At 37.2% G+C, this 288,358-nt stretch overlaps 1 protein-coding gene across 3 annotated transcripts; it reads right to left on the bottom strand.

Moving 5' to 3' along the window:
- Positions 1 to 45,714: 45,714 nt before the first annotated feature.
- On the bottom strand, positions 45,715 to 208,470 carry TUSC3 (tumor suppressor candidate 3). Of its 3 annotated transcripts, none has more exons than XM_053578464.1 (10): positions 208,036 to 208,470; positions 150,737 to 150,906; positions 131,718 to 131,835; positions 123,744 to 123,884; positions 118,304 to 118,444; positions 110,010 to 110,099; positions 75,655 to 75,718; positions 69,608 to 69,682; positions 64,865 to 64,955; positions 45,715 to 48,543 (listed from the first exon to the last, which is right to left on the bottom strand). In XM_053578464.1, the coding sequence occupies exons 1-10, from the start codon at positions 208,171 to 208,173 to the stop codon at positions 48,528 to 48,530; spliced, it is 1,044 nt and encodes a 347-aa protein (XP_053434439.1). In that variant the 5' UTR covers positions 208,174 to 208,470; the 3' UTR covers positions 45,715 to 48,527. The 3 variants fall into 3 exon arrangements, with proteins under 3 accessions (XP_053434439.1, XP_053434438.1, XP_053434440.1); XM_053578463.1 differs by lacking the exon at positions 45,715 to 48,543 and adding an exon at positions 55,581 to 55,646; XM_053578465.1 differs by lacking the exons at positions 45,715 to 48,543; positions 110,010 to 110,099 and adding an exon at positions 55,581 to 55,646.
- Between the last annotated feature and the right edge of the window lie 79,888 nt (positions 208,471 to 288,358).

Raw genomic sequence — 288,358 nt, 5'->3', positions numbered from 1 at the left:
GGACAGAGCATTCTAAACACTGAGGCTTCTTTATTGCAGCTTCCCTCGTCTGATTTTCTTTAACCACTTTGAAATTGATGCTGCAGTTCCCTGAAGCTTGGCGCTGAGTTTTTTTCCTTCCATACTTCCATACTTCCAAACACAGTCTTGTTTCAAGATGCTTAATTTTCCTTGCATAGGCTTCAGCCCAATAGAGGACCATCAAATCAGAGCAGTTCATTGGGTCTGGGCAGGAAGCAGAGTCACTGTGCTGATTGGGTTCTACAAAATCCAGCTCCAGCACAGACATCCTGATTTTTATCCTGCAGGCTCTTGGGAAGGATTTTCATCTGTGAAAGGGAGGCCGAAAAATATAGAAGACTGTACCCAAGGATGGCTGCTTGAAATCACACTTTGTTGCAGGGGAGATTGTACCTCCGGGTGGAGTTCTTTGATTGGCCCTTTATATTTCTTTTGTTTTCTTTTACTTTATCTCCTACAGGTTTTACACAATACTTTTCCCCAGAGCTAAGTATATTTAATTTTCAGTTTCACCACGTGAAAACTTCTTGTTTGAAAACCAATAGATCTTTCTTTAAAAAGGTGTATCTTTCATAAAATAAATTCCAAGATGATTTAGTTTTTGCCTCCACAAGTTCTTTTTGTGAAATAAATATATGATTTTAGGTATAAAGTGACATATATAATTACCCCTAAACAGGATGACAGAAGTGGAATACATTATAATTTTTTAAATGTCCCAAGCCGAATGTTTGAACCTTGACCAAATAGAATATATTTGATCTTGAAGCCCTGCAGGTTTTTATACTACACAAATCTGAAAAGTTCATATTCATCTTGCTAATTAAAGAATATGAGCATTTGAGCTCTTATTCCAGTGCAAGCATTCTAGGTTTGTGAGGAATATAGATATATATCATAATTTCTGCCTGTAAAAGGTTTTCAGTTGAGGTAAAGAAGTAAGACTTGATATAAAGGCAAATACCACATGGTTGTCCATGAGGTTACGTGCGAGATATATTCTAGAATTTAAAACAGGAAGCACCTAATATATCCACTAATTTAACTTGCTCTTTTTATGGACTGTAAAAGTTCGTTCCAAAGAAGTTACCTCCATATAAACACAGAAACTGACTCAAAACGTTTTCCGACTCCAAGGTGAAGGCTGTTGACTCCATCCTCACTGTTGCCCTACTGTGACATGAGGGTGTAAAGCAGGTTGACTGCGTCATGTGTGCTGGTTACCAACTTGTCTGAGCCCAGGGAGATGGGACACACACACACCACAAGTTATGTGACATGGGTTTGCTACTTATAGGTAGGCAGCAAAGGACCACAGAAGCCAGGGATTCCTGGTGAGCCAGCGCCCAAGGCTCAGGAGAGCTGCCGGGCAGATGGAGTCTCATCTGTGTGGGCTGCACTTGGGCTACATCTGAGGACCTGCTCTGACTTTATACCACAGGCAACAGGACAAACTCGGATAAAGCATTGAGGGACATCGTATCTCTGGGGGTGGGGAGGGGGGCTTGAAAACAGCTCAGGCTGTTCCAACTAGCTCTTCTCACATCACAAAATTTTGCGTTCCCAGGACGTCTACAGTTTTTCTTGAGAACAAATGGGAAAGGCGGGAGAACTGTGTCAGTCCAATGTCACTGAAGAATTGTCCTGCACCCAAGGGGACAAAAGCAGGTCCTTGACCCATTACAGCTGAGGTGTCAGGTAAGCTGGGTTCTTGTGGTCATTACTTCGCTTGTGGTGAAGCTGAGGATGGCAGTGCAATAGGCCAGCATCTGCCCTGGGAAGAGGAGGGATGCTCCCCTCCCACGAGGAGTCATGATAGTATGAAAGAAAGAAAAAATCGAGTTAACAAGAGTTGTTCGTCCACTCTGCCCCAGGCCCACTGATGGGTGATTTATATGCAGCAATTAGTATTTGCTGAAAAAATGAATGAATCATTCTATGCCTCAAAACAGCCTTACAGGATGCTTACTTCTAGCTTCATGAAGGAAGGCTTATGTGCTCAGTCAGCAGATGCTCACTCACAGCCTCCAGGGTCCCAGCTCTTGTATTAGACGCTGGAGTAGGAAGATGGCCTCAGGTCCCACTCCATTGGAAAGCAGACATTTTGGAAATTGAGCTCTAAAATTCATGTGTATACTCTACCCCCAAGTTTCACTCAACGGATTCAGAGTAGTCATGTAACATTTTCAAAATCACAAAGCTTAAAAACTGAAAAAGTGGCTCGGTACCTATAGCTCAGTGGCTAGGGGGCCAACCACATACACTGAAACTGGCGGATTCGAATCCAGCCTGGGCCTGCCAAACAACAATGAAAACTACAACCAAAAAATAGCCAGGCGTTGTGGCAGGCGCCTGTAGTTCCAGCTACTTGGGAGGCTGAGGCAAGAGAATCACTGAAGCTCAAGAGTTTGAGGTTGCTGTGAGCTGTGATGCCGCAGCACTCTATGGGGGTGACAAAGTGAGACTCTGTCTCCAAAAAAAAAAAAACTGAGAACGTTAGCTTTCAAAATTACAGCATTTACAAATTACGTTAAAATCCCTACTCTTTCTATTACAACTTACAGCCTACTACTTGAGAGGGTAAGAGGGAAAACGGTGTCACCTAAAGAGAAACAATTTGGGTGAGAAAAAAATGAAGCTAAGTCTGTACACACGTTGTGTCCAGGGCAAGGTCACAAGGGCAGCTATTTAAAGGATCAAATACAAGCACCTGGACAGAGATTGCACCCTGAGAGCAGGTTATGAAATTAGAAGACCAGGTTATGAAATTAGAAGAGCAGGCTAAAATGAATTAAAGAGAAATCAACCAAAGGCAATCAAGGTAATTTTTCTTTCCTGCTGAATTAATTGAAAAATCCATTCTTTTCTCTCCTTTCTCCTCTGCCTCACACATGCCCTCACATATATGCCAGAACTCAGTGGTTAAAGTTTATTTTTTTAAGAATATGAAATTAGGGCGGCACCTGTGGCTCAAAGGAGTAGGGCACCGGCCCCATATACCAGAGGTGGTGTGTTCAAACCCGGCCTCAGCCCAAAACGGAAAGAAAAAAAAAAAAAAGAATATGAAATTATAAGATTTGTTTTTCTTCACTTGTCCTTTTTTAATGCTCTTCCTTTTTTTTTTATGCAGATCTGAATTTCTGATCTGTATGTTTTTCCTTCTCTCTAAAGAACTTCTTTTAATATTTCTTACAAGGCAGGTCTACAGACCACAGATTTCCTAAATACACTCTAGAAAAAAAAAAAATCTTTATTTCTCCTTTACTTTTGAAGAATAATTTTTCCAGGTATAGAGTTTTAGGTTAACGGAATTTTTTTCACTCAACACTTTAAATATTTTCTCTATTGTTCTTACATACATGGTTTCTGAGAAGTAGGGTGTAATTCTTTGTTTTATAGGTAACTTTTTTTCCTCTGCCTTCTTTAGGAATGCTTTCTTTGTTTTAGACTTTTTCCCTTTTTTTAAATAAAAATTGTATATCAAATTTCTTCCTCGGCCTTTTCCTCCTGCCTCCAATCTCAGCAAACCATGCGTACCCGCCCGGAGTTCTCTTTGTAATCCATGAGACAGAAAGGGAGAAGAAGATGTCTCTAATTTCAGAAATAGTGAACAGTCTGTGCTTATTATAGAGAAGGTCTTATACCCAGATAGACCCAAGAATCCTCTTGGGGACCACAGTCTTTGTGAATCTGAGACTTGGCCATGCATATGGATGTGAGGAACAGGAAGACTTGTTATGGAATCATTTTTTCTCTGACTTAAATCGTGCTTTCCAAGCTGTCTGTTGGAGTTTAGCATTCTTAAGTGGGACACTCTTTCAAAATTGAGGCAAGTGAACTCGTGTTGGCTGTTTAAGTGCAGGATTTTCAGCCTTTGTATCTAAATGAATTGCAGTGAAAAAGTAGAATGGTCCTAGGAGCAGATTTGTAATTCTCTTACAGACAAGTACTGACATTGGCCGTATAATGTCTGAATATACACACAAGTATAGTGAGAGTAGCAGAATGGGAATGACTAAAGCGCACAAGGATATTTTGTTCACTTTTCCAGACTCCTAGAGCAGAAAAAAATTACGGCTCAACCTTAAAAAAATAAAAACTCAGGGCTTCAGATACATCAGTTGTTTGGAGGGACCCAATTCATTCCAAATACTTTTTACGCCCTGAGAAAATGTGATCAAAATATCAAACTATAAAAATCACAGAACCTTAAAATGTTTGACGCTACAGGCAATGTTAGAGATCATCTGGCTTAGTAGTTATTAACCTTTAATAACTACTAAGGGGGGAGAAAGAGAAACTCTAGTGTAATTGGAGGACTCTCTTCCTGAAAAAAAAATGCAGATACACATTAATACAAATGTGCAGATAATTTTAGGGAGTTCAACGATTTCTTTCACTCTTGTTACCAGATTAAGACTTATAGAGCTAGTAGGACTTTCAATGAAATCAGAACTCCTCACTTTTCAGAGCTCCAGGGCCTTACCCAGGGTCATATGGCTAACTGGTATTACAGCAGAACAAGAATCATATATCCCAATTTTCAGCCCACATCTGATTAGACGTACCACCCACATTACAGCAACTCATTACCTAAGGAACTAAAAATCACCTACCGAAGTCAACCATCAGGGTTTTCTGTTTTAATTTATGATTATGCTGCACGTGGCCCCATTAGTAACTTTCTAGATGGGCTTAAATTAAAAGGGACTTAGAATGAGATTGTACTATTTCCATTTGAATAACTGCATTTTCTGATCTGTTATTTCCCTTGTAATTTTTTTTTTGAAGTTTTTCTTGTTATTTTGAATGTCAGGGTAATACGTCTCTTCAAGGGTGGTAGAAAGAAATTTAAAACCACTATTGATCGTCCCAGAGTATCAGATATTCATACTGCTCCACCGCATTGCTTTAAAGTAAAATGAGATTCCAGAATAAAATAGGCTTTGAAAGATCTTAGGCAGTATCACTTCTATTGAAAGTCATAAGATGGTAATCTAAAGTAGGCGTGGTCAGGTTTTCTGATGAGGTCAGCATGCTAATCTTAATCCACAGATTTAAAGAATGACTTTCTTGGGCCCCCGCAGAGGACTGAAGGCTATCACATCATGTGCCATTTCCATAATGGAGATTAGCTGTATATTACTAATATGCAGCCGCTATCTCTTCATTTTAGCTATATCACTGGGCAGGAAAAGAGTGATAAAGTTCCGAGCTGGGGACCTGTGCTCTTTCTTTAACCTCATTTCTCTCTTTTCAGCCCTCAGTGGGGTTCATCACAGTTCTTCTGTTCTCTCCCTGTAACACTGAAAGTATTATGACTAGTTAGGCCACATTTGGTTTATTTTTCTGTCTTCTAAAATGGCTTGTTAAAGACTGAGCCTCTGTCTTATTACACCACGAAAGCAGAGCAGCTGACGCTGTACTTGACCCACACTCAATGCTCAGTAAATACCTGCTGAACTCGTAACTGACTAAAGGAAGGAAATAAATCAATGTTCTGCATCCTACATGGACGGGGGGCTCAAACAAACAAAATTTGTTTTTTGTTGCCATCCCTTCCTTAAAACAGTTTGTTTCTGTAGTGGAGTCTGCTACATCAGCAAAAATAAAAGGGAGAGAAGAAATCATTGCTCCTTCAGAGAGAAAAGAGATTACGAAGGTAATAAACGTACAGATTCATTGAAATTGACTAGGATATTTGAGAAGGATATTTAAAGGATTTGACAGAAATTCTGTTTTTATTCTGTCCCCAAATGAACCAAAAAAGATTTGAGTTTCTAAACACAAATGCTATAAAAAGGGTTTAAGGTAGAATTGTCCTGAGAATTTAGGTGGTATTTATACATAGAAGGTTTGATTAATCGTTCAGGGCAGATCTTATTGGTACATCAGATGTTCAAGGGCAAAGCTATGTTTCATGAGACATCTTCATATCCTCAATACTAAGTAGAAAGTCTGATGCAAATATATATACTAAAAATGTCTTTATATATCAACTTTATTGATTCACTGCATATATATGTTAAATTGATGTTTAGCTGTTGGACTTCACTATCCTAATGATTTTTGAGAGGTGTTAAGAAGGCCCTGCTGTCAAATTTATCTCTCCTAGCCACATGCCTAGGAATCTGAGAACCCCATTGTTCTAAATTCATTCCTTTTGAGTTTTGCTTCCAGTAAGTACTTTGAGTTGTTGAAAATAATGAGTTAAATAACATTCTGCAGAATTTCTTAAAATATATAGCATGATTTTGTGTCTTGTGACTATGTAAGAGGGGGATCTATGCCAAAGCTTTTTCCAAACTTATTTGACCCAAAAAAGTTCTTCAAAAAACACTTTTTAGGCTCAGCATCCATGGCTCAGTAGTTAGGGCACCAGCCACATGCACCAAGACTGCAGAGTTCAAACCCGGCCAGCTAAACAATAATGACAACTGCAACAACAATAACAAAAATAGCCGGGCATTGTGGCAGCTGCCTGTAGTCCCAGCTACTTGGGAAGCAAAGGCAAGAAAATCACTTAAGCCTAAGAGTTTGAGGTTGCTGTGAGCTGTGACGCCATAGCACTCTACCCAGGGCAACATAGTGAGACTCTGTCTCAAAAATAAATAAATAAAAATAAAAACAAAAAACATTTTTTAGACTACAGTTGCACAGAAAACCCATTAGTAATGAATACAATGAACTAACTCACACTAATGTGTTATGCTTTTCTTGCCATAGATAAGACTTGAGGGGCCTCCCTGTGTAGTGAATCCCCGAGAAAGTACTTGCCAAGAATCAGGTGGGGGGTAAGAAATCATGAGGACAAATACCATCGTTTTGCAAAGCATGGGCCATTTCCCAAAAGCTCTTTCTCCCTTCTTTGAAAGAGCAGAATGTAAAAACAAATTTATGTTCTTATGCTGTGGCTGCTATAAATAATGATAACAGCAATCATCATTAACAGTTACTGAGCATAGTCAAAAAAACAACACGAACATTTTCATGCTCCTGCAGGGTCAGGGCTTTCTGAGTAAAAATTGCGGGGTAACCTGGCTGAAAGGATGAGCGAATGTTGGAAGCCCTGAAAGCTAAAGACAATGCGTATCTATATGAAGATTAAATAGTATCATACACAGTGCTCTTAGCACAGTAATGGGAGCATACTACATCTCCTGGGGAGATAGAAAGGTTTATCTCCCTGGGAACCATTTGTTCACTTTACAAAGGGTTCTATAAACCTACTTTTCCTAGAGAGAATTTGTTTACATCGAAGAGCAAAAGCGTTCCTCCCTTTCTTAGGAGGAGATGGGGGAGCTGTTGAGCTTCTATATAAACTCTGAGATTCATCATTTCAGAGCTTTTCCCCAATACTGTTTTTGCAGGTACAGGAAATAACTGTCTTCATCGTGTTGCTCCTATGGAAAACTTGGGCATTTATTATGCTCCGATTACTGTGTTACAATAGATATTTAATCTTCACATATTTTTGCAATGTTGCCATATGAGGTAGGTACTGGGATCCATTTACAGAGGCAGAGACCGAGGGTCATACCTACTAAGGGATCAGCCTGAGGTTACGGTGCTCTTAGTTTGGACGCACGTCTAACCTCAACCAAACTTACTCCAAATCATTCTCTTAAAATGTATCTTTTAGAGAGTAGGGATTTTCTATTTTGTTCATTGATGGATCCCTAATGCCAAGAGTGATTGGTACTCAGTTGGTGTTCAGTAAACACATAATTGTAATTTTATGAGGAGCTAGGAATGTGAATATTCTTGGGAACTAAATCTCAGTTAGTACTAACAGAGCCATCTTACAGAATAGATTTAATACAGTGCATTCCTGTATAGTTTTTAAAGAATGTATTAGGGAAATATTTAGAACTTTAAAATAAATCACAGGTAGAAAATGCTGTGATTTGGTATATATATGGCTTGTGTGCAATCTGAATTCCTTCCTTATGGAGTGAAAGAAATGCACTTAGAGTCACACACTAAACAAAGAGCTTGTTTTCTAACAGAGTAAAGATTAATTCTTTGTATCATGATCATGATTAGATTCCTAAGAAAGCGATACAATTTATTCTAATATAATCATCCAAAATAAAATTTAACACAAACAAAATTAACATACAAATAGAAAGGAGGGAGGATTTGACCTTAGGTAATAAATGTATTTACTGCATATTTCCATGAAACCTATTAATTACTATAACGAATCGTGTTAAAATATATAATCTAATTCCAAGTCTTCTCAATCTATAGGGTATGGAGTGCATAACCATATTTCTGGACACACAGACACTAAAACAAACTTATTTTTAAAACATATATATATATGAATAATAAGATATAGCTATATGCAATTATAGGGTTTATAGCATCTGAAAAGAATATGAACAATAAATCTGGGTACTGGCTACATGGCTGTGATAATTAATGCCAAACGAGGGAACAACTTCAGCTAATGGAAAAAATAAACACAGGTTTTAATTGGACTAAAGGGACTCCTACTGCTGTTAATAATGGATTTTGAAATACACAAAATAAATGTCCTCTATCAACCACTTTCAATAAAACAGTGGACCAAAAAAGAAATTTTTGGTCCAACTTTAATCTATATATAAGCAAGCACTGCATTTGCCATTAAATAATGGACTTTATTTCTTATTTATTATCTTATTAGCTTAGCTCAGGGACCTACACACATTTTTAATTCTCACTTTGACACTGGCATTTAGGTGGACAGATAATTAATTCAGAGCCTTTGTTTCCTTCAAATTATAAGCATTTAAGAGGATGGAATTTTTTCTGGATAAACCTGTTAAAATTATTATTTATTATTCTGATTCTTTTTGAGCAGGAACTATCTTTTCATAGAAGATTATAAGAAGCTATTCAGAGTTAACCAGAAATTAACTTTGAGACTTCAGAAATTAGAAACCTACCCACTTTTCTTCTCTTCCATGGTCTATTTCCATCTTACATTTTCTATTTACATTTTTAAAATAATTTCATTTATGGCATTTCCAAGCTCTTTACTTCTAGAGTTAGAGTCTCCTACCACATATCTTTAAGATTTCTCATTCTTTGGTTCTGCTCTCCTGAACTTTTTTTTTAAAGATTTCTATTGGAAGACATGGCAAACTCCTAGTGTTGGAAAAGGGCCAAGATTTGGGTCTGAATATATATAGACTTTGCCACACAAAAATCTGGAAAGAGAAGTGATGAAAGGTTGTTTATGGTCATGACACATAGGAAAGTCTTGAAATTGAAGTATTAAGCCAAGTCGTGACTTGATTAAAATAGAAATAATCTAAAACTCTCAAAACGTGTAGAATGGCTTCCAAGCATTGATATTCTAGCTGGGCTACAAAATACATCAGAAAAAGGGCACAGTGAGTGTATGCTCCTATAAATGCATGAAAGTCGAACTCCCAAAAGTAAATAACACACCTTGAAGTTCTTTCTAAACTGAAATAACGAAAGCTGTACAAAGGCTAGTAAGATACTTCAGAGCACAAACCGGCTTTCTGTACAGGAGCTGTTTGATTGATGAGCTATGGGGTAGAAATAGAGACTTTACCTTATGAACAAATATAGAGCTGGCTCTCTTCATCCACTGGGGAAGAAGTAATGTATAAAAACATAGTAAGTCATGATTAAAACTCTATGAAATCCTTTCATACAGATTTCTGGTAAAGATTTTGTTGAAGAAAAAATGATTTTGTTGAAAGATGAATGACATAAAAAAGGAGCCAAAATAAGGTGTAAACCAAGGTGCTACAAACAAAGAGGTTTGGAAAAGTAAAAACAAATGGCAGGCAAAGAATACTCATTAGCCAATGAATCACTGAAAATGATTGTTACAGATCAGGAGAAATCATAACCGAATTCGTAGTCCATGAATTTAAAAAAAAAAATGTTTTTGAGTCAATTAGCTCTAAACTCAGAGCAAAGACAAAGAAATTCAGATAGGGTGGCACCTGTGGCTCAGTGAGTAGGGCGCTGGCCCCATATGCCGAGGGTGGCAGGTTCAAACCCAGCCCCGGCCAAACTGCAACAGAAAAATAGCCGGGCATTGTGGCAGGCGCCTGTAGTCCCAGCTGCTTGGGAGGCTGAGGCAAGAGAATCGCTTAAGCCCAAGAGTTAGAGGTTGCTGTGAGCCGTGTGACGCCACGGCACTCTACCCCAGGGCGGTACAGTGAGACTCTGTCTCTACAAAAAAAAGAAATTCAGATAAATAATAGCAAGGCAAGAGAGAATGATTAAATATGATCTGGTCTGGCAGATTTCAAAAAAGTGAAAGAGGGAAAAACGATCACAAAATTTAGGCAGAAATTGGAAGCAATGTAAAGGATAATTGATATTGCCAAACACTTTAAGAAAAAAGGGAGAAAATAGAGAGCACAATGAAATGGAATTTTATAAAGAATTATTATTTTTTTAAAAGTCAGGGTCTTGTTCTGTGGAGTGCAGTGGCATGCTCACAGCTCACTGCAATCTCAAACTCCTGGGCTCAAGTGATTCTCCCATCTCAGCCTCTAAGATACCTAGGACTACAGATGCCCATCATCATGCCCCTGACTAATTTCTTTTTTTTTTTAAATTTTTGTAAAGATGGGGTTTTGCTGTATTGCCCAGACTGGCCTTGAACTCTGGGCTTCATCCTTCTAAGGTGGGAAGATTATAGGTGTGAGCTACTGCACCAGCCAGAATTTTTAAAACTAAAAATAAAGATAAGGAAGAAAGGCAAATGGGATCTAATGTACATATCTTTGGTCTGTCAAAAAGGAATAATGACAATAACCAAGACCACATAAAAGTATAATACAGTAAAGATCTTCAGAAATAAAAGGCTTTAATTTACAGTTTGGAAAAACACATTAATCCATAAAAAAATAAAAAATAACGTCAATAAATATCTCAATAGGTTACTTGAATTAAAAGAATAGATCTAATTTCTTTTCAAAGCTCAAAAATAAGAGTAATTTATAATAGGAAAAACATTTACTTCTAGCCTCAGGCTTGTGCAAAGCAACATTCAATGCTAAAAGACAGTAAAATAATAGCCCCTGAATACTTCTCAAGAAAATAAGCAATAATTTAAGAATCTTGCAGTCAGAAATACAATGGTAAAAGAATTTCAAAATCAGTCCTATATTATTGAACATAAAAAAAACTAGATATTAATATTGAATAAATTCAGTTGTAAGTTTTCATTAAGTGTGAGAATTGCAATTACATAACAGAATGCAAATCTTAAAAGATGTCACAATTACAAAATGATACAACCGAAAAAATGAGGTAGGGAAGGGAGAGAAAAAGTCAGAGTAAATATTAAAATACAAGTGTATTCATCTTTTACAGCTAGAATTAAAAATATATCATTTCAAGTTAGAAATTATATGATGGAAGTGAAAGTAATAATAAAAAATGTAAATACTTGATAATGTAAATGAACTACCATTTTTTTTTGACAGAGTCTCACTTTGTCATCCTCAGTAGAGTGCCATGGCATCACAGGTCACAGCAACCTCCATCTCTTGGGTTTAGGTGATTCTCTTGCCTCAGACTCCCGAGTAGCTGGGATTCCAGGTACCCAGTACAACACCCGGCTATTTTTGTTGTTGTTGTTGCAGTTTGACCAGGGCTGGGTTTGAACCTGTGACCCTCGGTATGTGGGGCCGGCGCCCTACTCACTGAGCCACAGGCGCTGCTCAAATGAACTAAAATTTGATTATTAACATGGTAGCAGAGAAAGAAGAATAAATGGATAACTATTCCACAGTAAGTCAACCAAGAGAATTTTAAAGGTTTATTCTTTAAATAAGAATTTTGACATCAACTCAAAAAAGTCTTTAAAATCTTAAAGAAGGAACTGGGACTAGAGGGAGTGGAACAAAGCGGCAAGGAACACATATTTTATCATTTCTCCTCCTGGTCTCATATTAAATTTCAATTATGTGCTTACACCCTTTCTGTAAAATAAAACAAAATTGTACAATGAAATTAAACAAACAGGGCAGCTCCTGTGGCTCAGGGAGTAGGGTGCTGGCCCCATATACCGGAGGTGGTGGGTTCAAACCCAGCCCCGGTCAAAAAAAGAAAAAAAAAAAAAAAGAAATTAAACAAACAGTATGACAGTAAATCAGAGTTTTGATTGTACTATAAGACCAATTTAATTTCAAGTCAAAGAACGGTGAAGTAAAACTTTCTTTGCAAAACTAAAGAACGGACTTTATAATCACTTTTATACTGTTATTAACTGCTATACAGTTTTGAACTTATATGCACTAAATAACATATACTACTAACTTTCAAGAAGCAAAATCTTTGGATGTAGTAAAAAAATACACAACAATACATTAATATTGGAAAATTATAATCTTACTATTCAGTCCATGATAAAGTGAATAAAAAATAAGTTAGGATATATACAACCTAAGCAACATAATTAATAAAGTGGAACCCATTGGTAGTCTTCTACCTCCACATTGCGTACACACATGTACCACACATACACTGAAAGTGGAGACTGTACCTCTTCTTCTAGCTCCATGGAGCGTTCCAAAACTGTTTTACCATACACTAGGTATGAAGAAAGCATCCATAAATTATATCAGTTAAAAAAGAGCATCGTCTGGTTACAATAGAATACAAGTTGAAATTTAAAACAAGGTATGGGGAGCAGGTATAAAACAATTCTCAGAAAAATATATAGTCTTCAATAATAATGAAGAAATAAATACAGGAAATCAGCTCAGGAGGTTAGTAACAGGATGAAAAGAAAACTTAAGCAAAAGTAGTATATACAAATTTATTCACCTTTTACAGCGAGAGTTAAAAATTTGTAACATTCAAGACACATTGAACTTCTGCAGTTATGAGAGGTATTCAACGTGACTTGTATTTACCTTATGTTATCAGTATGCATTATTACAATTTTAATATAGTTTTTTCCTACCTTAAAATGTGTATACATTTTTTAGCACCCCCTGTATATATGAAAACACACATTAAATGACGGGAGTGAAGCTGATTGCTTGCAAGTGTGTTTGTGGCAGCAAATGTTTAGAAACTTAAGTGTGGCTTAGTAGGGAACCAGTGAAGTAAGTTGCAGTAGGTATACAATGAAGTTGCAGTACACTCACAATAGAATACTATGCAATATGAATAGAATACAATAAAATATGAAACAGGAAAAGTTAACGAGTAGGTATGAGAATAAAATGAAAGTGAGTGAGTGGAGGACATGGAGGACAGTGTGTGTTGGGACGTGGGCAGAAACACCACTGTAAATGGATGCTTTTCCCATTCACGCTTTGTGTCAACACAAGAAACTGCCATTTAAACATTTAGCAGATTCATGTACTTTATTTCACTCCAGCATTTGTTTGCTTGTCTTTCCTTCCTCCCCCAGGGACAAAACGAATGTCTTAATAAGACTGAGCATATAAAGAAAGATCATAAAGGCAACTGTTTCCAGCCTTGTGAGTTTGTTAGGCAGCCACAGCTGGCATGGTTTCCACAAAGGTATAAATTAGTAGAGAGCGATTGTTCTGGCCTTCAGTCTCTGGTAGCCCAGTTTAACAGAAAAGTCTAATATTAGATATTACTTACACTGTTTTACTATTTTTTTCTAAAGAAATTACTATTTCCTGTCTGCTAACATCTTATTCTTTCTTGATCCAAATGCAATAATAAATGTATGGTTTAGTACGCAGTATCTCTGGTTAAGATGTGTAAAAAAATCAAAACTTTCATTTGTTCAGATCTAGTAAAATGAAAGTAGGGCAGAACACTTTAGGTATTAGAAAAGTTACAAGAGTAGCTTGTAGAAAACAAACCAACAAAAAACCTAGTCACCATTTCTTAGAATCAAATAGTATTCCATTCAATGTTCACAGAAGCTAGGACATTAAGATAAAGGGTCTAATAGTATACAGGCACTTACAGAAATTGATTGATAGAAAACCTAGTGACACAAACTGCAGATATAAAATGGCATCAATTCTGATTTAGGCTTGGCACTCGGAGCACAGTGGTTATGGCGCCAGCCACGTACACTGAGGGTGGCAGGTTTGAACCTGGCCCGGGCCAGCTAAACAATAATGATAACTGCAACCAAAAAAAATAGCTGGGCATTGTGGCGGGCGCCTGTAGTTCCAGCTACTTGGGAGGCTGAGGTAAGAGAATCACTTAAGCCCAAGAGTTGGAGGTTGCTGTGAGCTGTGACGCCACAGCACTCTACCAAGGGTGACACAGTGAGACTTTGTCTCAAAAAAAAAAAAAAAAATTGTATTAGTTTCTGTAGATCCTGTGTTTGAGGCCAAAATGATTCACACTGGATTCAGACAAACTGCAAAAGAACCGAGGAGTGGGAGGCAGCTGTGACATGCCCTTTGTTCAACTCATGGCAGCCAGTAGCCAGAGAGCAGGCAAATGGATGTCTACCTTCATTCAGCAAACTGGTCGTGGCGGAGGAGGGCCTATGAGCTAGCATAGGAAGCTGCCTTTTCCCTAGACCAAAAGCCTTGAGGCCATGTACAGTAGCTAGAACATCAGTGGCTCCAAATTAGACACAAATGAACATCACTTAGAAACACGTGGCACCTGTCGGCTTCATCTTAGTTATTCAAAACAATTGGGCACCTCAATGACCGACCTTCAGGCCCGGTACCTGGTACCTGGTGGCCTTCAGGTGAGAAAGCCTAATTTAACTCATCTCCCCCCACAGTTTCCTAGGACTTCAATGTATCTTTGGGGGAACACAATTCAACCCTAATAGACCCCCCTCTTCCCCGCAAAATTCATGTCCTTCCCACATGCAAAATAAATTCACCCCATCCCAACACTCAAAAGTCTTCAACGTCCCAGCATCAACTCTCATCAACTTAAATTTCAAATCTCACCATCTAAATTATCCAAATCAGTTATGGGTGAGACTTAGGGTATGATTCTTCCTGGGGCAAATGATTAAGTTGACTGGGAAAATTTATTCAGGGAGTTCTGACTTATAAAAGACCTAAGTCCAAAGACCAAATGTGTACATTAACAAAGTCTGGGGGGTAACAATTATCCTTAAATGCTGCAGTGGTGAGTCTCCAGAAACAATTTCAAGCCTAAATTCTAGAGATGATAGCCTATTAGTTTACAGTTTCAGAAGCCATGTTTACTTCTATGAGCCTAAATTGGATAATATTCAATGAGAAATTTTTGATATGTCTCAGTGTCACACGGCAAAACTCAGTTAAAACTCTGAACACTACTAATTGAACCCAACTCAGTACAAAGGACCACCCTTTCTCCACCCTACTCAAGCTGTTCCAAACTCACACCCAGTTCCATTCAAGATTTGTTACACAGAAAATCCCTCACTTTTTAAATAGAATATTCATGAATATGATATAGAACACTAGTGTTTGGTGTGTAGTGGAGACGTATTTTTAATATTTCTTAAGTATGACATTATTCCTCCAGAAATGACATCTTTTTTTTTTCCCCAGCCACACATGAGTTAGAATCTAAGAATTTGAATGCTACATAAGAGACTGATGTTCATTTTACAAATGCTCAGACTGAAGCCTGGTGGTACTGTTAGTAGATAGGAATCTAGCTCTCCTGGGGAAGGAGGACCAGGGCGGAGCCCCTAAGCCTCCATCTCGGTGTGTCCCACCTTAATTCTATCCCAAGTGATTGCTCACACCTGAGGGGGAGGGACCACCCTATCAATCAGGTACAATAGGGTCTTTTTCTTTCTTTTTTTTTTTTATTCTTTTTTTTTTATTAAATCATAACTGTATACATTGATATGATCATGGGGTATCATACACTCGCTTCATAAACCATTTGACACATTTTTATCACAGTGGTTAACATAGACAATCGGGTCTTAAAGGTGACTTACAACAGCCTTAAGATTAATTATATGTCATTAGCTTAAATCTACATTGGAGTCCACACCCCTCAATGGGTTCTTAGAGAGGCTCATGGGAGGTTTGTAGGTGGAGTAAGTTTCAAGTTTCTAGGTGACCTCTGAACCCTGAGCTAGGCCTGACCCAGGCAGTATAAAAGAATTGGCAGCCAAGACCCCTGTGTTTTCCTGATCGCAACCATGGGGGACTGTTCACTGTCTTTGGCAAAGGTCTCCTGCTCTGTACGCTGGTATTTTGCTCTTACTCTGCCGACCTACCTTTCTCTTCCTTAGTAAACATTGTTTCACGCTTGCCTTACTTTGGGGTGCCTGGTCACTTTTTGACCCAGAGCGCTCCAAGAACCGAGGACCCAGGAGGCTGCCTTGAAACTCAGCAGTACTTTATCAGTTATTTAGAATTGTACAGAGGGGTGTGCTCATGGCCTCTAAATTGCCCCCATACCAGTGACAACAGAATAGACAGAAGGAGACTAACATCAGAAACCTGGATGAGGATTCAAAGGGGGAGATTGAACAATTGGCAGGCCATTCACGACAAGAGAGTTCTGACCCGGGACCTCTGTGGCAAGTCAACCCGCACTGGTCAGGATTTAGTTAAGAATTGAAAGCCTCCCTATTTTTTATTTCTCTGAGACAGAGTCTCCCTCTGTCATCCTTGGTAGAGTGCTGTGGCATCATAGCTCACAGCAACCTCAAACTCCTGGGCTCAAGTGATCCTCTTGCCTCAACCTCCCGAGCAGCTGGGACTACAGGCGCCCACCACAATGCTCAGCTAGTTTTTCTATTTTTACTAGAGACAGGGTCTTGCTCTTGCTCAGGGTGGTCTTCAACTCCTGAGCCCAAGCAATTCACCCACCTGGTCTCCCAGAGTGCTAGGATTATAAGCACTCTGTAATCATGAGCCACCATGCCCCAAATTCCCTATTTTCTATGTCTGTTTCCAACTTAGGACCAACCAGAAAAGGCCAAATGTGCTCCTCAAACCAATTACATAAGCTGTCCCCTCCCAGATAGTCCATCTCCAACTTCTCCTTACAACAAATCGCCATCATTCTCTTCTGTCTTTTTTTACTACAGAGCTTTCACACTCCTCTGCCTGCCTTTGAATCTCTGAGAAGGGACAGTAGCCGACACCTCTGCTACAGCAGACTCTAAATAAACAGCCTCTGTTGCTTTTCCCTTGAGTGATCTTCACTCACTTCCACAAAAGGTAGAAGCACTTTACCTTAAAAGCAGGGAAAGGCAACTCAGATATAAATCCGAAGCTGGCATCATTTACTCTGGAGTACAGCGGCAGAGCACTTGAGGAGCAGTGCTTTCTCTCAGCAGCTCTATAGTGGTTATATAATGTGCATTACTAAGAAATTATAGTCATAGCAGAGGACTTTAACAAATGGAAGAACATACCATGCTCATGGCTGGGAAGAATTAACATTGTTAAAATGTCTATACTTCCCAGAGCAATTTACCGATTCAATGCCATCCCTATTAAAATACCAACATCCTATTTTCAAGACTTGGAAAAAATGATTCTGCATTTTGTTTGGAACCAGAAAAAACCCCATATAGCTAAGGCAGTTCTTAGTAATAAAAATAAAGCTGGGGGTATCACCATACCAGATTTTAGGCTGTACTACAAAGCCATAGTGGTCAAGACAGCATAGTACTGGCACAAAAATAGAGACATAGACAGTTGGAATCAAACAGAAAAATAGAGACATAGACAGTTGGAATCAAACAGTTGGAAATAAAGCCAGCAGCTTACAGCCACCTAATCTTCGATAAACCTAACAAGAACATACCTTGGGGGAAAGACTCCCTATTCAATAAATGGTGCTGGGAGAACTGGATATCCACATGTAAAAGACTGAAACTGGACCCACACCTTTCTCCACTCACAAAAATTGATTCAAGATGGATAAAGGACTTAAATTTAAGGCATGAAACAATAAAAATCCTCCAAGAAAGCATAGGAAAAACACTGGAAGATATTGGCCTGGGGAAAGACTTCATGAAGAAGACTGCCCTGGCAATTGCAACAACAACAAAAATAAACAAATGGGACTTCATTAAACTGAAAAGCTTCTATATAGCCAAGGAGACAACAACCAAAGCAAATAGACAACTTACTAAATGGAAAGGATATTTGCATATTTTGAATCAGACAAAAGCTTGGTAACTAGGATCTATACAGAACTTCAATTAATCCACAAGAAAAAAATCAACAATCCCATACATCAATGGGAAAGAGAGATGAACAGAACCTTCTCTAAAGAAGACAGACAAATGGCCAGCAAACACAAGAAAAATGCTCATCATCCCTAATTATTAGAGAAATGCAAATTAAAACCACCCTGAGATTTCATCTAACCCCAGTGAGAATGGCCCACATCACAAAATCTCAAAACTGCAGATGCTGGCGTGGATGTGGAGAGAAGGGAACACTTTTACACTGCTGGTGGGACTGCAAACTAGTACAACCTTTTTGGAAGGAAGTATGGAGAAACCTCAAAGAACTCAACCTAGACCTCCCATTTGATCCTGCAATCCCATTACTGGACATCTAGCCAGAAGGAAAAAAAAACCTTTTATTATAAAGATACTTTTACTAGGCTGTTTATTGCAGCCCAATTTACATTCGCTTAGAATGTGGACACAGCCTAAATGCCCTTCAACCCAGGAATGGATTGGCAAGCTGTGGTATATGTATATATATTCATATATATATATATTCAGCTTTTTTAAAAAATGGAGATTTTGCAGCATTTGCACTAACCTGGATGGAGGTGGAACACATGATCCTTAGTGAAGCATCACAGGATGGAGAAGTATGCATCCTATGTATTCAGCTTTGATATGAGGACAATTAATGACAATCAGTGATGTGGCGGGGCATGGGGGAAGGGGGGAGCAGACAGAAAGAGGGAGGGGGTGAGGGTAAGGAAAGGAAGAAAACAAAGAAGAAAGAAAATAGTGACTAATTCTCACATAAATTGGATTTGATTTTGACTAAAGTACATTATTTAAACATTAACTTTTTCTTTTAGGATACAGGATACTGCATCCTCATTTATAAGTGAATTATGTTTGTAATTTCCCCTTTATAATAACATATTTTTTCTAATTTTAATACCAGGTGTATCCTGATTAAGTAGAATGATTTTGAAGTATTTCTTCTTTTTCTATTGTCTGTAATGATTTGGCATGATCTATTTTTTGATATTATCGTTTATCTTTATTTATAAATATTAGTTGTCTAGGGCGGCGCCTGTGGCTCAGTGAGCAGGGCGCCGGCCCCATATACCGAGGGTGGCGGGTTCAAACCCAGCCCCGGCCAAACAGCAACAAAAAATAGCCAGGCGTTGTGGCGGGCGCCTATAGTCCCAGCTACTTGGGAGGCTGAGGCAGGAGAATCGCCTAAGCCCAGGAGTTGGAGGTTGCTGTGAGCTGTGTGACGCCACGGCACTCTACCGAGGGCAATAAGTGAAACTCTGTCTCTACAAAATATATATATATATATGTTAATTGTCTATTCTTTGATACTTTGGGAAAAAAATAATAAGAAGTAGTTAATTGATGACTCCATACTGAACCTCAGGGTCAAAGCATTCTACAATAGACACACTCTTATTTGACAATATGAATGTTACTTTCTTTGCATTACTATATTTATTATTACTTAATACTTTGTTGCAGCAATCATCTGATTTCTTTTCTGAATGTATTTGTCTTCGTTTCTTCTTTGCGAGGTTTTTGCTTCTGGTCCCTATCTTAAACATTGTGATTGTTGTTAAATTTTAAGCCTTTTGAATTTTGTGAAGGCAAAAAGTGGAAGCCTCATGAACACATGTATATGTGAAAATTAAAAAAAAAGAAAGAGAAAAAAGAAATTATAGTCAGTGTCAAGGGAGGGAACCTTATTTTTCTATATGTTCAGGACAAAACTTACTGAAAAGCAATTATAACAATTAAAAGTAGAGAAGGTGCTGATTTATCTTGTTATTTGTTATTCGGAAAATGAAAGATCATTACAGTGAAAGTATGACAGGCCAAATCCAGTTAGTGCTCAGACAATCCAAATAACCCAGAGTAAATTTCAGAACTCCCTCTGTAGCCAAATATGCCATCTCTTAGAATTACATTTTTAAGTGATCCCTAAAATTTTACAAACATTGTCTGAACTCTGTGTTTAAACTAATCGGACTCAGGCATAATGTGTATGCATTATAAACTCTGAGCTCAGTTCAGAGGCAACGTACCTCAACCTAGAAATGGAAGGTGGTGTGGAAAATGACATGCTGGTAGCATTTTATTAGGAGCTCGAAACTGGGTCACATCAGCGAATTTTTATTTTAATCTATTCAAGTCTATGCATGCATTTTCCTAGGCAAAAAAGTTCTTTCTCTGTTGCTTCTTGTTTGAAGCGTTGTTTTTTTAAATTCTGTTAAATGATTCAATGAGTGATCGCTATCAATCATTTCACCCTATTTATCATACATTAAAGAGAATGAACTTAAAGTACAATAGCGAAGGCCTTACCAACAAAATAATTGGGCAAAAGACACACAGGAGATGCTCTTTGCTTTGTAATCTCCATGTGTGTCTCTCTCAGAGGATCCATCGTACTTCAAGGCATTTATTTGCCTTCCTCTGGATAAATTTCCTTGAGGATAAAAACCCTGCCTTTATTAAGTGAGTGTTCAGCACCTGGACGCCAGCTTAAAATGTAAATAAATGTAGATAAGTGAAGGAAAGTAGCATTTGCCATCTTTTGCCTCCCTTGATACCAACTATAATTTCTTTAAGAACAGTTTTAGCAGAAAGAGGGATAGAGGGAGGGGGGTGGGGCCTTGGTGTGTGTCACACTTTATGGGGGCAAGACATGATTGCAAGAGGGACTTTACCTAACAATTGCAATCAGTGTAACCTGGTTTATTGTACCCTCAATGAATCCCCAACAATAAAAAAATAATAATAATAAATAAATAAATAAAAAATTTTAATTAAAAAAAGAACAGTTTTATTGAAGTATCATTGATATACAAAAACTGCACATGTATACAGTTTAATAAGTTTGTAATTCAATTTTTTCTTTTCTTTTCTTTTGGATTGATATGAGGGTACCTACAATTAGATTGCACTGATTCCATTAGGAAGGTACAGTCCGAGGTGTAGTTGAATCCCTTACCTAGGAACCGTGCCGTGTTCCCCCATGGTGTACCGATCAGGTGGAACTCACTGAACGCCCTCCCCTCACTTGCCTCCTTGAACTTAACTGTACTTTTCTTTCATGTGGGTCTGTAGATGTTGAGCTACCAGTCTCAATAAACTAAAACTTAGGTTCTGTCTGCTTTGAGAAAAAGATAGAAAAAAAGAGAAATATAAATTTGGACTTCACAGGGACTTTGGTAGAGCTGCCACTGTTCAGTTTGACTTTTAGGTAGAGATCCAGAAAACCTGGAGCGATTCTGTTGACAGAGCTAGAACTAAGCAGGAGCAGAGAAGCTGGCACGTTCAACTGACTTTCCAAAGACTGATACCATAAGCAAAAAGTCAGTATGTTAATTTGAATTAAAGACTTTAACTATAAAGCAAACAGAAAAATGGCATTGATTGAGCTGCTTATCCTCTTTTTCTTTAGAAAACCTATAATGAATGGTATTGTTAACTGCAACACCAGAGCAAAGGATTTTTATGGCTGGTGTCACTGAGTTATGGAGGACAGGGAATGTGTCTGTGTTACAGGGGTGTAACTTAAATTCACCACAAACAGGCTTTTGTTCTAAATCTACCCCCAAACTGACACTGTAAAGGTCATCAATATTTTTCATATTGGTATATGCAATGATCAGTTCTCAGTCTTATCCTACTTCAAGAAAAAATTTTTTTTGGCTTCTCTACCTCACAGGATGCTCCTTTTCTGTCTCTTTTGCTTGTTCGCTACTTTTCCCCTGACCTCTTAACTCCAGTTCCCCAGAGCTCCGTCCCTGGAAGTCTCCTCTTCTGTAGCTGCTTCCACACCCCAGGGCAGTGATTCTCAAAGGGTGGTCCTCAGGCCTGCTGCACCAGCAGGACCAGGAAACTCGCAAGACATTCAAATTCTTATATCCCTCTGAAGACCTAATGACTCAGAAATGTTGAGATTAGGGTGGCCCAGCCATCTGAGTTTTAACAAACCCTGCAGCTGGTTCTCTGGAATACTGAAGTTTGAAAACCATTTCCCCAAAGGATTTTATAGCACCTGAATTATTAATACCATCTCTAATGTGTGGACTCTAACAATTTTTTTTTAATTTGTAGCTTAGTCTCTCCCATCTGAAGTCCAGATTTATATATCCACTGATAATTTGATCTCACCTCTTGGTTTGTAATAAGCATTTTAATCATTACATGTAAATGATAAACTCTAAAGAGTCTTCCTTTTTTCTTTTTACTTATAGTATTCCCTAATTTAGTTAGTGATAACCCCCTCTTCCAGTTTCTCAAGCCAAATTATTTATTTATTTATTAAATCATAACTTTGTACTCTGATGCATTTTGGGGTTCAGGGTACTGCTTTCATATACAATGTAAATTTCTTACATTGAACTAAGTAACACATCCATCCTAATTATGCTCATTTCTTAATAGTTTTGAAATGTACCACTGTATCATGCACATAAGCCAAAATTTTTAGTGTTATCATGGCTCTCATACTCAGTATGTCTGATTTACCAGAAAATTCTATTGGATTTTAAAATATATCTAGAAAATGACTACATCTTTTTTTTTTTTTTTTTTTGAGACAGTCTGACTATGTCACCCTCAGTAGAGTGCAGTGGAGTGACAGCTCACAGTAACCTCAAACTCTTGGGCTTAAGTGATTCTCTTGCCTCAGGCACCCACCACAATGCCCGGCTATTTTTTGTTGTTGTTGCAGCTGCCATTGTTGTTTAGCTGGCCGGGGCTGGGTTTGAACCCGCCACCCTAGGTGCATGTGGCTGGTGCTGTAACCACGGTGCTAAGGGTGCTGAGTTGAAAATGGCTACATCTTATTGCCTCGGCTGCTACCGGTCTTGTCAAATCGCCATTGTCTTTCACCTGAATATGTTTGAGAATCCTTCCTTATTTTTCTGCAGTCTTAACTTCAACGAAGTGACCAGAATGATTCTTTAAACACAGAATTTGGAAATTTAGTTCCACACGGATGGCATACGCCCACAAAATCCAGTTCTCCTGCTAATTACAATAATGATTTCTGAACAAAAGATAAAGATAAATAAAAGGAAAATAAAACTATGGACTCTCCAAAGGAAATAAAAAGGGGGAAGGAGGCAACTTGGCTCAGGGTGTTTTCCTGCACGGTTTTGATTCAAAGAGATTTTAGTCACAGAGGAGGGCTTCTGGGTAGGTAGATAAAACTAAAAAACAAACAAACAAACAAACAAAAACAGAGAAGAGGCTAACCTAATCGTGTGTGTGAATCGGCAAAAGGCTGAAATTGGGGAGAAAAAAAAAACCTTGAAGAAATAATAGCGGAAAGTTTCCAAAAGTTTCCAGATTGTATGAAGGCCATACATTTACAGCTCAGAAAACCATAAACAGGGGTAACTGAAAGGACAGTTGCCTAGACACATTATACTCAATCTACTAAAATCCAAAGATAAAGAAAATAATTTCAAATGCCTTTAGCAAAAAGAGACACATCATTTAAATGACTGAAATTTCCCATCGAAAATCACGGAACTCAGAAAACAATGAAGATCTTTAAAGTACAGACAGAAAAGAACTATCAATCAAGATGCTATATTCATTATAAATGTTCTTCAGGGATGGATGCAAAATAAATGTATTTTCAGATGGGGAAAAGCCAAGAGACTCCATCACCAGCAGATATGTCCTACAAAAAAAAATGCTAAGGAACGAACATATTCTTCTTAGTAAAGTGTCTCAAGAATGGAAGAAAAAATATCTAATGTATTCAGCCCTACTTATGAAACTAATTTATGGCTTTCACATGAAAGCTGTAACCCAGTTATAACCTAAGAATAGGGGGAAAGGGGAGAGGGAGGGGAGGGAGAGGAGGGGCGGGTAGAGGGAGGGTGATTGGTAGGATTACACCTGCGGTGCATCTTACAAGGGTACATGTGAAACTTAGTAAATGTAGAATATAAATGTCTTAACACAATAACTAAGAAAATGCCAGGAAGGCTATGTTAACGAGTGTGATGAAAACATGTCAAACGGTCTATGAAACCAGTGTATGGTGCCCCATGATCGCATTACTGTACACAGCTATGATTTAATAATAAAAAATAATAATAATAATAAAAAGGGCAAGACTGCCTAGAGGCACAGAGAGGCCAATGAAAGACTTGCCACTAACTTCAAATGGAGAAGAGTATTTGTATTCCTACAGGCCTTTCCATCTCCTTCTCGTTTGAGACAGGGACCCACTTATAGCTCTCTTTGGAAGTGCTCTAAACATCTTCTTTGTTCTTTCTAAATAAAATCTCTGTTACACTGGAAAAAAAAATGCTAAGGAAAATTTTCAGATTGAGAAATGATATCAGAGAGAAAATCTGCTTTTTTTTTTCTTAAGAGTAAGAAAATCAAAGATAGCTGGATCCATCTCCAAGTCAGTTTTCTATCTTTATAATTGTATTATTTAATGCCCATTACTACCCAGCTCCTATCCAAAAGCCTCCTACGACCCTCCATATAACACCCCCATCCTCCCCATCAGAGAACCAGGGGGATCCTACAGACTGGTGCAGGATCTGTGCCTCATGAATCAGGCTGTCCAGCCCACATGTTTGGTAGTCCCTAACCCTTATACTCTGCTTTCCCTTATTCCCCCCGATATCACCCACTTTATAGTACTGAACTTAATAGATGCCTTTTTTACCATCCTCTACACCAGGGGTTCTCAACCTGTGGGTCACGACCCCTTTGTAACAATGAAAACACAGCCTGCATATCAGATATTGACATTACAATTCATAACAGTAGCAAAATTACAGTTAGGAAGTAGCAATGAAAATCATTTTATGGTTGGGGGTCACCACAACATGAGGAACTGTATTAAAGGGTCGTGGCATCTGGAAGGTTGAGAACCACTGCCCTACACCTTGACTCCTAGGACTGCACATGACCTTTCTCACTCTACAAACAATTCCATCTGACTTCACGTAATCTCCTGTTTCTGTAGACCTTCCCCCTGAACCCAATAAAAAGACTCTTCTATCTCCGTACTCTGAGCAGTAGCTGCAACATTTTAAGACTTCGCCATCAAAACAAGACTCTCCAACTCACCCCCGGTTGAGGGCAATAAAACTAGCCCTCTGGCCTGGCAACCAGTAGCAAAAGGCATTCCCTACAGAGCCAGAACCATAACAAACCAGTCCCTCACTTCGTCCCACCCAAGGAATATATTTTCTCTGTAATGACTCAGCCTTCCTAGTCCTTTCCCCACTATGGAAAGGATGCTGCATCCTAGTCCTTCTAACTCGGCCAATTTACCGAGGATCCTCCAACTCAGAATTCCCCATTCCGTTACACTTAACTGGTCGAATACACGGAAGGGCAGCAGCAGCCATGGCCAGTACAGGGTTAACTCTCTTGGCCACTGCAGACCTAGCATGATTTATATCTACACCAAGAAACATCCTACCTGACATCTGGAGCCTCACAGAGCCTGACCCAACCTGTGCAGGGTCTCACAGTCCAACTTATCTCTTTAGCCCAAGTCACTCTCCAGAACAGGCAGACCCTTGACCTCCTTTCTGGTAGTCATGAAGGAACCTGCGCCTTCCCCAAAGAAGAGTGCTGTTATTATAGCAATAAGACAGGCCAAATTCAAAACAGTTTAGATAGAATAAAGACCTCCATCAAATCACTAAATAAATACAACTTGTCAACACGGACAAAAACTCTGTGGGAACAACTAAAAACATTCTTAAATCCCTTTCTTATCCACTCAGCCTTATTATTACTGGTTTTGGTGTTTGCCCCCTTACTCTTCAAACTGTTTATACATTTATTATGAAATACCATTCAAACAATAACCAACAGAGCTGTCAGCCAGTTTGCTCTCTTACAGATGCAAGACCCCCCAAAAGCAGCCACCCCCAGCCCACCTCCATCTCCTCCCAGACCCCCACGCTACTTTCTTTAGAGTCCACGACAGCCCCTGGACAGCAAGAAGCAGCCTAAGATACATCGACCCCATTCCCACAACAGTAAAAGAAAAAAGTCTGGGATGATAGGTTGGTCAGAGGAACCCCCCCAAACAGAGCAAGCGTTGGCCACTCTATTTTGGGCATAGGGCACTCCATCTTGGCTGTTCAGTGACCTCTGCTGAAAGCACCCCCTTTCTGGGGCTGAGCCAGAAGGAGTGAGGAACCAACCAATGCCTTTGGGGGGCTAAATTATAAATGAACAGAACCGTCTCAGTGGGAAGCCAGCTGGAACTGTACCTGGCAACAGTCACTAGCACACCAAGGCAATTCTCTCCCCCTCTTATCCTACCTAAAACCTTTAAAAGATAAACACTCCTGCTGTTCAGGGTTGATAACTATTGAGTCTCAGCTGCTTCACTGAGGCACCAGATAAACTTTAGCTATTGCTCTATATCCAGCTTTGTGACTTGATTGAGTTGACTGCTACCTTACCATTTTATTTAGACTGAATTTTATGAGCCAAAGTTGTATTAAATTTCAACTCTACACACTGACTATTCAAGACATAAAAGACATATAACTATGAGAAACCTCATTACCAACTTACAAGAGATTATTTGCTAGAATGAAAAGAAAGAAGTTAATGAAGTCCTCAAATTGTAAGAAGTTGGTAGAACAGTCCAGTAGATACACCTGTGACAGTTAAAAATGAGTTCTAAAACTTAGAAAAATTTCAGGATGTAAATATGAATTGGGAATGATCTGCCTAGAAGTAACAGTGGAAGAGGGTGAGGTGATGTACATGAATCATTTATAGAAAATTCAATAGAACCAAGAGGATTGGAACAGCAAGCGGGGGGAAAGGTAAAGTATTCCACTATTTCATTTGTATTTTAATTTTATAACATTGAGGCGCAAGAAGAAGTAACAAATATACTCAACGGTGCAGAATGGAAACCCAGTCTGAGATGAATGATGAGAAAGAATTGACCTGCAGTCTACTAACATGACATCTGGAAAAATGCCAAATTACAGTTAAATAAAATCTTCTAGAGACCCATCCATGAATTTGGATGATGGTGGATGATGAGATAAACACCAGAATGAAGAATGTTGTGAATTCTCACCAGATACGTTTTGTCCATATTGACCTGACTTATTATGAAGGACAAGGTGAACAAGTTCCATATTTAAATAAAGTCTTCACCATAATGTTAGCAATGATACAAAAAAACAGAAATGGGAACTATGAGATTATGTTAAATTGGGGCAACAATAACTTAATTTGTATTTGTAAAGGAAAGCATGTCCAATGGTATTTAGTTCTTAAAAGAATAAGTACTTTGAAACATACATCCCAGGGATAGAACATAATTATGATGACCTTTCATATGTAAAGATTTAAAAAGTGAAATAGTCCCATTTGTACCATTATGCTTACATTTCATCTTCTGGTCTTCAATGTCAATCACACAGGATTTGGAAATTAAAGATATCTATACTCGTTAGAAGCTCATTTTTAATCACCTGTCAAATGCAACGGCTCAGAGGTAAAAATGAGAGACACATTAGGATTCAAGCTGTACAATCAACGAATCTAAGAACATACAATTTCACCAATTTTGTGAAAATTAAAAACTACATTTGAAAGTCTCTTGAAAAGGCAAATGAAAGTATAATAATAGTTTATACAAGAAAGTCAGCTATAAGGTACAAAGCTGCAAAGCTGTTTGAAAAGGAATTCCCTTGAGGTGGTGGAATGAATGACAGGGAAGTCTCTGTGTGCTGTTTGTCTCTGAACATGTTCTCTCTTAAATCGCTGCGAAGAATAATGACCATCGCATGTCAATTCCTTCGTAGCACATCAACTGGGGAAAGAAAACTTTTTAAAAATTTGTCTTGACATCACCACATGACAGAAAGTCGTAATAATCTCAGTGTTTCCACGACCGATTCAACTTCTCTCATCTTACCTTTGCTGTTCCCCATGGTCCTGGAATTTAGACCTGTGATGTTACAGTCACCTAGACTGCTATCCGTTCTTCCTTTCTCTCCCTCTCCCCAGTCTCTTCACCTGCCTCCTTGTTTCCTTCCATTCCTGGCCTTGAAGGGTGGATCAGGGCTCCTGACCTGACTGCAGACACATTTACCCTATGCTTTTAATTATGATAAGAGGAAATAAATCTTATTTTGTCCACTCTCTGTTTCTACACATGCACACATACACACACACTACATTATCTAAAACATTTAATTTGTGCTGTTGGGAATAGGCATAGTATAACGTTTTGTAGATGCCTTATATTCTAGCCATATGTAAGACAGTGGATTTCATATGTATTGGAATCACCTGGAAGGCTTGATGACACACAGACTATTGGACCCTACCTGAGAATTCATTCTATAGGTCTGGGATAGGGTCTGAGAATTCAAAGTCTAAGATGGTTGCACATGATGCTCTAGCTGTCACACCTTTAGACCCCTTGATCACACTTTAAGAACCACTGACCGAAGCAATGAGATAGCCAGATACAGGACCACATTTGTTATTACGAAAGGGTGTGGAAAATTTTGGTGACATGCCAAAACAAAAATTACAGAGGTAGAATATATATAATTATTATATATAAATATTATATATTATATATAATTATATATTATATATATAACCCTATAAAAGCATAGGGTAAATAGTATCATATAATTATAAATAATTGTTTATATATAATAATTATTATTATTATATATATTTTTTTGCATTGGCCAGGGTCGGGTTTGAACCTACCACCTCTGGTATATGGGGCCAGCACCCTACTCCTTAAGCCACAGGCGCCACCCAAGGTGGAATATAATTTCAAGAAAGAACATTCCTCTCCTGTATTATAAGTCTAGATCTACTACTTTTCAGATCCTACCTTTGCAGCCTATCCAACTTCAACCAGTTGAAAGTTTGCTGTTCTCCTTACCTGTTGCATATTGTGCTCTTTGAAGAAAGAGAACTGATTTTATGCATTTTTTTTGTAGTCGATACTTTCAAAGAAATGAATGATTTCTTGTTCTTATAGTAGTTCAGTTGTATTTTTGGTGAAAATATTTTTTCATCTTTATACATTATGATAAACAACGTTGGAAAAAATGAGTATTTATTTACTTGACATCTGTTCCTAATTTAAAATAGAAAATTTTCCCTTGGGGGGAGGTATGTCACATGGCTTCTATAGGCAATTTCTGTATTATTTTAGAATCCTTACACAATATGCCCACACACGATCAGCGCCATGGATAAAAGGAAGCACAACGTTGGTGTTAGGCACCAGGGCTTTGTTTCTGAGTGATCTGAACCCACAGCCCAGCCTGGGAGCTCATTAGCTGTGAAATGTTAAGTAAGTCCCTTCACCGTCCTCAGCTTTCATGTCTAGAAGATACAGATAATAATACAAACTTGACAGAGAATCTTATCAGGAATAGGTACGATAATACATGTAAAGTACTAAGATAGCATCTGGAGTATAAGTGATACCTGACAAATGATTGTTGCTATTACTATTATCACAGAGAGCATGCATACCTATAGAATGTGCTCAGTGAATGTTTAGTAGGTGAATGGAATAATTCCTTTTACCAGGATCTCAAAAAAACGGTATCACATTCAAGTGAAAGACACAAGAATTATTTACTCCCAAAACATGAACATATGCTAACAGCCTAAAAAATAAAGCTTATCTTTTGATGGCAAAAGCACAGAAATAATCAATTTTTGTAATGTCCCCCCCATGGTTTAGTTCACATTTCTGTTTTGTGTACATTTGTACTAGTCATGCTTAGCGTCATGTTTTTTCATGTGGCAGGGGCTCAGTGAATGGAGACCACCTACAACTTCCCTCGTTGACCACCACCCTACCCTGACCATCTCCTGAAGCTGCCCTAATTTTCGCAGAGCAGACATGCACCCCTTATACGTATTAGTACCGCAGCCTAGTTCCTTGGATGTTGACCACCTCTGCATATTGACTAGTTTGTTACAGTCCCTTGTGGGATCACCTTTCAGAGTTTTCACTGTATGTGTTTGCTGTTGGTAGCGTCCCTTGGGTCATTTTATGTGTTTGCAAAGTGTACATTTCAAGTCTTGCGGTCTTTGTTCTAGGTTCAGAAACTGAAGTGCTAAGAGAGAACTGAGAGAAGGAGGGACAGATGGGACAGAGGGACAGACGGGACGGACGCCTACACACTGACAGGTCGCCTCACACTTGGGCTTATTCCACCGCCTCATGCTTCAAAATAACAAGCAGAGACAAGCCCACCTGAGCTTTTAAAAGAAAGAAATACCACAGATGCCTTATTACCAAAAGTAATCCGCGGGGACTGAGGGTCCCTCTTAGATAAATAATGACAAGATATATAGAAATTATCATTGGACTTAATATATTTTTATAACAGCAAGTTCCAAATTACACATCAGTAATTACAGTTTCCGGCCTTCAAATCTTCAATTTTATTCTGCAACAAAATAAACAGAGGAAAATTTGGAGCAGCAAAAATAGAATGAAAACTTTACTTTTTCACTTTCATATGTATCATCACAGAGTCAGAGAGCTGGTTCTGCCAGGCCCTATAAATCTCCAACTCTGTTATCAACACAAAAGCAATTTAAACTGATTATAAGTTATTTTCACTGTGTCATTTGAATGACGATGAATTATGTGTTGAATGTCAAAAATGCAGCTACTCTATGAGCTATTGGGAAAGCGCTCACTCGGGAGTGTGTGAGTTGTGTTATGTTTCAGGTGGTAGAGATAAAAATGTGTTTAATAGCCTTGCCTGAAACACTTGTACTAAATGAACTGGTTATTTAGGGGAAATCATCAAAAGAGTTAAGTCTCCCAACAGGTAGGAACAGCAAACTCCACAAAAACAGGATAGAAGGGTCTTCTCGTCTAGTGATCATCCCTGGTCATTACCTACCCCAAGGTGCTTTGAATATCCTTCTGGTCCCATTCTAATTTGCTGCCGGAATTTTCACCATTAGAATTATTAATACAGAGGGTTCCAAAGAAAGAAAGAAAAAAAGAAAACTTCAAGAAAGAAAAAAAAAAAAACTGTACTAAAATTGTAATACTCTTTTTTTTTTTTTTGCAGTTTTTTTTTTTGGCTGGGGCTGGGTTTGAACCCACCATCTCTGGCATATGGGGCTGGCACCCTATGGCTCAAAAGAGTAGGCCAAGCCCCGGTCACGAACTGCAAAAAAAAAAAAAAAATTGTAATATTCAATATATATGATAATAAAAGATGAATACAAGTCAAGTCTGAGCACCTCTTATCATTGCAGAAGACAAATGTGACTTGAGAATTACAAATTTAATACACTTTTTTCCCTTCTTAATATGTATACATTTTATTGGCACCCTCTGTATATCAGATGGCCCACATTGTGCATCTATTCTCAGGAGAGGGGTTAAAATACATACATTGCTACCCCTTTCATTATTTCCCCAACCTTCCAGTATTCTCAGCTGCATTTGTGCAAAAGGATGGTCCAAATCAAAGAATGAGACTTTCCATTACTCCTCTAAAACTCATCTTCAATTCTTTTCTAAATCTGTTGTGATAATTTAGGAATCTGACTCATTAACCAGGGCACAGCCAAAGAGAGAGCCATGGAAGCTCCTAAACATCCCTCCAGGTTACCTTTGTACAAATTCAGCTGCTAACTGGGAAAATACAGTCATTCATCTTAACTGCCATTCATGCTGAAGGCTCACCCAGTGCTCTGGGTAAACTGCTTCACTGAAATTTGGAGTCAATATATCCAGTACCTCTTTGTCCTCCTTCTGACAATCCTGCCAGAAAAGGCAATTAGGGCTGTCCCTTGACTGCTATTTGTGGGCCCATGTTGGCACTTAAAAAGAACTTCTACCATATTAAGGGCTCTGTAAGATAATTTATTCTGGAATTTTCCCTGGAAACAAGGCCAAGTTTGCTATTCTATAATTTGTAGCTCTCACCTTTAGAAAGCATTTAGTGATACCATCTGCAAGTTCCTTAATAAGCAACTGAGATGTAATTTATCTGAATCAAGAGATTTGAACTCATTGCTCAGAGAACAAGAAGATGAGAGGCAGAATGCCGTAATAGATGGGATTTGCCAAACAGGAGAAAAGCACAGCTCTGTCCAACATTTGCCCTGGGAATAAGGAAAGATTACCCTGCAGAGATTCCCGACAGATTCTGCTGTTTCCAGTTCCAATTACACTGCTGGCGTTTCTTCTTTCCCTGCTTAACTATCTCCTCTATGTTGCTGTTGGTTTGAGCACTGTCATATCACTGGCCCATTCAAAAATTTACAATAGCTTCTAATAGTCTACCATGGCCAGTGAAAGCACTTTTACTTAAGGATCGCTATTGGATTCGATTGTTAATACTAACTGTTATTCCTATTAGGTCCCCCAGAAATTCCGTCTGGTTCAGGATGCTGACTTCCTTACTATTTCTCCCGGTTCCATTCTCAGGAAACCTCTAGGATTATGTCTGTGGATTTGTTCCTGTTCTTTCCTCCTTAGAATTCCCTTCTACCACTCTCGATTAATATAGTTTTTGTTCTCCAGATCCATGTCCAGTTAAATACCTTCTTTATTTTTTATTTTTTTATTAAATCATAACTGTATACATTGATATGATCATGGGGCTATTCATACACTCGCTTCATAAACCATTTGACACATTTTTATCACAGTGGTTAACATAGCCTTTCCGGCGTTATCTCAGTTACTGTGCCAAAACATTTACATTCTACATTTACCAAGTTTCGCAAATACCCCTGTAAGATGCACCACAGGTGTGATCCCACCGATCCCCCTCCCTCTACCCACCACCCCCCTTTCCCACTTCCCCCTATTGTTAAGTTGTAACTGGGTTATAGCTTTCATGTGAAAGCCATAAATTAGTTTCATAGTAGGGCTGAGTACATTGGGTACTTTTTCTTCCATTCTTGAGATACTTTACTAAGAAGAATATGTTCCAGCTCCATCCATGTAAACATGAAAGAGGTAAACAAAGGCTCTTAATTATTTTCCTCCTGACATTTTTTATGTACCAATAGTTCAATAATGAACTATTAATAATAGTTCATTATTCAATAAATACATTTGATTAAATTACATTGTCTCATTATCCATATCAATAGCCCTTTGATGATAGTAACATTTAATTTTTTTGTTTGTATATCTTGTTTCATGATATATTTTCCTATTAACTAAATAGTAAACAATATGTAATATATAATGTGTCTTATATTTCTCTCATATTCAACAATGTTGAGCACACACCTAACTTTACTGGTAAGTATACAGTATTCAATATATACTTGAATTTTGAAACACCTGATTTTCAGCTTATGGAAAGGTATTCATGAATGTTTGTATGTAACGGTTATTTGACAACATCACCCTTTAATATTAATTTTAAATATTACACTTTAAAAATACTTGATGTTTATGAATCTTTCAGTCTCTATAGGTCAGCTGGAATTTTTGGTTTGCTCAAGGGAAAACTTTGGATAAGAAAACTATTTGGATAATTGAAACAAACAAACAAAACAGGACTGATTTTATGTAGATGTCTTCGAGTGAACATGATTTTATATTTTTCTTTCAACTTCTGAGCAAATAAACACTGTGTTTATGGAGTTAAACTACAGTGCATTACCACCCAAGTCCCTGGAAAATCAACAAATCTGCTGCAATACTCAATAGAGACCAATAACAAAAGATGAAGACAAGTCACAACAAGCACTTCTTACAATTGCAGAAGTCAAATGTGACTTGCGTATTACAAATTTAACACAGTTTTTTTCCTTTCTTAAAATGAGCATACATTTTTCGGCTCCCTCTGTATTTATCAGCAATGCATCATATGGGGATGGTTACAAAATGAGGCATCTTTATTAACATCTCCGAGGACTGAAAACTGCATTTCCCTCACTTCTCCTATTTGCGATTCATATTCGAATGTGACTTTTTCCTGCAGGGGGCTCAGGGAGGACAAAAATATTAGTTGATTTTGGTAGGCTTGTGTCTTCATCTTCAAAGACAAAAGATGTGGTTACTGTTTTTTATTTTTATCAGAGAAGTTAGTAGAAATACCACACACACACACACACAGAGTCTCAGAAAGACTCAACCCCACTACAAGTAAGACAAAAACGGAGTTGATTTCTTAATCTCTTAACTCTGGTCGGAGCAACCTGCTAATGCTATGTAAGACTGAATCACAATGAGTAAACTCTTTAAATGAAATGCCAAAGGTCGAGCTCAACTGTACATAGCTTTCTAATATAGGACTAGAATAACACAAAAGCCTTCTACATCCAGCCTCTGGTCTAAGTATTAGCTTATTTTGTTCGTCCTCACAATTACCCACTGAGGTAGATACTATTATTATGAGGAAACGGAGACAGAGACAAGTTGGGTAACTTGCTCAATGTCACAAAGCTAGGAGTGGTGGAGCTGGATTTTAGACTCAAGTTGTCTGGCTCCAGGGGATTGTACTGTCCGCTACTTCATTACATTCCCTCAGCATAATATTTGGATAGGTAGCACTAAGATGGAATGATTGAAGGATAATATTGAAGGCCTAAGGAAAACTCTCTCATATTGGGGTTAATAAGCTAACTTGATCTGTCCCAGGAGTGTACAGAAGAGGGGTTATTACATACCTGTTGAGTGAAAATGATTTCATTTTCCCACATGTTCTATTTTATAGATTCAAATATACATTTACATTCTCACATTTTTTATCACTTTTACTCTAAAATAAAATGTGCCTTAAAATGGACAGCACTGTTTCATGAGTGCCAACAAAAGGGCCATTGTGAGGTGGTTATTATTACACTCTTATCATCTGATACGTTCTGCTTAGCTCAAGAAGGAACCAGCATCAGAAATTGCTTAAAATCTCAGGAGTAAACCCCAGAGACAAGACTGCCTTTTTACAAAGAAATACTGCATCACCAATACTCTTCAGGGCCCAGAAGACTTTCGCTACCTTGACTTGAAAGCTGTTTGAGATGAGTCAGACTTTGAATTGGAAGAACTTTCAGGAACATTTTACCCAATGTCGTCCCATTACATTTTCCTTTGGCTGATTACATAATGTCTTCTAAGTAACCTCTTCTAAATATAAATTTGTCAATTGTCAGGGATACAAGAACACTGCATCCTGGGTTAATGGCAGCATATTTTTCTTTCTTAATGTTATGTAAAATTATGGTACCTTTTACATTCTATGAAATATTGAAATCAATAGAGTAAGGCATACTGTGTTTACATGAGATCACCAATCACATACCATTATATTAGCACTAGATTTCTGTTCATTTTCTACTGTTGGGAGTTATTCGAACACCCACAGTCCTCCCACCCCAAATAAGCTGCCCTTTGGGGGAAAAATGTCAGCCGTTGAGTGCTGTTGGCCAGGAGTACATGGATTTGCTCAGTGAGAAATTCAAAGACGCAGATGAAAGCCATGACCTAACTGGTTGCCACCAGGGCTATGTTGTTACAGCAGCCACAAGTCTACACCTACCTATTGCTATCCCTGAGACTAGTCAACGGAAAATAGACACATTAGAATCCAAACCTATTTTTCAAAATTGTCTCACTAGTAGTCGTATCAATGTGTACACTGTTTCCTTCAGATTTTGACTCCCACAGAACTAGAACATACCGAGAAAGTTTGCTGAACGTTGTGACTTTCCCACAATGCCTTCTAAATGTTTGCATTTTGTTATTCTTTTGAACCTTTTCGTCTATAATCCTCTAGCTAAAAAGAGGCGTATTATTTTACATCGAGTACTTATTTGTTTGTAAGCTTTACATTCATGGCAACAAACACATTTCAACTTCAGATGCACTTTCATGCCTGCTGACAGTGCAATTAAAACTTCTCATCCAAGTTGGATGTCCCCAAAACCTTGACAGGAAATCCCATAAAGGTAGTCTTGCATCTTGTGTCCTATTTCTTTGGAGAATAAAAGGAATGCAAATTAAGTCAATGAGAAAACCATGGGCAAAGTATTTTAATGGATTATCATCAAAGAAAACATAAAATCCTCTGTTCTTTAAACACCTATTACTGTTTTTTTTTTTCTTTTCTATTTTTAATCTTGCAGAAATCAGTAACTAGAGAACTGGCTTGGCCATTTTATGCAGGCTTTTGCTACATCAGGCAAATGTGACGGCCCTCGGTGGAACCTGAAAACATAATTTCCCCCCAATAGTTCTTTTAAGCTTTACTACATATCAAAAATGTTATGCTTTAAAATTTTAAAAGTCCATTGTTCAGCCACCTATTCATTTCCTTTAGCCCCCCCCCCCCTCCTCACTTGCCTTTCCCAAATTGAATTCAAAGGTCAGTGTTAATGTTCGTCTGGCTCCTTGCGCCTTTGGCTTCCTGCCTCTCTTACTTTCATTCTTCAGGCTTGCTCTGCAACCCCTCAGCTCCAGCTCTCTCCAAACACAGCTTGCCTACGTTTTTTAATTTCCTTGGCGCCAGCCGATGCCCAGGGACCAATTTCTGGTCAGTGACACATGGGCAGGAGTGATGTAGACCACCTCCAGGTTTGACTTCTAAAAAATCAGCGAAACTTTCCGGGTCCTCTTTCTTTGTGCAATGACTCCAGGAAGAAATTTGAGTGGAGGACTGTGAGGTTGGGAGTGGGGGGCGCAAGGGTGTGGCTGGACACACTGGATGGGGAGACGGCGTAGAGCCGCGCACCTCTTCCCCTAAACCTCTTTGGGATGAGGAAGAGGAAAACCCAAATTATTTACTGTATTACATCTCTGAGATTTGGGGCTTGTTTGTCAAAGTCATCTGCTCACCCCAATCAATACAGTTACCATAAACAATGGCTCCTTCAAAGCTGCAAGACAGCTCCGCTGCATCTCCCAAACCTATTCCACTTCTAGTCTCCTAATTGAGTTTCTCATACCTTTTCTTTTTATTTATTTCTTTACTTATTTTTTGAGACAGAGTCTCACTTTTGTCGCCCTCAGTAGAGTGCTGTGGCATCACAACTCACAGGGGCTTAGGCGATTCTCGTGCCTCAGCTTCCCGAGTAGCTGGGACTACAGGCACCCACCATAACACCCGGCTATTTTTTTTTTTGTTGCAGTTTGGCTGGGGCTGGGTTTGAACCCACCACCCTCCGTCTATGGGGCCGGCGCCCTACTCACTGAGCCCCAGGCGCCCCTCCTCTCTCGCACCTTTTCCTCCCTCTTCACTCTCTGCTGATGATCGTGGTTCTTGTTTAGCTGAGAAGCTGAGAGAAATCAAAGTAGGATGTCTAGAAGCTCACAGCAGCACCCCTCCCTACCCAGCACATGTGCACCTGCTCTGCCTGCTCTGCAATCAGCGCCCTGTCTGAGGCCGCCCTCCAGATATGCACCAGCCCCCTGGGGCTCTCACCAGCTCCAGCTCAGTTGCTTTGCTAATTCTTCCACCTCTCTTACAAAATCAGTCTCTCAGAGAAAGTGTTATCAGCTCAACTAACACATGATTTCCCCTATCTTAACAAGAAACTTCCTAAAAATAAGCACCTGTGCTTACTGTCTCCGATTCTCCTAGCTTTTCTCAAAACCACACTCCTTATTTGCTCCCTTTGCTCCACTGAAGCGGCTTTTCCCACCGACCCTGTGATGCTAACTGGGGGGCAGTGCTCTCTGGGGAGCAGCCCGGGACAGGGCCGGCCGTTTCTCCACTGCAGAGAGAACCACTGCAGCCTCCTGGTCACCCCCACCTTGTTGTCTTTCCTGGTTCTGCCTCATCACCCTGATCCCACCCCGATCCCCTTAACCTCTTATTATGGGTCACTTGACGCTCAGTCCCCCATGCTCTTCCCTGCCAATTTCCCTCCCCCAGGGTCCAATACAGTCACGTAGCTTTGAATGGCTCCTTTACGTGTATCCTGGCTCTTCCCAAACGTACGTGCCGTCGAGACTTCTGTCCTGAGCTCCTTTTGTTCAATTTCCTATGTGATGTTTACTTGAATGCTTTGTAGCCATTACAACTGCACTGCCCACATTCCCTACCACTAATCCCACACACCGTGGACGGCACCTTCGTCTTCTACACTCGCTCAAGCCAAATTCAATGTCATCAACCATGACTCCCTCACACCTCATGCTCCATCCGCCAGCAAATCTTACAGGACTCTTCTGTCCCCTGTGCAGCTCACACCTCCACCAGCAGGACCTCGATGCCATCCAAGTTCGCATCTTGCCTGGACCAACAACAGGCTTCCCTGCTGCCATCTTTGCTTCCCCAGTATTCATTCTCCAAACAACAGCCAGAGTGATCATTTTAATGTACAAATACAATCACCACATCTCTTTGTTCATAATCCTACATCCTACAACAGCTCTTTCCCTTTTCCTCAGAATGACAGGCTGAATGTATAAAAGGGCATGACCCCATCATGCATGACAACAGAACTCTGTCCCCAACCTCAGCAGAAGCTGACTGGGGAAGCTAACCACAAACCCCTGTACCAAGTCCAGGAGCCAAACGACATTCTCTGCAGCAACCGGACTGGAACAATCAGGACTTGGGCAAGGGCTGAGAGCTTCCCTACTTTTTAGCCCCACTTCCAACTCATGACCAGCCAAGGAAAGCCAAACAGGTTCTGCTCCTTTGGACCCGTGTCCAGCTTCCCCAAAGTCAACCTCCAATCAGAGTCTCCCCGAAGCCCCTCTCCTTTCCCCCACTTTGTAACGGTCTCACTCCTTGTCTCTGTGGAGTGTCACAGATGGTGGCCGACTAAGCTCTGAACACCTATTCAGAGCCTCTGCTTGTTCTCCTTCAGGTGGTCTTTGTTTATTTCCACAAGAGTGGGGCTGCAAATCCTGACGGCCCTGCAGACTCATGTGGGCATCTCCGATGCCTTCCACCTGCTCTGTCCTCACCATCCACCCTGGACTTCTTGAACTCATATTAAGAAGGGAAACTAAAAAAAGGGCTGCAAGGGGGGTGGGAGGAAAACCTGGCTTCCTGAACTGGAAGCCTGGAGGACCCAGAAGAATACAGATACCACGTAACCAATGACCAATAGAAAGAGTCAATCAATGACCAATAGAAAAAGGCAATCTACCTGGAGACCAGAGAAGCTAATGGAAAACTTGCAGCCAATTGCAAATGGAGAGAGTATTTACGATCCCTGCAGACCTGCTGTCATCTTGCTCTCACCTTCTCTCTTTCTTGAGAGGGACCCACTTCCAACTCTCTTTGGAATTGCTCTAATCTTTCTTTGTTCTTCCTACATGAAATCTCTCTTTTGACCCTGAAACACATGCAGCTTCCTTTGTTCTCTATCCACAAGTCCTGTGCCGTTCCAATTTGATTTCAATTTCTACTCACCTTTGCTTTCAGTTACTGCCGTGCCCTGGTTGAACTTTTTAGCTCAGCCAACCAGGTCAACTGGGTTCGGGGAACTGAGACCCTGGACCCTCAACACCTAAGCCGTGCTCATGCCAAGGCCACTTGTACTGGCTTCCCTTTAATCCCAGTAGCTCCTTCCACCCACCTCACGTCTACATGGTTCACTCCTCCTTTCCTTAAGTCATTGCCCAACCGACTTTCTCACTGAGCATATAATCACTACCATTTAAGATATTACTCTCTTCTATTCCCTTCTTGATTTTTTCCCCTGCCACTATCACCTTCTAGTAATTTTAAAGTATTTTTTTATGTCTACACTCTTTGGAACAGTGGTCTCCAACCTTCATGGCACCAGAGACTGATTTCATGGCAATTTTCCCATGGAGCAGGGGCTATGGTTTTGATATGAGTCTGCAAGCAACTGATTAGTCTCTGTGCAGTCAAACCTCTCTGCTAATATAATCTGCGTTTGAGCCTCCCCCCAGTGCTAGGATCACGGCCTCAGCTCCACCTCTGACATTAGACATTAGATTCTCATAAGGAACACAGCAACCCCCAAGGCCTCACATGTGCAGTTTAGAGTAGGATTCATACTCCTATGAGAATCTAATCCTGCAGCTGATCTGACAGCAGGTGGACCTCGGGGGTGATGGGAGTGGTGGGGAGCAGCTATAAATACAGATGGTGGCTCCCTGCTCACCATGCAGCTAACCAGACTGCAGCCCAGGGGTTGGGGCCCTCAGCCTTAGACTTTAATAATCAACAAAGATGAGGTATCTTTGTCTATTTTGCTTATAATCCTACCCTGGTGGTTGGAACAGGGGAAAAGGCTGTTTATGTTCCCCAGACATCACATTTTTTAAGTATCTTATATAACGTATTTGTATCATGAGAGATATTCCAGAATACCTTGGTCTACTTTCATGATATGTGGGAATCAATATTGGTATATCAGCACACCGTAGGGAAAATGAAAATTGCAAATCACTTGTATCTACTGCACATTGCAACCAATTGGTTGAATATGAGGCATGTTTTGGTTTCATGCTGTGTGAAGTGACTTTCGACAAGATATTCAACATCTTGTATGATAAATTGGCACAGAAATATTTAATACTGGTTCTCAAGCTGCCGAGTACATCAGAATCACCTGAAAGATTATTAAAACAGATTTCTGTGCCTCAACCTCAGAATTCCTGATTGAATAGGTCTGGGATTGGACCGTGCCTCACCCTCAGAATTCCTGATTGACTAGGCCTGGGATTGGACCCGAGAATTTGCATGTCTACTAAGTTTCTAGGTGCTGCTGCTGTTCCAAGGACACAATTTGGGAACCACTTTATAAGCTTACTGCTGAAAGTGTGATCCTTTACCCCAGGACTATTCAATTGGAATTTGCATTTTAACTAGGTGATTTAATAAGATGCATTCTCCAGGTAAGGTTGTGTGCACCTTAGAGTTTCAAAAGCATTAGGGTTCTAAAAAATAGGAGGAAAATAGGGTTGAATGTTTTCCCTAAGGCTGAGTAAAATTTCTCATTGCTAAGTGGAAAGACAGCTAAATGTTCAGAAGTGGTATGTAATATAGTAACCACAGTCCTCCCTTAACAAAAATTTCACTTTCCACAGTTTCAGTTACCTGTGGTCAACTGTTGTCTGAAAATAGGTGACTATAGATAAGATATTTAGGAGAAAAAAGATCACATTTATATCACTTTTATTACAGCATATTATTATAAATGTTATTTTATTATTAATCTGTAATTTAATTAATTACTGTGCCTAATTTATAAAGTAAACTTTATCATGGGTGTATATAAGAAAAAAACACACAGGTGGAGAAAGTTTGCATGAAGTTGGTAGGTGACTGTGGGATAGTTGGTGCTGTCTGCAGGTCAGACACCCACTGGAGAGGTCTTAGAATGTATCCGCCATGCATTAGGCAGCAATTAGAGCAGCAGGCCAGACTAGTAATAACCCGCCCCTGAGCCTACAACTGTCAAAACTGGAGAAGCCATCAGGCAAATTCCCAGCCATGTCTTTGGCATTCTAGCTCTCAGGGAAGACAGAATCTGACTTATATGGACTGAGTCTGTTTTTCATGCTCTTAGCTTCACAGAAGTTAATGACAGCAGGTCTGAGAGTGGGAACAGATGTTAATTCTGGACATACGTATCAACTCAAAGGCTGGGGTCAAGGTGACCAAGGAAAGGAATATGTAGAAAGAACTTTTCTATCCCCCTTAAGTTTTCTTTGTCCACTATAAAAATACTCCTGTTGATAGAAAATACACAGGAGCATGTTATTAGGATTAAATATCTAAATGTATCTGTTATCCCCCCACTGTTCTTGATACAGTATTATTTCAAAATAATGTTTATGTTTAATATTTTCAAATAAATTGAGTAATAAAATAATAATGGACCAATATTTCTAACAAAAAGTGTGCAAAGTTATTAAGTTCTTTGGGGAACATGTTTTAGCAGGTGGAGAAAGTTTGCATAACGTTGGTAGGTGACTGTTGTACAATCCCATCTTTTCTCATACCAGTCAGAAAATAAAGCACCCCTACTATCCACCACAAAATGATAGGGGCTAGTCCTTTGGTAATATGTTCAAAAGCTAGTATATGTAGGCAGCTTTAAAATTATACTCGTGTAAGCATTTTAAAAAGTATCTATTCAATTATTTAACCTTTCATGCTGCTGAAATGTTTGGCTTACTTGCATTTCAGCTCCATCTAAGAAAATTTGTTTTCATGTTAAATTCTTCAGTTGTCACTGCTTTATATGATCTTATTTTAATTAGAAATATTTTGATGTCTCTAAGTATAATGCATGTTGAAAGAAGTTATGGATCTTTATAGTCATGTGGAGGCTTATAATGTCTAACTAGGATGAAATATGAAATGTTCTAAGACATATAAGCATTTCAATGTAATACTTTAGTTTCTTCTCTGGAAAAGAAAAATCAAATATTGCTACCAAAGTGTATTGCCTGAAAGAGAAATCTTATTCAAATAAAAAAAAAAAAAAAAAAAGCACATGATGAGCAATTTCAAATGAGGGTATTGTTCCCTTGCTGCACTGGACATCATGACCAAAGAAGGTAAACTTTGAGACGAGAGGAGTGGACATCAACACCACTCTTATTCTTTTTTTTTTTCTTTTATTTATTTTTTATTAAATCATAACTGTATACATTGATATGATCATGGGGCATCATACACTCGCTTCATAGACCATTTGCCACTCTTATTCTTGTATTTAATTGTTGTTATCTTCTCCCAGCCAACATTACCATAAATTGTTTGTATGAACATGTGTTTAAGTGAAAACTGGTTTTACCCAGCAATTATCGCAAGTGATGTAGTACATAAAATAATTGCATGTGCCTCTTCATTTTTGTTTTTTATATTTAGTGCTGGAATGACCACTGTGCATGAGTGCAATTAGCAATCTTCTGCTACAGTTAGCCCAATCCTGAGTACTTGATTACACAAATAGCTTTTCTTTTGAGAGGATATGCTTCATTTGAGTAACCTAAGAATTTGGTCTTTTATTTGATCGGTGTTTCTCAGATCACAGATGGATTATATGACCAGTAAGGATGTATTTCTGGGCAAAATAAATAAATAACAAAAAAAGGAAAGTGATGAACTCTATGTTTATTGAATAGATATAATAATAGTCATGCACTACAAGAGGAAAAATTGTATTTTCCTTGGTTTACAAATAAAGGAAACACCATTTACAAGGCTGTCTTCTCACTCTTCTCATTCTGGGAGCTACCCAAGCTTTAATCACTGTGGCTGCAGCGAAACCAACCTGCCTCTTGCCAGGCATCATTATTTCCCTTCTTCACCTCCTCAGTGTCTGCAGATGTCCTGGTTGTCTGCTTAAGGCTCCGGCTTTGTAAACTTCACTATTCCTTTAAACATGCGAGGCATAGTTACAGGCCCATCTTTACTTGCACTGTTTGCACATCCTGGTATGAGCATTTGGGCTGTGTCTCGCATGTTCCTCTGCTCACTGGCCAGTTCCAAAGCCACGTCCATAATTTTAGGTCTTTATTACAGCAATATCCCACTACCAGCATCCTAACAAGAACACTTAAAAATACAAGTATAGATGGCACGTTCCTTTAACTGACTGAAGCCATCTATAAAAAAACCCACAGCTAATATCATACTGAATAGAATGAAACTGAAAGCTTTTCCACTTAGAACGGGAACCAGACAAGGCTGTCCTCTATCGCCACTACTATTCAACATGGTGCTGGAAGTTCTAGCCAACACAATCAGGCAAGAGAGGAAATAAAGGGCATCCAAATGGGGGCAGAGGAAGTCAAACTCTATTTGCTGATGATATGATCTTATACTAAGAGAACCCCTAACAAGACTCCTGGAAGTGAGTGGAAGAGTCCACTCTACACTATCTTTAGTGTACCACTAAACATACAGCAATGTCTCAGGATATAAAATCAATGTCCACAAATCAGTAGCTTTTGTATACGCCAATCACAGCCAAGGTGAGAGGCTAATCCCTTCACAGTAGCTTCCAAAAAAATGAAATACGTAAAAATATACATAACAAAAACAGGTAAAGGGCTTCTACAAAGAAAACTGCAAAACCCTAAGAAAAGAAATAGGAGAAGATATTAACGAATGGAAGAACATACCCATGCTCATGGCTGGGAAGAATCAACATTGTTAAAATTTCTATACTTTCCAAAGCAATCTATAGGTTCAATGCTATCTCCATTTAAAATACCATCATCAAACTTCCAAGATTTGGAAAAAATAATTCTTCATTTTGTGTGGAGCCAGAAGTAACCCCACATAGCCAAGGCAATTCTTAGTAATAAAAAGAAATCTGGGGTATCACCTTACTAGACTTTCAGCCATACTACAAGGCCACGGTGATTAAAACAATATGGTAATGGCACAAAAATAGAGACAATCACACTTGGAACTGATAGAAAACCATGAGAAGAAACTAACATCTTACATCCAGCCAACTTTTGAAAAACCAAACAAGAACATACACTGCGGAAAAGAATCCCTATTCAATAAATGGTGCTGAAGAACTGGACAACCACATGTAAAAGACTGAAACTGGTCCCACACCTGTCACCACTTAGAAAAACTGACTGAATGTGGATAAAAGGTTTAAATATAAGGTACAAAACAATAATCATCACAGAAAGTGTGGGGAAAATCCTTGAAGATATGGGCTTGGGGAAAGTTTTTATGAAGAAGACTTCTGTGGCAATGACAACTATAAAAAAAAAAAAAAAGGGACTTAAACTGAAAAGCTTCTGTACAGCTAAGGAAACAACCAGCAAAGCAAACAGACAACCTTCAGAATGGGAAAACATATTTGCATATTATGAATCAGACAAAACCTTGATTACTCGGATCTACAGCAGTGGTTCTCAACCTTCCTGATGCCGCGGCCCTTTAATACAGTTCCTGGGGGTCATGACCCACAGGTTGAGACCCGCTGATCTATAGAGAACTCAAATTAACCAAAAAAGAGCAAACAATCTCATATATCACTGGGCAAGAGACAAGAAAAACTTCTCTAAAGAAGACAGATGAATGGCTAACAAACAGAAGAAAACATGCTCATCATCCCTAATCATCAGAGAAATGCAAATCAAGCCCATTCTGAGATATCACCTAGCCCCAGTTAGACTGGCCCACATCACAAAATCTCAAAGCTGCAGATGCTGCGCAGACGCGGAGAGACGGTAACACTTACGCTGCTAGCAGGACTACAAACTAACACAACCCTTTTCGAAGGAAGTCTGGAGAATCCGCAAAGGACTCAAATTAGACCTCTCATTTGATCCTGCAATCCCATTACTAGGCATCTACCCAGAAAAGAAAAACAAAAAACACTTTTATCATAAGTATATTTGCACTAGACTGTTCATTGAAGCTCAATTTACAATCACCAAAATATGGAAACAGCCTAAATGCCCAAGAATGGATTAGTAAGCTGTGGTATATGTATACCATGGAATACTATTCAGCCACTAAAAAAGATGGAGACTTTACATCTTTTGTATTAACCTCAATGGAGGTATTCCTCAATGGAGGCATTCTTCTAAGTAAAGCATCACCAGACTGGAGAAGAATCTAATGTAGTCTATTCTAATATGAAGGCAGTAGATGAGCTAATACAAGGGGGGTGGGGGTGGATAGGGGAATGAGCAAGTGGGGAGAGGGGAGGAGGGAAAGGAATGAGGGGGTCACGCTGTGTGGCACACCTCTTGGGGCAGGACACAATTATAAAAGGGACATTGTATGACAAATGTGATCAGTGTAACCTAATTCTTTGTACCCTCAATGAACCCCAAACAATAAAAAAAAAAAAAATTAAGAATTAAAAAAATATCCCCAAACAAATCTTTTGCGTCTAGATGCTCTAGCTGGTATGTTTGCCCCTGTCACCAGTCCTTAAAACACAATGTTTAATGTCATTCATTGAAAATAATGATATGTCATGCCTCATTTAGAAAAATCAGGTACCCTTATGGAGGTTCTTGTAACACCAAGAAAAACACTATTCAAGCTCTCTGGCACAGCAAGCTCTAATCTCCCCAAATCACCATGCCCACTGAATTGTAATGACAAAGGGTATTATTTTATGGGTAATAAAACATTACAGTAAGCACAGAACACAGTTGGGAATATCTTATGCAAGGAACAGTGAGCAAAATGCAACAAGACGTTATTATCAGACGTTATTATAAATCGAAACTCCTTTGATGGAACTTTGTTAGGATTTTTCTCTCCAATTTAGAAGAGTACTTTTTAAAATTCTAACAGGAAATTTTTAAACATCATTTTTATGAGAGTTTACAACACAGTGATTCTGGTAAAACGACACTGGAGCGATAAAGCACACCAGATACCAATTCTGTTTAGCAAAGGTAAATACATTGTGTTTTCACACATACGACGCTCTGTAAGCAAACTGTATTTGAACTAGTCTTTGTAGTTTCGTTTTCTATAGCATTTTCCAGTCAACAATGTATTACTTTGACAAGAGTTTATTTCCCTCAAATTCACCTCCCTAAGCGACTGTCTATAGAGAAGCCAAAGCCCTTTAAATTATAAAATTCTAAATAACATATTTTTAATTATTGGACTTATTTTAAATGTTCAGAGGAAAGTACACAACATAGGCTAGAACACTAACATGGTTTAGGAATAAAGAACTCCTTATTTAATTTTATTGTCATTAAACCCTATTAATTTTACAGAGAGAACCTGTGTTTCGTCATTATCATTTAATCAACTGCATCCCACCTGGAGATAATTTTGAGATTTAAGAGGACAAGCAAAAGTTAGTTGTAATAAATATTTATTATTATTTTTTTAAATTTGGCCTTAAACTCCATTCAGAACTTCAGAGAACATAAAAAATATGCACCAGATTAAGAATTACAGTTCACGCAGGGATAGGCATTGATCAAAGTCAGCTACTTCTTTTCCTTAAAGGCCATTCCAATACCAAGTTTATTGACCTACGGATAGGAACTAGGGAAATCAATGCCATTTTTAATAATATATTTTAGAGTGTGTGATAAACTTAATTAATATAGGTCTAAATTATTATGTAATTTTCACCAAAATTACCATGTTTTGAGAAGATAGCTTTCATCCTGCTAGCATATTCCCCTGGACTTGATAAGCATGTCCTGGTGAGCTTTTGTATTTCTCATTCTTCATTGAAATTCATAGATACAAAATAAGTAAACTCTGTGGATGTACATCCGGTTCCCATTTGAGACTATAGGGCTGAGACTTCCAATGAACAAAAGGCTCCATGGTCTAATAATCAGATCTTAATGCAAATTAGATAATATGTCTTAAAAAAGAGAAAGTAAACATTTATTGAACTAACTAAAGAACTCCTTTCTTAAATCCACCTTTGGGTAGTTCCACAGAACATAAACATTCAGGCTTAAGAGTCTGATAGCCTAGATAGGAGCTCCATTTTTTAAAATCATTTTTGGCTTTCAGCTTCCATTACTTTAACAAGCCAGAAACAAAACTTACTTCCTGTCTAACTTACAAAGATGAGGAAGAAATAATGTATGTCAAAGTGCTTTACAAACTAAAATAGAATACAAACATAATACGTTTAAACTTCCTGTATCTGGTTCTCAAAAAAGCTTCACTGAGTTACTCACTCATCCCAGGACTACTAACCTTTTATCTAGATTCGGAAAATGAGCTTTTGATGCAAGCAGCTTTCATGAAACACAAAAGGGAACTGGCCACAGTGGGTTTGGTTGGCTCTTGTAAGTCTAGACTCCTAGATGACACTTTTAAAGTTAGAGAAGTATTAATGCCTAGGAGTGGTGTGTTGTTTCCATTGCCTGATTCCTTTGAGGAAAGTTGATTTCGTGAATGTGTGGTTTAGATTTAAATCTCAGGAGGAAGCTCCTTTTCCCAGGTGAGGCACCTGAGCTGCAGGCATCATTCAGCAGGTCCCTGTTTTGTGCCTTTATATAGTTATGATTAATAAGAACAACACACTATTTGAACAATGCATGTCTTTATAACCGCAACTGCAGTGCACACGACATATTTTCATGCATATGATCTATCCCAGCATGATACTAAGCATTCTTTAACATAGATTCCTTTTACCAACACTGTGCTTTCCTTTACTAATGAGTAAATGGTTCTAAAACGTGAGTTCATAATTACACTGTCATTTATTTCAATCCTGTGGCATACACTGAATCATATAATAGGCTTAAAAACACTTCAATTGTCTCCTTTGTAGATAGGAAATGTTACCATCATTTCTATAAATTAAATTTACTAAGAAAATCCACACTTAAAAAAATACAAAGAATAAGCTAGCGATCACAATGAGCAAAGAAATAAACTTGAGAATTCAAAATAACAATGTCAGGAACGGTTTATCTTCACAGTAAGCATTCACTTTATGCAAATCCCACTTGACTTCATTTAATTAAAAAGCTGAAAAAGAAAGAAAATGATGTGTTGAACATAAGGAAATATAACATACTTTTTTATTGTTTTAAATTAATATACGTAAATAACATTAAAATGCTGTAATTATATTAAGTCAAGTAATTGTAATTTTTGTTATCAAGCAAAATTTTAAAAGTTAGTTCCTGTAACAGGGTCAGGCTTATGGTGAGAATAGGGTGCTGGGCAAGAAAAGACGCTGACAACTTGAATTTTTGGTTGTTTAAATGTATGTAAATATCTCATTGTTGGAGCAATAGGTGGTCAGAGCAGTAGTTAAATCAGCATTTAAGTGGCGCTGTAGGGTAAACAGGGGAATGAGTTGGGAACAAATACACGAAGGGGGTCATTTGAAAATCCTACAAAGAATATTTTCTCATCAATCTATAATTCATTTACTTACATAAAAAAGTTATTTCAACACTTTGTCTTTTGTTAATATACTTTACAATTTCATTACATTGAACAGCCAAAAAGAATATATACATAAATCAATGGTCATCAAATTCTGCTGAAGCAAATTCTGCACAAGCAAATGCAAAATACCAAGAAATAAAAGCAAAAGGCAACTATGTCAGGTTTTTTAAATTCCCTAAGGTTTAATTTATAAGCAGAAATTAAATTTTGTGAAATAAGGCAATTTAAGCAACATTTATAAGCTTTTATTTGTTCCTTTCTACCAATATGTGGCTATGTGGCGTGTTCTTTTAAAGTCTCGACAAAATAAAACAACTTTGCAAGACCACCAGTGACTAACTTGTTTTTAATTAAATATTAAAGCTAAATTGAAATTTATAGTGAATGGAGCTAAAAAACCATGTAGTTGGAAGGACTAGTCGAACAGTCTGTTCATTCATGCGGATCTCAGAATATCCTAGGCGTGCTCTGCTGTGTTTTTCTAAACCTCGGTCCCCTCATTAGAGGAAGAGCGGTTGTGTTGCGCGACCTCCCAAGTTCTTTCCAGTGCTGAGGTCTCAGGATTCTACTGACACTATGTGCTAAAAGTGAATAGGTATTTTAAAATAGATGCTAAAATACATATTTTAAAATAAGTAACATTCTATCATAAAATGTCATATAAAATACGTATTAAAATGTAAACAGTGACGCAATATAAAGTAGAATAACTTCTATGTGTATCTGTTTCTGAGGAATTGTTAAATGAAAAGATAGAAATTGTGGTGATATTAGGACGCGGACACTGCTTGTGTTTTTCAAGATAAGATATGAGTGACAGTTACAAGGGGAACTCTCTTCAGGAGGAAAAATGTCAGCCGTGAACCTCATCACAGCAGTAAGCTGCAGTTGCTTTTCAATCCAATAATCCTTAAAACCAGTGCTGGCAAAGCAGGCCAGATACGTCACTCACAGACTAACTCCTTGGCATTTTCTGCCCACAATTATAAGCCTGCCCTGAAGATCAAGCTAAATGAAGAATGAGCGGTAATGAAAAAAGAAAACTTGATCATAAAATATTTTAAAATGGAATGAGAGGTGGAAAAATTAAAACTTGAAACTTCAGATTTGTAGGCTTTTTTGTTTTGTTTTGTTTTGTTTCATTTTTGAAAGACTGATTGAAAAATTTCAAGCTTTGGGGGCACAAAAGGTAACATTCATTATTGCTGAAGATACTGCTACTGTCAATGTACAAATAGTAATATAACTCTTTATGATATTTTTATTCCCCTTAACTTTTTAGAGCTAGAAAGGCTTAAAAGGATCTGTGATATTGGCATGTTGTTACATTCACGGAGTAAAAGGACTGATGAGTATACTCTGAACATAAAAATATTCTTTTTTTTTTTTTTTGCACTTTTTGGCTAGGGCCAAGTTTGAACCCACCATCTCCAGTATATGCCCTGCTCCTTGAGCCACAGGTGCCACCCAATAAAAATAGATTTTTTTTTTTCAGTTTTTGGCCGAGGCTGGGTTTGAACCCACCACCTCCGGCATATGGGGCCAGCGCCCTACTCCTTGAGCCACAGGCACCGCATAGATTCTTAATCCTTAGTTACTATATTGTCACTCACTCTGGCAAGGGTGTCCCACCTGTGGCCAGCAAGTTGCATGCAGATTACTTCAGGCCTATTTTGTTTATCTGTGGTGTCAGATATCACAAAATGACGTATTAATCTTTTTTTCTGCTTATCAGCTTTTGCTAGTGTTTGTGTATTTAATTTGTAGCCCATGACAACTCTCCTTCTTCCAATATGTGAAAGAGAAAAAAAAGGATGGACACTCTTGCTAGGGTTTTCCAAACTGAAATACTTAGTAATTATTTTGAAAATCTGTTATAGCAATCATTTGGTTGTACCTCATTATTTTTTATTTTTTTATTATTAAATCAGAGCTGTGTACATTAATGCAATCAGGAGGCACCATACACTGGTTTTATAAACAGTCTGACACAATTTCATCACACTGGTTAACATAGCCTTCCTGGCATTTTCTTAGTTATTGTATTAAGACAATTATATTCTAGTGCCCATCGATCCATGAATGGATTAATAAATTGGTGGGTTGTACCTCATTATTAACTGACAAATATTTAATCTTGAACTGATCATTCTATTAACTGTCCCACAATGAAAGATAGATCTAACTTCCTATTCTCTTATATTCAAAACAATCCTTCCCATTAATAAAAGAATTATACAGAAGTTTCTATAAGAATTTGTTCAAGGCATTAGAAAGACTGGAAGCACCAAGAGCTGTGTTAACATGTTTCTTAGTCAAGTATGAACTGTTATTCCCTAGGTAATCATTATTTCAGGTCTGACTTTTATTTTAATTAAATACATACTAAATGTCCAAGGTATGTTTAAATGTAAATGTTTATATTGACATTATCACTCAAGGGATTACTCTCGCGTTTCTATCAATGTCTGACAGGTATCTTTTTCTCTTTCCACATTTCCTGTCTAATAATTTTGATGTACAATCTAACAAAATGAGTTTTTATAGCTTTATGGTTCCAACAGTGCTTGGATGTTATTCTTCCTAATAATGCCTATCATAACAATATATAAATGCTTTTGCATCTTAAAAAACACTGTTAAGAAAAGTGAAAACAATACATTCTTCTTATTTGTGCTTTTCAGTGATGCAGTTTATTTTCTGAGAAAGCAAGAAGCTGCCTTGATACCACCTTCAACGTCTCTCTGGACGTCACTCTGTGTCACGGATGAATCTCACTACTGTTGGCGGCAGTCTGCATGTGTGCTAATTACCACGGCCGGCGTGTTCTCAGGTGAACACGTGCACGGTTAACTTTAACTAAAGCAAGCAATACAAGATGGAAGCCAATTTCCAAAAGTAGGGAGTTTTACGTAAGGCCAAGACCAGCACAAATGTGCCCCCAAAGCTTCTTTTCCTCTAGCCTACAGGATGCAAGCAGTCCCTTCTAGTCTGTACTACACACAACTTGACTGCAGCTTAAAGCCTATGAGGAATGCAGAGAGACACTGTATAGAAACAGGTGGGATGAAATCTCAAACCATTTCTCTCTTTAAGACTGACTCCTCATTATTCCCTTAAAACTAACAAACATCCAGAACTTACAGAAAAATGCTGTCCTTGATTTATTGAGGATAATATTCCAAAATGTCATTGGCAAGTTTATGATTGAAATTTCAAATGTAGGTTTTTCTGGAGAAACATGACTCAAAGTGTTAGCTGCTGTCTCAAATTCAGTCCCAAAGAAGGTCAGTTGGAATAAGCATTCCACAAAGATCTACTGACCATCTGTTTTGTAAGAATATTGTGTTGCAGGAAATGGAATGATTCCGAGTCACAGCCCTTATTTTATCTAAAGAAAGGAAAGACTTGGGTGCAATTAAGTATAACATGGTGATATACTTGACATAATGGTGATTCAAATTGTTATAGGAATTCAAAAACAAATGAAGCAAAACTCTAATTTTGATAGTAAGTGAAGTGAAGAGATAGCAGCCTGGACTACATACAGGAGGCGCCAAAGCATGAACATGTGTTCAGTGTGCACAAACCAGGCACCGTTGCACTTTCTGTAACCAGCCAGAGGTAAACATTTCAAACTTTGTGAGCCATAGGTCTTTGCTGAAACTACTCAACTAAATGCTGCAGTGCAAAAATAGCCATAGATGATATAAAAATACATGTTGTGTTGCAAGAAAACTTTATTAAGACACTGAAATTGGAATTTCATATAATTTTCATGTCACAAAATATCATGCTTTGTTTTTTTTTTCAATAACTTATAACCATAAAAAATTCTTAATTTGTGAGGTATGCCAAAATAGGCAGCAATTGCTAAAATGTGCACTAAACCACCAGGTACACTAAAGGCTGTCCAGGAGGAAAGATAGATGGAATAAAATTTAAAACACATTTTGCAGTGATTCATACAATGATAGTTTTATAAAAACAATAAAATCATATATATTATAGAATAAAGGCATTGAAATATGCCCAAGATGTAGGAAACAAGCAGCTTACAAAATATGTTTCATTTAATCATTGTCCATATCCAAAATAGTATTTATCATCTAAACTGCTGGCACTGATAATCTGGGTGTTGGGATTATGAAGGAATTTTATTTCCTTCATTTTCCTTATCTGCATCGTTCAGAAGAAACATACACATATTCAGTGTTTTCTTTTTGTTAGCTCTTAATAGATTTTGATGAGGAAGCAACACAGTCAGTGTTATCTTAAAGTAATTCTGGCATTATCCTAGAATAAGTGAAGACAGTGACTAGATACTCGGAGATAAATTAGGAGGCTAGGTGGTAGTCTGGAAAAGATACGGTGGACTTAAAACAGCAACTATGGCAACAGGAAAGTGATGGAAACAAGGATGAGGAAGAACACAAGGTCTCTATCCTGACATTCTGCGAGCATGGCAGTGTCTCGGGGAAAATGGAGCAGAGGGGGATGAACAGGTTTAGAGGCAGAGATGACGCTGGTCTTAGACACGTGAAGGGTGAGCTGTTAATGTGGTACTCAGGTTTGATTCTCGATCTCGGGACAAAGGTCAGGATTTGATAAATACATTAGGGACTAAGAAATAATATAAAAGAAAAAAAAGAAGATATAAGAGTGCCATGTTACAAAACCCAGGGAATAAAGTTTCAAAGAGGGGCTTATCAGCTACAGTGCTTGAGAAGTCACAGGAGGAGAGATCTGGGGTTGGGTCACTGCAGACCAAGGGTCTATTGAAAGCACATTTGTTCCTTTTCCTTTCCTGAGAAATATCTGAATAGGTACCAATCAGTGGTTTGTTGGTTTTATTTAATGTTTTCTTTGTATTTTTGTTTGTTTTCTCTTTTCTTAATTACTCCATCTGTTCCTAATGTTTTAAAAAACAACAATGTACACAGTATTCTTGATATTAATGTGTGCTGTCCAGTTGGGAATTGGTTAAATTCTCTGGTATCTTTGGCTGGACAGAATTTTCTTGTGTACTTAACTGTTTTACCACCTCTTCTCAAACTGGGGAGAGAGGGAGACCTAATGGTTCCACAGTGGCATTCTGTCTCACAGAAATCACTTACGTGGCTAAGAGGCAGCTGCTTAGATTTCACTGTTATCCAAAAAATATGGAGGAGGTAAGAAAGGCCTCACTTCTTCACTAAGCGCAGATAGGTCAGTGAATGAATTTTCACTCCTGTTCCACTGACCTTGTGGTTAATGCATCTCAGTGACTTCACACTTCTGACTTTTTTTACCTTTGCTCTGCATTTCTAAGTGTTCTGTGGAAGTGATAGAAAGAGGTACATATAGATGTTAGGCAGACCTCTTTAACCGTAAGTTCCGGGGGGTCTTTTCTGTGTAATAGGTTGCAAAATCAAGAAAAGTCTTCAAGTCTAGAACAAATATTCTTCTAAAAAGGCCTAAGGAAATTTAGGCCCTTATAAAGAATAGGGCAAGAAATCCTTGGGAGTGGAAAACTTTTTACAGCTATAATCTCACAGGGTTAATGGCTGTCAAGAGACACACTTACAGTTGAGTGTTGATAACATGACTAATAATAACAACAAGGAATGGTCAGAAACATGGGCAGCATGTCTGGGGGGAAAGAGCAATAAAGCTACTATGCGAAGGGACCGATGAAGACCAAAAAGTTCATGGGTACCGTAAGGAGCTTCTGACTCCTTTGCTGATTTCGGAGGGTTGAAATGGCATGAGGGAAATAACCTTCTAGAGCTATAGTTTGATGTGTATGTGGCTCACACCCTGTGTTCCTGGGCTGACAGGGGCAGGATGTATAGTGCCAAAATCAAAAGCTGGATTCTGAATTTTCTACAAAAAATTACTTTCGGTTTATGTGACATATCCTCATATCTATTTCTGAAACGTTTCAATGTTGATTTAAAAAAATACAGCAGAACCTCCAGAGCTGACAGCCTCCCTACACTGCCTGCCTCCTTAAGTGACCTACTTTCCACAGAGGGGACACGCAGCGCAGGCGCCTGTCCTCACAGCAGGCCTTGTTCCTCTGCTGACCCCTCTGTGAGTAGACCAGTTTGTTACAGTCTCTTGGGTGGTCAACTTACAGGGATTCTACTGGAGTTTTGGTAAGTTAGCTGTTAGCTTATATTTTGTTAATTGTGAACATTAAAGTTTATATTATTTGTTAACAGGAAAAGGAACTGACATTTTTGCAAAATTAAATATATTTCCGTCGATTATTTTAGTTTTGCTTTTCCTCCCTAAGTGATAACAAAGAAAAGTTAAAAAAAAAAAGAATTATATTTTATCTGGGGTGGTGGGGCTATGTATGTAAGTAAGTGTCACTATTAAAGATATATACTGAGTTTGTCAAATGGTTAACTCCAAAGGTCAAAATTTATTGGTGGAAATTATATCTGAGCACTTGTCCCTATATGGTAACGTAAAGACTAGGAAATGGACTCTCAGTTACCCTACAATTTATAAAAGAGTAGTTCACTATAATTGCTTTACATAATATTGTAAGATAAATATTATGACCCTTATTTGAAAGCTGAGGGAAACTGAGGCTCAGAGAAGATTAAAAGACTTGCCTGAGGTTACAGAGTTTTTTAAGTGCCACGGTCCAAATCACATCTTCTCACTCAAAGTCCAGATCACTTTCCAATACACCACAATGAAATACAACAATATGGGGGAAAAAATCCTTAAGATTCAATTTCCATTTGTACATATTATTACAAGATTTATCACTGCATTCTTCATCTGGATAAAGACAGGAGATAGACAATGGTGCCTTTATAACACTGAAGCTTTTCTCCAATTCATCACTAAATTTCGGACCTTTGTAAGTCATTCTTCAAAGCTGGGATTCAGTACGAGAAAGGCAATACCAGGGAAACTCTTTGTCAATCGTGTGTTGTGGCCTGATCCCCAGGCTATTTTTATATTTTGCTATTTGTACAGCTTAAGATTATTTTTATTTTCCCTATGGGGAAAGGTGCACATCTAAGAGGTAGCAATGAATGTGATATTGCTGTACGCTGTATGCATACACTGGGGTATTTTTGCTTTGTTTTGCTTACCTACTATCAAACTTTTCTCAAAATTTATGTAAATGCCTTTCATTTCTAGCTATTATTCTGTACTTTTCTTTATTAAATGTCATTCTATTTTCTTGTTATTCATCGTCTCTCAAAATCCAAGGCTGTCTGAACTGTATTTTTCATAAGACAATGGAAGGCACTTTCTGTGTCCGTTGTAAGCTTAATTAACGTGCATTCTGTTTGCTTGACACCTGCCGCCTTTAGTTAGTCTTTAGAAACAACGTGACAACTCCAGGGAGTATCATTTGATGGAAACTGCAGCTCTGGGACTGTGCAATGTGGCGGATCAGTACTCTTCCCTATATTTCTATTTTAATGGTTCCTGCTCCATTTAAGGAAAATAGATAAGGAATAATGTTTAAATAAACAGATTCAATTAACAGGTATATAATGAGCACCTACTGTGTGCATAGCACTTTGGAGATATAAAAAAGGTATTTGTCATGGACACAAATACTTAACAACTTTCTAGAAGGAAAAGGACTCAAACACATGAAACAGATGTGTATGAACGAATACTTAACGGAAAATGCAATGCGGTAGAATACTATGGAATAATCAAGTGCTAAATGGCTAGGCCAGGTGAAGAGAAAGAGGTGAAGTCTTTTTTGAGAACCTATACATTTCAGGGACTACATAATGATTATATAATTTATCTTCATAAAGTTAAAGTTTACAAAAGAAGAAACAGTCTTAACAAACTTAAATATACTTTTAGGAGACACAGAAATAAGAGACAAATCTAGCAACTAAGTCTGTCCTCAGCCCCATAAAAACACTATTTTAGTGGTGAAGAAAAATGAGACTCAGAAATTAAGTAACTAATTCCAAGGTCCAAAGTTAATGAATAAAGAATCCAAAATTCAAACCCAGATCTGTCTAAAATGCAAAACCAGAACTCTTAGCTAAAGTACAAAATTAAACCCCACACCTGAACTTGTAATCATTGTTATTTTTCCATTATACCACACTGCCTCTCGGAGACAATTTTATAAATAGTTGGGAATAATAGTGATACAATTAACATAAATGTCTCATTTTATTTTCTTATTAAAACAGAAGTCTTTTGAAGAAAATTTTGCCAGTCTGAAGTACCAGTGGAAAACACGGAGAAGACGGTTGTGTATCTTTACAAGCACACGGCTTTTCTTAGAAAATGGGGCAAGCATAAAAGTTAATTTTTATTTAATATAAAAAATGAATTCAGTGCTACCACATAATAATATTTCCCCTTCTTCTGAACTATGGCTCAGATGTTAATTAGATCAAATTCATAATAATCCCAATATTTTATGGGTAGTTTCAAGGGACTCAGGAACCTAATATAGTTCATCAAAAGGTTCAGGGAAAATCTGTTCTTTGCTTAACTAAATTATGCAAATATAAAACAAAGCTACTTAATCTTGAGTGTAAAGAAAAACCCTATTTAGAAAAAAGTAGATTAAATATAAATGAGTTTAAAATATTTATATCAGAATTAATGATGATAATAATTAGCATCATTTATTGAATAATACTATGTACCAGGCAAATTGCTAACTGATTACATGGAGTCTCTCATGTAATCTTTACAATAATTGAATGAGGCCTGAATAATCATCTCCATTTGCAAATGAGAAAACCTAAGTTAAGAAAAGGTAAGTTTGGGGGGTCATGGTGTGTGACACACCTTTTGGGGGCAGGACACAATTATAAGGGGGACTTTATCTAACAAATGCAATCAATGTAACCTAATTCTTTGTATCCTCAATGAATCCCCAACAATTAAAAAAACAAAAAAAAAAGAAAAGAAAAAAAGGTAAGTTACTTGCCTAAGATCACACAGATTGTAGATTCCAATTAGGGAAGTTAGCTTATTGAAACTTAAAAGACAATCTGAGAGAATTTAGCAGTGGCATAAAATAGATTCATACCACAGAATATATCACTAAAAGTTGGAAAAGAATTAAGGAATTAGGAAAAACATTTATAGTAGATTTTTATCCCTTTAGCAGGCGTATATATATATATATATATCAACAAAGAAAACAGCAATTTTGAAGCACTGAGAAAATATGATGAAGGGCATTTAAGATTAAAATAAAAATGAATGAAAAACAGGATCACTCTATATAGAAGAAATTAAGGTTTGTAGATTAAATAATACTCAAAATCATGCAGAAAGAAAAATGTTACAGACACAGTTCTGTGTATAAAGAAAATCGTGGTGGGGCGGCGCCTGTGGCTCAGTCGGTAAGGCGCCGGCCCCATATACCGAGGGTGGCGGGTTCAAACCCGGCCCCGGCTGAACTGCAACCAAAAAATAGCCGGGCGTTGTGGCGGGCGCCTGTAGTCCCAGCTACTTGGGAGGCTGAGGCAAGAGAATCACTTAAGCCCAGGAGTTGGAGGTTGCTGTGGGCTGTGTGAGGCCATGGCACTCTACCGAGGGCCATAAAGTGAGACTCTGCCTCTACAAAAAAAAAAAAGAAAAAGAAAATCGTGGCTGTAGTTTTGTACATTCATCATACAGAAGGACATAAAAGGCAGAGACATAACTCCCAACTAAGGACTTTGGTGCCTAAAGCCTGTGACTAAAGGTGGTTTTTTAAAAGTAGTAGATGGTCTTATGTTCAAATGTGCATTTTCACTAAGGGATATCTTGAGTCTTATCTCAAGTACAGGTATTATTTGAAGTACGTAGAAGTAGGAGGTTTTCCCACAAGCTACTGTGAAGAAAAATGTACATCTGTCCTTGCATCTTATCTCTTTAAATATGTAACATGTTAAAATGGGGGAAGTCAAGAATATGGTTTTGATAAACTACTCTTCTCCTCTCTTAGAAGCCTACTGATATGTTCTCTGTCATGAATGGCGGAATTGGTTTAGCTCTTTGTCCTACGGTTTATGATTTTACTATCGTAAGGGCTAACTCTTTGAAAACAGAAATCTAGAAATGTCTTTTCAGAAGTAGTCTAGGCCAGGAAATGCATTCTGGAATACGGTTTGGTGTTTTCCTCCTGGAATGATGGCTTCCTGTACCTCATTCTCTCATTCCCTACAAACTGCCTTTATCTGGTATAAGCAATTTTTAAAATAATGTAATATAATGCTGGTACTACAGATAAATGCTTCTGGGATTACAAAATACTTCTTAACAAGGTGGTGCTATGTTCATAATTGACCAAGCTTCTCTTGTAGGGTAATTCAACACAAATTTTTTTTTTTTTTCCTTTTAAATCAATACCTTACCTTTCAATTAGTCTCAGAATTCTTTTTTCTTTTTTCATTTATTCTTTCTCTCCTACTTTTGCCATCACTCATCTTTCTGCAGTGATCTAACTAAATAGATTTTTGCAGTTTTTTGGCCTGGGGCTGGGCTTGAGTCTCAAGCAATCCATGGGCCTCCACCTCCCAGACTGCTAGGATTATAGGCATGAGCCACTGCTCCTGGCCAAATCTCTGAACTCTGTCTATCGTCTATTTATTACCAGAATCATTCGCAAGAGTTATTAATACAATTTCTGAGGACCTCCCCCACCCAAAGTTTATTTAGAAAGAAAATGATGCAACAGAACAAAAACAAAACCCAAGGCAATATAGACTATTCCTTAGGTAACTTTTGCACATAGAAGGTTGGACAATTAATGTTCACGAACTCATCCTAGAAAAAGCTCTACACACCTCCCTGCTGAGTATCAGGAAGTATTCCCATAGGAAGCTATGCACCGAGCGCTTAATTCACTCTTCAAAGCACTTTTCCTAGGATAGGTTTGCTAACTTAATTGTCCAACCTTGTATATATGCTGGAATAATAAAAGGAAATGGAGGTTTTGAATTGTTAGAAGTAGGAGGTTTTCCACAGATAGAATTTTTTGTTGTTGTTCATAACGTTCCTCTAAGCTGTCCTTGGCTACTGTAAACACCATGAAGGGAACACCTATTCCATATAAACCTGACAAAGCAACTGAGTATGAACGATCACAAGAAAGGATGCCTATGAGAACCGTAAGGAGTTACGGAAGCCTGATGAGCAATGCTCTGTAAGAAAAGAAGGTAAAAGAAACAGATAAATGGAAGTTCGCAAAAGGGCTGATGAGAAATAGTAGAAGACTTTAATATAACATGGGAAGAGATAATTTGAAGAATTATTTATACAAAAAACTGGATAACTAAGTAAACACAATTCTTATAAGAGAGAAACATTAAAAATCTCAGTAAAGATCTGAAGCGATTAGAAAAGATATTACCAAGAATTAGAAGAAAAATAAAAAAAGGAATCACATCTTCCACTATGTAAACTATAGTGGTTTTCATTCAGTAAAGGATGGATATAAAAATAATTTTGATTTTTATTTAATTAACAAGGTAATTTTGTCAGTGACCCTAAGTTCATCTATTTCATTTCACGTATTTGTACTTGTGAAATTTAACATACAAGGGAAAAATAAGATAAACTGTTGTAACTTCCACTGAAAAGTCATCTCCTTCCTCTAGAACTACTCAAGCTCACAAAGGCATTCAGGAAGATAAAGTCGGATCTGTCGACATTTTCCTTAAATGCTTTGGCAATCAGATTGCTTGCTACTACCCTGCTCACTTCTTTGGTACTTTTGTCTTTTACAGGCCTCTGTCTTTATTTGGTTTCCTTTGAAGAAAACACATGCTTAGTTTATATTCAGTGGACTCTCTGAATAGAACCAAGAAAATTAGACACTTGACAGACATTGACAACACTGAAAAGTGATCATGAAGAAGAGACACCTTCAAGGAATCCATGGGTGGACCACGGCGTATGAGGTGCTCTGGTATAAAAGTCCTCATTAACTGGGATGCCCTACAGTGGACAGCGGAAACGTAACTAATCACGCCTACCTCTCAGAAAAGGAAGTTCACAGATCATACGTCACACTGAGAGTGAAACCGGTAGCACGTGGAAGAGCCAAAGGCACAAAGAAGGCTGTAATTACTGAAGAAGAGCAGTGTAAAAAAATACTCAGTAGTAACAGAAGTAGAAGAATTAGAATCAGGAGAGCAATGAAGGGAGCATGGGTAAGGGGTAACGATCCACAAGGACGAATGACCTATTTCTAAGCCTTTTCCAAATTTAGATGAGATCTAGTTGTGTGTTAGTTAGGTTTAGGAATCGTCCTTGCTTCTCTACATATCTTTATAATAAACTTCTCAGCCTAATTACCTCTTGGCTATTTGAATTTAAAATCACCTAACAGAGCAGCCAAACTCTCTCTGGCTTGTTTAAGTCAGTCTGGTAAATCCACACAACCAACGACAGGGCCCTGTGAAAAGCTGTCGCAGCAGCCACGTCTGCCCTCCAGTTCTCCACACTGCACGCCACAGGTGTTAGCACACCTGGATTCCATGCTAGCCTCTCTTCTGATTCTGTTTCTTGGTAGGTCCTTCTGAAGGGTTTTCATCTAAACTATGTCAATTTCATATCTGTACATATCTCTTTCATGATTTCCATCTCTGCATTCTCACAAGAGACTTCATCTACACTTTCAGCCTTATGAAGCTGCTGAGGGCAAACTCATCCCTTGCTAGGCTGGTGGGGCCTTACAAAGCATGTGGAACTAAAGATTTTATTAAGAAGATCCCACTGGCAATTGTAGCAGCATCAAAAGTAAAAAGATGGGACCTGATCAAGCCTTCTACACAGCTAAGGACACAGTAAACAAATAGAAAACTTTCAGAAAGGGAGAAAATATCTGCATGTTATGAATCTGATAAAGGTCTAGTAACCAGAATCTACAGAGAACTAAAGCAAATCAATAAATAAAGAGAAAATAACCCAACTGATCACTGGGCAAGGGAAATGAATGGAAACTTCTCCCAAGACAGAATGGCCAAACATATGAAAAAAAAATGCTCATTGTCCCTAAGCATCGTAAAAATGCAATTCAAAACCACCTTGAGAAATCACCTAACACTGGGGAGAATGGCCCACATCACAAAGTCCCAAAGCTGCAGATGTTGGGGTGGCTGCAGAGAGAAGGGAATACGTATACACTGTTGGTGGGATTGCAAACTAATACAGCATTTTTGGAAAAAGGTATGCAGAATCCTCAATGAGCTAAAAGAAAAAAAAAAGGTCTTCCATTTGACCCCACAGTTCCATTACTAGGTACCTGTCCAGAAGAAATAAAATCATTTTACCAAAAGGACATCTGCCCTCAAATGTTTATAAGCAGCTCAATTCACAATAGTAAAGATGTGGAACAATCTGAGTGCCCATCAACCCATGAATGGATTAATAAACTCTGGTATATGCAAACCAGGGAATACTATTCAGCCATAAATAAAGGTAAAGACTTCACATCTTTGTATTTACCTGGATGGAACTGAAGAACATTTTCCTTAGTAAAGTATCTCAAGAATGGAAAAACAAGCATCCCATGTGCTCAATACTAATTTGAAATTAGCAGATAAACAACTACAGGCTCATACAGGAGAAAAACACAATTAAATTCAACAAGTGGGAAGGGAGGAGGAGCTCAGTAAGCCCTACCTAACAAAGACAATGTAGGAGTGTCTGGCTCACCTAAGTGAAGGACTCAAGTACAACTCAGACTTTTCCGAACAAATGCAGCAGTGTAACCTAATCCTATGTACCCTTCTATTAATCTTAACAAAAAAAGGTTTGAATGCCACATTCCTACAGAAATTAAACAAGTAGGCATACACTCTGGTTCAGATATGCTTAGTATGTATATCCAGGGTTTGGCCAAGAATATAAATCTTGAAAAGCTTCCCCGGTGATGTATTATGCCTTATCCTTTTTTTTTTTTTTTTAAACAACCCAGAGCATTAAAGAATTATTGTACTAAATAAGTTACCAGTTACTCCTTGGAAAATAGTACAAACTTTTTATTTATTTATTATTATTTGTTTTTGCAGTTTTTGGCCGGGGCTGGGGTTGAACCCACCACCTCCGGCATATGGAGCCGGCGCCCTACTCCTTTCAGCCACAGAAAATGTACAAACTTGAAACTCCTCACATCATAAAAAATTAGAGCTATCAAATACAACATTAAAAGAAACTAGCAGAACTGAACTTCCTTGACTTTTCCTGTTCGTTATCTTGTTCTGTCCGAGAACAATCTAAATAGGGAATGGTATTCTGGTATGATTATGTGCTGTAATATACAAGGAAAGCTGAAATCCGCCCTTTACTTTCCACACTAAACATCAATTTCCTATGTCAACAAAACATAGCTCATGATACCCTGACATAGTTTATCTTCTACAACTCTTCCTCTGACATAATTTAAGTGCTGGATATTTTTAAGTGTTTATGGCACTCTAGATAAAAGACTTGAAATACAGAGTATTTATAGTTTTCTTAATTTACAGATGTCATTATAGAACACATGTATTATCAAATTAAGACAAATTGTACAGAATCATGATTCTCAATCCAGGGGTTAAGGGAAAGAGAAAAATAAATAAATACATCTTTCTGGGTATTATTTAATCTTACTTTAGTTCGTTTTACATCCTCAAAACCAAAACTAGTTAGCCAATTAACATCAAGAGTAAGAAAAAAACGAAGACGGCTGGCCAGTCTCATAACTCCTTGTTTCTCTCAGAGCTTGTGTTTTTAGAAGTCTATTTATGCTGCAGGCAGGGTTTAAGGTAGAAGATCTCACAACTCAAATGTGATAACCACATTTTTTCCCATTCCTTTAGTATATTTTTGATGGATGTGAGAAAAAGAATTGGAAATATGCCTCTATCCATATGAGAAATAGAGGGTGGGGGGGGAAGAGTCTTATTTTTCCATTATAATCCTATGATCAAACCTCCCTTTTATGTGGTTAGTTTTGTCTCCTAAATAAAGCTTTGTCTGTTATCCTGATTTATGCAGAAACATTTTCATAAAATGTTCATTTTGCATACGTTGAAGAGACATAAGGTACGACTGTATTTTATTTTCTGGCAATGCATCACTGGTTCTACTGCCTCAGCAGAGCCTTCAAAATCTCTGAGAAAGGAAATACAGGGTTTTTTTAATGCTTCATAAGAGAAAGACAGGCTAAGCTAAAAGGAGCATTACCTGGAGAGAAGACAAAATAGTCAGTTTCTCAATAAAAGCTGAGAGGAGTAAGTTTAAGAAGTGGGTGTGTGCCTCACTAATACACTGAACAACTACCACCTGGCCCATCCACTGTCACTGTGCTTCAGTGACAGTATAGATGGTAACAAAAGTGTGGTCTGAGAGTGAAGTTTCAACACCATTCTATACCCACTTGTAACAACAGATTGGTGAAAATCTTCCAACATACTCATTATGATGACTTCTGGTGACTAGAGGTCATTTTATCATTTAATTTTCCCCTTTCAAATTGGCTTTTCTTATTCTGAAAAGTGAAAATTTTGCAGAATTCAAAAGATAATACATGTATGAAGTTGAACACGAACATATGAGAAAACAAATTTTGCAAATTAAATCAACACTATGATGATTAGACAAAGAAATTCTGATGACATCCATGAATTTTAAAACTCATTTTCTTAAGTATACGTACATATATAATAAATGTGTCTATAAAATGAAACAATACCCCGCGTGGGAACAAAACATTTGCCTTATATCTCCTCTGCACAGTCCATCACGCTGAATACACAGCGGGTGCTCAAAACCTGCTGAACTGAACTTAAAAATAACACGGCAAATGAGTTACTTTATGTTAGTTCTTACTTATATATTAACCTTCAAAATTCTATTTAATCTACACTAAAAAACAAAAACAGTCACCTCAGTATAAAGACATTACCTGTAAGGATAGCCGTGGTACTTGGAACGAAATACTGAAAGTAGAAAACTGAAGAAGAAGACCACCAGGCCTAATCCCACGAGGCAAATTACTAGAAAGAGACAGAAAATACCATTAGTATCTAAAGCATGCAAATAAAACCCAAAGTTTATATTTTTAAAATGCATTCAATTACATTATACTTACATTTAAGAGTTCATGGCACATACAGACACAACAAACCAGAAAATTCACAATACATACATATTTATTATTTCTGCATTCTTCAATGAAAATGTACTATTTTGGGTATAAAAACAACAAAATTGATCTGTAGAGCTCCTAAAATACTAAAATGCCCCAGAGTAGTCAAAAGAAAGCCTATGATAAACCCCAAACTGGAAGATCAAGCCTGCAGCAGGGGCATCAGCCACATCAGCAGGTGCCCCCGCATTAGGATGTGTTAACAAATACAATGCTACTCTTTTCAAATACCATGCAGTATAAAAGAAATATAAGTTTAGATTACTGGCTAGATTACTGCCTAGTAAAAGCATGGCACTTAGAAGTAGTTGATCCTGGCACACAGAAGGCTAGGAATAAAAGCTGTGATTTTCAAGTGGTGTCCCGCGGCACACTGGTATGTCATGAGATGATCTTAGATGAGCCACAAAAACTTTTAAAGGTCATTAATTAAATTATTTTTGAAGAAGTTCAAAGCACAGTAAACATAGTCTTTTTTTACTCTTTTTTTTGATAAATATAATTTAAGAGTGCCATGGAAGTTTAACTATAGGTTCAAGTGTGCTGTGAGATAAAAAAAGTTGAAAAACACTAAATAAAAACTTAGAGGATAAGAAATAGGGTCTCAGTGAGAGCCAACAGGAGAAAATCCCCCTCAACAGCAGGTAACAGTGTCAAAGTAGTGGTGTTTGTATTACAAAGAACGAGAGGGCACATATTACAGTGGGATACGTGCTGGCCTAGATTTTCAACGTTACTCTGTTCCAGGAAAGCTGACAACAGAAAATTATTTTTTCATTTTATTTTTATTTTTGTTAAGATTTTATTCTAAGCAGATGAGTAATAAAATACATAAGGTATAGATGGTATAATGGTTATTTAATTAAACATGACTTATTGCCTCTGTTGTTTTTTTTTTTTTTTTTGAGACAGAGCCTCAAGCTGTCGCCCTGGGTAGAGTGCTGTGGCAATCACAGCTCCCAGCAACCTCCAACTCCTGGGCTTAAGTGATTCTCTTGTCCCAGCCTCCCAAATAGCTGGGACTGCAGCCTGGCCATTTTTTCGTTGTAGTTGTCATTGTTGTTTGGCAGGCCCAGTCTGGATTTGAACTCGCCAGCTCTGATATATGTGGCTGGCGCCTTAGCTGCTTGAGCTGCAGGTGCCGAGCCGCTTATTGGCCATTATTAATAAAATAATTCTAAATATGTTCACAAAATTTAAATGCTTAAAATATGACCTAATTCAATAAAATGAATAACTACAGTTACGTTTTGGGCAAAAAAATCACTATGTTTAAATAAAATTATCTTTAACTATGTACATTAGTGTTATTTCTTAATAATATCTAAACATCTTTTAAGAATAAAAGATCTGTGCAATGTTTACATTCTTTCATTAGTTTCGAACAATTCTTTTAAAAAGTTAAAAATATCGGGCAGCGCCTGTAGCTCAAAGGAGTAGGGCACTGGCCCCATGTGCTGGAGGTGGCGGGTTCAAACCCAGCCCCGGCCAAAACTGCAAAAAAATAAATAAATAAAATAAAGTTAAAAATATCTGAAATGTTTAACAAAAGACAATAAAAACATTAAAATCAATAAAAAATATGAAAAAAAAGGAAAACCAAACAGATATAATATTGAAATGTGATCTTAAAAAATTTTTCTACCATATAAATGAAACCAGGTTACTTATAATCCTGGAAATCAGGGAATAGATAAGGTTTGATGGCACTGCCAAAATATAGTCTACAAATCTGTCAGTCAGTTTTTATTAAGCTCTGCAGCGTATCAGCCTAAAAGTTTTGAGTATAAATCATGAAACATCATGAGTGTTTTAATAGTATCCAATTGCAGCCTCTGTGACATTTCATCTCAGACAACACTCCATGCAGTTGAACTTAAAATGAATATTGGCAGAAAATACAGCAAAAAAATTCCTGAATATCACAACATGTAAAAGATCTTTTAAAAAATTATTGAATATCCACGTATGACAGACACCAGGCCCTAGAAATAGCATTATTCACAACTTCGTTTACAACAACCTTACTAAACCTAGAACAAATCACATAATTATTTATACTTTCTCAATTTGGTATTTTATCAAATATGTCTTCCTTTTTTATCTCCTAATTTTGTTGAGTAAAAGACTCTTTTTATTCTCTTTGCTGCTTTTTAAGTAGCCTCACTAGGTTGTGTTCAATGGCAAATAGGGCTCACAATACGTGATCAAGTATTGATCTCGATTTGACGCAGGGGAACAGAATAATGCTGCTCAAGTACTTGTATATACGGAGGGAGAAGCAGTGAGGAAGTGAGGGTCAGTCGTTACTAGCGGAACCAGGGCAGCCCGTGGGAGATTACACACCTACGCGAGGAAACGTTGTGATACGACAGAACATGCTGACCTGAGCATTATTAATAATCCTAGGAGCTGTACCACATAGGAACAGAAATCACACCAGAATAATTCTAACATACACTTCCCAGGTCTCTCTCTCTCTCTCTCTCACACACATGAATAGATCATCTGGGGAGGGGGGGTGACAGCTGAAGTTATTGTGGAAACATCTACTGAGGAGGAAGCCGTAAGCAGGGATTTTATAAACTCAGTGCCACGGACATGGTATCAAAAATATTACTATGCATCTACCACTATCACTTACATTAATAAGATATATAATTAAGATCATGTCATCATACACGTGATTTATAAATCCCAAGAACATTACGTTCTTTCTTCCAAAACATACCATAAAATGATATTCAAGAACGTTAAGTAAACAAAATAGTGTGCTCGTTTCTTCTCTAGTTTCTTTACACTCATGTTAGATGGCATCACAGGAAACAGACGGGTATTTAAACCGCATCATTATAGCCAAAACATTTTCAATACTTGAGACTTCTAAGTATTCAGAAATCACTGTAATTCATTTACATACAGGTCACACTAGCTAAAAATCCCATAAAGAAAATAAGTCCTAGGTTTTTATTCCAAATAGCATTTTTCTTTTTCTTTTCTTTTTTTTTTTTTTTTTTTTTTTTGAGATTGTGTCTCACGATGTTGCCCAGGCCACAGTGCTGTGCTGTCAAACTGGCTCACAACCCTCAAACTTCTGGATTCAAGTGATCCTCCTGCTTCAGCCTCTGGAGTAGCTGGGACTGGCACCAACCATAATGCCTAATTAATTTTTATATTTTCAGCAGAGACAGGGTACTGTTCTTGCCCAGGCTGGTCTCAAACTTCTGAACTCAAGGATCTTCCTGCCTTGGCCTCTCAGAGTACTAGGATTACAGGCATGAGCAACTGCGAATATTTTAATAAACCATCAGTCTTTTTCAGATACTTATGGACCTCACAGGTAAACAAACTCTGGGTTTTAAAAAGAGTTCAGAAATGCAAAGTGTAGTAAAAAAAACTTTTAATTACAGGTTTCTGGAGGTTTGATCATATAGGACTTGATATTAATGTAGGTCTGTACCAGGAAACATTAACTCTAAGGCTGTCTGTCCTTTCCTAACCTATGTTCCGGGCAGAAAATTTTTCTGTGTATTCTTCTTTCTTTTGCTACCAAATTTGTTACTTTAAAAAAGGACATCCTCCACCCCCAACAATGCTCTAAAAGGAGTAATTTAATTAAAGGAAAGAATGTAATTAACTTGCCTAAAAACACAGTTACAGAACTTGATGGTGTTATTAATCTTGGTCGATCAAAAGAAAAGGTAAAGGTACTTGCAAATATAGTTTCAAGAGATGTGTTCCCTTTTTAAAATGTTGATAATAGAAAGTCTGGAAGAAATTGGAAAGTACTATGTGCCAGAGTGTAAAACCTATGCAGAAATTTCTTCATTTGAGCCAGGCTCGGAGTGCCGCACAGGGAACATATGATATGCCGATAAAAATCTCTGAAGATTCTGGGCGGCGCCTGTGGCTCAGCAAGTAGGGCGCCGGCCCCACATGCCGAGGGTGGCGGGTTCAAACCCAACCCCGGCCAAACTGCAACAAAAAAATAGCCGGGCGTTGTGGCGGGCGCCTGTAGTCCCAGCTACTCGGGAGGCTGAGGCAAGAGAATCGCGGAAGCCCAGGAGTTAGAGGTTGCTGTGAGCCGTGTCACGCCACGGCACTCTACCGAGGGCGGTACAGTGAGACTCTGTCTCTACAAAAAAAAAAAAATCTCTGAAGATTCTGTCCACAAGATTTTTCATCCCTCTCTGTCTGGTGGATACTATAATGATGACTATGGTTTCAGAAGAGATGGATCACAGCACCCCTGACAAGGAAATGACAGTTCTCCTTCCTATACATTTCCACAGATAATTGCCAAATCCCATTTTGGAAGAAATATATTTTCAAGTATGTGCACACACACATCCTAGAAATAGAAAAAAGTGAAAAAAAAAAAAAAAGCCCGTCAGAAAAATTCTGTAAAACTTTATGCTCAAGAAGGGCTTTTATAGATTTCCCATTTGATTGAATCTTGGTATTAAAACAAAAAACAGAAATACCAACATAGAGACTTACTCCGTCTTTTTCCAACATCTCCTTTGGAAGTTGCTGCTTCATTTAAAAGAACCATCCCCATGGTGATAGCAGCATCTGCAGTAGTTGTCAAGGTAACCATAGAAATAGATGCAAATAAAATCAATTTTTCTGGATCTGAACATAATGTTCCAGAATGGGTAAATTACAAATGCATGCACAGGTAAATACAACCGATTATATAATGTAAAATCACTGTTCTCTGTTCATGCTGAAAGATACTCCTTAATTTTAAAAAAATTGATAACCTAAAATTTTGCTTTATGAGATTGAGTCTGATTCTAAATGCTCTTAAATTCCAGGACTTTCACTGTGCATACAAATGATATGAACTCTCAAAACCAGTTATAATATTTCACATTTTACATAAAGATGTGCACGCCTTACAGTCATAGTAACACATTCCGTTGGCAATCACAGAAAATCAGAATGTATTCAGCATGACTTCTTTTTCCGATTTTCACTGTGTGTGTATGTGCATGTATGCAAAGCCTTTTTATTTCCTGACTACTAAATGTTTTATTTTATACATTCTTTTGTTGAGTTAAAGAAATCTTTATTTATTAAGGCTGGGTACTACACCACTTGGAAAATTCTTAGGTATCTCATAAGCATTATAAAGCAAGCAAATACACTATAAAATAATAACACATTTAGCAAAATCTCGAGCTAGTAAGTTAATCGACATTCTAAGAATGAGAAAACAAAATTTCTTCTGTGCTTAATGCCTTCTTGCAGTAAGACATGTTCACGCTGAAAGATGCCAAAAATTAAGACAATGATGGCTTTTTTACCTTTAGGAAAACATTCTTTGCCATTTGTGAAACATTTTTGACATGTTACTGTTAAGATTTTAGAACTCATCAATTCTGGAAATGTATTTATTATGCATTCTGCCCAAATAACTAATAGATTTTAAAATGAAGGGAAAAACAAAACAATTCTAAGGCAGAAATACCATAATTTTCTTAATTAATTTTTACAATCTCCTTACATTCTAATTTATAGTGCTATAAGTATACAAACGGCATCAATACCTTTCCTGTGCAGATGTTTCTAAATGCCTTTTACTCCTAACAGTGAAAACTCAAAAGATAATGTTGGGCTATGTCTTACACCAGTTAAGTGGAGGAGGTCAGGGAAAATTCTGCAAAGTAAATATTTCCACTTGAATAATGTCTATTTTCATAACCATTTTACCCAACTTCTGGATAATAAATGCCTGCCTTACTTAGGTATTTATGCTGACACTGACCTCTTTACACAAATGATTTTCCAACTATTTTTAGCACTGAAGCTCCTTCTGGGGTTAAAAAACAAAACAAAACAAAAAAACTTGGTTGGAAGATGAAGAGAAAAAGTTCCCACCAGCAATGCCGATGCAATGCCAATCCCCTTCACTGCACATACACTTATGTAACATGTGTCACTACTAAATTTTTAGAAATCCATGACATGCAGTTTAAAATCTACTGAAATTAGCTGGGCGTTGTGGCAGGCGCCTGTAGTCCCAGCTACTTGGGAGGCTGAGGCAAGAGAATTGCCTAAGCCCAGGAGTCTGAGGTTGCCGTGAGCAGTGACAGCACAGCACTCTACTGAGGGTGACAGCTTGAGACTCTGTCTCTAAATAAATAAATAAATAAATCCACTGAAATTAAGGTAATTACTTAAATGCTGGGCTTTAATCATAGAGCAATGGCCTGAATGACTGTTTGTAGTGCAGTATGACAGGAAGTGGGTTGACTTTAGGATCCATTACTCTCAAAGTGTTTTGCACAATCTACTCCAGTAAGAAGTTACCTGAGTCTATAGTTACTACTAGTAATAAAATGAAGGAAGAAATTAAAAAACCTGTATCACTAAAACTATATATAGGGAATTTCTACTGCTTAAACTCAGTTTTTTGAGCAGAGAGATCTGACTTTCTTATCTTGAAACCTTCCAAGCCTTTAGATAAGCTTAATTTCCTTAACCAATTATAAATCAAGCAATCTTTAAGCCTATTTATAACCTGTAAGACCCCACTTTGAAATGTCCCACCTTTTGGCAAAACCAAACCAAAACCAACCAAATGTGTGCCTTTCGTGTATTGATTTATAACTTTACAGGTAATTCCTGTCTCCCTGAAATGTAAAAAAAAAAAACCTAAGTGTAATCCAATCATGGCCACTTCACTTGCTCAAGGCTTCCTGGGCATGGCTCCAGGCCATGGCTTTGAACTTGGCTCAGAATAAACCTCTGTATATTACAATAGAACTTTCACAGTAGACCATTCCCCTACATTAAACACTTCCCTAAGTGACTGATCTTCATAGACGAGACATGACCACATGGATGTATCGGTATGGTCATCCTGGTTCCTCACGCTGACCAGCTTCGTATTCTGACCAGGTTTGTATACCTGGTATACCACCTTTGTATTCTGTTCAGTCAACTCACAGGGGGTCGCCTACATTTTACAGGGTTTGGGTTGTTTTCGGTTGCTATACCTTCGTTCAAACAGCAAGTATCTTATTCATGTTGCATAATGTTTGAAAAACACATAACTGAATGAAAAAATAGATGAAATAAAAATAAAGTTTTACTAGCAAAAATATAAGGCATTATATAAGTTATTATTAGATGGCTCATACAAATTCCATACTAAAATATCATAACGTTTCTTATTTGTTTTTCATATAGCTTTCTCTCCCAGACCACTTGGGATTCTTTTTTCCTTCTGAAGTAACTAGAAATAACTGAGGAAAGAAAACACCTGATAGGGGAAAAATTTTACTCTTAGTAAAAATTTTACTCTTAATAAATCTATAACTTATGATACCAAGTGACTCCATCTGTTTTCTCTTAGGTTTTTTTCAATAAACTTTGCATAGACTAATAGCAACTGAATCTAATAATCTGACTTAATAAATTAGGAGGAGAAAAACCAAAAGGCAGAAATTTTCCCTACATATAAACAAAAAGTAACCATCTGGTATTTACATTTTCTTGCACAAAGGAAAAAGTATACATACAAATTATAAAAAAATGTGATTACTTCAAAAGTATCAGTAGCCTGTCAAGTGAAAGTAAAATTAGAAATGATGGCAAAATGTCTTCTAAACTTTCACTGGCAATATTCAAAAGTTCACCATTTAAAAAGAACTTTTGTATTTCTTTTGTAACAGATATCTCCATAATAAAAACACAGAAGTAATGAAGCAACAAATAATTACTGTTAGCATAAAAAATGGGCTTTTAATTCTTCTATGTATTATTGCTAAAATCTATATGAAAAAAACTTCATACTGATTGTGAAATTCCTTTGTATCCTAGATCTCAGCTTGATATCAATGATCCCTAAAATGAAAACTTGGGAGAATTTGTGCCATACAATAAAATGATGATCTCAACACAGCTTTTCATCCTTTTGCTAGGTATGTCTGATAATGTTTTAACAAACTTGTCACTTCGAATAAACTATAATACTAAAATGCCACACTATAGATTAAAGGGGGGAAAAAAGAAACCACAATATATGAATAAATAAGATCTAAAAACTTACCTGGAATAAAGGCTTTGTGCTTCTTTGTTTCCTAAATACATTTAAATAATTAAAAAATAAGGTAGAAGTAGCTTTGCCCTTATTTTTTCTTTGACCTTATGTAAGGATGAAATATCCGTGTAAACACATTCACAAATATTTTATCACCTAAGGTTCTTCTGTTGAGCAGAAAGTATTAACCTCTTACTATATTAAAGCTGGCACGCAGAAACCCAGTATTTACCAAACAAGATCACAGAATTTAAGAATATTCAAATCTAGATATTTCCACCTCCAATCTGTAAGACAAACTAGAGCAAAAACATATTCATCATAATAGTTTCTTTTCTTTCTCTTTTTGAGACAGAGTCTCACTATGTCACCCTGGGTAGAGTGCCGTGACGTCACAGCTCACAGCAACCTCCAACCCTCGAGCTTAAGCGATTCTCTTGCTTCAGCCTCCTAAGTAGCTGGGACTATAGGCGCCTGCCACAATGCCCGGCTTTTTTATTTTTTATTTTTTGTAGTTATTATTGTTTAGCAGGCCGAGGCTGGGTTTGAATCCGCCAGCCCCACTGTATGTGGCCACCGGCACTCTAACCACTGAGACTCAGGTGCCAAGCCCATAATAGTTGCTTAAATTTGAAACCATAAAGCACTAGGTAAGTAAAAAAAAAAGTAAGCAAGGAATAAGCTGAGATATACACATTCCGTGTACACATCTAAACATGGGTAATTGTGGAACTAAAATGATCAAAATAACACACAGGAAGAAGATGGTCTATGTTGCTCAATGAGTTTTAGAAAAGACAGTTGTTTAGTTTTACCACAATATAAACTGGAGACTTACAGTCTCACTCTAATCAAACTTCACTTCCAAGGTTAAGCTTTCCCACAGTGTCTTTTTATTGTCTTGTAAATTACATGAACAGATGGCTTCAACAAGTTTTATTCTAGAAAAATTAAGTCATTTCAAAATGTACTCAGTGTAAATTTTAGAATTCTGATAAATAACACGGCTATGATTTTCTTCCTCATCTTTTGCACCTCTGTCAAGCACTGAACAATCAACCAGTAAACAAGTATTCATGCTGTGACCATCAGCGTTCTAAGTAAAAAAGACGGGAATATACAGGAGGGAATAAAGCAACTGGTCTTCAGTGACCATCAGATGCCTCTGTGTGTTAGCTCTTTTACGTCACACAGAAATGCCATGTACTTATTATCCTTAGTCCTGATTTTACAAGAGAGGAGTATGTGAGCTTACTGAGAGTTCTAAGAGCTTAAACACTCGCCGTTCCTTTCCCTCATCATGACTTAACACAATGCTCAGTACACACTGGTACCTGGTACAGTGCCCAGAACATCGTAAGTAAACAAAACACACTGCTTGAATAAACTGATGGTAGTGACTGAGTCTTTGCTGGTAGATTAAAAACATGCATTGTTATGACACAATCAAGTAATAAAATACAAAAACTTCAGTGCTGTTAAAAAGACAGCTTTTCCAACCAGATTAAAAGTAGTTAAGTTTAAGATGGCATGACAGACAGTGATCCACGAAATCAGATGCCACCGACCGTAACAAAGTTTTATATATGAAACTTTAGTTCCTTTACCACCAATAGACCATGGAAAACAAAACTGAATGCTAATCCTAGTTCCTCTCCTAACCAGAGGCAAGTCAATGAACCTTCGTGGGCTCTAGTTTTCCTTAATATAAAATACTGTTTGGGCCTAGATGACGGCTATGATATATAAAATACTGGAGAATTTGATCTACTTCATTTGAGAATTTTAATAAACAGAATAGTCATCAAGTTTCATAACTGATATTGTAAGTACACTTTAAATTCTCATGACTTAATATGTTCAAATAACACTATAAATTTAAACTTTGACCATTTCACAAGACTCACACAAACATCAAGTTCACCCCAAATAGAGTGGTTTCCCCAAACAGTAACTTTATTTCATTTTAAGGATATTCAGATTAGATGCTTAAACAATACCTCTTTATAATCCTACTATCTTCTTTACCCTTCTATCTTCAAATCATAAATTACATGTATGATCTGATACACAACCTTTAGTTCTGACTTGTTGCATATTTAAGGGAAGCAACACTAAGATGATTCTTTTTATATGTTGGTATTTATTATCATAAAGCACTTTTTTCCTCCCCATTAAGATGCTATAGGGGGAAAACTATATAAACTTCATTAACTTCAGAGCCAGAGGAAATCAATGCAGAATAAAAGCAACACATTCAAATTCAGTAGTAAATAAAAAAGAGAAACTCCCATCTGTTAATAATTCAGAGTAGCAACAAAATTATACTGTAACAGGAAAAATCAGCTTAGGAATTAAAAAATAATCATATAGTACAGCTTAAAATTTAATGTCTTTTAAAAGTCTTGACATTTACTGATAGGGAAAAAATGTCAATTTACAAACACGCAGCTTTGGTTTGCTCTTTTCAATTCACCAGTATTTTAAAGGATACTCAGTACCAGGATAATATGTGACTCTGCCACAAACTGGGCCTGGCTGCTCCCGTGAATGTAGCTCTGTAAAAGAAGACAGAGAAACAAAAATCATAATTAGAGAAAAAGATGTACTTGTTTTATATTTTTATTTCATGAAGATAAACAATGGAAAAATATAATTAAGTTGTTACGTATAATTCTTTTGAAAAATAATTATTAAATGGAAATACATGAAAATGTTCTTTGATATTACTGTAAACTACACATAGCAACTTAGTATCAAAAGCAAACTGTGTAACTTATTAAAGGATTGATCCAAACATACCCACATATACACTGAAATGATTCTTCCAGAATTACTATAAAAATGTACTTGATAACATAATGTACATATTAGTACAGATAATTTTTCACATTTTTCCTTGAAATAAGTCAAAAGTGATTAATCAAATGTCAAATCACTACTTTCCACATTACCAAAGTTTTTAAAATAAGGAGTTAGCTTTAGAAATGCATACATTAGATCATTAAATTTTCTTCCAAACATAAGCATCAGCACTGCTTTCACCCCATTGAAAAATGTACTTTTTTCTATACATAGGAAGAATTATAGACATAGTTGATACTAGCTAATTATTAAAAATCTGATACAGATCTACATTTAGAATATGCAGCTTCTAAACTGATTCCTACAGCATTTCTGCCATTCACCTCTCTTAGGAAAATTAGTTGCTATCAATTAGTTGCAGTTATTTTATTTTATTTCTTTATTTTTTATTGGTGGGGATTCACTGAGGGTATAAAGAACAAGGTCACACTGATTGCATTTGTTAGGTAAGTTCCTCTTTATAGTTGTGTCCCATCCCCAAGAGGCGTGTCACACCTTGTGACCGGCCCTTCCCTCTCTCTGCACCCCTTTTCCCCCATCCTCCACCATGTACGAGGTCATCAATTGTCCTCAAATCAGAATTGAGTACATAGGATTCTTGCTTCTTCATTTTGGGGATGCTTTACTAAGAAGAATGTGTTCCACCTCCATGCAGTTTAACACAAAAGATGTAAAGTCTCCATCTTTTTTAGTGGCTGCATAGTATTCCATGGTGTACATATACCACAGCTTGTTATTCCATTCCTGGGTTGGTGGGCATTTAGGCTGTTTCTACACTTTGGTGATTGTAAATTGAGCTGCGATAAACAGACTAGTGCAAATGTCCTTATGATAAAAGGATTTTGCTTCTTCTGGGTAGATGCCCAGTAATGGGACTGCAGAATCAAATGGGATATCTAATTTGAGTTCTTTGAGGATTCTTTATACTTCCTTCCAAAAAAGTTGTATTAGTTTGCAGTCCCACCAGCAATGTAAAAGTGTTCCCTTCTCTGCACATCCATACCAGCATCTGCAGTTACTTTAAATAAAAGTCCTTGTGTTGGTTTTCATTTATTTAAAAAAAAAAGAGAAAAATATGTAACACCTTACAATATAAATCAATTAAATCAATGTCTTCAACTTTTATACCACTTATGATGCATAATTGTATCAAATGAAAGGATCAAAGTGGTGCTCTGACATTTTCCTTGTTCAATGTTTTCCCTTTTTGACAATAAGTATGGCTGAAACCATGTGTATTTTAATAGAAAGAATATTTATCTAGAGTCACAGAATGATTCCTTCCTGGCCTTAATCCTGGACAAGTCACCAACTCTTTGATAAATTCAGTATTCTCTCATATATAAAATAAAAAACTAAGGTCTTTTTAAAAGTAAAAAGTCTTCTATGTTTTGTCATAAATCCTGTCTTGATTACTTCCAGGTAAAAGCTGTTCTTTACCTCCTGATCTAAGCTGTCTTTGTTTCCATCTCTCCTTTCTGAGGCATTTACAGCACAGCTGCTGCATTTGAAGGTGTTTTCAGGTACTGTCTTGAAGCACACCTTCAGGCAGATGGGCTAAAATACAGCTATTTCTGGGCCATTCACATTATAACATCTAAATAATCCCATCATATACAGTTTTTCATCTGACTCTATCCATTTAGATGTTCCTATAAGCAGACAAGTATAACTTGGAAAAATGGTAATCTAGCTACTAGTTAACCATAAGATTTTTTAACATTACTAATGGATACACAGTAAAATCAGGAAAAAAATGCAGCAAAACAAATACAAACATTATAAATTATGCTTGACATTGAGTCTTATTCGAAACTCAGATCAAAAGAACAACTAAAATTTTATTCAGGATAGTAACACATAATACCACCATGCCCAGTACAAATGATATTAACATTTATAGAACATTTTTTGTAAGACACTTAAAAGCTTTACATGTGGTATCTCGTTTAACTCTGCTAACCCTGCAAAAACCCAGTGGGTTTTTTTAGTCATTGTCCAAGTTTCCACATCTATGACTCGCCAGCTCTTAGATTTCATCTTTTTTTTTTTTTTTGAGACACAGTCTCATTATGTCGCCCTCACTAGAGTGCAGTGTTGTCACAGCTCACAGCAACATCAAACTCTTGTGCCCGCCACAATGCTCGGCTATTTTTTGGTTGCAGTTGTCATTGTTCTTTAGCAGGTCCTGGCCGGGCTAGAACCTACCAGCCTCAGTGTCCGTGGCCAGCGCCCTACTCATTGAGCTATAGGTGCCAAGCCAGCTCTGGGATTTCAGCTCTGCACTATTTGATTTTGGGTCCTGAGACATTACTTTGTGATTTGCTGGACGTTTGATTAGGGATTTATACATGTTATCCCAACAAATCTTTTATTTTTTCCATCCTACCTTCTTAATAGCCATATAATATGGTTATTACCTGTCATCTTCTAAATGAGAAAACTGAGACTTAGAGAAATTTAACCAACTTGCTCATTACACAACTAGTAATTGGAAAATTTGGACTGAAACCCTGGCCTGCTCATACATGCCCTTTCTGCTACCTAACAATTCACCAAAAGACAGGAAGAACATCACGTAAAACTAACTTTTATAAAAGCATTACTTGATAATCAGATAGTTAAATAAAGTAATTTAAAATCAATATTTATACAACCAAGTAAAATATGTGAGTATCACAGTGCAGGATAATGAGCCCAAGTTTACACAGCAACTTTAAGATAGTTTGCCTATATGAGAATCACAAATTTAGAGAAGAATTTTAGCCATCTTCTAGAGGATGGCTTCAAACCTTTTCTGTTTGTTTTGATAACACAATCTTCTCTGATCAAGCCTTTGCCAAGGTCATCAATTGACTTCTCCACTGCTAAATCCTATACCCAATCTTACTTGACTTGTTTTATCTGAAAATCTGGTGCTTCTGACCATTCCCTCTTTTTGGTAGTATTTTCTTTGTTTGGCCTCCAGGATGTCACTCTGGATTCTCCTAATTCATTGGCAAATCCCCCTGAGGCCATTCGGCTATTCCCTTTCTATCTCGCATCTTCCTAACATCTAAAGTCTGCAGTGTCTCAGAGATCCACAGCCTTAGGCCTCCTCTCACCCTTTCCAGAGGCTCTCATCCCGACTCATGGCGTTAAGTATAACATCAGTACTGATGGTTCTCATGGTTACATATAACCACATCTCCACTTGGCAGTCTAACGGTCTTCACAAACAGACTCCACTTGGAATCTGAAACTAAAACTTAAAACTCAATATGCCCCCTTTCTATCCCAGAATCTGCTTCTCTTTCATTCCCCCCATGTCCGGTAACAACAGCTTAATTTTCTTAGTTGTTTAGACCAAAATCTTGGACTCACCCTTATGTCTCAGACCTTGATTTTCCTTCATTCTTTTCCTTCTTCCTTCCATCACTCCCTCCCCACATCCAGGCATTCATAAACTGCTACTGGCCCTACTTTATAAAGTCATTCCAAACTCAGCCACTGGCCAGGAAGAACTGGCAGACAGGCCTGAAGAATAAGGCCTGAGACATTTCTGGTCCAAGTAGTCATCATCTCTTGCCTAGTTATTGCAAAAGCTTCCTTTATTCTCCCAGCCTTTTCTATACAGTCTATTTATCAGTCAGATTAATACTGTCAAAACTAATCAGATCCTATCATTACCTGGCTCAGAAGCCTTCAATGCTTTCTCAAGTGAGCAAAAAACAATCATCAAACCCTGCAATGCATTTCTACTTCCAGTCACAATACCAAGGAGCCTAATAATTTCCTCTAACTTACAGATACAATTAGGTTAAAAAAATTCACAGTTGATCCTTATAGAGTTCTCGTTTTTGTACAACCAATCTATAATACATGTGGCTTATTTTTTGTACACATAAGGTAGTAAAGAGGAAAAAGTCTTTGGAGACAGTCCTGAATCTGCCCTCTACTGCTGGATTAACCGAATATGTATCATTATCTCATCCTTAAAATAGGAATAGGGGATATTCCTCAAAATACTGTCCTAAAATTTGCTATGTTAATTATACAAAAGTGTAATTAGTCAAAAGTAGTCAAGCATAAATCATTTTATAGTTTGTATTCCCCCAAATTTCTATATTCTACATTTGATCTTAGCCAAAAGGATGAGAAGCAATTGTCTGTACCTTCTAAACAAATTTTCATTCATTAATTCATTTTATTTTTTGCAGGTGAATTCAGTATGTTGAACTCATATTTTAAAAAGATGATATTCAGGAGTCTGTACTAACATTTGATTTTTGTCCATCTTTTTTAGTCTTTAAGATTAGTATCAAGTCCAGACACTTCAAGAGAATTTAGGATTCAATAAACTTGAATTCATTTGCAAATTTTTTACTGAGCAATTAATATGTATCAGGCACCAACATATGCAATGAGAATCCAACAACAACAGGAAAAAAAAATCTATGTTCTCAAGCCGCTCACATGTGCAAAGCATACCAGCATGTTTTGTCTATGAACGGGCAACAAAGAGGTTGTGGGCACACAGCAAAGTCCTAAGAGCGAAGCTGCGACCAGTACTCCAGATGTCTAAAGGACCGACTTAGTCACATTTCATGTCTGGGGCCACCTACATCAATGACTTAATTAAGTAACATTAAATTAATGTTCACAATTTTAAAATGGTCTTAAAAATTTCTATTTAATGGATACATATATTTTCAAAATCTCTTGCAAAAAGAAACACTGAGTAATAAATTCTTTTATGGCTAAAGTGTGATATTTGTGGATTTGTTTCCCTCTCTGATGTCTTACTAAATCTAATGAGTAAGGAAAATATCAATAAAGATAATTTATTCCAAAATATATATTTAACTTTTATTTATAGGGGCAAAGTATCCGTAGATCAGATGAACAGTAAAGAAAATGTGTGTAGCCATTGATACTGGATATACATCAGTTTTTCCATAGAGACCAATGTTTTGACAAATGGTTAAGGTAAATGTCCAGTCTACTGAATACTTCATAGAGCATATGAACCAAAATGAAATGAAAAGAATTGTTCATAAAAAGCCGTTTATAAGAAAGTTAATTACCATGACCCAGGACTTTAAATTTAAAGTCTGATTTCATTTAGAAGAAAAATTAGGTGACTGAAGTATGCATAGCATATCAAAATAATATATAAATGACACTGTTTTCTTAATTTCAAGTAACATACTTGAAAATAAAATAGAGTACATTTTGTTTAATATTGCAGTTCTACACCTCTTATATAGCAGTATCAAGAATGAATGGAAACAAAATGGAAATTAAGCTAAATATACTGTATATCAGCAGATGAAATAAACCTCATTCCATTTAAGTTATTTTTGAATTCTTGGGAAAATGATACCAGTCAATACGTTCAGATTTTTCAGTATTATTTTAAAACTGTGTTGTTAGTGAATATTCCATAATGTTCTGCAAATAAGAACGGGCATTGTGAATGGATAGGCTATTACCTAAGAAGGCAGCTATTGTAATGAAAAGTAAACTTGAACTTGGGAATCTTGGTTTTGAATGCTAATAGGGTTAGCATTCAATTTAAGAAACTAGTTATTACTTGATTAGTTCAATAATTTGGCCCTTAGTTTCCTAATCTGTAAGACAATGAAATTGATCGTATAAAGGACAGAATGTGATGCAGTAGTTTGTAAAATGGATTTTAGTCAAATGTTTTTGTTACTATATCTATGCTACAAGTGAGAACACGAACAAGTTACTCTAATTCTCAAATTGTTAAGCTCTTTGATGAAAATAATAAAATGTGAGATGTGAATTAGATAATACATACAAAATACTTAGCATCCAACCTAAAACCCAATAAGTGAATAAATGTAATTTATCACAGTTATTACCATTAGTTATCTAATATTCAATTGAGTTTAAAAATTTTACTGCTAGTCATGTGACTCAAAGATGATAAAACTCACATCCATTGCTTTCTGCCTATGGTTCATCAAGTAACAGTAAACTATGTTGGGTTAAATTCTGCCAGTGAATAATTTGTGTGTGTGTGTATTTAACCTATTCAAGTTCCTTATGTACCAAGCTGATATAAAAATTATCAATCTTGAAAGCAAAAGATATAAACAACCAGTCTGTTTGATGAACCCCAACAAAGATTGCATTAGTTAAATAAGTGCTGAAACAAAAGTAAATATTGACATAAGCAAAGTGCAGAAAGTTGTTTATATGTGTGTGTATGTATATGAAAGTAGTTCTTTGGAAGACAATTACACGTAGTGCTCAAATTAATTGTTATGCTCTCTTACTCAATGATAAAACGCATGCTGGCATCTCTTTGCTCTGGCACACATTCCTTATTAGAAAGCAATAAAATTTAAAGTGTGCTTAAATTAATCCCAAGACTTTAAGAGATTCTAAATTTTGATCATTTTTTTAAAATGTAATTTATTTTAATAAAGAACCATTTATATAACATAAAGTAAAGAAAACTTTATTTTAAAATGTAATTTATTTTAATAAAGAACCATTTATATAACATAAAATGAAGAAAACTGAGATTTGACATTGCTGGATGATATCCAAATGACAATTTTGCTAGGTTCAGGTCAAATCCACAAAAATACTTTGGTCCCTTTTTTCATTTTTAAATGCATGTTTGCAAAATGAACAAAGAGCTTGTCGACAGCCTGATGAGACACTTCTGTGATTATCCCCCACTAACAACGTGAATTCCCTCTCCAATCTTTTCATCTAGTTTTACTCAAATTAGTATGAGATGAAATATAAATTTTTTCTGTTCATTTTCTTTTCCTCTCCTTGAACACATCACAACAAAGTACCAGTGTGAACCCTTCTTCAGGATTTTTAAGTCTGTTTCAGTCCTTTATTCACTGCCTCTTACTACAAAGGCAATGGACACTTGAAATCTAAAAATATCTTTTAAATGATAATCTTGACTGGGTAGCATGATTTTGCATTTTCTGTGAATTGTTGCAATAGCAAAAACAGGAAAGATGATGATTTACTATTAACATAAAATAGAACATAGGATAAAAATCTTGCATTTTCTTTGCAAGAAGTCAAAAGGGCCCCTCTACTGCTTTTAAATTAACCGCAGTTGAAATTCTTCTTGGCTATTTAAGAACATCCAGTAGGAGAGCCATAGCTTTGCTAAGCAAAGCCTTTATAAAATGACAGATCTGCTTTTCAGTGTGTGATTGAATCAATTATTTTTACCGTGTGTCTTCATCTGCTTTGACTGACACAACAAATACCATAAATCAGGTAGATTAAATAACAGCAATTATTTCCTCGCGTTCTGGAGACTGAAATTCCAAGATCCAGGTACTAGCAGGACAGGCATCTGGTGAAGGCACTCCCCTTGGGCGGAAGATGATGGGCTTACGTGACCTGGTTCTGAGGTCCCAGAGAGGGGAGCGTATGTGTGTCTCTCTTCCTGTACTACTTACAAAGCCATCGGTCCTATCAGATTAGGTTTACAACCACACTTAACCTTACTACCTCCTAAAGACCCTCCCTCCAAATACAGTGACATTGTAGGTTAAGGCATCAACATGTGATTTTGGGGGTAACAGTTCAGTTCATACCACCAAATAAGAAATTCTAAAGTAAGAATTTCAACATGTATCAGTTAGTGGGAATGCAGCAATGACGCGCTAGACCCAAGTCTTTGTGTGCTGAGATGCTCAGAATCCAGAAACAAAATAACATTTCTCTATCATTTCCTATTCAGCTTATTTCTCAGAATACTAATGTCTAGACAAGGCCATTTAGAAATGTTAAGACAGAACAGACTCTCTTACTTAGTGTTAACATTAATATAAATACTTAAATGTAACCTATGAACTTTTCCTGGTATCATACTATAATTCTGGAACCAATTAAATGGGTTTTTAATAAAAACAAACAATGAAAAAAATGTAAGAGAAGGAATGAAGGAGGGAAAGAAGGGAGAGAGGGCAGATAGGAAAGAGGAGAGGGAAGGAGGGGAAAAGGAAAGACGGAAGGAAAGCAAGCGGGGAGGGAAGGGACCACCTTGGGTCGCCACTGTCACCGCATAAAATCGGCTGAAATCCCATTACAGCAGTCCAGTAAAACTCTCCTCTATTTCCTGACACTTGCGTATTTCTAGTCCTGTCCTTGGGGGTATTCTTTTTATTCACAAAGCTGCATCAACTTCTCTGATGCAGCATTAGTTCTTACTAGGCTCTATAAACCAAATGGAAGATTTGATATACAGAATGCCTAGGCTAAGTATTTCTGGATTTGCCTAAAATAAGAGATACAAATAGGTATTATCTACATTTAGGTGATAAAGAATGTGACTGTATTCAGTTTTTCCAGAGGCTACACACATGCCGTGCTTAAAATTCCTAAGTACTTCATTAAATATTTGACTTAAGAAATTATTATAACAGAGACATGAAATAAAAGTCTTCCTGGAAACAGTGATAAGCCTCGATTACTTGCCACTTGAAGTGCTCTGTCTGTGTCCCTTTTTGGTACTCAGCCACTCTCTCTTGCTGCCTGAAGCTTTAGGACATCTTTAGCCATATCCCCCTGAACTCACTGCATGGCCTGCCATGGAGAGTGAAATCCTGCCCTGACCCAGCAGTACTGCAGAAATGTGTTTTCAAATTTTATTATCCTAGCTGAGGATCAAAAAGGTTGAACAATCAACCTAAGTCAGTGGTTCTCAAAAGAATTCTCAAAATTTCTGTGTGCATGAAATTGACCTGGGATACTCATTGAAGCAGCAGATATTCAGGTTCTGCTGTATAGAAGGACTGGACCAGGACCAGGAATTCTTGCTGTTGATGAGCAGCGAGCCACGACTACACAAACTACACTTTGCAGAAAGCTGGATGGATGACGTACAGCCCTGTACGAGTTTTCAGAAAAGCTACGTATTCAAGAAAACATCTCACTTGTAAGAACATTTTTGGTTTCTGGATAAATTTTAACAATACCTGAACTACTGTTATAATTATAGTGGTTTAGTGCTCTGGGGATACAAGCCATACGGAGTGCAGGCAGCACACTCAGCCCCAGCACCGGAAGACCCTGCACACGCGTGTGATGCTGAACAGGCAAGAGACGCCACGCACGTCTCCAGAGACGCAGACTGCACCGCCATCCTGGCCAGCATTCTAAGAGATTCTCTAGACCACCACCAACAGCATGGTAAAACTGACAAGGCGGCAGAAACCGGGCCTTTTGCAAATCGTGGGCTATTACATCCTAACTAGAATATGAATAAATTCAGTTTTGAGGAAATTGTTGCCCTAGCCTAGGAAGGGAATACATAAGCCGTATTTAAAACACTGTCCATAGAAAGTTGTTGAGCATAATAGTAAAGTGGAAAAACATGTCTCTCTACCAGCTTTAGTTGAATTACAATATTACTATCACAAAAACAAAAAGTCCCAATCAATACTAAGGCAACGCACACAGAATACACTGAAATATTTTATGATTATTGCCCCTCCCTAGAAGGTCTGTGAATAAACACAAAGTGTAGGGCTGGAAAAATTCCTTGGAAAATATCAAAGAACCCTTAGCGCCAGACAGTGAGACAGCTACTGGGAATGAACGCTGTTTGGAGAAGCACTTTTTAGTTTTTGAGCAAAACTGCTGTTAAGACCAATTAGAGGGCTTATTCCTCTACTGTACTTTCAAAATAAATGTTGAGAGAACAAAAACGACAACATAATGAGACTAAGTTTATTCCAGCACAAAGCAAAACTTTATTTTTTTTTACTGTTTTTAATTTATTTATTAACACTAATGAAATGTACCATCAAAGCCAAAAACTAAAGCAATTTACTATAATTTATAATAGGAGGATAACCATTAAAATTCTTTTTAAAACTTATCTATATTTATTTTCCATTTATTATAATTTAACATTTAATGAGATGTCTGAGCTGGACTGTTTTAAGATTATCTCCTTTGCTAGGTCAAGGAGACAAGCATATACTTGAGTCTTCTACCAAAGATTCTAGCCATGATCATTTTTTTTTTTTTTATTAAATCATAGCTGTGTATATTAATGCAATCATGGGGCACCGTACACTGGTTTTATAGACCGTTTGACACATTTTCATCACACTGGTTAACACAAGACTTCCTGACATTTTCTTAGTTATTGTGTTAAGACATTTATACCTACATTTACTAAGTTTCATATGTATCCTTGTAAGATGCACCATAGGTGTAATCCCACCAATCACCCTTCCTCCACCCAACCTCCACCCTCCCTCTGGCCATCCTCCGCCCTCTCCTCCTTCCCCCTATTCTTAGGTGATAACTGGGTTATAGTTTTCATGTGAAAGCCATAAATTAGTTTCATAGTAGGGCTGAGTACGTTGGATACTTTTCCTTCCATTCTTGAGATCGAGTAAGAAGAATATGTTCCAGCTCCATCCATGTAAACATAAAAGAGGTAAAGTCTCCATCTTTCTTTAAGGCTGCATAATATTCCATGGTGTACATATACCATAATTTATTAATCCATTCGTGAATTGATGGGCACTTGGGCTTTTTACATGACTTAGCAATTATGAATTGGGCTGCAATAAACATTCTGGTACAAATATCTTTGTTATAATGTGATTTTTGGTCTTCTTGGCATATACCTAGTAGAGGAATTATAGGACTGAATGGCAGATCTATTTTTAAATCTCTAAGTGTTCTCCAAACATCTTTCCAAAAGGAATGTATTAATTTGCATTCCCATCAGCAGTGTAGAAGTGTTCCCTTTTCTCCACATCCATGCCAACATCCCTGGTCTTGGGATTTTGTGATATGGGCTAATCTTACTGGAGTTAGATGATATCTCAAAGTAGTTTTGATTTGCATTTCTCTGATGATTAAAGATGATGAGCATTTTTTCTTTTTTTTTTTTTTTGTAGAGACAGAGTCTCACTGTACCGCCCTCCGGTAGAGAGCCGTGGCGTCACACGGCTCACAGCAACCTCTAACTCTTGGACTTACGCGATTCTCTTGCCTCAGCCTCCCGAGCAGCTGGGACTACAGGCGCCCGCCACAACGCCCGCTATTTTTTTGTTGCAGTTTGGCCGGGGCTGGGTTTGAACCCGCCACCCTCGGCATATGGGGCCGGCGCCCTACTCACTGAGCCACAGGCGCCGCCCGATGAGCATTTTTTCATATGTCTGTAGGCCGTGGGCCTGTCTTCTTCAGAGAAGTTTCTCTTCAAGTCCCTTGCTCAGCCTGTGATGGGATCACTTGTTCTTTTCTTGCTTATACGTTTGAGTTCTCTGTGGATTCTGGTTATTAAACCTTTGTCAGAGACATAACCTGCAAATATCTTCTCCCATTCTGAGGGCGGTTTCCTTGCTTTGCTCAGTGTGTTCTTGGCTGTGCAGAAGCTTTTTAGTTTGATCAGGTCCCAGTAGTGTATTTTTGAAGCTGCTTCAATTGCCCGGGGGCTCCTCCTCATAAAATACTCACCCAGACCAATTTCTTCAAGGGTTTTCCCTGCACTCTCTTTTAGTATTTTTATAGTCTCATGTCTTAAGTTTAAATCTTTAATCCAGGGAGAGTCTATCTTAGTTAATGGGGAAAGGTGTGGGTCCAGTTTCAGTCTTCTACAGGTTGCCAGCCAGTTCACCCAGCACCATTTGTTAAATAGGGAATCTTTTCCCCACTGAATGTTTTTCATTGGCTTGTCAAAGATCAAATAACGGTAAATAGCTGGGTGCATCTCTTGGTTCTCTATTCTGTTCCAGACATCTACTTCTCTGTTTTTGTGCCATTACCATGCTGTTTTGATCATTATCGATTTATAGTATAGTCTGAGGTCTGGTAGCGTGATTCCTCCTGCTTTGCTTTTATTTCTGAGTAATGTCTTGGCTATTTGAGGCTTTTTCTGATTCCAGATAAAAACAAAGTATTATTTTTTCAAGATCTTTAACGTATGACAGTAGGGCTTAACAAATATGAAGTGACCATTCTTATCCTTCCTTACTTTTGTTGGTTTAAAGCCTATTGTGTCTGTAAATAGAATTGCAACACCTGCTTTTTTCTGATTACCATTTGCCTGAAATATGGACGACCATCTTTTCACTCTGAGTCTATATTTATCTTTTAAGGTAAGATGTGATTCTTGTATGCAGCAAATATCTGGTCTGAGTTTTTCTAGTCAGCCAACCTGTGCCTCTTTAGAGGACAATTTAAGCTGTTCACATTACTGGAGAATATTGATAAGTCTGGTAAAATTTTGAGTATCGAGTTTTTCGAAAGTCCAGCAGGTATTTTTAATCCTTTCGCCACTGGGGAAGTTGGAGTTTGATCAAAAGATTTTGATTGAGTTTTCTTTTGTGGTAGAGGATTGGGCTGGTCATTATGAAGGATAGGTCTGAGAATATCCTGAAGAGCAGGTTTGGTTATGGCAAATTTCTTCAACATATGAATGTCATTAAAATATTTAATTTCTCCATCATAAATGAAACTCAGTTTAGCTGGATACAGGATCCAGGGTTGAAAGTTATTTTGTTTTAGGTGATTAAAAGTCGATGACCACCCTCTTCTGGCTTGAAAAGTTTCAGCAGAGAGATCTGCAGTCATTCTAATATTCTTCCCTTTGTAGGTAATGGATTTCTTAAGTCTGGCTGCTTTCAGAATTTTCTCCTTTATGTCAACTTTAGTGAAGTTAATTATGATATGCCTAGGGGATGTCTTATTCGGGATGAGTCGTGCTGGGGTTCTGAAACTGTCTGCTATCCGAATTTCAGAATTTCTTGGCATGTCTGGAAAATTCTTTCATAATTTCATGTAGAAGAGCCTCTGTGCCTAGTGAGGCCACTTCATCACTTTCAGGGATTCCAATGAGGCAGATATTAGCCGTCTTTGAATTATCCCAGAGCTCTCGGAGAGAATGATCTGTTTTTGCTCTCCATTTCTCTTCCTCTTTGAGAGTTTTGGAGTGTTCAAAAGCTTTGTTTACAATGTCAGAAATCCTTTCTTCTGCTTACTCCGCTCTGTTACTGAGGGATTCTACTGTATTTTTCAGATCTTTGAGGGCTGCAAATTCTTGCTTCAGTGTGTCGAAATCTTTGGTGGTTTTGTCTTTAAATTCGTTAAATTCTTGTGACAACTTTTGAATTTCTCCTCGAATTTCTGATTCCGCCTTTTAAATTGCTCCTTGAATTTCTAATTCCAAATTTTTCTGCATTCTATTAATCTTGTTTGCAATCCATGTTCTCAATTCGATTTCTGATATCTCGGCCAGGTGTTTGTGCATGGGATCTTCAGTTACATCTGTCATATCTTTCCTTGGGGGGGTTAATATATTCTGGTTATTCATGTTCCCAGAGTTTTTCCACTGATTCAGCTCCATGATTATTTACACCATTTGAGTTTTCACCTGGAGCTTTGTCGTGGACCCGTATAGTGCTACGGGCCTGAGGCACTGGGGACCTGTTTGGTGTGGTGGGGCTAAGTGGTTCTGTCTTGTTTTCAGCTGGTCTCTGTCCGACCCTAGTGAAACAGTTACTCAGGGTTGAAGTCTCAGCTGTGGAGAAATACCAGCAATTAACTCACCCCGCCCCCAACAGGTAACCATTGGAAAAGTAAAATCAAACCTTCCTACAACCACACACCCTGGGCAGCACTTGGTTAGTCCTTGGGTGATTGGCTCAGTTCAAAAGGTCCAAATGAGTTGTTAGTCAGCATCAGTCTCAGGTGGGAGAGTATAAATAGTCTCTGGCAAGTAGATCGCAGGGGTCAGCTCACAACTCAAATATGACTTGCTCCGGTGCTCTGTGAAGGCAGGAGGACTCACCCAGCAAATAGATTAGTCTGGGAAGGTTGATGCCTCCTTCCCCACCTTGCACCTCTGTCACACCCAGTCACTGATAAACCCGCAGGGCTGTGACCCAGTTGCCTCCAATGAGCAGATACTCCAGGGGGTACCTGCCTGAATCACAAGGAAATCTATGTCTGCTCAGCCAGGCTGCTACTCTCTGCCCCTATCCAGCAGAGGTAGGTGAGACCTTACAACCTCGGGCGCTTGATGAAGAAAGGCCAGCGGGTGTTCGCACCGACTCGGGGCAGGCACCCACAAGCAGGTGGAACAACGCAGGCACAGAGGCCGTAAGGTGGAAACGTGTTCAAGGAACAGTAAGAGCACCGATGTTAGATGTTATTCTGAGCCACAGGGGGAGCAATAGGAGGTTTTTGAGAAGAAAAGTGACATGATCTATATTGAGAAAAAAACTATAATCAAGCAAGGATAGAAGCAAAGAGACAAAGAAAGATTCTGACAGTAATACAGACAGAAGATGCTTATACATAGAGCAGGTTGATGGCAGGTGTGTGTATGTGTGAAGAGAGAACAATAGGATTTCTTGTTTTCTGTGTGTTTTTATGTAAAAGGAGATAGCAATTTTATAACTGATTGTATTTCCAATAAAAATTTATAGTCCAAATTCACACAGGCAGCAAGAGCATGGACCACATTCATATAACTCTCATTATAGTATACTATTTGTTCTACTTTATTATTCGTTACTGTTAATCTCGTACTATTCCTAAATTACAAATTAAACTTTACAATAGTTATATGTGAACAGAAAGAAACATACTATATCCAGGGTTCAGTGCTCTCTGCAATTTCAAGCATTCATGAGGGGTCATGGAACGATGTATCTCCTGTGGGTAGGGGGACTACTGTATACACATTATTTATAATTATCAGAGTAGAAAAAAAGAATGAAAGAAAGCTCTGAAGTATATATAACCTTCCATTTTACAGAAAAGGAAAAGAGTCCTACTTAGTTATCTGCCTTGTCAAAGACCATCTGCCTTCAAATGCAGAGTTGCATAATATGAAACCACCTGCTCTTGGCCTTGTATCACAGTCCACTCAAAGGAATGAGTCAAAAATAAAATACTAAAGAGACAGAGAGAGGAAGAAATCCCGCTGAGGACTCATCAATAATATAACACAAACGTTAGCGCTGAGCATCTAAGAATTTAAAGCGAGCACTGTCAGGATTAGTTACAGCGCTCTCACTTTTAGATATTCTCCAGGTTTGGTAAATATCTGTCTTCCTTTTGAACATTCATTTCTTCAACTAAGTTTACTGATTCTTAATAAAACTGAACAAACTGAAGGAAGCCTTAAACTAGTCATTAGAGAACAAGAAATTATACATTTATCATTCATACTGAGAAAGAAGTAATAACCTTGAAAATTATTTATTCAGTACTGAAATATTTGCTTTGGATTAATACCAGATGTTTAAGATAGCTCACAACTCTTGGTATAATTATTTCACAACCATGTTTGCTATCAATTCTAAACTCTCTCTTTAATAAGCATTTCCAGTCGTTACAATTTATCAAATATAACTATCATATAAAATGTAGTATCTGTATTGTAGTGTAGAAAATACGAAGTAATTAAAACATTTTGTGGCTGAAAAGAAGCTATGAGAGACTATTTTTTCATTCCTCTACACATAATTCAATAAATTTGGGGTTCAAAATGATAATTTCAAAACAGAAAAATTCTCTACATTGCTATACTTGTCATCAACATAAATTTATTTTATAGATAATTATTCAAATCCCTTGTAAGTTAAATGTTAATGTTTGAGTTAAACATAAAGGGCTATATAAAACCAAGTATATCTTCATCTTCCCAACAATAAAACATTTAAAATAATATCACCTAGAATGTGAATACTTTAAGATGTACAATGCAATTTTATACATACTGCCCTGCCTTCTACCATCGGTAGCATATTATCTCACGCCAAGCAAGCTCGGTAGAAGCACTAAGGTTGTTCTTATTCATGAACAATGGCTGTAGCTTCAATGTACAGGTACTATCTTTCAAGGCATTCTTTCATTAAAAGAAAATTTAATCAGTAAGCCATTAACATGCAATCTGTACTCAAGTACTTTTGAAATAAGACCAAGAGCATAAATAAGTCACCAGTCATTTCTGTGAGAAATATTTTTAACAAATGTTTCAAGTAAATATTAATGCTCTGTCGTAAGCTGAATTGTGTCCCCCACACCCAGATTCATAGGCTGAAGTTCTAATCCTCAGTACCTCATAACATGACTAGCTAGAGAAGCTAATCAAAAATGATAATTAAGGTTAAACGAAGTTATTAGGATGGGTCCTAAACCAATGTGACTAGTGTCTTCATAAAAAGAGATTATACACAGACGTGCAGAGGGAAGGCTGTACGGAAAGACTGGAGGAGAGAGCTGCTGTCTGTGACCCCAGCAGAGAGGCCTTGTAAGAGACCGACCCACTGACCCCGGGGACGAGGCGTCCAGGTTTAGAACTGTGAGATAATCCACGTCTGTAGTCAAAACTGCCCCTTCAGTGCACTTCACCATATGTGTCTAGTACGGCGGCCCTGGCTAACTAATATATATGTGTCACAGAGTATCATACGTGTATAGTACGGCGGCCCTGGCTAACTAATATATATGTCACAGAGAACAAAACTTTTTAGTTTTCTGAAAATCTTTTAATTGATGACACCAAGGAAATACATTCTTAGTGTCAGCTTCCTTTTGAAGAATAATAGTAACATTATTTTATTGCCAAGGAAAATGGTGATAGTGGGGGTGGGGTGGGGTGGTAAGAAAAAAAGGGAGAGAGAGGAAAAAGAAGGTAGTAGTTCAGGGAATGTTTGTTACGCCTGCATTACCAGAAGCAAGCCTGGATTACAGCAACCGTTCTTCAGTTTACTGTGAATGAGACTCACAAAACTTCCAGGTTGGCTTCCCTCCAAACATTTCATTTGTTAATAAAATAATATAACTGTACATTACTGTTGGGCTAATATTACTAAAAGAAAATGTTTTTCAATGCTAAATAATATGCCCTGTATGGACTACCAATCTGCCTACCTCACCTTCCTAAATAGAAGTTGGCGGCAATGTGCTTTCCCAAAGTTAATCCAATCTGACACTTGGCTGACCTCTCTCTAGTTGGGTATGTTTCCTGTACACATCATTTTTATTTTTGCCTTCTACTCTTATTAGACTTTTTGTTCAGGCACCTATAAGATACACTGATTACTTACCAATTGGAGTTTCTTTCTGTCTTCTTTTGAACTAATTCGAGTATGACTTACTGAATAAATTAAGTACTACTTTCTCAAGCTTTTTATAGCACTTAACTCCACACAGCTCTTTTTTTCTAATCTAAAACTCTGATGTATTTATAAGTTGGAAACACCAAGTTTATACTCACCTATATATGGATTTGGATTGGTTTCTGCTTTACTTTTATTACTGTCATGACTCCAAATGTCTTGTAAAGTTCTTGAAACAGGAGCCTTGATTATAACCTCCAAAGTATCTAGGATAATGCTGGACAGAAAGTATTACTGAGTAAGTATTGACTGACTGTTCAACCAGACTGTCTACCTAAAACTCAACCTTCTACCTTTCCGACCGAAATTCTTGCAGATGGCACACATTACCAGCTTGTCCCTGAAGCAATCCAAAACCGTTTTCAATCCTTCCTTCTCAACACTCCTCATTTAACCACCTTTGGAGTTCCATAATTACTACTCTAGAGTCACTACTGCACTTCCTTTGTTTTGTATCTATTTCCTCCATCTCCAAACTCCTCTTTTGGTCATGTATGTTACTTTCCTAAAATACAAATCTGTTCATGCAACTAAAACGTTTGCAGGCTTCTGGCAGCCAAATGCCTCCAGGAGATAGTCTAAACATCTCAGAGTGGCAGATAAGGCTTTTTCAAATCTATCCCTGATCAATTTTCTCAGTTATCACCCCCAAAGTACTTAATTTATTCCACTTACTTAAAATTTATTACCCCGAGGAAAAAAATTATTACCCTGAACCTCCTAAGAACTTTATGTGCCCCATGCCTGTGGATACTTGAACAGGTGATACGGAGATGGAGGCAGAGACCAGAGTAGAGCATCTCCAAACAAGGCACGCCGAGACCTGCCAGCAACTATCTGAAGCTGGGGAAGAGACGTGGGGGTTTCCTCCTTAGAGCCTCCAGAAATAACCAACCCTGCCAACATCTTGATTCTGGACTTCTAGCCTCGCTCTATGAGAGAACAAATTTCTGTTGTTTTAAGCTATCTAGTTTTTGCTACTGCGCTATTATAACCCTAGAAAATTAATACAACCAGCTATCCATTTGCGAAATTCCTACTTAAACTGAAAATCTTGGCTCTTCCATTCCCCTTTCCTCATCTCCTGCAGATCCATCCGTGCAGTGAGCTGAGGCTCCATCTCTGTCATACTGAACTGTCACTAAGTTGCAGTTGGTCTATCTGCATGTCATTCCCCTACAGGACTGAGCGGGCACCAGGAAGGAGTAACAACCCACAGTTCTTTACTTCCAGTATCTAGTGGGGCCTCACGTAGTGGACGATTGAGAATTACTTGCTGAAATATAGGAAGTGTCAGTTTAAAAAATAATACGAGCCAAAAAACTTACAAATCTTATACTGTATTCAGTCACAGAGAAGGGGGAACTACATGATGGGACTGTCGTTACACTGCTTATCACTGAGCGTCAGGACTGAAAACAAAAGCCCCACAATTTTAACCTAAATTCAGATTTTTGAACTGTAAATTTAAAAACTTACTGAGACTAGCTTGGCATAAGCATTCTTCAGCTATAAATGCACTTATGTTAACCTATTCTCTAGTTCAATTACTTTTTGCGGGCATTATAAAAGCGTCTGAATCTCAAAGAACACCATCTCATATAAAATTAGGTTAGTTTGACAGAGTTTTAATACTCTACTAATCAAGGGTGCTAAAGCTTTGAGAGACATCTACAACTTAAAAGAAAACAAAGTCAGTATTTGAAAAAAATATGCAGTCTAAAACCCACAAGTATACTCATATTAGAGACAACAAACGATTTATAATATGATTCAATAATCAAAAGTAGCATTCTTCTAGTTATCACTATTTTTATGCTGCTTTGGGTGGTTGAATCAATTTCCTAAGCTCCTATTTAAAGTACAAAATAATAAAATAAGAATAAAATTGACAGCTGAAATACAGTATATATTTTTTTTAAACAGTTTTTGGCCAGGGCCAGGTTTGAACCCACCACCTCTGGTAGACGGGGCTGGCACCCTACTCCTCTGAGCCACAGGCACTGCCCCATACAGTATTTTTGTTTCCTAACATGTTGAAACTGCTTTACAGGTGAAGGGGTTCAGAAGATGTTCATGATCCTATCTTTGCACAATCAAGGGTGCAATTTAGTTCATATTTTGACCATGCAGAGGCATAATTATGATTTTATTTTTAAGTTTTAGAATATTTATTACTGTATTAACATCTTGTACTATAACCTATTTTCCAATATCAGCAACACAAAATTGATAGTAGTGTTATCTTTTCTCCACTTCTGCAAACATAATTTCAAAGTAGAAGCATCTTGTACTGACATTTCAAACCCTTCTTAAGAATTCACATTATGACTTTGACATCTATCTGAATGGTAACAGAAAGCCACGAGGAATGTTTGAAGGGAACTTCCATAATTAATTTACTTAGAACCAATATTTTAATACTTAATTGGATGCCCTTGTTAGATTATATTATTACGAGAAATCTTTGTTTCATTTCCTAGGGAAATCACCTCAAAACACAATGCTGTTCATGAGAAAACACATTTTCTCTTCCTTTGCTTTCTCCACTGACTTATTAAATACAAAGAGTACTACGACTACTAAAATATAAAATGAAAACAAGCAGCGTATTTATACACACACACACACAAATATACAACAAAACATACCGTGTATGTGCCCTAGCAGTCATTTATTACTTACCGAAGTTAAGAAGAGCGTTCTGCAATACTATGTCAGGAGTACTGAGACAACAGGAAGTAATCTCCAGTTTCTGGATTATGCTCAAGTTCAATTAGGTACAAAAGATAATGATTTCAGTTAGACTTACTAATGGAATTTAAGAGATTCAGCCATATACAGTATGAGCATCTTTAGAGATTTAACTAGAACCCAAAATCCAAACTTTTATTAAAAAAAAATAGAAGAAAATGGATGCCTGGAATATGATCTCTGTGTGTCACAGCACAGGAATTCAAGGTTTATAAGCAGAAAAGGGAATACAGTTTCACCTGATAAAACTCAGAGCATGAAGCAAGGGATGAGAGCTGGAAGAGAAGCTATTTCTTCTTGTGACTGACTGAAAATGATCCACCTGTCATTCACTGTAGGTCCCAAGCATCATAACTCTGTTGTAAAAAAAAGGAAAGAAAAAGAGAGAAAGAGACAGATGGAGAGACAGACACGGGGGTGGTGGATGAGGAAATAAAACACACAGTTTTCCTTAACTGGCAGTAGGTATCCTGTAGAGAAGCAGTATTAGAGTTTAGTTTATTAGTTTCCATAAACAGAATGAGAACAAAGAACCAATAAAGCAATGTAGCTAAAAAAAAAAAAACATTCTTTAAAATAATCAGATCATCTCACTCTTCTGCCTAATGTCCTTCAAGTGACATTCACCTTATGTAACGAAAACCCAAGTTTCTCAGCGTAGCTGGGAAGGCCTTACACAGCGTGCAGACCAGTGCCCACTCCTGTCCCTGCCCTGTAGCCACATACAACGCTAACCTCAACTACCAATCTCTGCTTAACTCTCAGGACGACACCATACTGGCTTCCAGGCTATTCTAAAAAAAAAAAAAAAAAATGCTCAGGCTGCGTCCACCCCAGGCCTTGCCACTTGCTGTTTCTCCTTTCCCCTCTATCACATAAATCACGCTCTCACTGCCTCAGGTGTCTGCTTAATGCCTCATTTTCACACAGGCCTTCTCAGAACAATGTATGGACAGGCATTCTCCCCTACTTCCTAACACTCTGCTTTATTTTTCTCAAAGTACTTAACCATCAGACATACTTGCTTTTTCATTATTTGCGTCCCTTGGTTAAAATAAAAACTTTACGAGGTTAGGGTCTTATCTATTTTGTTCACCACTTAATTTGCAGTGTCTAGCCAAGACTGCTTAGCAGCCTGACTAGAACAGTGCCTAGCACACAGTAGACCCGCTTAAAACTTCTGCAGAATGGATATGTGAACGAACACACGAATACAAGGCTACCCCAAACTGTTATTTTCAGCATCACTAATAAAAATAAAATGCATATGTTAAAAATAAGACCAAAACTTCAAATTTGCCAACCCAGTTACAACCCAAAGTACATTAAATTTGAAGTAGAAATTCCCTCTTAGAAGAGTTCAGAAAAAAGTTAAAAGCATAGGGTAGTTGGAATGTATTATTTGTTTTACTTCTATTTCCATAAGATTATACTCCATAATTAATTAGGCTCAAGTCACATATCTCTTTAAAGTACATAGCTACACTGTGTCCCCTGCTATTTCTTCTACCACATTCTTGAATTCATAAGGGGTTTAGAAAGACACGTTTTTTTCCTAATAATAGCAAGCCATGCAACTAAAATGAGATTCTGTAATCATCTGGATTATCAACATGCAAGAATCTCAGCCGTTTTTCCCTGTATCAGGGTCTAAGTTAAATAAACAACAGAAAGACAGCCTCAGTGCTGCCTCCATTGCAAGGCTGTTTTCAAGAAAAGATGGCCCAGTAGATTCAAATGTGCTGTGTCTTTCCCTTCCTAAGGACAATCAGGGCAGAGAATCGCTTAAGTATACAAGAAATCAAAAAGCTATCTATTCACTGGGGCTTCTGCTGACACTATTTTTAATCTCTTTTGAGGCCACTAACTCTCTAGGAATACACCCAGTTTTTCTCTTTTAACTTGTAGAAATGTGGTTTTCATACACAAATTCATTACAAACACTTCCTTACACCATTACTTTTAGAGAGTACAGACAGGAAGGGAACTATTCTTTCCTAAAGCAGTAAACAGGGCCGTCTACTCAGCACCAAGCCCATCAACAGCTTCAACTCTTTCCTCTGGAACACTGGGACTAATCACTTTCAACTACACCTCCAAATACTGAAACCAAATGAACCATGAGTTTACAGTCTGATGTAGCTATTAGAAGAGCTACAATAAAAGTTGGTTTCATTGTTCTTGTTTCTGTTTGTTATTTTAAGCAATATAAGTCTAGTACCCAGAAAGAATTACTTTGACTTATTCCTGGTCAGAACACAGCTGGAGAATAGTATTCAACTTGAACACTGCAGTTATTAAGAATGGTACTGACAAACCAGACAGCAAAACAGAGACCAGCAATGAGGATGGTGAGGTATTATTAATCTGCAACACGGCAACAGCTGAAGGAGCTGGAGACGGGGTGCCTAGGAAGGAGTCCAGTACAGTAAGCCACCTCAAATGTTTGTTCATCTATTATGAGGCCCTAGAAGGCATTGATTCTTGAGAGTCCAGAGGGGGAAGAAAGTACTAGAAAGCATTTCAAAAAAAGAGTTTTTAGTTCAATATAAGAAACATCTTCCCATAGATAAAGCTTTCTAAAGCTAAAACTGGCTGTCTCTTGAGAAACCAAGTTCCCAAACATCTAAATTGTTTAAGAAAAGGTTCAACAATTGTTACTTAATACCAATGTTATAAAAACTTTTCCTAATCAAACAAAGGATTCTCCTTTGGTAACATGAGAGTCTCTTTCATCTATAAGATCTACAAAAAGTCTCTTAAGAATAAATGACATAGTTTAAAAAAAATGATCTACAAAAATAAGTCCCATCAGGCATTGCAAACAGAATCTCTTTATTTTTAATCCCCATAGCCCCTATTGGTCCCTTTCACAATGGTTCTTCCATTCTCAGCACATGACCATTATCTTGGCAGCTGCCTTAATAACTTAAAATTCATCAACAATCTCTTATCCCTGAGAACTGAGACCATCTGTGTCAACATGATTTAGTAGTCTGGTCAAAGACATCTTTGTCTGGCCAAGATAAGACTACATACAAACCAAAAAGATAACCTCACTTTGCTTCAGAAAATTCTTACAGATCAATTAATCAGAGACTACACACTGGATAATGAGTTTAAGATTCCTGACTCACAGCAAACAAATTTAAATTATTCTATCACAAAATTTGCTTAGTCTACTGGCTGCCTGCTTTGAAAAGCCCACCACAAAACATGTGAGCCCAGGTCCCAAAGGCCCATAAAAATCCTCCTTCTGCAAACAGAGATAATTCGACTTCCCCTTTTCCAATTTGGATGTCCTCAATTTCCTTCCCTTGCCTGACTGCTCTGGCTAGGGCTTCCAATATCATACTGAGTAGACGTGGCGGCGGGTACTCTCGTCTTATTCCTGTTCTTAAAAGGAATGCTTTCAACCTTCCCCGTTCAGTATGAGGTTGGCCGTGTGTCACATACAGCTTTTGGCATTCTGTTCTTCTTAAGTTTTTTGGAGGTTTTCATAATGAAGAGATAATGGATTTTATGAAATATTTTTTCTGTATCTACTGCTATCATCACATGGGTGTTTTTAACTCTGTTTATGTGGTGAATCACATGCATTGACTTATGTGTGTAAAACATTTGCATCCCCGGAATGAAACCCACTTGAATGTAGTGTATTATCCTTTTGATGTGCTAGTGGATACAATTTGTGAGTGTTTTGTTGAGGATTTTTGTGTCTATGTTCAGCAAAGATTTTGATATTAGCTTCTGAGAATTTAGGATGGGTGCCTCCCTTCTCAATCTTTTAGAACTACAGTAGAAGAACTGGCACCAGCTTTTCTCTGTACATTTGGTAGGATTCGTCTGTGAACTCATCTGGCTCTGAGGGGTTTTTGGTTGAAAGAATTTTTATTACTGATTCAATCTTGCTACTTGTTATTAATCTATTTAGGGGTTCTATGTTTTCCTGGTTCAATCTTGGGAGGTTGTATGTTTTCAGGAATTCATCTATTTCCTTTAAGTTTTCTATTTTGTGAGCATACAGTTGTTAAGTCTCTGACAATCTTTTATATTTCTGTGGCGCCAGCTGTAATGTCTTTTTCATCTGTGTTTATTTGGATCTTCTCTCTTCTTTTCTTGGTTAGTCTAGCTATTGGTTTATCAATTATCAATTATGTTTATCTTCAAAGAACCAGCTTTTCATTTTGTTGATCCTGTTTCTTTTTTTTTTTTTTTTGGTATCTATTTCACTTATTTTTGCTCTAATCTCCACTATTTCTTTACATCTGTTTATTCTGGGTTTGGTTTATTTCTTATTCACCTAGTGCACTGTCAGGTTGTTAATTTGTGATCTTTCATTAACACTATGAACTTCCTTCCTAGCATTGATTTCGCTATATCCCATAGGTTTTGATGTGTTGTGTTTCGTTTTTATTTGTTTCAAAAAAATTTTTTTTAATTTCTGTCTTTATTTCTTCACCAACCCAGAGGTCAATCGGGGCCATGTTAATTCCCGTATGTATACATAGTTTCTAAATTTGCTTTTCACACTGATTTTTAGCTTTATTCTACTGTGATCTGAAAAGATACTTAATTTTAATTTTTAAAATCGGTAAAATCTGTTTGGTGGATCCAGATGTGGACTATCTTGGAGAATGTTTCATGTGCTGATGAAAAGAAGGTATATTTTACAATTGCTGGGTGGAATGTTCTATAAATGACTGCTAAGAACAGTCATTTCCTAAGGTCTGAAGTCCAATTCAAGTCCAAAGTTTCTTTGTTGATTTCGTCTTGATGATCTGTCCAGTGCTATGACTGGGGTGCTGAAGTCCCTCATTACCACTGAGTTGCTGTCCAACTCTTTCTTTAGGTCTAGTAACGTTTGTTTGTGAATCTGGGTGCTTCCGTGTTGGCTGCACATAGATTCAGGATTGTTACCTCCTCTTGCTGAACTGATTTCAACAGCTTGGATGCAAGTAGAGGCCATTATCCCAAGTAATTAGAAATAGAAAAATAAATGCCACATGTTCTCACTTAAAAGTGGGAGATAAACTTGTTGTTTGTCTTCTTGTTGAGATTACTGATTATTCTGAACTTTAGAACTAAAGCATAACTTGGTCTACAGCATAACCAAATCATACTGTGACTTTTGTTTAATAAAGGAAGGATATAGCATATTTTGTGTTTTTGTTATTTTATAATTGGTTTCCTTTTATTGAAAATTTAGATACACTTTGTGTATGGGACATAACCACAAGAGGGACTCTGCTTAACAAAACCAAATATTTTGACCTGGGTGTTTGTACCCTCACATTAACCATAAATAAATTTTAATAAATTATCAAGAAAGAGAAAAAGAACCATTATAATTTAAAGAAATAAAATAAAATTTAGATGCCATGAAATGCATAAGTCTTCACTGAGTTTCTTGCAAGCCCACTCCCTACCAAGATACAAGCTATAACATTAATGGCAGAAAGAGTCCTTATCTCCCTTCCTAGTAAAACCCTGTTTCCAACCCCAGATGAAGCCATTTTTAATTTTTTCTACCATGTTAGTTCACTCAGCATTGTACTTTTGAGGTTCGTCCACGTTGTTGCATGTATCAGTGGTTGATTTCCTTTTGCTGCTGAATAATATTATGTTATATGGACATATTTCAGAATTTTTCTTCTCCTATTAATGAATACCAAGGTCATTTTCACTTTTGAGCAATTATAAATAAAGCTGCCACAAACATTCTTTCTATATATATGCATATATATATATATATTTTTTTTTTTTTAAAGAGATGAGGCCTCGCTCTTGCTCAGAGTGGTCACGAACATTTATCTTAGGGATATACCTAGTACCACCATCTGGATGATAAGGTAAGTATACATACAGTTAAGAAACCACCATTCCCAGTAACAATTAATGTGAACTCTGGTTGTGCCATATGGTTGACAAGACTTTTAGTATTATCATTTTTTTAAACTTAGACATTCTGATGAATGTGTAGTAGCAACTCACTGCAATTTTAATTTGATTACTCTAAGGTGTGTCCAACAGCATGTATCGATTCTCTAATTTTTTTTTTATTTCCTTATTTTATTTTATGAAATCATAACTGTGTACATTAATCCATTTATGGGGTACAAGGTGCTGATTCTATATACAATTCCAAGGCTTACATCAAACTAGTTACATAGCCTTCACCTCACTTAATTGTTAAGACGTTTATATTCTACTCTTAATAGATCTGACATGTTCCCCTGCAATACGCACCACAGGTGGGGTCCCACCAATTGCCCCCCCCCCCTTTGCTCTTTCCTCCTTCATTCTGGGCTAAGTTGTGTTTTACCTTCATATGGAAGTGTGGATGATTATATATTGGTTTCATAATAGTACTAAGTACATTGGATACTTTTTCTTCCATTCTTGAGATACTTTACTAGGAAGAATATGATCCATCTCCATCCATGTAAGCATGAAGAGGTAGTCTCCATCTTTTTTAAGGCTGCATAATATTCCACGGTGTACATATACCACAATTTGTTAATCCATTCATGGGTCAATGGGCAGTTGGGCTTCTTCCATGACTTAGCAACTATGAATTGGGCTACAGTAAACATTCTGGTGCAAGTATTTTTGTTGTAAAATGATTTTTGGTCATCTGGATATATACCTAGTAGAGGAATTGCAGGATCCAACGGCAGGTATACTTTTAGTTCCGTAAGTGTTCTCCAAACTTATTTCCAAAAGGAACATATTAGTTTGCATTCCCACCAGCAGTGCTCCCTTTTCTCCACATCCACACCAACATCTGTAGTTTGGGGATTTTGTTAAATGGGCTACTTTTACTGGAGTTAGATGGTATCTCAAAGTAGTTCTGATTTGCATTTCTCTGACGATTAAAGATGATGAGCATTTTTTCATGTGTCTATAGGCCATGTGCCTGTCTTCTTCAGAGAAGCTTCTGTTCAAGTCTCTTGCCCACAATGGAATGGGATCACTCGTTCTTGTTAGTTTGAGTTCTCTATGGATTCTAGTTATCAAACCTTTGTTTGAAACATAACCTGCAAATATCTTCTCCCATTTTGAGGGCTGTCTGCTTCCTTTACTTACTGTGTTCTTGGCTGTGCAGAAGCTTTTCAGTTTCATCACATCCCATTAATATATTTTTGGTATTGCTTCAATAGCCTGGGGGGTCCTCCTCATAAAATATTCTCCCAGGCCAACTTCTTAACAAAAATTGACTCGCACTGGATAAAAGATTTAAACATAAGACATGTATCTAATTTTGATAATACATGTGGCTTATAAATGTGGTGTTTAAGACTAAAAAGGAAAATCTCTCCTAAACACAGAAATACTATGTCATATTTTAATGTAACTTAATACCTAAATTTTATACCTAGACAGAGGTGAAAACGGATAATATGAATATTAAAGCAATAGTTTTTGAATGTTCATTTCATTTGAGATTGTGAAAAATTCATTGTACCAAAATCATTGATTAACTCTATATAGAATCAAAATATAATGAAGTTTGATACAAATACACTGACAAGAAATATTTGAGGTATCACAAATTTCATGGTCTTATTTTGAAGTTGTAGAAATGTAACTTAAAATACTTTTTAAACCCCAATTTAAATGCTTATATGAATTATGTTTAATATAATTGCACTTACTTTGTTGATAGAATAATTTCCTTGCCTTGTACAGAACATCAGATTCTATTTAGTAAATGACTCTTTCTAATATATGAAATAATTTTCCGTAATTGCAAAGTATTTAAACAGGATGAGTAAGTTAACAAGTACTTCATCTCTTTTTCTACAGGACAGCCAATTCTCTTTTTGTTCTTATTCTTTCTCCTCTGAAATTATATTTATAAAGATGCAGGGTCACAGCAATAAAGTGACTATGACACTTTCTAAAGTGTCTAAAATTCTAAAACAATTCCAGTTTCTAATACCATACTATGCAGAAGCGAGGCTCTGAGCAGCGAGGCTCTCCAGACAGACTTTGGGACAACTTGCACTACACTATACCTCCCCACTGGACTGTGAGCCCAGGATATATGTGTACTACCAGGGCAGGAGAATACCTAACATTTAATAGGCTCTCAATAAAGGTTTGCTGTATGAAAAAAAAAAAATACAAATAAGCGAGATAGCAGAATCCCAATTCCAAACACTACTACTGTTTTCTCCACATCTTTAGTATGTCAATTGGTCTTGTCTTCCTGATTTTTTGTTTAAAAATTTTCAGGATAAGGTAACATGGTTTTTGTTAGTGGTATGAATGTTACAATAAAACTACTGAATAGTCTTTGTAAATGTTTCTGTTGAAAATATAATAATTATATTTAATTTATATAAATTTTTACAATTTTCAACATAACACTAAGAAATGGAATGACAGTACCCTTAGTATCTCCCTCAAAGAGCTAGCAAGCAAAAATCCCTGAGGCATGAAAGTGTAGCAGATTGAAGAAAATGTAAGACTATTTTGACTGAGACATGGAAAAAGCACCTTATTAATCATAAATTTTACATTTAATCAGCAGCATGCCATTTTGCAATAAAATGCTTTTGCATATACAAGCAGAACACAACACTTATGGATATATTAGTTTTATTCACAACTATAATGCAGTGAAAAAATCAGATTTATGGCAAATTAACAGCAATCCTGAAGCAACAGCTAAAATCCAGATAGAAAAAAAAAAAAAAAGAATGATGCATGGTTGCAGTATAACCTCAGTATAAGCATTATTTCATTAAATGCATTTCATTAAAGATGATTATTTTTATACAATAACAACAGAAATTGTTTTCAGGTCCTAGGTAACCATACAGTGGTGTAGTTGCCTTTAGCTGCACAGTAGTGACTCTTTCCTGCTGTTAAGTGGACCATTAGGATGCAGCTTGTGCCATTACGTAACCTCTTAAAAGTGACAAACACATAAATGTGCCACTCAGCACAGCGTCCTACTGCTGCACTATTAATTTCCTTTACCTTTCCATAGTCATTAAGTTCAATGAAGAAAAATTTCATGAGTATTATCAGGTTTTTTCTAGACATGTTTTATATCACAATTAATACATGAAAATGTGAACAAAGACCACACCATACAAATACCTTTAATTTTTTTTTTTTAAAGCTAAGAAATGAACAAAAACCCAGTAATATACTCCAGTCTTTTATTAAGCTTGTCTGGTCCAATTAGCTCAGTCCAGTTAGAAAACTGAGCTATTGAAGATAGAAGGAGAAGTTCAGAGCTGACACAGGCCTATTATATATCAATTCAGTTGATAGCCACCAACTATGCTATTCTGATCAGTCTTTCTCCAAGGGCCCATTGTTAATTACAAGTTGAACATACAGAACAGATAAATAAAGATAAAATTCCTCATACATATATTTAATAATTATTAAAACATGTAACAAAGATAAAATTCCTCATACATATATTCAATAATCATTAAAACATGTAACAAAGATAAAATTCCTCATAGATAAATAGAGACAGATGTTCTCAAGAATATGTTTATATTCTTACACTGTTTCCTGCAGGATTGTTTACAAGACATACACAGTTTAGCATAAAAAATAAAACCATCCATAATTGATGAGACATCTTAAGTAATATTTGATGCTATTTATGTTCAGAGAATTCGATCTTTAAAATACCAATGTAAAAGTTTTTTTTCTCTGCATTGGATCAACTAAAAAACAGTGAGCTAACCCATCAGTGTCAGTTGCAGGCAGCATTATCAGCATCCTGCCTGTATTTCTGTGCCTGTAGCACCTCAGCGCACTCAGGCTAATTTCCACCACAGACACCTGCATTTCTTTGACCAGTTGGCTGAAGTCCATCGGTACCAGAGAGGTGTATGTGTGTGTGTGTGTGTGTGTGTGTGTGTGTATATATATATATATATGTCTCACTTTGTCTCCCACGGTAGAGTGCCATGGCGTAACAGCTCACAGCAACCTCCAGCCTCTGGGCTTAGGTGATTCTCTTGCCTCAGCCTCCCCAGTAGGGAGGTGATTACAGGCACCCACCACAACGCCCGGCTATTTTTTGGTTGCAGTTTGGCCGGGGCCAGGTTGGAACCCACCACCACCCTCGGTATATGGGGCTGGCGCCCTACTCACTGAGCCACAGGCACTGCCCCAGAGAGGTTATATATCTGTCAAATTTCATCTAATAATTAATTAAAATATAGGAAAAACTTGTATTTTTATAAACTATAAAGTAGTGAAATTTGTGATATGATCAATCTTTGCATATCTTTTCAAATATTTTGGTTATAGTCTTAAATTCATTATTTCTATAACTTAATGGTTAAGGTGCTGAGATAAATAATTTGAAAATTAGATGCATATTTGAGGGAAAAAAATTTTCTTTTAAAAATAAAGAGACTGGCATAGTGCCACATGCCTAGAGTCCCAGTTAATTGGGAGGCTGAGGTGGGACAATCACTAGAGCCTTAGAGTTGAAGTCCAGCTGTGGCAAGATAGTGAGATCCCATTCTAAAAATAAATAATTAATTAATTAAATATAAATGTACAGAATTCTAGTTTCTTAATGTATTCCTCTGTTCCATGAGTACCTTTTCTCAAGGGGCATGCCAAACTCTTTGTGCTAAGTAGTAACATAAAACATTTGGAGGGGGATAAAAAAATTTCTAAATCAGTAAAGAAAATTTCTCTTTAACCTATACCTTAGATGTTCTGGTAACATTAAGGTTACTGATACATGCTGAATTAACCAGTGACATGTTGATTTTATTATTCTGCTGACTAGTGAGAAAAAAATTTAGAAGAATTCTGATAATCCAACTTAAACAAAAATCTACTATGAGTTTACTATAACAATTTAATAAAATATTTATTGAGTATCAGCTAAAATATATGCAAGCTGTACAGATAAAAAGTAGTTTAAGAGGAAATTCTCTGTTTAAGAATTTTACTAATAGAGGATATAAGAAATATTAAAAAGTGGTATACTTTTAAAAAGTATATTAACACCTGAATTGATTATTAGACCATAAACATGTAAAGGGAAGTAGAGAAAACTTCCAGTGTAATTAAGAAGGAACGCGTCTTGGAGAGATGACAGATGAGCAGAGATATAAAATGTGGGTGTGGGGTATGATTTGAAAGAAGTAGAGACTAAACACTGAGTTTCTTTACCAAGTAGTCGAGGTATAAGTTTGAAAAGGAAAATTAGAATAGGTAATTTTAAGAGAGATTTCCAACGTTGATACCTCATCTCCCCCTGTGTCAATACCGTAGCTACAATCAAGGTATACTAGAAATAGCTGTGGTGGTTATTATTGCTTTTGGCACAAACTTCTTTGGAGCTCACTCTAGTAAACTGAACGTAAGGACTAGAGCTGCATGAATTAGCAAAGAGTTGGGTGAAATGGTAAGAAGATCAAGATTACAGTATTATGTTAAAATATTTCATAAAAATGTTGATGAGCTTTTAATATACTTTAACAAATCATAAATCATAGTAAAGAGCAAGGCCTTCTTTTTAACCTAGAGAACACTCCTGAAAGAATAGAAGACAGGAAGGAAAAATTTGTGAGATTTCCTAAATTTATAAATTTCAGTATTATTAACCCAGTAGTGATCAAATGTTTGCAGCAGGCCCTTCCCTATGTAACAGAAGCGTATCAGTGACAAAAGCAGATAAAATCCCTGCTATTAGGGGTCATAGCAAAGACAGACAAAAATAACACAATAAGTAAATTGCATAGCATGTTAAAGTGACCAGCGCTATGGAGTAAAAACAAACCAGGAAAGGAGGAGAAAGTGGAATTGGGAAGAGGATGAGACGAAAGGGCTGTACTTTCACAGTGCAGTCAGGAAAGGCCTGATGGAGAAGACTGCATTTGTGTGTAGACTTAGAGGTAAAGGAATAATTTACTGGTGTCTTTCTCTCTTTATATATATAATATAAATATATATATATATTTATATTATTATATTTATATATGAAATATATTTATATATAATGTATATTTAATTATATTTATATTTATATATAACTTAATTTTGAACATCAAAGGCTTTCTGAAATTACTCTTCTAATGACAGATTTCAAAAACATATAAACATAACAAAACCATATCTGATTTACTATAGCAACTGACTAGCCAGAGTCTTAACTCTGACTTGTCATCCTTGTCATTCATCTGTAAGAGAAATCTGAAAATGTTCACAAACATAGGAGACCAAATTGATGGCTGCAACTCTAATAATTTGCAGTAAGTCCTATACCCTGCCTGGGAAGCCTTGAACTTCAGCAGGAATACCCACTGAAACATTGACGTATGAACTGAAAAGAGGATGAATACCTCCTATTTCAAAAGACTCCATCAGGAGGCGCAAAGAGTGGGATGGGAGAATAGATGAAAAAAGACTTGCTTGAGTTCATAAATGATAAAGTCTGATGATGGGTACAAGAGGGTGTGTGACTGTGTTATTCTCTAAAAATCTATATATTTTCCAAACTAAAAAGTAGAGAAACTTACAAAAAAAAAAAAAAAACATTTTAAACTGTTATTTATCTTTATTAACCTAATACTAAGCCTCAAAGAAGAGTATTTTGCTGTTTTGATCTATCACAATTATTTTCTACCCACCAAAAGGAAAGGGAAGGCAACCAGTTAAGTTACAGTGGTAGTTACCAATGTAAACTCTGCTATAATTTAACAACACATCAAGTTTGCTTTTAATTTCGTGGCAAAGAGTTCCTGACATCCTAATATGATGACTGACAGGGTTCTTAATGTTTTTGTTAATATGTTCTGAAGAAAATTAGATTTACCATTGATGACACACTACAAACTGTTTGCCTTTCCCTTATGGTATTACATATTATTGTTAGTGGTATGTAAAGCTGAAGAAACAGTTTATGCTTGTATGTTTAATGTGTTAGCCATTAAAATTTTTCAATCAACACAAAAGTAATACTGATCCTAAAAAAAGTATTACATAATACGTTGTGTGTGTTTGTGCGTGTGTATATGCATGTGTGTATATAGTGACAGAGGTTAGAGAGAGAATATATACTTCGATTTACAAATAGAATTACTTCTTACTAAACACCAAACATAATTTCTGATTTCTATATTAAGCTGAGTTAAATATTAGAATATTGATTTCATTGTGGGCAAGAGACATGAACAGAAGCTTCTCTGAAGAAGACAGGCGCATAGCCTACAGACACATGAAAAAATGCTCATTATCTTTAATCATCAGAGAAATGCAAACCAAAACCATTTTGAGGTATCATCTAACTCAAGAAAGAGAAGGCGGCATCACAATCCCAGAACTACAGATGTTGGCATGGATGTGGAGAAAAGGGAACACTTCTGCACTGCTGGTGGGAATGCAAGCTAGTACGTTCCTTTTGGAAAGAAGTTTGGAGAACACTCAGGGATCTAAATGTAGACCCGTCATTTGATCCTGCAATTCCTCTACTAGGAGTATATCCGAAGGACCAAAAATCACTTGGCAACAAAGATATTTGTACCAGATTGTTCCTTGCAGCTCAATTCATAATTGCCAAGTCTTAGAAGAAGCCCAAGTGCCCATCAACCACGAATGGTATATGTATACCATGGAATACTATGCAGCATTAAAAAAAGATGGTAACACTTCTTAGTAAAGCATCTCAGGAATGGAAAAAAATATCCAATGTACTCAGTACTACTATAAAACCAATTTATAATCACTCACACTTTCATATGAGAGATGAATCCCAACTATAGCCCAGGATGAAGGCGGGAAGGGGAAGTGAGGGGGGTGGTTCCATTGAGGGAGGGTTAATGGTGGGACCACCCCTGTGGAGCATATTGCAAGGGTACAAGTCAAATCTATCAAGTATTGAACACAAATGTCTTAACACTGTGATTAAGTAAATGAGGTGAAAGCTATGTTAATTAGTGAATGTAAGCACTCTAATTTGTACAAATAATCAACGCATTGAATCCCACAAAGGCATAAATGTATTTCTGATCTATGTATATATGACTTAATAATTAAAAAAAAAAAAAGGAATATCGATGTTTAGAAAGGCACTTACCACTTGTCCATTGTGTGGATTCTTATGAGCATATGGAGGTCCCCGGATATGGTTCCACATCTGGCCAGAAGTCATGGCAAAGACTATACACTGAATAACAGGGTACCATATTTCAATATTTAAGCCAGAGAATGCCAGAATATTGTACTTTTAAAAAATAATGATCATTGTAAAATTACTGTTTAAAAATCATATGTCAATTCACCCATTAAAAAGTGTTTCACTAACTACCTGTGGAACTTTCAGTAAGTTCCTCATTCTACCTGCATCTCATATTCCATATCTACAAACCTGGGATACTAATTCTGATAAAGAGATACATTAATAATTAAACTGGATAACATACATAAAACATCCCACACTGGTGACAATCTTGTGCTCACTTGAGCCAGTCAAAAGCACCAATGAGACGTTTGATGTATTAGTGATATTTTAAAGCACATGGTAACATCTTGTATACCCTCTAAATTTCATTCTTACATTAGTTTGGATTACCGAAAACCTATACTCTTCCACTACAATACTTACATCTCTGTAAGTACCTAAATGCTTTCAAAAAAAATACACAACATAGTAAATTCAGAAGATATTTACAGACAGAAGAAATCACAAAAAAGACATAGCCAGGAAAAATTCACAGAGATTATTTATATGCCTATATTATTTATTTTGCCTGGATCTACTGGCAAAAGCTGTATTTGGAAAACTAATCTTGAAGATTCGAGGCATTACAAGCAAATTACGAGAGAGAATGAATGAACCAAAAGTCACATTTCAATCACTGTAACTTATGTGTAAGCATGTTTTGTTTAAATCACAGAGTATTTTTATAATAATAAACTGGAGCACTGCTACACTTACATGCATTCTGCAGTACCCAGGACTTCCTGCTGTCCTGCAACTCGCCCAATCACTCTTTACTTCAACTGCCTGACTCTGGCAGGTTAGTTGTGTCAAGAAAGGTTAAAAGCAAGGATAAGCAATACAGGATTGAAGGTCTAAACATTCTAGGTTTGCATAATTTTAAAGGGGAGAAAAAGTATACAAAAGGGGAAAAGTAAGATGGGAGCAAATCATGAGGAAATTTAAGCCCAGAGAATAAATTTAGATTCTGTTCTATAAAAGCTTGGGAGGCAAGGTGTTTCAAAGGAAATGATAATGCCGTAACATCTTTAGAGAGATTAATTTGAATCCTCTTTCCACCTTGAATTTAACTCTGAAATTAACTCAGACTTCATAAAGGCCATATTTGACTTATACAGATTTAGCTTAACTAGAGATATTTTCTGAGAGTCAGAATTTTACAAAGTATTTTCACTTCAACTTACAAGATACACTAGAATATTAGGTTCAGGGTAGGCACAGAGAATGATCTACCATTGAAAAAAATCACTTAAAAATTTAAAATCATGTAAAAAAATAAATTCTATATTTACTTCACAAGAAAATAATTTCAGTGAATTTACAGAGTATATATATTAAAGTTGTTTATGCTATAGATAAATGCAGTGTTTTAGGCAGTGTATGTTAACATCCAGGAAACTTATTTTTCTTTTCCTTTTTGTTTTTTTGTTTTGTTGTTTTGTTTTTGGCTCCTCATTTAGGATACTAACATACTTTACAGAATGATTCTTTTTTTTTTATTGCAAGTGTGAAACAAAGTTTATTGAGAAAGAGAAAGATTACAGAGCAAGGGCAAGGTGCAGGTTTACAGAGCGAGATATTCAGATTAAAAATTTTAAAATAGTAGTATCCACCCCAAAATCTTCAGTCCTCTTAAGTCTTACCACTGGCATGGTTGAAGTACTTTGCCCAGTAGTTTATCATAGAGTTGAGAAGGCATAAAACCATTATTCTAAAACTGATCAAAATGAACATATGTAAGTGAAGATTTCTTTTTTCTTCCTTTCTTTCTTTTTTTCCAGAGTCTATGTCACCCTTGGTAGAGCAGCGTTGCGTCACAGCTGACAGCAACCTCAAACTCTTGGGCTCAAGCGATTCTCTTGCCTCAGCCTCCCAAGCAGCTGGGACCACAGGCGCCCACCACAATGCCTGGTTATTTTTTGTTGCAGTTGTCATTGTTGGTTAGCTGGCCCAGGCTGCGCTTAAACCCACCACCTTTGGTGCATGCAGCTGGTGCCATAACCTCTGTGCTATGGGCACCGAGTCCCCCGCCCCTTTCTTTTTGAGACAGAGTCTCACTATGTCGCATTCTATAGAATGCCATGATGTAACAGCTCACAGCAACCTCAAACTCTTGGGCTTAAGTACTTCTCTTGCCTCAGCCTCCCGAGTAGCTGGGACTATAGGTGACCACCACAATGCCTGGCTATGTGACAAATTTTTAAAAATTTGGTTTTGATGTTATATATTATAGAAACATTAACATTTTATTTATACTGAATCTATATATTGCCTTGTAAGAAAAAAGGTGGGAAGTATCTTTATTGTCCTACAAAAAAGCTTTTAAGAAATAAATATTTAATTTCCATAGAAAGGAATTATACATTGAGGATAAATATTTCAACAAAAATTATTAATAACTACCACTGATTTAGATTGAGATTAGCAGTGGCAAGGATCCAGGTCCTGCATCTCACAGTGAGGCTTACGGATCCAGGTCCTGCATCTTCACAGTAAGGCTTACGGATCCAGGTCCTGCATCTTCACAGTGAGGCTTACGGAACCAGGTCCTGCATCTTCACAGTGAGGCTTACGGAACCAGGTCCTGCATCTTCACAGTGAGGCTTACGGAACCAGGTCCTGCATCTTCACAGTGAGGCTTACGGATCCAGGTCCTGCATCTTCACAGTGAGGCTTACAGATCCAGGGGCTGCATCTTCACAGTGAGGATTATGGATCCAGGGGCTGCATCTTCACAATGAGGCTTATGGATCCAGGTCCTGCATCTTCACAGTGAGGCTTATGGATCCAGGTCCTGCATCTTCACAGTGACGCTTATGGATCCAGGTCCTGCATCTTCACAGTGAGGATTACGGATCCAGGTCCTGCATCTTCACAGTGACGCTTATGGAACCAGGTCCTACATCTTCACAGTGAGGCTTACGGATCCAGGTCCTGCATCTTCACAGTGAGGCTTACGGATCCATGTCCTGCATCTTCACAGTGAGGCTTATGGATCCAGGTCCTGCATCTTCACAGTGAGGCTTACGGATCCAGGTCCTGCATCTTCACAGTGACGCTTATAGATCAGGGGCTGCATCTTCACAGTGAGGCTTATGGATCCAGGCCCTGCATCTTCACAGTGATGCGTATGGATCCAGGCCCTGCATCTTCACAGTGAGGCTTACGTATCCAGGTCCTGCATCTTCACAGTGACGCTTATGGAACCAGGTCCTGCATCTTCACAGTGACGCTTATGGATCCAGGTCCTACATCTTCACAGTGAGGATTATGGATCCAGGCCCTGCATCTTCACAGTGAGGATTATGGAACCAGGTCCTGCATCTTCACAGCGACGCTTATGGATCCAGGTCCTACATCTTCACAGTGAGGATTATGGATCCAGACCCTGCATCTTCACAGTGAGGATTATGGAACCAGGTCCTGCATCTTCACAGTGACGCTTATGGAACCAGGTCCTTTATCTTCACAGTGAGGCTTATGGAACCAGGTCCTGCATCTTCACAGTGAGACTTATGGAACCAGGTCCTACATCTTCACAGTGAGACTTATGGATCCTAGTCCTGCATTTTCACAGGGAGACTTATGGATCCAGGTCCTGCATCTTCACAGTGAGGATTATGGAACCAGGTCCTACATCTTCACAGTGAGGCTTATGGAACCAGGTCCTGCATCTTCACAGTGAGACTTATGGATCCAGGTCCTGCATCTTCACAGTGAGGCTTATGGAACCAGGTCCTGCATCTTCACAGTGAGACTTATGGATCCAGGTCCTGCATCTTCACAGTGAGACTTATGGATCCAGGTCCTGCATCTTCACAGTGAGGCTTATGGATCCAGGTCCTGCATCTTCACAATGACGCTTATGGAATCAGGTCCTACATTTTCACAGTGAGACTTACAGATCCAGGTCCTGCATCTTCACAGTGAGGATTATTCAACTGATTTCATAATAAGGAAAGGCCTGAGGCAATAACACTCTGACACCAAAACACTCTAAAAAGGGCCACCCACATATGAATAGTTTTAAAATGATCTTTTTGTTATTGAGGCCATTACTTCCTCTCCCTATAAAAAATTAAGAACTAGATTACTAAAAATATATGATTTATTATACTGATCCTCTAACTTTTTTTTTTATTTGTAGCATTCTTATCTTTTAACCTCTAACTCTTTATACAAATATACATTTGGCAACATACAGATATTACCTATGTGCAAATAGACAAAAATATCTTCAAAAGGCCAAATGACTCGGTTTCCTGATGGGCAGAACAGGATAGCGTCATTCACAAACAACAGTTAACTTCACTGGAAAAAATACTATTAGCTATTATTTGCTTCTCATTTTTATTTTATTTTTATTTTTTTGGCTGGGGCTGGGTTTGAACCTGCCACCTCCGGCATATGGGACCGGCGCCCTACTCCTTGAGCCACAGGAGCCACCCATTGCTTCTCATTTTTAAATACAGTAAAATACTAAAACACAGAAATAGTATCTCTATATATTAAATAATATATAATATATATTTTGATTTAATTCTAATATATAATTTGATTTAACTAAATTTGGGAAAAAACCCACTTGAAATTAGGGCTGTCCTATAGCTCTGAATGGCCCCAAGAAATACATTTCTATTGACACATTACAGTGTGCTCATGTGAAAAAACCTTTTCATAACTGTGAGAACTGTGGAATAATATATACTCATCTCCAGCATTTAAGCTTTTCAAAAAACTTAGGGAATCAAACTGATGTATTTCTTTCAGGTATCTGAATAAATATGTACTTTTAGATAGCCTCTTAAGAATAAGAAAGATTAGAAATGAACATATCCAGTTTTTCATTTTATAAATATGTGATTGTGGTATTAGGCAAAAAAACTGTAAAGAAAATTCTCATATATATTTTATGGTTTAAATTATTTTAATAATTTCTATGGGCCATCAACAGACAAATATTTCTCTGCTAATGAAGAAAGCAGAAAAGACGCATTTTATCATTGGTGTAGAGTTTTTAAATACTGTTTGAAAACACGTCTGTCCTCTGCAGCCTGTTACTGATTTCTAAAAGCCTGTGACGGTGCATACCTGCCAAGATTCCCTTCTCAAGCACGTATTTGGGAGTGCTGGAATATCTTCTGCCACGCCAAGTTAATTAGCTTTCAAAGATTCAAAGTAAAACAAAAGAAAACTCTGCACAGTGTAGCAGAGGATGCAAGATAATTGATTCAATGAAGTATTTAACATCTTATTCATCATATAAATGTTTTTCTATGCATTTATTTGCAGACATAATGGCTCACTGTGCCCACTGGGTTAAATATCCACTATGTAAGTGATGTGTCCAGATTGAGAAAAGCCCAGCTTTGTGAAAAGAATACAGAACTTGTAGTCAGTAAGTGGGATCCAACATTCTAGCTATGTGAGCTTCTGAGAATTTAATAAATGTTTTGTTTCTTTGCTTATAAAATGAAAACAATAAATTCCCTTGCACAGTTATTGCAAGGAATAAGAATATAAAACATACCCCAGAGAAAGAAGAGATCAATAAATAGTAATGTCAACCACTACTAGCTTGTAACACAATGTGTCTTGGGCTCCTCTTAAGGAATAAGAATAACGAAGGTATGTATGAGTCTAACTTAGAGATGAAAATATTTCAGTTTTTTTGAGACTGAAACAATGACAAGATTTGGTATGATATTAAAATCATTAAATACTAAAAAAGTTTAATTTTCCAACATTTTGAAAAAAAAAAAAGACTGCATTTTGTCCAAGAAACCCAGGTAGACTTACCGATGCAACAACCTAAAAACCAGCCTGGATAAAAACCAAAGCACTTTTGAACTTAACAACTTAAAGGTGATGACCACATACAGTGTCCCATTATTTTAAATAGAGTATAATTATTAAAAATTAATTCAACTCATTAAGAGTGCGATATTAATGTTAAGAAACTTTCTTTAAAAAGTCTTATTTTCCTTAATCTTAAACGTTCAAACTTCAATTTACATTTTGGCTATCTACTAGAAAGCCACAGAGGTTCTGTTGAATTGTTAAGCTCTAACTATTATTGCAAAAGATGGAATTGCTTCAAGGTGACTACTGTGCGGGCTGCTTCTCAGTCTGTCCTGTTACTTCCAACTCAGTCATAAAGATCCCAAATTTTTTGGTGAAAACAAAGTCAGATGTATGAAGGGCTATTGCAAGAAGGCAAAAGAAACTAACAATTAGCTGTAAATATATATATATATATATTTATATATATATATATATATAATCGATGATATGTATCCATCCATCTCCAATCTCAATATTCTATTTCTAAATATTTCATAATCTTGTTAGATTTAATTTTGAGTACCTTATACTTTTTATTCCTATTATGAAAGAGATTTTCTTGCCAATATATGTCTAAATTGCTTAATGTGTAAAAATCCTAATGATATTTGGCCATTGACCATGAATTCAGAAAAACTGTTTTCAATACTTTTGTTTTTAAAGACTTGCCCCTATGATAGTACACATTTTGCTATTTTATTTTTAGCTAGTCTGACAATCTCTGCCTTTTGATTGAAATGTTAAGTCTGTTTCTGGCACATAAATACATTAATATGATTGTATTTAAGTCTACTTTTTTTGATTTACATTTCATTTTATAACTTTTATTCCTCTTTCATCCTTTCATACCTTCTTCTGCGCCAATTATATATATTTTTAGAATTCTTCTATTGGCTTTCTAGCTATATTTCTTTATATTTTCAGTTGTTCCTCAAAGGATTACAATATGTATCTCAAACTCGTTCCAATCAATTACAGCTTGATATTGAATATTTAAGGTAAAATATAGGAACACTGCAACGGCACAGCTTCACTTACCCTTTTAATGCTGCTGTTGTCATGCACACATACGTGCACACACACAATACAAACCCACCAACACGTCACTACAGTGCTACAAGTTTTTGCTCTGTCATACGTCCTCCATAGAGAAGGAAAAAGGAAACTACTCATCTCCATGTATCAGAAAATATTCAGTTCAAATCTATTTGCGTAATATAAATTTTATGACTACATTTATCAACACAGTATTGTAATTACTTGTAACTATTATTGTCCAGATATCTTTTATTAATTTTTAATTTTCATTTTATTAGCTACTTATTTTGAAGAAATTTACCATGACCATAATCATAAAGAAGAAAAATACTTTTGTACAAACTGAAATAAGATCATGTTCCCCTGGATTCTTCTCATATTATCTCAACCAGTCTTCTAGCTACCCTTACTTACCCCTTTCAATCATCTGTCCATTGCTACCAGAATTACTGCTCTAAAGCGTAAATTTAACCATGTTTTTATCTACGGCACATTGTAAGGGCTTCCCACTGCCAGTGTGCGCAAACTCACACTGCTGAGCTTTGTAGACAAGGCAGGGCCGTTGTTTCCTCTCCAGCAGCATCACGGTCCTGACATCTTCTTGCCTTGACATCACTGCCCTGGCTACACAGAATTATAGTTCTCTGAACATCCCAGGATTTACACATGTTATTCGGCTTTAAACTTTAGAATTTCATTTACTCTTCAAAATTCTATCCATGTCACACTCTGGGAAGCCTGTCACGATTCCCTCTACTCTAGGTATCTTTCCTGTGTATCCCTGTAATAGTCTGTGTTTGCCTCCACCACAGCACGTACAATGCTATATTTGTCTGTTGGTTACTCTCCACAATGCATTCCTTACAGGCTAAGTTTATATCTTATCTATTAGTCATATAAGAGAGGCACAAAAAAGAGCTGTTGAAAAAACAAACAGTTCAATGTGTATACTTCCAAACTACTTCGGTTTGCAAATTACTCCATGCTACTAATTCCTAATTCTTACCATGTATATAAGCATATTCAATATGTATTTATTTAGCACTCATAATGTGCTAAGTAAAAAGGGACATTTTAATAGTGAAAAGTAGGAAGATAGCATAGTTTAAACTGATGGTGAACTTTAACCATCTAAGTTCTAAGAAGTTAATTCACATTCCAACTTGATTTCTGTTGATGTTATACAAATAACTCATCTTACTAATTATGCAACATATATTACTATGTATCATAAAGAAAATGAAAACAAGGGCAATGTGACAACATACCAGAGACACCATGGCCCAACCAGTCTTGTTATAGATGAACTCCAAGTTGTTTCTTCTTAAATACAGCAAACCACCAACCAGTGACACCAACAAGGCTAAGGCGATGGTGCCGGAGTAGTTGGGTGGTCTGAAAACGCGAATCTGCAAAAAGGCAATGAAAATTCTAAATGTGGAAGAAAACTACCAAATTATTCTTTTGGCTATATTCTAGTCCTTCCAGTTTTTAACATAAAGAATTCAGAAAAGTCACCCTAATTTTTATATTTTTACTCTCTTTACAAGTAAAAAATACACACCTTAAAACACCATGGCTGAGAAATAACCTGCACACACTGATCAGGTAAGGGTCATGTAAAACACTAAGACTTCACCACTACAGGATATACCCACATAACAATTCTGCATTTATACTCCCTAAACCTATAAAAATTAAAAAAATTTGGCTGGGTACAGCGGCTCATGATTGTAACGTCAGTGCTTTGCGAGGTCAAGGCAATAGTATTACTTGAAGCCAGGAGTCTAAGAAGCCAGACTAAACACCATAGTAAGACCCTGTCTCTACAAAATATTAAAAGAAAAAATTAGCCTAATTTGGTAGTACATGTCTGTAGTCCCAGCTACAAAGGAGGCTGAGGTCCGAGGATCACTTGACCCAGGAATTCGAAGTTGCATTAAGTTGTGATTGTGCCACTGCACTCTAGCCTGGGCAACAGATAAAACCCTGTCTCAAAACAAAGCAAAAACCAAAAAAAGAAAAACTACACACACACACATAAATAATTTTTAATAATTAAAAAAGAAGAGAGAGTATGTTTCTTTATCCGTTGGGCCCTATTAGGCCAACAGAGAAATCCAGCAATAAGAAACAAACATAAGCATTCTGTCTTTAAAAAAAAAAAAAATGTTATGGCTATGTAAAATGACTTCCTCCACATTGCAGGTGAACACCTCAAACATGCGCAAACCTGACTTTTGTAACTCAACTCAGAGCTGCTCTGGTTCCACCCTACAGGAAATGGGATCATCGTCTATAATAAACGATAGGGGCAAGATGAGGGTCTAACATTTGGGACTTTTTATAATACTATTTTTTAACAGCTTTGTTGAAATTTTTTCTATACACTATACAATTTACCATCGAAACATAGGATTCAATAGTTTTTAGTATATTCACCACAGATATGTACAACCATCACCACAGTTAGACATTTTAATCATCTCAATCATCCATTTATGCCCCAACCTCCTGCCCTAAGTAACTACTAATTTACCTTCTAATAGATGCTTTTACCCTGGACTTTCATATAACATACAGTCTTCTATAACTGGCTTCTTTTACATAGCACATTTTTCCAAGCTTTATCCATATGGTAAGCATGTATCAGTAATTCATTCCTTTTGATGGCTGAATAATATCTCCTTATATGGATATACCACATTGTGTTTATCCATTCATCAGCTGACGGACATTTTAGTTGTTTCCACCTTATTTGGCTATTGTGAATAATGCTCTTATAAACATTCTTATACAAGGTTTTTGAGGAACAAATTTTTTCATTTCTCTTGTGTGAATACCTAGAAATAGAATGATGGGTCACATAGTAACTCTGTTTAAGAAACTGTCAGACTGTTTGCTTCCAAAATAGCTGCATCATTTTACATCACTACCCACCATCTTAGTAGGTTTAAAGTGGTATCTTGTGATTTTAATTAGCATTTCCCTAATGACTAATAATGCTGAGCATCTTTTCTATTTGTATACTTTCCTTACAGAAATGTATACTCAGATCCTGTGCCCATTTTTAATTGGTTGTGTCTATTAAGGAGTTGTAAGAGTCACATATACATACTATACACGTATATGTGTACACAGACACACACACTCAAAGTCAGTCATCAGAAAAATGATTTGAAAATATTTTTCCCCATTCTAATGCTTTCTTGATGGTGTACTTTCAATTATAAAGCCTAATTTTAAATAAAAAAAAAATATATATATATAGTTGGCATGAACTCGTGATTTCTAAATTATATACAGACCTTGGTCCAATAACAGTCTTTACCAAAAGAAACGAGGGGTCCTCACAGAGATAGCTAATTGAGTGCTGGGTAGAGTAGATAGGAAGATACAAAAATGAGCCTGGAATACATTGTTACATCAGAAAATAAGGAAGTACTTGAAAGAAAATTACAGAGGCATATCACAAAGACAAAGGAACCAGCATGAAGAGGCTGCTACTGGTCAAATCTAGAAAACGTTAGCACCAAAATAAATAAGAACAGCAGTAAATTACAAACCACTAGTGGGAAAATGTGTCTTCATTCTTTTAAGAGATCAGCCTGGTGAGCGGCAGGTGGAGACATTAAAGGAGCTCAGGAATAAACAAAGTTGACTGTACTCGTAGGTCCTAGGGACAGGAGGCATGCCACACCACGTATGGCCATGTGGGAAAGATACCAGGGAGGTCAGGTAGCGGTAGACAGGAGAGAGGGGAAGGTTTAAACCACTGCCTTTATTGAAGTCATTCTGGGAAAGGCAAAGCAAGGCAGAGTGAACAGTTTAGGACTGATGAGTTTGAATAATTCTGGTAGACTTTGGGCTACAGTAGCCATCCTATTGCCTGGTAACTGGCCTTGCTATGATTAAAGCAGAGAAATACTGTCTCCTAGGGTGTATAGACCAGACAAATGAGGTGTGGCTCTGAACTGATTAGGTGCATCTCAAAACCATGCTCCTGGCTGGGCCTGTTATATCTTTAAGAACTGGCTTGCCAAGGAAGATAAGTTTCTCCCCAGGCAGAATTTTTTTTAACATGTCAAAATATCATAATATACAGAAAACATAAACATAGTCACAACATAACACACAATTGACAGTCCATTCAGTAATAGATAAATAGATGAATGACTGACAGAGCAGGACTCTTGCTCACAGCAGAAAGATGAAGGACAACTACAAACACAGAGGAAGTGTAGAATCATCATCTCTCAGCCAGCATGGTAAAAACTGAATCAAGCAAGAATCATCAATGGATGCTAAATCTAAGAAAAAGTCTTGAAGGAACAGGATATCCACATGATCTTAAGGTAACTCCACACAGACAACTTATTAATTATAAAGGAGGAAAAAAAACCAGTAATTATACAGTGAAGAAGTGGGTAGATAGGCAGATATAAAACACCTTGACCAGATATTCAAAACTAGTATCATCAACAAAGGCCAGATGGACAGTCTGTGCCTAATGAAAACAAAGCATGACCTGTGTAGTCCCACAGTCAGGAAGGCGTAAGCAGAATTCAACCATGAACAAACATCAACCAAATCAAATGAGGATCATTCTATTTAAAAAGTGGTAGAGAACTGTATTCTTCAATCTGTCGATGTCTTTTTTTTGGAGACAGAGTCTCACTTTGTCACCCTCAGTAGAATGCCATGGCATCATAGCTCACAGCAACCTCAAACTCTAAGGCTTAAACAATTCTCTTGCCTTAATCTGCCAAGTAGCTGGGACTAAGGGTGCCCACCACAAGGCCCAGCTATGTTTCAGAGATGAGATCTCACTCTTGCTCAGGCTGGTCTCAAACTTGTGAGCTCAGGCAATCCACCCGCCTCGGCCTCCCAAGTGCTGGGATTACAGGCGTGAACCACCATGCCCGGCCCCCAAATTGTCAATGTCTTTAAAGGACAAAATATAGAATATAGAATTGTTTCAGATCAGAAGAGGCTTTAAATACATGACGACTAAATAAAATGTAAACCTAGACTTGAAGGTAGGAAAACGTTATAAAGGATATTATTAGGTCATTTGATAAAATTGTGATATGGATAGAAGTAGCTCAAAAAAAGTATTATATCAACATTAACCTGTGGCTTTGGTAACTGTGATTTGTTTATGCATTTCTTAGAGCATGAGACTCTCCCTAATTTTTTTCAAAAAAAAAATATTGGGGGGGTGGGGGAAAGAGAGAAGTAGAGAAACGCAGAAGTAGGGGACAGAACGATAATCACAAAACAAATGGGGTAAAATGTTAACTACAGGTGAGCCAGTAAAGGGTAGACACCGGCTCCATTTTTACTGCTTTCATTTCTATGATATTTTAAAGTTGAAAATTATTTCCAAATAGAATGCATTTTTATAAAATTGTATCTACCAACTAAATGTGTAAGTGTGCTAAACAGATAGATTAGAAAAATTTTTATTAAAATTTAGTATTTCTTATAAAAAATTAAAAGTACTCTTTCAATGTTATCCTTAATGTCTTACACATCAACTAAACGACACATTGCACAGTACTTGCCAAAACGTTTTTTAAAAAGACAAGAATTGGGAAATAAGTACAGTAAACAAAATATCATTAAAGCTTATGATATAATTTTATATAACATTGGTACCACATGAAAGACAACCACACTGACTCAGAATGAATGCGCTCACACCTTAAGGTAGAAAATAATGCTTTGGTTTTCCTTCTAGTGTGAATATACTTTCAAAGTAACTGGTTATAATATTTTACTATTGAAAATACTGGTAAGACATATGAAAATATTGGTAAGGGAGAGAGTAGCCATAAGACCTCTAAATAGGTATTAACTATCATCAACGTTTTGGTTCCTATCCTTCCAGAAGGAGGAAACTGTCTATATCCAGGTACACTCACATTCATGCTTTAAAAAAAATTCTATATTATACTATAAATATTATTTTTCTAACCTACTTTCTCCCTTATTATGCCTTGGGCTTCATTCTATGTAAAATAATCATGCAAATCATTTTTTGGCTATGATATAGTACATTTAATTTTTAGACATTTGATTTATTTCCAATTTTTTCCACTAAATATCATTAATAAATTTCTATTCCTAAAAATTTAAATCATTCCTGATTATATCCTTAGGCTAAATTCCTAGAAGTGGAATAGTTAAGCTAAATTACGTACAACTGAAGAGATGACACGCGCTGTTGTAACGGTAATACCAGTTTACAGTCCCCACAGCAGTAAATGTGAGTAGGTATTTTTCCACATGGCTTTAAAATGGATATTATCCTTTTTTATTTACCCCAAAGATAGATAAAAATTATCATCTAACTTTTTAATTAGAATTTCTTGATTACTAATAATAGTACAATTTTTCAATACTTTTTTTAACCTCTGAAATGACTTTGTGCCTAACTCCAGTACTTCTTAATGGCTTTTAAGGTGTTAATGAACCACTAGCCTAAAAACCATCTGAATTCTAACAAAGTCCAGCTTGTTATTTGTAAAAAGCCGTTTCAAATGCAGTTTCTCCCTTCACAAACAGAGATATCCATGGAGAAATAAAATATTTATATACATATATTATATATAACATATATTACATTACTGTAGCCTTATTACAATGCTCTAAACAACTAATCTAATCAGTCTAGTATTAAAATTGTGGGGAATAAAAACATACATGAACATCCGTTCTGTCAGCAATCCACTTTGCAAGTTGTTCAGCTGCAAATCCAATTCTCTGAAGGTCAAAAGTGTCCGCTCTTTTGGGTCTGCCTTTTGGAGGAAAATGCATGAAGGTAGGAGCAGAGTTCATGTTCAGCTGTAAAACGTGAGATAAAAAATACCGTATGGACATTTAAAATTTGCTAGATGTTCTTTAAGGTGTTCTTATGCACACACAGAGGTAACTATGGGAATGATAGGTATGCTAGTTTGCTTGTCGGTGGTGATAATGTCACTATCAGTAGATAGATATAGATATAAATATACATAAGATTTACATATAGATGTAGAGATACCCACTTAATGTAGTGTCTTCCGTCTTCCTCCACATTGTCACAAATAGCCATCTCTCTTTTTTAAGGCTGAAGACTATTCCACTATGTGTGTTTTTGTGCATGAGTATCACAAATTCTTTATTTATCTGTTTTCCTTATTTACATGTATATATATTTATTTTTGTTCTGCATTAGCTAATTAAAATATTTCTATTTTAAATATATATATGCACACACACCATGTTGTACATCTTAATATATACAATAAATATAAATTAAAAAAAAATACCGTATGGAATGTTCTACCTTCTTATACATCATAATCTATCATTTTATGCTTTTTCTGCAAAAAGTTTGGGAAGATGGAATTATGAAAATTCAAGTGGTTTTCCAAAGTTTTATTTGTTTTTATTCACCTTAATGCACTACTAAATCAGTTCTCCGAGCTCTCCCGTTTAACATATTCACCTTATTAACTTTAGTCTATATATTTTATCAGCCATTTCCTTCTTGTCATTTCTAGATCTACAATCAGGGTAAGGAAAGAAGGGATTACGAGTGTAAAATGAAAATACTGCAAACTAGCGGTCCATGAATTATTTCATTTCTTCAGCAGTTACTAAAGAAAAAGTACTGGAATTTAATGGAAAATAAGCATATTACAGAATTCATTTCAAGCAAATTATAAATAGATTGAATTCTCTATTTAAAATACACAAACTTTACTTTTTTAATGATGATGACTATGCAACAGAAACCAACATTTTTACTCTAAACAATCTGAATTTATCAGAGTCTTCAGGAGAAATCCCCAATGATCTTCCACTCAACTTCTTTATTAATTTAACTGTCTTTTAAGTTGGTTATACAGGGTGGCCATAAAGTTCATGTGCAATTTTAAATAAATAGTGTATTGCACATGAACTTTGTGGTTACCATGTATTTCAGAAATATTTTATAAAGGTAATTTCCATTTGAAAAATATACTACATAGAACAACTAGCCTAGTATAAATGTTGTTTATTATTGATATAACATCTAAAAGACATTACTGAAGTTAATTTGCATTCAACATCAAACTACAAAAAAAAAAAAAAATACGTAAAGGTTAAATTTCTGCTGCCAAGAATTATGAAAAAGATCTTAGAATGAAAGACCAGAGATTTTTGACCACTGACTTGCAAAAAAAGATCAGTATATCCTAATTATGAGAACAAAAATAAAAATCAACTTTTACATACATGTATATATATATATATATATATAAAGATTATAGCTGACCATCAAGGTAAGGATACAACATTAAAAGTTTAGCTTCTCATAAGAATTAAATTTAATAACAAAAACTAAGTTAAGACAAAAACAATTCCTGTGCTATAAATGAACTCTGATCATAGCTGTCATATTTACAAGACAGCTCCCAATCATTTTATAGAACTTCATACAATTTAGCACAGAAAATCTGAATGACAAAAAAATTCTCTATATTAAAAATTCCTCATTTTTAGAACAAATGAATCAAATTTGTATTACCTACCTTCATGTTAACCGCAAACTGCTGAAAATTAATAATTGATCCATGTTTACCATGCTTTGAACATCTGTCCCCTCTAAAACTAATGTTGAAATATAATTGCCACACTAACAGTATTAAGAGGTAAGACCTATAAGAGGTGAGTAGGCCAGGAGGGCTCCACCCTCATGGGTGTGATTAGTGCCATTATTTTGGGCAAGTTAGGCCCCTCTTGCCTCTCTTTCATTCGCCCTTCTGCTTTCTCTTTTCCTTTTATCATGACATTGCCAAATGCCAGAACCTTGACATTGGACATCCCAGCCTTCAGACCTGCAGCCCAATAAACTTGTTTATTATAAATGACTTAAGTCTCAGATGTTCTGTATAGTAGCACAAGACAAACTAAGACAATGTTTAAGCAATCAGTTTTTCCAAAAGGACATCTAGATGACATTTTCATTCTGTTTTTTTCTTTTTTCATGCTTTCCATTTCTTCACCCCAACTTTTCATTATTTCTACAGAATTTAGATTTAACAAACTTCTGTAAAACTAAGGTGGTTTTCAGAGGGGGGAGAGCTGCATGCCACTATCATTGCTGTAATTATCTAATAACAATAGTAATGATTTAGTACACATATGTCTGCATATATCAGGATCTCATTTTAATTTTCCCAACAGTCCTAAGAGAAAGACACTATTATTTCCCTTCATTAAAGATGAGGAAATAAAGGCATAAAAAGATAAAGCAATTACCAAAGCTCACACAGTTATGAAAGGGTAAAGATGGAGTTTGAACTCAAGTCTTCTGAATCAAGACAACTCATTACCACTATATCATGTTTCAAAATTCGAATTCCTCAAATAAAAATTTAACAACTTTCTTCATAAATAATTTTTTATAAAAATTTTGAACAAGTTCATTAGAAAACTTAATTATATACTGTACAAATTGATAACAAATAACATAACACATGTTACATACATTAGATATAAAAAAGTCTATTCTAACATACACATGATATATCTACACATCAGTAGTCTATATTATTCCATTTTCCAACAATGAGCCTACATTTAATATACATTTAGTAATATTGATTCAACTGAACAAGGTACACAGTTACAAGTTCCTATCGTTCCTGAACTTCTCTCATTCTAGATTTTGTTCAGGTGTTTCCTTTATGGCAACACAAGAGAAAGCTACAGACAACATGTAAATGGAAGATTGAAAGCAAGAAAGTCCCCTTCATCCTCACTTCCTGCATTAGAACAATCAGAAAGTTCATACTAAGGCTTACCACTCTAGAAAGTTAGTTTTCTTTAAAAAAAAATCATGTTAATTCGAAGTCTTCCTCTCAGTTAATATGCACAAATTCCCCAAGGTTACACAGAAATGAAGGCCCACACGAATTTGTTTCCTAGTCAGAGCTTCCCCCAACTTAACCACATTCATTAACTCAATGGTCTGTCATTAGACACTTCAGCCATTCTTACAGAAGCACTGTAACTGAAGTTACTTTCTCAACAAGTCCTCAACAAGCTAGAAATTAGCAAATTTCTATATTTGTTATTAATATTATCTTCAGATATCACACTAATGATGATAGTCCTTTAAAACACCAGTTTATGTCTCTCACCCATATTTTAATAGGGTTATTTGCTCTTTTTTTGTTGATTTGCTTGAGTTCTTTGTAGATTGTGGTATCTTCTCCCACTCTGAAGCCTGTCTCTTGGCTTTTTTGATTGTGTCCCCAGCTGGGCTGAAATGTTTTAACTTGATCAGGTCCCATGTATTTATTTTTGCTGTTGTTGTGATTGCTTTTGGGGTCTTCATAAATTCTCTCCCAAGGTTGGTATCATTAAGAGTTTCTCCCACACTTTCTTCTAGAGTTTTTATAGTTTTGTGCTTTAGGTTTAAATCTTTTATTTATCATGATTTAATTTCTGTTAAGTGGCAAGAAGTGCAGGTCTAGTTTCAGCCTTTTACACCTGGCTAACCAATTCTTCTAGCACCTTTTATTAAATAGGGATTTTTTTTCCCCAGCATATGTTTTTGTTTGCTTTATTGAAGATCAGATAGTGGTATGAGGCTGGTTTCATCTCTAGCTTCTCTCTTCTGTTTCATTTATCTATTTCTCGATTTTTATGCCAATATCATGCTGCTCTGATCACTATATGCTTGTAGTATAATCGGAAGTCAGGCAACATAATGCCTCCAGAATTGTTATTTTATAGAACTGCATTGGCAATTCAAGGTTTTTGCCTGGTTCCATACAAAACAAAGAACTATTTTTCTAAGTTCCTCAAAGACTAACCAACAAACTCATGAAAATATGTTCATCATGTCTACTTATTAGAGAAATGCAAATCAAAACCACTTTGAGAAAACACCTAACCTCAGTGAGAACATCCCACATCACAGATGCTGGCATGAATGCAGAGAGAAGGGAAGTCTCCTATGCTACTGGAGGGAACACTAATTAGTACAGCCTTTAAGGGGAAAAGTATGGAGAGTCTTCAAAGAACTAAAAATAGACATTCCATTTGATCCTGCAATCCCATTACTAGGTATCTACCCAAAGGAAAGTCATTTTATTATAAGAACATTTGCACTTGAGTGTTCATAAAAACTCAATTTACAATTGCAAAGATGGGGAAACAATCTAAGTGCCCTTCAACCCATGAATGAATCAATAAGCTGTGGTGTATAGATACCATCTATACCATGGAATACCATTCAGCCATAAAAAGTTGTATCTTTTGTTCTAATTTGAGTGGATTTGGAGAATACTCTCCTAAGCATCACAAGAATAGAAAAACAAGCATCACACGTGCTCAATACTAAGTCGAAACTTCTAGTAGAATAACAACAACGTGCACACATGAGAGAAAAACTCAGATTCAAGAAGGGGGGAGGCAGGTGGGAGTTTGCTAATTTCCCACCTAATGGGTACAATGTGTGGGTAAATGACACACTTGCTTGAAGGTCACAACAACCCGAACTTCACCTTACAAATGCAAAAAATATAACCTAATCATGTGTACCTTTATATTACTCAAAATTTAAAAAGAGAGAAAAAAAGAAAAATAGCTCTTAGCAAAGTGAAGATTAGACCATAAACTAATGGGAGATACACACTAAACACCACTGTAGAAAGAGTGCTTCAACAAGATGTGATTTAATAACAGGACTAGTTCTCAAGAAAAGCAAAACATATGGGCGGCGCCTGTGGCTCAAGGAGTAGGGCACCGGTCCCATATGCTGGAAGTGGCGGGTTCAAACCCAGCCCTGGCCAAAAAAAAAAGAAAAAAAGAAAAGCAAAACATAAATTTATAATTTGTCATAAAATTCATTACTTTTATGCACTTCTGCATTTTAAAATGAAAACTCTTGTTGCTGAGCCAACGGCTAGACTTTGAAAAATGCCTAACAGTCTTATACTAAGAATCCTACTGCATCAAAACTAACCCAAGAAAACTTTTCACTTAAAAACAATCTTGACTTCAACTCTCATATCTATGCTAAACTTTAAAGAAATTAAATCTAAATCATATAAAAGAATTCAACCATTATATCTAACCATGTGTCTTTATGATTAACTGTCAGCCTATAGTTAGTGCTCAACATGAAAAAGGTAAGATTAATTTATCCCACAAAGCTTCTTTCGTTTTAAATCTGAATGAACTGTCAACATTTTAAAGATAAAGATAAAAAAATTTCATACAAAAAATTCATATTCGGGCTTTTTCTTGAGAAAATGTGGCCTACATATTTCCAACAGAGCTGAGGGGAGCTGTACCTCTCTCACTGAGGTCAAGCATGTCCCCTCCCATTTGCTACAGCCCCCACAATCAGCACTGTTTCCCCAACAATGACACCAAAGGTCAGATGCAGGGTGTTCTGCTGATTTTATTTCTAGAAGTAGTTAGGAACAAAGTATTCCCATTAACAATTTATGTTTTTAGAAGATCAACAAACATCGTTTCAATGGAAGCTTATTTGAAAAAGTGAAGAATGTATTTAATATACTAAGTACTTAGTATATAGGTACTAGATATCACAAAACAAAAATAACTTATTGTCAATAAAGGTAACATAAAGATACTACTATGAAACGCACCTAACTCACTTTCTTCAGTTAGCTCATAGGTCTATTGGAGTAGGTATTTGGGTTAAAGACTCTACCCAGATAACTATTTGTCAGTATGACAGAGGACTCAAGTATATAATAAATAGCACTTTCATCTGATGATCTCTAAAACAAATTTTCCTGACATTTTATAGATAACCTATAAATTCCATAATAATTTAGTTCTTATAGTGCTGCATTTTTCATTTGTAAGGTTATTTTAAATTACATGTGCATATGTTTTTCTTTAGTATTTTAATATTATAATTATTACTATTATACTATTGCTACTACTATTATTAGCTCTCTAATCTGTAAGCTGCTTATAGGGAGGAACTAAGCATGTTCTTCTTGACAATTTATTGCTCCTACAGAGTAGGTAGCTCAATACTATTTGCTGAATGGATAAATACATAGAAACATCCTTAAATGGTAAAATGAACTTATGGAGGAAGAAATAAGTGAAGAATATTAAGAGTAAAAGGGCATTGAAGGCAAAAAGAGAATTTATATTGTTCAGTTAGAAACTGGCAAAGACAATCTGGAAGCAAATAAGCAAAACTATGCACTAATGGCAACTTAATTAGTAAGCTTCATTCTTTTTTTTTTTTCATTGTTGGGGATTCATTGAAGGTACAATAAGCCAGGTTACACTGATTGCATTTGTTAGATAAAGTCCCTCTTGCAATCATGTCTTGCTCCCCAGAAGGTGTGGCACACACCAAGGCCCCACCCCCCTCCCTAATAAGCTTCATTCTTTAAAGAGCTACATGCTTTGTCTCCATGACTTGGCAGATCACTATGCCAAGAAAAACCCATGTTAGAATGATTAAATAGGCCAAGATACCCAAACGAATCCATGCTGGGTACTGCAATAAGTTTTGCATTTAAAAGAGTCTGATCAAGTAACAAAAATATAAAAAATTAACTGCAGGGTAACGACATGAGTAAGAGCTAGAGCTCTGGAAGACAGAGAGCTGAGTTCCAATCCTAGCTGTGCATTACACTCAGTCTGTAATGCTGGACATGCAACTTTCCCTCCATACCTTATTTCCTCATCTATGAAGTGAAGCCAACAACATACACACGAAGCCCTGAGAACAGGGCCTGGACCTTAAGCTCTGGGTGTTAGTAACAACAACGACACAACCATGGTAACATCCAGGACAACTACATTCTTACGTCAAAATACTTACAGAGACGGCTATAAGGAGAGTCATCAACCTGCTCAGGTTGGCCTGACAGAAAACCCCAGACTAGATGTCTTAAACAACAGAAGTGCATTTCTCCCAGTGCCCAGATGAAAGGACCAGCAGAGCTGGTTTCTACTGAGGCGTCCCAGTAGCCCCAGACGGTCTGTTACTTTGTGCAGGTGCATTTCCGGCTGAGGCCTGTTCCTCTTCATACAGGACATCAGTGCTATTGGATTAGGGTCCCACCCTTAAGGACTTATTTAACCTTAATTATATCCCTCAAAGCCCTATCTTCAAATAAAGTCACATGGTACAGGTTATAGGTTCAACATATGAATTTAGAGAAATGTATATAATTCAGCCCATAACAGAGAGAAAACACTTTTTAAAAAATATTTAATACAAATGTAAAATTCTATTTCTACCATATTGAAAGAAATTAAGTTTAAGTAAAACTTGCCATACATTTTATATAAAATGTCATGAATTTGTGCAAAACACCTTAACCACATAAAATTAAATATCAAAATAAGATTAATGCATGTATGCTGCCGCTGCATGCTAAGAAAAAAACATTTCTTTTGTAATGCAAAAGTCAAAATGTATTCACCATACTTACTAACGCCAAAAACTGTACAATGACAAAGGCAACATTAGCTGCAAGTATTTTAATCACATCACAGAATTATTACAACTACTTATCGTATTTATTAACTTAATCAACGAATTATATTTTTATTTGGCAAACAAAAACACATCATCCATAAGTCACCCTGTTAAATATCACATATAAATAAAATAAAATATAACTCTTTTACCTGTTGAAACACATCTGTCCCCTCATCATAGTCCACCATACTGAAGAAGAGTTTGTTACAGAAAGCAGATGAATAGCGCCAGGAGTTAGCCAGTATTTGATATTCTTCATTAGCCTGCCTAATGAGAAGAATGGGGCAGAGTAGAGACACATCAGCATTGAAGCAGTGCCAAAGCCCTTCATAAAACCGAGGATTGTAGGGCAAGCTTTGCCCAGTTTTTTGAGAGACTACAAGCAAACACTAGCTTTTTAAATTAATGTTATTTTTAAATGGTTGTTAAAAAAAAAAGGAAAAAAATATTCCTTGATATATGAAAATTACATAAAATTTAAACGGTACTATTTACAAATAAAGTTTTATTGTAACAGAGCCACACTGATTCATTCACATATTGTTTATGATTGCTGTTGTGCCACAAGGGCAGAGGCCAGTAGTTGTTGTAGCAACTGTATGAGCCACGGGCTGCCCTGGTCCTTTAAAATGTTTGCCAACTCTTCTTCTAGGAATTAAAAACAATTTTTAGTATGCTCTAGACATATAAATTAAATCTTATAATAACTTTTAGTAAAAGACCAATTTTTAAAAATACTTTCAATTTGGTTTAACAGGGAACAAAAATCATGAGGAAACACAACTTTTAAAATCGGAAAGACAATCATACAACACCTTTTTATTTTTCATTTACCTTAAAATGCATTTACCTTCAAACCTAAAAGTAAGCAAAAATTCCTCTAAGTAACTAAACCAGATGCCACGAATAAACCCTTCTCTAAAATGACATTCGCTCCTATTTAAAACTCATTTTTATTAGACAATTTGCTAATTTTCCAGGTGATAAAGCTTTATATTTAGGTGGAGGAGGACAGTACAAACATGAAAATATCATTGCTGGAAGGGTGTAAATACAGTAACAGAGAGAGAAAGCAACAAGTTATTGCTAAAACATTTTTACAAACAAACTATACGTGCCCCCAAATAGAAGAAATAACAGAAGAAATGTGACCATCCCACAGTCACAAACAGATTTAGAGTTAGCAGCAGATAAGAGATTTCAAAAGTGTCTAAAAAAAGAGAAAGCAAGTGAAAACATTTTGACAGAAGAGGCAACGATTTCAAAGGAGGTTACAGGGCACTAAGAATCTAGGAAAAAAACACAAGATGAGAAATGGAGCTAAAAATAGGGGATATAACTAAACTTCTTTATAGTCAATAGTAGACCCAAACTTCTGGCCCCTCACCAAGCAGTCCCAATGTCGGCCTTTCTATTGTTTAATAACTAGTCTATTCTTAAAAAGCAAAACAAAAAAACGTACTTGAGGAAAACCTAACATGATTTTTAAAAAACTCTAAACATGTGTTGTAGGCTCTCAAGAATGGAAGAAAAAGTATCCAACGTACTCAGCCCTACTATGAAACCAATTCCACACTTCCATATGAAAGCTATAACCCAACTACAGCCTAAGATGAAGGGAAAGAGGAGGGGGAGGGGAGGGGCAGGGGGAGGATGGGTGGAGGGAGGGTTATACACCTAGGGTGCATTTTACAAGGGTACATGTTAAATCTACTAAGTGTAGAATATAAATGTCTTCACACAATAACTAAGGAAATGAGGTGAAGGCTCTATTACCAATTTGGTAAAAGTATTTGTGTATAAAACCAGCACATTGTACCCCATAATCGCATTAATGTACACAGCTATGATTTAATAAAAGAAATAGATAGACTCCAGATGGCAGATCAAAAATGTTAAAAAGAAAATGTAACTAATATACTTATAAAAGTCAGATAAAATCCTGCACTTGCCAAGACTGCTTGGGCTAAGGTTTCATCCTCTGTCAAGCTGACAAGCAAGCCACGTATGGTTTCATGGATGCTACAGAAGACGTAAGACTCTTGGGTCAGAGAAAGGGGGCTCTGTTACTTTATTTTCCTTTATGTCAGTTCAGCAAGGCGCAAGTCACACAGGATCAGACGAAAAGCCCTTCCTGGCTGCCTGCATACACAGTTGACTGTGGTACAGAAGAGCAATCAGTTTGGGGGAAGTTAGAGTTTTATGGTAAGTGATAGGTCTGTGCTTTGTTCAGAGGAAGACATCTCATTCCTTAAGGCTTGTCACTTCACAGACAATGCTGAGAAACCGCCCAGGTACAGAGCAGTCAACCTTTGTATTCTTGGCATACCCAGTGAGACCATGCACGGATGTTCGGGGCCCATGGCATACTGCTTTCTTTTTAAGTCAGGCCCAGGTGAGGCTTCAACTAGTGGCCCATGGTTGGCAAGGCCAGCGTTCTAATTGCTGAATTATGACGCTCAGCTCATACTGCTTTCTTTAATAATATTCACCAAAAAAAGAACAATATCTTATAAAAAGGGAAAATTGGTAGTAAGAGAGAGCACTTATAAATTTAAAATATTACTGCTCAAATAAAACATCAGTTTAGAAGACAGAGTTAAATAAAATCTATAGAACAAAATGAAACAGGTGAAAATCCTGAGGGTAGAGGTTGTGGAGAGAAAGGATCTAGAGGTATAATTCAGTAATTACAACTTTCAAACAGGAGTCCCAGAGAGGAGAGAGAGATAAAACAGAGGAAATGATATTTCTGGAAGCAACATAACTAAAGCAGACTAAGAATTCAAATTAAAATTGTCTCCTATGTTCTGAATAAGATGAATGTAGAAAAACCAACATAGTAAAATTCTGTGATATTTCAGAACACTATGAATAAAAAGAAAATTCTAATCATTTTCAGAGAGAAGAAAAAGCTTCCTCAACAAGGGCACAGAATGAGATTGGGATTGGACTGGTCAGTATAATGCTAGATACCAGCAGACACAACAATTCTTTCAGAGTTTTGAAGGGATATTTTTTCTATTTAGAATTCATCTTGAGACAAAATATCAATTACATTTGAAATGAATATGTCCTCAGCAATGTAAGGAATCTAAAATTGCCCTTCTACACACCTTAGGAAAATATCTTAAAATGTAATTAATAGAAAAGGTAATACGAAAGAAAAAGTCGAAAACCCTGAGACCACGATAGAAGTGTAGGAGAGGGAACGGGACAGCCAGAAGGTGGACAGCAGGACGCACGGAGGGCGCAAGAAAGCTGCAGTCGGAACTGTGAGAAGGCTGTAAGAGACCAGCTCAACTCAGAACAGGAATCAAATTAGACGTAAAAATGAAAATTACAGGTTCTAAGTAATGATTAGAATCAGAAAGACATGGAAGATACTAAAACCATAGTAATTACTATTTATTTTGCTCCCACAACAGTAAAAAGGACAACCAAAAGTGAACGTAACATGCAAGGTCCAAATAAGAAACACATTAAAATGCATCATAATTTTGATCAATTGGTGATGAGAAAGATTATTTTGAACATTTTCCTTTGAGTGGGGCAGGGGTCATAAACAACGGCCTTGCAGAAAAGGAATCAAAATCATTAACTATTACTTTATAGTGGATGCTATTTTATAGGGTAATAATGTAAATGCTATTTTTTACCTTTCAAGTTCCTAAATCAACCTAGAGACAGAGCACAAAACATGTATGTTTTCAATTATGACAACATAGAAGCACAGTTGAGAGAATTTGGTCGGTAAAGGGGGAAAAGCAGAGGTGATGGGGAAGGCTGAGCTTGCTCATCTTCAGGTCAAAATGAGAGAAATCAACTGCTGAGCCATGATGACACGCAAACTCGTGAAGCAGTCTGTGTTTTTACCTCTTTTAGAAAAAAACTTAAGAGAATCTAGACACATAACCATAGTTAATAAATGAAAAATATAAGGATGTATTTACTATTACATTGATAAACAAAAGAAGAAATAGAAAGCAGTAAAAATCGTAAGGGGTAAGATGAATTTTCATTCATCACAGCAAGAAATGCAAAGATCTTGTTATCAGAACAACATTTGGAAATACGAAAAAATATCAAAAGAAAAAAGCACAGAGGAGTTAACAGTGACTGTTTCTGGCACACGAGTCTGCAAACAGTTAAGTGCAATGGCCCGGGCCTGTAGTTCTTCATTAGATTCTTCTTTTCTAACGGGAAGCAGGTAAGAGTGTTGTGATTAAAATACAAATACTTTAAGAGTGATAAACAGAAACAGGGCTGTAATTTGAGATCATTTAGCATTAGACCTTAAGGCATGATTTCATCAGAGCATAGTACAAAAGCCATCACTACAATGATTAGCGTAAGACTACATTATGCTCAGTAGGCAGAAAACTATCCAGTACATTTAACAATATTTTTAATAAAAAGTTACAACTTGTAAAGCTGTAGTAGTTAAATAAGGTTTAATCTACTGTAATTCACTGAGAATCTATTTACTGAACACCCAGTAGGAAGAAAGACACAATCTCCAAAGTCTCTGCTTTTCATATAGTTGATGTTTTAGTGAGGAGACTATAAACTAAATGAATAATAAAAATAACTAAAAACTAAGATGTACTCTGAGGAAACAATATACAAATGGCATCACAGGAAATAATGCAGAATGTACTTAGATGGTCTGGTCATAAACAGCTTCTCAGATGAAGTGACACTAAAGCTCAAATGCCAAGGATGAGAAGGAGCCAGCAGAACTAACAAGCACAAAGGCCTAAAGAGAAACAGAACTTCGGCTGCTGCCAAGATGAAGCTGTGATATAAACGAGAACCCGCTCTCTGTTTACAAGAGGAATACACACTTAACCCTCCTTCCTCCGCGTACAACACTGCTGCCCTGGGTCTCTGCCAATCCTACAGTCAAAACAAAGTTCAAACCAACACAGGCCCTAAAATCGATTTGATTTTTGAGGAATGCAATAAGCTTGGTAAGTATTCATCATTGATTTTCAAAGAAAACATGCATAATAACTTCACACAGCGAACTAGCACTGACAGTTAAGTGGGCTTGAACATCTATGCATAGCATCAAGCTTAAGAGACCAATATTGATGTAAAAAATCATTAAGAGGATGGCATCACCATTAAGAAAATAGTGTATTAAACACAATTCCATTAGTGAAGTACTTCACAAAAAAGAATAGTTTTACTTTTTAAATAAAACATAGATAAATGGTAAATCGGAAAAAAAATCCTAGTATGCTTGTGATGGTGATATTCTAAGAAATGAAAATACTTCACTCTAAAAATTAAATAGAGAAAACAATCATACTTTAGTATTCAACATCGGTGGATATCACCACATAGAATGACCTAGACAGGCATATTGAATTTCTTTTCCCCACTCCTTTATAACCTAATGCACTACAGCAGCAGTTCTCAACCTGTGGGTCGCGACCCAGAGGAACTGTATTAAAGGGCAGTGGCATTAGGAAGGTTGAGAACCACTGCACTGGAGTATATTAAGTACACATTCACGAAATCATTACTTTAATCCACAGATCCACGTTAATACCAACAATGTCCCAGGCAACGCAGGAGTGAATCATAAACGTAGTCTCTATGCATATACAATTAGCTAGAAGGAGGGGCCTCATGTAAACATACATAAACAGAATCAATAGATACGTTAATGTAGGTACATAAATTCCAGATAATCTTAAGAACTGTGAGGAAAATAAAAAAATAAAATATGATAAAGAATAATGAGGAGTCAGAGAGGATGAATTCAACCTGCCTTCAAACTCTGTACTCCACACCATTCTACTTTTCCAGATTTAACTTCCCAGTAACAAATTTGTAGAATCTATCCTCTATTCCAAATTCCAAAAACGTTCCCCACTACCCACATGAGGACCATGAGAAGTGGTGAAGCTTCATACACTGGCCACAAGGTATATAACCCTATGAACATACCATACTCAAAGGGTCTGTTTCATAAACTTTACTTAGAATATCATACCTTCTTTCAAAACCTTTCTCAAAAGCTGCCTCTCTTATATAACTCACTTCAAACCTCTCCACCTACAATAGCTGTTAATGCAACTGTCTGAAATGGAAATTCACAGTCACTGTGTGGCGTAATTTACTCCATATATCTATTCATTCTCTTTATGCATATCAATTATCCAGCGGCTAGGACCCAGCATACACTAGGCATTCAATAAAGGTTAATAGTGATAGTGAATATTATACTTTCCAAACCAATCAATATTATCATAAATGCCCTAAAACTAAATTTACCACATAGAGATTCTAAATTCTAGTGAGTCTGGCTAAAAGTCCATTTAGTCAGATTAACATCACAGATTAATGTCTCTTTAAAGGCAAATTTGCTTTTACTCTATGATGTTGGGGGGGGGCTACAATTTAAATCTGTGTACCGTCACATATAAGCTGTTTGTCGAAAGAATTATATTCATGATTCAAAGCCTATAACGACTAAATCATCATGTAATATATAATATCAATTTCATATGCAAACATAGTATTCAGATTTTAATAATCAACAATATTTAAACACAACAACTTTAATATGTGCTGTAAGGAAAGGGAATATACCGAGCGGAGCCTATGGCTCAAGGAGTAGGGCGCCAGCCCCATATGCCAGAGGTGGTGGGTTCAAACCCAGCCCTGGCCAGAACTGCTTAAAAACAAAAAAAAAAGGAGGGGAATATACCTCACAGTGTCAATCTTCAAGAAGTTTGATAGAGTAAAGCATAGTAATGTTCTTTAATACATAAGTAAGGTCCATATATTTTTAAAAGGAACACAGATTGTAAGTTCTATACAGAGAAGGATCAGATCCCAGTGGCCAGGAGTGGTTAGACAAAGTGTGAATATGAAAAAAAAAAAAAAGGAAAGTCATGGACGTATGTAAAAATTATAATATGAAACAACAGAGAGAGAATCGTAAGGCAAGACTACCCACTCTGAAATGTGTATTATGTGTTCAAATAATAGAATATAAGTTTTATGTTAGAAATAAGGAAAGAAAAGACTGGAAGTGGTAAAAAGATACATAGGACCTGGACTTTATTCTGTGAACAAGAGTTTTTGAAAGAAGGGGATTATGCGAAATACTCTTTAAGAATGCTGTGTCTAGCCATTGTGTATGATATATTGGAGGAAAAGAGATTACGTCTTTAGAAATGCTCTGGATGGGAAAATATATGAGGCTGTGGAAATATTATGTAAGTGAAGATATGACCTATTTGGTACATACTCTCCACTGGAACCTAGCAGGCCAAAGCCCGCCCAGCAAAATTTTCTAGACAATATACTTAGAAACAGTTCTGGCTAGAATAAAGAATTCCACAGGAGCCAAAGCAAATTACATTTTCTTGACTCAAATACAATACTTGGAGACAATTTAAAACTGACAAGGTAAATGGGGGCTTTCTTCTGTTGGATGTAACTTAGTACCAACAGGTTCAGTGAACAAATCTGTATCCCACTGCAAAAAATTATTCAGCGAGCCTGAGAAACATGTACATATTAATGATAACTCTTCAGAATACACAAAATTCATTAGAATAAATGTGCCCTAATAATGAAGACCCCATTCTCTATCCTTACTCCATTAACCTCTATGCCCCTCATATTTCAAATTCTTAATACTTAATAGAGAATAGAGGAGACCTAACTAATGACAGACAGAGAAAGTCAGTGGATTCTTGCGTCTGTTTATGTCACTTTGGACTGATGAGTAAAGTAATACATCACCAGTGCTCATCAGCACACTTCTCTCCTCACTGCCACCTGAAATTGGACGTTAAAGCCACAAATGTTCCAAGCACTTAAATAACCACATTTCCAACACTGTTTTGGTATTTCATAGTAATATAAACATAGGGAACACTGTATGTTGTTCTAATATATTCATATGCAGCCTGAAGAGGGCAGTCAAGCTGCACTGAAAGGATCCAGAAAGGCTTAAGCGATTATGGCAGGGCACTGCCTGCTACATCTGTTACATGAAATTGTCTTCATTTTTTATTATGGGAACAACACCACCAAATGGGTCATTTTATACAAACACTAATTTTGTTATAACCCCTTTATAAAGGCGATGTAAAACTAAAAAGAACTAACTCATGTATAGTTCTGTATACGTAATAAGTTTACTATGATGAAAATAATTTTGAAGGAATGTTTTAGAAGTATAGTTTCTCTTTTCAATGTGATTAAAACTTCCTATAAGGTAATGAATTCCTATCAAACTCCAACCGTGTATAACTTTATAGTCATATATTTACAACGAATTTTTTAATACATATTCCAAAGGGCATATATTCATAAAACCCCAAATTAAAGAATATACATAGATCTGGAGTGAGCAGAGTCACCTATCAAAGTTCCGGTACCTCAAGGAGAACAAAAAGACTGGTAAATACACTACACGAAGATGTTTAACAGAGTTGTTTCTCTGGCTGTGTTATACACATACGTACCAGGACTCTGTTGAATATACTAAAATGCATTAAATAGATTCAATGCCCTTAAAACACATTAAATAGACTCAACAGTTTCCTATCACACTGGAACTGATGCTACATAATTCACTGGCTGATAAGATAAATGAGGTTTATCTATTAGAGCTCTGTTTGCCTACGCATCCACGTTTTCCTTACAGATCTTTCAGAATGAACGATACCTTTCTTTTCTTTCTTTGGAGGCAGTCTCACTTTGTCACTTTTGGTAGAGTGCTATGGTGTCACAGCTCACAGCAACCTCAAACTCTTGGCCTCTTGGAGTGCTAGGATAACAAGCATTAAGTGTGCACACTTTGAAGAACTTTGTTGTGCTGAATTAAAAAGGCTGACACAAGATTATAGAAATTATGTCACAAGAGATGAAGATTTTGTTTGCTACTCAACTCAAAGGATCACCACATCAGTGACATTTACTGTCATTAGTGTGTGCCACTAACCCTTTTATGTATTTATCTTTGTTTCACTTAATCTTCACTTTTTAAAACTTTTCTCAAACACATTTTTTAATTTCAGATTAATATGAGGGTACATACAATTAGGTTACATTGTTTGTGTCTGCGAGGTGAAGTACCCCATCATAGTTGTGCCCTTTAACCAGGACGAGTTATATGGAAACTTACCAAACTCTTTTCACCCTCTTTCTTGCATTTAATTGTATTTTTTCTCTCATTTGGGACTGTAATTGTTAACCTACTACTTTCAACTTAGTATTGAGTACATAGGATGCTTGATTTTCCATTCTTGTGATATTTTACTTAGGAGAATGTTCTCCAAATCCTTGTAGGCAAATATGAAAGATACAAAGTCTCCATCTCTTTTTTTTTTTTTTTTGCTAAATTGTATTCCATAGTATACATATACCACAGTTAGTCCATTCATGGGTTGATAGGAACTTGGATTGCTTCTTTCTGATTGTGAATTAATTAGCTACAAATATTTGAGTGTAAATGCCCTTAAGGTAAAATGATTTTTCTCTTTTGGGTAGATACCTAGTAATGCAATTGCAGGATCAAATGAAGTTTGAGTGTTTAAGTTGTTTGAGGATTCTCCATACTTATTCCCACCAACAGTGCATAAGTGTTTCCTGTTCCCCACATCTATACCAGCACCTGCAGCTTTGAGACTTGAGGTGTAGGCCATTCTCACTGAGGTTAGATGCTATCTCAAAGTGGTTTTCCCTTCCATTTCTCTGATGACTAGAAATGATGAGCATTTTTCATGTGTTTGTGGCATTCATCTGTCCTCAAGAGAAAAAAATTCTGTTTAAGTCTCTTGCCCAATTATTAAGGGAGTTGGGTTGCACTTTTCCTATTGATTTGCTTGAGTTATTTGTAGATTAGGTTATTAGCTCTTTGTCAAATTTGTAATATGCAAATAATATTTTATTTTTAAAAGACTTTATTGTGTAGGCCAGTTTTAGGTTCACAGAAAAATATGCTGAAAGTTATAGATTTACGTATTTTTATACATAATTCTTCAACTACTGATTAACCAGTTAACTATTTGATTATATTATAAAATTAGTGTGACCATAAAGTTCATGTGCAATTGAAAATTTACAACTGTTTGAAATTGCACACAAACTATATGGACACCTGTATTACATCATCTATCTTGTGATATTATAAAATTCCATTAGGAGAAACCTTTTTATCCAGAAATATTGTTCCAAACATCTCTAATTTTATTAATAGACTAACAAACCATCATAGGAATACCTCATGCTAACACTGAAGGAATATTCTTGAAGTGTTCTTTGCCCTAGTTTTATTGAGGTATAACTGGCACATGAAAAACTGCACGTAATTAATGTGCCCAATCGGTACAATCTGGTGAGTTTAAACACACATACATACTCATGTTACCATTACCACAACAGAGGTAATAAACATTTCTATCACTCCCGAAAGTTTCCTTGTATTCTTTTGTTGTTTTGGTTTTGTTTTGATTTTTGGCAAGGCCTTATGATACAGGTAGTTATTTTAATCCCATTTCATGTGGAACATTTCTGTGTTCCAAGGCTAGTAATTAGAGGAGCCAGCAGTGAGAGAAAGGTTATGTATAACTATAGTTATACATAAAAATACAAACACAAATGCTGTTTTCAAAGTGAAGTTCCTAATCCACTTATATCAAAATTACCTGGGATTTTTTTTTAAATACAAATTCCTTGAAAATATATCACATTAAATTAGTCAAGTTCTTCTAAGAATGTGGGTTCTAAGAATGTATATTTTGGTCAGCTTCCCAGGTACTATTCTTGGTGATTAAAAATTGAAAACGTTTCTTTAATAAAGTAATCCATTTGATCCTGTGGCAAGTTTTATTAGTCAACGTTAACAACCACCACAAAAGGACAACTACAGAAGTATAATATGGTATAAAATAAAACAGAAAACTAAACCTAACACTCTTAACATGGTTTTCAAACAAGTAATATTACTCATATTACTATCTATGAGCAAATAGAAAAAACATAGCATCTGAATTTTGAAAATCTGAACTTGTGGACTGGCCTTTCACTTTCTAATGTATACAAACTTGAAAAAGTCACATGTACTATAACACTATTTTCCCCTTCTTAGCATGACAATAAGTAATAATTCCTCTTTCAACAGTTGTTAGGTTAATAGCATGAGATATAGCAAAGTCTTTAGTAAATGAAAAAGGTTTATACAAATTTTGGCATGTTTAGCACCTACCTTGAAATCCACTATTTGCATTTTCAAATCTCACCTCCAGTTACTTTCCCTTTTTCTCTCTACACAAGGCCCCACAGTTTCCTTTACTTTCTCTGAATAAACGAGCTTATTCTTGATACAGGATGTACGTGCTCTTTCTTCCTTCTCACCCCAGCTTTCCACATACACAGAGCACATGTCTCACGCATGGGGCAAAGAAGCAAACCGCAGCAATTACTAATCATTCTGTGTATCTTAATACTTCTATTATTACACTCCAATATACATATTTTTTTAAATAAAAATTAATAATAAGATAAGGGTCCTCTCATAAAACTCTCTTTTCCTTCATGGCCTTTATAAGTTAGGTAATCATAAGTTTAACTATGTAATGCGAACACAGTCCAGCAGTTCGACTAGACTCTGAGATAAATGACAGCTACAGCCGGGTCAGTTTGTTTACCATTATCTCCCTAGTATCCAGCACAATACATATATATAGTTACCATTCGGTTAATATTTGTTCAAAAAATAAATGTCAGCATCAATATAATATCATTTCATCATAGTAGAATACAATTCCATGGTAGAAAGCTACAAGTTTTTTTTGTTTGTTTTGTTTTTTTGCAGTTTCTGGCCAGGGCTGGTGCCCTACTCCTTTGAGCCAAAGCCACAAGTTTATAAAATAAAATTTCTTTTTCCCTTCAGTTCTACTGAGGATTCTTTTTTTTTTGAGACAGATTCTCACTATGTGACCCTCAGTAGAGCACTGTGCCATCACAGCTCACAGCAACCTCTGACTCTTGGGCTAAGTGATTCTCTTGCCTCAGCCTCTCAAGTAGCTGGGACTACAGGCACCTGCCACAACACCTGGCTATTTTTTGGTTGCAGTTGTCATTATTGTTTAGCAGGCCTGGACCAGGCTCAAACCCGCCAGCCTCGGTGTATGTGGCTGGCACCCTACTCACTGAGCTATATGGGTGCTGAGCCTCTACTGAGTATTCTTAAGGGGGGAGGGAACACTATTCCACAGACCTGAAAAATAAAAATTTAAATAAAGCTGAAATGAATATTAAATACATGCCTTCTTGCCAAGACCAATGAAAAACACTTCAGAATTATTAAGAGGTTCTGTGTTGGGGTTCCCAATACCACCCCAGATTTAGTGATTCACTGAAAGTATTCAAGGAATCAGTATGTAGTCATATTTATCATTCAAGTTAATTACAGTGAAAGGATACAAAGTAAAATTGGCAAAGGGAAAAGGCACCTGGTGCAAAATCTGAAGCAAATGTGATGCAAGCTTCCAAGAGTGATTCCTTGTTAAGGCACATAGGAGTCAATCAATTCCTTCAGCAAAGAGGTGTGACAGCATGGGTAAAGTGCTGTGTACCCAGGAGGCCCATTCAAGATTCAGCGCTCCAAGAGCTGGTCATATGCACACCCTCTGTATAGCAGGTGAGACAATTCCGGACTCCTGAGGAAAGCACGTGTTCAGAATTAACCATATGCTACAACAGTTTAGGTACAGCGAGCCACCCTGATCAGTTAACAAATGGTGAGAGAATTCCCAAAATCTAAGTTCCTACACTCCAGGCAAGGACCAGCCTTGGGAGTGTAACTAACAATCACAGGTATTATAACAATCACAAATACCTGGTAACCTCTGGTATTTACCAAAGGGTAGTAAAGGAGATGACTTAACTCCTTGTATTTACCAAAGGGTAGTGATTATAATGTACCAGTTCAGAAAAGAATTCATCTTCTTCACTGTATTTTACTGACAAAGGGAAAGAATATATGTGAAGTAGTTTTACTCGAAAAAGTACTGGTTTGTACTAAGTCATCCTCATGGAATCAAGAGACTTATTTATCTTAAGAGAAATTATGTAAGGACCAGGTCTGAGACCAGAGTCTCAGAAGATTCACTGAGAAAAACAGTGAATCTTACTTAATATGTTAAATGACTAATACATGCTAAAATCATGGAAACCAAGGAAAAATGCTTTAAATTAACACAAATATAATTATAATTTATTAATACAGATTTATATCTATAAATATTTCTAGCTTTAGACATAAAAATGTACAAACTTTGCTCTTTATTTTAAATGCTTGAGTGTAGCTATCAAGACTGTACTTTTACAAGTAATTTATTTTAGTTATAATCTTCCTAAATAAAGCATTTTTAGAGAAATAAAACACTATTTTATACCCTATTTACTTTTGTAAACATGTAACAAGAAACTTCTGAGGTTTTCATCAATGTAACATTCTTATTTACCTAATTCAATAAAACTCTACTAAGTGCACACAAAGTGCAAAGCCCTGACCTTCACGTGACCCAGCACCAGCACATCCTCATCCTCATGGTACTATCAGGGTAATGGTTTAACCAACTGTCTGTCCTCAAAGAACTTTCTTATTTATGGTCAGATTCTAATCTTTCCTACTAAGACTAAAACTATCCTGGAAAATACTGGGTTCCTGTAGGATTCACATGGAGCCCTCAATGACTTACACATAGTTAACGATAATTTTATAAAGCCAGGGGAGATAGCATGGTAGCCAGTTAGTATCTGATACACCACTGTAATGAGTTATTCACCATCCTTGTCAAATTACCTTATTAATCTTTTTCATTTATTTGGAGTCTAATAATATAATAATCTCTAACACATCACCAAAACTTTGGTATACCTGACCTTTGCTTGATTCTACACATAGTTTTTCATTTTCCTTCAACTGCACTTTTTTTGTAAAACAACCATTCCATTGTAATATCCTTAAAAGAGGATATTTTGTTCTTAGAACCTATAGTGAATTATGGAATAGACGAATAACTGTGTGGGAGAATATATCTAAAAAGGTTGAGTGCAATTATGGGGAATATTCCCAAACACAGTGTAATTTGATAAAGGAAGTTTGGGGTTAACACGTGAGGGAGGTGAGAATTATATCGAGCAGTCTTAATTAACAACTTTATTTGGCCAAGGAGTTTGATGTTAGCCCTGAGGGAGGTGAGAATTGAATTCTGAAATTTGTGAATAAACTGACTGTGTGAAGGAAGAGCAGAATGATTTGCTAAAAGGGCTTATAGGGAAGCCAAAAGCTCATTCACCAGTCTTTCAACACAGAAAAGCAACTGGAGAATCTAAGCGTGAATTAACTCTAGAAGAAAATTTCACTTTTCTTTGAAGAAAAGAAAAAAAAAAGCAAAAAAGTTTCACAAAGGAAAGCCCTAAGATTTTTTTAATTATAGCTATAAAACATTTCAAAGATTCTGTAAAATTATAAAAGATTACAGCAGTAAATTACAGAATGGTCCAAAAGTTCACTGATACAGAAGGACCCGGGAGAATTAATTCGCATGGGGGAAAAATGGCTGCTGATGACAGGGTGCCTTCTAAATGCATCTACAATTCCCCTTAAGGTTTACTTTATTATTCAGAAATATAATCTGGGTAATTTTTCTTGAAAAGTTTTTCTTGAAACTCCTGTTTACTTTTTCATCTTACTTGTCCCCTTGACATCTCTTTGATCCACTCCCCCACTCCTATATGGATCATACTTAGCACTCTCCTGGCTTAACAACATTAAGACCTCAGGACCACTGCTCAGTAGTAGATCTCAGGACCACTGTTCAATCACAATTATTTAACGAATCTTCCACTGAAATTTACATCATCCTACAACATAAATTTATCATCTTCACCTAATATACTCCAAGGCACTCCTCTTCCTAGAGGAACTGAATGCTCAAGCTTTTCCTTTCCAATGGCAATATCATCCTGAATAATCCCAACACACAAATTTATAATCTAGACATTACCACAGTCTCCTAGCACGTCAAGCTTCTCTGGGCCATTAAAAATCATCTACACATGCTTCAGCAATTAAATAAACCATTTATGAGAACTTCCTAATATTCAACTCCATCCTGCTTCTACACACAACCTGTTCTTCACCCTTGTAAATAGCTAGCAGTATGGTGGGTAGTATCCCAACTAGTTTGTCAGCTGTTCAGGGCTGCCTTGGACCCTACTTTCAATAGCACTTTCTGCTCGTTTGCTACTTCATGCCATAAAGCAAACATGAAAATCCCAAAGGAGGGTGGTTCTTTCTCTTACACTGCTAAGTACTAGAGAAGAAAAGCATTCAATTCTATAGATTCTTCACTAAGAAGTTGGGTATTCTAGTTTCAAAAAGGGTACTCAATGCTACTTCATTATCCAATTAGTTAAGTCTATTTCCATTGCTCCTCAATGAAAAATAAACTAAAGTTATGAGCCATGAACCTGCTTCTTACCTTCTCTTTCTTTATATTAGTTTGCACACTAGAATTATGGAGATCACATTTCTTTAATATTAATTCCTTGGCCCCAGTCCAAAACAATTATATCATAACTATAGGTGTTAGGCCCACGAATCTCCTCTACACTTTTAATTTGCTTTTCAACTTTAACCTGTTCTTTCTCTCTTCTCTAACACCCTCCCCATATTAATCCTTTAATTTTTTCTTAATAACTTCATTCTTTTTCTCTTATAAATCTAAAATTATTATAAAATATAAAAGTTTCTTACAAAATAGGCTGTGAAAAACACAGAGCAAATAAATAAGTAAAGGGTGTCCAAAACTAAGTGCCATTAAAATATTAAGGTTCTATATTTATTTATTTATTTTTTTATTATTTTTTTTTTTTGTAGAGACAGAGTCTCACTTTACTGCCCTTGGTAGAGGGCCGTGGCGTCACACGGCTCACAGCAACCTCCAGCCCTTGGGCTTACGTGATTCTCTTGCCTCAGCCTCCCGAGCAGCTGGAACTACAGGCGCCCGCCACAACGCCCGGCTATTTTTTTTGGTTGCAGTTTGGCCGGGGCTGGGTTTGAACCCGCCACCCTCGGTATATGGGGCCGGCGCCCTACTCACTGAGCCACAGGCACAACCCAAGGTTCTATATTTATTAACAACACATATAACACCATAATGAGTAAAGTAAATACTACCCAAAGGATACATCATTTAACAGTATGTTATGGTTTATGTTATCACTGTACATATAACTTTATATAACCGTGAAATAAATATTTAGATAATAAAATCTTTTAAATCACAGTTACAAAAAATTAAATGGTCAATTAAAAATATTTATTTACAATACTGGTGATTATCGGAAATGAATATATTCAATTTTAAGGAACAAATGATTTGCCTAACATACAGAGGATGCCAAAAAAAATGCATACACGTCTTAAGAAAAGAAAAAACTATTAAAATTATAGTAACTATACTGATAACAAAAGGTAAATATAAGTCACGTTGAGCACCTCTTGTAATTGTAGAAGTCAAATGGGACTTGAGTATTATAAATTTAATACAGTTTTTTCTTTTTTAACACGTGCATACATTTTGTTAGCACCATCTATATATATGACATTACAGAATTTCAGACATTTTTTATTTTTAGTAGACACTGAACTATTAAAACAAAATGGCAATTAGAGTGGCATTTTTGTCTGAAAGGGATTTATATATGCTTTAAGGCAGCGGTTCTCAACCTGTGGGTCATGATCCCTTTGGGGGTCAAACAACCCTTTCACTGGGGTTGCCTAAATACATCCTACATATCAGACATTGACATTACGATTCATAACAGTAGCAAAATTACAGTTATGAAGTAGTAATGAAAATAATTTTATGGCTGGGGGTCACCACAACATGAGGAACTGTATTAAAGGGTCGCGGCATCAGGAAGGTTGAGAACCACTGCTTTAAGGGATACGCATTCTATCCACACATGTGCCAGCTCGATTTCTGACAACAGTGTTAATACCTACTTAAGTATTAGTCCTCAACTTAGACAGGAGAGGAACTCAGAATCACCTGATTTTTTAAAAAATATTTTCTTCACCATCTTTCTACTCATTTCTAGCCATGCCCCAATATACACTCATGATTAGGATGTCATAACACTGAAATTAATGCTGTCCTGAACCACTGAGGAAATGAACTATGTAATTTAAATGCTCCTGAAAAAGAAATCTCTACCCCTCAAATGATTTTGCTGGAAAATTCTATCAACTATTTAAAGAAAAAACAAATTTTAAAGGGAACATTTCCCATCTCATTTTATAAGGCCATTACATTTATTACCCTACTTCCAAAACTAGGGAAAGACAATATAAAAAATGAAAACTACAGACTAGTAACTTTCATGAAGTTAGATGCAAAATTCTTCAAAAAACTATTAGCAAAAGGGACCTAACAATATATAACAGAATAATATGCCACAATCAAATGGGTTTTATTCCAGTATACAAGAATGATTCAGGAAAAAAACATAAACCTTTGGTATCTAGATATATGCAAAGAATTCTTCAATCTGATAGAAAAAGTAAGACCTCTAAAGAGAGAAACTGATCAAGTGAACCTCATCGAAATTAAAACTACAAAAGACACTGTATATGTACTGAGAATATTTAAAAACGATGTATCTTACAAAGGACTAGTATCTAAACATATAAAGAACTCTCAAAACTCAATAAAAATCCAATTAGAAATGGGTAAAGACATGACCAGATAATTCCATCAGATGACATACAGATAATAACACAAAATAAAAGCACAAGATTTATCAATACTCAACTATCAGAATGGCTGAAACAGAATAGTGCCAACAACAAATAATAAGAACAAAGGACAAGAACAAACTAAATCACTCATATGCAGACGGCTGGGATTTAAATCGTACAGCCACTCTAGGAAACATTTTGGCAGTTTCTTAGACAACTAAATCTGAAAATGCCATACATTCAAGCCATCACACACTCTAGCATTTATCCCAGAAAAATTAAAATTTTAACCTCAAACAAAAACCTTCAGATAAATATCCATTGCAATTTTATTTTGTCATAGCCAAAACCCAGAAACAAACAGAAATCCTTTTAAAGATGAATGGTTAAGTAAACTACAGTACCTCCATCCTATGGATTACCACTCAGTAATAAAAAGAATGAACTGCTGATAAATGCCAACAATGTGGGTGGATTCTGAGGGAATCATAGCAAAATTTTTAAAAGCCAAACTCAAAAGGTCATATATTGTAATATTTACATAATGTTCCTAAAATGATAAAATTATAGACATGAACAACCGATCAGTGATTGCCAGAGGTCAAATTCAAGGTGTAGAGAGTAGACTGGAGGGTGAGTGCAGCTATCAAGGGCAAAAAGAGTGATGGAACCATTCTGCACCTTGGCTGTCTCAATGCCAATATCCAGCCTGGGATATCATAGTACAGTTTTGTAAGATGTTACCACAGGAGCAAACTTAGTAACAAGTATAAAGGATCCCTGTATCATTTCTTACAATTGCAAGGGATCCTATAATGATCTCACAACAAAAAGTTTAATTAAGGAAGTATTTGTTGCACATATATTGTTATTTGTACGTGTCTAAAATTTTCTTTGGTTTGTTCCTGTTAATGAGCATTTAATTCATTTCTTTTTGTTGTTTCATTCATGTCTAATTGCTTACTTATATAGAATAGGAAGAAATTTCTAATCATTGGAGATATCAAGTAAATGGACTCCTAGGGAAAAGTGAATCCTCTCTATTAAACTGTTAAAACAGAGTATATTTAAGAAGGCTCCTTCACTGATCATAGGTATAATTAGATGACTCACAAGATGACATGGAAGACATAAAGATGGCAAAACAGTTAATATAATGATATGTGCAACTGGTCAATAGATGGTTTACATGTCAAAATAAAATATTAGCCTACCAATATCTTATTCTAGATTACATTTATTTTCAAATGCACATAGTTATATGCAATGACCGAAGAACTTCTTAATTCTTTTATATGTACTTATTTTAAATATAATAAAATTAATATATAAGCCTGGGTTATGGTTTTTCAATTTTAGAATTATATAAGTTACCTGCACACAGAACACTGCCGCTGAGGCTGAAGAGCAGTGAACATAACAATCATAGAATAGTTTCGAGGTGGTGCCTTTATAAATTTTCGGAATTTATCACCATTCATTCGGAAGATTGAGCGTCTGGAACTCCATTCCATCAATTGTTCTACTTTTTCAGCTAAAAGATTCTGTAATTAAACATAGAAAAATTTAAAATTTATACAGAGTTAAAATCATTTATTTTATTTTATTTATTTATTTATTTATTTTTTTTTGAGACAGAGCCTCAAGCTATCACCCTGGGCAGAGTGCCGAGGTGTTACCTCAAACTCCTGGGGGCTTAAGCGATTCTCTTGCCTCAGCCTCCCAGAGTAGCTGGGATTACAGGCACCCGCCACAACACCCGGCTACTTTTTGGTTGTAGTTGTCATTATTTTGCAGGCCTGGGCTGGATTCAAACCTGCCAGCTCTAGTGTATGTGGCTGGCGCCTTAGCCGCTTGAGTTACAGGTCCGGAGCCAAAATCATTTATTTTAGATTTCATACAAACAGAACTACATGAGATTGTATTTTACCCCAAATCAATTTCTGTTAAAATACCTTGTTTCGGAGACTATATTCATCTTACTGACCATAAATGCATAAAACATTTCATTCTATTTTTTCTAATGACTTCAGGATTTATAAGGAAGATACTAAAAGCAAAACAATCAGATTTCTTCTTCTAGAAAGATCAAACAAACATACATTTTCCTAATATTCCAATTAAATACAGCCAAAAATGTTCACTATGTAAGATAAAACAAGTGTAAGAAGACCAAACAGTAGAGAGATGGCAGACTGGCTTGGGACCTCCGCACACAAAGGACTCCATGGAGGCGAATTCCCTGGGTTTTCTGGTGGTCTTTCCTTTCCCAGACCAGTTGCTACAGAAGTCAGCAATCTTAGAATGAAGGACTTTAAGCATTGTCTAGGGCCCCAGACTGAGCCACTGAGCTTGAGGGAGCTAACAGTGTTTGGCTGTGGGCCGCACGGAACCATTGTGGAAGAACTGCCCCAGCAAGCTCTGCCCTCAGGGCCGCAGACCAAGGATCGGGCGGGAGCGAGTAATCTAGTGACTGAGCAGCCTAAAGGCAGGACTGAGATGCCTTACAGCCTTGGCCCTTGGGGGCATAGAGTGAGACTGTTTTTGGCACACTGGGTAAGTGGACAGCCACTTCAAGAGCGATCCCAGCGACACGTGCTTTCCTGGGAAAGCTTCTGCTTAGCCAAGGTTAGCAGTTTAAAGTGCCTTTTAAGTGGGCTGAGGAGACATTTAGGTTCTCCACCCTGTGGGGTTTGAGAAATCAGCAGAGGCCTCCAGTCTCCATCTTGTACAGCCATTATCAGCATTGTGATTAAACATCTCATACCCCAGAAGATCACCTATTGCCCAGACAATATTCAACAAGATATATACTCTTTGTTTTTGTTTTTTATTTCAACATTTTCCTTCTATATTTTTTCTTTTCTTTCTTCATTTTCATTGTTTAAATATAATTTTCCAATGTTTCCTTCATTAACAATTAGAACTTCATTTTTGCTAGAGTTTCTACCCCTATTATTTGGTTTTTGCCCCCAATTTTATCCCGTAAAGTTTTCTGTTTGCTTGTTTTCATTTGATTTATAGCATTTTTGTCTTTCCTCTCTACTTGGTGGAGGTGGGATACTGTGTCCAAACAGGCTAGAAAAGAGCTGCTGACCTCAAGGGAACCACCCAACCTGGGGATTTTTAAGCTTGGGTCAAAGTACCCTACTGTGCACCTATACTGCTCCTGTCTCCCTCTTACTGTGCCTATCTTCTTTTTGCCAATATTCCCTTTTACCCACCCCCTCTCCTTTCTCTTTTTTCTTGTTTTTTTCTTTTTACCCTTCTTGCTCTTCAATCTTTTCATCCTTCTGGTCCTGTACCAAAAGGACTCACTGAAACCGTAGTCCAGAGGCACGGTAATTTAAAAAACAAGAGGAACTGAAAGGAAAATTAGGGCAAGGAAACATAAAAGAAAACACTCATGAGGAAGAATCAGCAGAAATATCCTGGTAACATGAGAAACTGGTCCAGAGCAATGCTCACAAGGGACTGTGAGGTAGCTACTGCAGAGGATTCCACCTATAAAGAAATGCTAGAAAGGACAGAAAGGGAATTTAGAATACAGTTGATGAAAACAATGAAGGAAATGATGGAAATGATGAAGGAAACTGCTGATAAAGTGGAAAATAACCAAAAGGAAATCCAAAAAGAGAATCAAATAAGAGATGAATGATATGGAAACTATAGAAAGGATATAGCAGAGCTCAAGGAACTGAAGCAGTCAATTAGGGAACTTAAAGATGCAATAGGAAGTATCAAAAACAGATTAGACCATGCAGAAGAAAGAATCTCAGAGGTAGAGGACAAAGCTCTTAAGATATCTCAGGTAGTTAAAGAGGCAGAAAAGAAGAAAGAGAAAGCAGAACGTTCACTGACAGAATTATGGGACTTTATGAAGCATTCAAATATACCAGTTATAGGTATCCCAGAAGAGGAAGAAGAATGCCCCAGGGGAATGGAAGCCATACTACAGAATAATATAAATGAAAATTTCCCATATATCACCAAACATTCTGACACACTCCCTACAGAGGGATATCAGACTCCAGGTCACCTCAACTATAACTGAGCTTCTCCAAGACACATTGTCATGAACCTGTCCAAAGTCATGACAAAAGAAAAGATTCTGCAAGCTGCCAGGAGTAAGCGCCAGTTGACCTACAGGGGAAAATTCATCAGGGTAACTGCAAATTTCTCTAATGAAACTTTTCAAGCAAGAAGACAATGGTCATCTACCTTTAATCTACTTAAACAGAACAATTTCCAGCCCAGAATTCTATATCCTGCTAAGCTAAGCTTTACATTTGACTGAGCAATCAAATCATTTACTGATATACAAACATTGAGGAAAATCTACACATCAAGACAAGCTCTACAGGAAATACTTCAACCTGTTCTACACACCGACCATCACAATGGATCAACAAAAAGGTAAGAATTCAGAAATTAAAGGACAGAACATAACCTCCACACTGATGCAAAAGATAAAACTAAGCAATGGACTCTCACAAAATAAGATGAATCGATTATCTCAATAAATGTTAATGGCTTGAATTCCCCACTGAAGAGGCACAGATTGGCTGACTGGATTAAAAAACACAAGCCATCCATTTGCTGTCTGCAGGAAACACACTTAGCTTTAAAAGACAAATCAAAACTCTGAGTTCAAGGTTGGAAGACAATTTTTCAGGCAAATGGAATTCAGAAGAAAAGAAGAGTTGCAATCTTTTGTGAATTTAAAGCAACTAAAGTCAAAAAAGACAAAGACGGTCACTTTATATTAGTCAAGGGAAAAATACAAAAAGAAGACGTTTCAATTCTAAATATTTATGCACCTAATTTAAACGCTCCTAGATTCCTGAAAGAGACCTTACTCAGTCTGAGCAGTATGATATCCTATAATACCACAACAGGGAACTTTAACACTGCTCTTACAGAGCTGGACAGATCCTCTATACAGAAATCAAACAAAGATATAAGGGACTTACATGAGGCCCTAGAACAACTGTGCTTGATAGATGCATATAGAACACTCCATCCCAAACATAAAGAATATACATTCTTTCCATTGCCCCATGGAACATTCGCCAAAATTGATCATATCCTAGGACACAAAACAAATCTCAACAGAATCCAAAGAATTGAAATTTTACCTTGTATCTTCTCAGACCACTAGGCACTGAAGGTGGAATTCAACTCCAATAAAAACGTTCAACCCCACACAAAGGCATGGAAATTAAACAACCTTCTGTTGGATGACAGATGGGTGCAGGAAGAAATAAAAGAGGAAATCATTAACTTCCTTGAGCATAACAACAATGAAGACACAAGGTACACTGTGGGATACTGCAAAAGCAGTTTTGAGAGGAAAATTTATCGCTTTAGATGCCTACATTCGAAAAACAGAAAGAGAGAGCAGTAACAATCTCACAAGCCAACTTGTGGAATTGGGAAAAGAAGAACAATCTAAGCCTAAACCCAGCAGAAGAAAAGAAATATCCAAAATTAAATAAGAGATCAGTGAAACTGAAAACAAAAGAATCATTCTGAAAATTAATGAAACAAGGAGTCGGTTTTTTGAAAAAATAAATAAAATAGATAAACCTTTGGCCAGACTAACTAGAAATAGAAAAGTAAAATCTCTAGTAACCTTGATCAGAAATGATAAAGGGGAAATAACAACTGATGCCACAGAGATACAAGAGACCATCTGTGAATACTACAAGAAACTCTATGCCCAGAAATTTGACAATGTGAAGGAAATGGATCAATATTTGGAATCACACCCTTTCCCTAGACTTAGCCAGGAAGAAACAGACCAATTTCAAGCACTGAGATTAAAGAAACAATAAAAAAGCTTCCAACAAAAAAATGCCCTGGTCCAGATGGCTTCACACCAGAATTCTATCAAACCTTCAAAGAAGAGCTTATTCCCATACTGCAGAAATTATTCCCAAAATTTGAGGAGGAAGGAATCTTCCCCAACATGTCCTACGAAACAAACATCACCCTAATACCAAAACCAGGAAAAGACCCAACCAAAAAGAGAATTTCAGACCAATTTAACTCATGAATATAGATGCAAAAATTCTCAACAAAATCCTAGCCAATAGATTACAGTTTATCATCAAAAAAGTCATTCATCATGATCAAGTAGGTTTTACCCCAGGGATCCAAGGCTGGTTTAATATACACAAGTCCATAAACGTTATCTACCATATTAACAGAGGCAAAAATAAAGATCACATGATCCTCTCAATAGATGCAGAAAAGGCATTTGATAAAATTCAACATCCTTTTCTAATTAGAACAATGAAGAGTATAGGCATAGGTGGCACATTTCTGAAACTGATCAAAGCTATCCATGACAAACCCACAGCTAGTATTTTACTGAATGGAGTAAAACTGAAAGCTTTTCCTCTTAGAACTGGAACCACAAAGTTGTCCTCTGTCACCTTTACTATTCAACATAGTGCTGGAAGTTCTAGCCAATACAGTTAGGCAACACAAGGAAATAAAAGGAATCCAAATGGGAGCAGAGGAGATCAAACTCTCCCTCTTTGCTGACAACATGATCTTATACTTAGAGAATCCCAAAGACTCAACCACAAGACTCTGAAAGTCATCAAAAAATACAGTAATGTCTCAGGATATAAAATCAACGTCCACAAGTCAGTTGCCTTAGTATACACCAGTAACAGTCAAGATGAGAGGCTAATTAAGGACACAACTCCCTTCACCATAGCTTCAAAAAAAAAAATGAAATACCTAGGAATAAACTTAACAGAAGAGGTGAAGGACCTCTATAGAGAAAATTATGAAATCCTAAGAAAGGAAATAGCAGAGGATATTAACAAATGGAAGAACATACCATGCTCATGGCTGGGAAGAATCAACATTGTTAAAATGTGTATATTTCCCAAAGCAATCTACCTATTCAATGCCATCCCTATTAAAATACCAACATCGTACTTTTAAGACTTGGAAAAAATGATTCTGTGTTTTGTATGAAATCAGAAAAAAACCCTGCATAGCTAAGGCAGTTCTTAGTAATAAAAACAAAGCTGGGGGCATCAGCATACCAGATTTCAGGCCGTACTAAAAAGTTATAGTGGTCAAGACAGCATGGTACTGGCACAAAAATAGAGACACAGACATTTGGAATTGAATACAAAACCAGGAAATGAAACTAACATCTTACAACCACCTAATCTTCGATAAACCAAGAAAGAACTTACCTTGAGGGAAAGACTCCTTATTCAATAAATGGTGCTGGGAGAACTGGATATCCACATGTATAAAACTGAAACCGGACTCGCACCTTTCTCCACTAACAAAAATTGATTCAAGATGGATAAAGGACTTAAATTTAAGGCATGAAACAATAAAAATCCTCAAAGAAAGCATAGGAAAACACTGGAAGATATCAGCCTGGAGAAAGACTTCATGAAGAAGACTGCCGTGGCAAGTGCAAAAACAACAAAAATAAACAAATGGGACTTCATTAAACTGAAAAGCTTCTGTACAGCTAAGACAACAACCAAAGCAAAGAGACAACCTACAGAATGGCAAAGGATATTTGCATATTTTGGATCAGACAAAAGCTTGATAACTAGGATCTATAGAGAACTCGAATTAATCCACATGAAAAAAGCCAACAATCCCATATATCAATGGGCAAGAGACATAAATAGAACCTTCTCTAAAGAAGACAAATAGCTAACAAACATATGAAAAAATGCTCATCATCCCTAATCATTTTGATTTTAAAATTAAAACCACCCTGAAATAGCATCTAACCCCAGCGAGAATGGCCCACATCACAAAATCTCAAAACTGCAGATGCTGGCATGGATGTGGAGAGAAGGGAACACTTTTACACTGTTGGTGGCACTGCAAACTAATACAACCTTCTTGGAAGGAAGTATGGAGAAACCTCAGAGAACTCAAGCTAGACCTCCCATTTGATCCTACAATCCCATTACCAGGCATCTACCCAGAAGGAAAAAAAATCCTTTTATCATAAGGACACTTGCACTGGACTGTTTATTGCAGCTCAATTTACAATTGCCAAAATGTGGAAACAGCCTAAATGCCCACCAACCCAGGAATGGATTAACAAGCTGTGGTATGTGTACACCATGGAGTACTATTCAGCCATTAAAAAAAATGGAGACTTTACAGCCTTTGTATTAACCTGGATGGAAGTGGAAGACATTATTCTTAGTAAAGCATCACAAGAATGGAGAAGCATGAATTCTGTGTACTCAATTTTGATATTAGGACAATTAATGACATGGTGGGGGTGGGGGAAGGGGAGAGCAGAGATAGAAAGGAGGAGGGGGGTAGGTGAAAGGAAGAGCACAGAGAGGGAAGGAGGGAGGGGGGTGGGGTCTTGGTGTGTGCCACACCTTTGGAGGGCTAGACACGATTGTAAGAGAGACTTTACCTAACAAATGCAATCAGTTTAACTGGTTTCTTGTACCTTCAATGAATCCCCAACAATTAAAAAAAAAAAAAAAAAACCCTCAAGTAAACCTTGCTCTCTCCATCTAAAGGACAAGCAAAGGAGCAGCTTAGTAAGACAAAATAATTGCTGTGCTCCAAGCACCGTGGGGGAGGGGCTGCAATCCCATGCTACTCTCACAAACTTAAACTATGAACAAAGACTGTTGCATGATTCTACTTACATTAAGGTAAAAAACAGAAAAAATTAATTTTTATGTTAAAAGTCAGGATAGTGGTGATAAGGAAGGCTTAGCAACTATAAGACAACACAGAAGGAGTCGCCCTACATACCAGTAATATCCAGTTCCTGGGAAGGTGGCAGAAGTGAACATTCCAGTTTCTGTACAGAGTAATCTTATCTTTAGATCATTTTACCTGAAAAGGTCCAAGAACTAAGAATTCTGTAAGTTTGCATTCCTACGAGAAAAAGAAATTCCCTGCCCGTTCAAAACCAATTGTTGAGAGAGAGAGAGGGACGGGGCTTGAATTGTGCTGTTTGAGCAACTTCTACTCTAGAATTTGGGGAGAAAATAATCTCTTTCCCCTTCCCTCTCAAATGGGAAAGGGACGGTGGCTCCCTGTGAAGCCCTCAGAGAAACAGGATCTGTATACACAAAGAGGAAAGAAGGGAAGGCAGCAACTTTGGGTGAAAGCGCTGGTCAAAGTGTTCTGCACTCACGTCAACAAGGAAAAAAGATGAACTGAAGGAAACAGACGGAAGAGAGGAAAGGAGAGTAACCTGGCCAAACAGAGAATGGCCTCATTATTCAAACAAGTTTCTCTCCTAATTTGATTATTCAAATGAAACGAGAATATCAATAAAATCTACACAATAATTTTCATATGGATTTTAAGTATCAAAGAACTTTTAATATTTTCTTCCCAATCACAGCTTGTAGAATGATCAAGGTGTCCTGTCTCATGACTAAGGTGGTAGGAATCATGACTACTTCACCTGTCAAAATCTAAAGAAATACAGCCACACTCCATAAGGAGTTTTCATTTAACGACAGACCACACATACCACTCTATGACACTAGTCCCATGAGATTATAATAGATCCCCCAAATTGCTTTTGTTTAGAGAAGATGGGCTGCTCTCACAACACTGTAGCACACTGCATTACCCATGTTTACACTGACATTGGTGTAAGACAAAATACTGCTATAGGGCAGCACCCATAGCTCACTGGGTAGGGTGCCAGCCACGTACACCAAGGCTCACGGGTTCAACCCAGTCCGGGCTTGCTAGAGCAACAATGACAACTGCAACAAAAAAATAGCCGGGTGTTGTAGCAGGCACCTGCAGTCCTACCTACTTGGGAGGCTTAGGCAAGAGAATCACTTAAGCCCAAGAGTTGGAGGTTGCTGTGAGCTGTGATGCCACACACTCTAGCGAGGGCAACAAAGTGAGAATCTGTCAAAAAAAATAAAAAATAAAAAAAAAAAATAAAAACAACCTACTGCTATAGCTAATCACATAAAAGCACAGCACATACAATTATGTACTGTACATAAGACCTGATGATGATAATAAACTGTGTTACTTCTTTATATATTTACCATACTATACTTTCAATCATTATATTAGAGTGTACTCTTTTATTTATAAAAAAAGAAAGGTGACTGTACAACAGCCTCGTAAGAGATGGTAGCTCCAGACATGCCAATGCTCCTGAAGACCTAATAGTAGGACAAGCTGTGGAGAGGAAGACAAGAATGCGATGATCTTGACCTTATAGTAGGATGAAGTGTGGAGGGGAAGACGGGAATGTGATGATCGTGACCTTATAGTAGGATGAAGTGTGGAGGGGAAGACGGGAATGTGATGATCTTGACCTTACAAGTAGGACGAAGTGCGGAGGGGAAGACGGGAATGTGATGATCTTGACCTTACAGTAGGACGAGATGTGGAGGGGAAGACGGGAATGTGATCATCGTGACTTTACAGTAGGACGAGGTGTGGAGGGGAAGACGGGAATGTGATGATCGTGACTTTACAGTAGGACGAGGTGCGGAGGGGAAGACGGGAATGTGATGATCGTGACCTTACAGTAGGACGAGGTGCGGAGGGGAAGACGGGAATGTGATGATCGTGACCTTACAGTAGGACGAGGTGCGGAGGGGAAGACGGGAATGTGATGATCGTGACTTTACAGTAGGACGAGGTGCGGAGGGGAAGACGGGAATGTGATGATCGTGACTTTACAGTAGGACGAGGTGCGGAGGGGAAGACGGGAATGTGATGATCGTGACTTTACAGTAGGACGAGGTGCGGAGGGGAAGACGGGAATGTGATGATCGTGACCTTACAGTAGGACGAGGTGCGGAGGGGAAGACGGGAATGTGATGATCGTGACTTTACAGTAGGACGAGGTGCGGAGGGGAAGACGGGAATGTGATGATCGTGACCTTACTGTAGGACGAGGTGCGGAGGGGAAGACGGGAATGTGATGATCGTGACTTTACAGTAGGACGAGGTGCGGAGGGGAAGACGGGAATGTGATGATCGTGACCTTAAAGTAGGACGAGGTGTGGAGGGGAAGAAGGGAATGTGATGATCGTGACCTTACAGTAGGACGAGGTGTGGAGGGGAAGACGGGAATGTGATGATCGTGACTTTACAGTAGGACGAGGTGCGGAGGGGAAGACGGGAATGTGAGGATCGTGACCTTACAGTAGGACGAGGTGTGGAGGGGAAGAAGGGAATGTGATGATCGTGACCTTACAGTAGGACGAGGTGCGGAGGGGAAGACGGGAATGTGATGATCGTGACTTTACAGTAGGACGAGGTGCGGAGGGGAAGACGGGAATGTGATGATCGTGACCTTACAGCAGGACGAGGTGCGGAGGGGAAGACGGGAATGTGATGATCGTGACTTTACAGTAGGACGAGGTGCGGAGGGGAAGACGGGAATGTGATGATCGTGACCTTACAGTAGGACGAGGTGCGGAGGGGAAGACGGGAATGTGATGATCGTGACCTTACAGTAGGACGAGGTGCGGAGGGGAAGACGGGAATGTGATGATCGTGACCTTACAGTAGGACGAGGTGCGGAGGGGAAGACGGGAATGTGATGATCGTGACCTTACAGCAGGACGAGGTGCGGAGGGGAAGATGGGAATGTGATGATCGTGACTTTACAGTAGGACGAGGTGCGGAGGGGAAGACGGGAATGTGATGATCGTGACTTTACAGTAGGACGAGGTGCGGAGGGGAAGACGGGAATGTGATGATCGTGACTTTACAGTAGGACGAGGTGCGGAGGGGAAGACGGGAATGTGATGATCGTGACCTTACAGTAGGACGAGGTGCGGAGGGGAAGACGGGAATGTGATGATCGTGACTTTACAGTAGGACGAGGTGCGGAGGGGAAGACGGGAATGTGATGATCGTGACCTTACAGTAGGACGAGGTGCGGAGGGGAAGACGGGAATGTGATGATCGTGACCTTACAGTAGGACGAGGTGCGGAGGGGAAGACGGGAATGTGATGATCGTGACCTTACAGTAGGACGAGGTGCGGAGGGGAAGACGGGAATGTGATGATCGTGACTTTACAGTAGGACGAGGTGCGGAGGGGAAGACGGGAATGTGATGATCGTGACCTTACAGTAGGACGAGGTGCGGAGGGGAAGACGGGAATGTGATGATCTTGACCTTACAGTAGGACGAGGTGCGGAGGGGAAGACGGGAATGTGATGATCTTGACCTTACAGTAGGACGAGGTGCGGAGGCGAAGACGGGAATGTGATGATCGTGACCTTACAGTAGGACGAGGTGCGGAGGGGAAGACGGGAATGTGATGATCGTGACCTTACAGTAGGACGAGGTGCGGAGGGGAAGACGGGAATGTGATGATCGTGACCTTACAGTAGGACGAGGTGTGGAGGGGAAGACGGGAATGTGATGATCGTGACCTTACAGTAGGACGAGGTGTGGAGGGGAAGACGGGAATGTGATGATCGTGACCTTACAGTAGGACGAGGTGTGGAGGCGAAGACGGGAATGTGATGATCGTGACTTTACAGTAGGACGAGGTGCGGAGGGGAAGACGGGAATGTGATGATCGTGACCTTACAGTAGGACGAGGTGTGGAGGGGAAGACGGGAATGTGATGATCGTGACCTTACAGTAGGACGAGGTGCGGAGGGGAAGACGGGAATGTGATGATCGTGACCTTACAGTAGGACGAGGTGTGGATGGGAAGACGAGAATGTGATGATCGTGACCTTACAGTAGGACGAGGTGTGGAGGGGAAGACGGGAATGTGATGATCGTGACCTTACAGTAGGACGAGGTGTGGAGGGGAAGAAGGGAATGTGATGATCTTGACCTTACAGTAAGACGAGGTGTGGAGGGGAAGAAGGGAATGTGATGATCGTGACCTTACAGTAGGACGAGGTGTGGAGGGGAAGATGAGAATGTGATGATCTTGACTTTACAGTAGGACGAGGTGTGGAGGGGAAGATGAGAATGTGATGATCTTGACTTTACAGTAGGACGAGGTGTGGAGGGGAAGATGAGAATGTGATGATCTTGACTTTACAGTAGGAGAGGTGTGGAGGGGAAGACGGAATGTGATGATCATGACCTTGTGCAGGCACAGGCTAATGTGTGTCTGTATGTCAATTTTTTATCAAAAAAGCTTATAAAATAAAAAAATTAAATTAAAAGATGTTAAAAACTCATTAAGATATAAAAAGAGAAAATATTTTCACACAGCTGTACAATTTTTTGTTTAAGCTAAGATTCCAGACTGCTGTTTTATATGATCTCTGAGAGGAAAAGACTATACTTTTCAAGACTTTAAAGCATTTAATCAAAGCCCAATGATAAACCAAACAGAAGCAGCCAGATGCATATACCATTTAGTTCTAGGAGAAAAGTTATTTTCTATTGCTGAAATTGTTTGACCTTAAAACTCTACATTCATAGTCTTAATATACTGTCATTCTTCTCAGATTTGAGTAAAATATAAAAGGCAATAAATGGTTCTATAACCCAAATATCGGAAGTTAAGCACTATATCTCCTCATCAATACTACAAATTGATTGTTTACTAACGATCATCAACAGCCTTCAAGGCCCTCAGAAGACCACAGTGAGTTATACAATAAGTAAGACAAATAGACCATTTTTATCAACAATTTAAATGCACAGAGTACACATGCCATAGAGATAGCAGAGAGTCAAACAAGAATCTAATCAGTTAAGAATTCATCAAATCATGGTATTGCTGCAGAAAATACATTTTACTCTCTACTAGAAAATCTCAACATTACATTCAAAGGTAAAAAGAGATTCAAAATACATTACCTCTATCATCATTAAAGTTCCTTAATGTAATTAAAATCAAGCACTTTAAAGAAAGGAGTACTGGAAAATCTCAGACCAATTCTACCTCGGGGAAGATCCTAATGCTCTTTTTTATCTACAAGTAGGTAAAACAGGAACCTGGTTATCTCTGGCAGGTACAGCAGGATCCACAGTTTCTATGGGGGTGTAGTCTAATGTAAGTTTCCAAGTCCAACATGTCAAAAATACTAATACAATTCAGATCTAGTGAGAAATAGTTATTGGAGAAAATATTTATTCAAAAATCAATTGATGCTTTTTTGAGAAAGGAGAAGCTTTCAATTGATGGCAGTATAATATTCAACTAAAGGAACATTTTCTAAAGACCCATTTAAAATATTTCCAGTAATGTTCTTTTAATTATAGCCTTAACAACCTGAACTCTGCTCAGAAATTTCTCCTGAAAAGAGATCACACTTTGGTTATCTTCTTTATCCCTGAAAGCTCCTAAACATGGCAAACTCCTAATTGGCCCTCAAGATTTCCCTACTGAATGAATGAACGATCTGTAAAATTTGAAGCTATGATACAGGAATTGGTATCTTAATAATCACTTCATATTTTGATCCTTTAGAGAAAACAGTAGAGTCCCCATTTTATTGATGTTGCCTTTTGACGGGACAGAGTATCATATATTAGCAATTTTACAATAAAAAATAGTCACTGGGACAACCCACATAAATAAAACAATAAAATGATTTTCACATTATAGTGAAAATTGGTCATCTTAATTAGGGACAATCATAAAATATGCTAAACGAGCATGCCATTTTTATTCTGTCACTGCGTTAGCTTCTATCACTGTCTTTCTTGAACTCCTAAATATCCTTCTGTTGAATATTACTGTATAAGTAAATGTCCCATCTTATATCAACTACCAGATACAAAAAATGTCAGCAGCTGTTAAGAACAGACAGGAAAAGCTACTTGAAGCTGTACACAGCCATCTGGCCTTACTTTCTTGGGAACACAGATGCAGGCAGGATGGCCGTTACCAATGAAAACAAGTGTAGCAGGTACCCTACTATACTAATACATCACATCATTAAAAATCTGCACTGCTCTAGAAGTCATTGTGTATAACTCTTCACTAGTAATGGTAACCTATCATGTTTCACAGCTGAAGAAAAGTTTTTCCACAAGAAGATGGAAAAACAACAATTATTCATAAATTACAAAATTAAGAAATGATTTTTCAGGCAAGTCACACAAACTAATCAGTAAAATCTATAATGGTTATGGTTATCTTTAACGGTTATTAAAACCAAAGGAAATTAAATAGAATACAACAGCAAACAAGCTGAGAACAAAGCTTTGAATGTACTTTAAAAGATTTCCAGTACTTTTCTCATCAACTTAAGAACGATTCCGTCTACTAAGTTACTTCCACCTGAAGTATCAAGTCCAATTTTGGAGGGTACAGCCAAAGATTCATTTTGGCTGTTTTGTGCAAAAGGTATACTATTAATTTTATCAAAACTAACTGCCATCTTTACTACCAGCAGAGGCACTAAAATCCACCAAGAAACTTCTCATATGGAACTTTGCGTCGATGATAGGGAGCAGCATTAGGACAGTATTCTAGTCTCACGTTCTCATCCCCAGAACAGACTACGGTCTGTTGTCCCCTACTGTCGTCCACTTTATCCCAATAAAATAAATAACTATTTCGTATTGAAATATACAATTAATAAAAAGTACAAAAATAATGTAACGTAACAAAGCAAATAAAAATTAAGAAATTCAGTATACATTAGAACTTAGGAGAAGAGGGTAACTACTTGAGGATAAAATCTAATAGATGAATCAAACAACTCAGGAAAGGAGAAGCTATGAATAACATTCAGCTCAGAAGGTAATCAAAATAAAGAATTCAAGAAATAGGGAAGCCAAGGAAAAGACTGAACTTTGAATACAGCATTTAAATGTAAAACCAAAAATAAACAACTCTAGCAATTACAGATATTCGTACCATCCTGGTTTGCCTAGGCAGCCCCACATTGCACTGTCTTTATGAAGTTATTAATAGTACACCTTTACTCTCTCAAAAATTTCCCAGTAAATTTTATGGTTATTCAAGGTTTATGACACTTATATTATGTTCCATAATTAGACAAAGTGATTTATCAAATATTTAGTGATGTGACAGGAAATTAAGGAGGAAATGTAATAGTATAAAATTTCTCTTATCTTTTATAGCATAAAGTCCATCAACATAAACTTTAATTAAAACGGTGTTGTTTAATGCAATAGATAATGTTCTACATGTTGAAGGGAGGAAGGATATTCATGTCTCCAACTTACTTTAAAATGTATTAAATAAAGACTGATAGGTGATAAATAAGGCGGATACATAATAAAGCAAGCACTGGAAAATATTAACTGTAGAATCTATGTGGTGGATATTTTTGAGTGTTCACTGTAAAATTCCAGCAACTTTCCTATATGTTTGAAAATTTCATAATAAAACAGGAAAAAAAATTACTTGCTGTGAAATAGTTGTCTCTGGTAGTTAGACTCTTTATTGAAATTTTTTTGTTCTCATCTTTATTTCCATTTTTCTTTTTGTTATAATGATTTAACAAATGTATATAATTTTATAACTGCAGTTTTTAAAGAGTTGCATATTTTCAGCTACTTAGGAGTTTCTCTGAATCATAAACTCTTAAAAGTGCAGAACTGTGGCTGTATTCACCGCTGTGTCCCTAGTGCCTCATGAGTGAGTGTCTGCATAACTAATTAAGTAATGAAAAAATGTATTGAAAATGGAGAAATAAATTTAATACAACTCTCACGGCTGAATTATTTCCTTGGTCCAGACACCTAGCCCCCACCACTTGTGGCGAAATTATCCTTTTTAAAATATTTGTTTTTATGAGAAGTAGTAGCCCAGGTTAAAAACTGATCAACACTTGAAGATAGTTTGTAAATATGAAATCATGTTCAGTGCTAATATTCGCTCAGTAAAAATATTATAAAACATTGTATTTCATTTAATATATAAATATAACATTATATTAAAACTATCACTGGAAAACAGAAGTTAAAACTATATCAAGACATAATATAGATATACTTTGGTAAAACTTTCTAAGACGTTGTACTAATAATGCATATAAAATTTAACATGTATCCTTCAGTACTGTAATTCCATTTCTAGGAATTTATACTAAAGAAATAATTAGACAAATCACATGTTTCTGTGAAAGGATATTCACTACAGTGCTGTTTGTAATTCCAAATATTTGGAAATAGTATTTGTGCCTAAGAAAGGAGTCTGACTATAGTTATGTAACGAGATGAGATAAACTTACATAAAGGATAGCCACAATTTGTATGTACTTATTCACTTGTTAATTTTTTTACCTACATGCTAAATATTGGAAGGGATATAGAAGTTACACTAGAACTCCACAGAGGTTCAGGGCACCAACTCCTACATAGTCAAAAATACATGTATAAGTTTTGATTTCCCCACAACTTAGCTCCTAATAGCCTACTGTTGACGAGAAGCATTGCCAATAACAAACATTTAACACACATTTTATGTTTTATGTATTATATACTATGTTCTGACATTAAAGTAAGCTAGAGAACATAAAATACAATTAGGAAAATCATAAGAAAGAGAAAATACACTCAGAATGGTCTACTGCACTGACCAAGACTGTAAGTTTAAGTCATCTGCTTACCCGAGGAATCATCTATCTGAAACGAGGGGCAACCACAGCTGCAGACAGCAGCCCATCACACACAGCAAGCAGTTCACCTGTGCGGGTTATGTCATCAGCTTCTCTCTGCTTCTTGGTAGCACTTCCAGTATCACCAGTGGCACTTGGTAAGGGTAGGCTGGTGTTCAAGGTTTAAAGTACTGACTAAACACAATGAAATATACAGGAAAAACTACAGAGATTACTTTTTGCTGAGGTCTGCAATGTACGGAAGAGATGAGGCTGCTCACACAGTGACCATTAGCATCACACAGTGTTGTAAGCAGACGCTGGCAACCACAATAGCAACAGATGGCTACACTCATTACAATGGTATAGCATATATATTACAGTTAATTATATGCAGTTATGATTTTAATACAGCATCTTTATGGTTGTTTAAATTTCTTACAACTGTAAATGGTGCCATGGATGATGGTCTGTAGGTCTTATGTGTGTAAATTTTGATAAATGTAAACATTTTATAATAGATGTATGAATATTTTATGGTAATAAATGATAAAATAGACCAATTTCTACATATATTTTATGCATTTGTGACATATCTATTTTTTGATATTTCTAGGCTATACAGTTCATCTACAAGTTTTTTCAAATAGTCACAAATCTTCAAAAAAATTTTTTTCCTTGTATTAAGTCATATATGCATAGATCATGAATACATTTATGCCTTTGTGGGAGTCAATGTGTTGATTTTTTTGTACAAATAAGCTATGTTGATTAGTTGGATGTAAGCACTCCAAAAACATCTTTTATTTTAAAATATCACTGTATCGATGGACCTGTGAGATTCAAGCCTATGCTATTCAAGTGCCAAATGCATAACAAATTGATAACAGTTTATTTCTAGAGGAAAATATTACAGAGGCATGTTTATTTTCACTTTATAAATTTCTATATGATTTCTATGATTTCTTTTGTTTTTTTAGAGACAAGACCTCATTCTATTGCCCAGGCTGGAGTACAATGGCTCAATCATAGCTTACTACATCCTTGAATTCCTGGGCTCAAACAATTCTCCTGTCTCAGATCCACAAGTAGCCGGAACTACAAGCACACACCAAAATGCTTAGCTAATTTTTTATTTTCTGTTGAGATGGTGGCGGATGTCCTATTGCCTAGTCTGGTCTTGAACTCCTGGCCTCAAGCTATCTCCTGACTCAGCATTCCAAAGCACCTGGGATTAGAGGCGTGAGCCACCACGCCCAGCCTGATTTGAAATTTTAACCTGCATTACTTTATATAAAACAGAACAATAGCTATTGCAAGATAGAAAAAGACTATTAAAGAAATATCCAAAAAAGAGTAATTAAAGGACATGAAATTTTGATTCCTAGAAATGTGAAACAAAATAGCAAAGTGTCTCTCTGCTGTTCCTACACTTATATTCCCACCTATTAATTGATCCTACTCTTTTGGAAGCTACATTCATTTCATTTCAATCGAATCCTTACTACTGGGTCACACTGATATTAGAGAAAATTAGGATGTTCCATTACATTCCAACTTTCACAGTTACTACTATATTCATTCTTACTGACTAACACCTTAGTTCATTTCAGTAAAAGGGACCTGGAATATCAGAAGTTCTTCTGAAATAAACAGAGTTTTATGTATATCTCTTTTCTAAGAAACTGAGGAAAGCAATCCCAGATATTTCAAATCTAATTTAGTGAACCATTAAAGAGAAAAGATACAAGAAACCAATATAAGTCCAACAAATAAAACCATTTTCCTGGATCTAGTAAGATAAAGTTTTAAGCTTTTCTGGTGATAAAGATGCCAAAAATGGACAAATTTAGGGCTTTTAAGTTATTACAGAATACCATAGTCCTAACCACTTTCAGGGAGTTTACATTCTGCTACCATAAATATCAACCACTGTTCAAAGACTTATTTTTACATCCTAAATAGAAAAGCACTGCTTCTCAGCTGTTTGGCTAAGATCAAGTGTAAATAGAAGGAAAAAGCAAACAAAACCTTGCATTAATTGCAATGTATCAATTCTGTTAAGTGCTTGAGTAACCCATATGTAACCTGGAGCAAATGACAAAAGTTAAGCCCCTTTTAAATTGATAACCTATCTTGTTGTTAACTTCTTTTTTATTACAGTATTTATTTATAGTACTGCAATAAAATATTTTCTTCTTACAATCAGTATTTTGAGAAATTTTGAGGAATATTTTAATTCAGAAAAGTACAAAAAATAACAAAACAAACATACATGTACCCACCAGCCATAAATAAAAATATCACTGAGTAAGGTATGTTTGTTTGTTTGATATCTGTTTGGTGATTTTGAATTGACAAAGAATTGAAATTACAGGCATATTTGAATTCATTCATCCCATCTTATTCTCCTCTCTCCCACTCAGGTAAAAATATTTTTTTTTCAAATATATCTTTATATATACAGCGTGTCCACAAAGTTTGTGTGCAATTTACAATTTACACCAACTTTATGGACACCCTGTATAAAGATACACAAACAGGTACATAAAATCACAAATGATACACAATATAATTTAATGTGTCTTTAATTTGTACATTGTTCTTTTCCAATGCCACACATAACTTTTAATCAGAATTTTGTTTGAGAAACGAATGCATATTTACACATATAGGCATAATTCATTAACTTCCACTGCTGATATCAAATTAAATGTTTCCATTTCTCTTAATAATGGTCACATAAGATTTTTCCCTTTTTTATTTTAATACAATAGTCATTAGCACTGTTTATGTTTATGGGTGAGAGATATTCTACAAGGGTTCTTAAACTAATCTCCATAAATTCCATTATTATAACTCAGAGAGATGATAAACTTAGAAAGGGAGGAATGTCTTCATTTACACAAATCTCTAACCAATATTTAGCATTTTATTTATAAGTGAAGTCAAAAAAATCACAGCAGCATTAGCGGTACCTGTGACTTTGTAAACCACAGAAATCACACATATTTTCCTATTCCATTCCATTGTTGCTGACAGCTCAGGATAGTTTACACTCATCATTATTTTGAAATTGCAATGGTTATAAGACCTGTCGTTAGATTCTTGTCACGAAATGTCTTTATAAACACATTGTTCATATTTTGATAACAATATTTCAATATGGTTATCTTTTTAATCCTACATATTTTATTTTATGCATTTAAAAATGTTTTAGGCTTGGGGCAGTGCCTGTGGCTCAAGGAGTAGGGCACCAGCTCCATATACCAGAGGTAGCAGGTTCAAACCTTGCCCCAGCCAAAAACTGCAACAACAACAAAATCTATTAAAATGATTGAAGCTTCATTCACCAGACTATCAAATATGCCCAGTGACTACCAAAACTTAATACTGCCAAACTGATTTTCCAAATTAATTATACCAATTTATACTCCCACCAGCAACATGCAGGTTCACTTTTTCCCACATCCTTATCACCACCAGCACTGTCAGAAATTTTTAAGTTTTTTTTTAAGCTGACAGGTAACAAACACCACCTCAATCTTCTTCTAATTGTCCTATTTATGATGATTAATGATGTTATACCTATATGAATATGTTTATTAACCACTCAGGTTTCTGCTATGAACTGACTGATCAAATTATTTATATATTTTTCAACTGGATTGTCTTTTCTTATTAATTGTTAATTGTTGTTTTTATTGGTAGTATATTAGTAATTAATATTAATTATTTACATGTGTGGCAACCATCTTCATCTTCTTTTTTTTTTATTAAGTCATTTGTACATAGATCATAAATACATTTATGCCATTATGGGATTCATGACTGGAAGAATGCAATTATGAATTGAGCTACAATGGACAATCTGGTACAAATATCTTTATTGCCAAATGATTTTTGGTCCTTTGGATATACACCTAGAAGAGAAACTGCAGGATCAAACAGCAGGTCTACATTTAGATCCCTTAGTGTTCTCCAAACTTCCTTCCAAAAGGAACATACTAGCTTGCCACCATCTTCTATTGAGGACTTGACATGCAAATTTATTTTTGGTCTCCTTTGTCTCACAAAATTTTGGAATTTTTTAATTGGTCAAATTTAATCCATTCATTTATAATTTGTACTTTTTTGAGTTTCATTTAAAAAGACTCTATCCTGATAATCATGAAATCTCCTACAATAATATTAAAGTTTTATTTCCACCTAGGTATTTTTTTTCTAATTTATGTTATAAGGTAATAATCTAATTTTATTTTCCATGGATCACTTTCAGCACCATTTTTCTTTGTATCAAATTCAATTAATAACAAGTGATGACATAACAGCTAACATAAATTAAGCTCATACTACATAAAAGGCAACATACTAAGATTTTTGTGTATGTGTATATATGTATACAAACATATATATACCTACACATATGTAATACATATGTACACAACATATCAAAATTTTAGTCTTCACAACCCAAAAAGAAAGCAACTACTACAATCTAACTTACCAATTTGCACAAAAGCACAAACATAGTTGTTTGAGCCTGACTGCAAACCCCAAGGAACTTACCTCAGACCACTGGGTTACTTCTTCCTTCCCCCATGAGAAACCACCTCTAACTAAACCCAATGATACTTTTCACACGTAGATGTAAAATACAAGAAAATGTAAGATGTGAAAATACAACCCATTTGATAAATTATAGGGAAATAAAACCTATTAAATGTTTTTTATCAGACCTCTAATTAAAATTCATTTAATACAAATTTTGTATAGGAAAATCAAGCTTCCTTCATTTATTCTCTATACTTTCATCCACGAAAAGTAACAGCAGGCACTAAAACACAGTAAACTTACTAGTGAATAAAGACCACATGCAAGCTGAGTATCCCTAATCCAAAATGCTCAGAACCAGAAGTGTTTCAGAGTTCAGATTTTTCTGATTTCAAAATATTTGCATGATATTTATCAACTAAATATCTGTAGTCCAAAATTTGAAATCTAAAATTTTCCAAAGAGCATTTCCTTTGAGCATCATGTTGGTGCTCAAAAAGTTTTAGTTTTGGAGTATTTTGGATTTGGGATTTTCTGATTAGAGATATTAAACATGTAATACAAATTGTAATGTAAAAGTAAGTGCTGCTTCTGCATTTTGGTTAATTCTGGAAACTAGAATAAACAACTACAATACAAACAGCCAGAATGTCATTAGAATAAATTATTATGCAGTATAAGCAAAGCAAATACATGCATACACACCAATACAAAGCCACGAAATGCAGTAAGTATGTACCAATTCCTACATTCCAACTTATATATATGTAATCACAGAAGATGTGGAAAACATTTCAAAGGGAACAAAATGGCTCAATGCAACGTAATAAATTCAAGGAATTATAGCACATATATGGTAAAAGCAAATGTTTCACTTGTTATTGTATGTATCGTAATTTTTTAAAAGGCCTAGAAAATGCGGGGTCCCTGTCCAGCCCTGAGTGGGGGAAGCCTATATCACCATGTCATGGCACTCCACCAAGGGCAACAAAGTAGAACTCTGTCTCAAAAAAACGAAAAACAAATAAAAATACTCATCCCATAAACATGAAAGGATATCCTAAGTCATATAGTATAAATTAGATACATTATCAATAGTAAAATTTTGAATTACGTTTTTATATACTGATAAAAGGAAGGGTATTTTATTTTAAATTAATAGATTAAAAACCTTGCTACAAACCTATTTTCAAGTCTAAATGGCTATGGTCTAACATGCAATGAAACAAAACGTAACATGTTAATTTCAATTGTAAAATAGAGCAAAACTTGGAAGAAAATATCACATTTCATGGTTAGAATAAACTTAAAGGTCATGCTTAACCCAATTAAAAGTTCAATAAAAAGGAACGCTATACCTCTGGCTTCAGGTTCCGCATATCAGGAGACTGAAAGGCTTCACTCTACAGACTGAAAAATCCACAACTTTCCTTGGACCCATAAGAAACATGAGGACACAGAGCAAGCTGCTATACTCAAGACTAAGGAGGCAGAGAGGTGAATAAAGGGAGTCTGCTTCTCAGCACAGCGACTTATCAGTAGAAACTTGGGAGGTAGCTAGGGTGTCCCACCTCAATCCTGGGATATGTATCCAGGGGAAAGTGTGCACCGTGATCCCTGGGAGCTCATCAAAACCACAGAAGGTGAAAAGAGCCTGGAGATGTCCAGACAGGCCGAGGAGGCTGTGGAGAGCCAACAAGTAGGAGGAGTCCTTTAAACTCTGCTTTGTAGTTACATTAGGAAACCTGGTTTACTTCCCCCGCCAGGACAGAACTAGTTTTTCCCTCCCGCTTTCTGAATACACCACTGGCCAGGTTAGCAACCCTCTACTTCTTACTCAGCCTCTATTACTTGGGATTCTTTCAACCCTTGCTTTTGGCATTTTTGCATTTTGCATATGCGTCTTTCTTAAACATCAGTACAAGCCTTCTGAAGAGGCCAGAGAGGGGCTGCATTTTCTGGGTTTACTCAGCCTGAGATACCGTAAGCCATCTCCAGGCATTCTCAGACTTTGTGTTTCAAACCAGGTCGGGATTCGTACACGAGGACCCCTGACAGAAACTGCCATGGGAACTAGTGCCAGGGCAAGAAACTTGCAACAGGAAAAGTACTAGATGCTCTGAGTGCATCCCTCTGAGAGTCAAAAACGCCAACCTGTGGCTCAAAGGAGTCGGGCAAAGGCCCCATAGGCCAGAGGTGGCGGGTTCAAACCTGGCCCCAAACCCACCCAGTCATCTGGGGAGCACCACACATTTGTGTTTTAGCTCCGGGAGCTCAACCACTTTCTCACAGCCATTATTAGAGAAAAATCTCTTATTTCCTATAAGAGGAGGGGAAAAGGAACCATTTCTCAATTGTTCTTCTTTACAAGACCTTCCCTCAGGAGAAACCTGTTACCCAGAACCAAATCTGCTAGGGTTTTACCAGAAGTTAGCTGACTGAGGGAAAGGAAATATCCAATTCCATACCACTCTAGCCATCATGCCCCACCTGAGAAACACTTGTGAAGTCCACAGCCCAGAGGCACAGACTCACTAAAAGACTGAGATATAATCATAGGAGGACAGAATGCTTCACCTCTCCAACACCTTACCACCACATTACCACAGACCTATTTATAGTAATTCCTTTCACCTAATACATCATGTCTATCTGTCAAAAAACAAAAAAAATTACAGAACAGTAATTTCTGTGTTTTTGTGACAAAACACAAAATTTGAAGAGCTAGAGCAAGCAACAGAACCAGATAAGAATGTTGGACTTACCAAACACGGAATTTAAAGCAGTTATGAGTAATATACTAAAAGTTCCAATGGATAATGTAGACAGCATGCAAGAACATGTAATGTAAGCAAAGAGACAGAAATCCTAAGAAAAAGCCAAACAAAACGAAAAAGAAAAAAGAGAAAGATCAAAAACACAGTAACAAAAATGAAGAATTCCTTTGATAGGCTCATTAGTATACTAGACAAGGCTGAGGAAAGAGTCTCTGAATTTAAGGATCTATCGATGGAAACCTACAAAACAGAAGAACAAAGACAGGAGAACAAAAACTGAAAAAAACAGGACAGCATACCCAACAAATGTGGGAAAACTACAAAAAGTATAATATATGCATCGTTAGAATACCAAAAAGATAAGAAAAAGAGAAAGGAAAAGAAGAAATGTTTGAAATAATGATGACTGGGAATGTCCCCAAATTAATGTTGAACACCAAACCATAGACCCAAGAATCCCAGGGAGCACCGAGCAAGATAGATAGGGTAAAGGCAGGAAAAAACAAACACCCAGGCACAGGATTTTCAAACTACAGAAAATCAAAGATAAAAAAAAAAAAATCCCAAAAGATACCAGACAGTGAAAAAGGCACCTTACAAACACATTACCTACAAAGGAACAAAGGTAAGAATTCTATCTGGCTTCTCCGCAGAAACCACGTAAGAAAAACATGGACTGAAATATTTAGTGTCGACAGATTAAACTAATAAAACAAAAATCCCCTGGAGTTCTACACCCAGAGAGCTCATCTTTCAAAAGTGAAGGAGAATATTTTCTCTGCCTAATATAAACTTAGGCAATTTGTTGCCAGTAAACCTGCCTTACAAGTAATGCTAAAAAAAGTTCATAAGGCTGAGCAAGAGCAACACTCAGTATATAAAAAATAGCTGGGCATTGTGGTGGATACCTATAGTCCCAGTACTCTGGAGGCTGAGTCAAGAGAATCGCTTAAGCCCAAGAGTTTGAGGTTGCTGTGAGCTGTAATGCTACAGCACTCTGAGGTGGACAAAGTGAGACTCTGTCTCAAAAAAAAAGAAAAAAAAAAAAAGTTCATTAAAGGAAAAAAATATAAGCCTGAAACTCAAATTTGCATTAAGAAAGGAAGAGCACCAAAGAAGGAAATAGGTAAAAATTTTAAAAATGAAAGAGGAACTTCACTCAGATCCCACAGACACTAAAAGGATAAAGAAAGAATAAACAACTCAAATTGGTAACTTAGCTGACATGGGCCAAATTCCTTGAAAGACACAATCTACAAAAACTCACCCAAGAATAAACAGTCTATCTAAATAGACCTATATCTTTAAGAAAATTGTATCAATAATGAATAACCTTCCAAAACATGAAGTACCAACCCCAGCCTTGATCACTAATGAATTCTACCAACATTTATGAAAGAAATTACACCAATTCTCTACAAGTGCTTTCAAAGGACCAAAGTAGAGAGGGAAAGCTTCCTAAACTCATTCAATGAGACCAATTTTCCTAATACCGAAATCACATGAAGGCATCAAAAAAACTGAAGAATAATGTCTGCTGTAAACACAGATGCAAATATCCTCAAAAGAATATTAATAAATCTAATCCAATAATGTACAAAAACACAAAAGCTCATAAATCCCAAATGGGATATATGCTAGGTATGTAAGTCTGGTTCAATACTTGATAATCAATTAATGGAATCCGTTACATCAACAGGCTAAAGAAGAAAAATTACATGGTCATATCAAAGACACAAAAAGCATTTGACAAAATCTGGCAATCATTCATGATAAAAACCCTCAGTAACCTCGGAATAGAGAGGAACTTGTACAACTTGACGAAGCACATCTACAGAAAACTACAGTTAATATCATAATGAATGATGAGAAACTACAAGCTTTCTCACTAAAAGTCAGAATTTTCAACATCATACTAAAAATTCTGGCTAACACAGTAAGACAATTACAAAATAATGAAAGTTTACAGATTTGGAGGAAAAAATAAAACTGAGTAAGAATTGTGTTTGCACGTGGAAATGTGCTTGTGTGTAAGTCTACATATATAAATGCTAACAATGCTACATACTGTTATCTAAAAACAATTTACAGTTTTAACTAAAGTTTTTTCCCCATTAGTCAGAATTTCAATTGCCTCAAAAATCTGGGCAATACTCATTTCTGAAAAATGGCAAAGTATGAAACTGTGAGAGGTCAGCAAGTTAATACTTAGCCATATGCTTTCAGTAATCTAAAGTCAGGCATCTGGTCATTTTCCAAGAACAAATTCATGAATGTTTTTCTGACTATCATCAATCTAATGTCAATGTACATTAATTTATTATACACATCCAGCATTCTAGGGTTATGAAACTAACATTTCAGATGCCAGGTTGCTGGCATTTTATAGGCTTGATCATTTGAAAAATGATTTGCAAAGAATTTATTTAACTCAAAGTTCATTGTTTCAAAGAGAATAATTTTAAGAAAAAATATGAAGTTACTCAAATTATCTACGCATAACTGACAAACGGGGAAGTAATATTCCAGGAACTCAGAACCCGAAGAGTTCAAAAAGAATGCGAAGTTTACCTTCAAAAAAAATTTCCCAGACTATAACCTATTAAAGCAAATGAGATTGCCTGGGCTTGAGGTGCCTTCAAAATCAGTGGAGACAGTTTCTGGGTTAGACTGTGAAAGCCTTAATTTACCGTCATTAAAATCTGCAGCAAATCTCCATTACTAGGTTATCTCTTTTTTCCATGTTTCTGCCTTTGGAAAAGGTGCTACCTCATCTCCATGTTTCTGCCTTTGGAAAAGGTGCTACCTCATCTCCTGATTCCATTTGTTACGTACCGCTTCCCTCTTCCTACGGCTTACTTCTTCCTGTAGAGGATATCATTGCTGATAGCCTTACACAGCTAATTTGATTTTTGCTGAACTGATCCAGTTTCTCCTGGCCTTCCACAACTATTTACTTTCAACTGCTGTTACCTGACCAAATTTAAATTGAACTATTATTAACCCTGTTAGCTACTACATAGCCTCTATCACAACCTATAGTCTACTATGCTAATTTTTTTATTGTTTTGAGACAGAGTCTCACTACGTCGCCCTTGGTAGAGTGCCATGGCATCACAGCTCACAGCAACCTCAAACTCTTGGGCTTAAGTGATTCTTTTGGCTCAGCCTCTCAAGTAGCTGGGACTACAGGCACCTGCCACAACGTCTGGCTATTTTTTTGTTGTAGTTGTCATTGTTGTTTAGCGGGCCTGGGCTGGATTCGAAACTACCAGCCTCAGTGCATGTGGCCCGGCACCATAACCACTGTGCTACAGGCAACAGGTCTATTATGTTAAACTTTAAAAGACCTTCTACCACTTAAATTATAACTGAGTATAATTACAATATATTTATTTCATGAAATGTTCAGTAAACGGAGAAAAAGAATTATCAACAATAAAACTACATTCGATCCCAACCAGAAAACTGTATACACTCATTTAAGCAACGTCAAGTCTCCCAATACCCATACCACATACCCTACTTTCAACATCTCTTTATAAATCAATTAAATTTTGGATTTTATAGGGAAATATATAACTATAATTGATATAAGAGGGCATTAGTATAAGAGTGTGAAAAACTGAGGTTACAATTTACAGTGTGCCTCATAATTACCTTATAATTACTGTTATTATAAGACACATTAAGCCATTAACTGAAGTTCCAAATAATTTTTCAGCAGAACATTCCTAAAACATGGTACATTATTCTTTCTGTGAGTAATTATGTAAATAAAATAAACTTTTTCAAAGAATATCCATTTCAGAAACACCATTTCATTATTACTAATAGATATATGTTCCTAATTAGGAACAAACATGTGACTACAAAATGGGAAAGAACACTTAGGTTTGATACGCCTCTTACAAACTCATTCTGAAAAAATAAATATATTACTTTAGGTGAGAGATTAGAAAACTTTCAAAATACATTTAAGTAATACTGGCTATCATTTGAGAGGATTTTACCTATAACCTTAATTCTAAAGATCAGGAGAAATGTGTTAAAGGCATACCTTTGGGACTTCTATTATTAAATTGGTCAAATTACAGTCATTTTTTAAAATCACTATCCCTCTAAAATGTATATTGTTTTTTATACATTTTATACATTGTATATGTATATTTTATACATATACAAAAAAGATTGTTGTTTCAATTCTTTTTTTTTTTTTTTTCAGAAACATACACTAATTTTATTACACATCCGAAAGAATGGGCAGCATTTTGAAATTTTTGACAAAATACTCCAGTGCAAAGGGTTTATTGGTGAAAGGACCAGCACAGAAATTAGAAATTATTCCATTGAACAAACTCAGAATGTTCTCAGAGCTCAGGAGGTAATGGTGTCTACTCGGGAAGATTGTTTCACAAGAAACATTGGGTTTAGGTTCTACCAAAACAAGCTTAGTGGATTTTCTTTCCAGGTCTCTATTTTTTTTTTTTTTTTTTATTGTTGGGGATTCATAGAGGGTACAATAAGCCAGTTACACCGATTACAATTGTTAGGTAAAGTCCCTCTTGCTATCTTGTCTTGCCCCCATAAAGTGTGACACACACTAAGGCCCCACCCCCCTCCCTCCATCCCTCTTTCTGCTTCCCCCCCCATAACCTTAATTGTCATTAATTGTCCTCATATCAAGATTGAGTACATAGGATTCATGCTTCTCCATTCTTGTATGCTTTACTAAGAATAATGTCTTCCACTTCCATCCAGGTTAATACGCAGGATGCAAAGTCTCCATTTTTTTTAATGGCTGAATAGTATTCCATGGTATACATATACCACAGCTTGTTAATCCATTCCTGGGTTGGTGGGCATTTAGGCTCTTTCCACATTTTGGCGATTGTAAATTGAGCTGCAATAAACAGTCTAGTACAAGTGTCCTTATGATAAAAGGATTTTTTTCCTTCTGGGTAGATGCCTAGTAATGGGATTGCAGGATCGAATGGGAGGTCTAGGTTGAGTGCTTTGAGGTTTCTCCATACTTCCTTCCAGAAAGGTTGTACTAGTTTGCAGTCCCACCAGCAGTGTAAAAGTGTTCCCTTCTCTCCACATCCACGCCAGCATCTGCAGTTTTGAGATTTTGTGATGTGGGCCATTCTCACTGGGGTTAGATGATATCTCAGGGATGTTTTGATTTGCATTTCTCTAATATATAGAGATGATGAACATTTTTTCATGTGTTTGTTAGCCATTCCTCTGTCGTCTTTAGAGAAAGTTCTATTCATGTCTCTTGCCCATTGATATAAGGGATTGTTGGCTTTTTTCATGTGCATTAATTTGAGTTCCCTATAGATCCTAGTTATCAAGCTTTTGTCTAATTGAAAATATGCAAATACCCTTTCCCATTGTGTGGGTTGTCTCTTTGCTTTGGTTATTGTCTCCTTAGCTGTACAGAAGCTTTTCAGTTTAATGAAGTCCCATTTGTTTATTTTTGTTGTTGTTGCAATTGCCATGGCAGTCTTCTTCATGAAGTCTTCCCCCAGGCCAATAACTTCCAGTGTTTTTCCTATGCTTTCTTTGAGGATTTTTATTGTTTCATGCCTTAAATTTAAGTCCTTTATCCATCTTGAGTCAATTTTTGTGAGTGGGGAAAGGTGTGGGTCCAGTTTCAGTCTTTTACATGTAGACATCCAGTTCTCCCAACACCATTTATTGAATAGGGAGTCTTTCCCCCAAGGTAAGTTCTTGTTTGGTTTATCGAAGATTAGGTGGTTGTAAGATGTTAGTTTCATTTCTTGGTGTTCAATTCGATTCCAAGTGTCAATGTCTCTGTTTTTGTGCCAGTACCATGCTGTCTTGAGCACTATGGCTTTGTAGTACAGACTAAAATCTGGTATGCTGATGCCCCCAGCTTTATTTTTGTTACTAAGAACTGCCTTAGCTATACGGGTTTTTTTCCGGTTCCATACAAAACGCAGAATCATTTTTTCCAAATCTTGAAAGTACGATGTAGGTACTTTGATAGGAATGGCATTGAATAGGTAGATTGCTTTGGGAAGTATAGACATTTTAACAATGTTGATTCTTCCCATCCATGAGCATGGTATGTTCTTCCATTTGTTAATATCCTCTGCTATTTCCTTTCTGAGGAGTTCATAGTTTTCTTTATAGAGGTCCTTCACCTCCTTCGTTAGGTATATTCCTAGGTATTTCATTTTCTTTGAAACTATGTTGAAGGGAGCTGTGTCCTTAATTAGCTTCTCATCTTCACTGTTATTGGTGTATACAAAGGCTACTGACTTGTGGACATTGATTTTATATCCTGAAACATTACTGTATTTTTTGATGACTTCTAGGAGTCTTGTGGTTGAGTCTTTGGGGTTCTCTAAGTATAAGATCATGTCGTCAGCAAAGAGGGAGTTTGACCTCCTCTGCTCCCATGTGGATTCCCTTTATTTCCTTGTCTTGCCTAATTGTATTGGCTAGAACTTCCAGCACTATGTTGAATAGTAAAGGTGACAGAGGACAACCTTGTCTGGTTCCAGTTCTAAGAGGAAAAGCTTTCAGTTTTACTCCATTCAGTAAAATATTGGCTGTGGGTCTGTCATAGACAGCTTCAATCAGTTTTAGAAATGTGCCACCTATGCCTATACTCTTCAGTGTTCTAATTAGAAAAGGATGCTGGATTTTATCAAATGCTTTTTCTGCATCTATTGAGAGGATCATGTGATCTTTATTTTTGCCTCTGTTAATATGGTGGATAACGTTTATGGACTTGCGTATGTTAAACCAGCCTTGCATCCCTTGTTGTTTTAATTCTTAATAACAAAGATAGCTGAAGTACAAGTTCTAAGACTAAGAAAATTGTTTTAAGTCTATTTTGCTTTCCATATACATACTGCAAAAGAATTTTACTTAATTTTTTTTTTACTCTTTTTTTAATTAAATCATAGCTGTGTACATTAGTGCAATCAAGGGGTACAATGTGCTGGTTTCATATATAATCTGAAATATTTTCATCAAACTGTTTAATATAGCCTTCATGGCATTTTCTTAGTTATTGTATGAAGACATTTGTATTCTGCATTTATACTTACTTAATTTTTGAGAAAACTTTATAGAAACATAAAAATAAAATGAACACTACACTGTATTGCACTGGGCTTAAAAGTGACTTCCCCCATTAAGTATTCCTCTTATCAATATCATCATTTCACCTTTTATTTCATCACTTTGAAAAAATAACAACAAATAAAATGCTTCCTTTTCTGGCCAAGAAACAGCAACAAAAACTGGTCTTAACCACCTGCCTGAAACTAAAAGCAAACAAAATATATGAAATAATTTTCAGGACACTGTACAGTAGGAAATAAAAAAACACAGATGCTTAAAAGTCAGTAAACAAAATGAGCCCTATGACGTTCCATCTTGCTTCCTCGAGAGAGATTCAAGGGTGAGGCACAGAGAGGCAGAGAACAAGTAGAGATCAGTGGACGAGTCCATGTGACCAAGGCCACTAGAATCAGAGAGCAGAATACTAGAGAGGAGAGAACTTCACAGAGAGAAACTTGGAGGTTCAGAGATCCTCTTTGAGTATTCAGCTGACTACTAATGAAATTAACTGAGGCTGGGGAAAAGATCTATCTGAAAATGTAATGAGAACTACACGGCTATTCTCCAACTGGCCTTGGACAGACCCAGTTCTACCCTTTTTCTCACTTGCAGTTTTCAAGAATAACTGTAGAATGTGCTGAGAATACAACATCCCAATATAAGGAGGGAAGAGCTACAAACAGCTCAGGCTCGTTTCCAGCGCCTCCTAGAAACAAGATGCCCATTAATGCGTTAGTCCAGAACATTCCATTGCCCCAAGGTACAGAAACCCAGGGCAGACTGCTTTCCAGGGTCGTCCAGTTATGGTGCAAGTGAAGCACAAACAGTTGAGATGCCATATGCCCCAGGAAACTTTCCTGAAGCTTGGGGAGCCAGCTCATGATGAATCCTAAGCTTGTTTTCCCTTCCTGCCTGTCCTTAACTAATGAATCTGCTTGATAGAATTTGTTTTATATGATTACATTCCATCTCACCAGACTTAAACCAATGCACAGTGCACATGCTTCCAAAGAGCAGTATCCAGCACTCACAGAGGGCCAAGAATGCTGCCTAGTCTCACCAGTCGGTTTGAAAAAACTTATAATTCACAAGGCATTATGTAGAATAGGGTCTTGCCTCACAAATCTTATAATCAAGACCATAAAGGATCGAAATGCTTACACTGCAGCCAGAATAAACCTCAATGATACTGATGAGAGTACAAAATTATCAGCATTGAACAAGGTAAAATTCACAATGCCTAGCATCCAAATATTTCCAGACATGCAAAAAAAGCTGGAAAATACAATCCCCAAATTAACCAAAGACAACCCAGAAATGACTGACACAGATGTTAAAATCAGCAAAGAATCACATTAAACAATATTCTATGGGTTCAGGATCCTGGATATAAATGATATTTTAAAAGAGCCAAATTAAATTTACAGAGATAAAAACTAATATCTGAAATGAGAAATATAATGGGTAAGATTAATGGCAAAATAAATGATTAGTAAATTTGAAGACATTCTAAAAGCAGCAATCTAAAATGAAAAAGAAAGTAAAGAAAAATTAGAAACTATACAGAGAATCAATGAACTTGATAACTTTGTTATGCAGTTCCATCAATATTGTATTTTTAGTCTATGCTGACAGGGAATATTCAATACCTTCCACATAATGTTTCTCTGGAGCATTGTACATTCTCAGGGACACAGAAACTACTCAATAGATATTCTGGTAAAGAAATTAAATAAATAGATTAAGTGGTTTTTCCTTCCTCTAAAAACCTTAATCTATAGAACATGCTTTATAGGAGAAAGCAAAACTTTACTATTTGAGTGGAGAAAAAAATAACAAAAATAAGTAATGAAAAACTACAAGATGGGAAAGTAGCTTTTTATATCCCACCAAACATAGACAAATACACACATGCAGTTGACCGTTGAACAACATGGGTGTGAATTGTGTGTTCACTTACAAGTGGATTTTTCCCCAAAAATATGCAGACTAAAAATATAATGTTAATAGAATGTGAAACCCACATGTTTACAGGGCCAACTTTTTGTATACCGGGTTCCATAGGGTATCAAATACAGGACTAAGTCTGCGCAGAATTTGGTATATGCAAGGATTCTAGAACCAATCCTCTGTGTAGTCCAAAGGATGCCTGTATACCAAGTTATTAAGTGCACAACAAAGTTTAGAGAAATAAATTCATAATTAGTAGGGTAAGAACCTTATCGTATATAATAAAATATTTAGATAAACTGAAAAGAAAATTCAGGATAACTAATTTAAAAATTCAAATATAACAAATATCATCTATCATCTGCTTTACAATATAATTTGTAGCTTCCTAAATAATAAGTCAGAGGCTTCTAACACCACATTAAGAGGGTTGGGTCTAATACAAAATTTAAATGGTAATAAGAAATTACAGAGAAGCACTATGAAGTGAAATCCACCTACAAACAAGGTCAAGCCTAAGTTAAACTAGCCGGAAGTTCTTTCCTATTTTATCTTTACTACAGACCCTGAGATTTTATCTCATTTGCTCCCATACGAAGTGGCTTATTTCCAACTTTTCCAACAGTTTCTAGAAAGAGTTTCTTTTTTTCCAACTTTTCCAACCAGTTTCTTAATTGGTTCAACAATTAAGTCACTTTCTGTGGAAAACTAACTGTATTACTTAAGTTCCTTAAGGCAATTTGCTCATTTTTAATATTATAATGATTATGACCATAAAGGTCTGCCAAGAAGTTAATAGAATATTCAGATAATATATTTTTTCTTCTTCTTTATGCTGTAAAGGTGCTTTAAAAACATTATTTCTACTCCTTTCAAATTCCATTCTCAATTTTGAAACTTTCAGTGCAAACTTAAACATACTGTCCAAGCAATCTAAGGCCACAGAGCTTGAAATTATACATAGAATTTCAATAAGGACCTAATTAGAATAGGTTAGAGTAACATTAGCTTACAGATCCAGCACATTACTTATGAATCTCAATGTAGCAGTGGCCTTAATTTTCTATCTCAAGGTAAATGTAACATTAATTTAAAATTTAATTTTTAATTACCCACTATTGACCTCCTGTTAAAGCCTTCTGAATGCTATACTTTTCCTCCCTAAACTTCATGCTAGGTTTCTAATTCATCAGTTGACCAAAATCAGTTCACATTCTAATCTCATCTCATTCTATTGTCTAAAGCGATACTTGTTAAACTCTAATGTAGATATGAATCATCTCAAGATCTGTGAAGGTACAGATGCTGTATCAAAGTGTTACAGTCTTGATACCGCAGTCCTAAGTTCCCCGGTGAGGCTGATGACGCACTGAACAAGAGTGCCGCTGACAATTCTAGGACCTATGCAGTTTCCCCATACTCATCATACACATATTTATTCGTAATGGTAAAATTTTCATAGCAGCAATGAAAACTGAACAGGTGAAATCTCTGTACCTCTAAAGAGACAGAAGGAGAACCACAGAAGAGTAGGGGGCAGCAGGGAAGGAGGGCACTCGCTGTCACAAAAATCTACCAGACGACAGAAGTGACTAACAACTGAGTGCCGGGGGGCTCCCTCAAAGGAGAATGCTGGATTTTCCGTACTACATCTACCTGAGACAATAAAGGATTAAAAAAAAAAAAAATCTAGATAACTTCCAGGAATAAAGTATCACCCAAAAATGGCACGGAAGTTCCTAAAATGATCTAAAGACTGGCTTAGGCAGCTGCTACATTCTCTACCTTTGGATGCAGCAGTTCTCAACCTGTGGGACTGTATTAAAGAGCTGTGGCGTTAGGAAGGTTGAGAACCACTGTTCTAACGTGAAGGTAACATGCTACTGTTTTTACCCTTCATATTTAGCACTTTCAGGGAAGCTGGAAAACAGCATGCTCTGGGGAAACAATTCTCCATGGTATTTCTGCACACTTGCTTCCAAAATATCTTTTAGTAACATCTGCAGCAGGGTTTCTCTCTGAGCCAGAGGGCAGATTTCCTCACCAGAAGGAAACCACACTTCCAGTGAGGCACAAGTTGGAAAATTTTGCTAGCATCCCCTTTAAAAGTCTGGGATTCATAAACTCAACGTTCCTTAACTGTGACACAGATGTAATGAGTCACAGCATCTACCAAAGCCCTCTTGGGAGATGGGGGAAAGGACAGGTCATTCAAAACTGAACCAAGTAGATTCAGGTTCAGCTGACTGCTGTGCTCTGAACAAAATACCTAAACCTATTCGGGATCCTTATATCCTCAGCAGCAGTGTCTACAGAAGCGTGGCAAGCCAACCCAGCAGTTCCAAACATACTCCATGTAAGAACACTTTAATTGCCTGACACATACAAGCCCTGTATAGTTGAAGCTGGTAGTTACTCTGAACATGGATTCTATTAGAAGGCAGCTCTGACTCTCGTTTCACAAACAGAATAATCACAGGCCTAAATGACTTGACAGTATGATAAGAAAAATAAGGTACTCCATCCTGAAGCAACAGTTACACAGGCACCCTCCCTTGACAGTGCCTTACTTTACTGCACTGCACAGAGCCCACTTTTCACAAATTCACGGTGTGTAGCAATCCTGCATCAAGCCAGGTCTACTGGCACCATTTTTCCAGTAACTGTGTTCATTTCATGTGTCTGTTGCACATTTCGGTAATGCCTGCAATATTTGAAATTTTTACATTATTATATCTATTTTGGTAATGCACAATCAATGATCTTTAACATTATGGTAACTGTAATTGTTTGGGGCACCACAAACTGTGCACATAAAAGATGGCAAAGTTCATCAATAAGTATTTTGAGTGTTCTGATCCACCAACCAGCCATTGCCTTCCTATTTCCTGAGACGCAAAAGTATCAAAATTAGGCCAAATAGTAACTCTACAGTGACCTAAAAATGTTAAAATGAAAGGAAAAGTCACTTTAAATCAAAAGCTAAAAATGATTTCACTTAGTGGGAACGATCGATCTAAAGCTAAGACAGGCTGACTGCTAGGCCTCTAGTGCCAAATCCAAGTTGTGAATGCAAAGGGAAAGTTCTCAGAGGAAATTAGTAAAAGTGCTCCCCAGTGCAGACACAGATAAGAAAGTATAACCCTATCGCTTGTAGAAAGTTTTAGTGGTTGGGATAGAAAATCAAACCAGCCACAACTTTCCTTAAGCCAAAGCCTAACCCAGAGCAAGGCCCTAATTCTCTTCAATTCTATGAAGACTGACAGAGGTAAGGAAACTTCAAAAGAAAAATTAAAAGCTTACATAAGTTGGCTCATGAGGCTTAAGGAAAAAAGCCATCTCTGTAACATGGCAGTGCGAGGTGCAACGGCAGGTGCTGATGGGGAAGCTGCAGCAAGTTATGCCTGAGATCTAACCAAGTATCTGATGAAGGCGGAGACTCTGAGGACTTGCAGTGCAAACAAAACCACCTTTGATAGGTCTTTCATAGCCAGAGAGGTCAATGCCTGGCTTCAAAGCTTAAAATAACAGACAGACTTTCTCCTTAGGGGCTGGTGAATTAAAGTTGAAGCCATGCTCATTGACCATTCTAAAAATTCTGGGACCTTAAAAATAGTGCTGAATCGACTCTGCCTGTGCTGCATAAATGGAACAAAGCCTGAATGACAGCACATCTGTTTACAGCATAATTTACTGAATAGTTTAAGACCCACTGATCTGAACAAAATAAAGTTCCTTTCAAAATATTAATGCCCATGGACAAAGCACCTAATTACTGAAGAGTTCTGATGGAGATGGACAAGGAGAGCACTACAAGATGTTATTTTCATGCCTGCTAATACGTCAGTTTTTCAGCCAATGGATCAAGGAGTAAGTTCAAGTCTTATTATTTAAGAAATACATTTCATTTCATAAGGCTATAGCTGCCATAGATAAGTGATTCCTCTGATGGATCTGAACAAAGTAAACTGAAAACCTTCTGGAAAAGAGTCATCATTCTAGATGCCATAAGGAATGTTTGTGATTCATGGGAGGAGGTTGAAACATCAACATCGACAGGAGTTTGGAAGAAGTTGGGGTTTGATTCAGACCCTAATGGATGACTTTGAGGAGTTCGAGATTTCCGTGGAGGCAGTCACTGCAGATGTGGTGGAAACAGGGAGAGAGTTAGAAGTGGAGCCTGAAGGTGTGACTGATTTGCTGTAGTCTCAAGATAAAACTGGAACAGATAAGGAGCCGCTTCTAATGAATGAGCAGGGAAAGTGATTTCTTGAGATGGAATTTACTCTTGGTGAAGATGCTGTTGAAATGACAACAAAGGATTTAGAATATTCCATAAATATAAAATAAAGCAGCAGGATTTGAGAGGATTGACTCTAATTATGAAACTACTGTGAGTACAATGCTATCAAACATCTTCTACAAAGAAATCTTTCATAAAAGGAAATTCAAGCCTGTAATCTTAGCACCCTGGGAGGCTGAAGTGGGAGGATTTGCTTGAGCTTAGGAGTTTGAGACCAGCCTGAGCATGAGTGAGACCTTGACTCTACGAAAAATAGAAAAATTACCCAGGCATCATGGCAGTTGCCTGTAGTCCTAGCTACTCATGGGGCTGAGGCAAGAGGATTGCTTAAGCCCAGGATTTTGAGGTTGCTCTGAGCTAGGCTAATTCCACAGCACTCTAGTCTGGATAATAGAGTGAAATTCTGTCTCCAAAAAAAAAAAAGACGACAGAAGTGGCGCACTCCTAGCACTGTGGGAGGCGAAGGTGAGTAGACTGCACCTCTGTGAAAAATAGCAAAACTAGCCAGGCATCATGGCCAGCGCCTGGAGGCCCAGCTACTCAGGGGGTTCAGGTAAGAGGATCATTTGAGCCTAGCAGTTTGAGGTTGCTGTGAGCTACGATGATGCCGTGTCACTCTACCCAGGGTGACAAAGTGAGACTCTTCTTTCAAAAGAAAAAAGGAAGAACCAATGTGACAAACATCATTCATTTTCTCATTTTAAGAAATTGCTACGGTCACCCCTAACTTCAGCAACCATTAGTTAGCAGACATCAACATCAAGGCAAAACCCTCCACAATCCAGCAAAAGGATTACAACTTGCTGAAGGCTCAGATTGTTAGCATTTAGCAATAAAGTATTTTTTAATTAAGGTATGTATTTTTTTTAGCCAAAGTGCTATTGCACTTAATAGACTACAGTATAAATATAATTTTTATATGCACTGGGAAACCAAAAATGTGTGTGACTCACTTTATTGAGATTTTCACTGTATTGCGGTGGTCTGGAACTATACCCACAATTTCGGGTATGCCTGTATACAACTAAGAATACAAAAACTAAACAATTCCATTAAAAAAAAAACAGTTGGAAATGGTTTAGAAAGCAAAGTTTACAAAATATTTTAATATAAAAGATCACAAAGATTATCTTGAACAATCAGGCAGTTTCATGCTGCACCCCTAGAACCGCAGAGCTATGCATTCACCCCTTTTCCCTCCAGTATGTAAACCACAGATAAAAGAATAATTAATTCAGAAGAACAGCTTTGAAGTCAATTCTTCACCTGAATATTAGCCCAATTACAAGTTGCATGATTCAGGGCAAAGTAGTTCAATTCTCTGAACTGCATCAATAAAATGAAATCATACTAAGGTTGTTGTGGTACTTAAATAAGATAACACATATTAAATACTTAGAACATGGCACATAGCAGGCACCTGTATTTAATAAATGGTAGTTATCATTCGTTCAACTGTATTGAAATATACCAACATGTAAATAGTAGTACCTGCTTTAATTAAATCTAAACAATTACATTCCTTTAAAATCACTACCAAATTTCTTCTCTCAAGTTCTTTAGATTAATACAGGGAGGCGGGGGGGGAGGGCTAAGTGTCTATGTGAATTAATAAGGCTTAGTGTGCTATAAGTATATTTTTTGGAAAATTTGCTTCAAGCTAAAGAATTCAATCTTTTAATGAATTTTCATCAAGCCTCGTTAGGAGATCAGTCAACATTCAATTAAACATTTGTGTACGTGTAACATATAAAATTTAATATTTTTAACACTAGAAAAGAAAAAAAGACGTCCTAAGGTGTTTTGTGAAAAAAATTACAGAGAAGATAGAGGATGTACCAAAATAGTTTCACTACACTGAGAAAGTAATCAAGAATTTGCAATGTTATGACAAGCCATAAGCAATACAAACGTATTAATTATGTGGACACCTCTTATCAATCTGTAGGCTCTTTTTGAGCAAATTCTCCCACCAAGGCTTTGTATATATGATCCAAAATTCATTATTTATAATAGAAACAAATAAACCTCTTTATTTTTAATGAAAACAAATTGCTTAATTGATGACATGACAAAAATAGTATGATAAAATGTTAAAAGATGAATTTAAAAATCAGATAAACAATCAGCACTAATGCAACCAGAGCAATATATTAACTCCTTGGTCAGCACTGACTGAATAATGAATCATACACAGTATAATACAGTATCTGAATACAGAGAGAAAGAGACATTTTCAACTGAGATTCCTATAAAATTACTCTAATCAATAAACCAAAATGTGTTAAGCATTGTGTATCCATTAAAAAACCTTTACCCTACCCTACCTCTAAGGTGACCGGATATCCCACTTAGCCCAGGGAGAGTTCTAGTTCACTCTTGTTATATTGGCAACATTATTGATTGCTCCTTCTCTCACTCCCAAGTGTCCTGGTTTGAACAATAAATTATATGGTCACCCTCTTTCTGCGTATCTGGCTCCTCTGGCCCTAAGTTATTATCTTTGTCCCACTCTAAGTGTCCGGATAATCACACAGATATTCTGAGACAAGTTAAATAAATGTTATGTGTACGTATAAAGCAGTCTCATTACGCTGTAATTTGTTACCCAAATTCATATGAGGGAATTTCCTCTGACGTTCACCTCAATTAGTCTATCTAAATTTGAGGAGTCTATATTTTCTATGAAAATAAAGAGCCCATATATTTTCCAGCAGGTATCATTTAAGCCAAAGATTCCCATGTAGTTGTTACTGCTGCTATTTTTCTATTTCCATCTTAGGTATAATGGCTTATTTTAAAATGGATTCTTTTTTTTTTTTTTTATGTGAAGACAGAGTCACTATTTCACCCTAGGTTGAGTGCTGTGGTGTCACAGCTCACAGCCACCTCTAACTCTTGGGCTCAAGTGATTCTCTTGCCTCAGCTTCCTAAGTAGCTGGGACTACAGGTGCCCAGCACAACACCAGGCTATTTTTAGAGACGGGAGTCTCAGTCTTACTTAGGCTGTTCTCAAACTCCTGAACTCAAGAAATCTACCCCCTTGGACCTCCCAGAGTGCTAGGATTACAGACATGAGCCACTACACCCGGCCTAAAAATGGATTCTTATCTCTATTTGTTAATGATTTTGAAGATTTATATCCAGAAAATATACATACATTGATATACCAGAGAACTATAAATTAGTATGAATCCAACTGGCTAAGTCTCATAAGATGACCTGCAGCTTAAACGGTCTATAATAAATTTAGCTAAAATTCATATTTCTAAATGAAAGGTTGCTTAGTATAAATGATTAAATGTTACTAAATTTCTACAAGATACTTCAAACATATACAATATTCCATAAAGTTATGAAATATTACAAACATGAAAAGGTTTATCTGATTCATAAAAATGTCATAATATCAGGAAATTCCATCTAACCTTGGAAGTTAGATACAAGAGAAATGAAGGTTACTATTAACTGCCTAACAATTTCTCAGTTTAAGACTACAATACTGTCACCTAATCAAGGAAAAAAACTATAAAATTTTCAGAATCACAACTAATTCTTTACGTGCTCTAAATCTATAATGTGTGTTCCCTTGATGTTTTTGCTAGAACCCCTGACTTAAATTGCCCTTCACATAATTTAGCAATGCCTCATTGTTCTCTAATTTACCTATTCTCACACCAGTTATTTAAAATTATAATAAAATGTAAAAGAGATTGATAGTCCTTGATGCAATCCAAATAGGCTAGATTGTAATGCACTAACGGCTTCAAATCTCAGTATCTAATAAAATAAATTATAAAGGTATATTCCTCCATCATGGGATGGCAGGCAGACTCTGCTCATCCTAGTGACTCAGAGACCCAGGCTGATGAAGCACCCACCAATGTCAAACACTGCCGTCAGTGTGACAGCAGAAAAGAGACCATGGTAAAGTGAGCAATGATAATGCAAGCTTCTTCCTAGAAATGATACACATCCCCTCACATTTCACTGGCCAAAGTAAGTCATGCGGCTACGCTGAGTTCAAAGTAATGTGAAAGTTCAATCTTGCCAGCTATGGTCTATGTCTGTTTCTATGTGTCCACCCCACACACCCCCACCCCTGCCTAAGATTCTTATGCTGAAACCTAATCACCAATGTGATGGAGTTAGAAGATGGGGCTTGAGGGGGAAGTGATTAAATCACGAGAGGGAAATTCTCACGAATAGGATCAGCACCCATATGAAATAGGTCAAAGGCGGTTTATTGATTGATCCCTTCCACCACATAAAGACCAAGTAAGATGTCCATCTTTGAGAAAGTAGACCCTTTTGAATCTGACAGCATCTTGATCTTGTATTTCCAAGCGCCTAGAAATAAATTTCTGTTGTTTACGGTATACTGTCATAGTAACACAGACCAACACACTACCATACACATGGAAGAAAAGCGGAAGTCTTTAAACAGGCCCAGGAACTACCACATTCCTATACAAGGCTAACTCCATCAGCTGTCCGATTTCGGTTCCTTCCTCTGGCTTCTCAGCTACCTGGCTCTATGTTCATTATGTTTTCTCTTTTTCCCTCCAACCTCTTCTCCAGCTACTACACGCTTAACTCTCTCATTCAAAGCCAAAAGGCTTGATAAGAACTGTTGATGTCAGGCCAGGTGCACACCCGTATCCTAGCCATCGGGGAGGCCAAGACAGAAGGATACCTGAAGCTCAGAAGTTCAGACCAGCCTAAGCAAGAGCGAGACTCCACCTGTTTTTATTTCTAAAAACAGAAAAGCAAGCTGGGCATGGTGATAGGTGCCTACAGTCCCAGCTACTCAGGGATAAGGCAGGAAGACCACGTGAGCCCAGGAGTTTAAGGTTGCTGTGAGCTAGGCCGATGCCACAGCACTCTAGCAACACATTGAGACTCTTATCTCAAAACAAAGAGCAGCTGGCCGCACACCTCCTCACAATCCACTCATTTACTAACCTGCTGGATTCTAGTTTCCAACTTAACACTGTAGGGGAACTGTTCTTGCTAAATCCAGAGGACTGTGTGCAGTTTTTATTTAACCTGTCAGAAGTCCCCAAGTGTCACTGCTGACCTCTCCTTGACATACTCCCCTCCCCTGACTTCCCCAGTCTGCTGTGTCTCTTTCAGCTCCCTGGCAGCACAGCCTGGGTATCCGGGTACCTTTTGCAAACATACCTTCTGTCACACACTGAACTATCTGTGTCCTTGAAGGGTCAGTTCTTCTATTTTCACTGTATCTACTCCAGCGGGGTGGTTCTTATCCACCACTACGAATTCAATTCCCATTTATGCTAATGATTTCCAAACCCATTTTGCCTTTAGCCCAGATCAACCCTCCACATCCATATTTCTGCCCCCCAAACCTCTCAGTTTGGATTTCACATAGGCATCTCACACATTCTCAAAAGGAAAATGTTATCTTCTTTCTAAAATCTCTTCCTTCACCTGTTTCTCATTTCAGTAAACAGAATTTCCCCCTTTCCACAAATTGCAGTCATCCTTCTTGTCTCCTCTTCCCTCAGGCCACACACAATCAATTACCAAGTACTGTCTACTCTGGCTCTTAAGCAGCTTTGAAATTCAACAATTCTTCCTCATTCTTACTGCCACAACTAATTTCAAGTCATCATTACCTCTCGCCTTGATTCCTGTAGAAGCATCTTGAGTAGACTGTTGCCCTTCCCCGCATCTTGCTCTCCCATCCAAGCTATTCACCCCAGCATAGCCAAAACACTATAACCCTCACCAAGTCCAGGTTCTTCAACACAGCTTCAGAGGGTCTTCAGGATTTGACTCTGGCTTCCATTCCAACTTCAATGCATTACTCCCCAACTCTGGTATATTCTAAACGTAGCCATAAACTACAGTAGAACCTCCGCAGTTGACCACCTCCCTACATTGACCGCCTCCTTAAGTTGACCTAATTTTCACAGACTAGATACACCCACATTACTAAACACACAGGAGGCCTACTTGCTTACGCTGAACACCTCCATATGATCAGTTTGTTATAGTCTCTTGGGTGGTCAACTTACAGAAGTTCTACTATAATTTGAGTTCTCCCAATTTGCTGTACTTTTTCATACTGACAGGTGCTGTGCTCCTCTGATGAACACTCTCCCTCTTCATTGGGCTGTTTCCTACGATTACCACTTTGGTTTTCAGCTTACACCAATGTGCTACCATAGCACCCAACATTTCCCCGTTTATACACTTCTCACACTACATTTTATTTATTTATTTTTTGTCTGAATCTCTCACTGGGCAATGAGCTGCAGGATGTATCAGATATAATCTTAATCATCACACTAGCTCCCAAATCCAGCACATGCCTACCTAACACGTAGTATTCACCCAAAAATATTTGTTAGAGAAAGGAATGATAGATCACATTTTAGAGAAGCTCCTGTATCTTGGTTCTTTGCTCAGTAACATGTGCCATTATTTTAGGAAAAAAAGATATTCAAATATATTTATTTTTTATTGCTACTCCAATAATATTTCTATTAAAAATCATTGAAAAGCATATGACAATTGTAACATATTTAGGAGCCAAACAGCAGTCATAAAACAGAAAAGGCTCATCTACTTTGGGCTTCAGCTATGATTATAATGGTATAGACTCAAAAACAAGTAAGTTCCTATACTCAGGAAGTTCAGACGTTAGAAACAAATCAGTAAAAAATAATGTAAAGTTCCCTAGGATCATGTACTTACTATGTGCTCTGATGGCACTTTGTGAAAATGCAAAAACAAAGATTAATCTATGTAAAGAAAGGATATAAGTCAAACCCAACTCCACAGAAGTAACTTTGCAAGGAAAAGGGATACAGAAAAGGGGAAACAATGCAATCAGTTCCCACCCCAAATTCTTAGATTGTAAAATATTTTGGACTTCTCCTCTAACACAAACCTGAACACAGAGACCAGCAGTAATGACTCTACTCAGGTAACTGACTTCTTTAAGTTGTCCACCATGAGTTACTGTGGTTACAACACCAAGGAAGTACTCTGAAAATTACAGCAGTGTACAAAAGTAGCTGTTTAATTTGTGGCTTTACAGATTGGGTATCTGAAGCAGGCAAAAATAATGAGAGTGTAAATTTAATTGCTATTTGATAGCCAAATAAAAGAACTTAGCTCAGGCACAATTAGTTTTGGTTATTCCCTGCGGATCATATAACTCAATTAAATTGTTACAAAGTAATGTTATTTAGGCTTCTTTATGATAAGGAAGTTATAATCAAATCAAAGAAGAACTGTTATCATGGGTTAACTTCTAACACATAAAATTGGTTTTGATGTTTACAAAAACTACCATAAATCATCCTATTACCATATTTCATATAATCTTAAAATCTAGAAAGGATCTAAGCAAATGTCTACTCTAATAGTTAACCTTTTTAGAATCAAATAAAAATCACACTAGAAAAATATATTTATCCCATAAAAGAAAAATGTATACAATTTCAGAGAACAAATAAGAAACTTAATTTCACCAGGTTCAGAAATCCTGATCTTATTCAACTCTCTCATTTTATATTTAAGGAAGGAAAGTGATGTTCTTAAAGGTTAAGTGACTTGCCCTAAAACATAGGAATTTATATTAAAAAAACTACAACCCACATGTCATTTTCTAGAACTTTCACCAAAATTGTATAATACTTTCTAAGTTAGCATTTTATTTCCTATCATCTTTAAAACAGCCGGGTACAAGTATTAGCAGTCTGTAAAGAAGGAAAACTATGTCTAAACTGACAACGTGCAAAGATAAACAATGAGGCTAGACTTCACATTATCTGTTTTCTCGAATTCCATTCCGTAACACCACCAAACAGTAAAATAAGAAAAAAAGAGAGAATGAAAAAGCAACTGAAAGAGAAAAAATAAAGAAACACCAATTCAAATAATATAGAACGTCAGAGTCCTCCATCAGGGGCCAAAGAAAAGTGAAAATTAAATCAATAGCAAACAAGATAAGAGGAGGAAACAGTGGTAGTGATATTCTAATAATTTGTTATCCACCATTCTAGTATAAAGACATGTATGGGTCATGTTATTGTGAACTAAAATAAAATCTTAAGGCCTCACCACCACCACCACCCAGCAGCTGACTGGCTGACTAACTGGACCCCTTCTTGGCTAAGTAGATGCATAAAACTGAGTTGCCACCAATAAGAGAGATCAGTCATGCCTCATCATGTGTCCCCCACTTTCTTAGAGATGTCCTTTGTGACTTATTAACTGGCCGAAGGTTATACAAGACATCCCTGCAGGTCCTCAATATGTATAGCCAAACCACGAGTCTGGACATCTGTCTGGTCATCTGTCTCTGATTAACAGACCCTTATGTTAACTCAGATATTCCTTTTCTTTCACTAACTCCAGGTCTAGCGGATAAACCCTAACTCTTTCAGCCAAGTATCAACCAGAGAATCTTCAAACCCACCTATACCCTGAAAGCCCACACTTCCAGATGTCCCACCATCTCAGGTCAAACCTTCTCAGGCACACTCAGGAAGTGTATGCCTTCCACATAGTGATTCATGACTTTACCTGTAATCCCTGTCTCCCTAAAATGTAGAAAACCAAACCATAACCCACTATCACAAGTCAACTTGTTCAAAGCTTCTCGGGTGTGGGTCCAGGTGATGGTCCACAAATTTGGCTCAGAATAAACCTCTTTAAATTATTTTACAGAGTATGGCTTCTTTTCCGTTGACATCATAAAGGCCAGGGTGGTAAAGTTTCAAAAGAGGAAGAAATAGCTAACAATGTCAAATGCCATAGAAAAGTAAAGTAGGAAAGGTTCCCATTAGGTCTAGCAATAAGAAAACCAATGGTAGCCTTCTCAAGAGCCAATTCAATTCAAAAATTCCTAATTCTATCTGAAATCAGCACATTATGATATACATGTCTATGTGTTTATGATTTAATTAAAAAAAAAGAATTTGTCAAACAGGGAAATTGAGTATTTCATGACAAATTTTGCTTACCTAATACACTATTTTTTAAAATTTCTTTTGTAATACTGAATCAGTTTGTGCTACCAAAAAAAATCACTTTGAAAACATGACAATCTATATACCACATTCTGAGAATTCATTCACCAATTATCAGCACCACTAACATTCATTAGGCACCTGCTACATTTCAGGCACTATGCCGAGTACTTTCCAGGATTATCTCACTTAACACAACTATAGAGGAGAGACCCGCAGACTATCTCCACTTTACAGATGAAGAAATTGAGGCTTAGTGAGATGAAGTGATTTGACAAAAGTACCTTTTTACCAAGTATAAGGCATTATGCTTGACTATGGTGATACAGACACGAAAAACCCAACCCTTCTCCTCAAAGAGCCTATGAAATAAAGGGAATGACAGATAATGGACAACACTGTCTGACAGTGCTACAAAGAAATAAGCGCAACGATCCCCCAAGGTGAGCACTCCGGGTAAGCACCTCATCACAAATGGGAAAGGGGGAACTCGCCAAACGTGATATAGAGGGAAGCATGCAGAGTGGTGAGAGCTCCTACGAGTGGTGAGATACAAAACAGGATAGGTGGGAAAAGGCTCACTCAGAAAAGGAACTAAGTAACATGCAAAGAAGTTTGGACTGTGAATCTGCAGGCCAATGGTATTCAAACAGCACGCCCCCACGACCTGACATTCTTCAGTGACGTCTCAAGCGATAGTAGCTTTCGCTGGAGTGGAAAGGAAGGATGATGAAAAAAAAAATCACAGTGACTTGAGTGACATGAGCCCAGACTGCTGACCTTAGCAAGTAGCAGTGTTAGAGCGATTTACTTAGTGTCATGGATTGTAAGCAGAACAGTTTGAGGAAGAAAACTAAAACGGACTTTTACCCTCATACTTCATCCATGTAGGTTACATACAGTTCTGGATGCCAATGTGACTTAGGCTTCCCTTAGCCTAATTTATTTAAATAGCTTACTGAAGAAACAGAAGGCCTAAACTTTATAATATTCTCAAAGCAGGCAAGTTTAAACAGTATTAACAGGATTGTTTTATGTTTTGCATCTGCCAAATCTTTAATCATTTTTTGGATTAAAAAACAAGTAGCTTGAAAAGAAAGTTCCATAAAGGCTCACCATGAAAAGACAGAGTACAGAACAGTGATAGTTATTAAAACAGTATGAAAGTGGCTGGGCCGGGCGTGGTGGTCATGCCTGTAATCGAGCACTCTGGGAGGCTGAGGCAGGTGGGTTGTTGAGCTCAGGAGATTGAGAGAAGCCCGAGCCATAGCGAGAGCCTGTCTTCACTAAAAACAGAAAAACTAGCCAAGTGTGGTGGGAGCCTGTAGTCCCTCCCAGCTATTTAGGAGGCTGAGGAAAGATGATTGCTCAAGTCCAAGAATTTGAGGTTGTTGTAAGCTATGATGATGCCAAGGCACTCTAGCCTGGGTGATAGAGTGAGACTCTTCTTCTTCAAAAAAAAGGAAATAATAAAGGGGTGGAGGGGACATTAACAGCATAAAGTCTCAATAGTTGAGCAAGTGAATATGGAAATAGAAAGTGTTCTGTTGGGTGGTGCCTGTGGCTCAAAGGGGTAGGGCGCCGGCCCATATGCCAGAGGTGGCGGGTTCAAACCCAGCCCCGGCCAAAAAAAAAAAAAGAAAGTGTTGTGTCAAAAAACCTTCCTTTACTCCCAGTTTTGTTATTTAGCCGGAAACCTGACTTAGCTGCACGCACATTCCATAATGCAGTATAAAGAAAGCGCATTGTACAGGTATTATTCTCTTACGATTTGCACTACGTTCCAACATCAAAGCATGGGACTCATGTCGCTCTCAGTGGGAAGTTATGTTGAATTATAGGACCATAATAGGAGGGTTAGACCTTGCTTCAGCCATCCTTCCTCCCCAGAAAGGCTCCCAAAGGAAAAACGTACAGGAAGCAATGGCAAAACACAGCACAACCACTCAAGTTTCATGAATATGAGGAAAAAACCTTTACTCTCCTTGCAAATTCTGAAAAACACTGACCTATCAGCATTCTTTCCTCCTGAAGGAGATCCCAATTTTTCTTTTGCTTAGTCTTAACTCATTAACCAAAAGAACATTATTAAAATATAATCCTTTAAAAATAAAAGTTAGCTACTCAGGAGGTTGAGGCAAGAGAACCAATCACCTAAGCTCAAGAGAAGGAGGGTGCTGTGAGCTGTGACGTCATAGCACTCTACTGAGGAAGACAGAGAGACTGTCTCTAAAAAAATAAAAAAATAATAAAAGTTAAATGTCTCCGTATATTTTACTTAGTATGCCTTTAAAATGAAACCACCTACCAATCTATTAAAAGCACACACACACAAAAGGAAATAAATACTTTTAACAGCACTGACTACTATCACACTACTTCCTTAACAAAAGAAAGTATTCACATAGAAAACCATCAAATACCAAGGCATAAATAATTCTTCCACTCTTTCTTTGGGCTAACAGCTTTAAAAGGACATATTAAATTTATTCTCAATCTTTTTCCAATAATGTTTTGGCTCACATAATATTTAAATACAGAACATTAATTCATACAATAAAAATTTATTTAATGAAAGGAACACATGGAAAAATTCACTTCCAAACACAAACAGGTATTTCTTTTTGACAATTTCACTCTTATCTAGTCTTGAGCGCCATAGCCTCAGCCTAGCTCACAGCAACCTCAAACTCCTAGGTTCAAGTGATCTTCCAGTCTTAGCCTCCCAAATAGCTTGGACTACAGGTGCCTGCCACAACACCCAACTAATTTTTTCTATTTTTTAGTAGAGATGGGATCTCACCCTTGCTCAGGCTAGTTTCAAACTCCTGTGCTCAAGCAATCCCTCAGCCTCCCAAGAGTGCTAGTTTATGGGTGTGAGCCGCCGCACCGGGCCTACACAGATGTGTTCTAACACTGATCACATAGATTCAAGGGTCAGGAAGGGCTAGATATACCTAACAAATCCTCTACTGCAGTGCTTCTCAACCTTCCTAATGCCACGATGTATTTTCATTGTTACAAAGGGATCTCGACCCACATGTTGAGAACCGCTAGTTTACTGATACTTAACACCTAATTAGCAAATAGTATTATATTGCTAGTTATTAAAACATTTACAATTTAAGATTGTAAATGTAAATGGTGTACAATCATGGGCAAAACATTTAATAAGTTCAACAGGACTTCCTTTAGTAGAATGTTTTTAGATAAAAAAAAAGTCAGAAATCGAATTTGAATAATAAAGAAGGTTATTAACTCACAGAAGGAGTCTAGAGTTAGAGCAATTACAAGGCTAGCTAAGTCCTGTCAGCAAGTACCCATGTTCTTTCCATTTTTCTACTCTGGTTTTGCCCTCAGGCTTTTACTTTCATGGTTACAAGGCAGCTTCGGCAACTCCAGCATCACAATGTCACATACACACCCCAAGATGGGAAGGAAAAAAATTTCCCTTCCTTTATAAAAAAGGACATTTTTTTCAAAAAAAAAAGACTACTTTATAAAAAAGAAAAAAACTTTTCAAAAGTCCCCTATATTGTATCACACACTCACTCTGAAAACAGTACTTTGCAAGATTAATAGAATAATCACAATGATTTCTAATAAAAATTATTGCTTGGGGGTGGTGCCTGTGGCTCAGTGAGTAGGGCGCCGGCCCCATATGCCGAGGGTGGTGGGTTCAAGCCCGGCCCCAGCCAAACTGCAACCAAAAAATAGCCGGGCGTTGTGGTGGGCGCCTATAGTCCCAGCTACTCGGGAGGCTGAGGCAAGAGAATCGCGTAAGCCCAGGAGTTGGAGGTTGCTGTGAGCCGTGTGACGCCACGGCACTCTACCCGAGGGCGGTACAGTGAGACTCTGTCTCTACAAAAAAAAAAAAAAAAAATTATTGCTTGGGGCTGATAAGTGACCCAGCTTTTCCCAATAATTAAACCAAATCACAGTACTGTTATCAAAGACAAAAGTTAGACAAACGAACTTGTCTGCCACAACAATCTACCATGCAAAGACATTGTAAAGATTTTATACCTGTTACTGACTCAGGTAGAAGGAGGCTTAAATAAGAGAAATTTATTTCTCAATACTTCTGGAGGCTGGAAGTCTAAGGTCAGAGTACCAGAATGGTCAGGTTCTAGCCTGGGCTCTTCTGGGTCAGATTTTGGTCTTATCACTGTATCTGTAAGGTGGTGGAAGGAAAAGAAGAAAGCTCTGTGGGGTTCCTTTCATAAGGGCACTAATCTCATTCAGGAGCAATTCACCCTGAGGATCTAATCGCCCTCCAAATGCCCCATCTCCTATTACTTCCATATTCACAGTTAGGATTTCAACCTATCAATTTGGAGGGAGACACAGTCAATCCACTGTAATAATCTAAGTGGCGTGCCTAGCATCCTGTATTGTTATTTGATTTTTCTTTCCTGATATAATTTAAATCTTATTTTCAACTCCCAAGTTTGTTCAATTCATTAGGCTATACTACAATATTCTTTCCACTTAACATTTTATATGAGTATCAAACAGATTCCACAAATAAGCAATTTTATACTTTAAATTTTATTACAAAACTTATACAAGTATGAACTAATTAGCCAATGCTTTGCTGTTTCCCAGCAGAGAAGACTCTACCAAAAAAGTTTCAAAAATTGAATCAAATCATTATTGACAATTATGTTAAGCTATTTAAAAAGTATATATATACTTTTAAAATAAACAACAAACATTTCAATTAAATAAAATCAATGCCACAACTTATTTAACCTATACTAAGCGTCCTTTCCATTAAAGGTACTTAAATTCTCATGGTAACATAAAGAGGAAAGGAAATTCCTTTTTCACTTTCAAATGTCAAACTCAGTAGGTATCTTTATATGATTAACCAAAATTTAACAATGGCTCGGCACCCATAGCTTAGTGGTTAGGGCACAGGCCACATACACGGAGGCAAGCAGGTTCAAACTACCCTGGGCCTGCTAAACAAAGATGACAACTGCAACAAAAAAATAGCTGGCATTGTAGGCACCTGTAGTCCCAGTTACTTGGGAGGCTGAGGCAAGAGAAACGCTTAAGCCCAAGAGTTTGAGGTTGCTGTGAGCTGTGATGTCACTGCACTCTACCAAGGGCAACAAAGTAAAACTCTATCTAAAAAAAAAAAAAAAAACTTTAATATCAAATGTAAAGACTTCCTTTTCCTCTGAACTATTTTCAGTTCATTAATGCCTTCAGGATGCTGCTCTGTGTTGAAATTTATCATAGATTTCAAAATACACTATCAAATTCACTGTTTATACCTTTTCTCTTCCAGGGTTAAACAGAAATGAAGACAGGCAGGAAAACAGATAGTAATTACTATGAAAGAACATATTATCCATTCTTGTGATAACATTTTTGAAGTTTAATATTAGAACTAAATATGTTTTACATATCCATGTATAATAAGAATAATCATATTTCCGCAGAAGAAATCTATGTGAAGCTAGCCTCCCTGCATACTATCTACAAAATACAGAATAAACACCACAAAGATAAATTATACTGGCAAGTGATTAGAGAAAAAATGAAGTTCTAGAATGTTAAAATTTATTTACCATAAAACAGCACTGTTAACAGCAATAAGAAAACAGATGGACCAGATGGCCAAGGGAAGGATTAAGAGCTTACTTTTAGATATGCTCAATTTGAGAAGCTGCAGAAATCTTGCCCAATAGATAGAAAAACTTGATAGAGACCAACAAAAGTATTATCCATTTGTTATACACATACACACATGCACATGTGTGTCCACACACTGTTATATAACAAACATTTGTTCAGTACCTACCTGTTTTCCAGTAGAGGATGACATTACTCCTCTACTTAGCCAAAGGCAAATTTTCTATCTTGACGGGATCAACATGGTACACAAGGTGGGATTCTAATGGAAATAAGCAATCGGGAGATAGTCTGATATGCCAAATAAACTGGGCGATGACTGAAGCAAGCAACATCACCCACAGGCATAACAAATCACACTCAGATCTAAAATCATTGACTATTTACAGTTAAACAGAAGAGAAAGAAAAAGTAAATGTAGCAGAAGGTGAAGAGTTGATTTATTATGTATTTATTATTTGTGGCTCAGGTAACATTTCCTGAGAGTTTCTGAAGAGTGCCAGTGGAATGACTCACTTGTCCTGGAACATCTTTTCAAGGATTTTTGTATAGCACATGGCCATGGAAAAAGAGTCCTCATTCTAGGGAAAAAATGGGCACATTTGTTTATTTTTGAGTTTAATAAGGATAACATCTTCTTCTAGGACAGAGGCCAAACAAATTTATTTTGAAAGATTTGAGTTCCCTGAAATCAAAGTTCCTCTGCTGTAATACAACTCACTATGGGCCTGGGCATCATCTGGCCCTTTTCACCTTGTTCTGTGGGAAATGAAGTTCTAGGAACCAGTGCAAATACTGACACTCTGGCAATTCTGTTGCCGTGAGTCATAAACTATCCTTCATGTGTGACACAGGAATCCCACATCTTCTGTCCATCATGGGTGACACTGTGGCAGTCTCAAGAAGCAGCTTTGGTTATTGTTGTCATTTCCAATCCAAGGGGTTATCATACATATACTCAACCTAAATGAAACAACAGTTGCCTGACATCCATACCATCTGTGTTTATGTATATACATATTAGTGTATAATTATTATGCTTTTTTTTTTTTTTTTGTAGAGACAGAATCTCACTTTATCGCCCTTGGTAGAGTGCCAAGGCATCACAGCTGCTCACAGCAACCTCCAATTCTTGGGCTTAGGCAATTTTCTTGCCTCAGCCTCCCGAGTAGCTGAGGCTACAGGCGCCCGCCACAACACCCAGCTATTTTTTTGTTGCAGTTTGGCCGGGGCCGGATTTGAACCCGCCACTCTCTGTACATGGAGCCGGCACTGTACCCACTGAGCCATAGGCGCCACCTACTATGCATTTCTTCTGTGATGTTTGTGAACTTTTTCTTCCCCTTAACTTCTTTGCTTAAAGGCAACATTCATTGCTTACTTTCATCCTCTTTTATCGTTTGCTAAGATAGTAAAGTCTCTATTTCACACTTGTACTATGAAAAATAACTGGATGTTATACATCTCCACGTAAAATATGCTTAAAACCATTAATGATGTACAGAAGTTATGTCACAAGCAATTGAAATATATTTCATTTAGGCATTCTACTTTGTTTTTTTGTTTTGTTTTTTTGAAACAGTCTCACTTTGTCACCCTCAATAGAGTGCTGTAGTATCATAGCTCACAGCAACCTCAAACTCTTGGGCTCAAGTGATCCTCTTGACTCAGTCTCCTGAGTAGCTGGGACTACAGGCACCTACCACAATGACCAGCTATTTTTAGAGATGGGGGTCTTTCTCTTGCTCAGGATAATCTCAAACTCCTAAGCTCAGGCAATCCACCCACCTTGGCCTCCCAGAGTGCTAGGATTATAATCATGAGCCACCATGCCTGGCTTAACATTTTACGTTTTAGAAAATTGTTATGAGCTGTTTAATTTTTCATACCAAAAATTCACTGTTACCTATATATCATGGCCTACTAGCTAATCACAGTCTTTGAAGATAAATTATTACAATAGCTGCTTTTAATAACAGCAAAATCAGTAAAGGTACCGAAAATCAGTACAGAATTTGAGCTCCTTTTATGTTATAAAGAGGTTCTTAAAAATTCAAATGAAGCTGATTAACTAGGAAGTGTTAATGATGTAAAAAATAAACAGTCAAAATGAAAGCAATATGCAGTAGATATGAATATGCAAATAATATACTGCGAAGAATTCAAAATCTCTCATAAACTCACATTGCTAAGGATTCGAAAATTATTTTTTAATAACTATATTCAATTTAATTAAGGAAAGTGACTATGAAAATCTCCATCTTCTTTGCCCATTGACTTAATGACTTCTCTTGAGTATATTCTCAGAGAATATAACAAAACTAATTTGGAAAAATGAAAATATCTTAATGAGACCAGGTGCAGCGGCTCGTACCTGTAATCCTAGCATTCTGGGAGGCCAAGTCAGGAGGATCCCTTGAGTTCATTAGTTTAAGACCAGCCTGAGCAAGAGCAATACCCTGTCTCTACTAAAAATAGAAAAAAAAAAAATGCAGGGTGGCGTGCACCTTTAGTCCCTGCTACTTTGGAGGTTGAGGTAGGAGGATCTCTTGAGCCCAGGAGGTTGAGGCTGCTGTGAGCTAGGCTGAGGCAACGGCACTCTAGCCTGGGCAACAGAGTGAGATTCTGTCTCAAAAAAAAAAAAAAAAAAAAAAGTCTTAATGAAGCAGCATATGCACGTGTGCAAAAATAAACACACACACAAACCAATCCATAGAATATCACCAATTCTATGATGCAAAATCTCCCACTGGGAATTCTCAAACAACAAAAGAGAGTTTAGAATTCTCAGCGTTTAAGTAATAGATCTTTATTCTAGAGCCCATATAATTTACTTTTATAACGTTTATTTATTTAGCAGAAAAAAATCAATTATAAAAATCTTACTACATTTTAGAATCTCATTATACTAATGTTTTCACTTAAATGAGGAATTCAGAGTAACAGCTACCACTCTGTGATCATTTGTTACCTTCTGGGTATTGCACTAAGCACCTTTTTTTTTTTTTGAGACACAGAGTCTCACTTTCTTGGTAGAGTGTCGTAATGTCACAGCTCACAGCAACATCAAACTCTCAGGCTTGGGCAGCACCTGTGGCTCAGTGGGTAGGGCACTGGCCCCACATACCGAGGGTAGTGGGTTCAAACCCTGCCCCGGCCAAACTGCAACAAAAAAATAGCTGGGCATTGTGCAAGTGCCTGTAGTCCCAACTGCTCAGGAGTTGGAGGTTGTTGTGAGCTGTGATGTCACAGCACTCTACAGAGGGAGACAAAGTGAGATTCTGTCTCTACAAACTCTCGGGCTCGAGTGATTATCTTGCCTCAGCCTCTTGACCAGCTGGCATTACAGGCCCAGCTATTTTTAGAGACAGGGTCTTGCTCTTGCTCAGGCTCTATACACAGTCTTAGTAATCCCAACAACAACCCTGAGATACAAGAATTATGTATTTTAAAACAAGCAAACTAAAATTCAGGGAGGTTAAGTGGTTTACCTGATGTCATACAGTTAAATGTCATACAATTAGATAAAGGCTGAGCTGTAATTGGACTGACTCAAAAACCAGTGTTAACTAACTACGATCATCTTAACTATTATTTCCTTAAAGCAAGGAATGTTCATTCTTGACTCCAGGCTCAACTTCAGACTTTAATTTGACTTCCTCAGAAGGAAGGAAAACACTCACTGCTCATGCCAAGTCAACAGCTCTGGTACATGTGTCAGTAATATTTATTGTGACAAATTAAGTTCCAAATGCTATACTTTCTAGGTCAACAATATAGTATAGGATAAGGGGCATCAGCTTCTAAAGTCAGCAAGAAAGAAACCACATGTGGTCAAAACCACCTTGGGCTACAATTACAGAATGTTTCCCTTCCAATAGTAGAAGAGATCAGTTTGTAAACTGTGTACCAAACATGGAACTGGCCTGTATTTCAGAGATATGCTCTTCTTTTCCTAAACAAAAGATACGTACCACTCATATGACAGCTATTGGTATTAGGCTCTCCTGCATACCACAAAGTAATTTTGAAAACACCCTTTTTAAATTCTCAACAATGTTCTCCCTAATTTTTCATTTTTAAAATATCTTTTGTACAATATTTTAACAGAAATAGATATTAAGTTAGATTTAATTATTTATACTAAATTAACAGGCATTTCCACATTTACAGTAGTCTTATAATTGCAGATACTCAGATGCTATGAACATGCACACTTTTCAGATTTTTTTCTCCCTTCAACTAAAAGTTCATAAGGTCACAGTGATCTTCCTAAGAGATGAATTTCCATGGAGTTCCTCATAATCTTTCATTTTCCTCTGCTCTGGTAATCCACAAGAAACTCTACTTTTCAATGTCCTCCTTTCTCATGAATAGCTATGAAATCTAAAACTCTTGGAAAATGATATATAAATGCCAAGTGCTAGAAAATGTATCATTAATTTATATTTGTACATGTAATTTTTCTTTAACAATGGTTCTTCTCTAAACCCCTTGCCAGAATTCCATCAAGGATTTTATATGGCCTACTTTCATGTTAAAATAAAGAAGCTAAAAAGAACAGTAGTTAATGTTGAACACATGGTTCTTTGGAGTAAAGGATAAAGACAAAGAGAATCAAAATTACTTCGCATTTGAGACTATTTTTTCACTATCCCTGCTCAGCTATTAAGATAATTTTGGTAAGAAGATAATTAAACCTGATTCAGATTTTGAGCCAACTGTAGGTGCCAACTTCACCAGGAAACACCATCCTGAATTATAAGCAGAGTACTCTCACCAAAATGGTCTAACATTAGAAACCTTGGTCACATGCCCAAAATAATTATTATTCTGTTGCTGCCAGATTATCCAAGATGGATGACTGAAATTCCCAAATAACTCTACAACTATCTTAAATACCTACAATACTTTAAATACAGTCACTTCAAATTTCACCCTCAACAAAATCAATGGTGGGACTAAGATGGAAATCAGGTGGTCTGAACTTCAGTGCATAACAAACAACAAGGTCATTCTCACAGGTACAGAGTTCAACATGAAAAAAAAAATGAACAAGGCCTGGAGAGGTGGCTCACGCCTGTAATCCCAGCAACTCTGGGAGGCTGAGGCAGGTGGACTGCCTGAGGTCACGAGTTTGAGACCAGCTTGAGCCAGATAGAGACCCCCCCCCCATCTCTAAATATAGACAGGCCTTGAGGCGAGCACCTGTTGTCCCAGCTACTCGGGAGGCTGAGACAAGAGAATCGCTTGAGCCCAAGAGTTTGAGGTTGCTGTGAGCTGTGACGCTACGGCACTCTACCAGGGTGACAGAGTGAGACTCTGCTTCAAAAATAAATAAATAATAATTAATTTTAAAAATTCACAATTAAGAATACAGAATTAAAAACACATTTTCAGTATTCTGTTGCCTTTTCAAATGAATAAAGGAAGCGGAGTAAGAAAACAAGGAACGAATAATTTCCGTAGGTTACAAATACTAACTCCAGTTCTTTTCACACCCAACACACCCCTTTTGGGGACACAGCGCCCGAAGCCCCGCCTCTAGCTGAGGATCAAAACGCCCAGAGTCCAAATGATGCGCCCGGAGTCAAAGATCAAGCGAAGGCTTTTCTGGTTTTCGAGTCCAGACCCGAGGCTGCGGCGCCCGAGGGAACGCCCGGGGCTCCCGCCCACGCGGCTCCCGCCCCAGGCCGCCGCCGCCCACGCCCGCTGCCTAGCAACGCGCCGGCTCTGCCTAGCAACGCGCGCCCCGGCCCTCCGTGCCCGCGGGGGACTGCCCAGGGGAGTCACTCTACCTCCTTTTTCTTCTGTCCTCCGCCGAGCTGGATGCAGAGGAGCAGCAGGAGGAGGAGGAAGGGGAAGCTCCCGGTGGGCAGGTACCGCAGCCGCCGCCCCGCCTGCCTCCGGCGTGAAGGAGCGCCCCTGGCACCCATGGCTGCAGGGCAGTGTCTCCTCCACGCGCGGTAACCGTGCGCGCCCAGCTCCTTCCGCGCTGCACACCTGCCGGGCCCGCCTCCGGGAGCCCCCTGGCTGGGCCCTCGGGGGTGGCTGCGGCTTCGCGCTGGACCCGGGCAGCAGCCGAGGACGCAGAGGAGGAGACTGACGGAGCATCCGGTTCACCGGGAGAGGGACCTGGAAAGGCGCGGGATGGGGCAGGAAGTGGGCGTGGCGACGGCGCCGGGACTCGGGCGAGGCGCGCGCTGCGCCCGGGCTTTCCCGGACCCGCGCCGGGCGCTCGCCCACATAGCTCGAAGGCTGCCCCGCGCTGGCCCCGTTACTAGGTCCCCGGAGAAGGCCAGGAGCCTGTTAGTCCACGCTTCACCTGGAGCCTTGGTCAGACCTAACTGCGTCCTGGGTAGTGAAGGAACCTGGCCCTGTAGCCACCAGCAATCTCCACTCCCAAGGGGACTTCATTAGGGACGCAGCTCTAAGTCATCTGTTTAACATCCTCCAGAGCTCCCTGGGTTCATAGATGCCGTCCCACGGCCTCACGGCTGTTCCTTCCAGGTGCATTTGAGAGGCATGGGACGCCAGCCAGTCCAGTCTCCCCTTCCTTCCTTCATTCCTTCCCTCATTCATTCACTGTTGACGGAATACCATAGTGCAGGGCATCACTGTAGCAGTATTTCCCATTTTTAATGTAAAAATGAATAGGCCATAATGCAACTTGTGTTCTATGAATGTTTTAAGAACAATAGCTGTAGACTGTAGAGTGAACATGTAATGTGGGGTGCTGTGGTTTTAAAGCATCATGTGTACCTTTTTTGTTCCTCTACCTCAAGATTTCTTGGTTTGTGGCGTGAACACCTTTGATAATCTGATGAAATGTTTGGAAGCAGTCTTCAGTTGGTACCTATCTTAAGTGAAATACCTCAGAAACAAAATCAAATACCACTTCTCACTTATAAGTGGGAGTTAAACGTGTGCACATGAATAAAAAGTGAGGAACCAAGGGTGTGAGGATTGAAAAATTACCTACTGGGTACAGTGTACATTATTAGGGCGGTGGTTATACCCAAAGCGCAGATTTCACCTTTGCACTATATTCCCACATAACAAAACTGAACACTTGCACCCCATACATTCATACAAATTACACATTTCTAAGTGTATAAAATTAAATATACAGGATTACTAAGGAACAACTATAATAAAATACCATTATCAATTGGGCGCCGCCTGTGGCTCAGTCGGTAAGGCGCCGGCCCCACATACCGAGGGTGGAGGGTTCAAACCCGGCCCCACATACCGAGGGTGGCGGGTTCAAACCCGGCCCCGGCTGAATTAGCCGGGCGTTGTGGCGGGCGCCTGTAGTCCCAGCTACTCGGGAGGCTGAGGCAAGAGAATCGCTTAAAGCCCAGGAGTTGGAGGTTGCTGTGAGCTGTGTGATGCCACGGCACTCTACCGAGGGCCATAAAGTGAGACTCTGTCTCTAAAAAAAAAAAAAAAAAATTAAAACAATTAATCTTGATACGGGACAAGTGGCATCCCAGCCAGCTCATGGAGCTGTGGGGTGGTGGGCAGGGGGTCCACATTTCCTAGGCCTGGGAATGAAAGGGACTGTAGCCATTCATTTGCAACCCAGACTGTTCCAGACGTGACCCAGACATGATGTTCCAGACCAGCTAAATATAACTACCTAGCCTTAAGGAGGGCCCCTTGCAACTGTATGTACCTCAGGACAAAGAGCCTACAAACAGACAGAGAAGGAGAGAGAGAGCACTTTTCTCTCCTGACTGGAGTTTTCTCTTTGTCAGCTCTGGCACTTCTGTATTCTTTTCTGTAAATAAATCCTGTCTTACCACTGATCTGTGGTCCGCGGATTCATTCTTCAAATCACCCAGGCCAAGAACCTACTGAAGAGCACAATTCCAGTATCAATCTCTTTTCTCATGTTGATCAACAATGTTTGTATTTTGGGAATAGTGGAAAGCAATGTGAACGTGGGAACCCGTGTGCAAACATTGAGACTTCACACTGTGATTATGCTGACCAAGATGCACAGAATTGTAGAATGCTTGGCCAACTAAGTGACGTGAAATCTGTGAATAAATTTTGCAGTTCTAATAAAAATGTTAATTTTGGAGTAGTGATGATGACAGTATTTCAAGATATCAGCAACAACTGTCTGTCAATTCTATAGGAAACAAAGCTGTGGGTGCTGCTAATATTGCTGGGGTCTATGGTCTGTTCCCTGCCTTTGTATTTGAAGAAAACTTTCATGTTGAGTTCAACCCTTTTTTTTCTTCTGCCTCACATTGGCAGAATGAGTGTTATCTTGGGCCACACATTAAATACACAAATACTAATGAAAGCTGATTAGTAAAAAAAAAAAAAAAAAAGGTCCATGCATATTTTTTGTGATATCAGATACTACAGATAAGCAAAAAAAAGCTCTCACAAAATTAACACCTGGATCACACATGGCAGGCAGGTTGCACACCGCGGTAAAATTTAGTAGAAATAAAATAATTTTTTTCAGTACAAAGTTCACGTATGTTAAATTTTTCAGGCTCCACATTAGACTCCTAAATAACCCTATCAGGTAAGTTTTTGCATAACAATATTCAGATAAAGAAATTAAGGTTGAGGTCTAGGAGGTCAGGTCACTTGTATCCTTGTGGTCTCCTTGGAAGACCTGTTCTCCTAGACCTCAACCTTCTTGGGTATCCTCTGTCATTCCCCTCTTTTAAGACTCCAGTATATTTTAATTTGGGGTCTCAATATCAGCTTGTTTCTGCAGGTGCCGATATTAATTACTTTTTAGCGCTGACGTTTTCAGGATACACCGTCTTTGTTAAAGGAATCTAAAGATAAATCCTTTATCACTCAGGCTTTCGATTTCCCACTATTATGTGCACATTTTACCCACATTAATTATCACTCTTAAAAGAAATTTTAGACAAATTTAATAGAGTTTATTTGAGCAAAGAATGAATGCATAAATCTGTCAACATGCCGGTTCAGGGAGCTCAGCTGCAGCAAAGAAAGAAATTACCTGATTGACCACATCAAGGTGTTTGCCTTATTTGGGTACAGTGCGATAGGGCATTTATTTGGAAATGGTCTGATGAGAGATCCCTAGTTGAAAAACCAACTGGCTGGTTGGCTGGTTGTGATTGGCTGAGGCTCACCGTTTTGTTTTGTTTTTTTAATTTAAAAAAAAATTTTTTTTTTCAGCCTCCCGAGTAGCTGGGACTACAGGCGCCTGCCACAACGCCCAGCTATTTTTTTTTTGTTGTTGTTGTTGTTGTTGTTGCAGTTTGGCCGGGGCCGGGTTTGAACCCATCACCCTCGGTATATGGGGCCGGCGCCTTACCGACTGAACCACAGGTGCTGTTTTTTTTGTTTGTTTGTCTTTTTGTTTTTTTTTTCCTAAGGCAGTTACAAGAAATGTTTCCAGTTAAGTATTGGTGTGCTTGTATAAGACCTGTAAGACCTCCAGTTGAGAAACTCCCAAAAGATTAGCTGCTTGCTTTTTCTTTGAAACTTGTGAAAAAGGCCTTGACATTTGTCTCAGGAATAAATCTGTGATTTATACCAGCTAAACATTTACATCTAGATACATACTCAACATAATCAAAATCCCAACACCTTCTCATTTCTCAAACTTAATTTATTGTAATTAATGGTACCGTGTCCTCCTAATTACCACTATTTAGAGCTTCAAAGCGGTAACCTCTAGCACTCTTTTCATATCATAAAAACATAAACACGCCCCCAGAATGATTATACAGATGCCAGCATGTATCAGCAGAGGAAATTATAAGGAGAAAATCCTTAAAGCTAAAAAAAAGCAGTTTAAAAAAAAAAAACAATGGTTGGAAATATTTAATCCTACTTGCCTTTTCTCATTTTTATAAATATATAAATATGTTAGTATATCTAAGTTATGTTAGCATTTGTCAAAGAGTTGACTGTATAAAATCAGATTTTCATGACGAGTTACTTTCTAGAAAAATTCTAAAGTAAACTTGATCTTGTATCTTATAATAAATTTAATTATTTTAAACTACATCTTAATAAATAAGTAAAGTCAAGTATAATCAATAGGAATTAAATTGTTTTGACCAACATTGTTAAACCTTAACACCATTTCTCACAGTATTAAATTAAAACATTTATTTTGAATTATGGTTTAGTAGCATTTATAAAAAGCCTTTGCATGTGATGTTTTGGTTATTGTTTGCTTTCTGCTCTACAATTTCTATCAAAGTCAATCTAAGTTAATATTTGAAACACAATATTAAGGAATAGTCCAGGAAAAGATGCGTACCAAGTAGATTTAAAGTTCCAAAAGGCATGCACCTGTAAAATTGCATGTCAGAAAATGTTTTACGTTTAGGATGTTTTCAGAAACAGACCTCAGCATATGATTTGGTTATGTCGAACATTTGGTTATCTCAGACAAACAGTAGTTCACTTATTTGTTAAGTAGTTTCCACGTATATGGAGAGGCCAGTGAAGCAGATGTTAGGGCTAAGAAATATAATTTCAAAAAGCTGTTCATTTGTTAGTAACTGGGGGTAGGAATGGGGAGAGAATTATTTTCTTAAATGCTCTGAGGTCAAAGCCCAAAGTCTGGCTGCTTTTTAGTAGAATGCATCTACAATTTTCCTAGACTTACTAAGGAAATCCACTGTATGTTAATGAAATTACACAGTGGGAAGGTAGGTATACCAACATATGATTGAAGTTATTTAATTCAAACAACTGTACCAATTGTTAAAAAAGAGAAAAGAATGCAAGAGGGTTGTAGGAGTGTGCAGGGAGTATCTCTGAGATTCTGGAAGTAATTGAAGAAGTGTTCAACAGAGCCAGGAAAACATTGGAAAGGAAACTATAAAGCCAGGTGAGCAGCAGAGATAATTTCACTACCCTTATTATGCCAAACAAATTGTCTGGGCTTGGACAGATGTGAGTTTGCTCCAGAATGCTTAATGGTGTATTTTGACTTGTGGGTCTTATGGTTGAAAAATGCTATAATTTGTTAAGGTACAAGTGACCAATTCAACTCATTGTGGCTTCCTTTCAAGTATCCTTTCTTTTGAATTATATAAAAAGTTTGAATTGAAATTTTAAAATTAATAAGTATACACTGAATCTCCAAGTACACAGCTTTCTTCCTAATCTATTACTTAAACTCATCAAACAATGTAATAAGTTTCATGCCAATAATTTTATTTCATTGACTGTGCACTTTAACCATGTCATTTTATTTTTTATTTATTTTTTATTTTTTTGTAGAGACAGAGTCTCACTGTACCGCCCTCGGGTAGAGTGCCGTAGCGTCACACGGCTCACAGCAACCTCTAACTCTTGGGCTTATGCGATTCTCTTGCCTCAGCCTCCCGAGCAGCTGGGATAACCATGTCATTTTCAAGGACAGAAATGATAGTTTTTTTTTTTAAATTACAAATATTGGGCTAAGTATGAGTTTTCTTTCATGTTAACAAAATTAAGTGTTTAATTGAAATTATAATTAGTCATTAAGTTTGATTGGTAAAAATACTAAAACAAATCCAGCTGGTTTTCTATAAGATTTCATCATCTTGTTAAGGGGCTAAGTTCATTATTAAGAAATATATCAAAACATATTTTTCTAGGCTAAAACAGATCCTATATCCTGGATTATATCTCTGTGTAGCTAGAGTAGGAAATTGCGCCTGTGTTGGGAAGAAATAGCTGACTCTCCAAAAGAGTTCTCCATCTGCCATTAGGTAGGCAGGAACCACTGCCTGTGTGTGATCTTGAATGTGTTGGCTGGAGGTAACTGACAGAAATGGTTGGATAGTGGAGAATGTATTGACTTCAGAATACTTGCCCATGACTTGTCTTGACACAGCCTGATAAAGCTACCTGGAGCTGGTATGAAAACTCCTAACACAGTTCCTTAAGGGTTGGGTACAAAAGCACTCTATGGTAAAGGAGATAATGACTTCAGAAATGACTTGTCATAGTATTGAGAAAGAGATTAGAGGCTGGGTTGGGTTAGGATGTTAGAACATATTTCTCATTTCCAGCCCAAGTGGCTTGAGTTACCTGCAAGATCAGCTACTCACTCAGCCCTGCACAACTTTCAATGTGCAGGAGAGTTATAGTCTGGGAGCTACCCCTGGCCCATCCAGAAGGGGTCAAATGAGAAAAAGGACTCAATGGCCAAAAGGAGGTGTCTGGTCCAAGACACATTTCATTAAGTGTCTCAGAAGATAACATATTCCTATAAAGGATTTGTCTTTTTCCTCTTTCACTACTGCTGTCCCTCACTCTTTCCCTGTGATCACTTAAAATGTGAGTTTGCTCCAGAATACTGGTGTATTTTGACTTGATAAAAATCAAGATAAAATCCTTGCCTTTAGCCTTTGTTTCAGATTCTGCATTGACCATCACTTTTGTCATTTTAAGTATTGGTTTACTATTGTTTTTTATCTCTCAAGAAGACTATAAAACAGAAACTCCAACTTACTTCTGCACTTCCACCTTATGGAAAAACATCGCTGGTTTTCTGCTGAACTGTTGATAGCACCTGTGGGATATTTCTTATGGGCTACAGGCTGTAAGTGAAAAGGTAGAGAGAAATATGGATGATGAGGGAAATTATGGAGAAGTTAAATCTACGAATCCTCTCTGTCATTTCTATGTCTCTAAATTCCAAGGTATATTCAAAATAATGTTGTTTTATCATACAATGCACAGGTTCAATATAATGAAGAGGCAGGATTGTTTCACGGTAACCTCTAGCACTCTTTTCATATCATAAAACCATAAATACTGTTGAAATAACAGCAGCCAACAACAGCCAGCAATTGTTTTAGAATCCTACTAAACCCTAGCCTGAGTGGTTTTCATAAATTTTTTAATTTACAAGTAAGGCGATGAAGGTTTTCAGAGGATTTATATTTTGCTGAAGCTCACAGTATTGTTAAGTGGTACGGCTAGAAGGAAAATCCAATTGTAGGGTAGCATAATTTTGTCTTTATAATATTAAAGATATGTGAACATTTCTGTATCATTTAAAAATCAGGAATCCCTGTTGACAGGGACCATGCCTCATTCTCTTTTTTCTCCCCCTCAGTGTTTCCGTAATGTCTTTGCAGAGAGGACTTGCTTTTTGAATTCGAGTGACAAAGAGATCATGTGACTCCAGAAGAGTTAGGACAGGAAGGGATGGCCGGATGAAGAGCTGACTTGGAAGGATGAAATCGCAGAGTCTGCTGTCTTAACCCAATTAGGTAGGACATTGGGAGCTGCAGGAAAGGCGTCAATGAATGCTAGTTTTTCAGCACCAACCAGTGAGCACAGATTCCTAATTTTTTACCCATAGATACCTCCAATTTCTCTGTCTAGGCATATTGAAAGCTATAGTAGCTATGGCCAAATGCCAGGACTATTATTCCATATTGAATAGGCCACTTAAAAAAGCTAGAAAATTTGCACATATAACAAAATATTAAAAAACACACTAGACGTACAGTTGCCTTTCATGGTAAATGTAGACGTTTCTACTACAGAGGGTGCCAAAAATACGTATACACATTTTAAGAGAGGAAAGAACTGTACTAAAATGACAATATTCAATATGCATTGATAACAAAAGATGAATACAATTCACATTGAGCATCTCTTGCAACTGCGGAAGTGTTTTCATTTCTTAGAATGTGTATATATTTTTGCCATCCTCCGTATTTGATCAGTCAGTCTATTATAGCTTCCAGTTTCTCTAATTTATGAGTAATAAGCTAGTTGAAAGCCCACATGGCTATAAAAAAAGAAAAAAATAAGAAAAATGCTGATTATATAAAATATACTTCTGGGATTTAATGTGAAAAGATATTAATGTCTTTACAGTCTTTAATAAATTTCAATTAGGATTTTATCTCCCCAAAAGTTTTAAAACTATCCTAAAATAAGCCAAATAAGAGAATAAAATGCGATCATTATTCTCCAAACTATGACTCATCCATCATGCTTCAACAATTTAATTAAAAGACGGGTGATTAATCTTATTGTCAGCAGATGTATATCAGTGGGCGCAGGGAGCCGAGTCGGGGAGCTAGAATACAAGGCCAGATAACCCTGCTGTAACAATGTTTCTGTTGTCTACACCAGAGCTACTTCATGTCTTATTTGCCCGCAGAGATTTCATTTATTGGTTAAATTTTAGGTTAGATTTTATAAGCCAAAAATAAAATTCTCAGTCCCTGTCAACCAAACAGACCCCCCTTTTGGACGAAGGGGCCCCAGAAAAACCTTCAAACAAAGTTCCTGGCCCTGGCGGAGAAGAAGTTCAGAAGTGCCTCCTTAGAGTCCTTCCTTTCGGGAGTTTAGACACACCAGCTGAGTGTGTCTTTGTGGTAAGTAGACATAAATGACAAAGAAGACCTAAGGCCATGCAAGATCAAGGGTCACTGTGGCCTTACAAGTCATAAAGTCTTGTTCAACTGACTTCTGCTTTATTTATTAACCTGGTATAATTTGGCTGACTTTCCAACCTGACTCTAGTGTAGTATCACGTGACAGATAGTAGACCCTGTTTTTTATATATATATATATTGCTTTGTTTTGTTTTAAGAGGCAGAGTCTCACTCTGTTGCCCAGGTTAGACTGCTGTGGCCTCAACCTAGCTCATAGCAACCTCAAACTCCTGGGCTCAAGCAATCGTCTTGCCTCAGCCTCTCCAGTAACTAGGACTACAGGTGCCTGCCACAACACTTGGCTTATTTTTCCTTTTCTTTTCTTTTCTTTCTTTCTTTTTTTTTTTTTTTGAGACAAAGTCTCCCTTTGTCTCTCTCAATAGAGGAGTCTCGTGTCATCATAGGTCACAGCAACCTCAAACTCTTGGGCTCAAGTGATCCTCTTGCCTCAGCCTCCCAAGTAGCTGAGACAGCAGGCACCTACCACAATATCCAGCTATTTTTTAGAGATGGAGTCTTGCACTTGCTCAGGCTGGTCTCAAACTCCTACACTCAGGCAATCTGCTCGTCTCAGCCTCTAGAGTGCTAGATAACAGGATTGAGACCCGACACCCTGAGAGACCTCCTTATCTCAACTCAGGCATTTCTTTCTATTGACTCTAAGCCTTACATAAAGCTTTATTTCTTTAACCAATTACAAATCAAAGAGTCTCTGAACTCACCTATAGTCAGTAAACCCCCACTTGGAAGTGTCCTGACCTATTTAACTGAATGATGTATACCTTGCATATATTAATTTATGATTTTACCTGCAATTCCTGTAAACCAAACTGTAACCTGATCACCTAGGGCACACTTTCTCAGGAACTCCTAAGACTGTGAAGCTCCAGACTGTAGTCAGTCATAGTCAGCTCACAATAAACTTCTTTAAATTATTTTACATAGTTTGGGCTTTTTTCTCACTAAAAACTTATAATGTCATGGGCAAAATTCAATGACCATTTTCTGAGAGAGAACAGCACAATTTACATTGATTCCATTTTATTTTTAAATGGAAATATATCTTCACATCAAATGGAAATCTGACTATAAGACATATGTTTCATTTTACGAGAAGATGAGGTGTTATTAGCATTGATAACTTTAAATACTCCTCTAAGGATGTACTAACTATCCCCTCCATAAATCTTTAGTGACATAAAGCTCTTTTAACCTTATATTTTTCTCTCAAAGTTCAAATTTGCTGCTAAGACTGGTAGCCATTTCTATTAATATGCATTTTATTTAATCTCTCTTTATAATTCTAAGACAAAAGAAAGAACATAAATATTATAGAAACTGAAAGTATATTTGGAAATATAACCTTTATGATAGATAACCCCCATTTTTATAGTCTGTCTATTATTCATCATTTTCATTATTCAACAAACATTGGAAGACTAGTAAAGTGACCTTTTCTATTTCATAGGATTAATTTGTCTAAATATAGCTTATCTAAATCAGAGGCATTTTTGTCCTCTGGTTAATGGTGGTGTGAATGGGAGAGTGAACACTTCAAATAATGAATGGCAAAACAGAGTTTCAAGGAGGAGCTGAAAGCTTTCAGCTCCAATTTATAAATCTACCCACTTTAATTAAGAAAAGTAATCTGTATGGTAATGTAAACCCAAACCATTTTCAGGAAAAAAAAAAATCACCTGCCATAGCATCAAGAAACTATGTATGTATCAAGAGAAATACGTAGAGCCCAAGTGTAATGTGTTGTAAATGTATAACGCCCTGAAGTAATCAAAGTGAGAAGCAGTCCCCAGCAAAGGAAGCTAGTAAACAAAATGAAATTGTCAGCCGTTAAGGTCAGGTGAGAACATTAGAAATATTTTAAAAACTTGCTTTACAAAGTAGAAATAGATCATGAATTCTATATATTGATTGCCAATGCATTCTTCTGTAATTGTTTTAATACCGTCTATGTGTTTCATATATCATGGACAGAAGATAAGAAATAAATGTCAATTCTAAGATCAGTGAAGCATCTCTTATACGGTAGATGAGAGTGAGTCAAATTCAGGTGACTCAACCATGAAAGTCATTAGCAATGAGTAACTATAAAAAAATCTATACTAATCTGACCTCTTTGCCCATTCCTCCAAAGTCTCTTCAACACTTGTCTAGGATTAATTGCACACATTAGAAGATTTTCAGAAAGTGCTGAGGATATAGTTAATAAAATGTCTTTTAAAATACACAAATGTTTCTGTCTGAAAACACCTGATTGACAAAAACTTCATTGACATTTCACTCTAGCCTAGTGTTAATGTGAGAGCCTCCAATTTGGTTTGAAATCTATGCTTCATCATGAACCAAAGACAATGTAATATTCAATCATTTGCTAGATTCAGAAAAATGCTGAATGATGATTTATACTACAGATAAAGGAGTAGAAATTGAGGCATCCAGGTGATGATGAAATCTGCATCCAGATTATCAGAGATTCTTCCTTAAATCCACCATTCAGAAGTCATTCCTCAGTGGAGCAAGTTAGAAGATAATCTGGCCTATAATCTTAGCGCACATCTATAATCTTAGCACTTGGGGATGCCAATGCAGATGGATTTCTAGAGCTCACAGGACCAGCCTATTCAAGAGTGAGATACCACCCCCCACCCAGTCTCTATGAAAAATAGAAAAACCACCGGGCATGATGGCAAAGGCCTGTAGTCCCAGCTACGTGGGAGGCTGAGGCAAGAGGATCCCTTGAGGCCAAGAGTGGAGATTGCTGTGAGATTTGATGACACCACAACACTCTACCCAGGATGACAGAGTGAGGCTTTGTGTTAAAAACAAATGAAAAAAATCTAAGTATGTTTAACTTTGGTAGTATTTATTTCTCATTGAGGATTGGCAGCTGACAGAACTGGATTTTTAAATTGTTTGAAAAATATTAATGTAGAAATCGACAAGCTCATCCTAAAATTCACAGGGAAATGCAAAAGACACCCAAGTAGCCAAATACTCTCGAAAAAGAAGGACAAATTAAGAGGACTCACACCTTGTTTTCAAAACTTTCTACAAAACTGCAGTAATCAAGACAATGTGATCTTGGTTTAAGGACAGACATACAAGTCAACGGAAAAGAATTGAGAGTCCAGAAATAAAACCATATATTGGTCTGTTGATTTTCCAACCAAAATTAAATAATAATATTATCATTTATAGATTATTCATTACATGCCAAGCATTAAGCTAGAATATTTACTTATTTTCTTCCAATCTTAACACTTAAACATAATTATAAAAATAGTTTAATACACTTAATAAACAAGTGTAATAGGCTATTTCTTACCAAAAAATAAAAACAAAACACCACCATTGGGGGGCGCCTGTGGCTCAGTCGGTAGGGCGCCAGCCCCATATACCGAGGGTGGCGGGTTCAAACCCGGCCCCTGACAAACTGCAACCAAAAAAAAAATAGCCGGGCGTTGTGGCGGGCGCCTGTAGTCCCAGCTACTCGGGAGGCTGAGGCAAGAGAATCGCTTAAGCCCAGGAGTTGGAGGTTGCTGTGAGCTGTGTGAGGCCACGGCACTCTACCAAGGGCCATAAAGTGAGACTCTGTCTCTACAAAAAAAAAAAAAACAAAAAACACCACCATTATGCATCTGAAATGTGCAGGAGGGATGAGCTCAGAACCAAGAAGAAATAGAGCTCTGCTTTCAGCGTGATAGTGAGGAGAATCTACATTTCAGATTTCACAATCTTTTTATTTTTAGCATTCATAGTTCGTATATTTAAAAAGATTGCAGCTTCCAAAGAAATATATTTTATTTTTCCTGGTTTGTAATGATGAACAATATTTTGCCGTCCTGTTACATTGATTTTCCTCCCTCAAATTCATTCTTTGCACAATGTTATGAGAAAATATCTAAAATAAATTACTACTACAAATCTAAATTATTTTGAAGGAACATCTCTTACTTTGTCAGCTCACATCTAATGATTCTTTCATCAGTCACTCGTAATATGCAATAACAAGACAGAACTAAATATCTATGTAATTACAAGAGCATGGTATTCCCTTTAGTAATGCTATATAGAGTAAAACATCTAGTGATGTTACACTAAATCCAGTTAGATTTTACAGTGTAAATTATAAACGGTATCTGAAAGCAGTTTTCTTTGTTAGTGACGTCCACGTATTATAAAGGAATTCAGGAATTCAGACCAAACTTTGTTGATTATATATGACATCCCAAAGACCACTTGGAACAGCAAAACTTAGTAAAGACCATGAGGATAAAGGGGCAGGAGAAAGCAGAGCAGCTGGTGGAGCAGCAGGCTGGGACGGTGGGGTTATTCCAGAACAGATTTCAAGCATGCTATGAGTTTAAGAAAAGGAAGTACAAATAATAGTATGTTGTGCAAATAGCATCTGGCCTTGTAAATCAAAGGGCAAATTTTATGAGAACAAATCATCAAAGAGATTATAGCATATTTATTGTCCCTTTTAGTCAAAACCACAAACATAGTGCTTCGGCTATAAAGAAGGGTGATAGTTAGACACTCTGACGTTCTACTTTCTAAACCCCATCGAAAGTAAAGGTTATAATTGACTAATAGATTTAGAAGTCAAGTTCTATAGTTTAGATCCTAAGTCTGCAGTCCCTAAGTCCCAGGCTGTGAACCAGTACTGAACCAGTTACTGAAATGGCCTGTTGGTAACCAGGCTGCACAGTAGGATGTGAGAGGTGAGGCAGCAAAGCTTCATCTGCATTTAGAGCCGCTCCCTGTCACTCACATTACCAACTGAGCTCTGCTTCCTCTCAGATTCCCCCAACTTCTGGTGTCTATAGAAAAATTGTCTTCTATGAAACTGGTTCCTGGTGCCAAAACTGGTTCCTGGGACTGCTGCTCTAGATATAAAATTATTGTAAGTTATTTTTGTGCTCAGTTGTTGAACTTGATCGTTAAATTGCTTTTCAATAAATAGTTTCCTCTTTTTCTAGCTAGATGGCTTATTATTTGAGGGCAGGAATTACATTTGATGTTTATTTGTAAATTTTATTTTTTATTTTTTTGAGACAGAGTCTCACTCATCATCATAGTGCCCAGCAACCTCAAACTCTCTGGGCTCAAGCAATCCTCTTGCATCAGCCTCCCAAGTAGATGGGACTATAAGGACCCCCACACACACAACACCTGGCTATTTTTAGAGATGGGGTCTTGCTCCTGCTGGGGCTGGTCTCGAACTTCTGAGTTCAAGCAATCCACTGCCTTGGTCTCCCAAAGTGCGGGGATTACAGGCGTGAGCCTGGCCTATTTGTAAATTTTATTGCACCCTCCTAGTGTTATTCCCCTATCAAGCATCCCATATATATCTGGTGATTCATTTTACAACGTTGATGTCTAAAAGTGGGACAAATAATACAGAATCTGGCATCACATTATGGTAGAATCTTTAGCTCTTTCATTCACTGTGTGACTTACTTTGGATATCTAAGTCTTATTCTTTTAATAATATCTACAATGTACCATTTTGTGAGGATTAAAGATTAAATTATTTAGCATTGTGCATGGAACACAGTAGCTGTTTAACAAATGGCAGTCACTATTATCAGTTTTATCTTTTTTACAATGTTATTATAGGTCTTGGTGAAGACAGGATTATTTGATAATCAAGTCCCTTATTTTTGCATTTTTGCATATTTTGTCAATGCAAGGATGAAACCCTGAATAGATATTGTTAAGTGATATATTTAAAAATATATATAATTTGTGCCAGAAGCCATCTGAGAGGTCACCATGTCAAATCTCCTACCCTGTCAGTTTTGTGTGAACACTTCTGGAAACAGGGCTCTTAATACCACAAATCTTCAGTCTTGGAGAAACTCTTAAAATTAGAAGATTTAATCTCTAAAATGGAAACAAATTCATTTGTGTTTGTTTACTTGCTTATTTTTTCCCATAGACAACGGAAGGGTTAGAAAGACAGACAGGTAATTGTAAATAATCCTAAATATCAGGACCAATATGAAGCTACCACCACTGGTAAATATTCAAATATTAATTCAAATAACAAATTCAAATATTAATGGGCAGTTAACACTCACTCTCATCTACCATATCAGAGATGCTTCACTGATCTTATGATTGACATTTATTTCTTATCTTCTGTCCATAATAAAATTATGAGGAAAATATCTTCTGCAGAAGATTGTTTGGGTGTCTTTCTTTCATTTTGCTAAATAATAAAAAACAGTATATTGTTTTTGATGAGTGCAACCTTAATTGCAGAAGAGAATGATTTATCATGCACAGAACAAATCGGCACCCCTCTGAAGCCAAACATACGCTGGTTTATAGTAGGAAGAAACCAGCACACCTATCTACATTTGTGCCAGGGCTCAGCCTGGGAGCCTTCAGCAACTCTCCTTACTATTCCCCAGCAGGGCTGACTTTCAAAGACTTCTTTCCCCTGCTTCAGTGTCAGCAGACCTCCAGCTAACAGCAGCTAGTAGGAGGCACTGTTGGAAAACTGCAGGGTGGTAGTGGTGGGGGTGAAGATAGTGGTGAGGGGGGAAATAGGAGAGGAGAAAGCTGGAGTGTTTCTCCCCCTCCATCTTGAATGGTTCTCTTTTAGGGGATATCGCTTTTCTGAAGCTCCAGTTCCCAAAGGACAGTCCTGCCACAACTTCAGCATCACTTGGACCGACACTCTGTCTGCTGCCTTCTGGTAATAGTACCTCTTCTCTGTCATTCTTGCCTAAAGGTGGTGGTAGCTTCATATTGGTCCTGATGTTTAGGATTACTTACCATTACCTGTGTGTCTTTCTAACCCTTCCATTATCTATGGGAAAAAAAATATGCAAATAAACAAAAACAAAAAACTCTAATAAATTCCTTTTGTTTTAAATATTTTTCTTTCTGATTAAAACCTCATTGATACAATGTCCTCATAAAACCTCACTAATACAATATATCCTTGTAAAACAACACAAAAGAAGACTTTTTTTTTTACTATTATAGCACCAATAGAATCACTAAACTTTGCAATATACAATATTCCAGTCATATCAGAATTAATTTTTACTATCTTACATATATGACTTGGTCGGGAATACAAAAAACTGTGATATACTAAATTTTGAATAGGTAGGAGCTTTTAAAAACAGTCATTCAGATTATTGGGGGTCTCAAAGTCAACATACTTACTCATATTCCCAGTTGAGAAGAAGTGGCTGACTATTTTAGTCCATGTGAGCTGCTATAACAAGAGAGCACAGACTGAGTGGCTAAACAAATATTCATTTATCATTTGTCATAGTTCTGGAGGTTGAGGAGTATGAGATCAAGGCATTGAAGATTTGGTGTATGGTGAGGACTCTTTTCCTGGCTTACAGAAGGCAGCCTGCTTGCTGCATCCTCAGAAAGGGGAGAAAGCGGCACACACACACTCACACAGAGGGAGCAGGGGGAGAGAAAGGGAGAGAGCCCTCATACATGTGCACGCTTTTTTTCTCTCTCTTCTCTTAAGGACACTGATCTCATCATGGGGGCTTTACTCTCAAGACTTCATCTAAAACTAATTACCTGCTAAAGGCCCCATCTCCAATACCATCACCTTGGGCATTAGGGGTTCACCATATGAATTTGAGAGGGACAGAAATATTTAGTCCACTTCACTAGCATAGCAACAAAAACAGTTGAGAGATTAAGTGCATATATTTAATGTGGATCATGAAGAATAATGTTAGGTGACTCGGGAAAAGGAAACTTCAATCAAGAAGTAATGCAAACTCGAAGAAACACAGAAATTTTCTACTTTAAATTTTCCTCCCCTTCCCAAATGCTTATCATGTCAGAATATGGAAAATGATGCTCAGAAAAATTTATTTATTTTCCAGAAGCCACACTACTTAGAGTTAAGAGTAGAATTTAAGTCATCTGAATTCCAGAGGAGTGTTTTCAACAACTCCAGGCTCCTGCTGTTCTTCTCAGTAGGAAAATGTCTTTGTGAGCCCATTGATTGTTCTAATAATGAAAATGATAAACAAAGACTAGGTAATAAATTAGTGTAGTTTTCTGTGAAATTTTAAGGCCATAGTGTCGAAATTCACTGATTCTTAGAAGCATCTAACATAGGGGATAGAATTTTGACAATAGGATAACTTGGATGTTTCATAGCAAATGTGGGGATATAAAATTTACTTAGGGAAATGGATGCTTTAAGTTTAGTCTATAAAGAAAGCTGTGCTAATATTGAAGAAAGAGCTTAGGTGACACAACACGTAACACTTTAAGTGCTCAGCTAAAGAAAGATTGAGAAGCTAAAAAGAAAGCGGTGTTTTCTTGTGTATTAATATTTTCTTAAAGTGTTTAGTATCTTAGTAAACAGACATAAACTTAAGAAGAGAAAGTAGACCTTTACATAAAATAAGGCAATAAATTAATTATTCTTTGATCGAGTCATCAAAGAACTTTTGAGAGAGACTCTGGAGAGTGTCAGTGACTTTAATTACCAAAATAGATACCAGAAAAGAAATTAATTGAGATTAAAAATAATCAGGTTTTCAAACTTTAATATGGACACTCACTATCATATCAAAAGAAGGAAATAAATAATAAGGTGAATTATTTGCTTCTGATGATACTCAGAAGCTTTGAAAAACAAGTCAATATTTTTAGATTAACTGGGAAAAATCAAAGTAGTGGAAATTAAATCAGATCATTAAAGGAAAAAAGATACGAACACTCAAAGCATTAAAACATAGCAATATAGGCAGGGTACAGTGGCTCATGCCTGCAAACCTAGCACTCTGGGAGGCCGAGGCAGGTGGATTGCTTGGGCTTTGAGCAAGACCCAATCTCTACTAAAAATAGGAAAAACAAAAACAAACAAAAACAAAAAAACTGAGGCAAGAGGATCACTTGAGCCCATGAGTTGGAGGTTGCTGTGAGCCTTGACTCCATGTCAATCTATCCAGGGCGACAGCTTGAGACTGTCTCAAAAAACAAAAACAACAACAACAACAAAATCATAGCAATACAACTAAACAAACAGACAAATATTCTCCAAATATAGTAAGCAATGAAAAAAGAACAGATAATATTTGATTGGTTTGTCAGAAAAGAAGGGAAAATTAATAACATACGGTGGTATTAAAACTAAAGCTTTTCTATATATATGTATGTTTCTGCTCCTTCAAATAAGATTACATGTCAGATGACTGGCTGAATCATTTTCTAATTATATTCAAAAGATGAAAGATTTAAGTTATTGGAAAAAATAGAGTACCAAGACATACTGCTATTACTGATGATCTAGTCATATTTAAAGAATTAAGGACATACTTACAGTGCTATTACCTTCAATTAGGAAGAAATACAGGATAAATTCCTGAAAGTAAGTTAAAGAAAAATGCCACATTTATCTTAGAAAATTGTAGGAGAAAAAGATTATTCTTGGGAATTATAGAATGATCAGACTAAAAAAAACAGAAAACCAAGTACAATCTTTGGTTTAGATAGCTCAGACAGTCACACATTTTTGTTCTTTTATTTAATTAATTAATTAATTTTTGGGACAGAGTCTCACTTTGTCTCCCTGGGTAGAGTGCTGCAGCATCACAGCTCGCAGCAACCTCAGACTCTTGGGCTCAAGCGATTCTCTTGCTTCAACTCCCTGAGCAGCTGGGAGTATAGGCACCTGCCACAATGCCCAGCTATTTTTAGAGATGGGTTTTGCTCTGGCTAAGGCTGGTCTTGAACCTGGGAGCTCAGGTGATCCGCCTGCTTCGGCACCCCAGAGGGCTGGGATAACAGGCGTGAGCCACTGTGCCCCGCTGCCATTCAACACGATTTTAATTAAATAACACCAGTCCCCCAGCAGCACGGCTCAAGTTTTAGTTATCACTATACACTGATATTAACTATGAATGATCGCAGTAAGTACAAACATAGCGCAAAGTCTTCAGTCCACCAATCACTTTATACATAGTAGATATACGTCATGGTCAGTGACCAATCACATCACTTCTTTCTGGGTCTGCGTTAATTATCACCGCGTAGCCATTGCTCAGTTCGCTCACAGACAGCAAAGAGTGAAGCTGGGTTGCCTTCCTGTCTCCCACTAATAAACCTATGTTTTATTCTACAAAAATAGGCAACCAGAATGAAATTGTCCAATAGAGATGAAAATACAGCAGTGAAAAAAAAATGATAAAATTGGAAGTGAAATTTGGGAATGTTCCTGCTGCCCGGAAGTGCCCTGAGGAACCTGGTGAGGCAGAATCGCATAGACTCAACTCAGAAATAGGGTTATGACAAAAGAGCATAAAGCTGGAAGTGAAGTTCCAGAAAGTGAAATTGGCAAACGGCTTCACTCTCAAGGACTCTTAGAAATATTTCCTGACCTGAAAACGCAAATGATAAATAAACGAGCAGGTCTAAATGTAGGAGGGAGTGTGAGAATTCACCAAGGCACAGACAAGATGTGCCTTCCACATCGTAAGCCATACACAACAACAAGGTGGCCAGGGCGTTCAAATTAACCCTGGTACTTTTTTTACAAAGAAGTAAAGACTTTGAATTCTCTGTTTTCTAATGTTCTAGATCAGAATGTAAATGTACATCCTAATTTTACTACTTTTTCATTTCTCCATGTATTTATAAGGAATACTAAGAGTTTTAAAATTTTTGACAAAATTTCAAAGGTCTTTGAACTATAACGCTATTTCCCACTTATTATTATGATTGCTTTGCATAGTTTCAGCTTACACAGTCAGTTTTATGGCTCTGCACTACTGGACAAAGCACAGATTGCCTTATCAATCAGCTGATTTGTGTGTGTATATACCTAGAATAATAGAGCCTATTGCCAAATTATTTTTGTGAAGGGCAAAGTACTCAAGATTAATTTTATTTTTCTTCTATGCCCTACACAGCAATGAGGAAGGAATACATAGATATTTTACTGAACACTTGGGTGCATCTCACAAAAACAAATTGTTTGGGATTATGGAGGACGCCCTGTGTGGCCTTGTTGTGCTAAAAACACGTGAAGGAAAAAAAGCATTTCTTGTGTGGCTTGATAAAATGATTATAAATCTAAATGAGCACAAATGAAGCAACTAGAGAATAATTAAGCACTGTATTAATTCATTTCTGATAAGGAGAGATGAATGTGATAATACAGGCTTCCTGGGAGTTGAGAAGGGCTGAGTTGGGATTTGAGTTAAAATGTGAATCATGAGAAGAATTTGAAAAACAATTTGAAAATTTTAGACTGCATAACCACATGAAAGTACCAAAAATCTCACTAAAAACAGACTTAACTCCATGTATGTAATATGGATTGTGGGAGAGAAAAGGAGAACCCATCTCAACATCAGTTTGCCTCATCATTTATACAGAGGAGCTATCAGCACACAGCTAAAAACTCACACTTGTTTCCTTTATTCTTAATCTCGGAGGTATTTTAAAAAAACTAATAGCTCGGGCGGCGCCTGTGGCTCAGTTGGTAAGGCGCCAGCCCCATATACCAAGGGTGACGGGTTCAAACCCGGCCCCGGCCAAACTGCAACCAAAAAATAGCCGGACGTTGTGGCGGGTGCCCGTAGTCCCAGCTACTCGGGAGGCTGAGGCAAGAGAATCGCTTAAGCCCAGGAGTTGGAGGTTGCTGTGAGCTATGTGAGGCCACAGCACTCTACCGAGGGCCATAAAAGTGAGACCCTGTCTCTACAAAAAAAAAAAAAAACTAATAGCTCATAGTGTTTAAAAAACATTTATCTGAAAATTAGGAACATGTCCCTTTTTAATTCAGTTATTTTTCTTTTGTAAAATATAATTAAGAATGCAATTTAATAGGATTTAACTTAAAAAGAGCGCAAATACTATTTGCACTGTCATCGCAAATCATTCTTCTTCTATTTTTCTTTTCTCATTAACTCTGAATAGAGGAATATTTTGCATAATGTTCCACAAATGTTAAAGATGATTTTTAATCTGTGAATGTTGGTGATTTTAGATCATTTACTATCCTTTTGCCTTGGGTATTATTTCAACTTATGAAAAATCATTACTTAAAGGTGGAAAAAAGGCTGGGCATTCAATCCTATAAAGACCTGTAATTAATACTACTCTATGCTTTCAAGATTTTTCCTATTTATCCCATTCATAGGAATTTCTGTGCATACAGGTTTACTATTATTCTGTGTGTGTGTGTGTGTGTGTGTAAATATATATAATATTTTTTTAACCATGCTTTCCTCCACCATGGCATTCATTTTTTATGTCATTATGAATTCTTTATAAACATTCTTTAATAAATGCATAATATTTCACAGAGCACATATATCACAATTTAGATTAAGTACACATCATAAAATTGAAAGGGCAAGTATAGAAATAGCCGTGAATGTTCTGCAGTAGTTCACTCATATTATTAAAAGAACAGTGATTTGCTATGCCTACATTCAACTTCTTTCTTAGTCATAATAATTTTTAATCATAAAACTACCAGTAGGAGCTATAACTTGCTTTCTTCACATGTCTTGGAGACTGATAATGAATGCATAAGATTTCCAGATGTATTTAATGAAAAGAAACATCTAATTTATAAAGCTTCATATACCCATTTCATTAATCGCTAATAATTTAATTTCCTATGTTTAATGCTAGTGTAAACAAAATATGAGAGCAGGTACTCAAATTTTATTCTTTGGCTATAAAGAACCTCGAAAGATTTAATAGCACATCAGTGATATGTCTATAATAACTAGAATAAACTGAATGCTGCAGTAACAAATGATTCCCCCAATCTCAGTGGCTTATATTAACAGAGATATATTTCTTGTTCAATATAGACAACCACTGAAGGTAGACTGTGGAGTGGCCGTATGTCGTCCTTACTCTAAGACCCAGCCTCACCAAGAAGCCTTTATAGCACTATCCAAGGAAGAGAGACCTCCTGACCCACAAGCTGGTTTTTAAAAGTTCTGATTGCATTTCATTGGCCACACCAAATATCAAGGGGAAGGAATGAATCATAAATTTTAAAAATTCCACAGGGAGGGGTAATGGAGTAAGGGAAAGTGGATTGTTTGGCAGAAATTAATATAGGGATGTGACGGCCTGCCTTAGTTCATTCTATGCCACTATAATAGAATATCACAGAACGGGTAATTTAAAATAACACTTCATTTTATTGCATTTCACTTTATTGCAATTCCAAGATACCATGTTTCTTACAGACTGAAGATTTGTGGCAATCTGTGTTGAACGTGTATTGGTACAGTTTTGTTTTTTCTTAACAGCATGTCCTCACTTTCTATCTTGGTGTCCCATTTTCATAATTCTGACAATATTTCAATCTTTTCCATTATTATTATACCTGTTGCGGTGATCTGTGTTCAGTGATCTTGGATGTTATTATTGCCAATGTTTTGGGGTGCCAGAAATGTGGATCAGATAAGATGGTAAACTGAATTAATGAACGTTGAATGTGTTCTGACTGCTCCACTTCTCATTTCTCTTCCTCTCCCAGCCTCCCTATTTACCAGGATACAAAAATATCTAAACTAGACCAATTGTTAACCTTACAATCCTATGTCTCTCTCTCTCAAAAGTCAAAAGAGACATGATTAAGCTTAGCAAAACAGGCAGGACAAAAGCCAATAGAGGCCAAAGGCTAGGTCTCTTACCCCAAACAATTAGCAAGTCGTGAATGCAAAGGGAAAATTCTTGAAGGAAATGAACAGTTCTACACCTGATAGATCCAACTTGTACTTGCAATCTGCTCCATAGGCGTGGTCCCCCTACTAACTCACCCTCTATCGACCCACCAACACAAATCTCTTAACGCGGTAATTGGATAAATGGGGTGAAGGCTGTGTTGATGAGTAGGATGTAAGCACTCCAATTTGTACAAATAATCAACACATTGAATCCCATAATGGCATAAATGTATTCATGATCTATGTACAAATGACCTAATTAAAAAAAAAAGAAATTAACAGTTCTAACTTCAACAACAAACATTGGCCTATATTGAATATTACAATTTTACTACAGTTTTTTTTTTAAACGTGTATGCATTTTTTGGCACCCTTGTATTTACTGTGAAAAATTTGTGCATGAGTAGATCCTCGAAGTTCAAACTCATGTTGTTCAAGGGTCAACTGTATTTATCCAGTTTTTTGGCTACTGGATGGTACTCATTGAATAATCCATCTTCTCTTCTCTCCCCCAGTGTGACAGTATCTAATAGTTTTTTTACTATCAACAATAACAAAATTAATGTATTCCCTGTCCCTCCACCCTCCTGCCCTCTTTTCCATCACCTGAGTTTAGTAAATAATATTATCTTTCTTAGTGTTTACCTGTGTATTATTTTATCTCCATAGTATTCAATATAGTACTTATTTAAAAAAGAACATAAAAAAAAAAACAATTCTACTTCAGTGAACACACAAATGTTAAGAAAGCAAAACACTTTATTTTTTTATTTTATTTTTATTTGTATTATTAATTTATTTATTTTTATTGTTAAATCATAGCTGTGTACATTAGTGCAATCAAGGGGTACAATGTGCGGGTTTCATATACAATCTGAAATATTCTCATCACACTGTTCAACGTAGCCTTCATGGCATGCTGATAAGGATGAAGTTTCAGTGGTCTGAACTGAAGATCAAACCAGCCACAGCATTGCCTAAGCCAAAGCCCAATCCAGAGCAAGTCAGGTCTTCTGTAATTCTACAAAGGCAGAAAGGGATGAGAAAGCCGCAGAAGAAAAGCCGGAAGCTAGCGGACATTGGTTAATGAGATTTGAGGAAAGAACCCGTCTCCTTAACGTAAGCGCAAGCTAAAGCAGCAAGTGCTGATGGAGAGCTGCAGCAAGTGACCCAGAAGACCTAGCCAAGGTCATGGATGGGGATGGCCACAGTAAACAACAGATTTTCAATGCAGATCATACAAGCTTCTATTGGCACAAGAAGCCATGTACAACCTTTGTCATTAGAGAGAAGTCAACCCCTGAATTCCAAGCTTCGAGGGACAGGCTGATTCTCTTGTTATAAACTAATGCAGCTGAGGACTTGGAAGCTAAGGCCAATACTCACGGACCATTCTGAAAATCCTAGGACCCTTTAGAATGATGTTCTATCTACCCCACCTGCGCCCCATACATGACACAGCAAAAACCTCAGGGGAAGCCAGCCCTGCTGGCACCTTGCTCTAGGACTTCCACCACGTAAGAACGTAAATTTCTGTCTTTTAATCCCCTTCCTCTGTGGTATTGTGTTGTGGTAGCCCTAGCAGAAAGTCAAGTATGACATCTTTTCATAAAAATTTCTCTGAAAGTTTTACTGATTTGGGTAGCATTATGGAGCCTATTTGGAAAATAAGTAAGAAAAAGGAAAAAAGAAAAAAAGCAGGAAGGCAAACAAGCAGATAATTTAGCTGGTATCATCTCATCTAAAAATTCTTTGACAATTTATATGAAAACACCATATGTGTATATACAAATATATCTCTCACTATATTTATTATTTATAAGCTGTCAAATATGAAAAGTGAGATCAGTTTTGCTAGTAAGTTGACTGCAAGTAATTATTTGTAGAATTAAGCTATCTCTACAATAAAAATTTGATATTAGGTTGTAGGCCGTTTTGTGAGTTCCCATCTTAGAAAAAAATGTTTAAAAAGAAGGAAGGTGGCTCGGTGCCTGTAGCACAGTGGTTATGGCACCAGCCACATACACCGAGGCTGGTGGGTTTATCCCAGGTTTGCTAAACAACAATGACAACTGCAACAACAAAAAAAATAGCTGGGCATTGTGGCGGGTGCCTGTAGTCCCAGCTACTTAAGAGGCTGAGGGAAGAGAATCGCTTAAGCCCAAGAATTTGAGGCTGCTGTGAGCTGTGACGGCACAGCACTCTACTGAGGGCGACATAGTGAGACTCAGTCTCAAAAAGAAAAAAAAAAATGAAGGGAGATTGTATAAACTCATAGACAAGTAGAAGGAGGTAGAATTACCTGTAGGTCCATGGAATTGGAAGATTATAATTTTTTCCTTTTTTCTTCATTCTGCTTCCAGTCTAGTGCAGGAAAATTCCAATTCTTGAGCATAATGTATGTGTAGAATAAACTGCTTTCTAAATAACATTTTTAAAATATTAGTGAGCCCTTTCTGGAACCTTAATATTTGAGGATTTACTATAATAACTTTGTTGATATAGATACTATGTCCCTTAGGGAAAAGAAATTATATTAGTAAATAAAAAAGCTCATATTGTGTCAAAGTCAGCATACCCTTTTAACTTCTGAACTACACAAAAAGGGTAAAACACAAATACAATACATTAGAAATAAGACATACAGATTGGATGATTAAATGTATTTCTTAGGCCTTCTTGTAGATTTTCTCCCCATTCTACACTACTGAGTGTTCACATTGAATTAGATATTCCTGAGTTTTAAAATTCTTTACATGGATTCTTTTGTTACATAAAAGCATAGAACCTATTTGAAAAATCACATAATTACTTAGTTATCCCTTGAGTACAAGCAGTACTTCGGTGTGTTAAAAAAAAGAAAATTCACTTTATTCAGAATGAAGCGTCTAAGTAGGCACAAACAAGTATTGTACAAATAATTTAAAAGACATCTTTGAAAACTTGATGTACAAAAAGCCAAAAAATTCCCTCATTGTGTCGTTAAAATTCCAGCAGTCCTATTCTGTTGAACTCTAAATGTACATCAACTGAGTTATTCTTGTTAGAACAACCTAATTAGAAAGGAATATAATTCTAGAATGACTTAAATCTATCAAGGGAAGAGAATTAATGCAACTATATCATGCATACATTCTATTAATGCTAATTATGTTTATAAAATTCAAATTAGTTACTTCCTTTTACTCTGTGTATTTATGTTAATATAATCAATTTAAACTAAGGCAGAAACACAGTTTCAGCCTGTAATCTTCATATAAAACCAAAATGATTAGCTTATTTAAAAAGTAGCTATTGTGATGTTATGAGCCCTAAAGTACTTTAAAGCTCCATTTTTCCAGTTTATGTATTTATATTTTTTCTTGCAACTCTCCATTCAGGGTTAAACAGTTTCTGATCTCAAAGTTTGTCTAGGGGAACTCAAAAATCACTTTGAAATTTTGGCAAAGAGTCTAAGAGATCAACAGAAAAACTGACAGATGGGAAGAATAATATTGCTACTAATTAGCTGAATCCAAAGATGATTCTACTTTAGAAATAATCTCAAATGTTGTCTTAACTGCATAAGCATCATACCAAGGACTTAGGGAAATGGTATAGAACAGTTAGACTGTCTCCAGGGACAGGCCAATTTTGGATTCTAGTGTAATCTCTGCCCTTGACCAGTACATTTAGGCTATTTTCTCAGCACCTGTATTCTCATCTATAAAATGGATTCTATATTCACATATGCCTCTTTGTGTTGTTATGAAGTCTAAAAAGGATCATTTACGCCTTTAGACTTCGCATGGTTTCTGACAGTGTAATAATTGCTTATTAAAATTAGCCATTTTATCATCAGGCAGCAAGCCACGTACAAAGGAACACCTACAAATGCAGTCATTGAATTATAGCAGTTGTCAATTATCAAAATATTTGAGTAACAGCAAAATGAAGCCTGTAAGTGTCACAGAAGGAGTAGGGCTTGAAGATAAATGGAAGATTCCCTTTTTAAGCAGAGTGACGTAAACACCATGATAATGATGCTGGTTGGGAGGCGGGTAAGGCTGGTCGGGGCTGAGGTCAGGTAATAAACGGATGGGTAGTATGTGAATGCGAAGGAAGAAAGGAATTCTTTCATCACTTGTTTTGTAAAGTAAATATTGTAATCCATTATCACTTTTATCAAAATGGTAACTCAACATAATCTGTACAGCATCACTCCCTACCCTGTGTTTTTGAAACAAAGTCTCACTCTGTTGCCCCAGGGTAGAGTGCCATGGCCTCAGCTTAGCTCACAGCAACTTCAAACTCCTGGGCTCATGCAATCCTCCTGCCTCAGCCTCCCGAGTAGCTGGTTGTCCAGGTGCCTGCCAAAATGGCCAGCCATTTTTTTCTGTTTTCTGTAGAGATGGGGTCTCACTCTTGCTCAGGCTGGTCTCTAAGTCCTGAGTTCCAGTAATACCCCAGATGCAGCTTTCTAGAGTATTACAGGCATGAGCCACGGTCCTTGGCTTTATTCACCTGCATAGGAAAGGGTATAATTCATTCTGTGTGTTTTGTATGTAGATATAAATAGATACGTATGTATTATACATTTTTTAGGATAATTGATAATCTCAAAAATAAACTATCTCAAGAAGCATGTCATATTTCTGTATTTTCATTTATTTTTAATTCTGGCCTAAGGCATCAAAAATTAGCAATGTACCCAAATTTTCTGGAGAGGGCTATTTCCAGTAAAAAGTAATTTCACTAATATATTTTTTATAATTAAATATCAATACATGAAAGTATATAAGATCAAGAGATAACAAGTAAATTTTAACTTGTAATTTGCTTCTTAACTTCAAACTTATTTTGATTACGTCTATAAACGTTTTCTCTCCCTGTCCTCAGTCTGTCAAAAGAAATAATTTTAGTCTTAAGTGTGGCTATATTGGTTGTAATATTTTGGTTTTAACCTATGTTTGAACAAATGGAGTGAATATACCTTTGAATGGATGTTGAGCCCTTTGTAAATAACTTTCTCATGTCTGAGAAGTTCCCAACTTGTGAACTTTGTATCTTGGCATAATGCTGAATCCTCCTCTATTCCTGGAACCTGAAAATGACAGATATTCACCGTCTTAGTCTCTTTTGAAGATGGGAAGAATTCATAACCTCTGTTTCTCTTTTCAGTTGCAGTCACCTCACACTTTGAATCTAGAATTTTTGATGCAATGATTTAGAGCTAGCAGAGAATCCATTCTGGGACAGATGGTGGCAGAGTTGACGGTAATGTCAAGTATTACTATCAAAAAGGAACAGTCATTCTAGGTTTTTTGTTCACTTTCAGACTTTCAACACTAGTGTCCAGAACCAATGATATATAATATAAACTAAGGTTTTTTGATAGCATCCTCAGTATTCTCACTGGAATTGTTTTGGGACCTTATTTTGGCCATGATTCTGCTAAATGCCCGATTCCTCCTGGACCTGGCCATATTCCAAATCATTCGTTCCTTCTTTCCTTTTTCTCCCTCCCTCCTGCCATCCTACCTTCCTTCCTTTACACTGGAAGACAATTCTCCGTGCATTTTTCACATTCCTTCATGATGTGAAGGAACAGCAAACATGCCTTGGATGTTAGAGATGGTTTAGAGATTGTTTCTCTCTAAAGGTAGAGACCCCTGGAAACATTCCAGGATAGTAAAATTTCCTTTCATTTTCCAGAAATGACTGCTTACATTTCAGGGTAATAAGTAATGTCTTTCTCTCTCTCTCTGCAACTCTACAATGAGTCTATAAAAAATTAGAGTTTCCTAAAATTTAAGCTACTCTTGTGGTACAACCCATTCTATGTACAGACAAACATCTGGCCTTCATTATGTTGCTATGTGGAAACTGAGGCATGGGGAACTCACTCAAATATGATGAGAATCCTGGGCTAAGATGCATCAGTCTACTACAACCTATTGTAGCTCCTGGTTAGAGCTAAAAACTTGGAACAAAATAAAGAACAACTGAGAACTCTAAAAGGAATGTAAGGACAAGCGAAGCAAGAAGGGGAATCAAAACTTGAAGAAACAGACAGTGTGGGAGTGGTTTGTTTCCTATTTCCTCAACAGGCTTTTTGACCTGATGGTGGTGGTCCCAGTTGCAGAATTATGCCAGGGACAATGACAGCAAAAATTCGGTAAGACCCTATTTTTCTGGAAGAAGGATCAGGAAAAGGGCCATGAAGCAAAGAGCGTGAAGATACTGCGATTTTTTCTATATTACTTTTGTTTTTTCATCTTTCTTTCTTTTTTTTTAATTTCCCCTTATTTCTTTCATGGCCCACATGAAGGTAGCCCTAGTTATAGAACTGCACGACAGTAGCGAAGTTGTCTAAACTCTGAGAAAACCCCCAGGATTTTGGCCAGAAAAATGAGGAAAAGAGTTTCCTGTGGTCCGAAGAGCATGTGGGAGGAACCCCTGTCAATTTTTCTCTCTCATTTTTGTTGCTACTTTGCCGTAGTCACACTGAACTGTATCTTGGCAGCATGAGCAGCTAGAATTCTGCGTGAAGCTTCATCTTTCCATTCAGAGGTTTGGGGAAAGAGGCTCCTGAGATCCAGGACTGTGGGTTTATAATCTTGGTGACAAGAGAGCTGGAAAAGGGAATGTCCTAGTTCTGGGTGTAAGTCCCAGGCTGAACGTGCATGAGACAAACACAAGGCCAGAGAGCAAGCCAATGACACATGAACCATAACAAAAATTCCAGACTACCACCTACTGAGACATAGTGGTGTGCAGGAAAGGTTTTGAAAACTGACATTGTGAGTATTATCACAAAAGCCATGACAAAACCTGTGATGTGAACTGAACTCATTTGATTGCCTGCTAAAATAGAAACATGTGAGTTCTACAGAGGATTTTCAAGGATCCAGAGTCTCAGAAGATGGCATCCAAAATGTGCAGGATACAATCCAAATTTACAAAGCAAGAACCGGAGAACATGACTAACTCTCAAGACGCAATTAACATATTGCAACCCTGAGGCAGCCCAGGTATTGACTTATCAGCTGATGACTTTAAAGTGAATAATATGTTCTGTGAGACAAAGGCAAAGACAAGGGAACTGAACAAAAAGATAGAAGATTTCAGCAAATCAAGAGAAATTATGAATAGAACCACATGGAAATTTTAGAACCAAGAAAAACAGTCTTTGAAACTTAAAAATAAAATTCACTGGATAGATTTAATAGTAGAACAGAAATCAAAGAAAAAAGAATTAATGGAAGATCCATTAATAAGTGACTGTCCAATCTGAAGAATGGAGAGAAAAAAATACCCAAACAAATGAATGTTTAAGAATGTCTTGGGTGGCACCTGTGGCTCAAGGAGTAGGGCGCCGGTCCCATATGCCGGAGGTGGCAGGTTCAAACCCAGCCCTGGCCAAAAACCACAAAAAAAAAAAAAAAAGAAGAATGTCTTGAATTAATGTCAACGGAATCACAGCAGAGAGATTAGTGAGATAAAATTATTGGGAGGAACAATGGCTAAAAATTCCCTAATTTGGTAAAATACATAAATTTGTAGGTTAAAGAATTGAGCTTATAGGTTAAAGTTTATCTTATAACCTTTAGGATACAGGATATCCTATATCCTAAAGGCCAATTAGGATAAACTCAATAAAACCTAAGCTTGGATGCCTGAGAGTCAAATTGCTAAAAAACAAAGATGAAAATTTCTTGAAAGTGATTCAAGAGAAAAGTGACACATTACGATGACTCAAAAGATTCTAGATTTTATAATTAGAAATCACGGCATCCAGAAGACAGCCCCCCTAAATTATTCTTAATGACTTTAATATTTCTTTTCAGTAATAAATAGAACAGCTAGACAGAAAAATCACTAAGGGGAGAGTGACACTATCAACTAGAAAAAGGCTCAGCAATTTTCTATCTCTGGAAACATTTTTCTGTGTTTGAAGAATTTAGGGAATGAAATCCTAATGTCTTACAAGAACTTGAGGGTCAAACGATGCAACTTACTCAGGCTTGGATGAGGGTCAGAGCTGAGATTAGAATCCAGATCTGCCTGGTTCTGGAGTCAGCATTCTTTCTATGATTTATGATTCATACGAAAAGAATGAAATAGTGACTGTGTGGCCGGGCGCAGTGGCTCAGGCTTATAATCCTAGCATTCTGGCACGCCAAGGCAGGTAGATTGTTTGAGCTCACAAGTTCAGACCAGCCTGAGCAAGAGCAAGACTCTGTTTATAAAAAATGGCTGGGCGTCGTGGCAGGTGCCTATAGGCCCAGCTACTTCGGAGGCTGAGGCAAGAGAATTGCTGGAACCCAAGAGTTTGAGGTTACTGTGAGCGATGATGCCACAGCACTCTACCTGGAGGGGAGGGTAAGAAGGTGAGACTCTGTCTCAAAAAATAAAACAAAACATAACAAAAAAGAGAAATAGTGACTGTGTCATGAATTTTATATAAAGAGCAAAAATAAAATAGTTATTTCAGATTTTCCTTTAGGTTTAGATGTAATATTCATTTACAAATTCCAATACAACTTTATATAACCAACTATAAATGCTGTCCAATCAGTGGGTACTCTATAATGCATTTCACACTTAATTACATAAAAACATTTGAATAGAATTTTGTAGCATAATAGATTCGACCTTGTTTGTTAGAAATAGAAATGTGAATAATTAATGCCATATTTTCAGTTTATGACTAGAGAGTTCCAGGCAAACTGCCTTCTTATATAGATCCTTATGCCATCCTAGACAAAGCGAAGTGAGCTTTGTTTCAGAAGAAAAAATTATCATTCACTTTGGTGTCCTACTCTGAAGCAAAAGCTTGGGTTTGGTGAATACTGAAGGAGGAAATTGAGGTGACCATGGAGCTTTTAACTACTTTGAACATAATTTTGTTTCTAAAGGAAGGAATGGCCAGAGACAACATTCAGATCTTCAAAAAGTCACCTGATTTATTCACAGCAATATTACAAATTACTTAACTATGATATAAAAAACTTTAATTCAACCTCATGGATGGAAAAGTCTCAGAAATCTATTTCATGTTCATTTTCCTGGTCAACTATCTTTGGTCTGGAAATCTTCCCGCATCTTTTGGGCTTTTAAATCACAGAAATCATTGGAGGCAGACATTTTGGAAGCTCACCATAGAAAGGCAGATTTATCAAGTTTCAGGCATAGTTTAAGACTTTTATTTTTCTTTCTCCATATGTTTGAAAAAGACTAATTCTAGTTTGGAAAATTCCTCTCACACATTTCCATTGGAAATACACCAAAGAAATTTTCTCAAAGCTATTATTTTCTATATTTCACATATATTATTCAAAATAAAAAATTTGTTTGCTATGATCATACATTGGCCTATTTTCATTAATCTTTCTGTGTACACAGACAGAAGAGACACTGAAACTCATGACTGATGTTCTTCAATTATGACATTGGATCAGTAGAACGGGAAAGAAATTTCAGTTAAAAATAAATTTCTGACACTGTGATTCATGAAATCCACCTCCTAAAGATTTAAGTAAATTTAAGATACCTGATCTCAGAGGTAAAACTAAAAAAAAAGTAATAGTAATAAGATAGTTAGAAAACTTATTTTTTCCTAGAACAATTAATACAGTAAATCCTCACTAACGTCTTCCACTGATTCTTGGAAACTATGATTAAGTGGAACGATGTATAATGAAATCAATTTGGCCTTAGGCTAATGTATGTAAACAAGAGTGAAGTTCAGACGGCATTTTTCTGGTCTGAAAAACATCACCAAGACTTCTTGTATCAATCTTTGAAAGAAATGTGAGCTATACATACATTTAAGAAAGATTAATCAAAGTAAGTAAGATCGTTATTTATCCACTATTTGGAGAATGAATGAGAGATGGTGGCCGTAGCAGTGGTGGGTCAGATCAAGGAACAAATGTTTGCAAAGTAAAAGTGTCAAGAGCATCTCGTTCCTCTACGAAGTTCAAAACCAATCACAAAAGTAGCTGTGCATGGAATGCTTTTTACTGCATAGTTTTATTGTGCATTTGTATGATTATTGTCTATCGATGGATTTTTATTTTGCAATAATTTGTATTCATTCATTTTCCAACCTGCTTACTCCATTCAGGGTGAGGTGGCCAGAGCTTGTCCCTGTAGCTCAGGGTGCAAGGCAGGAACCAGACCTGGACAGGAGGCGATCCCATTGCACGGGTGACTCATGCTGGGACCACGTAGATTTGCCAATTCACCCAATGGGTATATCTTTGATATGTGGGAAGAAACCAGCCAACTTGGAGAAAACTCATGGGTAAAGTGTGCTGACTCCACACAGATCATGGTGCTGTCTGGAAAGCAATTTTTTTCTTATCAACACTATAACAAAAGGACTTTGAAATACCATTACTTGAGGAGCACTCGCTGTGGAATCCTTTAAAGTAGATCTTGTTTTTTAGGCTTACAGAAAAAAATGAGGAAAAAGTCAGAGAATTCCTAAATACCTCCTGTCCTGACACAAGCACAACCTGCCTTACTATCAACATCCTGCATCAAACTGTTACGTGTGTTTCAATGGATGATCCTACATCGTCACATCATTATCACACAAAGCTCGTAGTTTACGCACTTTACCTTAGGACTTGTCCGTGGTATACTTCCATGGGTTTCGACAATGTATCATGAAATGTATCCACCATTGTGGTATCACAAAGATCCGTTTTATTGCCCTAAAACACCTCTCTGCTCCACTCATTCATTCTCCCCTCTCCCCAACCCTTGGCAACCACTTACCTTTTTGCTGTCTCCATAGTTTTTGCCTTTTCCAGAATGTCATACAGGCAGTCCCTGGGCTAGTACCAAGATAGGGTCTATAGGTTTGTTCTTAAAACTGAATTTGTATGTAAGTTGGAACAGGTACCTATTACCTGTAATAGCTTCCACTGTAACTGTGAGTTGTACATAAGTTGAATACTTGTAAGGTGGGGACTGCCTATAGTTGGAATCATACAGTATAGGCTTTTCAGATTTTTCCCTGTCAATTGGCAACATGCATTTAAGTTTCCTACCTGCCTTTTCATAATTTGATAGGTCATTCCTTTTTTTTTTTTTTTTTTTTTGTAGAGACAGAGTCTCACTTTATGGCCCTCGGTAGAGTGCCGTGGCCTCACACAGCTCACAGCAACCTCCAACTCTTGGGCTTATGTGATTCTCTTGCCTCAGCCTCCCGAGTAGCTGGGACTACAGGCGCCCGCCACAACGCCCGGCTATTTTTTGGTTGCGGTTTGGCCGGGGCCGGGTTTGAACCCACCACCCTCGGTATATGGGGCCGGCGCCTTACCGACTGAGCCACAGGCGCCGCCCCCAGGTCATTCCTTTTTAACATTGTATAGTATTCCATCATCTGGATGTACCACATTTTATCCTTTTATCTACTGAAGGACATTTCAGTTCTCCAAAGTTTGGGCAATTATAAATCAAGCTGTTATAGACACCTGTGTGCAGATTTTTCTGTGGACCTTATTTTTCAATTCATTTAGGTAAATAACAAGGAGCACAATTGCTGAATCTCCTGGTAAGAATATGTTTTGTTTTACAAGAAACCATCAAAACTATTTTTCTTTTCTTTTTTTTTTTTTCAGGGTGGTCTTTTTTTTTTATTAACATTAAATCATAGCTGTGTACATTAATGAGATCATGGGGCACCATACATTGGTTTTATAAACAGTTTGACACATTTTCATTAGACTGGTTAACATAGCCTTCCTGGCATTTTCTTAGTTATTGTGTTAAGACAATTATATTCTGCATTTACTAAGTTTCACATGTATCCTTGTAAGATGCACCGCAGGTGTAATCCCACCTAACACCCTCCCTCTGCCCATCTTCCCCCCTCCCTCCCGTCCCTCTCCCCATTCCCCATATTCTTAGGTTATACCTGGGTTATAGCTTTCATATGAAAGCCAAAAATTAGTTTCATAGTAGGGCTGAGTACATTGGATACTTTTTCTTCCATTCTTGAGATACTTTACTAAGAAGAATATGTTCTAGCTCCATCCATGTAAACATGAAAGAGGTAAAGTCTCCATCTTTCTTTAAGGCTGCATAATATTCCATGGTGTACATATACCACAATTTATTAATCCATTCGTAGATTGATGGGCACTTGGGCTTTTTCCATGACTTAGCAATTGTGAATTGGGCTGCAATAAACATTCTGGTACAAATATTGTTATAATGTGATTTTTGGTCTTCTGGGTATATACCTACCCTGTTTCCCCGAAAATAAGACCTACTTACAGGAAAGATAAGACGTCCCCTGAAAATAAGACCTAGTGCATCTTTGGGAGCACACCTTAAAATAAGACACTGTCTTATTTTGGGGGAAACAGGGTAGTAGAGGAATTATAGGATTGAATGGCAGATCTATTTTTAGATCTCTAAGTGTTCTCCAAACATCTTTCCAAAAGGAATGTATTAATTTGCATTCCCATCAGTAGTGTAGAAGTGTTCCCTTTTCTCCACATCCATGCCAACGTCTTGGGATTTTGTGATATGGGCTAATCTTACTGCAGTTAGGTGGTATCTCAAGGTAGTTTTGATTTGCATTTCTCTGATGATTAAAGATGATGAGCATTTTTTCATATGTCTGTAGGCCATGTGCCTGTCTTCTTCAGAGAAGTTTCTCTTCAAGTCCCTTGCCCAGCCTGCGATGGGATCGCTTGTTCTTCTCTTGCTTATACGTTTGAGTTCTCTGTGGATTCTGGTTATTAAACCTTTGTCGGAGACATAACCTGCAAATATCTTCTCCCATTCTGAGGGTGGTCTGATTGCTTTACTTACTGTGTTCTTGGCTGTGCAGAAGCTTTTTAGTTTGATCAGGTCCCAGTAGTGTATTTTTGAAGCTGCTTCAATTGCCTGGGGGGTCCTCCTCATAAAATACTCACCCAGACCCATTATTTCTTCAAGGGTTTTCCCTACACTCTCTTCTAGTATTTTTATAGTCTCATGTCTTAAGTTTAAATCTTTAATCCAGTGAGAGTCTATCTTAGTTAATGGTGAAAGGTGTGGGTCCACCTTGAAAGGTTTCAATCTTCTACAGGTTGCCAGACAGTTCTTAGTTTTATACCAATTATTTCTTCAAGGGTTTTCCCTACACTCTCTTCTAGTATTTTTATAGTCTCATGTCTTAAGTTTAAATTTTTAATCCAGTGAGAGTCTATCTTAGTTAATGGTGAAAGGTGTGGGTCCACCTTGAAAGGTTTCAGTCTTCTACAGGTTGCCAGACAGTTCACCCAGCACCATTTTTTAAATAGGGAATCTTTTATACAATTTTAATGCAATCCCTATTAAAGCCCCACTGTCATACTTTAAAGATCTTGAAAAAATAATACTTAGTTTTATATGGAATCAAAAAAGAAACCTTGAATAGCCAAGACATTACTCAGAAATAAAAACAAAGCAGCAGGAATTACGCTACCAGACCTCAGACTATACTATAAATCAATAGTGAACAAAACAGCATGGTACTGGCACCAAAACAGAGAAGTAGATGTCTGGAACAGAATAGAGAACCAAGAGATGAATCTAGCTACTTACTGTTATCTGATCTTTGACAAGCCAATCAAAACTATTTTTCAAAGTGCCTCTCCCATGTTTTTCATTCCATAGGCAAGGAAAGAGAGTTCTTCTTGTTCCATATCTTCACCAGCCTCTGGTGTTGGTGTTTTAGATTTTGGCATTCTCACAGTTGTACAGTAGTATCTCACTGTTGTTTTGTTTTGCATTTCCCTAATGACGTGTGTAGAGCACATTTTCTCATTCATTTGTCTTCTGTATGTCTTTCCTGTGATATATCTATTCAGATCCACTGCCCACCTTTTAATCGAGTTGTTTCACTTCTTATTGTTGAATTTGAAGAGTTCTTTGTATGTTTGGGATAATAGTCCTTTATGCATTGTCTCTTTTGTGCATATTCTCTTCCCGTCTTCTCATTCTCTTGACAGGGTCTTTCACAGAGCGTAAGTTCAATTTTAATGAAGTTCATCTTATCAATTATTTATTTCACAAAACATGTGTTAGTGATTCATTGTTTTATTATCTCTAGAGAAGCTTATTATCTTCAGGGTGAGATGCTGAATTTATTATTACTTTCTGATTTTTGTTCTTATCTTTTCCTTTGCATTCCAGGAGAATTTGTATGGCATGTCCTTACTTTTATTAATTAATTTTCTTCTGAGTCAAATCTTCTACATCTGCCTCTCTCATTACCTGTTTTTTTTTTTAATCTGTCTGCCTTATCTACTCAACTTAGATAATTCCTTTTTTATTAATGTGTGTCATGGAAAATGTTTTTTGTAAATGTTTTGAAACTTGAATTAAGTTATTTTATAAATATTTATTAAATTATGTTTAGAAATAATAAATTCCTTGAATCTTCAGAAAGCATCCCTTCTAATAATATAAGGATATTTTCATACCCATTTTTATCTTTTATCTGATTCTTCATCCTTTTCTAGAAATCTCTACATTGTCCTAGGTTTGTTTTACTCTCTGTGTGAGTTATAACCAAGATGAGTATCATTCAAAATGTTAATATTTTCTAGAAGGGATAACAGATCTAAATTTAAGGGGGAAAAACCCACCAAAAAGAAGGTTAGTGCACAACTCATTCCAATTTGGATGAATGCAGAAGAAAGTGGGCATCTAGTCATTGGCAGAGCCATGATCATAAGTTGTGTCTCTGTGAAAGAAAAGATATGCCCTTAGGGACTGGGTCATGGCTATTTTGGTTCTGGCAGTTCACTCTTAATGTACCAGCCCCAATATTCTTGTCCCAAGAGATATTGTGGAGTGAGATGAAAACTTTTGAGTATCCCTTCAGTACCCTGTGATAGTCCAGCTATTAGGGAAACACAATGTCTTCCTCTCACTTGAAGGAGTTGTCTGTGGGATTCTGCCAGGACATCTGTCCTCTTCTCTTCAGGAAACAAACAAACAAAAACCCCCCAAAACTAAATAAACAATATTCTCTTTCTTTCAGAATGGCAATTAAATGATAGTCTTCAATTTTGCTTTTCAACATGGTCTCATCAAGAATACATTTAGCAGAAATACTCTAGATCTCTGATATGTACATGATAATTCATTCCCTTTTAAGTACTAATCTATATTTTACATATTTATACATTGTTCTTCTAGTTTTTAGTATATTCCTTTCCTGACATCACCATTTTCCTAGCAAATATAGATTTTTTAGTATATATATACAACTTTAGAAAGTTGTAGGCTTAGGGAAAGAGAGTGAATTTGAATTATATTTTATTTTTGTTGAATTCTAAATAAGAATTTTGAAGAAAGATTGTGGATAATAAGTTCTACATTAGAAGCAGATTTGTGACAAATGAGATAATAGTGTTCTGAAAAAAGCAAAGAAAGAAAGAGAACAAACATTGTTCAGGATGATGGATCACACATCGAAGAATTTCACAGGGTCGAGTCTCAAGGAAGGACAGAGTCAAAACTTTGGGGCCACTTGCTGATTTGGAGAAGTTTACCATGCAGGCAGCATTTACCTCTAGAAACCAAACTAGTGTACTCCAAAGGTCCAGAGGAGAAAAGGCTCTACTCTTCCAGGACTAATACCAGTATCAGCATCTTCCATTGAAACTGGGAAGTGAGAACAAGATGAATTAGTGCAAAGAACTACAACCACAAGGCGTGGGGATTAGAAAAATATCCTAGTCTAAAGCAGAGTCTAAAATATCCTAGTCTAAAGCAGGTATTTATAATTTTCTGCAATTGATTCTGATTAGAATTTGTTCACTCAAATTCCCTCACATCATACTTTCAAATCTGAGAGAGACCAAGACACAGAAGGGTTATTGTGAGAGAAGATGAAATGTATACATACTAGTTGTCTATTTTTTGAGACTTTGGAAAAAACATTTTAAAAATTAATATTTAAAAAATAAAAATAAAAAAAAGAAGGTGAATCGAAAAAAAGTCCAAACCCATGTTTTTTCTGACTCAAGAACGTTCTTGTTTAATACCTCTGAATGTCGATAGATAAGAAGGAATCCTAAGTAGGTTACAATGCACATACTTGTTGACTACCTTTTAAAAACACTATTAATGTTGCATTTGAATCATTCCACCATAGATTTTTATTTATTTTTTAATAAAATTTATGCCTCTTTTTGGAATCCGTTTCAAACAAACCATGTTCTTAACTCGGTACACTTATCCTGGCCTATCCTTTGCTTCATGTAATATAAGTGACATAAAGATTACTTCTCAAATGTCAATAAAAAGACATCAAAAGAGGGTGAAGTCATGAATTTAAATACTATCCTCAGAATCTAATTCCTTTATATTAAAGGAAAGAAATCTTTTACGTAAGAGAGCAGAAGAAACAATACTCAAGTACCAATGTCCCTCTCAGTGACAATTAAAAAGAGGAAGAATTGAGAATCATAGTTATTCTCCATCATGACATGTATATGTACATGCCCCTGGAGGAAAACCAGAAGAAAAATAACAGTAAATTTAAAAAGGGTAGCTTTTTAAAAACAACAACAATGAAAAGAAAAATTAAGGGAAAGCTCGTATAACTTTTGCCTTCATTCTATTCAGACAATTGGAAAAGAATGTTTAAGAAATACCTTGTTTTAGTTGGACAGCTAGTGTGTGAATGCAGAGAAGATTGGCTGTCTCTTAAATGTCAAGGACAAAAACTGTTTAAACTTTCTTACTAGCTTAATCATGCTTACATTATTGAATTTTACTTTTAAGATAAGCTAAGAGCCGTTTTGATTTTATATTAGTATTTTTTTTTCTGCAAAGGGTACATCCCTTTGACTGTAAAATTGTGTTTTTACAATTTTGAATACCACATTAACTTACATTAGGTTCTAACACAAAGAAAGTCATACAACTGCTTGGAGGATTAAGTTTCTGTGCATATAACAATGATCTCAGTTCCAAAGAAATTTACTAGAGTAAGGTAATTTTGGAGTGATTTCCTCTTGACGTAGCGTTCTTCAGATGTTTTGAAATTGTTCCAAAGGAGTGTGTCTCTTAGAGTGAGGCCCTAGTAGAAAAGATAGTACCTTTAAGAGAAAAACAACTTAAAATATAAATTTTTTAAACCAATAGTAATTTCATTACAGTTTGCTTTTGTAAAAATAATGTAAAAAAAAAATAATGTAACATGATTTGATTATTTATAATGAGAGGCATTGTTCCAGGAAGAAAAAGTAGCATATACTAGTCTGTAAACTCAAAAGTTCCCCTACAGAAAAATTTGATTTGTGCTTTTATGATTTTATGCTCATGCTTTTCTTGAGAATTGCACTATGAACAAAAACCTTACAAAAAAACTTGTATTAAATTAACTTCAATGTTTATTGGATGTTACCTGAGTATTCTGCAATGAACTGGGAGCCACTGGGTGGATTGTTATAGAAAATGATGAAATGCTTGTTGGCTTTGAAGGCACATCAACCCAAGAAAAGCCAACTATGTTATTTTATAAGTCATGTAAGGGAAATGGACAGGGTTGCACAGCAGAAATGTAACTAATTCATAAAGTACCCTTATATTTGATCTTTAATTCCAAGATGCTATGATTTATTTTAAGCTTCTCTTGAAAGGTGTTTGCAGATGAAAGTTCTACATGAACTTGACTTCCTGATCTAAAAAATAACCTTTTTATAATTCCATATTAGGAACATTAAATGCAGTTTTATGCAGCAAAACTTTGATTGCATTTTATTGCATATAAGTTGTGCTTTTTAAAAAATATTTTAACATCTCTTAGACCTGCTTGCATTTTACAGTCAATAGTGTCTTTCCAGCATTGTTGGAATAAACTGAGACCATTTTAAATTAGGATTTTGTCATGAGTTCTCAGACCACATTGATGGTGTGAATTCAGAATATAGATCTGTTTGTGGTTCAAAATCTCAGAGGAGATTTTCTTTTCTTCCTCCCCCCTACCTACTGCTAAGATCAAGACATGTCATTGTCCCTGCCATTTCTTTTCACATGGAAGTTCCATTTATTTCTTTCCTTACACTAAGCCTGTAGCCCTTTGCTGTCCCACCCTGGGCATTTCTTGTTTTCACAATGCTATGGAAAATAATGATGTGTCTGGCAATGAAAAATTTTGTAAATTCAATATAAAGCAGAAATTTATCTTGTAGGTCTTCAAGGATTACCAGAAGGTTGTAATAACTGAGTTTTGGCAGAGAAATAAAAAACATCATGTGCCTCATGACAGTGCAGTTCCTGAGGCATAAGAAACTGGCTGGGAAGAAAATGGATGATATGGGCGGAGCCTGTAGCTCAGTGGGTAGGGCGCTGGCCACAGACACTAAGGCTGGTGGGTTCGAGTCTGACCCGAGCCAGCTAAAAAAACAACAATGGCAACAACAACAACAAAATAGCCAGGTGTTGTGGCAGGCGCCTATAGTCCCAGCTACTTGTGAAGCTGGGGCAAGACAATGGCTTAAGCCCAAGAGTTTGAGGTTGCTGTGAGCTGTGATGCCATGGCACTCTACTGAGGGTGACATAATGAGACTCTGTCTCAAAAAAAAAAAAACTTCCAAAAAATGGATAAGACATCCACTTGCTTTACAGATAATAAAAATTTAGAGCTGTATTATACACTTTGGTTAAATATGAAAGTTCTATATCTCCAATTGAAAAAGTAAAACTAATTGACAAACTGAGGTGAATTAAATGGCATGAGTTTAAAAAATACATTACTAACTACATAATAAAATATCTAAATAGTAAATGACTTTATTTCAACACATATATTTGTTTTGTGCTTCAAATAGGTCATTAGGTAGAAAGCATCATGAAACCAAGTTTTTCTCTGTCCTATTTATTGTTTTTATGCCTGATTCAGAACAGAACAGTGCTTGGCCTATAGCAGGCACTCATGAAATATTTGTTTTATTCAAGTAGGGTTTTGGAAACAAAGATATGTTTGTTAAATGAATGAATGAGTGAATGTGGATTCACATCCAGTGGTGCATAGCCATTTGTGTATGTGTCATATGGCATCATCAAGTACTTAAGGCCTGAATTCAGGTTTGATTCATTTATGGAGTGTTAATGAGATTACAACCCCCTAAGCAGAAGCGTCCACCAAGCTGACATCAGTCACTCCACATCTGCTATGATGAGATATACTCTAGTTAAGTAGACTCTGGGTCTTATCTGGAAGGGATCAATCATTATGGTAACCAGTAAACCATTTTGACTAATTTGCCATGCTCCAGTTGGCTATATACACTTATAGCTTGACTAACTCTGTGGCTTACAGAGTACTACTTGACAGGTCTTTACTAAATAACTTCTTGCAGGAACTCTAAAAATCTTTTTACACACGTCCAAGTAAGTTCCTTCAGCTGTAAAACTGTAGTCAAGGAATGCACCTAAAAAATATGCAATCACAGTCATGATTAAAAAGGCAAGCTCTATGGGAAAGAAAATAGAACTTTATATGTGTAATGTGGAAGAGGTGTGAGGTCATAGCAAGCCCTGGAAAACTCACAAATGAGTATACATCACTTCACTATAGTAGCCTGGTTGTCCTCTCTGTAGAGAAACAATATACCGATCACCATCTCTAATACCAAAAGGTAAGCCAACGTATGTGAATTTTCCCTTCATATTTAATCTCTTTAACGTAGGTGAATGAAAAAGATAACTTAATGGTGCTTTGAAGCACTAATTATTTGGTAATAACCAAAGGGCTTCATGATCTGAAAAAGTTGTTTCCGTACAGCCCATTAACCAATATGAAGAGCCATTATTCCATTCTGCTACCTTCCTGCCACTCAGGTGTTCATTTGCCAGATGCTTTCTCATTAATAGCACATAAAATGAGAAAAGTGTAAGTTTTGCAATCATGTGAGCTTATCAAGTCCAATTTTGATGCCAATATTACATATTATCTTTTAAAAATAATTTTGACTAGATCGTAATAATTTTTCCAATGTTCATATTGAAACTATTCTATGTTCCTAGGTAAAACCCATTCGACCTTAGTTTATGATACGAATCATAGAAACGAATGATTCCTCTAACTTTAGGTTAGCTAAAATAACAGCATACATTTTTTTGTCCTTGCCAAAATATACACAGAGTTATTTAAAATTCGCAGGACAGAGTGTGGGGGAAAAGCTTGACAAAATTGGCCTGGAAAAGATTTTAAGAAGACCTCCTTGATAATTTCAGTAACACCAAAAATAAATCAATGAAACATGATTAAACTCAAAAGCTTCTGCACAGCTAAGGGTACCACAACTACAGCAAACAAACAGCATTTGGTATGGAAGAAGATATTTGCATGTTATGAATCTGACAAAGGACTGATAGCTAGAATCTACGGAGAACTCAATCAATAAGAAAAGAGCAAACAACCCCACTTAAAAGTGGACAAGAGAGGTGAGCAGAAACTTCTCTGAAAATGACAGAAGAATGGCCAACAAACACATGAAAAAATGCTCATCGTCCCTGATCATCAGAGAAATGCAAATCAAAACCGCTCTGAGATATCACCTAAGCCCAGTGAGATTAGCCCACATCACCATCCCGAATGTGCAGGTGGTGGTGTGGATGTGAAGAGAACAGATCACTTTTACACTGATGGTGGGACTACAAACTAAAACAACCTCTACGGAAAGAAGTATGGAGAATCCTCAAAGACCTAAAAGTGGACCTTCCATTTGATCCCACAATTCCATTAGGTAGCTACCCAGAAGGAAAAAAAAAAAATCATTTTACCACAAGGATCTCTGCCCCAGAAGGTTTACTGAGGCTCAATTCACAATTGCCAAGTCATAGAAGCAACCTAAGTGCTCATCAACTCATGAATGGATTGAAAGACGGTGGTATTTGTATTCCATGGAGTGCTATTCAGCCATAAGAAAAGATGGAGACTTTACATCTTTTGTGTTTACCTGGATGGAGTTGAAACACAGTCTTCTTGGTAAAGCATCTCAAGAATGGAAAAACAGTTATCCAATGTACTAATACGAATATGAAACCAATATATAAACAACTAGATGCCCACACACACAAAAATCACAAGTATGTTCTAGTGAGAGGGAGGGGGGAAGGAGGGAGGGTAATTGGTGGGATCTCACCTAATGTGCACAATGTGAGGGTGTTTAGCCCGCCTCCTGGGTGAAGGGTCAACTACAGTTTGAACTTTACCTTAGAACTAAAAACAGTGTAACCTAAATATTTGTACACTCTTATTAATCTGAAATAAAAATAAATAAATAACATTCATGGTCAGTAATTTGTAGTAAATCAGTCCCCTAATGGAAAATTTTATTCTGCAATTACTCAGTCCCATGCACGAACTGCAATGTGTTTTCATGCATTAAAACGGGGAGTCTTCTAAATGTCATTAAGCCAGAAAAAGACGGAGGGAGAGAGAGAGAGAGAAAAAAAAGAAAGAGGAAAAGAATAAGAAAGAGAAGAAAAAAAATAATTGAAGTCATTTAATAATGGAAGTCAGTTAAAAATTTTTCTCTCTTTACTATCCTTTTACCACTGAAAAATTGGTTTTGAACTTGTTTCCCACTTGCAAGAAAAAAGTAAATTTTTCTTCCTTTGGCTTCTCTGACCCCCAAAATTGATGACAGAATTATTTTTAAGAAAATTGAATCTTTTCTTCTTATTGTTGGAATGTATTTTTGAAGCTGAAGTTTTTACAGCTTTGTGCAGGTGCAAAAGTAAGTTGTCAGGCCGGGAAATAGATCAGAATCACCATATACCAACATATTAGACTGAATTTTAAGAGTTAAATTCCTGCAAGCTAATGTTTTGCCATGTCTATACTAAAACTACCATCTTAATTTAAACATAGAGTTAGCTTCCACCCAAAATAATGTGTTAAGACAGTGATACTTAGATTCTCTCAGAGAACTATCTTCCTGCATTCCAAAAATGGATATAATACCAAAAGGAGATAACTTCAACAGACAGTCATTGTGTAGAGAAATGATCCAGACTGCAGACCCTGACACCAGGTGCAATCACCTTGGCCCTAGGAGCCTGCCTCTGTTTCCTCATCTATAAAATCAAAATAGCAGTTAGCCGTTTGTATAAATTTGGGGGGAAAAATGTTTTTTCAGATCCTTTCACAATTCTTAATATTGTCCTTTTATTATTGAGTAAAATAGTTATTTGTATATTTTAGGTATAGCTCACTTATCAGATGAATAATTAGAAAAGTGTTCTGCTTCATAGAATTATTATGAGGTGTGAATGATTTAAGACATGCAGAATGCTCAGAATTAGGTCTGGCATATGGCATGCATTAAAGAAGCTTATCATTACAAAGCGTGGGCCAGGTTCTTTCAGTAACCTAAAAGTCATTAAATGCTTCCTCCTGATTGCTACACACTTTTCACCTGTTAAAGAATGATTGGAATTACATAGACATAGAATCCATGGGTCTTATAATACAACTTGCTCAGAAGAAGGTGAAGAAAGAAAACAATTACAACCAATTTTTTAAAATTTCAGATTAATGTGAGGGTTACAATGTTTGCATTTGTTAGGTAGAGTCCCTCTTGTAGTTCTGTCCTGTACCCAAGAGGTTAACCCTTACATTGTGCCATTAAGTGGGAGCACACCAATCTCCCCTGCCCCTTTCTCCTATCCCAACTTGAATTGAATTGAGTTTTTCTTTTATGTGGATGTGTATTAGATCATATACTGACTTTCATTATTAGTATTGAGTACATTGGATACTTGATTTTCCATTCTTATGATACTTTACTAAGAAGAATGTGTTTCAACTCCATCCAGGTTAATACAAAAGATGTAAGATCTCCATTTTTTTTATGGCTGAATAGTATTCCATGGTGTACATATACTACAGCTTGTTAATCCATTCCTGGGTTGGTGGGCATTTAGGTTTATTTTCACATTTTAGTGATTGTGAATTGAGCTGCGATAAACAGTCTAGTGCAAATATCCTTATGATGAAATGAGTTTTTTTTTTCTTCTAAGTAGATGCCTATTAATGGGATTGCAGGACCAAATAGAAGGTCAACTTTTAGTTCTTTGAGGATTCTTCATACTTCCTTCCCAATTATAGCTAATTTGATGCCTGTACTATCTCCTGAAATAGTGTTAGCCTTACCTCAGCCATCATTTGCTTTTCACCATACAACTTTGCTAGAATCACCAAACATCCATATCATAGTTTCATAAAACTTTTTTTTTATTTTGAGGTAAGTAAATTTATTTTAAAATGCAATCTTCCATAACTTTAATCTTTTAATTTGAGCATCTACACAAACCTTTTGAATTTTGCCGCCTTTTAATTTGTTACACATAAAATGTCTACAGTCCTTGGTTATTAAGAAAAGTGTCTTCAGATCTCAATTGAGTAAGAATATTGACATCAGTAGTAGCAACAAAACAAATATCAAAAACAATTACCATGATTGTTCTAGTACAGAAGAACTTCCAGGACTAGAAAATCAACACCATTTTTTGGATGCAAAGTAATTAATTCAGCGAGGAGTTTGTTGATAACTTAAAGTTGAGCCCTGGAAATATCACCCTGATGAAACCTTTGTCTTATCAAGGATATTTGCAAGGCTTTTTAAAAGTCCACAATGCACTAAACTGGGTATACGGGTAGAATTGTAGATAATATAAGTGCTAAGGAATTATCATATCTAGAATATTTGGGTAGATCATAAAAAGAGGTTAGATTTACTCACACGATTCAATCCCTTTTTGGTCTTAGGGAACTAATGGACGTTGAATAGCCTTTCAAAAGTAGAGGAGCGTACATAGTAATTCTTCGCCGTCTATAAAACTAAAATCCAAGATTTTTTTTTCAATATAACTTAGAAATAACTGGCCTTTTGTCCTTGCAAAACAAACTGATGATTCTTTCCTACTGAAGATTAGTTTTTGGCCCAAATTACTTATTACTCTAAATTCTATAGAAAGTTAGTTCATCAATTTCAAAAAGTTGGAGGAAAAATATGTGCTCCTACTTTTTAAACTAAACTTCAGGTATAAGAGTTGCATTAATCTTATCATTGGTAATTGACACACAGGAATCACTGGCCCATGCACGGCCTACTTTTATTCAATGGGTTATTTGTAACAATGAAATAAGCACCTATGATCACATTATTCTAAATGAAAGTGAGAACCTTGACCTTTAACCTATATTTTGCCACTTAAGTGCTTTTGATCCCATCTACCCCCTTCTTTCTCCCCACTAAATGTAACCATTGTCCTGAATGCCATTTCCCCATTCTACTGCTATCTTTTATACATAGTGTTAATCATCTAGACGTCTTCCTAAAAACGGTGTTGTTTGATATTAGAGTTTTTTAACTTTACAGAAAGTATCATCCTATATGTGACCATCTGGAACTGTTCTTAGACTTTAATATCGTATGTTAAGATTCATTCATAAATTTGAATCCTATAAATTAATTTTTGTGAATACGATGCTATTTATATATTTAAATACCCATGGCTAGGCTTCTGAATCGTTTCCAGGTTTCGGTGATTATGAACATTTGAGTACATCTGTGTTATAGTAGCTGCTTATGTTAGGCAGTTAGCTGGATACGAGCAGGGCAGGCGATGCATATGGTTAGGACTTGTTTGGGTCAGGCTGACCTGGGCTCTTATGGTTAAGATCTTGCAGGTGAATTTTTTTGAGAACAGAGTTAATTAAGACCCTGGGACACTTACAAGATGGAGCTGATGCTCCTCAAAGTTGTGTATAAAACCCCAAACTGTGCTTTCCACAGAGCTTGCAGTCACCGGATGGACCGGCTGGCTATGCAGGTCAGTAATAAAATTTCTTTTTCTTGCTAAAAATTTACTTTTTTCAAGAATTTCAGCAACCACCTTGAGCCACCATGCTGCTCTAACATTTTGTGGAGCCATCCAGGAGGAGGCACATTTGACTTTTGCACTTACGTTTTTAACTCTTCTTTTACTACTGAGGCTTGAACTTTACGTGCTTTGTTCAATTATTTTGGCAACTACTTCCAGCCACTGTACCACTGTAACAAACATGTACAAAATATTTTTCTTAGGTATAATTACTGGCTCATAAATATATAAATGTGAATCAACACTTTTTCAAACTTCATATTGTTAGAACGTTTACATTTTTTACCATGAGAAGGGTGGGAATACTTTGCAACGTGATCTTGATTTGCGTTTTATGATCATGTATAATCGCTGGTCTTATGTTTTTCTCATTAGGGAAGTTACTTTGCTATCTGAGTTTTTCTTAATCATTTATGGAGTTTTTAAAGTACATTCTTGATAATCAAGTTTTTGCTTATCAAGATTATCAAAACTTGATAATCAAGTTTTCTGTGTCACAGATATATTCTATGGACTTACCTTTTCAGTTTCACAAAGGTGTTCTTTAGTGAATATGTTATAATTTAAGTTTCTTATTCACATTGATGCCTTTTGTATCTTTAAAAAATATTTCTCTATGACAAGTTCAAAAAGCTATACAACAAATTTTCTTTAAAAGGTTTTAATATTGTTGAGTTTTTCTCTTTATTTGCTGTTTTGTTTTTTTCTAATCCATCTGGAGTTGATTTTTTAAATGTGATGATAGATAGGAATCAAATTTTGTCTTTACCTATATGGATGACTACTTTTTCCAGTTTCCTTTATTAAAAATCATTTTTTCTACTTCTGTGTATATTAAAATTCCACAAATGAGTGATTATTGCTAGATTTTTATATTCTCTTCCATGGACAATTGCTTTTTCTGCCCCAATACCACTCTTTCTTAACCAGTTTAACTCCATTTAACTTCATCTTGATGTATTCCTAAAAAGTGTGTTTGATATTAGCATTTTTTTAACTTTATAAAAAGTGTATCATATTATATGTGATTATCTGGAACATCTTTTTAAAATTTAATATCATGTGTAGATTCATAAATTTGAATACTGTAGATTAATTTTTGTGAATATGATGCTGTTTATATATTTAAGTACCCATGGCTAGGCTTTTGAATTGTTTCCAGGTTTCTGCGATTATGAACGTTTGGGTACATCTGTGTTATAGTAGCTGCTTGTGTTAGGCAGCAGGATACGAGCATGGCAGGTGATACATATGGTTAGGCTATTTTGGACTGGTTTGGGTCAGGCCGACCTGGGCTATTATGGTTAAGACCTTGCAGGTGGGTTATCAAGATCTTGCAGGTGGATTGTTTTGAGAACAGAGTTAATTAAGACGCTGGGAGACTTCCAAGACGGAGCTGATACTCCTCAAAGTTGTGTATAAAACCCGAAACTGTGCTTTCCACAGAGCCTGCAGTCACCAGGATGGATCGGCTTGCTGCAGGTCAGTAATACAATTTCTTTATCTTACTAAAAATTTACTTTTTTCTTTTTTTTTTTTTTTTTTGTAGAGACAGAGTCTCACTGTACCGCCTTCAGGTAGAGTGCTGTGGTGTCACAGCTCACAGCAGCCTCTAACTCTTGGGCTTACGCGATTCTCTTGCCTCAGCCTCCCGAGCAGCTGGGACTACAGGCGCCTGCCACAACGCCCGGCTATTTTTTGGTTGCCGTTTGGCCGGGGCTGGGTTTGAACCCGCCACCCTCGGCATATGGGGCCGGCGCCCTACTCACTGAGCCACAGGTGCCGCCCTTTACTTGCTTTTTTCAAGAATTCTGGCGACTACCTTGAGCCACCATGCTGCTCTAACATTTTGTCCAGCCAGCCAGGAGGAGGCATCTTTGGCTTTTTCATTTTTAACTCTTATTACTGAGGCTAGAACTTTACTTTTTTCAATTATTTTGGCAACTCCATCCAGCCACTGTGCCACTGTAACAAACATGTGCAAAATATTTTCCTTGGCGTATAATTACTGGCTCATAGAATATATAAATGTGAATCAACACTTTTTTCAAAACTTCATGTTGTTAGAACGTTTACATTTTTACCATGAGGAAGGTAGAAATAGTCTGCAACGTGATCTTGATTTGCATTTTATGATCACATGTAATTGCTGGTCTTATGTTTTTCTGGTCAGGGAAGTTGCTTTGCTATTTGAGTTTTTAATCATCTGTGGAGTTTTTAAAATACATTCTTGATGATCAAGTTTTGGCTAGTTTTCTGTGTCATGGATATAGTCTATGGACTTGTGATATCTTTTCATTTTCACAAAGGTGTTCTTTAGTGACTACATGTTCTTAATTTTAATATAACTTTCTTCACATTGATGCCTTTTGTATCTTATGAAATTTCTCTATCACAAGTTCTAAAAGATATACAACAAATTTTCTTTAAAAAATTTTAATGTTGAGTTTTTCTTTTTTCTTTCTTTGCTGTTTTGGTTTGTTCTAATACATCTGGAGTTGATTTTTTTTTTTTATGTGATGTGAGATAGGAATCAAATTTTGTCTTTATAGGTATGACTTTTTTTCAGTTTCTTTTATTAAAAATTCTTCTTTTCTTCTGTGTGTATCAAAGTTCCACAAGTGATTATTTCTAGACTTTCTATTCTTTTCCATTTTTGCTTTTTCCACAATTGCTTTTTCTGCCCAAATACTACTCTTTCTCAACTAGTTTAACTCCATATAACTTCATCCAGATGTATTCCTAAAAAGTGTATTGTTTGATATTAGGGTTGTTTTTTTTGTTTTGTTTTTTTTTTTAGTCTTATAGAAAGAATATCATGCTGTATGTCACTATCCATAACTTCTTTTTTAAATTTAGTATTATGTGTTAAGATTCATCCATACATTTGAATACTATAAATTATTTGATTTTGTAAATACAATCCTATTTATATCTTTAAGAACCCATGGATAGCTCCTGATAGCTGATTGGGGAAATCTTTCTTTTTTTGTAGTTTCTGGCCAGGGTTGGCTTTGAACCCGCCACCTCTGGTATATGGGGCTGGCGCCCTACTCCTTTGAGCCACAGGCACTGCCCAACCTTTCTTTTTATATTTTTCTATAGTTTCTTGTTTATTATTTCTCCTTTACATGTTCGCACATATTTTTAAAAAGTCTTTTTTTAAAAAAAATTTAAGATATTTTTTTAAAAAGTTCTTTTATGTTTCCTGCTCAATTTTCTTCTAGTCAAAGACTAAGTTGTAGAATCAAAAGGTCAAGTTGGCTTAATGCCTATTTCATGAGGTTAAGAGTGTTTTTTACATTTTTAAAGCATTTTAGAAAATTTGTATGTAAGACAGAGACCACGTGTGACCCAAGCAGCCTAAAACATATTATCTGACTCTTTTCAGAAAAAATTTTGTCAACTCCTCTTCTAGAAGATTTAATCAGGGTTAATTTCCAATGTACTAATTTATTTTCCAACTTTTTGTTCTCAGATATTTAGTCCATATACTGTATTATTTTCTTTCTTCCCTTCTCTTCCCTTTTCCCCTTTTTCCTTATCCTTCCCCCCCTTATCCTTCTCCTTTCCCCTCCCCCTTCTCCCTCCCCTTCTCCCTGCTCCCCCCCCGCTTCTCCCTGCTCCCCCCCCGCTTCTCCCTGCTCCCCCCCCGCTTCTCCCTGCTCCCCCCCCGCTTCTCCCTGCTCCCCCCCCGCTTCTCCCTGCTCCCCCCTTCTCCCTGCTCCCCCCCCTTCTCCCTGCTCCCCCCCCTTCTCCCTGCTTCCCCCTTCTCCCTGCTCCCCCCCGCTTCTCCCTGCTCCCCCCCGCTTCTCCCTGCTCCCCCCCGCTTCTCCCTGCTCCCCCCCCGCTTCTCCCTGCTCCCCCCCCGCTTCTCCCTGCTCCCCCCCCGCTTCTCCCTGCTCCCCCCCCCGCTTCTCCCTGCTCTCCCCCCCTTTCTCCCTGCTCTCCCCCCCTTTCTCCCTGCTCTCCCCCCCTTTCTCCCTGATCTCCCCCCCTTTCTCCCTGCTCTCCCCCCCCTTTCTCCCTGCTCCCCCATCTTTTCTTTTTTAAAAAGATTGTCTCTGATATTTATGCTTGGTCTTTCATAGGTTTTCTTGTTCATAGACCTATTGCTAATCTCTTCATAATAACTTTTAGAATATTCATTCAGACTAATTTATATTTTTGGTCCCATCTTTTCTAACATGTCTGCTCCTAATTGAACTCTGTTATTTCAGTATGCCTTTTTACCCCTTTTATATGAACTCACATACCTTATCACTTGGGCCTCTGGTGAAGAAACCCAGGCACCAAGAAACCAGCCACTAGCTCCTCTAGATCTGCCTAGAGAGCAGATCTCCACGTCAGGGCTTTACTCTCAGCCTCCCAGCGTGAAGCCACATAAGACACTTCTTAGATTGTGATACTCCTGCCTTGTATCAAGGCAATGGTAGGGACAAGCATGAATTACAACAAATAGCATGTTTACTATTATCCTGCCCTTGGAGGCTGCTGCCTTGCCTCAGGTCAAAGTCATCACCTTTCCCAGTGATCTCAAAACATCATGCCCTCCCCTCTCCCATTGCCTTAAGTTGGTAATTAGTTGAAACATTACTTAATAGATTTATTTATTTTAGATTATTCGTTGTTATATAAGCATGACAAAGTCTCTGGTTTTGCATGTTCTTGCATAACCCCCTTATCATTTCTTTTATTTGTAGTGGTTTTCTGACATTTTATATCACATTACACTTGCTTTCCTACAGGGAGGTGGGGATAATGTTCTCTAAATAGGAAAAATGCAAATAACTGAACAAATGACATAATTGCCTAATACTTTTCAAGGGTAATCATTAGCCTATATTTCTGAAGCGTGTTAGTATCGACAGTGTCAAAAGTGACAGAATCTTAGTGTCAAATCTATTTTAAACATGACTTTAGTACATTTTTATTCCATCTTCTGATTGCTTCTTAGCCACCAAATTTTTACTCTTGGAGCATTTCAATTTTAGAAATATTTGATTACATTTACAATTTGTTCCTAGGAAACTTTCACATTCATTTTTAGTTTTAGAACAGCAATCTAAACTTACGTCTTTAATCTCCATTAATGTCACCTCTCCCTCATTCATGTCCTTTCATTTATTTTTAATTTGTCTGACAGCTGAAGTCCTAACAAGCATATGAATTAATTGAGTTATAACATTTTTCCGTCCTTAGCTCTTGCTCTGCTGTCTTCTGGGTGTAAAGGTGGCATTATTGAAATATGATAGTACTTCTTTCAGGGTTTATTTGAAATCTCTTTTCCCTAAATAGATACTTTTGAAATTTTTCTTTACATTTTTAAAACTAGATTTAGAAATACTATTAAGTATGTGAACGTCTTATGTCTGTTACCTTCTCTATTTTATTCTCCTTTTTTCTTCTATATTTGGGAAACAGTATTAAAGTTGTTCTTTACATCAACGTTTTCTTTTTCCTCAGAAGCTTTTCCATTTTTTTGTACTGCCAGTGTGAGCTTTCATTTTAATATTGTTTTTATTTCTTTGAAATCGTGATCTAAGAGACCACAGTAGACACCTATTTAACAATTATTATGGACCCTAAAGTTAAGGAACCAAAAGTCACCTATGGGCAGAGGGCTCAGGATTCAGTTGGCATGGCAGCCACAAGAAAGCCCTGTGGTTCATTGCTCCACCAGGGACCTGCTAGTCACAAGCCACCATTGTACCTGGATCTGGGTGGAGTGAACCCCTACAGCCTTGAAAAGCACAATCAATTTTTAGGTGACCTTGAACAGATACCACTGACAGTACTGTGGGGAAAACCAGCTCCTGGGCTCAAGCAATCCTCCTGCCTCAGCCTCCTGAGCAGCTGGGACCACAAGTACCAGCCACAATGCCTGGCTAATTTTTCTATTTTTTTTGTAGAGATGAGGTCTTGCTCTTGCTTAGTCAGGTCTTGAACTCCTGAGCTCAGGCAATCCTCCCACCTTAGCCTTCAGAGTGCCAGGATTATAAGTGTGAGCCATGGTGCTCAGCTAAACATCTTAATTTTTTTATGAAAGTTATTTTACAAAAAGGAAACCTGGTTGTATGATCCAAATGCCCTTATAAGGTAAAATCAACCCAATGTTTTAGGAAAAGAATTCCTGACTAGGAATTTCTTCTGGAAATCACATTCAGATTATTAAAACAAATATAAGATTCATTTGTATAGTTGGTATCCATGAGGATCACGTGTTTTTTCTACACTTTAAGTATACCTGGGTTATACTTTAGAGTGTTTCTTCCTCCCTGTTTCCTTTTTTTTTTTTTTTTTTTTTTTCCCTGCAGTTTTTGGCCTTTTGGCTGGGGTCGGGTTTGAACCCGCCACCTCTGGTGTATGGGGCCAGCGCCCTTCTCCTTTGAGCCACAGGTGCCGCCCCCTGTTTCTTCATCTGTAAGAAGGTTTTAAAGTTATGAATGAGGCAGAGGGATACTTGCAAGCTGTAAAATATAAAAATGAGCCATTTTGTTAATATAAAATTTGTATACTTCTCCTAAATTTCTAGGGGTTTTGGGCAGCTAATTATTCATTCTGCTTTCAGATAGTCTATAAATGATGGAATCTGAGTTTGAACTATGTTTTTAAACCTGAAAAATCATACTTTACTGTCCATAATGCTTATATGAAGAGCTTACAAAAACTAATTGTTCTTGACCTCAGTTTCATTTCATAAAATGTAGAAAATATCTAACTCACCAGGCTTTTTTTTGGAGCTAGAGTCTTACTTTGTTATTATCTCACAGCAACCTCAAACTCTTGGGCTCAAGCGATCCTCTTGCCCCCAAGCAATCCTCTTGCCCCAGGTTCCAGAGTAGCTGGGACTATAGGTGCCCACCACAACACCCAGCAGTTCTGTTTTTAGAGATGGAGGCTTGCTCTTGTTCAGACTAGTCTCAAACTCTTGAGCTCAGGCAGTCCACCGACCTCGCCCTCCCAGAGTGCTGGGATTACAAACTTGAGCCGCCACTCAAGCCACAATTTTACAAAGTATTTATAAAATATTCTCTGTGTCAGTCACCTCTTTATACAATTTTGTAATGAATATTTTGTAAATGTATTTTTAGCTACAATTTCTCGTTTTCCCTATGTATGGTGACTTTATGCGCAACGTTGGGACACCCTGTATTTTGATCTTTACCTGCTGGTTTTAATTAAGTATATGGATGGATCGTGTGGAGAAATCTAATAATACGAATTTATCAAAGACAGTGTAAATACTCTGGGAAGATATAGATGTTCCTAATATGTTTATAATGCATTGTACTAAATGATCTTTCCCTCCATTGTACACTGAGCTGGGAAATATTTTAGTATTAAACACATATCCTCATTTGTAAAATGAGGAAACTGAGGCTTAGTTTATACAAAAGGCAAATTCTATAAGGTTAAAGAGATACTTTAACTTCTTTATAATGTTTTTAGTTAAATTTTGAATGTAAGGGATGGCTATCTTTGGCATTCAGGTTTACAGTATTTCATTAAATTCATAACTTTGTATTTTTATTTATGTACACCTGTAGACTGGAAACATTTTGAGAGAAAGAATTGTACTGCTATTTCTTTTTCTTATATTTGCCATGCCCAATTTGGCACCATATGTGTTCATCAGATTTATTTGCTAAACTCATGCATAAAAACAGTGTTTGCTAGTCCTCGAAGAAGCAAACACTAAAAATCAGGATAACTGACTTCAGTGATAAGACGTGCAGAACTCAAATGTCTTCCTACACATTTATTTTATCAGAAGTTATCCAACAGCTAAGATAATGTGACAGTTCAATCTTCCCCTATCAGATGTTTTTCTTTCTTTTACTTAAAACGCTGTGACACTTGATAATAGTGAAAAGTATCTTTTTTCCAGGAAAATATGGCTTTTAAACAGAGGTCCTCAAACTTTTTAAAAAGGGGGCCAGTTCACTGTCCCTCAGACCGTGGGAGGGCCGGACTATAGTTAAAAAAAAAAAAGACTATGAACAAATTCCTATGCACACTGTACATAGCTTATTTTGAAGTAAAAAACAAAACAGGAACAAACACAATCACACCACCTCTTGTGGCCCGTGGGCTGTAGTTGGAGGACTCCTGTAAGATGTTAGTCATATAAGTTTCAATCTTACTTAATGAGGTCTCTATTCATGCCAAAGCTTTTTAATCATGGAATAGAAAACTTTTTTTTTTCCTTGTCATAGATGCAGTCTATTAGTTCACTGGGGTGAGACAAAAGGGACTTATTTATATGGAAAAATCAGAGGGGTTGTTTGGAGAAAGAGAAATTTATCATCATTGTCTTATGATGCTCAGATGACATTTAGCGGCAGGGTACTTTGAAACTTTCAGCCTTGATTTTAACTCTTAGGTAGTGTCAAAACCAGCACTGAGCTATTACTCTAATAACCTCCTTGACTCCCCTCTGACCCAGTCCTTTCCTTCTATTTCCCATTCCTCCTCACTGTCTTTTACAGCCAATTTTATTCTTTTTTTTTTTTATTTTTTATTTTCTGACATAAAATCTTCCACGTCCTAATTTCTCCCCTTCTTAGCTATTAATAGAGTTTCTTGACAGCCTTGTGGGATTAATGACAGCTTTGTAAAATAAACGTCTCTGGCACAGCGGTAGTTTGAGAAATATCGCTTAAGTAAATACTCGCAAAGACCTAAAGCTTTTAGGACTTCTGGCAGATGAAAACGATTTTGTTTGAAAAGCTGCATAATTTATGTAGGAAAAAAATGTATATTCACAAAGTCCTTTTTGTATTACTCATCCTGCTCAGATGTGAACACCACCCATCTTTGTAACAGGGGAGATAAACTAGTGTATATTGCTATCAGGCTTCTATAGGAGCTGAGGAAACCACAACATCCCTGAAACACTTTTAATCATGAATTTCATAGTAGGTGTCCACCGTCTGCTGTTGCTTAGAGGACATATTGTGCTTATTTGTTACTGATTCTTCTATATTTTTAACATAAAATGGTACACTGCATTCTCTTTTTTTAAAAAATTGAGTATGAAATTCTTGTAGCTATCTAAAGGAACAGATACCTGAAAAGCTTTTGTTTTCAAGTTTTCTAAAGTGTCACAGTTTCCCATGCATATAGGCTTTAAATAATTGTTTCCATAACGTGGCTAAGAACTTTCTCACATCTCATTAATATCAGCAGGCTCCTGTCCCTCCCTTCCTTCCTTGGACTTAATTAAGATAGTGCCATACTGAGAGTGGTCCTGTTTAGCAGTACAACAACTTAACCATGACCCAATAGTTACGAGGAATAGTAACTAAAATATGAATGCTGTCTCTTGCATAGAATATTTTACCAACTGCACAGACTACTCATTTTAAGACTTGTAGCAGGTGGTGTGTGCTTAGCAAAGTCACATGAGAATGTGTAGCGAGGTTCCCTCTCCAGTGTGAACTTAGTCTATCACATTCTTGACAATGTCCCCTGGAGTTACACATTCAAAGCCCAAATCAAATTTAAATCCCTCATTGGTTTGCTGTCACGAGACCTCTTAACTAGACCGCATAATTTTGCAGGTCAGGACTCAGGTCTATGTTCTGGCCTCGTCTCCTGACACTGGACCTTATTTAGTCCACGGATCATCAGACTGAGCTGCTTGCTGTGACTTGGCATCATAGTTTGTTCTTTTCCTTTGTTACTTGATAGTTTTTGCTTATTTTTAGCTTAAATGTTGATGCCCATGGGAAATGTTTCTTTTTTTCTCTATGCAGTTAATCATCCCCTCTTTTCTGTTACTATAGATGTGCCCCTTACAATATTACATGGTCATAATTAGTTATTGGCCCGTTTCTCCTCCTCAAAGGTGGAAATCAGAGCTTGTATTTTGCTTGTCCAACACCAGACATACACAATGGATGCTCCACGGACACTAGTGAAAGGACGGTTCTCACTAATATTCTTATTTTGGTCTTATTTCATAAAATGCTGCCCTCTTAAATGTTAATTGTTTTCTTAAAATGTTTTATTAAGTAAAATAGCCCTTTCTGTCTTATCTAAGAACTTGACGCATACAAGCACTTGACAGGTCCGCATGAAATTATAAAGAAAAAGGATGATGAACAATAATCATGAATGGGGTGAGAGGATAGATTTCCTACTCAAAATTACTCTGCAAACATGTAAGAGTTTTCAGTTCTCTGAAAAAGCAATACAAACTCCTTTTCCAGTAGTCAGGAAGCTTGAAAGTCACAAAAGTCTCCCGACTAGCCTAATGAAATCTTTCTTAATGAAGTTTAATTCTGCTTCTTGGTTCATTCCTCGGGGTAATTGGTAGTGGCTGAGTCTCATCAATCAATTAACAAATTAGCAAGTACTATTTATTGAGTTCTTACTACACGGTCAGCAGTATAATTACAAAATTGGGAAATATAAGAAGTGTAAGACATCATGATTGTCTTTCTGCAGTTTCTAGTTCCTAATGAGATGCTTCATGGAAAAAAATCATTAATTTAAAAACATTTGAGACCCTGATTTGTTCCAGGTGCTGGGCAATGCGTTATAGGAAGAAGACTGGATCCCTGCAAGAAATGCAGAAGTACAACCTAGCCCCTCTCAAAACATACTCTTCCTATGATGAACACTTGCTCTAAACTGTGAGTTTTGTGTGAACCACAGGCATTGACTACAGTCTAGTTGCAGTAGAAGTCATGGCTGTTAGTGTGGTATTTATTGGTTGTTGCATTTAATAGCAATCTTTTTGCCACAATAATACCACATAGTAAGCACCCCCTTAACTTAGCCAATTCAAAAGACAACCTTTTATCATTTCTCAAATTTATGACTAAGTTGTTTTCTGCTGAGCTGGGTATGGTGAGGCTTACTCCTGTGTCTGCGTTAGCTGTGGGTTACCCAGGTGATTTTGGCTTGGTGTGCCCTTGTGTCTGTGGTCTCACTGGGGACAGTGTCTCATCCTACAGTAATCTAGCCTAGGCATATTGGCATATTGTCAAGATAAAGGCAGAGGAGAAAAATGGAGAGAGAAAGAGCATAAATGTGCAAGGGCTTTTTCAAGCCTTTGCCTGAATCAAATTTTCTACTGTTCCATTGGCTGCCAAAAGCTAGAAGACAAGCATGGAAAAGATTCCCCCTTAGAGTCCTCAAAAGGAACCGACAGTGCTGATGCCTTGATTTCTTATTTCTAGGATGTGGAACTGTAAAAGCATAAACCTCTATTGTCTTGAGTCATTCAGTTCATGGGACTTTGTTACAATCTTAGGAAACTAGTATAGTATTTGGTCTCAAGAAGTGAGATGCTGTAACACATACTTAGAAATGGCCAAGTGGCTTTGGAACTGGGCAACAGGTCGAGGCTGGATGAATTTTGAGGTGCATGATATCAAAGCCTTGATGGTCTGGAAGGAACTCTTAGCAGAAACACGGACATTCAAGGCAATTCAGTTGAGGGCTCAGAAAGAAATGAGGAGGGCTCTAGTACCTTAGGAAATACATAGATTGTATGAACAGAATGGTAAGGAAAATATGAAGTGTGAAGATGTTTCTGATGGCGTCTCCAGCAGAAATAAGGAACATGTTATTGGAAAGTAGAGGAAACTCTGTCCTCATTAAGTGGCAGAGAAATGTTTTCTGATGTTCAGTGGTGAAAAGTGGAATTTGTGAGTAATGAACATGGATGTTTAGCTGAGATGTGCGAGGAAAATATGGAAGGTCCAGCCTCGTTTCTCTTTGCTCCTTATTATAAAGTCTTGGAAGAAAGAAATCAACTGAGGAATAAACCATTAAGCAAAAAAGGAGCCAGAAAAATTTTGGAAAAATTTTAGCCCATCTGGATGATGTGTTCTAGTAATAGGGCCAAGGGTATAGGCCGCAGTTTGCTGAAGGGATCAAGTGTGTGACTTCTGTATCTAATCAACTATCTCAGCAGAAGCCAGGTGTACAGAGATGCTCTTTTCCACAGAGTATCTGTGAAGCATCCTTGTTTCTAAGGGCGCAGATCCCTTAGAAGCCCAGGGTCTCAGGAGACCAATAGGGTCAAAGGCCAAATTTTTGCGAATTTAATACCAGCAGAAATACTGCCAGCCTAGACTGAAAGGGACAGAGTTGGGGGAAAAAAAAAAAATGACTCAGAGGGCAGAGTTATGGATGAGGCCAGAGAAGGCATACACCCAGGGTCAGACCTGCTATCTCATCAGTTCCCAAGGATTGGGCTACAGCCCAGAGCTGAGGGGGTGGAGCCTTCCCCGTGACCTCAGGAGGCAGAGACTCAAGCCTTAGTAAGTTACTCTCAGGCCTTTGAACCCAATGGAATTTATTCCGCTAGGGTGAAAACTTGTGTTAGGCCAGTGAGTCATTTATTCCTTCCAATTTCTACCTTTTGGAATGGGAATGTCTATCTTATGCCTGCCCTTTCATGGTATTTTATAAGCAGACGATTTTGGTTTCACAAGCTCACAGATGGAAAGAAGAATTTTTGTGAGGGTGGAGCATACCCAGAATCTGATTTGAATGATTTAGATAATGAAATGTGTAACTTTTTTAGTTGGCCATATTTAGATAAGACTTTGGATTTGATGCTGGAATGGGTTAAGACTCTTGATGTTGGGATGGAGTGAATATATTTTGCTTCTGGGAAGGACATGAATTTGGGGGGCCAGAGGGTGTATAGTTATGGGTCTTGTGCACTTGAAAAGATATTTTGAAGTCTTAGCCATCAGTATGTCAGAAGGTGGCCTTACTTAGAAATAGGGTCATTGCAGATGCAATTAGTAAATAAGAGGTAATTCTGAAGGATGGGTCCTTAATTCAATATGACATGTGCTACAGACTGAATATTCGTGTCCTCCATTTATATGTTAAAATCCTCATCTCCAATGTGATGTTAGTAAAGGGTAAGGCCTTTAGGAGGTAATTAGGCCATGGGGGCAGAGTCCTCGTGAATGGGAGTAGCACCATTATGACAGAAGACCCTGGAGACCATTTGCTCCCTCTCTCCCTCCCTCTTCATTGTGTGAGGGTAGGAAGGGGAGGTGACCATCTGCCAATCAGGAAGAAGGCCTTCTCAAGACCGCAACCATGCCGAACCCTTATCTTAGATTTTCAGTGTCCAGAACTATGATAAATATTTGTTGTTTAAGCCACCCAGTTGCTGGTACTTTTGTAAAGCAGCCCAAGTTAAGACAATTGGTATCCTTATGAGAAGAGAAGAGAGACACAGAAGAATGCCATGAGAAGACACGTGACTCTTAGGGAGAAGATGATCACGAGATGACAGAGGCAGAGCCTGGACCGATTCGTGTACTGGTGGAGGAAGGCCAAGGAGCTGCCATAGGTGCCCAAAGTTAAGAGGGCAGAAAAGAACAAATTCTCCTCCATCCCTCAGTAGGGACGGATCCTGCTTATACCTGAATTTCTAGGACTCAGATTTCTAGCACTCAGAACTGAAATTGCATACATTTTCTGCTGTTTCAAGCCACACAGTTTGTGGAAATAACTTTGGAATTGGGTAACAAGTGGGACTAGCCACAGGGCAGCTGTCCTGGGTGTGGCTGCACTGTCTGAAGCCCACCAGTACTAGGAGCACCATTTGTTCTTCCTCCTCTGTGAACTCCTCTCTAGATATAGCATAGGTTTCTTGGGTTTTCTTTTTTTTTTTTTTTTTGCAGTGTTTGGCCAGGGCTGGGTTCGAACCCACCACCTCCGGCATATGGGGCCAGCACCCTACTCCTTTGAGCCACAGGCGCCGCCCTATATAGCATAGCTTTTAAAAAATTTTCAATCTTATTTAGACTACTCTCCCAGGACTCTTAGAGCTATTCACTGAGCATTTGTGCTTCTAAGAGTCTCAACCATGTGATTCCAGATGGCCCCACAGCATTTTTACTATGACGTTTTTGGGCTACTTTGGTGATGTAAAAAAAATTACACATTTAATCTCTGTGCACCCTTCTGGTAGGGCCACTTTCTAACTAGCCATCCTCATAATTTTGCCATTTGAGGCTTTGAGAAGGTGGTCCCACCTCCCAGCCATCAGGAAGCTACTGCAAGCTCTGTCGATTCTCTGTACTGTCTGCAGAACTTGCCCTTCCTAACTCCTTCAGCATTTATTCCAAGTCCCCCAGGAGAGCCTGCTGTCTTATCTTGTCCTCTAGTTATCACTAGGGGATTAGGATTCTTGCCTCACACTGTAAACTTTCACTTCTTTTTATATTCCCAAGGTGCCTAGTACATTGTGAAGAACGTATTGGTGCTATTAACTCAGTGATTAACTGATTCTTGACCTTTTCATCAGAGAAGTGCTTGTCATAAATTTATGGAGAAAGTTCTCTGTAAGTTTATAGGTGGTGGTGGTGGAGGGGGGGGTGGTGAATTAAAGGGAGGGAAAGAGCATTACACAGAGCTGGCAAGGCCATCATCTCTATGATCCAAGTACTATTGATCCCTGCAGTCTGCCAAAGGGCCTGGAATGATTACTATTAGAGTTACTGCTTAAGGATTTCTGAGTTACAGAATTCTAACTGGTCAATGGGAGATCTAAAGGACTGGGAAACCCTCAGGAAAGAAAAACACAAGTGTAGTCTAATGAGTGGGGGAGGAAGTCAGAGGGTGATTGGTGGGATCTCACGACCCTGCACAGTGTGAGGGTGTTCAGAGCACTCGCCCCCTGGGTGAGCAACTGCAACTTGAACTTTACCTTAGAAATGAAAACAATGAAGTCTAAACATTTGTACCCTCATATCCATCTGGAATTAAAAAAAAAATGGGGAAACTATCACAGGAGAAACGTTCCCAGGTAAATGTTAATTTGCTAACAGAAAAAAAAAAAAAAACCACACAAACTATAAAATAGGCATATTCTGAACCAATGTGTGTGACCATAGTCCTGGCAATATAGTCTCAAGAAGTCCTGAGAAAGTGTGCCTGAGGCAGCCGGCTTATGATTTGATTTTTATATATTTTAGGGAGACAAATTGCAGGTAAAATCGTAAATTGGTAAGTGTGAAATGTACATTGGTTGGTCCCGAAGAAGTCAGACATCCAGAAGAGCGAAGGAGTGCTTACAGCTTATAAGCAGGTTCATAGATTCTTTGATTTGTTATTGGTTAAAGAAAGAAAGCTTTGTAAGGAAGTCTGTTAATCAGAGAGAAGCCAGGATGGCTCTACAGGTGTGATTTAATCTTTACCTTACATGGGTTTAGGTCCTCTTAATGATTTAGGACCTTATTGTCAAAAAGAGTCTGCTTTGTTACACTTACGAGCTCTGTTTCAACATGAATGATGGTCAATAGTTGTATCTAAACTCCAAAAAGAAGTGCATTAACAAAGTGTGTCTGACCTCCCTTCCCTTCATGGCTGGGAATGCAGTTTTGCAGTTTTTCTGGGGTCCCACAGGCCAAGAGTGGGTATTGTTCTCTCAGCAGGGAGGCTTAGAATTTTATTTTTAGTTTACAAATTCATTGTTTCTGTTGTAGACAGCCAAGAGGGAATAGAAGGTGGGAGAGTGAAGTGTCAGTCATGGAGTAGAGCTTATCTGGTAAAAAGAATCTCCTTTTGCTCTAAGGAGGTCTTTGAACGATAGGACACTGTTTAGGGACCTCCACGGAGAATGGAGATTAATCAGCTGGAAAGACTGGGGGAACAATGGCTCATACTTGTAACCCTAACCTGTTGTCCCAGTACTCGGGAGGCTGAGGCAGGAGAATTGCTTGATTCCAGGAGTTGGAGGTTGTAGTGAGCCATGATGGTGCCACTGAACTCTACCTAGGGCAGCCAAAAGACTGTCTCTCCCTCCTGCTTCTCAAAAACAAAACAAAACAAAAGAGTAAAGAGATCAGTGGGAAGAAGATTGAAGATGTTGGAGAATACATTTTTGCCAATTTCCCAAGGTTGAACCTTGTTAGGAAAATGGAGAATTAGGGTGTCTACTTCATAAGGACCATTCTCCCACCCCACCCCCGTTGTTGTCCCCCTGTAGTTCCAGGGCACACACATCTGGATTCCTGCTTCATTTGTGGAAGCTTGTACATTACAGAAAATTAACTACAAATTCATTTATTCTTTTTTACAGAGCCCAGGGAGCTTTTCATAGAAGCAATTAAAAGCATCTTCAGCTTTGATTCACTCCTTTGCAATGTTTTGATTTAAATCACACACTCAAGTCCTCTATAAAAATAGCAAGCAAATTTCATAACCACAAATATACATTTTTAAAGTCTAAATTTCCTCAAATTATATTTAGGATAAATCAGGATTAGCTGTACTTTGCAAGTTAAAAAAAACCTATAAATTATGAATATTTTTGTTTCAAAATTATTAAATGATTTTTAAGCCAATCAAAGTATTTTTATGCCAACATGAAATTTCACTATGAGAAAAGTACTTTTTGGCATCAGTGTTTTTCTTAATGTTTAAATATGAAGGAAAATTAGATATTTGAAATAGCAAGTAACCTTCGTGGTACTAATACTATTCTCAAGGAAAACATCCAGTCATTTCTGGTTTGTATTGCTTGAAAATAATCTCACAAGGTTAAGAATCCTGGAATTGAAGATCTCTGATTTACAGAGATTTTAGTGTTTGCCCAGATTTTTTTTTTTGTTTGATTTATGGAAATTGTAGTTTGAAACTGTTCAATTAATTTTAGCCTAAAGCTGCTCCCTTACACGTTTCAAGTTCAGCCTAAAGGTTTCTCTGAACATAATCAACTGTAAGCTAACTGGATGTATATGCATTTTGCAACCAACTGTCCCCACGCTTTTTTTCCTGTCACCTTGGGTACAGTGCCATGGCATCATATCTCATAGCAACCCCATCTTGGGCTTAAGCGATCCTCCTGTCTCAGCCTCCTGAGTAGCTGGGGCTATAAGTACCTGTCTCAAGACCCAGCTAATTTTCTATTTTTAGTAGAGACAGGGTCTGCTCTTGCTCAGGCTGGTCTGAAACTCATGAGAGCAGGTGATCTCTCAGTGTTCTAGGATTACAGGCATGAGCCACCATGTCCAGCCTGTAACACACTCTTGTACCAGTTAAGAGTTTCAGCCAATCACAGGTGGCCGACTGTCCAAACTGAGTTCATATAAGGCAAATGCAGAGCTGTAACAAATCCAGCTGGTTCTGTACCTCACTTCTGTTTTCTGTGGGTTACTTTCCTCTTTCTGTCCTTAAATATTATTCAACCATGTGGTAACCCCAGAGATGCTCTCAACTTATTCTGGTTCTGAGGGCTGCCCAATACATGAATCCTTCTTTGCTCAATTTAGCTCTGTTAAATTTAATTTGTTAAGTTTTTCTTTTAACAACAACAAAAAAAATTATGTTAAATGTGATAGAAAACTTGTAATTTGTAAACCCCAACAGGATGAGACTCTTCTATATCCTTGGAATAGCAATGATTAAGTAAAGGTCCTTTGACATTCAAAAATTCAACATTCAACATCAACATTCAACGTCATACAGTTGATGCCCTGTTACCTGGTCACTACCTTAACTATTCTCCCGAATATTACTAGAAACTGGAAAATAATACCAATCACATCTTTTATGATAGTATTATACCCCAGCCAAGAGATAAAAGAAATTTTACCTGAAGATCTGCCTTTAAAGCCACCATCGTCTATCTCAAAATATGAAATCACTAAGAAAATTAAGGTCGTTTGCTTTAGACATTATAAAATAGGATGTGAGTGTTTAAGAATCATTTCTCAATCACTGAAGGCCCTTTACTAAAGTTAAACTGCTGATGATAGCTGTGCCATTTCACTGGTAAGAAAGGCCAGCGGCTGGTTGGAAGAATCCCTCCTGGCTATTTTGTAAGCCTAATACAATTCTCTCTGTTTTCTTGACATTTGCTTCTGACACCCCAACCAGTTTCTTGTCTTGTTTAGCTTCCCTGTGGAGTCAGTCTAAAGACAGAGCAGAGAGGAGGAGTCCAGTTGTTAGGGAATGGCCAATAAAGATGACCTACATTCCTGTCTCTGATCGTTAGGCCCATAACCCAAGTAGGTCACTGCAAGGATTGCAAGACTTGGAGCTTGTCTACAAGAAAGGAATTTTCAAGAGGCTTTGGGAATAGTTTCTCTTACTGAAAGAAGTCATCTCTGAAGGAAATAAAAAGCTAAGCTTTAGAAGTACTAACTCTCTCCTGTGCATTTGGACTGTAAAGTCTTTAGGCCAACAAGGCTGCAGGGAGCATCTCCACACAGTGTGAGGAGCGAGGCAAGCAGTGCGAGATTATCACTTGCTACAGCACTTGACATTAATTAAACGTGTTTTTAAAAAAGGAAGATGTTAGACTCTTTTCCTATCACATGCAATATTTACATGAATTATGCCAAATGCCGAAACTGTTTTCTATAACCAAGTCATCTGTACTCTTAAATACATGCGTGCATTTAGGAGACCAACAGGATATGTTAGCACAGGATTCTAGCGTGGCTTTGCTGTGTGAATGTGAAATTAAAATGCCCTGCTAGAGAGAACTTAGTCCTCTCTTTCCACATCAGACGCTGCTGCTGTTTCTTTCTGCCCTGTGGAATCATTAGTGAGCAGCACTCCTCCATAGCACCCTGGGGTAAGGACTCATGTTTTCTCTTCTCTTAGCTTGGGGCCTGGAGTGTTATTTCCTGCAGCCAGAACTCTAGCTGAGGGCTACTTCCTGTTATTTACTGGTCCCCCATATCTATTGATTTCCGATGCTTCTAATTATGAGCCTGGTGAGGTGGCAATGGAAGTCATTCTGCAGAACCCTTGCTTCTCTGTTTCCCACCATCCAGGCACATAGATCCTCTTCCAGGCCCTTGTACCTGCCTCACTCCTCCTTCCCCTGGGTCTTTTCACATGATGACCACCTGACCTGGGAGGCTCTTCCCTCCCCTCTTTGTCTGAGAACATCTATTATATCTTCCCATAGCTCCATTACAGGATACAGCACAATGACAGTTATATAATTGTGAGCAGGATTACTTGATTAACTCTATTTCTCCTATTAGAATATAACCCAGGACCTCCCTGAGATACTCATATATATAATCGTAGAGGGACTGGAATAGGAAAGGTCTATAAAATAGAGCAGGGGGTGCCAAAAAGTGTGTACACATTTTAAAAGACAAGGCTATCCTATTCAGACCTACTGCATGGTTATGCTAGAATTTGACTAACACCATCTTCTCAATGAATGTCACACTACATATTGCTAACTATAATTCAACTTTGAAAAGTAATACGTAGATAACATTGCTTAAATTGTGTATGATTTTTTGGCACCTCTGGTATTTTTGGAATAAATGAGTGGATGAATCAAGGGAGCACATGAATGAATGAAAACAAAACCATGAAAATAAAACCATCCATCCTTGTGTCAAATTGTTCTTCTGCTTACAGCGCCCTCTAGTTTTCTAGTCTTTTGATGACTTTTTTCCCATTGTTTGAGAGAGGTCAAGTCCCAACTCTTGCATGAAGCATAACTTAACTACTAAATTCTAACCTTTTCTTTCTCCAATGTCATATATCACAAATACACATGTCCTTGCATTTTATAATTTGCCTTCCGCAGCAGATTGTAAGTATCTGAGGGCCGAGGTACCTTCTACCAATCTGACTATAGCAACCTTACACATACAAGATGCACAAATAAATTTGATCAATGTATGGATTCCTTAAGAGTCTATTTCAAGCTATGTGAAATAGTACACTTACATCTCTGAGGGTGACTGCTTTATTCTTAAACAATTGGGCTGTGTTAAGGAAGGAGGATGGGGACAATGGCCCAGTGAGGAGTATATCTGTCTAGGTCCAGTTAGAAAAGCAGAAACCATATTATTTTAACAAAGAATTTAATACAGGGGATTGGTTGAGAAAATAGGTATGAGAAAGTGGGGAAAAAAATGACAAGGGGACAGTAAGGTGCCCTAGATACAGTGAATACAAGTGGCATCTACCGTCCTCAGGATGGAAACAAAGGGAAGAGGTCGGAGTCCCTGGGATCTAGAAGCTTGGAGGAGCTGTGAATGTGGAACCAGATCTCTGGGGAGGTTCTGCTGTTCATCTGTTGCTGGTACCTCAAAGGGGTCCCAAGGAGGCCAGTCTTGGAGTGAACAAAATGTTGGGAGTTGGAATCAGGCCAGGCTGACGGGAAGCCTAGTTGAGTCCCTCTCCTCTCATCTGCCTTTTAGTCATCATCCCAAAACTTAATAGCAGAAAAAGAAATAATATAGCATGAAGAATTCTAAGGCTGAGCATCACAAAGCTGAATATAAATGGGTAGGGTTAGAGCTGAGAGAGAAGTTAATAACCAGCACAGAAGGTTAGAGAAGGAGGAAGCCTCCGGTTACAATGAACTTCCAGGAACGCAGGTATCTGGCAACCACATGTAACATATTGACCCATATTTAAATAGTAATTCAGTATAACATTTTATATTAGTTGGTTTTAAAATAGAACACATCATATAATTATTTGGGGACTAATTTATGACTTTTTCCACAGAATCATACCTAGTAAATTATCTCACTTTGAAACACTCTGGGGATCTTCCATGACTTAGCAATTATGAATTGGGCTGCAATAAACATTCTGGTACAAATACCTTTGTTATAATGTGATTTTTGGTCTTCTTGATATATACCTAGTAGCGTAATTGTAGGATCGAATGGAAGGTCTATTTTTAGATCCCTAAGTGTTCTCCAAACATCTTTCCAAAAGGGCCGTATTAGTTTGCATTCCTACCAGCAGTGTAGAAGTGTTCCCTTTTCTCCCCATCCATGCCAAAATCTCTGGTTTGGGGATTTTGTGATGTGGGCTAATCTTACTGGAGTTAGATGATATCTCATAGTAGTTTTGATTTGCATTCCTCTGATTAAGGATGATGAGCATTTTTTCATGTGTCTGTAGCCCGTGTACCTGTCTACTTCAGAGAAGTTCCTCTTCAAGTCCCTTGCCTACCCTGAGATGGAATCACTTGTTCTTTTCTTGCTAATACATTTGAGTTCTCTGTGGATTCTGATTATTAAACATTTGGAGACATAACCTGCAAATATCTTCTCCAATTCTGAGGGCTGTCTGCTTGCTGTGTTCTTAGCTATGCAGAATCTTTTTAGTTTGATCAGGTCCCAGTAAAGTATTTTTGGTGTTTCTTCAATTGCCCCGGGGGGTCCTCCTGATAAAATATTCACCCAGGCCAATTTCTTCAAGTGTTTTCCCTGCACTTTCTTCTAGTATTTTTATAGTTTCATGTCTTAAGTTTAAATCTTTAATCCAGTGAGAGTCTATCCTAGTTAAGGGTGAAAGGTGTGGGTCCAGTTTCAGTCTTCCACAGGTCGCCAGCCAGTTCACCCAGCACCATTTGCTAAATAGGGAATCTTTTCCCCATTAAATGTTTTTAAGTGGCTTGTCAAAGATCAAATAATGGTAAGTAGCTGGGTTCATCTCTTCGTTCTCTATTCTGTTCCAAATATCTACCTCTCTTTTGTGCCAGTACTATGCTGTTTTGATCACTGTTAATTTATAGTATAGTCATGGAAGAAGCCTAAGTGCCCATTGACCCACTAATGGATTAATAAATTGTGGTATATGTACACCATGGAATATTATGCAGCCTAAAGATGGAGACTTTACTTCTTTCATGTTTACATGGATGGAGCTGAAACATATTCTTCTCAGCAGAGTATCTCAAGGATGGAAGAAAAAGTATCCAATGTACTCAGCCCAACTCCAACCAAGTTATGGTTATGAAACCATAACTTGGTTTCATAGTAGGGCTGAGTACATTCTTTTTTTTTTTTACAGTTTTTTCTTTGGCCAGGGCTGGGTTTGAACCCACCACCTCCGGTATATGGGGCCGGCACCCTACTCCTTTGAGCCACAGGTACAACCCATGGCTGAGTACTTTCATATGAAAGCTATAACCCAATTATAGCCCAAGAGTATGGGGAAAATGTATAGGAAGGGGAGAGGAGGGGGGTAGATGGGTGGAGGGAGGGTGATTGGTGGGACCACACCACCATGCATCTTACAAGGGTACATGTGAAATTTACTGAATGTAAAATATAAATGTCTTAACACAATAACTAAGAAAATGCCAGGAAGGCTATGTTAACCTTTTTGATGAAAAATTTTCAAATTGTGTATAAAACCAGCACATTTTATCCCATGATTGCATTAATGTACACAGCTATGATTTAATAAAAAAAATAAAATTATTTCAAAAAAATACTCTGGGGAAAAGAAGTATCTAGTATTCAAATAAAAACACATTTTTTTCTGCTCAGAAAAAGTTATTAGCAGAATGTTATAGGATTATGAAAATGCACAAATTAGAATAAAAAATATAAAATTAAACATTAAAATTGTGTAAAACTTAAGTGACTCAGTTCTTTTATTAGATACTTATTTGTCATGGTGCGAACATTGTACTCCTGACTGATAAGATGAGAAGTTTCTGTTCATATGTACCATACGTTGTAAGGGCCTTCCAAGTCTTCCTGGATATTCTGTTTCAGACCTATTATCTGTCAGTACCCAACACACTCAAAATACTATCTCCACCTTCCTCTGCTCTGCTTTATATCCCAAGAGATTGACACCTAGGGCCTTCATCACTGCTGTGATCTGAATGTTGGTATCTCTCCTAAGATTCATATATTGGAACTTGATCCTCTATACAACAATATTAAGAGGCAGGGCCATTGGGATTAGTGCCCTTATAAAAGATGAAGGTACAATAACATGATGCTATCTGTGGGGAACAGGCTCTCGCCAGACATTGAATGTGCTGGCAACTTGATCTTGGAATGCTGTCTCCAGAACTGTGAGAAATAAATTTCCCTTGTTTATAAATTACTCTGTGGTATTTTGTTATAGCAGCCCAACTGAATTAAGAGAGTCACTCACATTCTGTCACCTGGATCCAGCTGGATGGATTTGGCCATCTTTGTAGGTGTTCCTTTCTTCACTGTGTTTTGAAGCATTGTGTTACTTTCAGGAATCTGAAGAGTTGCACTGGAGCATTATCTAGATGACATCTGCAAACTTAGAAATAAAGTATAGGCTTTCCACATCACAAAGTCTCAAAGCTGCAGGTGTGAGTGTGGAGAAATGGGAACAATTGTACACTGCTGGTAGGACTGCAAACTAATGCAACTTTTTGGGAAGGAAGTATGGAGACTCCTCAAAGAACTCAAATTTGATCCTGTAGTTCCATTACTAGGCATATACCTAGAAGAAACAAGATCCTTTTATTATAAGGACATTTTCACTAGACAATTGCAGCTCAATTTACAGTCACCCAACTGTGGAAACAACCTAAACACCCACCAACCCAGGAATGGATTAACAAGCTGTGGTATACGTATACCATGGAATACTATTCATCCACTAAAAAAAAAAAAAATGGAGACTTTACATCTTTTGTATTAACCTCAATGTAAATGGAACACATTCTTCTTAGTAAAGCATCACAGGAATGGAGAGGCAAGAATCCAATGTACTCAATTCTGATATGAGGACAATTGATGACCTAGTACGTGGTCAGGGAATGGGAGAGCAGAGAGAGGGAAAGAGGGAAAGATGTAACACACCTCTTGGAGGTGGGAAATAATTATAAGAGGGACTTTACCTAACAAATGCAATCTGTGTAACTTGGTTCTCTGTACTCTCAATGAATCCTCAACAATAAAAGTATATGCTTTATAAGTTATTTATGTATTAAGAAATCTTTTACATTTATGCATAATTATACCTATTTATGAGGTAGATAGTGATGTTTTGATAAGTAAAATGTATGTGATCTGCCAGTTAAGCTCATCACTCATCTTAGAAAAACTGCTGTGTACTTCATTGCTGAAATCACTATGGTCACCTTTGAAGTACTCCCCTTGGGAAGCTGTGCCAGTACCTAGGCTACCCTTCAAAGAAATTTTGCAACTATTTTTCTGTAATGGCCATTGAAGCTGTCAATTTATTACCCTTAATGTCCAGAATGTCACCAAAATGTCTTCCTTTCAATATTTCCTTTGTCTTCAGATACAGCAAAAAGTCATCGGGGACCAGATCAAGTAAGTAGGGAGGGTGTTCTAATGCAGTTATTTGTTTACTGGCTAAAAACTCCCTTGTAGACAGGGTTGTGTGAACTGGTACATTGTGGTGATGTAAGAGCCATGAGTGTTTGGCCAAGATTTTAAGTTAAGATTTTCTTAACTTCTCTATTGATGTTGACTTGGTCTGCTATGCTTCTCACAGTCAGTTGACAATTTTGACGAACAATTGATGTCTTTTTGCAAAGTTTTTGTCAGTTTTGCTCTTTACTGGACACGCTGATCTTTCTCCATCAGTAATGCTTTCTCTTCTCTCTAATAAATATGTAATCCATATGTACGCTGCTGTTTTCTTCATAGCCTTATCTCCTGAAACTTAGACTAACATGTCCCTGATTTCACTTCCATTCTTGCCAAATTAAAAAAAGAAATTTATAAATATTTGTTCATTGCTCTAATTCAAGCTCTGACATACGATGTGACACAAAAATGTGTAACAATAGTGAACCCCGCTCAGCAAGACACTTCCACACATCGACACAGTTGCAAGACACAGATATACCGAAGTTATATCAGTTTAAATTGTTTGTACATTGCTGCCAATGTGAGGACATGGTGACAAAGTCACAGACTTAATTGTCAGACCTTGGGTTGTGATTAGATCAGAGAAATTAGCATATCTATTATCTCAAACGTTTTTCATTTATTTATGTTGAAATACACACTATTTGAAAATATGTAATGTACATTTTTGATTAATGCTTTTTTAGTAACTGGACTATGAACCACGTGAGGGCTGGAAGCAGGACTATTGTACTTCTCCCCATATACTTAATAATAACAATGTGCTATACACAGAGTAATTGATCCATATCAGATAATGAGTGATTTCATTCATTCAATAAGGGTTTACTATAAATAGTAAATGTATTGGGGGCGGAGCAAGATGGCAGCCGAGTAACAGCTTCCTTGCATCTGGGCACCGTGAGTCTGGGGAGATAGGACTCCAGGCATCTCTGGCTGGTGGGAACTGCCTATCATCACTCCTATGAGGATACAGGGAGTCAGCGAGAGACTTCTGGACCCCAAGAGGAGGACTAAAACAGTGGAAAACCGGCAAGTGGTCGCGTGTGTTCAACCCGTCTAAACCCGCCCACAACTGTAAGTTCAGTAGCAGCGAGACTGCAAACCAGAAAGGCCTTACCTGTGAACTCTTTTGATGTCCTTGGACTTGGCACTGAGTTGAACTGCCTTGGGGAAGGCCTGAGTGGGAGTGCGGAGAACTTTGCGTTGTCTAGGGCCCCAGTCTGAGCCGCTGAGCCAGACGGAGCTAATAGTGTTTGGCGGTGGGTCACACGGATCCATTGTCAGTGATCTGCCCCGGCAAGCTCCGCCCTCAGGGTAGCAGAGCTAGAAACGGGTGGGAGCTGGTAACCCAGCAACCAAGTAGCCTAAGGGTGGGGTCTGAGCCGCCTTGCAGCCCTAACCCTCAGGGGCAGAGTGAGACCGGTTTTGGCACACTGAGTAAGTGGATAGCCACTTCAGCAGTGATTCCAGCGAGAAAGCTGGGAAAGCTTCTGCTCAGCAAGTTTACAAGTTCAAAGTGCCTTTTAAGTGGGCTGAAGAGAGATTTAGGGTGTCTACCTGCTGGGGTTTGAGAAATCAGCAGCCTCCAGTCGTATCAGAACTGTGACTAACATCTCATACCCCAAAAGACCACGTGTTGCCCAGACAATATTCAACAACATATACAAACTGCTTTGTTTTTGGTTGTGTATTTTTTTTTCTTTTTTTTTTTTTTTGTTTGGTTGGGTTTTTTTGTTTGTTTATTTTGACGTTGTTGATGTTCTTTTGTTTCTTAATTTCAATCTTTTCCATACAGATCCCTTTTTCTTTCTCAATTTTTCTAGTTTAATTATAATTTCCCATTGCTGCCTTTTTAAATAACTACAACTTCATTTTTGCTAGTGTTTCTACCGCTATCACTTGGTTTTTCACCCAATTTTATTGCCATAAAGTTTTCTGTTTGCTTGTTTTGGTTTGATTTATAGCATTTTTGTCTTTCCTCTCTACTTGGTGGAGGTGGGGTACTGTGTCTGACCAGGTTAGCAAAGAGCTGCTGACCTCAAGGGAACCACCCAACTGGGCACCCAACCCCCAGAAGGTGGGGTTTTTTAAGGTTGTGTCAAAGTACCCTACTGTACACCTATATTGCCCTGTCTCCCTCTTTCTGTGCCTCTCTTCTTTTTGTCAATATTCCTTATCCCTACCCCCTCTCCTTTCTCTATCTTTCTTTTTTTTCTTATCACTCGGTCATCCTTTCTTTCATCCCTTTTTTGCTCTTCAACCTTCTCACCTTTCTGGTCCTGTAACCCTTAGTCCACAGGCACAAGAACTTAAAGAGCAAGAGGAAGCGAAAGTAAAATTAGGGCAAGGAAACAGATAAAAGAAATCACTCATGAGGAAGAATCAGCAGAAAACTCCAGGCAACATGAAGAACCAGTCCAGAACAACCCCGCCAAGGGACCATGAGGTAGCTACTGCAGAGGATTCCACCTATACAGAAATGTTAGGAATGACAGAAAGGGAATTTAGAATACACATGTTGAAAACAATGAAAGAAATGATGGAAACAATGAAGGAAACTGCTAATAAAGTGGAAAATAACCAAAAGGAAATCCAAAAACAGAATCAAATCAGAGATGAACGATATGAAGAATATAAAAAGGATATAGCAGAGCTGAAGGAAATGAAACAGTCAATCAGGGAACTTAAAGATGCAATGGAAAGTATCAGCAACAGGTTAGACCATGCAGAAGAAAGAATTTCAGAGGTAGAAGACAAAGTTTTTGAGATAACTCAGATAGTAAAAGAGGCAGAAAAGAAGAGAGAGAAAGCAGAACGTTCACTGTCAGAATTATGGGACTTTATGAAACGTTCCAACATACGAGTTATAGGAATTCCAGAAGGGGAAGAAGAATGCCCCAGAGGAATGGAAGCCATACTAGAGAATATTATAAAAGAAAATTTCTCAAACATCACCAAAGATTCTGACACACTGCTTTCAGAGGGCTATCGGACCCCAGGTCGCCTCAACTCTAACCGAGCTTCTCCAAGACACATTGTGATGAACCTGTCCAAAGTCAAGACAAAAGAAAAGATTCTGCAAGCTGCCAGGAGTAAGCGCCAGTTGACCTACAGGGGCAAATCCATCAGAGTGACCTCAGACTTCTCTAATGAAACTTTCCAAGCAAGAAGACAATGGTCATCTACCTTTAATCTACTTAAACAGAACAATTTTCAGCCCAGAATTCTGTACCCTGCTAAGCTAAGCTTCAAAATTGATGGAGAAATCAAATCATTTACGGATATACAAACATTGAGGAAATTCACCACAACAAGACCAGCTCTACAGGGAATACTTCAACCTGTTCTGCACACTGACCACCACAATGGATCAGCAGCAAAGTAAGAACTCAGAAATCAAAGGACAGAACCTAACCTCCACACTGATGCAAAAGATAAAACTAAGCAATGGACTCTCACCAAATAAGACGAATAGAATACTACCACACTTATCAGTTATCTCCATAAATGTTAATGGCTTGAATTCCCCACTGAAGAGACATAGATTGGCTGACTGGATTAAAAAACACAAGCCATCCATTTGCTGTCTGCAAGAAACACACCTGGCTTCAAAAGACAAATTAAAGCTCCGAGTCAAGGGTTGGAAGACAATTTTTCAGGCAAATGGAATTCAGAAGAAAAGAGGAGTTGCAATCTTATTTTCAGATACATGTGGATTTAAAGCAACTAAAGTCAAAAAAGACAAAGATGGTCACTTTATATTGGTCAAGGGAAAACTACAACAAGAAGACATTTCAATTCTAAATATCTATGCACCAAATTTAAATGCTCCCAGATTCTTGAAAGAGACCTTACTCAGTCTGAGCAATATGATATCTGATAATACCATCATAACAGGGGACTTTAACACACCTCTTACAGAGCTGGACAGATCCTCTAAACAGAAATTAAACAAAGATATAAGAGATTTAAATGAGACCCTAGAACAACTATGCTTGATAGACGCATATAGAACACTCCACCCCAAAGATAAAGAATATACATTCTTCTCATCACCCCATGGAACATTCTCCAAAATTGATCATATCCTGGGACACAAAACAAATATCAACAGAATCAAAAGAATTGAAATTTTACCTTGTATCTTTTCAGACCATAAGGCACTAAAGGTGGAACTCAACTCTAACAAAAATGCTCGACCCCATCCAAAGGCATGGAAATTAAACAATGTTCTGTTGAATAACAGATGGGTGCAGGAAGAAATCAAACAGGAAATCACTAACTTCCTTAAGCATAACAACAATGAAGACACAAGCTACCAAAACCTGTGGGATACTGCAAAAGCAGTTTTGAGAGGAAAATTCATCGCTTTAGATGCCTACATTCGAAAAACAGACAGAGAGCACATCAACAATCTCACAAGAGACCTTATGGAATTGGAAAAAGAAGAACAATCTAAGCCTAAACTCAGTAGAAGAAAAGAAATCTCCAAAATCAAATCAGAGATCAATGAAATTGAAAACAAAAGAATCATTCAGAAAATTAATGAAACAAGGAGTTGGTTTTTTGAAAAAATAAATAAAATAGATAAACCATTGGCCAGACTAACTAGAAATAGAAAAGTAAAATCTCTAGTAACCTCAATCAGAAATGATAAAGGGGAAATAACAACTGATCCCACAGAGATACAAGAGATCATCTCTGAATACTACCAGAAACTGTATGCCCAGAAATTTGACAATGTGAAGGAAATGGATCAATATTTGGAATCACACCCTCTCCCTAGACTTGGCCAGGAAGAAATAGACCTCCTGAACAGACCAATTTCAAGCACTGAGATCAAAGAAACAATAAAAAAGCTTCCAACTAAAAAATGCCCTGGTCCAGATGGCTTCACTCCAGAATTCTATCAAACCTTCAAGGAAGAGCTTATTCCTGTACTGCAGAAATTATTCCAGAAAATTGAGGAAGAAGGAATCTTCCCCAACACATTCTATGAAGCAAACATCACCCTGATACCAAAACCAGGAAAAGACCCAAACAAAAAGGAGAATTTCAGACCAATCTCACTCATGAATATAGATGGAAAAATTCTCAACAAAATCCTAGCCAATAGATTACAGCTTATCATCAAAAAAGTCATTCATCATGATCAAGCAGGCTTCATCCCAGGGATGCAAGGCTGGTTCAACATACGCAAGTCCATAAACGTTATCCACCATATTAACAGAGGCAAAAATAAAGATCACATGATCCTCTCAATAGATGCAGAAAAAGCATTTGATAAAATCCAGCATCCTTTTCTAATTAGAACACTGAAGAGTATAGGCATAGGTGGCACATTTCTAAAACTGATTGAAGCTATCTATGACAAACCCACGGCCAATATTTTACTGAATGGAGTAAAACTGAAAGCTTTTCCTCTTAGAACTGGAACCAGACAAGGTTGTCCTCTGTCACCTTTACTATTCAACATAGTGCTGGAAGTTCTAGCCAATACAATTAGGCAAGACAAGGAAATAAAGGGAATCCAAATGGGAGCAGAGGAGGTCAAACTCTCCCTCTTTGCTGACGACATGATCTTATACTTAGAGAACCCCAAAGACTCAACCACAAGACTCCTAGAAGTCATCAAAAAATACAGTCATGTTTCAGGATATAAAATCAATGTCCACAAGTCAATAGCCTTTGTATACACCAATAACAGTCAAGAGGAGAAGCTAATTAAGGACACAACTCCCTTCACCATAGTTTCAAAGAAAATGAAATACCTAGGAATATACCTAACGAAGGAGGTGAAGGACCTCTATAAAGAAAACAATGAACTCCTCAGAAAGGAAATAGCAGAGGATATTAACAAATGGAAGAACATACCATGCTCATGGATGGGAAGAATCAACATTGTTAAAATGTCTATACTTCCCAAAGCAATCTACCTATTCAATGCCATTCCTATCAAAGTACCTACATCGTACTTTCAAGATTTGGCAAAAATGATTCTGCGTTTTGTATGGAACCGGAAAAAACCCCGTATAGCTAAGGCAGTTCTTAGTAACAAAAATAAAGCTGGGGGCATCAGCATACCAGATTTTAGTCTGTACTACAAAGCCATAGTGCTCAAGACAGCATGGTACTGGCACAAAAACAGAGACATAGACACTTGGAATCGAATTGAACACCAAGAAATGAAACTAACATCTTACAACCACCTAATCTTCGATAAACCAAACAAGAACTTACCTTGGGGGAAAGACTCCCTATTCAATAAATGGTGTTGGGAGAATTGGATGTCTGCGTGTAAAAGACTGAAACTGGACCCGCACCTTTCCCCACTCACAAAAATTGATTCAAGATGGATAAAGGACTTAAATTTAAGGCACGAAACAATAAAAATCCTCAAAGAAAGCATAGGAAAAACACTGGAAGATATTGGCCTGGGGGAAGACTTCATGAAGAAGACTGCCATGGCAATTGCAACAACAACAAAAATAAACAAATGGGACTTCATTAAACTGAAAAGCTTCTGTACAGCTAAGGTGACGATAACCAAAGCAAAGAGACAACCCACACAATGGGAAAGGATATTTGCATATTTTCAATCAGACAAAAGCTTGATAACCAGGATCTATAGAGAACTCAAATTAATCCACATGAAAAAAGCCAACAATCCCTTATATCAATGGGCAAGAGACATGAATAGAACTTTCTCTAAAGACGACAGACGAATGGCTAACAAACACATGAAAAAATGTTCATCATCTCTATATATTAGAGAAATGCAAATCAAAACATCCCTGAGATATCATCTAACCCCAGAGAGAATGGCCCACATCACAAAATCTCAAAACTGCAGATGCTGGCGTGGATGTGGAGAGAAGGGAACACTTTTACACTGCTGGTGGGACTGCAAACTAGTACAACCTTTCTGGAAGGAAGTATGGAGAAACCTCAAAGCACTCAACCTAGACCTCCCATTCGATCCTGCAATCCCATTACTGGGCATCTACCCAGAAGGAAAAAAATCCTTTTATCATAAGGACACTTGTACTAGACTGTTTATTGCAGCTCAATTTACAATCGCCAAAATGTGGAAACAGCCTAAATGCCCACCAACCCAGGAATGGATTAACAAGCTGTGGTATATGTATACCATGGAATACTATTCAGCCATTAAAAAAAATGGAGACTTTACATCCTTCATATTAACCTGGATGGAAGTGGAAGACATTATTCTTAGTAAAGCATCACAAGAATGGAGAAGCATGAATCCTATGTACTCAATCTTGATATGAGGACAATTAATGACAATTAAGGTTATGGGGGGGGAAGCAGAAAGAGAGAGGGAGGGAGTGGGGTGGGGCCTTAGTGTGTGTCACACTTTATGAGGGCAGGACATGATTGCAAGAGGGACTTTACCTAGCAATTGCAATCAGTGTAACTGGCTTATTGTACCCTCAATGAATCCCCAACAATAAAAAAAAAAGAAAAAAAAAAAAGAAAAAATAGTAAATGTATTATTGTTTGTACTATTTACTATAGTAAACCCAAGTAAATCCTTATTGAGTTTACTAAATAGTAAAATTTAGTAATAGTAAATTTACTATTTATAGTAAACCCTTATTGAATGAATATTCATTATATAATATATATGCTTCTTGACATTGAGAATACTATAATAGACACACGAGAGGCTATGAAGAAAAAGGCATCATTGATGATAAGTGGCTAGAGAATTATGGGAAAAAGCTGAGTGTGTTGAAGTTACTTTGATGGGGTGGTCAGGGAGTATCCATTTATGAAATGTAATATTTTAGCAAAAATCTGAAGAGCTGAGTAAATGAACAAAGTGAGACATGAAAACCCCTCTCTAAAACCTGCAATAGGCAAGATACTGTTTGGCAATGAGTATTTTTAAAGTATAAGAAATTCATGGTTATTAACATGATAAACAATTAGCATTAAATGGTAGACTCGAAGGTATATTAAATGTGCAATGAGTGACAGATGATGTGTGCTGAAAGTCTAAAAGAAGCAAGAAGGTTGGAGGAATGTCTAAGGCAGAGGTAGCGTTCAAGTATGGCATTGCACTAGGATATATTAATATTTATTGAACAAGGGTGTCATGAAACTAAAAACTAGAAGCAGAAATGCTGGTTTTGTGACTATAAAGAGGTAGTGAAGGGAAGTAAAAAAAAGGTATGCAGAGACAGGAAAGTTAGATGCCTTCAATTTAATTATGCATACACCTTCTTGAAGAAGAGTGTAGAGGAATTATTTTGCAGGAGGTTTGGCAACCCTACCTTGATTTATTTTTGCCTTAACCCTAGACATAGTATTTTAAGTCATCTTTGCATACCAAGTACATCTTACAATATAGAACAGCAAAAAGAATGAAGAACCGGAGGATGAGACTAAACCATTTTCCAAGAGTGTACATAAGGTCAAAATGAGTAAACCAAGAAGAAACAGGCTTGAACATTGGACACAAAAGCAACAGTCTCAGGAGCCAGGTGGGTGTTGTAATGGGCTGTACCCTTCAGGACCAGGCTCCAACTTCTGGAAGCTGCATACTGCTCAGAACTGAATCCCTCTCCTGGAACTACGCTTTCTAAAGGAAACCTCTGCATTATGTCAGCACCCCCTTGCAGGTGCTGACATCACCACCCAATGACTAGTCAATGCAGGGTACCAAGTTTCAGCACCCTTACTTTGATTCAGGACAACTCTGAAGAGCCCTTCTAATTCTGCAGATCCCATAGGATCTAGTGAGAATTCCATCGCAATGGTACTGTGGTTCAACCTTGTCCTCTGCTCAGTCCTGCTGCTCTCTCTTCAATCAGTATTCCTCTAAAGAGCTTCCTTTTATAAACTTTGCTCATGCAAATCTCCATCGCAGACTCTTTTTCTCTGACGAAGCTGACCTATAAAAACAGATGGATTTAGGAATTGAGGAGGGATGAAACAGTAAGT

Source organism: Nycticebus coucang, chromosome 24, assembly GCF_027406575.1.
Source record: "Nycticebus coucang isolate mNycCou1 chromosome 24, mNycCou1.pri, whole genome shotgun sequence".
In the NCBI taxonomy this organism is placed as follows: Eukaryota; Metazoa; Chordata; class Mammalia; order Primates; family Lorisidae; genus Nycticebus; species Nycticebus coucang.
The sequence above is the reverse complement of the archived record's forward strand: the minus strand, read 5'-3'. Positions and strand labels throughout refer to the sequence as shown.

Bases quoted from the DNA above. Each gene is read 5' to 3' on its own strand.
- TUSC3 (XM_053578463.1), bottom strand. From the start codon at position 208,173: ATGGGTGCCAGGGGCGCTCCTTCACGCCGGAGGCAGGCGGGGCGGCGG. The intron at 75,719-110,009 runs GTAAGTGCCTTT...CTTCTTTTACAG, and splicing joins ATCCACACAATGGACAAGTG to AGCTACATTCACGGGAGCAG. The intron at 64,956-69,607 runs GTAAGTCTCTAT...GTCTCTTTCTAG, and splicing joins AGATGTTGGAAAAAGACGGA to TAATTTGCCTCGTGGGATTA.